Source organism: Molossus molossus, unplaced genomic scaffold (assembly GCF_014108415.1).
Source record: "Molossus molossus isolate mMolMol1 unplaced genomic scaffold, mMolMol1.p scaffold_m16_p_3, whole genome shotgun sequence".
NCBI lineage: Eukaryota > Metazoa > Chordata > Mammalia > Chiroptera > Molossidae > Molossus > Molossus molossus.
This window is the reverse complement of record NW_023425366.1, coordinates 8,223,903-8,512,260: the sequence shown is the minus strand read 5'-3', so window position 1 is coordinate 8,512,260 and position 288,358 is coordinate 8,223,903. Positions and strand designations below refer to the sequence as shown.

The 288,358-nt window shown below is 46.3% G+C and overlaps 1 protein-coding gene across 1 annotated transcript; it reads left to right on the top strand.

Moving 5' to 3' along the window:
- Positions 1-53,205: 53,205 nt before the first annotated feature.
- On the top strand, positions 53,206-283,064 carry GHR (growth hormone receptor). The gene is made up of 10 exons (XM_036280505.1): positions 53,206-53,242; positions 161,123-161,203; positions 226,429-226,494; positions 259,524-259,653; positions 266,149-266,309; positions 270,857-271,035; positions 275,752-275,917; positions 278,122-278,209; positions 281,195-281,264; positions 281,590-283,064. The coding sequence occupies exons 2-10, from the start codon at positions 161,134-161,136 to the stop codon at positions 282,556-282,558; spliced, it is 1,899 nt and encodes a 632-aa protein (XP_036136398.1). The 5' UTR covers positions 53,206-53,242; positions 161,123-161,133; the 3' UTR covers positions 282,559-283,064.
- Positions 283,065-288,358: the final 5,294 nt, after the last annotated feature.

Genomic DNA, 288,358 nt, shown 5'->3' with positions numbered 1-288,358 from the left:
CTCAAAGAGTCAGAGACAAAAGGAGCCATGGTCAGGCATGACAGTAGACTAGGGAAAGCCTGGTGTGCCACCCAGGGACTTCTCCTTCTATCCCTACACTTACTTGGAACACCGTGAGCATCCCTCCTCTTCCCTCCATCTTGCCCCTAGCAACACTCCCTAGACTCTGTGCTCTGAAGTGAAAGTAAAGCAAGCATCAGTCATTAAAAAATCCCATTAGTCTGGCCGGTGTGGCCCAGTGGTTGAGGGTCTACCCATGCACCAAGAGGTCGCCGGTTCAATTCCTGGTCAGGGCACATGCCCAGGTTGTGGGCCAAATCCCCAGTGGGCGGCATGCAGGAGGCAGCCAGTCGATGGTCTCTCTCATCGATGTTTCTATCTCTCTCCCTCCCTCTCTCTCTAAAATCAATAAAGAAAAATTGTTTAACCCCATTAAATCCATGCACACGTGTACATAGGTGTGCATATTCTTGTGTGTCCGGACTTTAGGGTGTGCTCATGGCATCAGTCACCTAATTCCCACTTACCATCCTTAGCAGAGCCTGGCTGGCCCTCAGGAGAACTGTAGTCAGATCGTTTTGCACCTCTGTTCTCATTTCCCTCTCTGGCCCTTTTCTCTTTCGATGGCACCCCATCTGATTTCCCATTTTACATGAGTATTTCTCCCCCGATTTGTCTTCCACATCCCCTGCTAAAGCACAGAGATCCTATGGCCTTAATTACACCGAGAGTGCCTGTCCTGCTAACACAGTCGCTCCTTCCCATCTATGGATGGCATGACTTTTTAAGGGCTTGGGACATTGTTCATTGTGCCAAAATGACACTAAGTCTTACGCTGACCCCAGTGGGCAGGAAATGCTCCTGGCTGACCAATACCTTAAGGGTGGGGGAAGGGCTTTCAGAGCAACTGCTTTGGAAAAAGACCTCCCAGCAAGAAAGTTAACGGAGACGTCTGCCCTCTCCATCCCTCCCTGGAGCCTCACAGCCGTGGTGGAGCCTGGAAGGCAATTTGATCTACCACTGCAGCTTGTCCAGCTCAGATGTGTGGACCAAAGCCCGAAGAAAGCCCTTGTTACACTAATGCCCAACTGCGTTCTGCCTGTTTCCCGTCTCTAGCTCCAGAGACAGGATACATGAAAACAGTATCAGGAGATCCCCTTACCTTGTTCGTTCACAAAAGCACATTTGGGGAGAAAGATGGATCGTGTCATTTTCAGCACGGGCTTCTGGCCTCCCGCTCTCCTTTTCCACTCCACCCTCGTTACAATACCATAATCTCTAGTCCTCATTAGAATTTTATCATTTTGCCCATCAATGTCTTTTTGCTGTTGCAGAATCCAATCTAGGATCCATGTTGCAGGCAGTTATCATGTCTCCTCGGTCTCCTCCAACCTCCAAATACCTTTGGGTACTTTCTCTCTTACCCCAGCAGGATGGTCATTGACTCGTTAGGTGAAGCTGTGTTTCCTTCATTGTCTCTGCCTGGCTGGAGTCTACTTCCTTAGGCTTCTCCACGCCTCCAGGCCGTCTAATTAGAGAGTTCCGAAGTCCAGGAAGTCTAGGCACTTAGACCAAAACTTCAAGCTACAGGCACAAGATTTTTTTAAAAAATTAATTAATTAATTAATTTTTTTTGTTACAGATGTTTCTCCTTTTTTGCACCATTGACACCCTCCTCCCCATCCCCCTCCCCCACCCCGTCCCTGGCTCTGTTGTCCATGTCCATTGGTTACGCATACATGCATATAAGTTCTGTGGAGGCACAAGATTTTTTTAAAGTCTCACACTTTGCCTTTAAATTTTTTCAGGGATTTTTATATTTTACCCAATTAATTATGCATACTTATTTTAATTCAGAAAGAATGGTTCCCTAAATTTTATCACCAGATTAACATGCCAGGAAGGTGCACCACGTTTATTCCGTGGCTTGAAGTATTCATCGTCACGTCCCTGCATACCTAAGTCTGGGAGGATCAAATCGCGCTATTTGACTATTTCCAAGGGAGGACGCTAGACTCCACAAGCCATCCTGACTAAATGGCAGTTTTGCCCTTATAGGCAAAGGCCTTCCCAGTTACAAACAACTGATTTACAAACAAATCTTGGTTGACAATCCATTTCTAAGTTGGGAACTATTTGTACTAATACAACATCCTTGCCACGGGGTTTTATAAGTCATCCTGACAGATGGTTCTTTTAATTTCTATAAAAACCTACCACTCCTTCAAGGTACATGTCTTTTCTCTAGATAGCAAATTGCCTTGAAGCAGAACTTCCGAGCATGGATGTCTAGTTGGGAAAATAGTCGGACAACAACAAAGAGAAGAGAAGGGGGAAAGCAAGACTGAACAAAATTCGCTTATAAAGAAGGGTCTTTGATTCTGTGCTTTGTCCTTCAGCTTGAGAGTTCGATTTTCCTGCTCAATTTTCTGCTGTTCAAATGATGTCGTCATTTTGTTGCTTGGATATAGATGGTCGACGCCAGCTCAGAAAGCAAAGTGGTGAAAAGCTCCCAGGAAGATAACGTGTGCTTGGAGTCTTTTGTCACCGGCCCTTTGTGTTCTCACAGATCAAAGGCGAGTGCGGGTCAAAAGCAGAGTTCTGCCAGCCAGCGCTACCAAGTGCGTGCCCTGGAGATGCTCTTCTTCCTAGGAGAGTTTTGACGGAAGGCGAGGGGGCGAGGGGGCGAGGAGGGTATGTAGACATAACCCTAGAGGGTACTGCCGCTGCACTGAACTTCCCAGCCCCACTGTAGAGTTAGGCCATTGTTGTTGTTGGTTCCAGCCATGGAATACTTCCACGGGCAGTAACCATCTGTTCTTCCCCTCAGGTGATGTTTTTCCAATTCTGTGGCATCTCCTCCTTCAAGTATCATGCATGGCGGAGAGAGGTGTCATGTATGTAGTAGCCCTTCCCAGGCTCCTTCCAAGTGGAGGTCATCGCAGATAGAAAACCCACCTCCGGGCTGTAAGAATTTAAAAGGTGAAGTGTGTGGATCATAATACTTGAAAATCTGGCTTCTTTCAAGAGGAAATACTTTTCTCTCCTTACTTAGGGTTTGGGGTCACTGGAGGCCATTAGGGTACCTTGAGACAGAGCCCACCTAGGCGTATGACTCATGCTGAAATGGAAGTAAATTAAACTTTACGCCACTCACTGAAATTCCTAGCCTCTTAGAGTTTATCTTTTAGATTGGGGTCTGCTAGCTCCAACCCTACACTCAGGCCTGGTGTTTTCTGTGGGTGTTATTCAGTCTACCAGTTAAGAATATAGTTTAGACTTCTGAAGGGTTGGGGAAAACAGAAAGCAGAAGAATATTTTGTGACACATGGCCATTATTTGAAATTCAAATCTCAGCATACGTGAAAGATGTCCTGAGAACTGGCCACGCCCACTCGGCTATGCTTTCCTGTTGGTTGCATGAAAACATGTGGGAACCAGCCACGCCCACTCGTCTATGCATTGCCATTGGCTGCATGAAAACATGCAGGAACCGGCCACGCCCACTCGTCTATGCTTTCCTGTTGGCTCTCCTGTGCTCCAGCTGCTGAGCTGAGCAGCTGTAACAGAAAGCATGGTTGGCCCGAAGAGCTTACAAGATTTACTATTTGGCCCCTTATGGTCAACCCCTGTTCCATATCCAATGAAATTCACTTTTGCCCAGTGATGTGCAGCAAGGAGGTGGGGCACACTGGGGGCAAGGGACAGATGTCACAAGGGCATGGGGGAATACACCAGGAGCAGCCTGAGAGAGCTCTGGGAGGCACACCTGTCTGTGTCACAGGTTATCTGCTGCTAAAGCTTCTTTTTGTTGCTTTGTTCTGAAGCATTTTGTGCATATTTTCCATAGAAGGAACTAAGATCTAATAGAAGTCGGACAAATTAGAACCCAGCAAACAGCTGTGGCTCCACCGTAGATGGGTCCTGTCTCTGTCCCGGCTCCTGCTCCCTGCCTCGCTGACCTGGGTGCTTCCACTCAGAATGAGCGTTGGAGGAGGAGGAGGGACAGAGAGAAAGTGAGAAAATTTTATTTTATTTTTTAATTAATTAATTTGTTTATTTATTGTTAATCTTCACCCAAGGGTACTTTTTCATTGATTTTTTTTTTTTTTTTTTTTTAAGATAGAGTTGGAGGGAAGAAGATAGAGAGAGAAAGAAACATCAATGTAAGAGAGAGACATCTATTGGCCACCTCCTGCATGGGGATCTAACCTGCGACCCAGGTATGTGCCAAACTGCCAGGGCCGAAATTGAGAGAATTTTAGATTGAAGCAGAGTACTAGGGTAATGGAGTGGAGGACAAAGAAGAAACTGAGGCAGGAATGGTAGAGGAAAAGGAGATTTGGGAGTAGTGAGAAGAGCCCAGTTAAAACAAGTTTTGAGCCATAGGTGGTACCATCCTCTAATCCTACTACGGATTAAGCTTGTCTAGTGGATTGGTTGATCGATTGATTGGAATAATGGTCAAGAAAATAAGGATGTAGCCCTGGCCAGTTTGGCTCGCGGTTGGAGCTTTGGCAGGCCGAGGACTCAATTCTTGCGCAAGGGCATGTAATGTAACTGGAGAGCGGGTTTGAGCCTCATCTCTGGTCAGAGTCATGTAGGAGGCAACCAGGTGATCAATCTCACCCCCCATCCCACCCCTCTGTCTCTCCCTTCCACTTTGTCTAAAAATCAATGGAAAAGTATCCTCGCATGAGGGTTAACAACAACAACAACAAATGAATTTTGCTAACTGCAATATGTTAAAAAGTGGTTTTTAAACTGTTTTGCGATTAGATTCTTAATTCAAATAAAAGCTCATACATGAGCCTCAGATATAGACAACATCGAGATGGACAAACTGGCTGTAAGTGGCCTGACCTCCAACCACACACCCCTCTCCCTTCTCCAGGTGCTTCCAAGACTCTCTCTCTCTCTGTCCTTCCCTCCATCCTTCTCTCTTTTTTCAAAAGAAAAGTAACCACTTCTCATCCAAAGGGGGTCATTCAGACTTGACAGGGGTCACTTTGAACCACATCGCCAGAAAGTGAAGACATCCATGTTTGCAGTCGTGTGCACACTGGACTTGTGTAACTGCCATGAACGGTTCATAGTTGGGTGATCACACGCATGAATCCACAGCACACACACTTCTGAGCTGTGTTCTCAGTCTCCTGTGAAACTCAAAAACGCACACTAAAGGGCTAGTTTCTGGTGTATGTGAGGCAGACGGGGGTTTGTTTCATGTGGTGTTGGGCAACACTTCAGGGCTCAGACACCCAGAAGAGGAGGACCATTTATTCCTAATTTTAAAATAACAACGTTAGCAGCACAGGGCCTACCGCTCTCAGAGTGAATAGGATTCTTTGTAATCTCAACCCCGACATACTGGGCTTTCTAACGGCATTTTTGCCGTTTGTGTGAAACAAGTCATATGAACAATTAAGGATCAATTTATTGGCAAAGTTGCCAAGACAACAACTGGTCTTCCAGTCAAGGGTTTTCCATCCTTGTTCACCCTGCGCCACCCGGGTCAGCTTGTTAAAGGCCAGTGGACATGGAGTCCCGGCACCCTCCTCGCGGCTGACTTGTTCAGACCTCGCAAACCGACCACATTAGAAAACCCACTTGCAGTCTTTCCTAATGGAGCCCAGAATTCCGTGACCTCAAGGGATGCCAGGACTACTGCAAAATACCCCCCAAGGTGCCGATGAATGTGGATTTGGACCTCGCTCCTTAGTTTGAATGAGAAATGCATCACCAAGGTTTATGCTCAGAGAGGACTCTACCTCCCTGAAACATTGCCATGGAAATGCACGGTGAGGGACAGGCAAACCAGACCTGCCACACACCCAGCCTCACTCCTTCCCAGGGGCTGAAGGAAGCTCCCTATTTCCCATCGGCTCTGCCCCAAGATCAACAGGAAGAGAAGTGTTAGACACAAAGTACAAATGATCTTCTATTCACATAAATAAGTCTTCCCTAAAGAGCCTGTTAACAGGTAGTGTCAGTTCTCCAAAAAAGAACCACAGTGCTTCCGGGGAGGCAGATAGAGAAGTCAACAGATGTTCCAGTTAACACGGGAGATCACAGCCTCCTATAGAAAACGGGACCTGTATAGTTCATCTCGAGCATGAGCTAAAATCACGTAGCCCACGTGACGCTCCACGGAATAAATCAATCAGAATGATCACTAATGACGTGTAGGCTCACGGCCTCTGAATAACGGTTCTTTGTGAAGGGCGGAATTTAGGGGCAAATGTTATCATCCTTGCATATGTCATCACAATCTAAGAAGTGATATGGGAAGTGATATCAGCACGAGATGACTGGGTTTCTTGTCAAAAACTGTATCATTATCAAAGGTGTACTTTGGAACAGTCATAAATCTGATCTTCATCCTTTGGAGTTGGAACAATTGCCGGTGATCATGCTTGAAATAGATGCTCAAGGTTCCGTTTTCCTGGACCGACCTGCAAAGGGATTCTTCCTACACTGCTCACTCTGAACAACGGAGAGTGCTTCTGCACGGAAGCTTTAAGGAGGTCAGAGAAGCTTAGCAGGACTAAATGCATGATGATTCTGGAAATAAGGTGTAGGGGCAGGGAGATGCTGAGAACCTCGTGAGTCTCGTGCAGTGACGTCCAGTTTGGGGCCGGAGGGAGGAGAGTTGAATGTTTCAGAGGAAGAAGAAGGGGAGGAGGGAAGAAAGCCATGATGTACAAAGTTAAGTGGTGGTGGGTCATTACTGGATCGTAAGTTTGAAATGGTTCCAAAGAATCGTACGAGAAAAGGCTGATGGGAACAGGTGGGAAAGGGTCGATGTTATGAGTGAACGTGTACCTGGAGGGCAGCTTCCTCCAGGGGGACCTACACGATGCACTGGACTGAAGAGCAGGCCTGTGTGCTTCTTGAACGAAGTGAGCTTGAGCTTGAAGAGGTCTTGACCATCTTCAGTGACAGCCGGGTAACAAGATTCATAGTCCACAGGACAATGGTATTTTTGCGATCTGTAGGACAGCACCCCGCAGCGCTGTAGCGAGACAAGATGCAGGGAAGGACGGACCAAAGTGCAGATGTAACAGTTTCACTGTAATCACGACACCAGTAGCTGCATGTTACTCTTTGGTTTAGTCAACTGATAGGCAAGTATTTCCCCAGTGTACCCGACAGACCCAGTACTGAGCTGGTGCTGGGAGGCCAACGTGTTGAAGTTTAGCTCAGAACACAGAGCCGCTTAATGAACCAAATGTATATAATAATATTTCAGAATGTGTGTTACTAGTGGTTTGAAACTAGGAATAAGTATAGTGAAGTGTTAGCTGATGCTATAGACAGAGAATTTAAATTGGCTGGCTTCGCCAGAGAAGGCTTTAAAAGGAAAATTTAGGACAGGTGTCTCAGGAGTGGGGGTCAGGGTTCAGCACCCTCCACAGTGTCAGGACAGGTGTCTCAGGAGTTGGTGTCAGGGTTAAACACCCTCCAGTGTCAGGACAGGTGTCTCAGGAGTGGGGGTCAGGGTTCAGCACCCTCCAGTGTTGGGACAGGTGTCTCAGGAGTCAGTGTCAGGGTTCAGCACCCTCCAGTGTCGGGACAGGTGTCTCAGGAGTAGGGGTCAGGGTTAAACACCCTCCAGTGTCAGGACAGGTATCTCAGGAGTGGGGGTCAGGGTTCAGCACCCTCCACAGTGTCAGGACAGGTGTCTCAGGAGTGGGAGTTAGGGTTCAGCACCCCTCCACAGTGTCAGTGCGGGAGGGTACACTTGGAAACATAGAGGAGTATTTTTTAATTTTCAATTGCAATAAAATGCACATTACATAAAAATCACCCACTTAACCATTTTTAATGAAGAGTTGTGGGGGAGGAAAAAATACTTCTTTTTCTATCTTTCTAAGTTTTTCTGTCTGGTCTCATAATCAATTTGACATGAGACAGATTAACAGGGGAAAAAATAAGTGCACTGCATATGTACATATGGGGGTTCTCTGAGAAAGTGGGACCTGGGCACAAACAGGGCAGACGAGGCTTCTGTGCCATTCTGCCTTTCTGGACTAAGGAGAGGGCGGCAGGGTCTGGGACGTCGAAGGGACAGTGGATAGATGAGAAAGAGCCAATGTGTGGTAAGCACGTCCTAGAGGGCCACGCAGAAACAAGGTGGCACAGAGGTAGCCTCACGGAGCTTGCTGCGTTTCTCCCTGCCTGCCACACTGAGCTCATATTGCAGTGTTATGGTGAGAGGTCCCTTCCTTTCTTTAAACAGGTTTTTCTCTCTGAATTCCTTTAGGTAGGTAAGGGGGAGGGTCAACGTTTCTTTCTGAGTCTTATGTTGCTTAAAAATTACCAACTTAACTAAAAGTATCCCCCAAAGGCAAACTCCAGGGTGGCAAACTGCGCTCCCCCCGCGGATCAGTGGCCTCAGTCGGGTGCAGTTAGACTCGTGCACACGCACCCCCGTCCATCTTCAGAACACTTTTCGTCTTGCAAACAGAAACTGTGCCCATTGGACACTAACTGTCCATCTCGCCCTCCGGGCCCCTGGCAACCAGCGCTCTACGTTCTGTCTCTGAGAAGGGACTACTCCCAGTACCCCATGTAAGTAGAATCACACAGTATTTGCTTTTTTGTGACGGGTCTATTCGCGTAGCATAATGTCCTCAAGGTTCAGCCATGTGGTGGCATGTGAAAGATTTCCCTTCCTTTTTAAGATTTCATTCTATTTCATTGTATGTGTATAGAACATTTCATTTCTCCATTCATCTGTTGGTGGACACTGGGTTGCCTCCGCCTTTGACTGATGTGAACAATACTGCTATGAACATGGGTGTGCACATCTCTTCGGGATGGGGGTGGTTTTGATTTTCACAGTGAACTTGAGGGTATGGGAAAGCACGGGCAGGGGTAGGAGCAGTGAGAAGCCACGTATTACCTTGGGATCAGGGAAGCAAAATGTCTAGCAATGTGGAAGACGTTATCTCAGAGTGAAGAATTTTTCTACTTAAAATGCCAGTGGTCTCCCATCATGAAGCCCTGAGAAAAGCCCTGAGAAATATCAAGAATAGGCCATGGGCCCTGGCTGGTTATCTCAGTGGTTAGAGCGTCAGCTCACGGACCAAAGAGTCACGGGTTCGATCCCGGTCAAGGGCACATACCTCAGTTGCGGTTCGTCCCCGGCCCTTGTCGGGGTCATGCAGGAGGCAACCAATTCATGTGTCTCTCTCATGTCAATGTTTCTCTCTCTCTCTCTCTCTCTCTCTCTCTCTCTCTCTCTCTCTCCTGTCTGAAGATAAACTGGGTGAGGATTCAAAAAACAGACTAGGCCATGGTTGTTAACTCAGGCACCAGCTGATGAAGCCCTGAACTTTGAAGGAGGCCAGGAAAAGAGACATTGGGTACAGAGAGAGACACTACCAGTGTAACTAACTGTGAATGACAAATGGAATTGGGGAGGAGGGCTATCTGTGAGACTCAGGACAGGCTATTGATCGTTGCTAGGCCCCCATTTCTTCTTATTCATTTGCAAAGTAAGGGAAGGAAATTTCCAAAATTTCTATCCACTCTTACACCGCATGGTCTTTTGGCAGAAAGTTTTTGAGCCTAAAAAATGACTGTCATAAGCATAAACGAGGGTGTTTAGGTGCTTGGTGTAGCTCCAGAAAGGCTCCGTCTTTGAAGAGCTTGTGAAGTTATTAAGTCTGACTTCATAATTCCTCACTGTGCTCATGTCAATATTTCTCCACCAAATGCCTACCTGGGAGTGTTCTCAGGGGTTCGCAGCTGCCTAAACTTCCTGATTTGCTTTGGAAGGATTTGCTTTTCCAGAGCCATACTCCACACCCACAAATATTTGTCTATCAGTTAGCTATTGCTGTATAACAAACCACCCTCAAACCCAGTGGCTTACATTTTAAGCCTTAACAGATTAATCTGTGATTACTTCTCATGAGCCGAGGGTGGGCTGGGGAGTACGGTTGATCTGGAACAACGTCAGTGGATCTTACCCAGGTTCCCTCATAATCCTGGGATCAGCTAGCTGGTCAATGGGGCTGGCTGGGCTGGATTACCCGGAGCTTGTTCTCATGGGTTTGGCGGGGTTTCCAGAGCAGAGGCCCACAAAGTTCCCTAAGGCCTAAGCTTGGAACAGGTATGCTGTCATTTCTGTTACGTTTTATTAGCGAATAACAAGGTCAGACTCCACCACGTCTGAATGGTAAGAGCTACAAAGTCACGTTGAAAAGATGTGATTAGAGAGGAAAATAGGACGTTTGAGCCATTTTTGCCATCAATCTACTATCGCACTTGATCTCCTCTAGTCCCCCTCTTAGGGCTGAAGGACAATGATAGCCCACTGATCAAGAAGATGACTCTTTCAAGGACACGGAAACTAAGTCATTCTGGTGCCCTTGGTTAGGACAACACGAGGGTTAAGGCAAGCCCTCAAGAAATGTGTTTAAATGGTCATTTCAACTAATTTTCAAGGTCATTTCCTACCTTTTCTTCTCTAAGAGTTGAGCAGGCAATTCAAGGGTACGTGTCAGAATGCGATTGTGCTGATTGAGACCATCCACACCACCGGAAAACTCTGAAGGTGTAGTTGTATTACATAGATATTTAAAAATTTTTATTTAGCTTTTAATTCTTTTATATCATCCTGGGGATTCAATATGTTTCTTCACTATTGAGCAACAAAATGTCTCTAGTTAATATCTGGACAAACACAGCTAAACTAACATTACTGGGGAATTCCCAAAGTGGAGAGATGAAACTATTCTATATTCACGTATCATGTGGTTTGAGGTTTCTTTATTTTCTAAATGGTTTAAGCTGAAAAGCTGGTTCACTGTTCCTCCTTGCCCTGAATATTTTAGGGTATCTCACACAGGGGTGAAATATCGTTGCAGTTTTCTCTCTATGCATCTCCACTCATGTGCTCTCCACTTATGCAGCCATCCCTAAAATCATATCTGTCCATTGATTGCTTTTTCATTTTATTTATTTTTTCAATTAACATTTAATATTAATGTCCAATATCATGTTAGTTTTAGGTGTGCAGCATAATGGTTAGACATTTATATACCTTAGGAGATGATCCCCCCAATAAGTCTATCCACCTGACACCATGCATGGCTATTACAGTGTTATTGACTAGATTCCCTATGCTGGGTTTTTTTTTTTTCTCACCCGAGGACATTTTTCCATTTTTTGGTTCAGATAGAGTGGGAGGGAGAGAGAGAGAGAGAGAAACATCAATATGAAAGGGACACATGGAGTGGCTGCCACCCGCACGACCCAACCAGGGTCGGGGACACTGCAACCGAGGTACGTGCCCTTAGCGGGAACCGAACCCGGGTCTCTCTGGAGCGCAGGATGACGCTCTAACCGCTGAGCCAAACCAGCCAGGGCCCTTATGCTGTTCTTTACGCTTCTATGACTGTTTTGTAACTGCTAATTTGTACTTCTTAATCTCCTCACCTCTTCACTCAGTTCCTAAACGCCTCCCATCTGGCAACCATCAGTTTGTTATCTGTATCTGTGGGTTTATTTCTGTTTTGTTTGTTTACTTTGTTTCTTAGATTCCTCATATAAGATAAATCATATGGTGTTTGTCTTTCTGTCTGACTTATTTCACTTAGCATGATACCCTCGAGGTCCATGCATGTTGTCACAAATGGTACAATTGCATTCTTTTTTATGGCTGAGTAATATACCATTTGGCCTTTACTGTCATTGATTAGATTGATTAGGGCTTGTTACTTTAATTTTTTTTTATATTTTAATACTTAATCTATTGATTTTGTATTACAGATGTCTCTTCTTTTTTCTCCTTTGACACCCTCCTCTCCATTCCCGCCACTTCCCTCCCCACTTTTAATGTACTGTTGTCTGTTCCCATTGGTTTTGCATATATGCATATAAGATTTTATTTTATCTCTTCCTGCCCCACCCCTAACCCCATCCCCCTTCCCTCTGAGGTTTGTCAGTCTGTTCCCTACTTCCATGTTTCTGGATCTATTTTGTTCATCAGCTTATTTTGTTCATTATATTCCACAAATAAGTGAGATCATGTGGTACTTGTCTTTCTCTGACTGGCGTATTTCACTTAACATAATACTCCCAGGTCCCTCCATGTCATCTCAAAGGGTAAGAGATCTTTCTTTCTTACAGCTGCATAGTATTCCATTATGTATGGAATATGTACCGCAGCTTTTTTATCCATTTATCTACTGATAAGCACTTGGGTTGTTTCCAGATCTTAGCTATTGTATTTGCTACTTTAATTTAAGAAAATAAAAACTAAGTCACAATGTGTCTTCTCTTTGATGTACCAGGAATTAGTCTCAAGGGAGGAAAAAACATTGAGCTATATCAAACAACTTAATACCTTGAGTGGTATATACACAATCACTACAAAAACCCAATAATTTGGGTAGATACTTTTATTTACCATTGACTTCATAATACATACTTCTTAAAATAATAGTAAAGATATTGGAACAAATAGGTTTTTGGTCATAGTCAAAACTGATGACCACTCAAACTATTTATGAACATCTTCTGCATCCTCTAGAAAACAAGGATTATAACAAGGATTATAAATATTCCCAAGGAATATTTGTGAGGGTTGCGTTTAGTACAACTTGATTTATTATCAAATTTGCCCAATTCAAGTAAAATACTGAGTATAATGTATGGTACATATAACCAGTCATCATTTTAGCTGTAGCTCTATTAGTTCACTTTGTGGATCAGTCATTGTTCTTGCAAAAAATGGGCCCCCTGATCCTTACTCTGGACAAATGATGACTTTATGATATTCCAACTGAGCATAGCTTGGTACTATCACTAATAATAATATCAATAATAGAGCTTGAGTGTGAAAAGTAAAAGGTTACTTTATCCAAAAAACTTACTTCCAAAGGGGAAGATGAACCATAACTATGTTATTCTCTAAAAGATGAAAACTGACTACAGTTAAAACTCAATATCCAACAGATGTCCATCCCAAAAGTAATTTAAAAGAGAGTTTTTGTGTGGAAAAACAAAATTAGATATCTCTGTCACACAAGGCACACAAATAAATGCCAAATGGAAAAAATAATATCTCTATGGCATTGGAGTAAAAAATATATATTTCAAGAAGGAAAAGACTACTATATTAAATTCCTTTAAATTCAAGAATAAATAAGAACATTTTGCTTGAAACAAAAGTTCCATAAATAAATTTTAAAAACAAACCACTGGCTAAGAAAAGATCATGGCAGCATGAATAATTGGCCAATGATTAGTATTTGGATATGTAAATATGTGTACAAATGAGTATGAAAATTTCAAGTGGTGTAACAGGAAAATGAGCAAAGGATGGATGTGAAGTTTACAGACACAGAAACCTGAATGGCCACCACACATCAGGAAAAGTTCTTTGCTTCCCTGGTAGTGATGGAAACACAGGTTAAAACAGTGGCAAACCATAACACATCCATCAGTTTGGCAAGTACATTTAAGTCTGGCAAAATCAGCAGTTGGCAAAGAATTAAGAAAATGGGACTAGCCAGGCACTGTTGGAGGGAATAAAAGTTGGCACAGCCTTGAGAATGCTTTGCCATATTCAGTAAATGCGGAGGTGTAACCTATAACCTAGTTATTCTAATGCCTGCTATATACCCTAGAGAAAATCTGCCACATGCGTAATAAGATGTAATGTACATAATGAGACATGAACAGGAATGGTCATAGCAGCCCTGTGTGAAAGTGAGAAATGTATGTCCAGTGTATGAGAGCCATCCAATGAAATATTGCACAGCATTTAAAATTCACAAACTAGAATGATATGAATCATATGATCAACCTTAAAAAGTAATTTGAATAAGAAAGCACATTGCAAAATACTACATAAAGTGTGATATAATTTCTGTAACATGTAATAACAAAGTTATGTTACATAAATGAGGCGTGAATACATACACACTGTAAACGTGTAAAACCTTGGGCAGAAAGCACACGCATCAATTTCGGGCAGGCAAGTGGCTACATTTGGGAAAGAAGAAGGAGAAGGGTCTCTGTGAGCATATTAAAAAGCTTCAATTGTTTCCATAACATTTTATTTCTTTAACAAAAATCATAATACAGGAAACTGTCAACATTTTATTGAATCTGTTAGGGATAATCTGTTAGGAATTATATTTTTTAAAATGACCTTTTTGGGGTATTTTGGCATTCTTGAAATATTGCACAATACAAGGAGAGGGACCTTCACCAATCATTCGGGAGCACGTGGAAAGTCATTATAAACCCAGCACGTCGTGATGCCATCTCACCTCTGGGGTTGTCGCTCATGGGCGCCTTCCAGCCCACAGAAGACAACTGAAACCGCGAAGTGTCTACATTGCCAAGCCAAGCTTCATTGTCCATTTATTTATGTCCAGCAATGCATGAAAATATAATAAAACACTCAAACTGGCCCTCCAGCCAAGCACCGCTGCAGTACAAAGACGGTAGTTTTCTGGAAACCGAACCAGCTGGCGGCTAGGCAGGCAGATGGAGGGCGGTGCTCGCTGGCCGGGGGCTGGGTGGCAGCCCACGTGGACCACGGAACGTGGTTTAAGGGCAGCGGAGTAAAAGTTGAAGTCCAATGGAACACACAAATATGTGCTAGAAATAGCCTGCCTGGCTATTTTGATTAAAGAGTAAAGACTTCAAGTGCGTGGCTGTTGAAAAAGAAGAATTACGCGCGCACACACTTCAGCTGGTGAAAGGTGTGGAGCCTCTGGCACAGCATTGGGTCTAAATTCAGAGAGAGAGAGCGGACTCTTCCACTGGACACTAGCAAGCTGTACCCTAGTGTGATTCTGAACTTGGCACAGATACAGGACATAGGGTCACAGCCCAGCGTATTTGAAGAGGTGACATAACCAGGTTTTCTGATCAGAACTACTGGCTTTTGGGCAAAGGCCAGCTGCCATCTCCACGCGCTTCTCACCCAGTGCTGCCGTCTTATCTCGGATCCTCAGTCTGGTTAGTAAAACAACATGTCACCAGACTGAATCCAGGGACACCTACTTCAGGAAGTAAAACACAATAACAAAACAAACGTATCTCTGCTCGGAGAGCCAGGCACAGTCAAGTGTTACTGCTGCAGAAAAGGGCCACAGCCGAGTTGGTGAACAGCATCAGCCCATCGCCCAGTCAAATATGTTTTTTTTTTTTATCCTCACCCGAGGACATTTTTCCATTTTTTTTCTACAGATAGAGTGGGAGGGAGAGAGAGGGAGAGAGAGAGAGAGAAACATCGATGTGAAAGGGACACATCGAGTGGCTGCCACCCGCACGACCAACCAGGGCCGGGGACAAACTGCAACCGAGGTACATGCCCTTAGCGGGAACCGAACCCGGGTCTCTCCGGACCGCAGGCCAACGCTCTAACCGCTGAGCCAAACTGGCCAGGGCAGGAGTCAAATATGTTAAATACGCTGACTCATCTCAAGTTCTCAGGTTTGGTGACAGAAGACATGTGGTTGGCATGACAGAGAAATGAAGGAATGGAAGTGCCAGGCAGATCCTAATACTCTCTCCACCAGAATACCTCACAACCTCTCTGTTGCTGTCACCATTACATTCTCAAGACACAGCTGTTGTAAATTCTTTGGCTTCCGTTCTGGCCACTGTTCAAAGCTAACAATGCTACCTTATGTGTTCCTCTTGCACAATGACCCCAGCACAGAAGAATCACGTTTAGGGTAGAAGACTCCTGCTCTCTCCAAGGCTCCCTTGCTCTCCTTCTGACTTTCACAGTAATGTCCAAGTGACCATCAACCCTCTACGTGGTTTGTAGATGTCATGTGTGGCTGTCTTTTCCATTGCTCTGCATCTAGGTTATTACATCTTTTCCCTTGAGTCGTGATTCCTACTCGTATCTCTGAGAGACCAGGTTTTCCTGCCTCATAGCTACCATCTCATGTATCACTAGAGGTCATTGATAACAGGCACTATTTTCTTATGTATCTTTTGATGACAAACATCCACTGCCCAGCACATAGTAAGTTCTAAGTGCCAAATATGTGTTTCTTCACTGGTTGAATGACATTTCCCTCCATTACTGCAGCCGTTTGGAAACCACTTTCTTCTCCAACCAGCTCCATGACGGCCCTCACGCTGTTGCCTTGGGTGTTAGGAAGAAGAAATAACTTCCAGACCCTGGCTATTAATTTAAGAATGTTCATATTTGATACAGAATTAGTGTCATGCCTGATTCAGTCTTTCCATTCTTGAACAATGCCTCAGACCACTTCTGGATGCACCAAAGGCAGCAGCAATTCTAGAGTCGCTCCGAACCTTGGTCATGGCCATCAAGGCAGAGGTCGCACGAAGTACCTGGCCACACGCTGGACACCATGAGGGTGAACAGAGTAAGAAGTCCACGGGCAGCCTTGAGCTGCCTCTCCTCAAAGGGGAAAACCAGACATTCAAACACATCTCAAGTGTGAAGTAGGCTTTGAACTCCCCAACAGTTTGATTTATCAGGCAACTGATTTATGTTCTGTAACATAACAGACCCAACTGTGCAATCATACAAGCTCAGTGTGTCTACAGTTGTCCCTACCTCATCCATTCTAGGTTCCCGATCTCTATCCCACCATCTGCCCTAAAGCATTTTAACTATCACCCATGCTTCTCCCAACTCTCTGTGAAAAAATGTTTTCTTCTCAATTCAGCCAAACTAAGGTGAAAAAACAAACAAAAAATTCTGTTGCGGGGGAGGGGACCAAGAGAACAAAACAAAACAGATTCTAGAAAAAGATGAGTTTAAAAGCATATGCTTCTGAGCCAAATTTAAGTCAGTTCACAAAATGTAACAGGTTTGCTTGGCTGACACCACTTACTTTCCTCACCTCCAGAGGGGACCGTCCCTGCACGAAGCACCTTCACGTGTCAGAAGTCATGGCCTTGGCCAGCTCTGCCTCCAGGAAGCCTCCTGCTCAGTTACCTGCCCCTCCTTTTTCCCTTGGATGATTTGCCATGGCTACATGTTCTGGCTCCAAAACAAAACGAAACAAAAACCACAGGTTTTTGTAACTCCATTCACCACCAAACTTCTTGAAAAACAAAGCTAAACTCACTGCCTTCCCTCCACTTGACCACCGGCCACTGACTCTTTATCCCACTGCACTTAGGCGTTCGCCTCCAGCCCGCTTCTGAAACTGTTCCCAGAAGGTCGGCAGCCACCTCCGATTGCCAAACCCAATCCCCAGTGCTCTGTGCTTGTTCTTTGACCCTATTGACCAAGTCTTTGCTCTTGAACCTCTTTTCCCTCAGCTTCTATAATCCTTCCAGTTCAACTACCAGAGACTATTTCTGTTTGTTTGTTCGTTTCCAAATGGACTTGAAAGGGCTGATAAATAATATGAGTTTCTATCATATGTCTCTTCCTACCTCTCTGAACATTCTCTCTCTGTCTGTCTGACTGTCTTTGTCTTTTTGGTAGTGACTACATTTACTTATTTCTTAAATGTGATTATTCACTTTCATTTGTATCACTTTTGCTTTTCTCCCCCTAAATTACTTCCACTTTCGTAGCTCCAGTTGTCACTTAATGAGCAGAAGACTTGTTCATTAACCTCACAAACTCTGTATTCTTGGCTCCTTGCCTGCTGTCTACTGCTACGCTCACTGATGGGTTTTACTGCTAGGCCTGGAGGGTAAGTGAAAGGGAGCGTTACCTATTAGCATAATGCTCTCCAGGTCCATGTATGCTATTGCAAAGGGCAAGATTTCCTACTTTTACAGCCGAGTAGTATTGCATTGTGTAAATGTACCATAGCCAGGCAGAAAAAGACAAGTTACCATATGATTTCACTCATATGTAGACTCTAATGAGCAAATGAACTAATAAGCAAAATAGAGACAGACTCATAGAGAGCTTTTGGGGTGGGGGGGATGGTGGAGGTATTGAACAAAAAAGAGAAAGAACTCATGGACATAGACAACAGTGTGGTGATTGTAAGGGGAGGAGGGGATTGGGGGTTTAAATGGTGATGGACGAACACTTGACTTGGGGTGGTGAAAGTGTACAGATGTGCTGTAGAATTGTGCACATGAAACCTGTATAATTTCATTAGTCTATGTCACCCCAATAAATTAAATAAAAAGGTTAAAGAGATACTCTTTAAGGCATAATTTGAATGATACTGCTTTGATCTCCTCAGTCAGAGCAGAACCACCCTATGAACCACCCTACTCCAGCATCACCGTTGCCTTTTAAGACCTCTCCTAATATATCATGCAAATTCACTCCTTTATGATCCCTAATGTGACTATTACTAGATTATAAATGCTGAGGACAGAAATCAATTCTGAACACTTCTGATGTTACTTAGCACAATACCTTGCATTAATTCAGTCATACGTTCACTTATTTTCATCCAGAAATACTTAGTGACCACATACTTATGGTTGGTACAGTGTTGAACATTGGAAGTACAATGGTGACCAAGACAGAGACCATCCCTGCCTTCAAGGGGCTAGTTGGAGAAAATAGCCACATGAAAGGAAACAAATAGGATCATTGCAGAGAGTAGCAAGAACTAGGAAGAAAAGAATGAAATGAGGAGAGATTGATGGGGTAGAGTCAATTGTATGTAAGTTCAAAGGGCTTTCTGATATCTAAACTGAGAACTAAGTGATAAGAATAAGGCACAGAAAGGCCTAAAGGAGAAACATTCCAGGTAAAGAGATGAAAAAGATTAGAAGTGAGAGATAAGGAGGGGGAGCTCATGTAGTCCTTGAAAAGGATTTCAGATGGATTTTTAATGCAATAGATGTGATATGGTCTAAATTCCAGTTCTGGCTGCTATGTGAAGAGCAAGATGAAGAATAGACACAGAAAACTGGTAAGAGGTGGTTCAGGAGTCTTGGCAAAAAATAATGATGATTTGTACTAGGTTGAGACTTAGAATATAGTGGGAAAATGGTTACATTGGTGACAGATTTCACAAATAGCACAACAGGATTTGCACTGGATAAGACGGGTTGTGAAAGGGAACTATTACATAATTACTCAATAAAGGTTTGTTGATTGGCTAATAGTTTCATGTTTCCAAGGTAAATAATCTTCTAAGATCCTACAAATGTGGTTTAACAATACCACCAACACAATAAAAAAGTGTTAGGCAGACATGTATGTGTAATATCTGTCAAGGCAAGAAACGCTGTTTTGGTTTCAGTCCAAGTCCAGATGCTACAGCAACCCCCACCCCTGTACCCTTCCCATATTTTTATATTTCTTGGGAAAAAATTAAACATTTTATAATAGATTTAAAGAAAATGTAGAATGAAATCTGTGGATATGTATATGCAGGGGTGTCTGAACTTGTCTTTTTGAGAGGTCTTTTTATGTTTCTAACCATACAAAGCCCTTGGCCCTTTAAATAAATTGATGGTTTAGCCTGTCAATCAAAAAAATCATTCAACAATGATTAGAAGTAACCCTGCTTTGAGAAGCTCATAAATGCACCTTTTAGTAGCTCTCTAACATCATGGGAGTTTTCTCTACAAATGAGTAATTTTTATGTAAGTTATCTCAAAAAGCTCCTATTGGCCTCCCAACACATCTCTCTCTTCAGTATCTTCAGGTAGAGTGGGAGGGAGAGAGAGAGGAAGATAGAGAGAGAAACATCGGTGAGAGAGACACATCGATTGGTGGCCACCCACCCGACCCCAACCGGGGGCAGGGACAATCTGCTACATACCCTTAGTGGAACTGAACCCGAGACTCTCTGGTCAATGGGCTGATGCTCTAACTGCTGAGCCAAACTGGCTAGGGCCCAACACATCTTTTATCACAAGAAAATAATAATGATAAAAATGCTTAGAGGAAAAGATTTTAGTGACTTGAATAATATAATAAAACCTCAGAAAGAGAAAGAAAAAAAAATCTCATTTACCATGGCAACATCAAAAAAATAAGATACATGGGAATAAACTTAAGCAAGGAGGTAAAAGACCTATACTCAGAGAACTATAGGACATTGAAAAAGAAAATACAGGAATATACAAAAAATTGGAAGCATATACTGTGTTTATGGATTGGAAAAACCAACATCATTAAAATGTCCATACCACCCAAAGCAATCTACAGATTCAGCACAACCCCTGTGAAAATACCAATGGCATATTTCACAGAATTAGAAAAAATTTTCCAAAAATTTATATGGAATCAGAAAACACCCTGAATAGCCACAGCAACCTTGAGAAAGAGAAACGAAGTTGGATCACAATACCAGATATCAGACTATATTACAAAGCCATTACAATCAAAACAGCCTGGAATTGGCAGAAGAACAGGCATATAGACCAATGGAACAGAACAGAGAACCCTGAAATCGACCCATGCCAATATGGCTAAGTATGACAAAGGAGGTAAGAGCACACAATGGAGTAAAGATAGTCTGTTCAATAAATGATGTTGGGAAAATTAAACAGGTACTTGCAAAAAAAATGAAAATAGACCACAAACTTACACCATACACAAGATAAAACTCAAAATGAATAAAAGACTTAAATGTGACTTGTGAAACTATAAAAGTCCAAGAAGAAAACATGGGCAGTAAAATCTCAGACATCTCACGGAGCAGTGTTTTCACCAATACATCGTCTACAGCAGTGGTTCTCAACCTTTGTAACGCCGCGACCCTTTAATACAGTTCCTCATGTTGTGGTAACCCCCACCCATACAATTATTTTTGTTGCTACTTCATAACTGTAATTTTGCTACTGCTATGAATCGCCATCGGAAATATGTGTTTTCCGATGGTCTTAGGCAACCCCTGTGAAAAGGTCATTCGATCCCCAAAGGGGTTGCGACCCACAGGTTGAGAACCGCTGGTCTAGAGCAAGGGCAACGAAGGAAAAAAATTAACAAATGGGACTACATCAAACTAAAAAGCTTCTGCACAGCAAAAGAAACCAGCATCATAATGAAAAGGGAACCCACTGTATGGGAGAACATTTTTGCCAATGATACATCAAATAAAGAGTTAATTTCCAACATATATAAAGTACTCATACGACTCAACAAAAGGAAGACAAACAATCAATTAAAAAATGGGCCCTGGCCGGTTTGGCTCAGCGGTTAGAGCATCGGCCTGCAGTCTGGAGAGACCCGGGTTCGGTTCCCGCTAAGGGCATGTACCTCGGTTGCAGTTTGTCCCCGGCCCTGGTTGGTCGTGCGGGTGGCAGCCACTCGATGTGCCTCTTTCACGTCGATGTTTCTCTCTCTCTCTCTCTCTTCCTCTCTGTCCCTCCCACTCTATCTGTGCAAAAAATGGAAAAATGTCCTCGGGTGAGGATAAAAAAAAAAAAAAAAAAAAAGGGGGCAAAGGACCTGATTAAGCACTTCTCCAAAGAGGACATAGAGATGGCTAATAGACAAATGGAAAAATCCTCAGTGTCACTAATCATCAGAGAGATGCAAATTAAAACTACAATGAGGTATCACTTCACACCTGTCAGAATGGCTATCATCAACAAATCAATAAATAACAAGTGCTGGTGGGAATGTGGAAAAAGGGGAACCCTAATACACTGCTAGTGGGAATACAGACTGGTACAGCCACTGTGGAAAACAGTATGGAGTTTCCTCAAAAAATTAAAAATGGATCTGTTTTTTGACCCAGCAATCCCACTTCCGGGAATTTAGTCTAAAAATCCCGAAACACCAATTAGAAAGAAAATATGCACCCCTATGTTCATAGCAGAGCTATTTACAATAGCTAAGATCTGGAAACAGCCCAAGTGCCCATCAGTAGATTAGTGGATAAAAAAGCTGTGATACATTTACACGATGGAATACTATGCAGCTGTTAAAAAGAATGGTCTTTTACCCTTTGGGACAGCATGGATGAACCTGGAAACTATTATGATAAGCAAAATAAGCCAGTTATAGAAATATCACATGATCTCATTTATAAGTGGAATCTAAAGAACAAAACAAAGTGATGAACAAAATAGGTTCCAAGGTATGGATTCACGGAACAAAATAACAGGGTTGGGGTATAGGGGGTGGGGGAACAGGAAGAGATTAACCAAAGAATATATATGCATATATGCATAACCCATGGACACAGCCAACAGTGTGGGCAAGGTCTGGGGTGCAGTGGGGGTTGGGTGGAGGGGCAAAGAAGGAGAAAATGGGAGACATCTGTAATACTGTCAACAGTGAAGTAACATTTAAAAATAAACAATTAAAAAATAAAAATTTGCTTGCAACGTAAAATAAAATTAAAATAATAAAAATTAGTGTAGAAGAACAAAACAAAGAGTAACTACTAAGGAAGGGAGAGGAGAAACAGAGAAAGCTGCAGGAGGGGAGGTAGAGGAGGTCCCTCGGGTGCTCCGAGCCGGCGCGTGCCGCATGCGGGTTCCCTCCGACCTCCTCCGGGGTCCTGGCCGAGAACACTGAGGAACACAGGCTTCCAGAAGTGTTTTTATTCAGCCTGATAGGAGAAAATCCAAATGGCGGCACTATAGCATAGAGATCCAGTCATTTCAACTCTTTCAACCTTGACTCTACAAGTCGGTCTACTAAAACCGACTCGGGCACCTTGCTGCAGACAAAGCCCCAAAGGCTACCTGCCCTCCTACAGCAGATCAGTTCTGCTGTGGTCCTTCCTCCACCCTCAGCTCCTGGGTCCCACTGAGAGAGAATAGAGGGTGTGCCTTCCAAGACCTTCCTCTCTCTCCCTCTCTCTCTATTTACTCATTAGGGCTTTTTTTTTTCTTGGCCCACATTTGCTTCATTTAGGTATAGTGTATGTGAACTAAAACTCATTCTTATAACCATAATGCCAGGACCATGATGAGTTTTAACATGCATACTTTCCAAATTATATTCTAAGATGGATATGGTTGTCCCTACATTTATTTGTCTATCTCAGTCCTTCTGGGAAAACACACGTAAAATATCTGGGGATTATTTCCAAGTCTTCTAAAATTGGGACCCGGCCAGGATGAAATGGGGAGCAACTCCCCTCCGAGAAGGCGACAGGCTGGGCCAGGAGCGCTGGTGCCCCGCTCAGAGCAGAGCAGGCGAGGGAGAAGTCTAGTTCCCCCGTTAATCCAGAAGTAGGTTTAAACAAGAAGAAGCTGTGGAACATCAAGTCGGACATCAGATAGAAAGTCACTGAGACTGTTTGCCACACAGAGACCTTGAAGCATAACTATGAGCGGTCCGTTCACTGATCGGGCACCACGCCAGGACTTACTCTGGGCTCAGCCCTGCCCTTGAAGGGGAGGAAAGAAATGTAAGAGAAGTCCTTGTTCTCCAGCGACCTTGGAGACTCACCATCTACTTTCTTCGTGATCTGCCACCCGATAGTGATGAGGAATAGCCTTGATTAGAAGGCTCGGCCTCTCTGAAAGCCCAGCGGAGCTCATAAGTCTGCTCAGAGGGTATTTTTAAGCTGGAACGTGCAAGAACAGCACGGTGAGTCAGCACTGTGGGGAAGGGTGGAGGTAGCCCGGGCGAGGGAAGAGAAGAAATGTAGACGGAGAGTTTAACTGCTGGTCGTGTTTCTGAAAGTATGTGAACCAAACAGCGTATGAACCAAAAGGACCCTCATGCTGTCCTTTAAAGTGGAACCAAATCTGCCACTGAACATGAGACAAGCAAGAACTCTCTGAGACTGGACGCGAGAGAGGGTACTGGAAGGAAGGGCACTCTGAGTGTCTTCACTGCATTTCAGTATGTGAATCAGAGACCGGGAGAAGAGGTGGAAGAGTGAGGACTCTTATTGATGCAAGAAGGTGAATGGAGAAGGGAAGGAAATGGGCCCAGGAGCTCAGGGAAAGGCATCCTTGGTGGTTTGGACAGCTGCAGACTGGGCATGGCTCAGCCGAAGCGGATGAAACTCGGTGATTATAAAGAGCAGAGCTTTAGCGAAGCAGGGGTGGAAGCCAGCCAAAGCCACGCTCCAGAGCTGCGCCCATGGCAGACCTTCAGAAATGGGCAACTTCCCTGTTCGAGGTAGCCTACAGGTTAAAGCGGAGAAACATGCTGAAATATTTCCCTAAATAATCACCTACAACTTCAGTAATCCCTACATGCCCATAGTGAGTCACATGTTTCAAAACACTTTCATGTCCCTCACCCTCCTTCTGGTTCCTTCAACAACCACGGTACAGTTTTACTATCCGCACGTTCACAGGTAAGGGAGCTGGAGTTCAAGGAGACCAAGTAGCTCACCCTGTCTCGTATGGGTAGTTAGGGGAAGAACAGAGTAACAAATCTCTTCATCTCTTGAATACTCTTTGTACCATATCATGCTCCATCTTCCTAGCAAAGGGGGCCATCTACGAGCCCGTGTTTCAATCTGAGAAAATGTCTAAAAATGTCCTGTGAGCCCTGCATAGCCAGGCTCCTTCTCCCTCGCCCCATGCCCCTCCCTGCTGTCTTAGTGATAGTCACACAGGCCCCTGTGCGTCCCATGCATTGGACTTGGTGCAGGGCTTAGCACGTGACATTCCTACTGCAGGAAAGCAAATCCTCTCCCTTTTCTCCTGTTCACGCTCCTCCTCTTAGCTTACCTGTGACTTCCCTCCAGGAAGACTGCCTTAAATTCCAAGCTGCTTAAAGTTCTCTAATATGTTATATTGCTCCATAAACTCCACTTTGCAGCATAACAGTTTTATTTTACATCGACTTAAATGGTTGACAGATCAATGTCTTTCTCTTCCATTAGTCTGAAGGCTCCAAGAAGGCGAGACAATGTCTGCTTTTCTCGCTACATAATTCTGTGGCTAACCCAGGGCCTGGCCCACCATAACCGTTCACTGAAAAGTGGTCCGTTTATGGGAACGGCTACTGAGACTGCTTCTCATGTGGAAGTCACTAGCTTTCTAAAAGACTGTCTCTATGTTGAGCCTTATGTTTGAATCATGTCTCCCAGCATGGGAGTCACCTGGTAGGCTTGTAAATCCCAGTCCCAGAGGGTTGGATTTGTTTTGTATGAAGTGGAGCTTAACAACCTTCACTTTTACATTAACTATCTCAGGTGTTTCTACTCCAGGTCTTCCATGTGTTGCACTTTGAGCAATATTGCCAAAATAATGATGTTCCCAAAGAAAATGAGTAGAAAACTTCTTACTCTGCCTTTAGCTTGTATCCATATTAAAGACAATTGACAGGAAGGATAAAGCGTGGGTATATATAGAGATAGGAGAGAGAGAGAAAGAGAGAGAGAGAGAGAGAGAGAGAGAGAGAGGGAGGAATAGTCAAGATTCAGGATAGCACTAAAGAAAAACAGTCGGTAAAATCCTGAATTATACCATAGTGTACCTTCATTGTGTCCTCAGTTTGACTTGGTTTTCCTGGGAATCCATGTGCATTCCGGCCCATATAGGTCTTCAGTGTGTTTTCTTGCTCTTACTCAAATGCAAGGATCAGAGGCCACGTGGTGAAAACTGACAAAATGTGAGTGTTTCTCAAAGCAGTTCCAATTTGAAGGGCTATATAATGTCTTCATATGTCAAGTCATCTTAAAAATAACAGCAACTACATCGACAATAATCTGACTTTTGCTGCTGAAATAATAGAAGAAATAGGACCACTGCCTGTGGGGAAAAGTGGGGATAGTAGTCAAACTCAGTTAGCTCCTGGGTATTCTCGTGCGACTTGCTGGGACGCGTTACTTCTCCCACCAGCAGCTTGATCTTGAGCTTGTCCTCTGACCTTTACATCCCAGCCCAGCTGGTCAAGACCCTGGCTCCTGCGTCTTCCCACAGCCTCTCTGCCAGTCCTGACTCAGGGGTTGGCATCTGTGCCAATCTTCCACTCATGCATGCTGATGAGAAAGAGATGAGAGACGAAGAAAACAGCCATCACCCACCTCTTTCCCACCTCCAAGATACCTTTCCTTGCAACTCATTTTTCAACTGATTTAGTCATCCTAGGATTACACCAAAAAAGACTCAAGAGATTTTTACCAACGATTAAATTAAACAGGTAAATAAATTTTCTTGTGCATTTTCTAAGTCTGACCCCCCAAAAAATATCAGATTTCCCTTGTATAAGCCCATAGAATTTTCATTTCTAAGGGGTGATTTTTCATCACCATTAAAATTCTTAGCAGAGAGTCCTGGCCAGTTTTGCTCAGTGGTTAGAGCATCAGTCCTTGAACCAAAGGGTCAGGGGTTCAATTCTGTTCAAGAGCACATGCCTTGGTTGCAGTTCAGGCCCTGGCAGGGTCATGCAGGAGGCAACCAATCGATGTGTCTCTCTCACATCAATGTTTCTCTCTCTCTCTCTCTCTCTCTCTCTCTCTCTCTCTCTGTCTCTCACTCTATCTGAAAATAAATGGAAAAATATCTTCGGGTAAGGATTAAAAAAAATCCTTAGCAGAGATACCATATATGTTACTGTGAGCCAGGCATCTCCTAGAGTCTATGAAGGAAGTCTGCTGTTAGGACCTTTCAGAACACTCGTGACACAAATGGCCCAAAGTGAAAAGGTCCGTATTTGCTTGAGCTGCTATGATTCTTCCACACAAATGTCTGCATCCAAGATTTGTTTCTGCAGATGACTTGAACTGACTTCCCAATCACTGTACTCTATCAACTCTCCTATAATATCTCTACCCCCTTCCCACAACTAAAATCCACTGCCACAGTTACAACCCTTAGAAAAGGAGAGTGGCCGAGCAAAGTGTCCCTCAGCTATGCCCAGGTAGGGGAGGAGCTGGTTAGATCTGGCTAGGCTGGACACGTTCAGTTCCAAGGTCATATCCACGGATGGGATGCAGAGTTCGAACACTTCTGGGATTCCAGTTGTTGAAACCACATGTGTTGGCAATGATCAGATCATTGAATCCTCTTTCTCCATAGAGATGCAATGTAGCTTCACAAAGGTTTGGCATTGTGCTCTCGAGACAGATACCCCATAATTTGGCTAAGAAACTAATAATTGAAAAAAGTTTGGAACGATAGTGATATAGATTACACATAAGAGGTGGTGTCCTAAGAAAAATCACATTTAAAGGAGTGACTATGGAGACTGTTTTCAAAGCTATGGGAAGGATTAAGGGAAATCAGAGATGGCTTCCCCGAGGGGTATGAAGGAGGAAGCAAGATGGTAAGGGAGGGTTGCAGTGACCAGAACTCATGAAAAACTTAAATCTTGAGAGACTGATTACCCTCCAAGTGGTAGAGACAGCCCCTATCAGCCAATCAGAGAAAAATCCAGGGCAGTAAGTACCCAGACCATTCTCTCTCCTTGGTGTCCAGTGACTTACCCATTTCCCCCACTGGGTGAACCAAGTGGACGCCAGAGGATAAAGCAACTTGGTTGATGCAGTTTATACAGAACAGGGGTTCTGGAGGTGCAAACAGAAATGATCCAGCACCAAGAAGATCAAGAACAATCCCACTCTATCCAAATGTAGCTTCCCTCTTGTGAAATGCCTAACTTTACCATCTCTCCATGACACAGCTGAATGACCAGCTTACTGCACACACAAAGACTGCGATGACTTGGGCATCTATTGCAAGAGTGTATTGGCTTTTTTAAAAAAAGTCAGGAGTAAGTTTATTTTAAAAGAAGGAATTTATTTTGTATTCAACCTTATACATAAAAATTTTGATTTTATAAGAATATTTTCTCAAATAAATAAAAGAGAATTTAGTGCTTTATTTAAACTAAATGAATAGGTGATAGATAAAATTTTATACACTAAAAGCAGACATGAAGTTTGGTAACTTCAGACCTTTCATAGTTTTTACAAAATCTGAAATTGATATTCAATTTTTTTCAACAGTGAAATTGATTGTCATGAGTGAAAAACAAAAAATATGGAAACAAAAGTTCTTCTGCCACCAGTATTCCTCACTCACTGTTTCCTGAAATCACCAAGGATAATACCACAGTATGTAGCTTTACGTATCATTCCCTATCATCATTCAAATGCATACATACTAACATATTTTTGAATACATATTATCCCTTGGTTTATTTTTTAATAAAATATGTCTATTTCATTTGAGAGGGAGAGGGAGAAACACTGATGTAAGAGTGCAACATTTACTGGCTGCTTCCTGCACACCCGGACCAAGGATCAAGCCTGAAACCCGGGCATGTGCCCTGACGGGGAATTGAACCAGCAACCTTTCAGTGCATAGGACAATGCCCAGCCAAGAGCCACCACCAGCCAGGACTCTTGGTTTGCTTTTTGTTCCCACTTAAAAATGCAGCTATCTTGTGAGGTCAATAGTTGTAGATATGAGTCCTTTTTAATGGTTGCATTATATTCTATAGTATTAATGTATCCTAATTTACTCCGTGATGTGTCATTGATGAAGATGCAAATGATCCCCAGTTCTGGCCATATATACAGAACTCTAATGGAGTTAGGGCTTTGTTGAAGAACCAGCTATGCTAGCAATAGAGAGCCATGTTCTACTGAATAGAAATACCACCCATTTTATGTAATGAGATCCCATTTGCCAGAGGACCTGTCTCTAGACTCCGTTCCAGTCCACTGATGTATTTGCTTTAGAGACGCTGCATAGTGTGCTAATCAAGGGCAGGTTAGAAGCCAGGTTCCATTAGGTGCAGGCTGTGTGATGCTGGGCAAGACTCTCTGGTTTTTTCTCTCAGTTTTTTCACCTGTGAAATGAAAATAGTAATAGTCCCTCTCATAGTGTTATCTAAGGATTAAATGAATTGTTTGCAAAGCACTTGGAATGGTGTCTATAACATAACAATAGTGATATGTTTTTCAAATTTTTTTTTTCTTTATTGATTTTAGAGAGGGAGAGAGAGAGAAACATCGATGAGAAAGATAGCCATCTCCTGCACGCCTCCCACTGGGGATCGGGCCCACAACCTGGACGTGTACTCTGACTGGGAATTAAACTGGCGACCTCTTGGTGCAGGGGTCGATGCTCAACCACTGAGCCACACTGGCCGGGCAAGAGTGATATGTTTTTGATGAATAAATAAAAATAAATTCCAAAGGCATACCACCTGAAATAGTAAGTTATAATATAAGAGTATAGCAAGTTTTTACTCTCTGATGACATTAGATCTTTTACCAATGCTCTTTATTCTAAATTGTCTTGGCTATTATTAGGGGATTATACTTCCATGTGTACTTCAAAAAACTCTGTCCCAATCCATTGGAATTCTGATGGAATTCCATTAAATTATTTTATTAATTGGGAAGGATGGAAAATTTATGACCATAAACCTCCCACCCAGGAACATAGGTTTTCTCTCTTTATTCAAGTCTTATTGTATGTTTTTAAAGTATATTTTGTAGCTTTTCTTTTAAATGTTCTGTACCTTTCTTGCTAAGTTTTATTCTGTGAATGTTATAAGTTGGGGAAATTTTATAAATAGGACTATTTTTTTTTCATTTCCATGTGTTTTTAAATTTTATTTGTTTTGGAATAGACGATATAAAAACACATGGCTCAAATTCAAAATGCAGCCCGACCGGCGTGGCTCAGTGGTTGAGCATCGACCCTGCACCAAGAAGTCACCAGTTCGATTCCCGGTCAGGGCACATGCCCAGGTTGTGGGCCTGATCCCCAGTGGGGGGCATGCAGGAGGCAGCCAGTCAATCTTCTCTCTCATTGATGTTTCTCTCTCTCTCTCCCTCTCTTTCTAAAAAAATCAATAAAGAAAAAATACATATAATATTTTTTAAAAAAATTCAAGATGCAACTGAGCATCCAGTGGGAGGCCCTCCAACGCCTCTCCACAGGTCCCTTTCTCCTGTGGTTCTTCAAAGCTCCGGACACAACCTTAATGCCGAAGCCATTTTGTTTTCACATTATGGAAATAAATTATGTAAATGATGCAAAACACTATATACGTGATGTAAATAATATTACGTAGGTTTTCCAATGTATCGCCACTTAATTATACCTGATTTCAGCAGAGCCGTCATCTCTGGTGGTTCAACCTTTTCTTCTAACTCACTGAAAACATTTGTTATGTAATGCAGGATGTTTTCCTAAACCTACCTGATCTTGATGAGTAAACAACATTTACTCTTGATGAGTAAACAAGAGCTTTAGAAAGTTCCCTGTAAAATGTTTCTCAGTGGTGATTGGTAAGAACACAAGGTGAACAAGAAGTCAGCAATGTGTACATCCACCCGACACCGGCCTCAGTGGAATCTCACTCCCCACGGCTCCCCCATTCCAGGCAGGTTGGAGGTCCTGTGCATTGCAGCCTCAAACCTCCCTCTCCCCCAAGCAACACCGTCCTCTGCCTCCACCAGTTCAGTCAATGGCTTCACTGTCCACCAGTTACCCAGCCGGGAAATCCCAGCAATGCAAGTCCAGTTCACAGTGAGCCCAGAACCAAGAGGGACCCACTAAAGTTTATGCTTCCTTCTTTGTTGAGGGGGGTGGGCAAGGTGTAGAAATCTGGCTTTTCCTTTGTAAGAAATATCACAGCATGCCCCTGGACCCCTACGGTCTTCACGGAATGGCAGGCACTTGAACCCTCATAAAGTTTACCTTCCACCCTCTGCAATGTGTATATCTTTCCAAAGCTTCCTGCATGTGAGTCACCTTGTCTTGCACAATTTGAATGATGTCATTGGTGTAATGGGTTTGCGTGAGGTTCTGTGGAATGCCCAGATCGCTTCAAACCATATTATGTAAGGAGCAGAGGAATTAACAGAGCCTCGAGGCAACACTGTGAGCAAGTATTGCCGTCTGCTCCACACGAACGCAAAGTTTCTGATCCTCTCTCCTGATGCAGATGGAAAAGAATGCAGTCTCTCGGGGACCAGCATGCCATGCGCCCGAGGCCTTACAGTCCGTTCTTCCCATGACAGCAGGCTCGTCCCCACCACGGCACCCCAGCTGCACAGGAGCAGGTACTTGGTTAGGCTGCTAACCAGGATCCATCCAGTTCCTGCCGAGGCCAGGCCGGCAAACTGCACAGAAATGTGACCGGGACCACCACCCGAGTCCTTAGGCTGTCACTCATTTCTGCCATTTCACCCAGCACCATTGTTTTGTAATTATTCTTGTAAGTGGGGGGAAACGTTTCCGAGTTTTCCCCTCGGCCCTCTCCATTACCGTGGTTCTTAACTGCTTGTGGGAGGGGGTGTGTGGAACTCCGGCGCCAAGTGCAATGAACGCAACCGCACGTTCGGGCCGAGGGAATGGCACTGTGGCCCCGCGGAAGGTGGACTTTCATCGGAATTCCTGAATTACTTTCATTTACCTATTTCCGAGGTTGCAGATGGTAAGCCACGCCCTAACAGGCTGCCCTGCAAAGGCCTCGGAGGTCATGCTCTGTTTTCCTTCTTGGCAGCTCCTTGCTGGTCCCGCCCTCTGGGCCACCTTTACAGCCTGACCAGGCACTATGGTCGACAGCTGTCTGGCTCCTATCAGTTAAGCATTGCCAATGGGTTTTGCTTACTTTCAGGCCCCGCATCTCCATGGTATTAAGGAACCCAGCTCTGTGACCACCTCCTTCACTGTCAGCATCGGCTGGCAAGGGAGAGCTACCCCGCCATCCTGAGTGGTGCTGGCTGGCATGCTTCCTGCCGGCTGACTCATGGCCTTGGTGAGTGGTATGTCCTCTGGGATCTCATAGAACACGACCCTCTGTTGGCTCCTCTGGCCTCGGATCATACACTCATTCTGATAGCCCGCTTCTCCGCAGTCTCTTCGTTCCTTCCTCTGCTTCCCACGGCAGTGCAGGCATTCCACGGCCTTCGGCCTGGCCGTTGCCTCCTCCGTACCCGCGCAGTGAGTTCATCCCAGCCCCGAGGCCTTCTAGGCCGACACATCCTGTCTTTAAAACTGGTCATAAATCACTACATTTCTTGCTTATCTACTCTTACATTATGGCCCCTTGATCACACACCCTAAAAATTCAATCTCAGTGGGACTCCAACCACTCTGGCTGATACAACCTAGCTCATTCTTGTAGGACCTTTTGTATATGAATATGTTCTCCCTTCTCAGGGCCAGCACTGCCCTGCAAGGCCTCGCTAGTTACTGGCCTGACAGCCACGAGAGAGGTGGGCATAGCTCGGAGGGTGGGCACCTGGTGCCTGGTAAGACAGGGACCTCTGCGGTATTCCGCGGGGCAGGACAGTGGCGGCTCTCGCCAGGGAGTGTGGTGCCCCTGGAAGGGTTCTTCAGAGCCAGCCTCTTCAGGGACATCCATGCAGATGTCCCCACCCCGTCTCTCAGGATCCCGGGTGTTTCAGCTGTGTCCCAGGGGTCTGCTAGTGTCTTTGTCCCGCCTGAGCATCAAGCCGCTCTGAAGCTCTGTAACTTTGACGACCTCCTGTTAACTGCTCCACTGTGTCAGAAGTCCCACTGCAAGGGAGACGGTCCTCTTTCTCATCGAGGTCTTCTGATCTTCACGCTTAATCCGCAACTTCCTTGTCAATGGATCTAAGTTTCTCATTATCACTTTGCAAGACATCAGGACAATTTAGTAGCAACCATCCAACTCTGCTGTCTTTGTAAGCACCCTCACCACCACCACCATCTTTGAAGTTTCTGAGTCATTGCACCTGAAAAAGCACATCCCTCCACTGAGGTTTTCCTAGGTCACCTTCCATGACATTTTGTAGCCCTAGGACCACTACCGAGTGCCAGGTCATCTTATCACCTGTTGCTGCTGAACCACTCCTGGCACCGTCTGTTAGTTGAGGGATCCCAGCAAACAGATGCCAAGATGGGATTAGCCACACAACCAGTTTATTGGGGAAATGGCCTGTGAGAGAGAATGCACAGGGAGCCTAAGAGGCTGGGAGAGCCGTCGGACTGGGATGTAGTTCTGATCCTGCAAAGGAGAAAAGGAAGGAAGGAAAAGCCACATTGTACTGTAGTTCCAAGAAAGTTTCAGCAAGACTTTCAGGGAGTTCTTGAGCCAAAGTCACCTACAGATAAATCTTAGATTTTGCAGCACCGGGCCTGCCTTGTATCTTTGCTGTGCTCTGTCATTGGCTGAGAACAGCCCGTGGGAAGCTGATCTTAGTGTGAAGGTGGTGGTGGACTCAGGGGGCAGTGCGGGGGCCTTTTATGGCCCCCACAGGTATATTGTTCTAAAATGGTCAGTGTTATAAACAGTTCTGCCATTTATATCCTTACACATGCCTTCTTTTATACATATATAAGAAGTTCTCTAGGATTTATGTAAATAGTTGCAGGATTACTGGGCAACAAATTACATGCCTTTTCTATTTTACTAAACCCTTGAATCCTTAATCTTAAATGTCTGTCAAATTTAAGCTCCTGGCAGCATATAATAAAAATGTCCTTTTGTCAGCACTTGATCTTATTCCTTAAAAAATATGTAGCTGCCCGGCCGATGTAGCTCATTGGTTGAGCATCCACCCATGCAACAAGAGGTCGCCGGTTCGATTCCCAGTCAGGACACATGCCCAGGTTGTGGGCCCGATCCCCAGTGGGGGGCATGCAGGAGGCGGCCAGTCGATGTTCTCTCTCATCAATGTTTCTATCTCTCTCTTCTTCTCCTTCCTCTTTCTCTAATATCAATAAAGGAAAAAGAAAAAAATACGTAGCTGATCTGATAGGCAGAGTAGACTCTCATTTTTGCTTTTACGTTGTGTTTGTTTCTCTGATTACTAATGAAGCTGCACATCTTTGTGTTTATTGCTTCTTTGAATGTTTTTCTTCTGTGAACTGCTTGTTCTTGTCTTTTCTCCATTTTTCTTTAGGTAGTTTTTTTTTTGTTTTTCTTTTTCAAAAAAAATTTTTTATATACTCTAGATATTAACCCTTTATCTTGTTTACATTAAAAATATTTTTCCTCCAAATCTAATGATTGTCTTTTCACTTTTTAGAGCTATTAATTATACTGAAGGATTAATGTGTGATATAGTCAGACTTTATTTTATTTATTTATTTATTTTTTATCCTCAGCCGAGGACATTTTTCCATTCTTTGTTCAGGTAGAGTGGGAGGGAGAGAGAGGAACAGAGAGAGAGAGAGAAACATCGATGTGAAAGGAACACATCAAGTGGCTGCCACCCGCACAACCGACCAGGGCCGGGGACAAACTGCAACCGAGGTACGCGCCCTTAGCGGGAACCGAACCCGGGTCTCTCAGGACCGCAGGCTGACGCTCTAACCGCTGAGCCAAACCAGCCAGGGCTAGACTTTACTTTTTGATTTGTTCTTTTGGACTCTATTTAGAATCCCTTCTCAATCCAGAACAAAGAGAGATTAGCAGCCATATTTTCTTCTAATGGCAGATTAATAATGTGTTTTTCATATTAGTTCTTTTGTCTAGGTGAAACTCATTTTTGTGTATGTGGATATATAAAAATATAATTTTATTCTTTGATGTGTTCAGGGTCTTGGTTATCTTACTGTGCATATACAAATAAGAGTCTAAATGCATGTGTGTTAATGTACTCATTATTCAGCACTTTACTTTTTACACAAGGGTTCCAGATGAGTATAGACTGATTTTCCTCATTACTTTAAACCACACACACACACACACTCATTTTTTTCCTTTTAATCAGATACATATTTTATGACCTATGTCTATATCACCACCTTTCTAGAATCAATATTCCTTTGACCTTAATATAACTATAATCCCTTACCATATTTTCATGGTTAGTCAATGCTCTAGCCTGTGATAAAAGTAGCCTCCAGAAGACCCACTAGTTATTTAAATGCACGAGAAACTTTTCTTATAGAAAAAGGAGTGAATATCAATATGTTACAGAGAAAAAGAAGACGAGGGAATAAAATAAAACACATGCACTGTCTTATGAACTGACAGTGTTAAGTCTTTTAATAACCACAGCATTCCTGTGAAGTAAATTCTACAATTTCCATTTTGAAGATAAGACACAGCCTCTAACACACTGCCTTGGATAGGTTTCTATTGAAGGACAACATACCTGAACATGACCAGAAGTAAGTGTACGGTTCAATGACTTCATACGTGCCCATTTGACCACCACCCCTATCTAGGTTTAGAATGTAACCAGCACCCAGGATTCTCTTTCTTGCCCTCTAATGGTCAAAAAGCGATCTGGCCTAGAAATGGAAGTCATGGGAGTGGATGAAATCATTAATGGAGTGGCCACCATGATAGGAGAAAAAAAAAAATTGAGTGAGGAATTCTGGGAACCAATTGATAACAAAGGCGTTTCATGCACACACCACTTGTAAACATCGTGTTACATACAGAATAGATTTTATTGGGTACAAATCTCACAAAGCAAGAAGTACCGGAGCACACAGGAGCCCTAAGCTCTCATTTCCACGAACAAGACTCCAGGAGAAGGACACCACCCCTATCACACTCTGTATATATAGGAAGAGGCAAGAACATCTGGACTACTATGTAACAAAGGGAGCTTCCTTCTCGGGACAGTGACTCTCTTAGAATTTATATTCTGGAGCTCAGTAGCTGGTTGGTATCCACCAGAGCTTCCACAGAGCGAATTCAGCCTCACTCAGCTACCAGAAGAGACGAAGAAATGAGCCTCTGGGACCGTGAGGAGGTCTTTCCTTGCCTAGTGAAGAAGCAATATCAAGGCGATGAGTGTAATCAATGATTTCAAATGCTGCTGATATGTCAACTAGGATGAGGATTAAACATTGACCACTGGGTTTAGTGACGAGGAGTTCCTTGATTACCTAGGCAAAGCCAGCATTAATGAAGTGGTGGAAGAAATTCCCAACTGGAATGAAGTGAGGAGCCGCTGGAGAAGAGGAAATGGAAAGAGTGAGTATAAGAAACTTTCAGAAATGTTTGCTGCCAGAAGCAGAGGGGAAAAAATGGGCGAGAGCCGGGCAGGAAAATGGATCCAGAACAGTTTTCTTAATATAAAGTTATGACAATATGTCTGCCTTTTTACAGAGATGATGCAGAAAGGGGCAAAAATTGATAGTTGGCGAGAAGGGAGACAGAAGCGTGTATGCAGAAGGCAGGGTGGCGTTAGCGGGAGTGGGCGGGAACATTGATTCATCAGAGCAGATGTATGTGAATAGATGTGGAAGGTGGTAGATTTTCCTGGCGGTGGTGGAGTCTGTGGAGGTGATGGTGTCGGTGGTGACAGCAGAGGGCTGGTCTGTGGAAGTTCTCTTCTATTGACTTCAGTCTCCTTATTGAACTGAAAAGCAAGGTCTCCAGCCAAAAGTGAGGATGGAGGGGTGTTGGAGGTTTGAGGGGAGTTGAAAGGCATGAAGTAATCATCTGAAATTATAGACCCTTGTATGTAATTGCTAAGTCATTCTAAAGTGGCTCAGACTGGGAGGATAGTAGAATTAGTCAGAAAATTAAACAGCTACAAACTTAAACATCATTCACCCAGAAAAATATGAACATGCCTGAACTCATTGCTCTCACAAAACCTAAATCCTGACAGTTATCTCCTATGGTTTAACATCAAGACATTGAGTTACAACATGTTTACTGTGTTTGCCTTTCATTAGGACTCTTCACTTTGGGATTGAGAACTATACACCGATTTCCTTGTAGACTCTTGACATTTTGCTATTAGTTACTGTTTAATAAGATCCCTATCCACTGTACGGAAACTCCAGGGAAGGGGTGGCTATGTGTGTTTCTGGCAGGAGAGGAGGGAGATTCCTATTTGGCTTGTTTCTTTTATTTCCTTTGGTTAACTCTGCATTTCAAGTAGGAGAAACATCTATGCGTCTCTGCTCCACACTGGTGACGGTGTATAAAAGGAGACCATCCGCCCCAGCAGAGATGGCTCAGTTCTGCTTCACAGGCACATTTGCCAAATTAAAATCTGGGTTGTCTCCTGTCTTTAGGAAAAGAAAAGGAAATTATATTTTCAGGTTTGTCTTAATGCATCCATAAAAAGAAGGAGCGTTTTTTCTCTGTTCCCAAAGAACAACATGAAAGTACCTCTTTCGGCTGCCACTGGGGTTGGGGGATGGGGGTGGAGGAAAGACAGCTGTACAGAAGTATTTCACTTACATTCAATATAATTTCTATACGATGCTGAATTTGATTTTAAAAGAAATAGTAAAAATGCAATGGCAGGTCCATTGGGCAAAAGTTTTGGATCGAACTTGAAGTGGATGATAAAATGGGAAAACAGATGGGGCGACAAGATGTAAGAACCGTAATTTTTTCAACTAAATCCTGGGCTCTGCCTTTTTTTAGGATTCTGTGTGCTTTGTCTAGTTATACTGACTTCACTTTTCAGTGCTTCTCTGTGTGTCTGATAGTAACAAATGGAGGATGAGCAGGATATTCAATGGCAATCTATTACAGCGATGCCAGAAGATCTGTATGAGGCTTCCTGTTGTGTACAACAACTGTGGGAATAGAAGGACGGAACCGAAGAGAACTCTGAGGAGGAAATGATATGTTCATGCCACCGTGCCACCTGGCCTCTACATAATACGCTGCGCAAGTGGCATCAGTTAGTTAAGACAAACATGAAATGGACTAAATTTTATATGGGAATTGTATATCTTCAAGTGAAAGATGAATTTGAAACACCAGTCCTTCAAAGAAGATGAACAATTTATATCATTCTGCACACAGGAGACTTTCCATTTGGATCACTCCCTGGTTTTTGAACCATTTGAAGTGGCCATTTCTAGATCTGTATGGCCTTTATCTGAGGTATTATAACTTGCCAGAAACTCTAGGCTGAGCATAGGTGAGGAAATGTACATCTCAGAGACCTGTTACCCAAATACTATTACTTAGATTAGAGTTTATAATAAGGAACAATAACTTAAATTGTGTATGATGTATGCCTTTTTTAAACCTTTGGGCAAGTTCATTTGCATTTTTCATGTAAAGTTTTTTTTTTAATTTTTAATTTAATTATATTTTTTAGATTATTTGTATTAATTTGTTTTTGTTACAGATGTTTCTCCTTTTCCCCACATTGACACCCTCCTTCCCATCCCCCCACCGCCCGCCCCATCCCCAGCTTTGTTGTCTCTGTCCATTGATTATGCATACATGCATATAAGGTCTGTGGTTTATCTCTTCCCCCAATAACCCCTCTTCTAAGGTTTGTCAGTCTCTACCCTACCTCTATGTCTCTGGGTCAATTTTGTTCATCAGTTTGTTTAGTTCATTATATTCCACAAATAAGTGAGATCATGTGATGCTTGTCTTTCTCTGATTGGCTTGTTTTGCTTAACATAATACTCTCTAGGTCCCTCCATGTCATCTCAAATGATGAGATCTTTCTTTCTTACAGATGCATAGTACTCCACTGTGTATATGTACCACTGCTTTTTTATCCACCCATCTACTGATGGACACTTGGGTTGTTTCCAGATCTTAGCTATTGTAAATAGTGCTGCTATGAACATGGGGGTACATATAATCTTTCTGATTGGTGTTTCAGGCTTCTTAGGGTATATTCCTAGAAGTGGGATCACTGGGTCAAATGGCAATTTAATTTTTAACCTTTTGAGGAAACTCCATATTGTTTTCTATAGTGGCTGCACCAGTCTGCATTCCCCCCAGCAGTGTACTAGAGTCCCCTTTTCTCCACACCCTCACCAGCACTTGTTGTTTGATGATTTGTTGATGGCAGCCATTCTGACAGGTGTGAGGTGATACCTCATTGTTGTTTTAAGTTGCATCTCTCTGATGATTAGTGACTTTGAGCATTTTTTCATATGTCTCTTGGCCATTTGTATGTGCTGTTTGGAGAGGTGCCAATTAGGGCCTCTGCCCATTTTTTAATTGGGTTCATTGTCTTCCTTTTGTTGAGTTGTATGAGCATTCTATATATTTTGGAAATTAACCCCTTATCTCATGCAAAGTTTGTGGCTGTTCATTCATTTTAAAGTCCAGTGTCTTGATTTGAGATCTGTTCGTGGCTTTCCACGTGAACACACTCCCCGGAAGGAGCACAGGGCATCCCTTCATCAGCGCTGGAAACGACGTTTTTCTCTTTTTGCCACATTTGCTCTATTTTAAGGTAGAAGGAGGAATAGAAACTTAAGGAGACTCGGACACCCAATCAGCATGTACAGGGGTTTTCACCCTACATTGCACAGAATTTTTTTCAGATTATGTTTTGGTAGGAGTGTATCCAGATCCGTGACAGAATAAAGGAACGTTAGAGAAGGAAGGGACCCTGGGGAGGGTCTAGGACTCAAGGCCAACCCAACCTATTTGCTTTATAAATTCTCCTGGAGAACTTAAGAGAGTTGCCCAATGTTACATACTGTGCAGCATGGCCCTTGTCTTCTGTTACGTGGGACATTTGGGAAGGATGTACCATATCTACATAAAAGTACAAACTAGGGGTCAGACCAATTCACATTAAAAATCCCTGTGAAACCTTGGGCAAGTTACTTACCCTCTCTAAAACACTGAAACTTTTGTGTCTTGGTTTAGAGATACCCAGGTTGTAATGTGAATTATGTGAGATAATCAATGAAATAGGCCATCGCACATAGGAAATAATAAAGTAATACAAAAATATACAAACCCACTAGGCTAACATTTCTGGTGGTGTTGTAATACACAATGAACAAAATCTGCTCTGAGTAGCTTAAAATTAAGTTCTAATGAAGTTTCACTGAGATATTCTTTAGGCTGTTTAAATTATATTTGTGAATCTCATTAGTTGTACAGGGTGTAACAAAACCCAGCCATTCTGAAAAAGACTGTGGAAGTGAAAAAGTGGATGGTCCCAGGCACCCATCTGCAGGGTAAATGAACAAACGATAGATCCACACACACGCGACCAAATGTGTAAGGAAACTGATCCTCTTGATTTATTCTTTTTTATTAATTGGACCAGAATCTGATCATATTAAAATCAGCTTTTGACATCCTCAGTGACTAGGTTATCATTTTGAACAGAAACAAATGTAATAAAAATCCTATAACATAATGTTCTTCTTTAGGATTTGATGGCTCCAGTCGTTTGAGTTCTGTACGTAAGAACTCCGAACCCAAACATCAAACATGTTTTTGCAAAGTATAGCCAATAAGATGCCAGTCAATAGTTATGGCCAACTGGCATTGAAGTAACTGCTTTTGGCTGATATGCATATTGTGCTTGGGTCAGAGAGAAAGCCAAGTCCCTGAAGATTCACTCATAGCATTTCAAACAGTAACAACTCCATAGTTCAGATAAGGGGCCCCTTTCACAAGGCCTTCATGTAAAATAAATAATCTAAAACGCATCCAGACAGCAGTGACTTTTGCTGAAGCAAGACTTTAAGCAGGGCTTAAAGGTCTTCAAGAAAGCATTTGTAGGTTAAAAAAAACTTTGATCTCATCTGCCAGTTGGGGTGCACTTAATTCAAACGCTGTATCATTCACGTTGTCTGAGAAGCAGATGCCAGGATGGAATGAAATGTCTGAGGGATTTAGTGGAGGAAACACCTGTGAAAGATGTAGGGGAGAGGGAGCAGACCAGGCAGGGAGAATGGCATGCCATGATTCAGGCCTAGCACCTGTGTAAGGAGAGAGGCAGGAAGGGTGACCATCAGTCAGTGGGGAGCCCTTGACAGGTTGCCCTTTAAAAGTCTGGTGTCAGGCAGAAAAGGACTCCTAAGAAAGATAAGGGGTTTAGTTAAGAATGATTGAAACAAGAATTACATGCCATTTACTATATATAGTATGATATACAAAGAAAGACAATAGCTGCACATTGGAATTGGTAAGAATTCGGCCTAGCATAGCTTAAACAATTGCTTCTGTTGTGGCAAGTTCAGATTTCCTTCTTATACAGTATGTGGTGCAGATGTCTTTCATCCTCTCCCTCTGGTAGCATGCAGTTCTAGACGAATTGGCTTTTCCATCAAACAACTGACCATATTAGTAATAATGCTACAAAATATATCAGCACAAAATTCTTATTTCATGAAGGTACATTATTTTAATAACTTGATGACTCTTCTTTATTTCACAAAACTTGAAGAGGAGTCTTCTTCCTTCTTTGACAATCATTGTTATGTGGGAACAATGACTTCTTATACAGATCCTGCAGGGTTCCACTGTTTCTGAGTTTCTACTGTGGTTCTACACAAAGAAAGTGGATTTAACGTTCCTGGCTTTGAGAGGAAAAGTAACTTGAGGGATTGACTGAGAAGAAACAAACTAGAGTCTGTTACATGTTGCTTCTGTGCAATGCCACTGAAGCTCCTACTGCAAAGGCCCAGAGGTGTTTCTATCAACTTCATAAGTGTAAACTCTGCCAATCATTGTCCCAAGACCTTCTGATCAGCTCAGCCTCCTGTCTAGCATATCTAGAATTTATATTGTTAAAAGAATCACCTCCAGCTTTCAACTAAAACCTTTAGTTAGGTAAATACAAACTTTAGGTAGAAATTTCAGGATAACAAAGTGCTTCATAGGTAGAGCATTCAAGCAGGAAAGATATTATGTATTCTTTGAAATCCACCAGGGAGCAATAATTAGAGTTTTTTTTTCTCAGTAAATTCTGTGCCTGGATGAATTAACAAAGTACAAGTTAGCTTCTGAGACAAACTTTTTTCACTTAAAATTATAACTGGAACCCAAGTTTGAATGCCTGCCACCACAAAAACCAAACTTGTACTCTGGCTGGTGTGGTTCAGTTGGTTGAGTGTCATCCCATGCACTGAGGGGTCACTGGTTCAATTCCTAGTCAGGGCATGTGCCCAGGTTATGGGTTCGATCCTCAGTAGGGGGCCATGCAGGAGGCGGCTGATTGATGTTTCTCTCTTTCATTAATGTTTTTCTCACTCTCCCTTCCTCTCTAACTAAAATCAATAAAAAATATTAAAAAACTAAAACAAAAACAAAACTCATGAGATAGATGCTGGTGGTAAAAAAAAGAAAGATTTATTCAAGTGCCAGACACCTAAAGAGATGGGTGACTGTCGTCACAAAGCCCATCTCAACATCTCAGTGTAGGTAGAGGTTTTTATAAGAAGGGAGAAGGAAAGCAGACAAAAGAAATCAAGAGGAGGGGGTTGGAGAGTTCTTTATGTGCAGACTAGCACAGTCCATTCTGATAAAGATCTCACAACTGGTCAAATGATGGTCTGTTGTGCATCATTCTGGTCTTCATCATCCTGGTTCTAAGTCGTCCTGGTTTTGAAGGTCAGCAAATATCATGGAACTGGGATGACTGAAGATTGGAGACTGTGTCTTTTGAAGTTAGTGCCTAGGATTCTATACAAGCATGCTATTTATCTACAAGCTACATATTAGTCAGGGTCAGTATTTACAAAAACAATGTCAAAAGAATGGTGGGGTGAGTTACAAATCCCACTGTTACAAAATGTGCCAAGAATTCTGACAACTTGTCCATGGGAGAGAAGGCATGACTTCACTCTGACTTACTAGATAATGCTGTGCCAAGCACAGAAACGGTGCCAGCACTCAGAAAAAATAAAAGAAATTGATCTATAGCGAGAGTTGGAATAATGACCAGCTTTATTCCACTTTGAACTCTCTTTCCTCAAAGTATACAAATCAGTTGGGTTTATATGAACAAAAGAGAGACCTTGTGGGGATTTTAACCTGTGACTGCTTTTTGATTGAATGGTATTAGGACATCTCAAGAAAAGTTGGGTTAATAATGATGTGAGAATGTAAAGTAAACAATTTTTATTGAAAGAAAAGCTCTCTAATCTATTGCTTTTTGTTGTTCATGGAAGATAGCTTTCAGACTCAGTCTGCTGAAGGGTTTATCCCAGCACGTAGACTATACAGCTTGGCTACACCACCTGTTTCTTAAACTGAAGCAGATGTATTACTCTCATCTTTATAGAAATCATTGCTTTTTAAAAATTACATAAGTTATCCCTTTTCATTGAAAAAAAAAAAACTAATAAAACAAAAGTATTTAAATATTGAGTTTTTCTTCATTTATATAATTTAGCAGAATATTGTTAAACAATATAATTTATTGTTTTGATTTACATTTTTAGCAGTAAATTAATTTGAGCATCTTTTCATATATTTATAATAATTTATTTTTATTTTTCTGTGAATTGTGTCCTAATTAACTTTGAAATGTCTATTTTCCTATTGTGTTATTTGCCTTTTTTCATATAAGTCAGTTTTTAAGATCTCTTTATATAGTAATTTTTCTTCTGTTTTATCTGTTGCAAATAATTTTTTGTTCTATATTTTTTATGTTGCTTAACTTTTTTTTTTTTTTTTTTACCGTGGAACTATAGTATGTTTTAAAATTAAAACAAAATTCTAGAGTATGTATAAAGATATCTTTGATATATCTATATCTATGTATAATTACTTTATCTAATGCAAAATACACACTATCCATAATAAAGCCAGATCAAAAATATATAAGCCAAATTCCTTCCCACTGAGTGAAACTATGTTAACTCAGTATTATCTCATGGTGATAGGCAGCTCAATTTTGTATAGGTAGATTAATAAAAATGAGAACATAAATGAACTTAATATTTTACAATCTCGTCAAAAGATGGGCTTCTTGGGGAAAATATAAATGAAACACTTGCTTTGTTTAAAAATGTATCGCTTCTAAATCATACCTGTGAATGGGTAAATAGGTTCTAAGAAATTAATTTGTTGCTCATCTCAAATAAATATTTGTATTTTGACAAAATTATTCTACCAACCAAGTCTTGACAATAAAAGGGATTTTAAAGATTAGAATTTTATGCTCAGAAAGATAACTTTGGGGAGAGCAGCATGAGGGGATTGTGGGAAATGTTATCAGAAAATCGTTGGTGACCTTGATTCACACCATGAAAATCGGGCTACTGATTCTAACAGCCCTACCATAGCCACTTTCAATTACTTAAAGTTACCAGTGCTATTTTTTTCTGCAATCTTATTTTCAGGGAGTGATCTTAAGAGCAAAGAACAGGCTCCAAGCTGTGTTATGATAGTCTTCAGTTTGGAATCAGCATTCGTAAGGAATGCAAATGTGGTTAAGTTGTTTATTAACTCTTTTGTGAGTCATAAACATAAGGGAACCAGTAGATATATTTCTAGTAAACTTAATGACTTCCCAGACAAGACAGTAGTCAGGTCAGACTTCTGCTTCAAGTGTTCCCAGGAAAACTGGAACTTGTGAATAAATCTCAGATATCTTGCTCATTTTGATTCTTGTATGTGCCCTGACCAGGGATCGAACCTGCAACCTTGGCACTTCAGTAGGATGCTCTAACCAGCTGAGCTACCTGACCAGAGCTTCTTGCTCATTCTGATTTGTGTTTATCTGGGTACATTTTGCTCAGGCCCTGAAACACATTGCTCCACAGACATTGTAAGATTTTCCTGAACTATGAATTCAATTAAAGATTTAAATATCAACATCCTCCAATCTAACGTATTACTTAATTAAAAGAACTTTTGAACCAAAACTCACTGAGGTCACTATGAAGTAAATGCTCCATGTGTCTTAAAATTAAATGTCACCCACGGCTTTGAGTGAAAAAGGAGTTGAAGGCGAGCGTGAGATTGCCTCTCATTCCTGGTGCATTTCCCACCGGGGTATCTCCGCACACATTTCCCGAGGCAGAGAGGGCCCCCCTGTCTCATCTCGCACATCACCAACACGTCACCCAGTCCACTGTGTTGAGTCCCCGAATAATAGCCTCCAGGAACAATTTCTCATACATACTGGTTTTAGAAGATGCGCTTTTAAACAACGTTTGGCTTTTACCTTTTGGGCAGTGTACCTCTTGAGAATTATGTTTTTTTATTGTTATAATGCATCGTGGTGGAAACTCAGAGACAATATGGTGGCTACTTCTGCCAAATGAATAGCATGTTATGATAAGCATTTCAAAGGCTGTTATCTTAGTTTTATACACTAAGATAACGGTGTTTCCTCCACGCCCCCCCACCTTCTCATTTGTCTTTTTTATTCATCCTTTGGTGTGTATATTTCTCCCAAAGCCACCTCAATTCCTCTTTGGCAGAAGGGGGCTAGAAAACCATTAAGTAGATCAGTAAAGAAGGCAAATAAATAGTAAAATAGATAATAAGGCATATAGACAGATTGAAAACTGAGTTGGGTTTTTAGAAGGTGACTGGTAAATCAAATTGATGTAAAGCAAACTATATATTTAACCTATTAGAGTATTCAAGCACTTCCTAAAGCACAGAATTTTAGTACCATCTGAACATTCAACTTCTGATATAGACAAGGATCTGTTAGATATATCCAGGGTTTATGTTCCCAGTTTAAAAGAAAACTAGAGTGTAAAAGAAAATTATAAAGTCCTTGTACTTTCCCATTTCTTACCCCTCCCACTTTCCAAATTTTTCACTTCCTAGGGAAAATCACAGTTAATAATTTAATGTATTTTTTCCAAATAATTTTAAAAAAATATTTATATATTATATATAAAATGGGCAAGTGTGAAACAGGCACTTCCAGAAGAGGAGATCCAAATGACCAACAAAATGAAAAGATGCTCAGCTTCCTTAGACATCAGGGAAATGCCGGTTTAAATCACAATGTAGTACTACTCCGCAGGCACCAGAGGGGCTAAAACAAAAACGATGAAAATTCCCAAGAGCTGGTGAGGCTGTGAGCAGTCAGAACTCTCCTACACTGCTGGCAGGAATGCAAATTCATACAACCATGTTTGAACACTATTTTTGTACACAGTAAAAATGTGTTCAGATGCCCACAAAAGACACGTACCAGAATGTCCATAGGAGAACTATTTGTAACAATCAAAAACTTCAATCTACCCAAATGTACACAAATAGTAGCATTTTTGCTATCAGGTTGTTAGTCTTCTGGATATATATTTCAAATATATTTCACCATGTATTACTTTTCTCTTAGCTTTATTTTCAATATTGAGCATCAGATTGTCTTTAAAAATCAACTTCAACTTTTTAAGCAAACGTCTGCGAAGCACTTAATGCATGCTGAATTCTGCACCAGGCTCCTCAGTTGACAATCTAATGGACCTTCTTTCTACGGTGTCCCTTGACCAGTGCCCTTCTCCCCGCCCTGCACTAAGGAAGTACACGTTGGTCTAAATGAGATCACATGATAGAACTGCCCCAGGCCTATGAAGAGAAGCCCTGCACTCCTCTCTTCCATCCCTGCCCCCACGCACCAGGCAAGGGACCTCTGGCCACCGCTGTCTCCCTCTCAGAACGCCCTCTGGATGCCTCAGACGTCGGACGTCCAGATTCAATGTCCTGGAGTTCTGAGGTTGGGGCGGGGAGGCTGCATAGAGTTTGGGCATGTCGGCTGGGGTTCCACACACATGTATAGGAGCCTGTCTGTGTAGAGGGGAGCCAGGAGTAGGAAGAGAAGCGGGGAGGAATGGAGACTGAGGATCCAGCTGAAGACCAGATCTCTCCTGAGAAATCCAAATTCAAACCTGCCCTCCCAGGTCATTGTGAGGTATCTTATCAACATAAAAAGATAGAATATATTAGATTGAATAATTTATTAGCTTGACTGTATCTTAAATATTTAGCCCTATGGTATGGGGGCCCCATTTGTCCTCTGGCTCTTGGGCGTGAACCTACATGTATTAAAAAGGCTGCAGACTTTGCTGACTTCTCCCCCTCCCCCATTCAGGTGCTGCGGTCTGGTGGTTTAAGCCACAGGATAGACATGCTGGTGGGTGTGGCTATTTGGAGAGGCGCTGGAGGTCGAAGAATGGCCTTGGCCCAGAAGCGCTCCGGGCGCCCATCCAACCCCTATAGCTACATAGCTAGACTCGGCGCAGTGGCTTTGCTTCTCCAAGCCAGCTCCCCCACTGCTTAAGACTGGATACTAGCACCTTCTTCACAGGACTCCTGTGAAGAAAAACTGACATAATTTCTGTGCCTGCGTTAGAGACACTGTATAGTGTTAAGAAAACATACAATAAAGTATGCAACAGAATTAATTTTGACAGACATTCTGATTTCTTATTCATCTGCAATAGCTGAGACCTATTTTGCTTTGTTCTCAAATTCATTTATGTAAGATATCAAGATTCCCTGTGGGAAGGTGTCTCAACTGCTCCTGGTTTAGCACGTGCTGCAGACGGGCCAGTGACCCTTCCAGCCCTTTCTCTCCTCCAAACAGCCCTTGCTCTACCCAAGGTGTTTCCAGCCAGGAATGCTCTAGAGTTCATCCCCCTCCCTGACCTTCCCTGGCCTCACGGGGCGGGGGCACCGGATGGTGGGCAAGGCTGTCCCTTCCCTGTGCAAAGGGTGCAGCGGTCTTCCCTTGGGCTTTCAGGGTGCCTTCGGTAAGTCTGATTGGCACACTAGACTGAGAGTCTATTTAGCGATTGGAAGCAGTCTGTGCCTAATTTCTATAAAGGGAAGTCACTACGACACTTTTTCATACTTGCTCAGGTTCCTTTCTCACTCATATCCTTTTTGCTTTTATATTTCTACCTCTTTAAAAAATAAAAAGGATAAAAGCAAAGAACACAATCATATATGAGGACAAGAAATAAGAACGGATTGACTATGAAAGGTAAGAAGAGGGGACAGAAATGCCGGGATCGCGGTAGGTTTGCGAACTCACTTCCTCAGACGGTAAGCTGAGTGGTGGACAGAAGTGGTCAGCACGGGGGTCCCCCCACCTCTCACGCTCCTCCTCTGTCCTGTGGTGGCTATGATGGGGTCGAACTGGGTCCCGGGAACAGGCACACAGGGAGGATTTCAGGAACCAGAGTGTACACGACGGTGGAGGCCCAGGTTGGTGTAGGGTCTGGAAACCACATCATGAACGAAGTAGTGGAAAGACCTGCGTATATTTCGCTTGGAGAAGAGCTAACTTGCGGTGAGACATGAAAATGTGTCTCATGAAAAAAAAAAATCGAATTTCTCATTTTCCTATGTGCTCCAGAGATTAAAAAAAAAAAAAAAAAAAAAAAAGGTATAAATAATAGAACAGTGAGCCTGGCTAAAGTACTTTTAACAAAAAGTGCAGACACACAATGGAACACGCATCCCAGTGAGGGAGTCCGTGGTTGCTCATCAATATCAGCATCCAGACAGAAGCAAGAGGGCTGTCTATCAGACGACTTTTAAAAACAAGCTTTGGCATTTGGTGGGAGGATGGAGAAAACAATCTCAAAAGTGTTTTAAACATTTTTTAAAATCTTTCCATTAAATGATTTAAAGGGGAACCCTCATTCTTCTATCTTACTTTGTCCCTTTCCACCAGGTGGCATTTCCCGGGCCCAGAGCTGTTCTGTGGGTGGCTTTGAACCCACCAGAGTCAAGGCAATCAAATTCCTTTGAGCTTTTAGCCCTGGCCGGTTTGGCTCAGCGGTTAGAGTGTCAGTCTGCGGACCACAGTAACCTGGGTTCAGTTCCCGCTAAGGGCACGTACCTCGGTTGCAGTTTGGTCCCAGTTGGGGTTGTGTGGATGTTTCTCTCTCTCTCTCTCCCTCGCTCCCGCTCTGTCTGAAGATGAATGCAAAAAATGTCCTCGTGTGAGGATTTAAAAAAAAAAATCCTTTGAGTTTTTATGAGCTCTAAATTGAAATACCTATTTTTTAAAATTCATAAGATAAATGGTGATTTGAAGCTTTAATTCTGGCTCTGGAACCTCCTCATATAAGTCTTGGCTAAGAACTTGCAGATCAAGAAGTAGGTTTTTCCCCATTTCCTTTCGGTCGAGGGAAGAAAAGGTAAACACTTCCTAATGTGGTTTCTCCCCTTGGTGATTCCCTTGCCTTCCCGTCCATCTCTGCAGCTGGGCGCTGGGGCCCGAGACGACCATCACCTGCCCGATTCCGGAGCGCGCTGCAGGGCCCCTGAGGAAGAGCTCCGACCTGCTTACCATTCCCCGCATTCCCTGCCCTTCAGTGATCTGCTTATCGTGTTTACTGTCCTTGTGTCTCCCAACCAGAATTCAAGTCCCCTGAGGACAGGGTTTTGTGGGTGTGCTGTGTCTTTTCTGGTGTATCTTAAGTTCCTAAAACCAACCGGTCACGGTGTAGGCTCTCCAACATTTGTTGAATAAAACAATCTGGTGGATGGGAATTCAGTGTTAGTTTGAAAAAATCTTTTAAAGCAAGTGTGTTTTATTTTTAGAATTTACCAATAAATATTATTAGTCTGGGTTCTTCAGAAAAACAGGACCAATGGGAGATATATACCCAGATAGGTGGATAGACAGATAAATTTGTTTTAAGGAATTGGCTATGCAGTTGTGAAGGTTGGCAAGTCCATAATCTGCAGGTAGACGGGCAGGCTGGTGACCCGGGGAATCACTGACTGCACTTCACGTCCAAGGCCGTCTGCTGGTAGAATTCCCTCTTTCTCAGAAGAACTCAGTCTTTTTCCTACTCAAACCTTCAACTAATTGGGTGAGGCCCACCCACATCATGGAGGATAAACTGCCTTACTCAGAGTCCACTGATTTAAATGTTAGTCTCCTCTTTAAAATACTTTCATAGAAATATCTAGAAGAATATTCTAACAAATACCTGAATATCGTGGCCTAGCCAAATTGACACATAATATTAACCATCACAAATATCAGTCTAACAATTTGTTCTACAGCTGGAATGACGTCAGAGAGCAACCCCCTCATTCTATAAACCCAGAAGTTGAGCTATTGTGAGGTAGATAAAATCACAGATGACTCACACAGTATCCAGAGGCTCCTGACTGCCAATCCCACGTTCTTCAACTACAAATGCTACACAATGAAGCAGCTACAGCATGCTGTTTCGGGTGTTTTGTTCTGAGAAAAAGCTTTGTCACTACAACCAAAGCTCATCCCAGATAACTGTAGACTTAAGGAGTTTATACTGTGGAGTTGTATAGTTTGGGGAGACATAGCTCCTGGATGTCCACACTTGAATATGCATAATCTGAATCATGTTATAATTGTTATCGTCTTTAAAATGCAGTTTATATTTTCAGCCATGCAGAGACCAGCAACAGGGGAGAAAGGGGGGCTGTCACTGGGTAAAATAGGCCTATCAAGATAGCACTCACGGACCAGGTCAATTTGAGCAAAGACGCAGAGGGAGTAAGGAGGTACCTGGGGCAGAGGTTCATGGCGGAGGAAGAGCCAGTCCGAAGGCTCTAAGTGCCCGGTGCGCCTGGCCTGCTAAGGAACCAAGAAGAAGACCCTGTGTCTGGGGCAGAATGGGTGACTGAGTGATGGGTAGCAACAGGAGACAAGGGAGAGGACAGAGGTACACAGTTCATGGAGGGCCTCATGGGTCGTTTTGAATTTCACTCTGATTTAAAAGGCGCGCCACTGAAGACTTTTGAGCAGAGGAGTGTCACCTGACTCGGTGTAGAGAAGAATCCTGCTGGTAGCTGAGTGTAACCAGCCTCTGGGTGGCAGGGGTGGTGGGGGGCTGCTGCAGGGAGACCAGTGGAGTGAAAGACGCCAGCAGTAATCCAGTGAGAGATGATGGTGACTCAGACCAGGTGCTGGGCACGGAGGGCTCAGAAGTGAACGGATTCTCAGTGTGGAATATGAGAGGATATTGAGTGCGCCCATCTGCAGCTCTGTATAGAGATCAGGTTTGAGAGACACAAATTCGGGAGATAATGAATTTTCATTCAATTTAGTTTAAACATTTATTGGGCACCCTACCGTTTGCTGGGCACTAACTTGGACATTTCAGGTACAAATATTAAGGGTCTCAGAACGAATGGGGAAAACAGACACATCAGTAAAAACAGAAGTATTTAATAAAAGTAGGTACAAAGGCCTACGAGGATGCAGATATAGGGTGACTCATTAATGAAGTCCACCTGTGGGAACAGCCAGACAGGGCTTTGGAGAGTAACTGAACAATTGAACTGAAACTTGAAGGTCAAGGAGGCTCCCCTATTTGGTCCAAGTAGGATATTCCAGGCAGAGGGAAGGCATGAGTATGCAGTTTCAGGTTCCAGAAGGTAAAGGGGCTCTGGTATGCCCTCACTCGGAACAAATCAGTCAGCTCCATACCTGATACATTTCCCTCATAATCTGGAAAATACAAAGTGACATCTACTACCATAGACCTACACATAGTCATAGATGACATCCAGAGACCTTTATTCAGGGGACTTCAAAATAAAGACAGCCCTTCATGTAAGTTGCAGGTTTCTTCAGTTGCAAGTTTATATCAATTAGTGCTTTTCCTCCGTCTTCTGTGCATGTGACCTTCCTGTCAAACGTGGAGCTGTAGCCAGAGTGCGCTCCTTTCCTGCCTCACTAACGCGGGCTGCAGCCGAACTCAGAGAAGAGAAGGAAGCAACCCTTCTTTTTAAAGCATGGCCTGGAAATCACCTTGGGGCGTAAACAGTAGAACTTAGAAAGTATTTCATGCATCCATCTGGCGCCTCCTAGATGAGATACAGGTTCCTTGAGCTCCAAAGGGGGCGGGTGGAGGAGGGCACGGGCTAGAAGAGGGAATAGAGAGAGCTTGGTGGTGCCAGAGTCTGAAGAGCCAACTTGGAAGGTCATCTCAGACAGGAGCTGAGTCAGCATCCGAGGCCCGCCTGGTCTCCACTCTTGCCCATATCGCCCTTTTGCCAGCTTGGCATGTACTGACCACCATCAGGAGTTCTGCCTGCCTGTGCTCTAACCTTTCTTCAGGTGGGCAACTCCTCTTTTAAAAAACTCCCCACTTCTCTCCTGCTGCTCTAGCAAAGCATAGATCCCCAGCCACCCAGGGGTTGGGGGAGGGTCTTAGAGAAAGAAGGTCTTATTATACTCAGGTGAGACAGAACAGGACCAGCTCAAAATCAGCATCACCTGCCTTCTGCCCCTGGATGGGACAGTGATGGTCAACACTCCTTCCAGAGTCTTTCCTCCTTTTATTCTGTGTATTTGCCTGGAGAAGTTGGGTTTTGAGCCACAGCTCAGCCTTGGAAAGGACTCTTTGTAACAGAATTTTCCACTAATCGGGTTCCATTTAAAACAGGGGTGTCTTGTATGACACCAGCTGCCCCCAAATTTTGGGTCATGTGTTCCTTTCCAAGTCTTGCCCCCCCTGTACTAGTCTTTATGCTGGGGGATCTTTTATTCTAGTGATAAGAAGCTTGATTTAAGTTTAACTTGTTTAAACATTTCTCTCTGGGTATAAACTTGGCTTTGTGTCTGGGAGCCCTGTAAAAAATAATCATTTGGTAAGCCGAAGCTGTTAGATAAATGACGTTACAACTGGCAGTCAGTAATAAAGTAAATAGTAGAACGATAGCACGACTGGCTGCTCCTTCAGATCTCAGACAACCTGGAACTGGACTTTTGTACTTTCTGCTTAGAAAAGCATGTGGTGACTGGGAGTTTGACGCTTTCCAAAATGACATGCTTAACTTGCTGAAGCCCTTTCTCGGCTCACTTTATTTTCCCTGCGGTGGAAGGAGGTTGGCAGGCCCGTCTTTGACAGAGGAACTATGTCCAGGGCAGGGCAGTCAAAACGTGTTCTCTGGGTCACAGGCAAGGTCAATCCTCAGGCTGGGGCCTGTGTCCGTACCCCCTGCAGCCCCGTTCTAGGCTTCTGGACATAGCTCTCTTTTAACATGTCTTGTGCCCTTGGTAAATCACTTCTCCCTGTCTGGATTTTCTAACCTCTAAAATAAGGTCCTTCCCACCTTTGCTGTCTTTCCGCGCTGCCCCAGTGCGCAGGAGTTTGGAGGCTGGTGCAGGTGGACAGAGGCACTGTGGTTGGCCAGCAGGCTTGCCGAGCTGTCTTGCTGGTTTTCTCTCCAGTCCCTGCGAGGAGCTAACCCTTCTGTAAGGCTCCGTTTGTGAGCACTGAAGCTCTTTTAGGTCCTGCCTTCTTTTTGGGAAGAGGGGTGGGCGGAGAGGAAGGAAGTGTCCTGCAACTACCAATATTTTCCTCTAGGAGGAGCCGCGCAGCCCCGATGAGAGTGACACGCACCAACTCCAACTCCTCGCCGGGAAACGCTTCATCCCAGCTCCTCGGAATGCGTGGCCGAGACGGCGCTCGGCGCCTCCGCAGCGGGTCTCGAACCGGCCGCCCCGAACGCCCGCTTCTCCTCGCTGCGGCAGCCCGGGCCCCGGGGGCGGCGGGCCAGGCCCGGCGCGAACCCCGCTGAAGCGCGGCCGCGTTTCCCACCCCTCCCGCCCCATCCTCCTTCCCGTTCCACCCCGCCCCCGCCCTCTCCCCGAGCTGACAGCCCGGAGCTGCCAAGCTGGGCGCAGCCATGGGAAGAGGAGGCGGTCCAGGGAGCGGCGGCGGCGGCTGCAGCGGCGGCGGCGGCGGCGGCTGCTGAGCCCGGGCAGCGGCGGGGACCCCGGGCTGCGGCCACTCGGCCCGGAGGCCCCCGCGCCCTCGGCCCCGGCGCAGATGCGAACCGGCGCTCTCAGTCCGGAGGCGAGGCTCCAAGGTACTGGAAGGGGTTCCGGTGTCGGGTTCTTATTTTCCCCCTGTGGTGCCAGGGCGCCTGGGAGTGGACCCTGGAACGCCAGTTGTTTATGAAAATGGGGATCTGTCTTATGTATGTACACGGGTGATTTTCTCCCCGGGTGACTTGGGGGTTGGCTGTGCTCCCCTCCTCCTCGCGAAGTTGTTTTCTGCTGGTGGGTTGTTGTAACCCGATCCACGCTGTAGACGTGTGTGTGTGTGTGTGTGTGTGTGTGTGTCTGGTGGGGGACGGCCGGGAGTTGGGGGCGACAGGAGAGCCATCCTACGTTGGCACTTGCTCCGACTGGTGTTTGCGGTGCCTGGAGGGGCTTCCTCCGAAGATAGTTTTGTTGTAAAAGTTTGCGAGTGTTTCTGTTTGACATCCTCAGCCGGGCTGGGACTGCCGAGTGGGGACAGGTCCCCGGCAGCGCGGCCGGAGCAGCGGGGAGGGTGTCCGACTGCGCGAGTTTACACGCGCGCTCCTCCCCAGAGCGCAGTCCTGGCGGCTCTGGTGGCGGCTGCAGACTTGCACTGACACCCGCCTGGCTGGGGTCGGCAGAGCCGGAGCCGCCAGCGCCCATGAGCTGGCGAGAGTGGACGTCCTGGCGAGCCGGGCTCCCCCAGCCCGGACACACTCGTGGTTATGAAATCAACGAGGCTTAAAGTTTTGACAGAACTGCCCCGGGGCATAAGGGCTCTGAGGAGTGGGGTAGCCGCCTGTCTGGGGAGAGGGCGCTGGCAGCGCACAGAGGGTGCCGGGCAGTGGCACCCACTTGTGGGTGAGTGGGGAAGTCTATTTGGGGGCGAGCGCTTTATATAGAACCCAGGGGAGGACGCTTACTGGGGCCAGGCTGCGGGAGTTGGTGGCCTGGCTCCGGGTTTGTGTGCTGAATGGGTGTACGTGTGCGCGTGTGTGCGCCTAGGGAGGCGTGTCCGCTCCTGAGCCAGTAGGGTGTGCAGGGGGGAGGAGGAGGCCGGAGAGGTGCGCCTGCCTGTTTGTAAGGCCAGGAAACCCTGGAAGGGACGGGGAAAGGTAACGGGAGGCCTGCGGGTGGGGAAGTTTCAGGAGTTCCTGCACAGGATTTAAGTGCCTCCGACTTGAAACTTCTAAACCCATTGCCTTTCAGGAGCAGAGGGCTGGAGGTGGTTTCTGAAACTCCCCAGAGACCTGCATAGGCTGACGGGGTTTCTAGGATATGTGTGTATGTATGGGCACAGAATCCTGGAGACCAGAACCCAAGTTGGCGCTGCGGTTCTGAAAGTCCCAGGGTGCTGCTGACCTTGGTCAAGGCTAGATGGTCTCTGCGTTGTTTACTGTCAGAATACCAGTGTGCTGGGACGGCCCACTCACCTTCCCTTGTGGCAGTTTCGTGCCCTGAACAACTGGTGTCCTAGGCTAGTTTCCACCTGGGTCACCCTGGAAGGCCTTTTCCCTGGGGTGCCAAGGGATAGACCTTGAAGATAGCTAGTGTTGAAACATTTCCAGAACTTAAAATGCTGGATAGAAACAAAATAAATGATTTAGCAGACAGGGTTGTTGGTTCCATCTTTTCTGTGATTGGGGTTTCTGTTTCCTTTGGAGAAAGCAAAGCTCAGTTACCCCAGCTTGGATTTCAAGGGGTCTCCAGGCTTTATGGCTTCCCTTCAGATGGATTTGGGGAGCGTCATTTGTAGCGGAAGCAGGTCCCATGCCTCATCTTCTTCTTCCACCCTTGTACACTCTCTGCTTCACATTGGTCTAAGGAAAGTTGGTGAGTCAACATTCAGCTTTCCCTTTGGAGTAAATATATCATAGTGAAATTACAGTTTGGGTCTCCTGAATGCCATGGAAAGCCAGCACTTAATGGGCAAAGGTGTGAAGTGAAAGTCTATAAATGCAATGACGAAGTGCCGGCATGAGTGCATTTTTTTTCCAAACTGAACATAACTTTGCCATGCAAATATTTGTTCTAGGCAGAGTTTGGGACTGTGTTTTTGATTATTAGTTTTTAAACAGCAGACTCCACATCATAAACCACTTAAAAATGGATACTTGACACTTTTTCCGTGCTCTCTCTGGCGCCTGTGTTAACAGATGTTTACGGTGCTTGGTAACCTATGGGACTGTCATGTTGAGTATCTCGTTAGCTGAGGACATGATGTTTATAGCATAATGTAATAAATGGAGCCCCAGTTGCAGTCTGCTTCTGCCAAGTGCATGAAGCACCCCAGCATGGAAACAAATTTTGAAATCTGTCCAGCTTGGCAAGTCTGTTTGGCTATGCTGGTAGGATTGTTAATGTAAAGACAAATCTGAGTGGTGGAGTGAGAATACCACACAGCAATTTGTTGAGCTTAGAAAATAGGCGTGGGTTATATTTTTGAAATCTGCTGTTCCAAAGCTAAAGCTTTCCTGTCGTTCCACTGCTAAATTGCACAATTATGGATATGCGGTTTGCTTTTAGAGAACAATTTTTTAAAAACATGTCAATAATAAAAATAACTATTTCTTAGTGTGTTCATGTGTCATTCCAAACCATCACTTTTCCTTCTTTCAAAAAGCAAAAAACAAAACAAAACAAAAAAAACCCCAAAACCCTATAATCTCTTTGGTAATGATTTCAATAATTTGGTGTTCAAATCACCTAATCACTTTGTGAATCTAGAATTGATAAGAACTGAAGTTTGGGAAGACAGGGGTCAGCCCTCCACTGGTGGTGTAAACAAGGCAAAATGGGATGTCTTTTTGGCGAGTGATTTTGTTTTTCAACCTGGAACAGTATAATGTAAATAGTGCACCTAATAAGATGGTTGACTGGGATGATGACCAACTTTAGGGTTAACTCTGTCTGGTACACGAACTTCAAGCTAGTATCTCCCCCCATAAATGGGCCAGCCTGCCTTTTCTTGGACATAATCAGATGGGAACCTCTCTTCCTCACTGGCCAGTCCATTCTAAGAGAGATTCACTTTTAGAAAGTTCTGACTGAATCAACATTTTCTTCCAGCCGTTGGCCTACTGTTCAGTTGCTGGAGCCACATACGGTGAATCTAATCTCTCTTCCCTTTAGGTCCTGTATTTGAAAGCAAACATTATGCTTCTTCTCCCTGAATTCTTTTTGGCCTATTCTTGTAGCCTTTTCTCGCCCACATGGGGTCCCACCCTTCTCTACCCTGACTGCTATGTCTAGATTCCACATTCCCGCCGTCCTCGCATGTACTGTCTGAAACACAGATGTGAGATCCTTGATTCCGGACTCGCTACATCCATTAAGCCTGCTTAATATTTATGAGCTTTTCAAGCCACCTTGCTACACTGTTTGCTAATTTCAAACCTATAAACAAGATAATAACCCATTCTTTGCAGATTATTAATCAACCATGGTCAAAACATGATGATACTAGTTTCCAAACATTATTTTGTGCCTGAAGTTTTTATAAATCTATGGGGAGTGTGCTACCAAGGCCCACTGAATTCTAGACGCAATACAAATAGCTACTGAATTTCTCTCCCTCAAGGTCTACCCACCCCCGAAATACCAGGTGTAGACTGGGCTGAAGACAGGCAACTGGAAGCTGCGTATTGCAGACAGGAAGAGCCTACCTTAGAAGGACCTCATTGTGTCTGCTTCCACGAGCGAGTCAGTACCAGCAATCAGGCATTGACTGAAGGCTTGTTTTGTCCAAGTCTCAGAGAGTGTGCCATCTGGCACTACGGGGTAAAAGCATATCAAGCAGAAATGCTTCCTGGGGCAACTGGAATTTACGATGGACACACAGGATGAGACTGAGCCAACAACAAACAGCCTGCGAACACCCCAGAGAAGTCCAAAGCAGGCATATCACAGCCTCAGTACTAAGGGGGTTCTGGCCTCCTGTTGTGTGTCTGGACACATGTCTGACAAAGGCTCGGACGCTCCTCACTTTCCAAGTCCCATCCTTCTTGGAGGAAGGGAGCAAAGCTAGTCTATACTCAAGGAGAGGGTGTGGTTCAAAGGTAAGCACTTTGGGGCCCATTGGACCTCAGTCTGAATCTGTCCTTTACCACCACACATGCAAATTAGCATCACTGAAACTCACTTTTCCTCTGTGAAAATGCTAATTCCTCTTCCCAGGGCAGAGCACAGACAACCTCTGGAGCATTTATGGGCTGTACTGTAGCATTCGAACCTATTGCTGTGATTGGTTCCTCTTTCGTGTCTCTGTCTGGGGCTCCCCAGCTAAAGTACACGTCCCCCTGCTGCCGGCTGAGCATCTGCCGCAGCAGACAGTCTTCTCTCTTCCTGCTAGAAATGTTACTGGCTGGTGATGAAAATGCTGTTTTTTTGTTTTTGTTTCCAAGTCTGGAGATGTAAGAAATGACCGCTTTTCTTGGCAAAGAGAAAAACCAACCTGTGATACACATCGACACAGGGGCCTCACAGGAGCCCTGCTCTGCACAGACCTTCCGTCCGGACAGGAGCCAGTGACATTCTTGGGCTCTCGGATGACACCCCAAGTTCGGGTGGCAGAATATAAAATAATAGCAAACCAAGTGTCAGGAAACCTGGGTGTCCTCTAAGTTCTGCCTCTAATTTGTCATTTTTGCAAACTACTTAACCTTCCTGGGCTTCGTATTTCTTTGGTGTTATAAACAAATGAGCAACAACAGAAGCGGAGTAACCAAGATGACTTCTTAGGATTCTTTTCAGGGCTATGATTTGAATCCATTTAATTATTGAATTTGTTCTCTCGGCTCCGTTGGCACCTGAACTTCTCTGACAGTAGCTATCTCATGCATCTTTAGCTTCATGGTCTACTTTTTACATATTGTCTTCCTTGCTAGGCTGTGGGCTCCTCCAGAACAGCAAACACATTTTATTCACGTTTTATTCTACTCCACTGAATGCTGTAAACACAGCAGCGTGGGAGAGTGTCAGGTGAATTCATGGAGGGTGGTAAATAAGTTGACATCACTTATTTAACAATACACAACCATTTTGAATATAAGCATCGATTTTTAATGCATCAAGTAAACCAGATGCAAACGCAGCGAAGCCTGTGCCTCCAGCTGCCATTCGGAAGCAGGCCCAGCACAGCGTGTTCTGGTGCAGAAAGCCCCCTGGAGCCGTGTTCTTCTGGTGTCGTGTGCGAGCTCAGGAAAACTCCACGATGAATACCAGACTCCCGAAAGTAGGATGACGGAGAGGCTCATTGTTTAGACTCGACTTCTTCCTCCAGTGCTTCTCTCTACTTCTCACTCAGGCGAGGGCAGTCTTCGGTCCGACGCCAGTTTCACTTAGTAATGGTTCGTCACGAGGAGGGGATGGTGTCAGACGTTGCTGGGCGGTGTGGTTTTCGTTAGCATGTACACTTACCTTCCAATGTCCATTCTGAAATCGGTGGGCACTTTCTTCTACAGAGCCCGGAAAGCTTCCAGGTGTGTTTACTGCTTGGATTAGGACTAGCTTGTTTCGTTATGGACTAGACTTCCATCAGGTTTCTTTAGAATGACATCATTATAATCCCAGTGAATTACACTTCTTCGATTGTGAATTGGTGTGCACAGAAGCAGGCCGATCTCCAGCCGGCGGAACTTCTCCAGAAGTGTATCCTAGGGAAGAAACCCACTCCACCGTGTCAGGCCCCACCTGGTCGGGTCCTCGCTGAGCATCAGAACACCGAAAGCGTTTGTAAGATTGACCAGGTGCTGTATTTATCTATGGTGGACAGCCTGCTGTGCTAGACGTCTGCCATAGTCACGTCTTGACTGTTTCTCAGTTGTTTATGACATGAAACATCTAAAGCAGTATATAACTTAAAAACTCAAAAGAGGCATACCTCTCTCTTCCTTTAGTATATACTAGATATAAGATAAAGTCATAAGTCCAAAGAAAAACTTGTTTAAGTGTATTTTATCATCATAGGCATCATATCCATCTTTTTATAATCTTTGAGTTGCCATATCATAAAAAGTAGGGACTAGCCTGGCTGGTGTGGCTCAGTGGTGGAGCGTCGACCCATGCACCAGGAGGTCACCAGTTGATTCCCGGTCAGGGCACATGCCCAGGTTGTGGGCCTGATCCCCAGTGGGGGGCACGCAGGAGGCGGCCAGTCGATGTTCTCTCTCATCGATGTTTCTATCTCTCTCTCCTCCTATTCTCTCTCTCTAAAATCAATAAAGAAAAAAAATTTTTTTAAGTGTAGAGAATAACCATTACAAAATAGTCCTACAGTGAATAGCTCAACGTGAGTTTGATGAGGGCTGGCGAGAAGCTTCAGTCAGACTTCTAGTTTAGATTTGCACTGTGATGGCAGAGGGTCCTGATCCCCCCATAAACTGCTCCTCTGGAAACCTTCAGGCTATGCTCTTGTCATCCCAGAAGACCTCAGTTTGGCAAAGCAAGGAGAAGAATAGCTGGGCGAAGCCTGTGTGAACGGTGAATTGTGCAGAGTCCTGAAGACAGGGCCTCGGCAGCGACTTCTTCCCCTGGGGACAGGAGAGGACACCAGAATCCCGGGCGAGGTGATGACAAATGAAGAAAAGACACCATTTTGAGACCTAGCAAGTCAGAAAGATTAAAGAAAGCAGAGGGAGAGTGAAGAGGAATGCGTTCTCTCACGCTGGCAGTCAGGCGGCATCTGTTTCCCTTGGAGACACCGGCAGAGCAGCACTTGTCATAGAATAGATGCTCCATGAATAATTTATTGATGGCCTTAGTGTGTAATAAAACACAGAGAGAAACAAGTGTTGTAAAAGAAGTATGTGGAGAGTTGAGGGCAAAGGATGTGGATCCCAGGTGATAACTGGGCTCTAAGCTCTGAAATTCAAATTTGGTATTATTCTCCGTAGATTAATGATAACACCCAAACTCGATGACCAGCTTTTCATGGGGGATCCTGTTCAGGGCCTTGGAAACATCTAGAAGTTTTTAATATTTGAAGCAAGATGGAGACGTGTTTTGAATTTTTTGTAGGACACAGTAGGACTCGGTATACCCCTCATCACAGAGTATGACATTTTAATTCCCATGCTTTTTGTCTGATAAAGTTTAGTGTTCTTATTTATTCCTTATAGTATATATGGAATATGTGAGAATTAATTATGTCATCTGAGAAGTACTTTGAAAACCACATGGGAAAAGATGAGAGTAAATAAGATTTTTTATTAGCTTATAGGATGTAAGTTTGGACAAGCTAGTGGTATTTTGGGGATCACTGTCAAAAGTCAAAGACATAACATATATTTATTGAGCTATTACTGTGTTCTCAGGAATGTGCTAGACACTCTGAGGAATAGAAAAGTAGTATAAGACATGACCTGTGAATTTGGGGCCTTTCAAACTAGGAACGGTGTGATTGAAACTGTTGATGATTATATAATTCAATGGAAAAGTTTGTTACAGACTGTAAATGCTACGTTTATTTAGAGAGAAGGGAGATCTGTTTGGGCTGAAATACTGGGAGAGAGGATTTATGGGCAAAGTGGCTCCTAAGCCAGGACTTAAAATATGGTAAATGTTTTCATAGGTAGACGTTTTGTGTGAGAAGGTTGGGAACTGGACACCAGAAGGTATAACTGGAGCTCACAGGGGTAACTTGTAACAGGGGAGCAGGCAGAATGTATCAGGCTGTGGATTTATGTCCCACCGGAAGCCTTTCTTGTTGCTTATTATGGATGCTGCCTATAGGTTCACTCCTTGGGTAGGGCTCTTGGATTGGCCAGCCTGAGCCTAGTCCTTACTTGGGGGTGGTGACTATTGCAGGGTGTCTCTGTATACTTCTCTTGCAGAGCGAGAAGCATAGGAATGAAAATGTATGAATGTTATATAAATTCAATTTTAAAATTTCTTTCTGTAACAGTATTCCAAGAGGTCTACTAAAGATGCCAACAGTATGGCTTCCTTTCAAGAATATGACCTTCAATAGATGCTACAATGGTCGGGTTGCCTGAAATTCCCTCCTCCACCCCGCCCCCCTGCTGCATGCTAATACTGACCGTCTTGGCCCAGGAGAGCCTTAGGGCCTCCTAGAATGTGAGATCATCCACCAGTGATTCTCACCCAAGTACTGTCTCTTTGCTAGGGTATTTGGAAATACGGTTGTTACTTGCCAGACCCTGCTGGAAAGAGTTATAGGCCTCTAGTGCTTGGAATCAGGATGCTCAGTTTCTGTAATGCCAGGGAGAGTCCTACGCAACGGACAACCGCACCTCCTCAGGGCCCAGGGAACCCCGTTGCAGCCTCATTTTTTTATGGGTGAGGAAATGGGAGTCCCCGAGAAATGACAAGACTTCCCTAGGGTCCGACTCCACCACGACAGAGATTTATAGCCTAGTTCTTCCAGCCTTCTTCCCAGGGCTCCTTCTGACACACCACATTCCCACCTGCAAACTGACGCGCCACGGACCAGCGTGCTGTGTGCCTCTGCCGCTCATCGTGCTAACTGTCCGAGTGGGTGGGTTGTGAATTGAGACGAAGGACACTTGACCAGCAGCTCTCTTCACGGGGAACACAGAGGTCGGCCTGTGGATGAGGGCTGGCCGGTGCCTTCTGAGGCCCCAACCTCTGTGAAAGCCCAGAGGTAGGCGGACATTCTGGACGGGGCACGGAGCAGGCTTTGGAATCACACACATCTGGCTCGTCTGATGAGATTGGAATCCAGCTTTGTATCCCCACCTTTATGAACTCAGCAAATTAATTCAGCTCTCGGCTTTACCTGCAAAGTGGGGGTGGTGAGTCTTACTTCACGAGGCTGTTGTAGTTTAAGTGAGTCAGGCCTGGCAGCCTGGTACGTGTCAGACACCCCGAAGGAGAGGACTCCGCAGCACCCTTTGGAGGGGTTCTGAGAGAGGAAACTTAAAATCTTCACTCATAAAAGGTCCACTTGATACCAACTGCTACTTTCCCTGTCCTCCCTCCCCAGTAAACCAAAGTTACGGCCTTAGTGAGTCCCCTGCCGTTTCTTCTGTGGTGTGGCCAGGACCCGAGTGGCAGAGTCTGCTGTCTGTGTGGCCTGGCTCGAGGAACGCATGATAGAGAAGGGGGGTTTCATATTGAATCTTCCCCCAGACGTAGGGCGCTTGTGCTCTAAGGAACCGACTCCTCGAGGCGTGTAGGTGACAGATCAGGGTGAAATCACAGGACACCTTGGGCTAGGGCTTCGGTGTCGTGCTGGGAGCTGACTGGTCAGACGAAAGGTAAGGATAATGAATTGTTTCTTCAGGTCTTGGGACAGTTCTGACCTCTGTTCCGACATTCCCCTGGGAGAGTAACCCAGAGGTCATCCCACCTAAAATAGCTCAGGTCAAGATGTTATCTGTAGCCTGACAGAGGACTGGGCCTTGTGACCAATAGTCAGGTTCGGGCTGTTCTGCTGCCTGGGAGTTGCTGATTATTCAGGGGGAAAGGCTAAGTCTTGAGGGACATATATAAGGGAGAGAAAGAATTTCTAGAGCTGGATTTCAAGCAAAATTTAATCAGTCATAGGGATCCCCAGTTTCATCTGAGCTGTTGGGATTTGCCTCCTTCAGAAGAGCAGTGCTGTCCAGAGACTGGTTCGTGACCCTCCCGCCAGGGTGCCTAGACTGTTGTCGTACAACAAAAATGAAAGGTATATCCAGATGACGATTGGTGACTTATGACATTTGGATTTAAAAATCAATGCTAGCTTTGGGGTCAGTATGGCAGGTAGGTAAGTGCAGTATCGCCTCCTCCCACAACCACATCAAAATTACAACAAAACTGCAACACAACCATCATTCAGAACCTGAAATCCGGCTGAATGGAAGTCCTACAATGATGAGATTACAGCAGCAGCCACATGGAGGCTGGTAGGAGGGCGGAGGTGGACGGGCTGGGCCCACACCCACGTGAGGAGGATAAAAATCAGGAGGACATCTCAGCTGGGAAAGTCCTACCCGAGGACTGAGGGGTCCCCGTCCCACACCAGGCGCCCAGCTCAGTGCCAGGAAGAAAAGCCCCCATAACTTCTGGCTGTAAAACCAGCGGGAACTGAGGCTGAGGGAGACTGGGGCAGTGGAAGCCCCGGCAGTTCCTCCTAAAGGGCCCGCGCACGGACTTACTCAGACCCCCTCCCTCTGAGCTTCAAGGGGAGGCAGCTTGAGGGGCACCAGAGAACAGGGAAGAACTGAGCTGTTTGGCCTCCTGGACAAACATGCTGTCAGAGGCCTTTGTTCCTTTGGTGAGCCCTTCCCTGGGGCGGCAGACAGCTGCCATATCTGGGACTCCAGCAACCTGGCTCACATTGTTGGCCCCGCCCTGGTGATTCTCTGAGGCCCCGCCCCACCCAACTTTTGGGTCCATCCAAGCTGTTCCCAAAGGCTTTACCATAGGATTGGCCTGTCTTGGATTCTGCTTCAGAGATTCCTAAAATCTCTCAAACAAGCAGCATCTTGTACCTGAGCCCACCAGTGCACCTGGCACCATCGGGTCAGTGGACACCCTGTGTCACCACAGAGCAGTGCACAGTAGTGGAGCTGTCAAGGTGCCGGTTGCGGAAACGGCAGAGGGCCGGGAGCCCAGCACCATCCCCGCCCAATCAGAGTTGAGATATACCCCCAGCAACAGAGGCTGGGGAGCAGACATCCGTCCCCAGGCAACAGAAGCACAGACCAACAGCAGAGAACCATCCCCAAAATCTACAGCAAAGGCTGAGCGGGAGCTGAGCCCCACTGGGCAGCAGCACCCCCCAGCCCCCAGCGGCAGGACCCGGGGCTCCACAGGGCCCTGTGCAACAGAGCTGCCCACAAGAGTGCAGGGAAGCCGGGGATCCAGAGGGGCCTGTGCGACCCAGAGGCTCACAAGAGTGGTGTGGAGCCTGGGCTCTAGAGGGACCAGTCTCAGCGAGCCCCATACCTCTTGTTAAGTGGCCCCAGGCCTGGCACAAGAAGCATCTAGCCTTGGTTCACAACTTGGCTTTTCCTGGACACCTCTAAGCCCAGCAAGAAGCAGCCATCTGCAGATCACTTTGTAGCTTATGCCAGGTGGCCCTGGATAGAGCACAGGCAGTGGCTGACCTTGCCCCAGAGCCAGCACACCTGGTGGACAGCTTCAGACCACATCAAAACCACTACCCAACCACCTTCACAAGTGACACATTCAATGAGTGGACTCGGTGGGGACTAGAGCCCTGCTGCAGTAAGTCTTGCTCTGTGTGGTGGGCCCCTACACAGCTGATCCTCCAAGGTAGTCAGAGGCCAGTGGTCAGTGGGCACAGCCAGTCCTTGCAGCTGACCAGCCTGAGTAAACCCCTCCCGTTGATGTGCCAACAGCAATCAAGACTCAATTACAAGAGAAGGGGTGCAACGCGAGGGCCCCGCTGGGGTGATCAGGGAGACTGTGCCACTGGATCCTACAGGACACCTACAACAGTAGGCCACGCTACGAAGCCTAGGAGATGTAGAAACTCTACCTAATACATAGAAACAATCACAGGGAAGCAGCCAAAATGAGGAGACAAAGAAACATGTTCCAAATGAAAGAAAAGAGCAAAACTCCAGGAAAAGAACTAAACAAAATGGAGATAAGCAATCTAACAGATGCAGAGTTTAGTACACAGGTTGTAAAGTTGCTCAGGGAACTTGGTGAGACATCCAAGGCACTTAGTGAGAACTTCAAGGAACTTAAGGAGACCTCCAAGGAACTTAGTGAGAACATCAGCAACATAAAAAAGGGCCAGTCAGGAATTAAGGATGCACTAACTGAAATAAAGAACAATTTACAGGGAATCAATAGTAGAGTAGGTAAAGCCAAGAAGCAAACCATTAATTTGGAATACAACAAAGCAGAAAACACCCAACTAGAACAGGAAAAGAAAAAAGAATTCCAAAAAATGATAGTGTAAGGAGCATCTGGGACATTCACATCATAGGAGTACCTGAAGGAGAAGAGAGAGAGCAAGATATTAAAAAACTATTTGAAATGATAATGACAGAAAACTTCCCTAACTTGGTGAAGGAAACAGACATACAAGTCCAGGAAGCACAGAGAGTCCCAAACAAGTTAAACCAAAGAGGTCTACACCAAGACACATCATCATCAAAATGCCAAAGGTTAAATACAAAGAGAGAATCTTAAAGGCAGTGAGAGAAAAGCAGTCCATTACTTACAAAGGAGCTCCCGTAAGACTGTCAGCTGATTTCTCAAAGGAAACGCTGCAGGCCAGAAAGGAGTGGCAAGAGATATTCAAGGTGATGAAAAGCAATGACCTACAACCAAGATTATTCTATCCTGCAAAGCTATCATTTAGAATTGATGGACATATTAAGAGTTTCCCAGACAAGAAAAAGCTAAAGGAATTCATCACCACCAAACCAGTATTATATGAAATGTTGAAGGGTCTTCTTGAAGGTGAAGAAGAACAAAAATATGAACAATAAAATGGCAGTTAATACATATCTATCAACAATTGAATCCACAAACAAAATGAGAAAGCAGAACAGAAACAGACTCATAGATACAGAGAATTTTTGTTGCTTGCCAGATGGGTGGGGGCTGGGGAGATGGGTAAAAAAGATGAAGGAATTAAGAAGTACAAATTGGTTGTTAGACTGATGAACCTCAAAGGGAAAGGGGGAGAGAGGGTGGGATGAGATAAACCAAAGAACCTCTATGCATATGTGCATAACCAATGGACACCGACAATAGTATAGGGAAGACAGGAGGGGGTGGGAATGAGAAGGAGGGTGTCAATGGGGAAAAAAGGGAGAAGCATCTATGATACATTCAACAATAAAGATGAGTTAAAAAAAAGGAATTATCTTTAACTTTGTTATGTGGTAGTAGAATTATAGGTGTATTTTTTTAAGGCCTTATCTGTTAGAGGCACATGCTGAAATGCATAAGTGTTATAATATATTTGGGACTTGCTTTCAGGCGTTAAGGGCAGAACAGTTTAGCTAGAATAAACTTACTGAATTGATAATATCTATTAAGTTGGGTCATGGGTACATGGGGATTCATTATACTACTCTCTAATTGTATGCGTGTCTGACATTTTTATGTAAAGTTTTAAAATTAAAATAAAATAAAGTAATAAAAATCAGTGCTAAAAGCCATTCTTGGTTATATATGTTTGTAAGAGATTTCTGTCTGCTGGCGATAGGAGACCCTCCTTAGATAAGGTGATACTTTGGGCAAGTGAAGGGACAGTCGAATGCTGGCCAGGTGGGGTGATGGGGGTTGTGGTGAAAGTCCTGTCTTGGTAAAGAGCAGCCTGTGACGATGTCCCATAAGACCTGAGCATCTACAGGAGTGCACACAAAGGCCTACTGGTGTTTTGGTCCCTATCGGAGTAACCTTCCCCCAACTCAGTCATGCTATCATATGAGCCTGTTGTATTTTCTTCACAGCACTCATCACTGGCTGATATTATCTTGTTCATTAATTTGTTTTCTTGGTTTTTTCCCCCATGTCCCCTGACAAAAATGTATGCTTTGTAAAACTTGGGACTTGTTCTATTTTGTTCACTTTATATCCTATAGAAAATCCTTAGTAGGTTCTGGTTGAATGAATGGATGCATGCATTTTAGTAGTTACTGGGCATTTTCGTTAGCATTCTTCTGAACATTCATTTCCCTTCCACACATCCAAAAATGCATGGCCTTCAAGCGTGTCGATTCCCAGTGTGTTTATAATTTGGTGAGAGGTCTTCATGGTGTGGGGTCAGGAGCTCTGTCCAGGAACCGGAAACTAACCCAGATAGCTCCGCCAGCTCCCTGTCGATGACCGCTTCACTTCATCAGCTAATGTAGTTCGGAGATGTCTTGGCTTGGATTTCTCTCGGAAGCGCACCGTGACATAAGGATGCAGGTAAAAACTGACCTGGGCAAGAGAAAGGAGGGAGGGGAGCCGATGGTGGGTGCACTGTGAAGCTGGTGACAGCCCTTGGCAACTGGAGCTTATGTTCTTTCTGGGGGAGTTCGGGAGCCCAGGCACAATACACGTCTTGGAGTCCTCTTGCCCGAGGTTGAATGACTTTGCATATTTACCCACCAACTTTCATCAGTCAGTAATTCCGGGCACTAATGCTGAGCGGGGAGAGCGGTCTCAGGATGGAGGGGGAGCCGGCAGGCAGGATGCTTGCTGGAGGTTAGAAATCAGGCAGTGTGAGGCCGCAGGGTGAGGGGATGGTTGGGGAGGGGACAGGCAGCTTGTACTGGATATTAATATGATTTTTTAAAGACAGACTTTTTATTTGGGACTAACTTCATATTGACAGAAAAGTTGCAAAGATGTCGAGTTCCTGCATATCCCCTGTCCAGCTTTCCCCTGATGTTAACATCCATGATCATGGTATACTTGTCAAAACCAGAAGCCAACATTAGTATAATACTATTAACTAACTTCCAGATTTTACTCTGATTTTCTCAGTGTTTCCACCCATGTCCTTTTTCTGTTGCAGGATTCAAATCCAGAATATCTCATTGCATTTAACTTGACAGTGTCTGACCAGTGTGCATACACTTTTATTCTGACCCTCTCGTGTGTTCAACTAGCTGGCATGTAACTAGATAGTAAGTTCTATCCTACGGTGATCTTGATATCCAGCATCACGTTGGATGCAGGGTATGTTCTCAAAACAAAAGAAATATATCAAAGCAACAATAAGAACAAAACTTCGTTCAGTTGGCACATGTGTAGCTGAGCCTCTGTTAGGTAGCTAAGAAACATTCATAACTGAAGAACTTTGAGCTTGAACATGTGTCCTAAACATCACTTATGAAGCAGGACTCCCCAAATCAGGCACCTCCCAGTTCCTTCAATGTGCCTGGCATTGTATGTGCATGGCACATTTAATCCTGCTGTGAGTCACCTGGCCTTGACCTTAGACAGATGGAACGAGACTCAGGGACAGTAAGCCACTTGCCCAGGGGTTCACAGGTGGTAAATGACACAACAGAGATTACGACTTGTTCTCTGACTTCAGAGCCTATACTCTTAATACTACAGTCAGTTCCTCCTGCTCCTCTCCACTTGCCCAACCCCTGTCCTTGGTGCCTTTGGGCTAGGCATGCAACCTCTAACAAGCCTGTATTATCAAACTGCAGAAGACCTGGATGCCTGGTATATTTCACAGTGAGCTGGGTGAAATGTTAGCCTTGCATCTGTGGATTGTTTTCAAAGCCTGCCTCACTTGCGCTGTCTTGATGTCCACATACATTGACCACACAGCTCTTGAGAAAGTCACCCGTGTGCTGATGATCAAGTTTTGATAACAGGCTTGGAAGCAAGCCATCTTTAAAGAGCAGGACACTGATGTTGTATAATCACATATTTTATTATTTTATAATGTGTTTAAGTTTGAATTGTTCATCGCCATTCCTCAGCCTTTTCATAGTTCTAGTGTTTGGGGTGTGTGTGTGTGTTTTAATGCTACATGAGGGATATGGACTATTTAATGAAATATTCGACTAATCTTTATACTTACAATAGCCCAAAGGAAAATTACCCTTGGTTGCTTGGCATCACGGAATGAAATTCAGAAAGAGAAATTCTTCTAAATGTTTTGAGCTTTGACTCTGGGATAATAAACACCATGGATACCCAGGCTGCCCAGTGCTGAAATTCCTCTAACCTCTAATTCTAAACTGAGAGAAGACTGGGCTTTAAGGTTTTCTGTTTATTTCTGCTTTGATTACAAGTTGTAGTAAGCCTAGAGTTAGTATCTAATAACACAACTATGTGAAACACAAATTATTGGCTCAGAGTGAAATCTACGAAGATACAAAGGGACAAGCATGCAAAATGGTCCTTTTTTTTTTTTTTTTCTTAGAAGGAATAATCAGGGATTGACTGAAAGATGTTCCCTTCAGAACCTCACATTTGGTGCATTGCATATTTTTAAAAGGAGAAAAACGATGACCTTTCAGAATACGCATGTGACACTGTTTTCTTTACTTAAGTGGCTATATTAAGTTGGCATGGTTTAAACCATAACCTTTGACGCCTTGTATAAGGGATTACTGGCACAGTCTATTAATGCAGTCTTGTAAACTGGGCTCCAACAATACCCCTGGGGCCCAGGGGTATCCAGAGGGGAGGGCCCGGCAGGCCACACTGCCTCCTCCACCCCGGCAAAGGGCTTTGCTGTCTTACACACAGCATTTCTGAAGGAGGTGAAGTTGAAAGAACAGCCACTCTTTAAAAAGTGGTTGGGAGTGGGGTTGGGGGAATGGGTGAAAAAGGTAAAGGGATTAAGAAGCACAAATTCATTGCTAGACTGACAAACCTCAAAGGGAAAGGGGCTGGGGGGGTGGGAAGAAATAAACCAAAGAACTTATATGCATAACCAGTGGACACAGACAATAGTGGGGGAAAAGGTGGGGGGGGGGGGGGGCGGGGGGAGGAGGGGGTCAATGGGGGAAAAATGTGGAACATCTGTAATACATTTTACATCCAACAATAAAGATTAAAAAATAATAATAATAAAAGAAAAAAAAAGAGAAAAAAATAATAAAATAAAATAAAAAGTAAGCAAATGAAGAGACTGGAACCCTAGATGTTTCCTTATGTCATGCAGGCTGCTTACTGACCTCTCTTTAGGAAGCCCTCCGATTTCTAGAGGAGAAGCGCTTTGCCTCTCTATGTCCAAGTTCAGATCGACTTTCCTAACTGCTGGATAGCGAACTCCTAAAGGCACAGGACTGTGCATTATCTCCTTAGCGGGCACTCAATACACAGGTTGCTTCACTAATGACTGCTGTGTGGACAGTGTCAAGGAAGTGCTTATTATGACTGGGGGCTATACCACATTCTTTTTCATGCTATATTATTTAACCCTCACAAAACTCCTGTGATTTACCTAATTGTACATTTGGTGAAACTCTGACGTGGGGAGGTTGGATCGCCGGTACAAGGCCCCTCAGTAGGAGAGTAGCACAGGTGAGATGAAAACACAGATCTTTCTCATTCCAGATGTGTCTAACTCCCACGTCCTGACCTGTGTGGTGCTTTCACAGATATGTCCACACATTCCCTGGTCTTCCTTCCTCCGGGGGTGGAGTCCAGTTCTCTCTGCGACTCGTGTCTCATGAACAGAGTGAAGCGAAGGGAAGATGTGCAGCTTCGGAGTCTACGTCATTCAGAGGCGCTCTGGCCTCTGTCTCGGGGCTCTGTCCTTTTGATCACTCACTCTGGGGAAAACCAACCATCCTGTTTGAGCCGCCTGGAGAGGCCCACATGGAGAGGAAGTGAGGGGTCCCCCCTCCATGTGGTAGGAAGCACTCAGGCCCCCAGTCCAATAGCCTCGTGAAACTGAAGAGTCTTGACAGCAACCACCATGCAGTGACCTTGAGGTAGAGCCTTTATGTCCAACCTCGGAATGAATCCAGCCCCTCCCACCTAAAGCTTGTCTGCGGCCTCGTGGAAAACCCAGAGCCAGAAACACCCACCTAACCCCTTCTGGGCCCCTGCACTTCGACTGCAAAATAATAGTCTGTCTTTTTAAACTGTTAAGTTTGGGGTTAATTTGTTATGCAGCAGAAGATGACCAGTGCAGCCTAACACTGCCCTGATCATTAAAAAAAAAAAAGAAAAGTACATTGTCTTCATTTCATTAAATCTCAAATTCCGAAATATTCATACAGCAAGGAGAAAATAGCCAGGAAAGAAAGCATGCTGCCAAAAGTAGGTAGTAAAATATTAATGTCCAATTAACATAATAGTTATAATGACTTCTCTGGGACTTGGGATTTTGTAATTCAAAGGACAACTGTTCTACAATTCCATGATTTACAAAGGAAGGATATTAATAATCACCACGCTGCTGAAGATAACATTTTGAACTTTTAAAAAATCCTCATGGGAAAACACAGGAAGTATTCTGTTCAGGAAGTTTTCACTCACAATCCTGAATGATCGGGATTATGCTTGCATTTTATATGATTTAAAGAAGCATATAAAGCAAAGTTGAATTTTAACCTCTTCCCTAGTGGTTTTACTCCACTTTTTGAGGGGGGTTCCTGAGAGCTCACAGGTCGAGCCGTTTCTTGGTTTGCTCTGCCTGACAAATGGCATGAACTCCCCTTTATGGCCCCTTGCAGTTTAATGAGTGACTTGGACTTCGATTTATATCTTGAAGTTAAGCCCAAGAATTTGTAGTATATAGTACTATAATCTTTTTTTTTTTTTTTTGTACAGATAGAATGGGAGGGAGAGAGAGAGGAAGGGGGAGAGAGAGTGAGAAACATCGACGTGAAGGGACACATCGAGTGGCTGCCACCCGCACGACCAACCAGGGCCGGGGACACACTGCAACCGAGGTACGTGCCCTTAGCGGGAACCGAACCCGGGTCTCTCAGGACCACAGGCCAACGCTCTAACCGCTGAGCCAAACCAGCCAGGGCTAGTACTATAATCTTAAAGATGGACTTGGAAAGGTGGAAAGAGATATCTTTAAAGTACAAAGAGATGATGTAAAGGACATATATAGGTACTGAATTTGGGACATTTTAAGTCTTTCTAGAAGATCCTAGATGACTTGCCTTTGTAAAAAAAAAAAATATGCGAAAGTGATTTTCTTATGTGTTTACAACGGATTTAAATGAGTTAAGGAATTCATTCATGAAACGGATCTGGCCGGTTCTTGTGTAGTATTCGGAACGAATGTAAGTAGAGGTGCTGTTTTCCTTGCTCAAGTTGGAGAACCCAGAGCAGACCCCTGGTCCTCCTGTTCAGTGTTTTCCTCCCCATGCAGCCTGAGTTCTCAAAACTACTTTTCATGTTGAACTAGACTTGATCTTGATTCATGAAGATGAATATTGATGGCCTGACTATAAAGATCCATCATCACCATCATTATTCATTCTCTCACTCATTCACAAACTCGCTGCTAATTCAGTCTGCATGTTGCCCAGCAGAGCAGTGGTCTAGGTGCTGAAATACAGTGATACCTCGGTTCTCGAACGCCTCGGTTTTCGACCAAATCGGTATTCGACCAGGAGATTCGAGAAACTTGTCTCGGAATCCGAACAAATATTTGGAACTCGAACTTCCGAGATGAGCCGAGTTGAGCCGAATGGCGTTCATTCGGCCCAGCGCGCCTTGCTTGCGTCATCAGTGTGAGTGCAGAGAGAGTCACGCTTTGTGGAGAGAGTCACGCTTTCCTATTGGTTTCATTGCTTCGGTTCTCGAACAATTCGGTTCTCGACCATCCTCCTGGAACGAATTATGTTCGAGAACCGAGGTATCACTGTACTATGATCAGCAGTGTAGTACTAGCCTCTGCCTCACGGGAGTTCATGGCCCAGGTTGGAGAAAGATGTTAACCAAGTATAAAAAAAAGAACTGTTTTAAGTCATATGAAAGAAAGGTATAAGGGGACCTGATCCAGGTCGGAGCTTGGTGGTTAGGGAAGGCTTTTAAAAAAGAATTAAAATCTACAGACGTAGAAGTGGGACAAAGAAGGAAGAGCAATCTGGGCAGAGGGAACGGGAACCAGAAAGTGCCCAGTGCTATTGAGCTGAAAACAGTCAGTGGCCAGGATTCAGAGAACAGGCGCTCTATGTTACACCACCTTACAGGCTGTGCTACGGTCTTTGTCATAAAAACATCAGAAAACCTTGGGAGTTTTAAAGCAAGGGAGTGACGGAGTCAAGTCTGCATTTTAAGCAGGTCACCTGGCTCTGTTATGAAAACCGGATGGGGGGTGGGGGGGTGGAGAGAGGTGTTCAAAGAAATGGATTACGAGTCTGCTGTGGGCCAGAGATGTTGGTAGCTTGGACCAAGGCGGTGGTAATAAAGATATAGAGAAATTAATAGATTTACTATTATGTATGGGTAATAGGTTTACCACTTATTTATGAAGCAACATTTATTGGACTTAGTGCTGACTTGGAAGTGACTATGAGAACGGTGCCATGTATACCTCCCAGGTATGGGGCTTAAAGAGAATGTGGAATACTAGAGGGTGACCAGGCACAGGCTGGGAGAAAGTACTTTAGTTGGGGACATTTTGAACTGGAGGCCTTTTTAAGACATCCACATGGAAACACAGTGCTATCTTGGGTGCTGGATCAAAGGTAGTATCTACAGATAAAAACGAAGTCAATGGCTTCTAGAGATAAAAACGAAGCCCGTGGCTTACACACAGAATTGAAGCAACACGGATAGGTGAGATCACAGACAGAGTGAAGATGAAGTGGGAAAAGAAAGCACAGGCCTGAGCCACGAGGAACCCCAGCAGGTAAAAGCTAAGGAGAGGAGACATCGACAGTGAGAGTGAAACACGGGACAGAGGAGATGCTAGTGTATCATCTCAGAGGCCGGGGAAGGAGAATCATTTAAGACGCTGATGAAGGGTAAGGTTAAAAAGGGATTGTAAATGTTCTTTGGATGAGTAAAATGGGTGTCTCGAAGGTCTTTAAAGAGAGCTGTGTGGTGTTGTAATGGAGGTAGAGGCCAGAATGAGGTGTCGCGGGGCGTGGGTGAGAAGGGGAAAAAGGGGGATGGTGGATACACATAACAGAAGACATCTGGTTGTCAAGGGAACAGGATAGAGCTCTAATTAGAGGAGGAAATAGAGTTAACGGAGAGCTTTCTAAAGATGAGAGACTCAAACATATTTAAACATTGATGGGATGCCCGGCCGGTGTGGCTCAGTGGATTGAGCATCATCCCATGGCCTGAGAAGTCCTGGTTCGATTCTCGGTCAGGGCACATGCCCAGGTTGGAGCTCGATCCTCAGTAGGGGGTGCACAGGAGACAGCCAATCAACGTATCTCTCTCACACAGATGTTTCTTTCTCTCTTCCTCTCTAAAAAATTTTTTAAAAAAACACTTTTTTAATAAGATGAAGTTGATGGGAAAGAGCAATGGGGAGAATGGGCGGGTGAACTGAAGTTGGGCAAGGATGGGTAGTTAATGGAGGATGGATATTAATTGTGCAGGATTCCTGAGAATATAGAAGCAGACAGATCTTTAGCTGAGCTGGAGGAGTTGGAGGGGGTGTGGGGGAAGCTCTTCCATCCAAGGTCAGGTGCAGCTGCCTCAGCTGTGGTCGCCGTAGTCAGAGGGGTCCTGTTGGATGGCTCCTGTCTGCTCTGGAATTAAGTGAGTAGGAAAGAGAAAGGGGTGGCATACTGGAGAGGAAGGGAGGTGATTTCAGAAATGTGGGAGGACAGAAAGCTTGGATATGAAAGGGAGTAAATTAGTAAAGTTTAGTAGGATGACGAGCCATTGCCTGAAGGCCCGGTTGAGGTGGCTGATCATGAATTCCGTAAATTCATACCGGTGGCACTGTGGAAAGTGTCAGCAGGTGTTCGGTCCTCTCTGCAGGTGTTCAGCAGTGTAGCAGGCACAGAGGACATGAGACCACCTAGGCCCAAGGCTTTGTGAGAAGCATGACGAAACGATGGCAGCAGCGGAGGGAGCCATTGAGAGACGCCCAGGGATCTCAGCTGGGCGAGAAACAAAGACGGGGAGCGAGGGAGCAGTGGCGCCGGCTGCAGTCAGAGTCGCTGATTAGACGGGGTGGAAGGCAGCGGGCAGTGATCAGAACAAGAGGCTACATCCCAGGCTGATTGAATCTGAGTCTTGGGCAAGGCCCGTAGATGATTAGAAACTCCCCGGGTGACTCCAGTGTGTGTTAACCAAAGGGAATATGTCGATGGGATTGTCGAGAAGTCCGTGATGGCAGACGGTCCTGGCAGTGTGGAATCAGGTTGAGGACACAGGCAGGGGAAGCAGTCAGAGAACCGGGCCTTCAAAACACACAAAACGGAAGCACCAGTCTCCTTCTTCACAAACACAAGTCACAGGCATGGCCGCTTGCTCATTCCCTGGTGTCAGACGTCCAAGGCAAAGAACTAGATTCTTCTGGGGAAGATGGTTCAGTTCAGGACAAGCTACCTGGGGGCAGATGCTTTGGGATTTGACTGATGAAAACTGAACTAGAAGCGTGGAGACTGTTTTCTCACTGCAGTCTCTGTGGAGGGACAATGCTTTGGCCCGCTTGGCGTGGTGTCAGTCAGCGACAGAAGTCTGAGGTGGGGTGTAGGTCCCTACAAGGGGCCCAGTTAGCTCTTACTTAGCCCAAATTCTTGGACTTGGTAGCTGTGTCACGGTCTATCATCTTGGAATGGTTTTGAAATTCTATTCATTGAGCCTGGCTGGTGTGGCTCAGTGGTTGAGCGTCGACCCTGCACCAAGAGGTCGCTGGTTTGATTCCCGGTCAGGGCACATGCCCAGGTTGTGGGACCGATCCCCGGTGGGGGGCATGCAGGAGATGGCCAATCAATGTTCTCTCTCATCGATGGTTCTATCTCTCTCTCCCTCTCCCTCCCCCTCTCTGTGAAATAAATTTTTTAAAAAAATGAATTCTATTAATTGAAATCACATATGAAGGTACATTAATGTTTTACCTGTAATTCAGTGACTAGCATTGTCACTGCCAGGTTTTTCAGTTAAAACTTACCTCTGTTTTTCCACATTAAATAAAAGGCTATTTCTATGGTTATCAGTGGAGAACTGATGAAATGTGTAGGACTCACAACTGTTGCTAAAGAGCACCCAGAAAAATCTAGACACTCCAACCCCAGCCCATCGCCCTTGTCTGTCATCCCATAAATTTAATGTCAAGGACATGTTCTAGAGAAGATGATCATAAGAACATTCCGGTAGACATGGAGCACATTGTGGAAACATGGGCATATTTTATCAGTGCATGAGTCAGTATTCTCCAAAGAAACAGAACCAACAGGATGTGTGTGTGTGTGTGTGTAGTTTAAAACATTTGCTCACACAATTATGGAATGTCACAAGTCCAAAATGTGTAGGATAGGCCAGCAGGCTGGAGACACGTGGAAGAGCTGATGCTACACTTCTAACCTGAAGGCTGTCAGCTGCAAAATTTCCTCTTGCTAAGGACAGACCATCAGCTGATTGGATGGAACCCATCCACATTATGGAGAGCAATCTGCTTTATTCAAATTCTACCAATTTAAAAGTTAATCCCATCCCAAAACACCCTCACAGAAAGAGAGTAATGTTGGACCACCTATGGGGGCACTGGCACAGTCAAGTTCATGACCCATCACACGAAGGGCGGTTACAGCATTATTTTTTCTGGATTCAACAACAGCAATAATACTCAAGCCAGTTCGTCACTTGTGATGTTTACTATATGGTGGGTGCTATGCAGAATATAGACATTATTCTGCAAGTTGGTCTTCTTTGGGGAGGAAGGTGAGCACTTTTCTGTCTATATTTCTGGCACTGTTTCGTAACACTGAGAATAGTCCTGTGCACAGAGAAAGCATGCAGACTGCTCAGTGCCAGGGATAAGAGACTTCATAATGTGTTTGAAGCCAGAGTCTTGCAAAGCGACACTCCAGAAGCAGTGAATGGATTTCCATTTGCCAGTAGCTGCAGATATTGACCAGAAGGTTCACTACTGTTTTTGGCTCAAGACACCTGGGTCGGAGCAGAAACCACACAGCAGCCCTTGTTTATCCTCCCTTGATTCTATCTCACCGTTACTAAATAATCTGCAGTAACTGTCCTGACCACTCTCTTCTTCAAAAATCATCGTATTAGTCTGGATTGATTTTCAGGTTCCTTAGCCTGGCATTCACAGCCCTGTGGTATTACGCCAACCCACCTACCCATCTTTATTCTCTACTGAGCTGTGAACTCAGCTACTCCTTCGCCCTCAATATTTCTCATTTGTCTTTGCCCAATAATTTCTGTTCATGTCGCTCCCTCCACAGTGGCCTTTCTCTCTCTTTGCTGCACCCTCTCTTTCTGCTCATCCTTTGAGGCTGAGCTTAAACGCCACAACGTCAACCTCCAGTCTGGCCCTGCCCCTGCCCTGCCTTCCTTTTCAGCTAGGAGCTCTCTTCCTTTTTCCCAGCACTTTCTCGGCACGTGCATTAGACTCACACTCTGTCGCATCGAAGTTTCTCTGGTCATTGTCTCATTCTCTGTCACCCACCTTCGGGATCTGTCAGCTTTCTCTCCCGTAGCCTCACGACAGTCCCTTGCAGATCTGGAGCTCTCTCGTTGAGAACAGTACAGGACTTAAGGTGCAAAGCGCATTATGATTTATTAATTCCATCAAAGGAAAAGCACAGTGGACATGTTTTGTATATCCCCCCAGCACAGCAATGAGGCTTGGTCTGATGATAGGTTTTAAAAGGAACGTTATTGCTGACGCACTTTAGGAGTGCCTCTTGTCAGGTCCAGCAACTAGGAAAACCAATCAATCGTGAGTCAGATGCACTGATGGAACCGTGCCGCTGTGAAGCGCTCAGGTTTAATGGTGATGTCATGAGCCGATACCCCACTTGGAGAGCACCCGCAGCCAGCTTTATACCCTGAAACAACAGGCTCAGTGTGTTCTCCTGCTAGAGCAAGGACTTGACGGTCCAGTAACCATGGTGGTTTGAAAATTTGGTTTTAATTTGACGTGGCTCCACTTTTCTGTTTCCTCCAATCTCTGGTGGTGAGTTTTCTGAAAACAGTCTTGATTTCGCCTGATGTTTTTGCACATCAAGGGTTTATGTTCAATGTTGTATGAATAGGATTGAGTCACATCATAATTACAAAAATTACTTACAGAATTAACAGATTTATAGCATTTATACTTCTAAATGCAGAGGCTAGGGAACTGTCTACACATTGTGTAAAATTAAATTAAAATTAAAAATGGATTCAGCCCTGGCCGGTTTGGCTCAGCGGTTAGAGTGTCGGCCTGCGGTCCAGAGAGACCCGGATTCGGATCCTGCTAAGGGCGCGTACCTCGGTTGCAGTTTGTCCCCGGGCCTGGTTGGTCGTGTGGGTGGCAGCCACTCAATGTGTCCCTTTCACGTCGATGTTTCTCTCTCTCTCTCCCTCTGTTCCTCTCCCTCCCTCCCACTCTATCTGAACAAAAAATAGAAAAATGTCCTCGGATGAGGATAAAAAATAATGGATTCAAACATGAGTGATGAGGCCATTGCCTAATTTTAGGGTGAAACGTGAAGACCTGTGAACTAGACACATTCGTTCAAACGGCACCACGACGGTGGGAAAGAGAAGCCGCGCAGCATTTCCAAGGAACCACAGACATTCCGACCGGCATTGTTTGTTCCTGCTGTCTCTTGGGAGAACTTTCTTTTTTAAGACACTCAGCTTAAGCATGTTTTCAGGCACTACCATTTGTGACCGTCAAAACTGTCTTCTGATGGGTCCTCTGCTTTGATTTCTCCTGATTTTCATCACAGCAAAAGCCTAAGGCGCCTGTCAGAGGGACTGCCTGTGCATCTTCTGACGGGAAGACGTCCTGCACCAGCACGTACTCCTGGGTCACACACCATCCTGCGCAGAGAGCGTCGGCTCGAGCTCAGGTGCTTTAGAGAGGGGACCCAATTTCTGTTGGTTGGTTGGTTTTAATGTATGTTAAGGTCCTTATGGAGCTATAGTTGACAAATAACATTGAGTACGCTTAAAATATACGCCATGGTGATCTGGTAAGTGTATATATTGTGAAGTGATCACCACATTAAGGTTAGTTAACACCTCCATCACAGTGCATAGTTGTGTGTGTGCGTGTGTGTGTGTGTGTGTGGAGAACTTTTAAGGTCTACTGTACCAGAACATCTCAAGCATACTTTACAGTATTATTTACAGTCACCATGCTGGCCAGTAGGTCCGTGGGAGTTTTTCATCTTCGACTGAAAGTGTGCACCTGTCGACAGATCCCTCCCCATTTCACCCCTCACAGCCCCGATGACCGCCAACCTCCCTCTTCCTGGGAATTCGATGTTTTTAGCTTTCACATGGGAGACGGTGCAGCATTTTTCTTTGACAAGAGGAAACCATAACGGGACAGTCGAAGTCAAAGCATCAACATGCAACCCCGAGCAGGACAGGCTGGCGGTGGACAGAAGCCGCAGTCGTCATGGGAGGAAGAGCTGCCCAGGGAGCCCACCTGGGCTCTGACCGCGAAGCAGGTGCAGCAGCAGGTAGCTGGATGCAGCCAGCCCGTGGTCCAGGCTGCGCCTGCTCGGTCGGGCCCGGGGAGGCCAGGAAGCGGGGCTGGGAGCCCTCCAGGCCTTGCCTGCACTGCGCTCACGGCCAACCGACGGGGGCAGGCAGATGGAGCAGCGCAGCCTCATTGGAAGGCTTCCCGGGACGTGTTATTTTGAGGCGATTCTTAAAAGTTCTCCAAGCAGCCGTCGGACGTAGAAAAAGGGAAAGGGTGTTCTTAAAAGGGGACAGCCCGGAAGCATGGAAATATAGAAGAGGGTCGGTTAGGGGAACGATACAAGATTAGAAGTGGCGGCAGCAGAGGAATTTGCGGGCCGGTGAAGGAAATGGGGTGAAAAAGCAGACAGGGTCCAGACAGGTGTCAGGGGCCTTGGACCTTTTCTGGGGCCCAGTAGGTAGCCACACCAGAATTTCTTATGTAGGTGACATGATCAGATTTGTTATTTTTTTAATTTTTAATTTCTATTAAATTTATTGGGGTGACATTGCTTAATAAAATTATATAGGTTTCCGGCGTACAATGCTTCAGTACATCATCTATATTGTATTGTGTTCACCACCCAAAGTCAAGTCTCCTTCCATCACCATTCATCCCCCTTTACCTTCTCCTACTTCTCATTCTCCTTCCCTCTGGCGATCACCATTCTGTTGTCTGTGTCTGGGAGGTTTTCTTTCTTTGCTTACTACCTTTACCTTATTTGTTATTTTGGAACAACACTTCCCTACGGAGGAGAGAGACACTTGGATTGTGTTGACAGGTAGGGCAGAGGTGAATTTTTAAATAATAAACCAAATGAGCAATAACTTGATTCCTTTTGCACAGTGAGTAGGGTTTTGCCAACATCTTCGTAGGATGAAAGAGAGCCTGGGATTTATCTCCAGATCTTCTGAGCTGTAACTATAACACAGCGCTGGGTTCCATCGTGGAGGACCGTCATCCCCTGCAGTGGGTTCGAGGAATGCTTCAACTGCCAGCAGACGAGGGACACAGCACCTCTGTCACGAGAGGTGGAGGAACCAGATGGCATCTTTAAGCTACGGCTGTTGGTACTGGCAAGGGTTCAGCTCCGGGGAAAATCAATACGCTGAGTTGGTGGTGGTGACGAGAGTGTCATAGAGTTGCCTGTCCCTTTTTGTGCTGTTGGGGAGAAAGCATGCTTTAAACGTAATGAGATGGATCCTTGTGACCAGTTTGCTGTATCCTCACTTATTGTCACAGTGAACTAAGTAATCCCCCCCCCCCCAAATGGCTGAGACCCCATAGTGCATTCCTCCGGATTGGTTCTAGTCACAGACATTTCTGTTTGGGATTGATTTCTGAGCTGTCATGAAACTGTATTCCTGATTCGCATGAGAATAGAATTTTGAAAACCCTAATGTCATTCATTGAGCAAGTTCTTACAGAGCAGTACCTCGCCTCACCGGTGAGGGAGGGACTGACAAGTCCCCGCCTTCATGGAGTTCATGGTCCAATGTCAGTGTTGCATGACGGCCACTGGGTTTAGGAAAAAGGGACTCTAGCATTGAAAACTAACACTTCTGCTGGGGAAGCATTTGAAATATTTTCTTTTTTTGTTTGTTTTTTGTTTTGGTTTTTTTTTTATCCTCACCCGAGGACATTTTTCCATTTTTTGCACAGATAGAGTGGGAGGGAGAGAGAGGAAGAGAGAGAGAGAGAGAAACATCGCCGTGAAAGAGACACATCAAGTGGCTGCCACCCGCACGACCAACCAGGGCCGGGGACAAACTGCAACCGAGGTACATGCCCTTAGCGGGAACCGAACCCGGGTCTCTCCGGACCGCAGGCCGATGCTCTAACCGCTGAGCCAAACCGGCCAGGGCGCATTTGAAATATTTTCAAACTACATATATGGAAGCCCAAACTCTGATTCATTGGCAAGAAAGTAGCATTTACATGGGAGTTTTGTTAACAGCCTGTTGGGATGAGCTATGTTCCTTCTCTCCTGCCAGCTGCAGGCTGCTTTGTTCTTCAGACTGTCTGTCATTTCATCATCTGCAGAACTAATAGGTTGGGCCAGATTAGTGCTTTTCAACTCTGGCTGCATATTAAAATCACCTGAAAGCTCACCTATGCCCAACTAAATCAGAATTGCCTTTGGGGGCGGAGGCATGCACGCTTAAACGTTTCCAAGTAGTTTTTTTTCTTTTTGAAGCCAGGGCTGAAATTTACTAGACTAGGTTGGAGACCCCAACTAGAAACACATAGGTAAGTTTTCTCAGCATATGGGTACAGAGCTTAATTATTTTTTTAATTAGTTGCCAACATTTGGGGGGGTGGGGACAGGAATAAAAAGATTTTCAGTTTCTCTTGAAAAAAAAAATGGAAAGATTGGGCAACAATTGGGCTTTTTATTCTGAGTGGCAAAAATTCAACAAAGTAAACCACAGTTTCTGCCGGGCCCACTTCATTCACTGGTGTTGCCTTCCTGGCTCTTGAGGGCCTTTTCATTTGTCAAACTGAACTAGATGGTCTTAAAAGTCTCAAATTATTTGAATTGCTTGTTTCCAAAGCCAGAAAACCGATGGCAAACAAATGACACCTTTATCTATAAACTAGATGTTATACCAAATCAAAAGGAACTTGATCTTGGAAGATGGAAAATCCCAGGTCACGTGGAGGGGAGATTAGGGTTGATTCACTGCAGACCCCCCCCCCCATGCTACTTGTAGAGAACACCTAAGGGGGGGCAGAAGGGAGGGGCAGCAGAGGATTGATTCATTATCCAGGGATGTTTAATGAAGCTCCCCTCCCCTTTTGCATCCTCTCCTGTTTGGGAGCTGGATCATTAGTTGGGATGTGTCTGGCTTTCCCTGGGGAGCAAGGAGGCCATTATCGGGGATTTGCTCACTTCATCCTGTGCTTTGCTGCGGAAGGCTCCTCGGGTTCTTGTTCTGCTTCTCCTTCCTGTGGCTTCTTGCAGTGTCTGCCTGGGAGCACATACCTGTGAGGGCGGGTGGACTGTTTTGTGTGGTTAATTGGCAGCTGCCTGGCATGAGATTTCAGTGGGGTATATCTGAATGAATAGGATTTTCCTTTTTGCAGGTTGAAAAATATGTCCTTGATTTGTGTAGGACCTCTTGCCTGGAGTGAATAACCCTTTGTGCCTTGCTCTATTTAAAAAATCCAGCCCTGGCCAGTTTGGCTCAGCGGTTGGAGCATCAGCCTGCGAACCAGAGAGTCCCGGGTTCGGTTCCCTCTAGGGACACATACCAAAAAAAATCCACACTATCACCTTCATGGTATGTGCCTTGCAGGATATGATGACAATAAGAAAAGTCAGTGAGCACTTGACCTGCCCAGCACCTTCCAGGTGCTTCACATAAATGTCTCTGTATTCCTCACCGCCACCCTCTGAACGCAGGTGGTTTATACACCTGCGTCATGGCTGAGGCTCACCGAGGCTCCGAGCAGTTATTTGACTTCCCGTATGTCAGAGTTAGTAAGACCCATCATCTGTATGACCAGACCTCTGTTCGCCGTTTTTTGGTAAATCCGGGTGTGTATTGGTTTTGCCAAAGACACACCGTTGAATATTAAACAGTGTTTTTCCCTCGTTCCTCCAGTGACTGCGCTGGGTATGTTGTTATTTTCTGTTGACGTTGTTTACACATGTGGATTACTGGATTCTGTGTAACTTCAAACGTTTTGAATTTACCTAAGCCTATTTTCTAGATATTCCACCTTTAACTTTTAAAAAACGTCACTGGTAACCCAAGCAAATTGCCTACTAACTACATGACCCTGGGCCTCTCTGCCCGTTTCCGTGCTGGGAAATGGGAGGTTATAATATACATCTAACCTCAGCCCGCATGAGCCTTTCCAGGATCGAGTGTGATAATCACGGAGAACGCATTGCACCCGCCCTGGAAGATGCCCCGGTATCTGGGTACCGCTGCAGTCACTGGGGTGTCGAATGTGAGATGAACATACTTTTGCTTAAAGACAGCTATCTGCCCAGCCAGTGTGGCTCAGTGGATTGAGGGTGTCCCCAGACTGAGAGGTCCCCTATTGATTCCTGTCAGGGTACCTGCCTGGGTTACAGGCTCCATCCCCCGTGGGGGGCGTGCAGGAGGTAGCCCATGTTTCTGTCTTTCTCTCCCTTCCTCTCTCTCTAAAAGATCAATAAAAACATTTTTTAAAATGCCAAGATTTAAAAAAAAAAAAGGACAGCTATCCATGGAGAGTTTCCCGTTTTGTAGACTTCATCCCATTAAAGGTTTGTAGACCGGTTGGGCATGAGAATTTGGGGCCTTTGACGCCTGGGCTGCACGTTGCTGTGACCCCTCGGCTCGGGCAGCTGCTGCGGGGCTCCCGGTGCAGACCGAGCGACTCCCCAAGGCAGCGTGTCTGTTTCCGGGGCTGGAACTGCGGACCGGCGCTCGGCCTCCGCAGTAGGTTCACACAGGAGGAGACTGTCTTTGCCCAGCTCATGCCGACTGGTCAGGAGAAGATTTGTTGGGAGCCAGAGGGGGATGGGGACACTTCTCTCGTCTGCTAAGCAGTTTAAATTATGCATTGAGCCTTTCAGATCATTGTTTTATGTGTTTGTGTGCTTGTCATAACGACTTGTCTCGATGTTATGGTAAAAATAGCCGCCTTTAAAAATGCAGAAGACAGAAAATGGGCCGACACTCTTCTTAGGTTGCTGTCCCCGTGTGAGTGTGTCCACCTGTGTGTATGAGCATGCACACCTGTGTGTGTGTGAATTTTCATGTATCTGCAGGTGGTTCGCGTGCATCCTTCTGAAGACTCACGCCGTGCATACTGACTGCAGCGAGTTCAGTGACCACGGCAGTGACCAAAGGGCCAGGAAATAGAATCGGCCTCAGTACATACAGTACATGCTTTCGCTGCCCAAGTAGCTTTTGTTTTTTATATTGTGGGATAAAAATAAACGTTTGTTTTAAAACAACTTTCTCATAAAGTTCTCTGGTCGGCACACAGAAATCCAGTGTTTATGAACTCTTAATCTTATGAAGTTAGCCAGGGAAGTGCTCTGAGCTCTGTGATCTCTCCTACTCTATTTAAAGATTTGTGAAATCAAGATTTGTGAAAAGAAACCGAGGAGTTTTTATTTTATAAATGAGTATGCGTTGAGGGGCTTTATGTTAGTTTCAGGACAATTTTAAGTCTTTTAAAGGCTACTTATTAATACAAGTTTTAACTGTTGTTCGAACTCAGTTAATGCTCAGTTCTGCTTTAACGAGAGGGTTTTCACTTCAACCCCTTTCGTACGGTCTAACTTACTAAAAAATGATGCCAAACTAGAGAGGCCGTATAAAGCATATCACCCAATATCTGTTTTCTGGCACTGATAAATTAGTCTTCTGACTACGTCCAGCATAATAATGAATTACCTGCTTGTTTATACTTCAGTTCCAGAGGCTAAATGCCACTCTTCGTTACCCTGTGTTTCGGTCAAAGGTTTTCATTAAACTTTGCTCCCTGGTGTGACATCGGGACAGGGGACTCTGCAGTACACTCGTGACAACGTTCACTCAGTTTCCTTTATTAAGAGCCCATAAGCAAGGTACAGAAGACATTGAAAGACTAGTGTATGACATAGGCCCAGTGAGGTGAATGGGCTATTTCTTTGTGGGCTAGCCGGGCTGGAGACTTGATAAATAAGTTCTGTTATCTTAATACCCTAGTCAGGTTCTAGTTTAAAACATGTAGAAGTTGAGACACTCCAGCTCCCACTCCGAGAGGGACAGCGTGAGGAGTCACGGATCATGGGCTTTAGGCTTCTGTTCAACTCCTGTTCTACCATTTTCTAGCCACGGGTTATGTATGGACTGAATGTGTGCCCCTCAAATTCATATGTTGACACCTAACCCCAGACTGTATTTGGGGCAAGGGCCTGTGAGGAGGTGATGGAGGTTAAACAGGGTTATAAATGTGGGGCCCTAATCCGACAGGGCTAGTGAATTTGTAGGAAGCGGAAGATACACCAAAGTTCTCTTTCTGACACGTGAAGTCACCTTGAGAAGGCGGCCGTCTGCAAGGCACGAAGAGAGCCCTCACCAGCCACGGATTGGCTGGCACCTTGATCTTGACTCCCAGCCTCCAGAACTTTGAGAAATACCTTTCTCTTGTTGAAAGTTTTAACTTTCAAATACCAGTCTGGTATTCCCTGATGGCAGCCAGAGCAGACTAGTATACCACAGAGGTAGGTTACTTAAATTGCCTAGATAGGTAAGTAAATTACTTAAAATGTCAAATCCTGACTTCACCATTCACTCTAGCGATATAAGCACCTTCCTTTCTCAGCAACCTGCAAAATGGTTTTGTTGTGAGTTCTAAATGAAAGTGCACATGTACTTGCTTTTCGCGGTGCTAAGGCAGAGGAGGCACTTCGAGTTAGTTTTGTCCCCAGGAAGTTTGGAATGGATCTTCCCTGTGAAAACAGTTTGCTTTGGGCGTGCTGCTTCCTCCCTGCAGAGGCCTCCCCTGCTGTTGGAATAGGCCGATGCCCACTGCAATCAATAATTTTGTATGTTAAACTCAGATTTTTATCTGCAGAGTGTTGAATCTGCAAACACTGTTGATAAGCCTAAAAAGCAATAAAAAGTTTTTCCTATAGTTACTAGTCGATAGATTCATAGGGAATCTGGAAGAAACCAAATATTTAATAATGAAACTATATTAATGATACTCATTTGAGTGTCGATCAGTAAGGAAATAGTTATCTTCCATTATTAATCAATGAAAACCAACTGGCATACTTAGGCTCTGGTGAGTTTTCTTCAAATGGCCTTCTAGTACCTCCTCAGCATCATTTGAGAGGCACAAAGAGGTCCTATGCTCCTGAATATGTCCTAAGGTCTATAGCAGCCCTACCTCTGCCACTGACCATGTGTGTCCTCACCAAGGATGGGGTAGGGGACAATCTATGCTTGGCTGGTAGGCTGGCAAGCCAGCTGAGTTTTGCCCCCTCCCCTCCCCTGTCTGTCAACCACACTGGGCCAGAGTGACCTTTTCCTAAACTCAGACCTCATTATTTCATTCATTACCTGCACAAAATTCTTCAGTAGTTCCCAGTGCTCCTAGAATAAGTCTTTACCAGAGGCCACGTTTATCATCTTGCAGGTGGTAAGACTGTTTGCTCCCACCGTGTCCCCATTCCATGGCCATCAGTTCAATTGTCATTTCCTTAGGGAGACTTGACCTCGCCACCCTTGACTGGCTACGTCTTTATCTATACATTTTTTTTATTATTCATGTTGTCTTCTTCCTGGTAGTTCCTCGGAACCACGAGGGTGGGCCTGTGTGTGTTTTTGGTTTCCAGTCGAGCTCCAGCACCTAGCTCAGAGGAAGAGAAAGAGATGCAGATTTATCAGGGGGAGTACAGCGTGAGCATCTACCCTTAGGGGAGCAGGTGGGGTTAGCAGGAGACACTGGGGGGACCTCGTTGAGAAGAATGGCAGTGCACAGGGGAGGGGGGTCGCCTTCTTCAAGATCACCTCCAAGTCGGACACTGAAGAGGAGATGGAAGCCCTCTGCCTGTCGGAGGCATGGTGCCAGGGACTAAGAGCTGAGGCAACTGTCCAGGGCCTTAGAAATGAATGTCGAATCTGTGTCCACCTTCGCAGCCCAGCCACAGACACGGACTTGAGCAGCGAGACTGGGAATTACTCTGCATAGAACGTGCTTAAATGTCTGCGTTTTTCTTGTCGGTCTGCGTCTATCGGGAGAAAAACTTAGACTCTCTAGGATTCAGAGTGTTTCATTTTTCAGTACGATCATGCTAATGATGACACAACTTCTTATTAAAATGACTTATTTGAAATTAAGTTTAATAGTACCTGTTGGGCTATTTTTGGTTTTACTTTTGCTTCCAAAAAAGATGTAAGGGGGGCAATTTTAGATGTTAATAATTAATTCAGATATAGACAGAAACTTTGTCAAAATATGTCGGTTAATTATTTCCCCCCACAGGATGTCTATTTTCAAAGAGGTAATGAGATTACCCAAATGTTTGCTTTATGGAAGGTTACAGCCATTCTCATTATTGAAAGCAGGTTTCTCCCCTCGTCTCTGCCTTGTCAAGGTTATGAGACTGAGTACGTGGTTTCAGATATATGACAACAAAATGTGTGTGTGTGTGAACACACATGTCTACATAGGGAGATGCTCAAAGTCAGAAATGATAGAGGTAGAAATGTCAGCACTGCCTCGCATAGTGGTATATTGAGAAAGCATAGCTGTGCCTTAAAATGCTTTACTGAGGTGAAAACTAAAATGTGTAAAAAAAAAAAATAGGTAATACTTAAAATAAGATCTGAATGGGAACTGGCACATCCTCTAACTTAAACTGTTGAAAACAAAGAAACTGCCAGAAAATAATTAATGATAACTTAGTTCAATATTACACCGATAAATATTTAAATATTTTAAGACTATGTTATGAAAAAACAGGGGAGATTTATAATTTTAAGGCTTGTACTGTAATTCCTGAGAGATTGTAATATTTATTTAACCTTTTCTTTATTTAATTTAAATAAAATTACTGTCATTTCTGTGAGCGTTTATGTAATGATGTTTCATTTACTTTTCCATTAAAAATTTCTAAGATAAATAAGGAGTCCTGGTGAATGAGGTATAATTTAATAAACATGTATTTCTTGGTAATCAAGTCCTGCTACAAATATATATTTAGAGAGAAGCACAGTAGACGACCTCACTGATTTGCCAATGATATGACTTCAGAGAAAATGTTCTTATGCCTTATTGGCCATATCTTTTAATACTTGCCTTGGAAATATAATTACATTCCAAGATTATGAGGATTGTGGAATTTTATAATTGGATATTTGAGTCCTAAATTGATTAACAGCACTATAAACATAGAAATAGATTTTAGGTTAAATCTAGGAGTGACTTTAAAAAAAAAAATCTTAGAGTAGACAACAATAGAAAATTCTGATTTTTTTTCCTGGAAATTTTCCAAATGGGATAGTCATCTTTCTAGAAATGCAAAAAAAAGGAGAGATGGGTGGCTGGACCACAAACCTCTTAGGCACCTTTCATCCTATAGCTATAACACATATATTTTTATCATCGTAGAAATTATTAAACAGAAAATACTTTAAAAATAATTTTGTGCAATGCTGTTGATTTTGAACCAAGGAAAAATTTTCCCATAGCCTCATGATTTAACCCAGTCCGAGCTCGTGCTAGAATCCAGGTCTCCTGACTTCTAACACAGTTGCTTTTGTCATCTTCTCCCTGGTCCTCCGAGTTCCTTGGGAATCTGCGCGTGTGTTTATTGAGCATTTACTACGTACCAGCTCTGTCAGGCTGTCAAGGACAGATGGTGAATGGGAGCTCACATTCCGACTCAAGAAGCATCTTTTTCTCTTCTCGTTGCAACTGAAACAGCCCTGTCGCTTTATCCGCAGCACCGAGTAGTTGTAAGTTTGTTTATTTCTACTTCTGCATTTTTAGGGAATTAGAGTGGGCCCTGCCCTCAGAAACACCTGTGTGGACAGCTCAGCGGCACTGTGGGAATGAGGCCTTGACAGGTGGGAGATGATGTAGGCAGGAGGCAGCTGCGAAGGGCGGACCTCGTCCCAAGAAAGGGGGAGCCAGGTGTGAAGCAGAGGGAGGGCGGAGAGGCTGTGACTGTGTTCTGCAGGTGTGGCTGACGGAGCCAGAGAGGTGTCAGCCATGGGACTCACTTCTGTCAGGTGGATAATGGGGTCAAGGTCGGCTGAACTGAGCAAATCCTAGAGTCCTTGGCAGAGGTTATAATTCTCAGTTATGGGTGTTTTGTGTGCACACACACCCTGCACGTCCTACTGCCCATCATTATGAATGCCTTCTGTCTTCTCCACTGCAAACAATGGAAGAGAATAATAGTAGTACTAGGCCAGAGTGACCAAAGTCAGTGAAAAGGTGCACTTGGTGGAAAATAATAAAGAAGTAAAGTAGGAAAAGATTCTCTTCCAAGGAATAGCTGTGTCCTGTTGCCAGTCGGGCAGCTCTGGGACCTTCCTGAAAACAGAGAATGATCATTCTGTAGAAAGTACGGGTTGGAGGTGGGTGTGTCAGGGAGCCTGGTTCCTTGTGGTGAAAGTTAGATCTAATGAAAGCAATAATGAGCTGGGGAAGACCGAGCTGAATCAAGAACAAATACAGACCAGCCAGGCCCATCGGGTTGGCAAAATCAGAGCAGTACTTTGGACAGTTGGTTTTTCTTATACTAAATGTGATGATATTAAAAAACAGATTTTAAAAATATGTCTATAAATGTCAGGCAAGGTAATTTTCATTTTTTTTTACATTATGTCTTTTTATTTTATAATTTTATTTTGCAATCATAGTTTACATTATTATATTAGTTTCAGGTGTACAGCATCGTGATTAGCTATTTATGTAACTTATAAAGTGATCTCCCTATACACACACCCCACACATAGTGGTTACAATATATATTTTTTTTACATTTGAAATTTTATTTTATTTTTTAAATTTTTATTTATTTATTTATTTTTGTTACAGATGTTTCTCCTTTGCCCCCCATTGTCACCCTCCTCCCCTCCCTAACCGCCCTGTCCCCAGCTTTGTTGTCCATGTCCATTGTTCATGCATACATGCATATAAGGTCTGCGGTTTATCTCCCCTCCACCCACCCCTTCTTCTGGAGATTGTCAGTCTGTACCCTACTTCCACGTCTCTGGGTCTACCCCGTTCCTCAGACTGTTATGTTCATTATATTCCACAAATAAGTGAGATCATATGATACTTGTCTGTCTCTGTTTGGCTTGTTTCACTTAGGATAATACTTTCCAGGTCCCTCCACGTCGTCTCAAAGGATAAGAGATCTTTCTTTATTACAGCTGCATAGTATTCTATTGTATATATGTACCACAGCTTTTTTATCCATTCGTCTACTGATGGACACTTGGGCTGTTTCCAGATCTTAGCTATTGTAAATAGTGCTGCAATGAACATGGGGGTACATATATTCTTTCTGATTGGTGTTTCAGGTTTCTTAGGGTATATTTCTAGAAGTGGGATCACTGGGTCAAATGGCAATTCAATTTTTAATTTTTTGAGGTAACACCATATTGTTTACCATAGTGGCTGCACCAGTCTGCATTCCCACCAGCAGTGTGCTAGAGTCCCCTTTTCTCCACACCCTCATCAACACTTGTAGTTTGATGATTTGTTGATGCGGCCATTCTGACAGGTGTGAGGCGATACCTTGTTTTAATTTGCATCTCTCTGATGATTAGTGATGTTGAGCATTTCTTCATATGTCTCTTAGCCATTTGTATGTCCTGTTTGGAGAGGTGTCTATTTAGTTCCTCTGCCCATTTTTAAATTGGGTTCTTTGTCTTCCTTTTGTGGAGTTGTATGAGCACTCTACATATTTTGTAAATTAACCCCTTATCTGATGCATCATTGGCGATTATGCTCTCCCAAACAGTGGGTTTGCCTTTCCATTTTGGTGGTTGTTTCTTTTGCTGTGCAGAAGCTTTTTAGTTTGATGTAGTCCCATGTGTTCATTTTCTTTTTTGTTTCTGTTGCCTTAGGTGATGTATCAGTGAAAATGGTTACAATATTATTGACTAAATTCCCCATGACTATTTGGGCAAGGTAAATTTCACTGTGAATTTTTTTTTAGTTAATCCTCACCTGAGAATATTTTTCCATTGATTTTTTTTAGATAGAGTGGAAGGGAGGGAGAGGGAGAAAGAAGGAAACAAACATTGATGTGAGAAAGACACATCGACTGGCTTCCTCCCACATGACCCCAACCTGGGTCAGGGATTGAACCCGAAACCTAGAAACCTACATGTTCTTGACCAGGGATTGAACCCGAGACTCCTTGGTCTGAGGGCCGACGCTCTAACTGCTGAGCCAAATCAGCCAGGGCTCAATATAGGTTACTACCCACTTAAGTCCTTAAAATAGAATCAAATTCAATTATGACTTTATGATCAATTAAATGATAATTCCAAAGCTTCTTTATTCTAGAAAGAAACTTCTCCTACTCGGGGAAAGAGGCTGTTGGAGACAAGATGGACAGGGTCTGCTTTCTTACTGCTGACCAACTGCGTCCTCTCACTTTTCGCTGGGAGAGTGGCCCAGGGGACTCAGGCCTGCCGGGAAGGGAGAAAGGAAGGGAAGTTGGCCGCTATATTTGTATGATCTGTGAACAGTTGCTAAAGGAGAATATGGTGTGAGGGTGGCGTCCTGTCCCTTTGGGCCACTGTTACAGTACCACAGACTGCGGGGCTTATCAACAGCAGGCATCTCCCAAAGTTCTGTCGGCTGGGAAGTCCAGTGCCAAGGTGCTGGCAGGCTCTCTTCCCGGCTCATAGCTGTCTTTTTGCTTTGTCCTCGGGGCAGAAGCTGTAGGAAACTTTGTGGGGTCTCTTTATGAGGGTGTTCATTGATCCTCTTCATGGGGGCTCCAACTCATGACCTAATTACCTCCCAAAGGCCTCATGTCTTAATACCATCATATTGGGCATTCAGTTTCAGCACAGGAGTTTTGGGGTACACAGATGTTGCCTGTAGCAGGGGAATCACACACACTGGGATTTTCATGGTGAGCTTTTGAGATGGGAGAGATGGTATAATTATCTCCACTTTACAGGTAAGGAAATTGAGGCTTCGGCCCCGTTCATTTCTAGTTCATTTTCTTTTGAGACCAGTCCAATACTAGAGGAGGTGCCAGGAGGGTGGGGTGGTGGGGGAGAGACTCAGAGACTCCCAGGGTGGGGGCGGGCCTACTTTCTCCTTGCCTTTGCCCGAGCCCACCTCCTGGTCATCAGGGCACGTCCAAGTGCCTGGTGTGGGAGCCTCATGGGACCTTCCTCCTGGCCAGTATTCAGAGGTCTTCCCAGAACCCGAATTCCCCTGACAGTAGGAACAGCTGGAGGGGCAGACAGACCCAGGGTGCTGAGAGCAGAGCAGCCTCCTCAGACCCGGAGACCAGGACGTTCCCAGGCTCAGTTCCCTTGACGGCTGCTTGCCCCCCATGGCTGGGAAAGGAAGCCCAGGGACCGAGCACACGCGGACGCTGTGTTTGAGTTCTCAAGGTTGGACTTTACCTGTGTTGTTGCTTCATTTCCTAGCTGTTTACTGGTTTTTAGTGTCAGAGATTCTTTCTGGAAAGTCCCCAGGGACACTTACTCAATGGGAGTAAATATTAATTTTGTCTTTCAGAAAGCATGTCCAAGAGTTAGCCTGTCTCAACAACCTAACACCCCACTTCCTACGTGGGGGTGGGGAAGAATATGTATGTCTGTACAGGTGCATACGTTGCATTCTTTGTTTCAACTCATGTCTTGCAGTTAGTAACTGCTTCTTCTTCTCTGCATCTAATATAGCAGAAGAATATTTCAGTTCCCAATGTTAACACCCAAATTCCTCTTTATGTTCCCAATCGATTTCCTCTGGAACCTTGGGGATCACTCCGCCCACTGATAACATTTGGTCCTTTTGCTCTTCCGGGGCTTCCTTCCAGGGAAATGGAACTTTTCCAGTTATTCAGAAGCCCATGGCTGTCTTTCTGGTGGTTAGAGCTAATCCTGAAGACATAATCCTGAAACACTCCTGAAGACATACCCTTTCCAGAGAGAAGTCCAGCACTGGGAGACTAGTTTGCGGCAGACTGAAGCCCCCACCTTCTGTGGGGCTCCCCGGGAGACAGAAATGCCCACTGGGGCCGGCGGGTGTCTTACTCAGCTGAAGGAACACTGGGTTTAGTTGGAATCGACATCTGGAGTGAAAAATACCACTCAGTAGAACTGTTTCTGTGACCACTGTGCCTCCCACTTGCTTTTCCTTCTTTCCCAACCACCCCACATTCTTTTTTTTTTTTAATCATAGTTTACATTCAATATTATTGTGTGTTAGTTTCAGATGTACCACGTAGTAGTTAGAAAACCATGTACTTTACAGAGTGGTTCCCTTGCTGATTCAAGTACCCACCTGCAGTACATATATATTTACACACACACACACACACACACGGTGCCCCCCCAAAATGTATATGGGCTGTCTGTAGATTCTATTTTTTGAAAATTAATATATTTTAATAAACATTGTCTTTATAATTATTAAGAGTATGCATATACATTTTTGGGACACCCTATAGCTTTTACAATATTATTGACGATATTCCCTATGCTATACTTCACATCCCATGACTACTCTGTGACTGCTGATTTATGCTTCTTAATCTCTTCACATTTTTCATCCAGCCCCCCAATACTCCTCCCCTCTGACACTGTCAACCACCCCACATTCTTGAGTAGTTTGTTTTAGCTTCTGTGGTTTGGCTTTAATTATTTTTTAAAAATTCGTTGCACTGAACTCACTGGGAACATGTGTGTGGGAGGAAGCCAGGAGCAAGGTAATAGGTCTTGGGAACTTTCTCATGGTGAGGGTAGAGGCCACCGTTTCTAGTATTCATTGTGAACCGCCCGCAAATACCTCTGTTCCTACTGTTGTCGGGGCCAGCACTCAGCTCTGGAGCAGTGCACACCTGATGCTCTTCCTAAGAAATGCATTTTTCTTCTCCCTCACGTTCCTGGTGTCTGGGGTAGCACTTTAAAAAAAATAAAATAAAAGTTTATTGATTTCTAGAGAGAGAGGAAGGAGAAGGAGCAAGAGAAACATCAATTGTTTCTGCGCACCCCCTACTGAGGATTGAGCCAGCAACCCGGGCATGTGCCCTGACTGAAGGTCCAGCCGGCAGCCTCCTGGGTGCGTGGGATGCTGCCCAAGCAACTCAGCCACACGTGCTGGGCTGGGTAGCACTTTCTGATTTGCTGTTGTTCAGGCAATAGTCAGCTGACTGCCAGGATCCTTAACGTTTCAGGTAAATACTTCCAACAGTTGTGACTGGAAGAAATCCAAATCCATTCAAGGTATGTACATCTGCTCGACATGCAGGTGCTGTATTTGGAGTGATTTTTCCATCCGCTGGTAACTTTACAACAATGTGACTCAGGAGAAGCAACTGTCTGAGGAAGGAATGGGAGATCGAGCAGTTTGTGATGTGCTAGGAGATTCACTTATCACGTAAGGCACGTGCTCAGTGACCAACCGGAATGTCAGAGTCAGAAATAAAAGTGGGGCACGTGGTGAGAGAGTGAGTGGGAACCCATACTCTTCCCAGGGTTTGATCGCAGGAAAATGGGGCTCTCCCCCTCATCTTTAGGGTCTCTTTAGAACAAGAATACTCTCAGCGTGGTATAATTTGATGCATTAGTTAAGAAGCATACGTCAGATTAAATAACTTTAAAAATCACGAATTCTTAAAGATAATGCTAGTTGACATTATATTCATGGTGAGAAGCTGCGGACAAGACAAAAACGTTTGAACCCAAATTCTCATTTTCCACTGATACGTCACATGATTATAAAGCCTTTCCCCAAAGTTCGCTTTTGTGGGAGAAATACGGGCAACAGAGTTGCACTAGAAATTGGGGGCTACTGGGGTTCAGGCAGTGAGGGGTCACCTGCTGGGCGGGAGGCTGTGGACGGACTCCTCTGGGGTCCGTGTTCTGCCTCGGCCCCATCCCGACACGCACACCTGTGGCCCCTGTTGGCGCGCACACTTACTCTCCTCTGAACTGTGAGTGCACACAGCTTGCCAAGGAGAAGTCTGCCCGAGGAGCCCAGGGTTGGTTATAAAGGCTCCTTTCAGCCCCGTCTGTGAGCTTATGATTCTGTGAGATCTGAAAGGTGTATTTTATTTGGACACGTCAAAACAAAACAAAACAAAACACCCTGTTTCTTCAGAGCATCCAAATGAAATATTTTACTGACGGCGATACTCCTCTTTGAGGGAGAGGCTAATCACTCATGATACCAGCTACTTCCCGCATGACACCTACTTCACGTTAGGGCTGGGAATAAAATCTAAATGTGAGGCCCAGTTAAGGAGGCCCAGCGAGGTAGCACGAGCCTGGAAATGTATATTAATGTAGTAAATGTAATAAAAATAAGGAGGTTAAAGACAGGTTGCCAGAGAAAAAGTAGCTATTTGATCAGTGCACCGAGGTCTGAACTCTCATTTTGTTGTCAGAAAAAGGATTAAAAACAAACAGTTGTGCCCAGCTTGTGTGGCGTAGTGGTTGAGCGTTGACCCATGCACCGAGAGGTCGCCAGTTCGATTCCCAGTCAGGGCACATGCCCAGGCTGTGGGTCCGATCCCCAGTGGGGGGCATGCAGAAGGCGGCCAATTGATGTTCTTGCTCATCGATGTTTATTTCTCTCTCCCCCTTTCTCTAAAAACCAATAAAGAAAAAAAATTTTAATTATTAAAAAAAAAGAAAGCAACAGTGGTAACATTCTGGGTTCTCTATTCCAGGGGTGGGATCCGCCCAGATTTTCATCTTGTGATTAGAACCAGCCCTGGGGTCTCTGTGCTCAGCACGCAGGTGCCCTGTAACGCCTGCTGGCCGGCACCCCGACTGCCCGGGTGCTGAGCGCCTGTGCTACTTCGCTCTGGGAGGCTTTCCCTGTTGGTGCTGTCCTACTGTGGACATCTTTTAAAAGCCCAGAAAAGTCATCTTTATAGACAGGCCTGTGACTCGTCCCATGGGAACTTAGAACTCGGGGAAGTGCTATTCTTTGGACTCAACTCTCAAGGCTCATGCGCAAGGCACACAGTTTGTTAAGTAAAACTATGGCTCCTTCCTTACCTTGGGTAGGAACACAGGTGTCCACTGTCAGGGTACCCTTTACGTCTTGTAGTTGGGAAGGTTTCAGAAGTTGTTAGAAAAAAAAAAAAAGATCAGAAATAATTATTTTCCAGAAGAGGGAGGTATGAATAGTCATTGATCGGCCTGAGGCTTAGTGCTGGGATCCTGAAATCGGAACGAAAGGAAGAAGGTGTTTCTTAGCCTTTTCTTCTGGAAGGCGCCCCTGTCTGAGTGTAACTGCTCCCCCGAGGAGAGCCCAGAGCTGCTTCTAAATCCAAGACGACCGTTTTCTGCTCGCTCAGGTCCCCTGAGACAGAACCGAAGACAGGAAAAAGGTGCTTAGCAGGGGTTCTTTGCAGAGACTCAATATTAGAATTTTACTGTAGAATAAAAGCTTGGCCCACTTATAAAAAGGTTAATCAAAAGTTCATTGCAGTGTGTGCTTCTTTCCTAAGATGGGGCCGATTTCCATTCCGGACTCTGGGCAGCGGTATTTTTCAAAGAGGCAGGTCACCCCTCTGCCAAGTGGCCCCAGAAATACCTGTGATCCCTGTGGCAGGAGCCGGGAAATAGAAGGACTGGGCACTCCTTCGATGATTGACAGCCCTGCTTCTATTACTTTAAAGCCAGCCAGGAGGAATTCCGACAGAGGCTTTTTACCCAAGTTTTACAAGCTGTTGAAGATGAAAAGAGTGTCCTAGCTCCGGTGTCATTCGATAAAATCACACCAGCAGATTTGCTCATTATTTTCAGGTTGCTGGCAATGGTCGGAACTGTCAGTCCTGCAGCTGCAAAACGCCCTGTCCCTCCCTGGGCATGGCCTGGCCTCGGCAGACCCCGCTGGGCTGTCTCGTTCCCGTGCCTCCCTGCCCTTTCGTACTCTCGACCCTCACGGTCTTCCATCTGTGAACGCCTCTCCACGCCCTCGCTCCATGGCCGCATCCGTGTGAAGGTTGCTTGTCTTTACTTGGAGTTCATTGCTAATGCCTCACTGTTCACTACGCCTTTTGCACCCATCAGTTCCCCACGATTGCCTTCCTCACGGTGTGCTCTGCGCTGATCTGCTCGCCCCTCTCTTGTTTGAATAAGTGGATTCCTGACCCAACTTTACACGTGAGACAATGAGCTCTAAGGAAGGTGAATCACTCGCCCAGGGCCACACTGAGAATAGTTATGAGTCTGCTAACTTTGTGCCGGTCTCTTTTCTCCTTCGGCCTAATGAAGAAAAACCTTTTCTTCTCTTTTATGCTTAATTTGATTTATTCTACACATACATATGCACACACATAGATATACATGAGCATATATGTGTGTGTGTGTGTGTGTGTATATATATGTATATATATTTAGCAATCTCTAAATTACAATCAAGCTGTCTTTCCAGGGTCATAGTTATAGGAAAATCAGGATGCAGTTTTATGGAGACTCATTATTACTGTGCATGGAAGTTATCCTCAGAAGACAGCTCACAAGAGTTTTAATTGCTGATGCGCGTCACACAGGCCTGGCGCAGCTGGGCTGGTCTTTTCCTGAACTCCTCACCTCCATCCTGCATTCCTCCCTGCAGCTGTTCTGTCTCCACCCCAGACGCCCCGACCCCACCCTTTCTTGGCAGATGATCTGGTTTACTGCTTCAGCTGAGATAATGTAGGTCAGTGGTTCTCAAACATCACTCCTAGGGCTTGTTATAACAGTTCCCTGGGCCCTGTCCCCAGGGATTTTGAGTTAGGAGATCAGGGTGGGATTTGTGACTTTGCTTTTCCAACACGCTCCCAGGCGATGCCAGCGCGGCTGGTCCGAGGACCACCGTGGAGAACCACAGGTTCAGGCCACCCTCGGTGACAGGGTGTCTTCTCCAGGACAGACCTCTCTGGATTTTTATCCTTGCTCTCTTTTTGTGAGTCAGAATCCAGAGAAGGGCGAGTCTCTTCTCGGGTGTGAGTGGCCCTGCCATGGAAGGGTGTCCCGACCAGGGTGGGTCCCGCCTGGCACTCTGAGCTGTCAGACTGGCTCCGGCTACCCGTGACCCTGAACCAGAATCAGTGGGGTGGAAAATAATGAATTTATTTTTATTAATCTTTCTTAAGTGTATGCATAGCTCACATTTATTTCAGTGACCTTGAGAATATCATGCTAAGTGAAATGAAGTCAAACAGAGAAAGTTAAGAACCATGTGATTTCACTCATATATGGGATATAAAACTGAAAGCAATAAATGAATAAACAAGAAAAACAAGCAATCAAAAACTCAGAGACACAGACAACAGTATGGGAAGGGAGGGTGGGAGGTAGTAAAGGGTAAGGGGTCAAATATATGCTGATGGAAGATTATTTGACTTTGGGTGGTGAGTACACATAGTAATATACAGATTGTATATTATGGAATGTACGCTTGAAACCTATATGATCTTATTAACCAATGTTACCCCAATAAATTTAATAATAAATAAATAAGTAAATTAATTAAAAATTCATTGAGGAGGAGGAGGAGGAAGAGAAGGGAAGAAGAAGAGGAAGAGGAAGAGGAAGAAGAAGAAGGAGGAGGAGGAGGAGGAGGAGGAGGGAAGAGGGAGAGGGAGAAGAAGGGAGAAGGGAAAAGAATAAGAATGTGGGGTCTTAATTAGAAGCTTGATGATGTTTCTGTGACCAGAAATAGGCCGTAGGAACGTCCATCATTTGACTTGAAGTTCCAGTTCCCAGGACTATCTTGGACATAAACGAGGGCTCACTCTGAAATGCTTCACATGAACTGCTTTGCATTCTAATGACTATTTTTCTTGCTTAAGAACTTTGCTTCATCTGTTCTTCCAGAGATCGCTTACACTTTATTTGCATTTGCATCACTTCATTAATCTTGATTACGTCTAATGAATCATAATCTTACCCAATTACACTTATGTGACTTATGCTTACCTGTGTTCTTACTATGAATGCTTTTCCTAGTTCAATATTGATGTTCTTGAGAATACGTAAGAATCAGGTAAAACATGGAGGGAAGGCATATCATAGAAATGGAAACTTTTCTGCTTTATAATTTGTTTTTAAATGGTTTATATTCCTGTAACACATGCAACTTTACTGGTTCAGATATAACTCTATATTATTTTAAATTATGTGGCAGAAACCTAATAAAACATTGTTTCCTGTCTGAGGTGTATATTCCCTGAGATCAAAGACTATCTCTTATTCCTTTTGAGCCCTTAATAACAATTTAATACCGAGCTCTGGACTTCTCAGTGCCAGTTGAATGGATGAATGAACACTAGACACGAGTGAAAGAATGCATGCGTCCAACTTCATCCTTCAAAGGTCTCACTTGTGTTCATTTAAATGACGTTCTTTAAAAAGAAAATGTTTGCGATGTGATACTGTTCAAAATTTTCCCTTTCTTCTCTCTCTCTGCATGGTTTATAAAATACTCAGCTACCATTATTTAATGATTTCTTAATGGAGAGGTGCATACTTCTAAAACATTTTATAAATTTGCAGAAAGCAGTGTTCTACATAATGATATCTTGAATAGGGTCAATAATTCAGGGTCCATTTTTTTTCCTGCTTCTTTTAACATGCTGTTACTGTTGTGACATTGATTTTCTTCAGAAAATTTCATACAATTAGAATATCATTATCCATGGTGAATCTCAGCAGTCGAAATCCAGTGACTGGCCCTGGCCGGTTTGGCCCAGCAGTTAGAGCACCAGCCTGCAGACCAGAGAGTCTTGGGCTGGATTCTGGTCAAGGGCACGTAGTACCTGTGTTGTGGTTCAGCCCCCGGCCCTGGTCCGGGTCATGTGGGAGGCAACCAATCGATATGTCTCTTGCACATCGGCATCTCTCTCTCTCTCTCCCCCACTGCCCACTCCCTGCCACACCTCTATTTGAAGATAAATGGGAAAATATCCTTGGGTAAGGATTATTTTTAAAAAGCATCCAATGACTGAACCCTTCTGACACTGCTCCCTAAAGGGCACAAAGGGTTCCGGATTCTAAGGACAGTTGCCTCCCGAGTAGAGCAGTTTTATGAAATAGAATATTGTCACAAGTATTTTGTAGTGTTTCGGGTTAGTGCATGGGAAACAGTTTTTTCTTTGTCTGCTAACTCGTTGGCAGCTGACTACGTTATTTTTAATGTAAGTCTTGGCAAAAAGATTCAGCCTGAGGAAAGCTCTGTCCTCTGTGTTTATTTGGGGCATCTAAATGAACTTTACTGGGTCTCAGTTTCCAGATTGGCTGAAGATTATGCCCAGCTGTCACTCTGAGGTTCCCTGGGACTGAGATGGCTAGAGATGGTGAAATACACCAAACAAGACCGTATGGACCAGATTGCAAAATTGCTATGGATCAGCACCAGTGACCTGACGTGCTGTCAGTTCTGAACGTGGTTTCTCCAGACAGGGGCCGTGTCTGTTCCTCCCTCTTTCTTCTTCCATGACACCCACCAAGAGTCCATGTCAACTAAGAGGCAAGTGCCATTTGCCCGCAGTGTGGGAAGACCCCGCTGAGAGAGCATTCATTCTATCCATCGGCCTGTAGGCAGAAGCGTATTGAAAACACTGATAAAGATGACTGCTTATGTGTGTTAAAAACCCTCCAAATGAAGCTTACGCCGGTGGTGACTTTTGTCAGTGGCTCTGAACATTGGCAACCGTGAAACTTCTCCATCACCCTTTCACTTCAAACTCTCCCTGGCTCGTCCAGGCCGCAGTGGAAGGGAGCGCAGCTCCTCACCTGCCCGTCCAGCTCTCAATGTGCTTCCATTCCTGCCTCCAGGCCCTCCCAGCGGGCATGTCCCGCCTCTGCTGCGGGCTCTGCTCCTGCCTTCCCTCCTCAGGCTTCCTCAGCCTGCTCAGGGTCCCCAGACAAGTGCTCTCTAAACCTCCTGTGCTCCTCAATATAGTGCTACACTCTGGAAGTAATAACGACACCACCTTCATCAAAACACTGTGCTACACGCACATGCTTCCTCATTGAACGCACACAGCAGTCCTACAGAGCTCTGTGTCCCCCTTTCACAGACAGGTAAACCAAGGTCCAGGAAACAACGTTCAAAGGCACCCAGTTCGTCAGAGGCTCAACTACGCACACAGTTTCTCTAGTCTTCTCTGCTCTCTCACTCTGTCGTGACACTTTGTTCACTTTTCACCTCTCTATTCTAACGTAATTATTCTCACTTGGCAGAATTTCGCTGCATTGGTGTTCTGAGTTCTTTTGAGCTTGTATTATTTTTGAAGACCCACCAAATATTTCACTTTTTATGTAACAGATTCATTTGGGTGCGTGTTTTATGTTCCCTCCTGATGTACGTTTCTGGAGGAGAGGGACGATGTGGTCCATGTGGGGACCCCCGGGGAGCCAAGCGCGTGTACACGGTGACCACAGCAGGCATGGTCCTCGCCACAGCTGACGTTGGGGTCGTCCTCGCCATGCACAGAACATTTGCTGGGGTTATCTCAATTATCCCTCACAATAACTCTGGAGACGATATTTTTTTGTTGCTGTTTGTTTTTGTTTTTTATCCTCACCTGAGGATAAATGCTAAATTTACCTACTTCCTCATGTAATCCACATAATAATCTTATAGAGATCTGTATTCCCCTTTTACAGACACGTAACCAGAGGTCCAGGGAACAAGTACCATGTTCAAAGGCACCCAGTTAGTTAATGGCTTAACTACTCACATAGTTACTCTAGTCCTCTTTGCTCTCTCACTATGTCGTGACACCTTGTAAAGATTTTTGCATTTATCTTCAGATAGAGTGGGAGGGAGAGAGGGAGGAAAAGAGAGAGAGAAACATCGATGTGAGAGAGATACATCAACTGGTTGCCACCCACACGACCCCAACTGGGGCCGGGGACAAATGGCAACCAAGGTCCGTGCCCTTTGTGGGAACCAAACCCAGGTCTCTCTGGTCTACGGGCCAGTGCTCTAACAGCTGAGCCAAACCAGCCAGGGCTGTAGACTATATGTTAACCCCGAGGTTAAGAACTTGCCCAAGTTCATCCAGTTATTATCACATGGTAGAGCTGAAGCCTATCCAACGTGCTTAACTGCCCCACGTGTCTCTCAGTGCCGCCCCGAGTTGTGCCCACTTCTTATGCCTTTCATTCTTCACCACCTGCTCGCTCCGCCTCCTTGTCCTGTCCTCTCCATCCTCACTGCTGGCCCGACCCATCTTCACCAGCCCCCTCTGCCTCCTTGTCCTGTCCTCTCCATCCTACTGCTGGCCCGACCCATCCTCACCAGCCCACTCTGCTCCTTGTCCTGTCCTCTCCATCCTACTGCTGGCCCGACCCATCCTCACCAGCCCACTCTGCTCCTTGTCCTGTCCTCTCCATCCTACTGCTGGCCTGACCCATCCTCACCAGCCCACTCTGCTCCTTGTCCTGTCCTCTCCATCCTACTGCTGACCCGACCCATCCTCACCAGCCCACTCTGCTCCTTGTCCTGTCCTCTCCATCCTACTGCTGGCCCGACCCATCCTCACCAGCCACTCTGCTCCTTGTCCTGTCCTCTCCATCCTACTGCTGACCCGACCCATCCTCACCAGCCCACTCTGCTCCTTGTCCTGTCCTCTCCATCCTACTGCTGGCCCGACCCATCCTCACCAGCCCACTCTGCTCCTTGTCCTGTCCTCTCCATCCTACTGCTGACCCGACCCATCCTCACCAGCCCACTCTGCTCCTTGTCCTGTCCTCTCCATCCTACTGCTGGCCCGACCCATCCTCACCAGCCCACTCTGCTCCTTGTCCTGTCCTCTCCAGCCTACTGCGGCCCGACCCATCCTCACCAGCCCACTCTGCTCCTTGTCCTGTCCTCTCCATCCTACTGCTGGCCCGACCTCATCCTCACCAGCCCACTCTGCCTCCTTGTCCTGTCCTCTCCATCCTACTGCTGGCCCGACCCATCCTCACCAGCCCACTCTGCTCCTTGTCCTGTCCTCTCCATCCTACTGCTGGCCCGACCCATCCTCACCAGCCCACTCTGCTCCTTGTCCTGTCCTCTCCATCCTACTGCTGACCTGACTCATCCTCACCAGCCCACTCTGCTCCTTGTCCTGTCCTCTCCATCCTACTGCTGACCTGACCCATCCTCACCAGCCCACTCTGCCTCCTTGTCCTGTCCTCTCCATCCTACTGCTGGCCCGACCCATCCTCACCAGCCCACTCTGCTCCTTGTCCTGTCCTCTCCATCCTACTGCTGGCCCGACCCATCCTCACCAGCCCACTCTGCTCCTTGTCCTGTCCTCTCCATCCTACTGCTGGCCCGACCCATCCTCACCAGCCCACTCTGCCTCCTTGTCCTGTCCTCTCCATCCTACTGCTGACCCGACCCATCCTCACCAGCTCACTCTGCCTCCTTGTCCTGTCCTCTCCATCCTACTGCTGACCCGACCCATCCTCACCAGCTCACTCTGCCTCCTTGTCCTGTCCTCTCCATCCTACTGCTGGCCCAACCATCCTCACCAGCCCACTCTGCCTCCTTGTCCTGTCCTCTCCATCCTACTGCTGACCCGACCCATCCTCACCAGCCCACTCTGCTCCTTGTCCTGTCCTCTCCATCCTACTGCTGGCCCGACCCATCCTCACCAGCTCACTCTGCCTCCTTGTCCTGTCCTCTCCATCCTACTGCTGACCCGACCCATCCTCACCAGCTCACTCTGCCTCCTTGTCCTGTCCTCTCCATCCTACTGCTGACCCGACCCATCCTCACCAGCCCACTCTGCTCCTTGTCCTGTCCTCTCCATCCTACTGCTGACCCGACCCATCCTCACCAGCTCACTCTGCCTCCTTGTCCTGTCCTCTCCATCCTACTGCTGACCCGACCCATCCTCACCAGCTCACTCTGCCTCCTTGTCCTGTCCTCTCCATCCTACTGCTGGCCCGACCCATCCTCACCAGCCCACTCTGCCTCCTTGTCCTGTCCTCTCCATCCTACTGCTGACCCGACCCATCCTCACCAGCTCACTCTGCCTCTTGTCATGTCCTCTCCATCCTACTGCTGACACGATCCATCCTCACCAGCTCACTCGGCCTCATTGTCCTGTCCTCTCCATCCTACTGCTGACCCGACCCATCCTCACCAGCCCACTCTGCCTCCTTGTCCTGTCCTCTCCATCCTACTGCTGGCCCGACCCATCCCACCAGCCCACTCTGCCTCCTGTCCTGTCCTATCCATCCTACTGCTGGCCCGACCCATCCTCACCAGCCCACTCTGCCTCCTTGTCCTGTCCTCTCCATCCTACTGCTGGCCCGACCCATCCTCACCAGCCCACTCTGCCTCCTTGTCTTGTCCTCTCCATCCTACTGCTGGCCCGACCAATCTCACCAGCTCACTCTGCCTCCTTGTCTGTGTCCTCTCCATCCTACTGCTGGCCCGACCCATCCTCACCAGCCCACTCTGCTCCTTGTCCTGTCCTCTCCATCCTACTGCTGGCCCGACCCATCCTCACCAGCCCACTCTGCCTCCTTGTCTTGTCCTCTCCATCCTACTGCTGGCCCGACCCATCCTCACCAGCCCACTCTGCCTCCTTGTCCTGTCCTCTCCATCCTACTGCTGGCCCGACCCATCCTCACCAGCCCACTCTGCCTCCTTGTCCTGTCCTCTCCATCCTACTGCTGGCCCGACCCATCCTCACCAGCCCACTCTGCCTCCTTGTCTTGTCCTCTCCATCCTACTGCTGGCCCGACCCATCCTCACCAGCTCACTCTGCCTCCTTGTCCTGTCCTCTCCATCCTACTGCTGGCCCGACCCATCTTCACCAGCCCACTCTGCTCCTTGTCCTGTCCTCTCCATCCTACTGCTGGCCCGACCCATCCTCACCAGCCCACTCTGCTCCTTGTCCTGTCCTCTCCATCCTACTGCTGGCCCGACCCATCTTCACCAGCCCACTCTGCTCCTTGTCCTGTCCTCTCCATCCTACTGCTGGCCCGACCCATCCTCACCCGCCCACTCTGCTCCTTGTCCTGTCCTCTCCATCCTACTGCTGGCCCGACCCATCCTCACCAGCCCACTCTGCTCCTTGTCCTGTCCTCTCCATCCTACTGCTGGCCCGACCCATCCTCACCAGCCCACTCTGCTCCTTGTCCTGTCCTCTCCATCCTACTGCTGACCCGACCCATCCTCACCAGCCCACTCTGCCTCCTTGTCCTGTCCTCTCCATCCTACTGCTGGCCCGACCCATCCTCACCAGCCCCTCTGCTCCTTGTCCTGTCCTCTCCATCCTACTGCTGGCCCGACACCCATCTTCACCGACTCACTCTGCCCTTGTCCTGTCCTCTCCATCCTACTGCTGGCCCGACCCATCCTCACCAACCCACTCTGCTCCTTGTCCTGTCCTCTCCATCCTACTGCTGGCCCGACCCATCCTCACCAGCCCACTCTGCCCCTTGTCCTGGTCCTCTCCATCCTACTGCTGGCCCGACTCATCCTCACCAGCCCACTCTGCCTCCTTGTCCTGTCCTCTCCATCCTACTGCTGACCCGACCCATCCTCACCAGCCCACTCTGCTCCTTGTCCTGTCCTCTCCATCCTACTGCTGGCCCGACCCATCCTCACCAGCCCACTCTGCTCCTTGTCCTGTCCTCTCCATCCTACTGCTGGCCCGACCCATCCTCACCAGCCCACTCTGCTCCTTGTCCTGTCCTCTCCATCCTACTGCTGGCCCGACCCATCCTCACCAGCCCACTCTGCCTCCTTGTCCTGTCCTCTCCATCCTACTGCTGGCCCGACCCATCCTCACCAGCCCACTCTGCCTCCTTGTCTTGTCCTCTCCATCCTACTGCTGGCCCGACCCATCCTCACCAGCTCACTCTGCCTCCTTGTCCTGTCCTCTCCATCCTACTGCTGGCCCGACCCATCCTCACCAGCCCACTCTGCCTCCTTGTCCTGTCCTCTCCATCCTACTGCTGGCCCGACCCATCCTCACCAGCCCACTCTGCTCCTTGTCCTGTCCTCTCCATCCTACTGCTGGCCCGACCCATCCTCACCAGCCCACTCTGCTCCTTGTCCTGTCCTCTCCATCCTACTGCTGGCCCGACCCATCCTCACCAGCCCACTCTGCTCCTTGTCCTGTCCTCTCCATCCTACTGCTGGCCCGACCCATCCTCACCAGCCCACTCTGCTCCTTGTCCTGTCCTCTCCATCCTACTGCTGGCCCGACCCATCCTCACCAGCCCACTCTGCTCCTTGTCCTGTCCTCTCCATCCTCACTGCTGGCCCGACCCATTGCCACCACCTGCCCAGCCTTCCCGGCCTTCCCTGGGCTTCCTCAACCTGGTTCGCTTTCGGTGCTTTCCCACCTTCCCACTGACCCCTCCCAGCTCATTTTCCTGATCCTATTTCTACTTATCTTTTAACTTTTTACCTTTAAAGAACAAAACAAAACAAAACAAAACAAAAAACAGCATTCAGTCCTGTCAGTGGACCCTTGAGCTCCCTTGGCAATGTTTGATCCTAGCCATATATTTAGCTTTGTCTAAAGAGAAGTAGAATGTGGGATGGAAATAAACAGAGAAGAATCATTTTACTTTTTCTGTGAGAAACATAAAAAGTGACTATAACGTCTTGATGTCCATAATTTGTGAGTAGCTAAATAGAGCACAATTTAGACACACACACACACATGTGCACACGCACACACGCACACACACACGTGCACACGCACACACACACGTGCACACGCACACACACGTTTTATGCACTGATTGCCATTTTACGAAGCAGCATATTTTTGGCAATGCAACAACAACACAAGACTTGGCATTGTCCTCTTAAGAAGTACAGAGGCTCATCATTTTCTCTCCTCTCATTTCCATTGTGTAGAGCTTTGCTTTGGAGATCCTTGTGCATTGATATGAATTATCACTGGAGATTCATTTGGATGTCTGGGCTTGGGCATTTTGCCTTTCTCTCCAAATTCAGAAGTTATGGCCAGTCATCATTATAAATAAGACTTTTAAAATAGGACAAAGCTATAAAATAAACATTTGAGAGCAGCTGAACAAATGGCCCTTCTATTTAACTTGGAACTCTAAACCTCATTTAAATACCCTCTGAGTTTTCTCTCTCTAAAGAAGAGAAGACAAAAACAAACAAACAAACAAAACCCTAACAATTACAGTAGATTCTAAGGGAAAATAGAGCAAGAACATTTTGATAAGAGATAATTCCCACATGGAAAACACCAAAATTGGGTAAGTCCTTGCAGCTGACCAGTATAATTTGGAAGAAGAAGAATGAAATGAACTTCTTAAGCTTGTGGAAGGGTGTGGATATGTTTTTATTCCTGAGACATTCACAGCGGCCCAGCATTTACCCATTGAAACACGGGAATGGCTCGCAGGGTCCCTGTGGCCTCTACCTGTTCCTTCCAGAAGGACTAGGCTATGCGCTGCCTAGGACCATGTTTACTCTCAGTAATGGTGTCACCACATTGACGATGTTGTCAATACTGTGTGCCACTGCACAGAAGGAATGCACTCATTTCTCCAAAATGCATAGACTATGATGTGACCCAGGCCTAGAAATCGGAGCTATCTTGACAGAGCTACCATTGTGCAGTTGAATCCACCTGATTATATTTGCTTTGTGACAGCTGGGATGGCCTTCATTGGCATATGCCACTTTGCTGGGCCAGAGCTGCGGATGCAAAATGAAAGGTCAGCGGGCATGCACTGCACAGATGGCTGTCCTCACGAATGATGTCCCAGCTTTAACCTGGCCCCCGTGTCCTGCTTGGCCTTTCCGACTGAAGTTCCCACGACACATTTGTTCCTTCAAAAAAAACAAATCTTACACATTTTCCCATTTCAAAAAATAATCGAGGCTACCTCCCACCCGCAGGGAAAGCAGTGTGGTCCCCATCTGCTGCATGGTATGCTCAATGGCACAGACAGAAAAAACCGCAGCCACAAACTTATGTCCTGAGAGGTGGCTCTGGACTGTCAAACGCGGATGTGTCAGAGCCTCTGTGACGTGGGGGCTGGTCTGATGTTAGGAAGCAGTTATTCTGTATTTTAAATGGTCAGCAAATCCAGCTCTTGAAGAGAAAGTGAAGGTGTTCATTTTGAAGTAAGCCTGGCACCTGAAGAGAAATACATAACTCTGGGGGAAGAAATGGAAGTTCCACTTGGGACCCTGCACATGACGGTGGCAGCTGTGCTCACAGTATTTCTGACGCCCGCGGAGGGCCGACCCCGCCCCCCAGCGCGCTGGGGGCAGAAGCTGGGGAGCCAGCCCGGGCGCCGGTGCTCTGTCGCTGGAAATCCGCAGCAGGCTGTGCGGCCGGTGTCCTGCCAACACGGGGTTCTCGTGCCTGTGGACCAACCACTCTGCGGATGATCTGCAGAAATTGCAACCCCAGACTTGCTTTCCTCTGCCTCTGGGCCCTCTTCCTCTGGAGCGGTCTACTCAGGAAAGCAGTCTCATTGGAGCAGAACCTTGCTGCGTGTACTCACCCAGGGCTCCCCAAGTACACGCAGGGGGTGCCCCGTCAGGTGCAAGACAGGCCCGGCTTTAAAGCATGTGTCTTCACGGCAGAAACAGGGGCAAAGGGCATAGTGACACAAAGCTGGGTTTCTGCCACCAGTGGGCCTGCACTGAAACCCTAGTTCCACTGCACCGTGGCCTGGGGCCCATCACCTACATTTCCGGGGGCCTTTCCCTTTCTGTAAAATATGGGTCCTAATGCAATGTTCCAGAGTCCTCTGGGGAATTAGGGATGTTCCTACAGCCCCTAGATCACTACATGGTAGCCGTATTTCCAGAATGGATACACCTTTTTGTATGCTTCTACAAGACGGACTATGAGCGCCAGGGGCAGTGCGGGGGGGAGAATTCCCCGGCAGAGGCGGAGGCTGGATAAAGAGGTCCCTGGAGGCAGGGCCGTGGGCGGAGCCGTGGGCGGGGCTTCACCCAGCAGGTGCAGGGAGAAGGCATCGCTGGCAGCAGGTGCAGGTCACACCAAGGCATGAACACAGGAACGCATGTGGCATTTTCAAGGCAAAAGATTAGGATGTTTTCGATAAGATTGGATTCCTTGAACAGCCGGCCGACCAGCAGTTTATGGAGAGTGACTACGGGTCGGAGGACCTCCCCAGCCTCCCCTCCTGCCCCCCTCACGTTCAGGCAGTTCCTCCTTTTCCTCGCACTGTTTCTGCCAGAGACTTTGAAAAGACAAAGCTGCAAAAAGAATCCCTTCTCTGTCTGCACTCGTCTAGCCACTGCGAAGCTCCGCAGACTGCTCGCTGGTGACCCTCGCATGATGAGGCCAAAGGCCCACTGACTTTGTAAGACGAGCAAGTCCATATAGTGGACAATGATGGGGAAAATGAGAGGCTAATACTGAGAACTGGGAGGATTAGATAGAGAACAGTAAAGTGTAATGAACAAATAAAAGGACAGTGACATAGGGGGAGGGACTGTGTCTTTCAGGTTAAATTCATGTGGAAATTATACTGATGATCCGAGCAATGTAACTGATGGTGTGAATTGGCGGGTCTGTTTCTGTTGTTGGTTGGAGACGAGGAAAATACCTTCAGGAAGGTGCTGAAGGGAGTTTTCCACTGTAGACAGAGGAGTGGAGTGTAGATAGGAACCCAAGGAGGTGACGCTGTGGACAGGGCTGTGGTCGCACTTGACCTAAGGTTATGTTTATATGCAGAGGAAACAGGGATTTCAAGCAAGTGTTGGTTTTAAGCTGTGGTAAATTATGAACTAACACTTGCAAATGTTAGTTTTAATCAGATTTTCTTTTTGCTACTGATTTGGAAAAAAATGTCCTTGGAGAATTATATTTGCAATGGGTTAAATATTATTTTAGGAAGCATCTTGGTATCACAGCTTAAAGGTACTCCCAAGAGAAGGCTTTATAAACGGGGTAACCTAAAAAGACATTCGAAGTGTATTCAAATTCAAAATAGCGGAACCAGAAATTCTGTAGCCTGGATAAAGGCTTTGAGAGTTAAATGGGAAGATGGCACACACTGAGCAAAAACCGACTTAAAAACACAGATAGGTCTGTGAGTATTTAAAGGGTGGAGGCATCCAAGTATGTAAGAAATAGTTTAGATCACCACAGATAAAGTAATGGAATGTGTAACAGGAAATCCGAATCCACGTTGTCAGGGAAAGGTCATATTATTGTGTAGCAATTCCATTATTTGGTACATTGAAGATGAAATGGAAGTGGTGTTTTCAAAGGATTGGCACCCCGCTCCTCTCCAGGAGTGGCGGGGACCTTTTCATCGACTCTGTGGGCAGAAAGCAGGTTCTGCTGCCAACTGCATCAGTGGAGGTGGGGACGTGGAGGACGCACTGCGTTAAATGAAAGCGATCGCTTAGAAGCAGCCAGACTTTCTTTGGAATGGAGAAGGAATTTGGTATATCATATTACCGGCAAAAATGTTCTTTTAATAGATTTAACAATTTTTGGTCATCAAGTATGTTTTATAAAACTACTGCCTAAATATTTCAACATTGGCAAGCTCTGATTTTTAAAAAAAGAATGAAAACCAATTTCAATAGAGGGTTGTATGCCTAAAAATTATTTTTGGTAATTACATGGATACATAAGATACATAGTTTCAGACCTGTGTACTTGACTTTCTTGGAGGACCGTGGTACCCAATAATTAGTGATTTTGTGTAGGACCCCAACACATAATTAGAAGGATCATACATTACCGATTTCTTATTCATGGGATCCATATACAGTGATAACAGAAAAGAAAGTAAATTTTTAGCGTCTGGTAATGCTTGTAAATTTAGGGCAAAGAAATGCTTCAAAGGTACTACTTTTGTACACATATTCCCAGTTACCAGCTTTGCGCACATTTTACACATGCATTAGTCTTGAACTATTTCTTCCAGCTTTTATTTGCTGGAACAAACCAGGATCACATTAGGAAAATACAGCCAAGGTTGATTAGTTTTTCTTGTCTTGCCTACAGTACAGCAAGCCCTGCCTCATGGTTTCTTGGCTGAGGTAGATCTTCACTGTCTAGAGGTCAAGTAACATGGTTTTACATCATCAGCATAGGAAGAGACTGGCACTGAGCTCTTGGAGAAGAAAGTCAATCTTCAGGTCAGTGGGAATGTTTGTCACTGAGCAGAGAATACGTGCTCCAGCAGATGGATGCCCAGTTAATATTGAGAGCATGTGAGTCCCATAAGACAGCATCTACTTAATCTACTCACCATGGCCAACCTCCCCGTAAACTTGGGAGCGGGACTATTTTAGGAACTCAAAGGGAGCACCAGGAACTAAAGGGAAGATCATCACCACAACCACACCTTAAGGCTCTCTGGCTGATGAAACCCTTCTCTTCCTGTTGGAACTGTTGGCAACTGTATCCTGGCTGATTGGACGAGGTGGGATGGGCATTTTCAGGGGGAAGGAGGAGGGTGTACAGAAGTTCTGCTTCTTCATTATCCCTCTTGCTGGGTACGAGTAGCACAACAACTAATGGAGTCCTATTCAATATCGTAATATTCAGTAACCGACTCTCATTGTTAAAGACTTGTTAGGGGAAAAACTAACTCATGATTTCTTCTGTGTACAACTCCTCAAGTACCATCAAGCAGGAGACAGGCCACCTATGTGCTTCATCTTGGCCACTAACCTACCTATCTTAACCCTTCCCTCAGTGTGCTGTCTTCTGGAAATCTGCTATGAGGCAGTCAGAACCCCCCCTCCCCCCCCCCCACCACCATGTGCCTTCTAGCACAGCTTAGTATCTCCCATCTCACTCAGGCAATATGCCAGCCTCTACTTTGTATTGTGTCACAGGTGTGGAACTAAGTGACTGTCTTCCAATTTTCTTTATTTTCAGGGGGATGGATTACATTGTAATGTAATAGCTTGAGGTACTTGTTGCTTTTATAGACAAGCAAGAATGAGAAGGCAGATGTGTCATGCCACACTCAGGTCACTTCATTATCTAATACATAGTTATAGAATGTTCTGGGTACCTTATGTGTACTGGGAGATGTGCACACAGAAAAAGAATACAACAGTAAACTCTTTTGAGAGTGATACGGCGTGGCTGAAGAGTAATGTAAATTTTCTTCCCCCGCCCCCGGAGAGATTTATGAATTATTTATTAGCTACTTTTTTCACCAAGATTAGAATCATCTCACCTGTTGCTTGCCAGCAGATTATTGATATTATTGCTCTATTTATTTTATATATTCCTTATGTATGTTATTTATCCTGCATTAATTAAACACAGCCCCCCCCCCCCAAGTCACTCTCTCTTAATTTTCTTCTTCTAGACAGCCTTCCATCACTGCCCTATTACTGTGAGATTAGAAAAACATGGACCAGTCTCAAAATTAGCCCAACCCAGACCTATGAGATGGTAGGTTCGTTTGGGTTGGAGTCGAATGCTGTCACACTGATAAGTGAAGCTTGTGGATGCATGTTCAGATTTCAAGAACACTTCCAGTAGAAAAAGCATGAACGCCTTGGCTGAGGATGGTAGGCTGAAGGTGAGGCTCCGGAATCCCATGGCATTGAGCTCTATGCATCTTCATCACACTACAGATTATGTTGAGTGTTTCATCTCTTGAAGCGGATTAGTTTTGGAACCATCATCACAAGCTTTCCTGAAGATCAGCTCAATCCTATCTGGGCTTGCCTTCACTGTCTACACAGACCTACCCTTGACAGCAGCTCTACTGGCCAAGTCACCAGGAATTCTACTACTTATGTCAAGTAGGGCTTCTCCTTTGTGGCTGTCCCTCCTTCTATTTAAAAAGAAAAGAAAAAGCTCCCTGTGTCTGGCTAGCTGTGATTTAGCCCTCAGTGAAGAATTGCTATAGATTGAGATGGTGCCAGGCTGCTCCTATGATTCATCTCTTCTCTTGTCAAGACCAGTTGAGGCAATGCCGTTGGAAACCTCCCTGCTTTGTGAAGAGGTACTTTGTATCAGAAGGGGAAGCACAAGCACACAACTAACTAGGCTTTCTAAGCAGAGAGAATCAGTTCTTCTTGATTAGTGACTAATTCCTGCAATTTAAGGCCAAGAGTATTGTGAACCGAGTCAGTATATCAAGCTTCCAATGACTTGTTCTTTCTTTGAAGGTCATTGAGCAAACTGGACCAATTATTTTCTTAAAATCTTGTCAAAGACCTAATGAATGAGTATACTGGCTACATCTCTATGAAGATACAGACCTGGAGCTGTGCCATGATCTTGGGATGCCAAATGGAAAAATCACACACTGCACTGTGGGAGTCTAGTTTCTGGATGTTGAGGCAGTATTATTTGGTCTGTGAACTTTGTAAGTCTCAGGTATGCCTTGCCCAGCATCTGATTCCAGTTGGTGAAGCACAGATTGCCTAGAGGACAGTTGGCACCCATGGATGAAAACTCATTTATTCTCATCTGTTGTTTTCATCCATAATTTATCCCTAGTTGAAACGTTGATCCCAGTGTAGAGCATATTACTTTTCACATTCCATTTTTGTCAATATCTTCACTAATTTCACCTTGTTTCTTTGTCTTACCAAAGACTCCGGGCTCTGTGGCTCTGTGATAACATTTCAAAGACGCTTTCACTAGACTGGAACTCAGTTATCTGCAGGGTCTAGTGTTCTGACTGGATTTCAAGAGCATACACCTTTAGTTTTATCTTTTGGATTATGGATCTTTAGAGGAATTTTAGTTCAAAGTCCTCAGTTTACAGATAAAACAGTAGAGGTTCACAGTGGTTAAGTGACCCTCTAAAGTTGCCCCTCAGCAGATTGGTTGTGGGGCTGGAACTGAAAACTAGGTTGCTTGGGACAGTGCTTTGAAGGTGACTCCTTGAGGCCTCTCCCTCTCTCGTATGAGTAGTTGCTCCCATTCCCTTCCTCTGAGTACTTCCTGTTCATGCTCCAGTCCTGAGACCCAGGGGTGTGATTTTCTTCCTCCTCATACTTCTACCTGGAGCTTGTCAGAGCACAATGTGGTATCGCCAGGGCGGAACAAGGTTTTCTTCACTGTTCTGGGGGTGCTTTAGTGCTATTCAAAAAATTTGTTCCTAGGCTGGGGAAGGCAGGAGGCGGTCAATGGGGGAGAAAAGGGGGGACATCTGTAATACTTTCAACAATAAAATAAATAAATATAAATAAAACATTTGCTCCTGAGGGAATGGAGTTGCAGGTTATCTCAGCATCTCCAAGCGTATCTTTCAGGAATTAGAACACTGTCCTCCCATGCTTGCATTCCATCTAAGCTTTTCCCTTCCTCGTTAAAATATTTGCTGAAAGAGGGGACACGCGCAGAGGAAACACTGATAAATCTGGAACCTCCTGTTTGCCTGAGGTCTTGTTCTTCAACCCTAGTGCGTCTCTCCTTCAAACTTTTATAAACTTATTATGTAAAAATTTCAACGTATACAAAAGTAAGTCGAACAGGATTCTGAATCCTCAAGGGCCTATCACCCAGCTCAGAGCCAATTGTATATCGTTTCTGCCCCGGTTTCTTCCTCCCATCTTATTTGGAAGCAAATCCTGGACATCATTTTATTTTATTCAACAGTGTTTCAGTATAAACCTCTAAAAGACAAGCACTGTAGAGGTATATTCATAATACCATTATCGTATGAAAAAAATAATTCTTTAAATCATTCAATATTCAGATGGTGTTCAAATTACAGCTGTCTCATAAATGTCGTCATCTGTGTTTGATAGTTCGCTTATTTGAACCTGGCTCTAAATAATGCCCACACATTGAAAGTGGTTATTAATCTTTACGTCTTTAATCTGTAGATTCAAAATCCATTGCTGTCTCTCTGTCATCAATTCATTGAAACAACAGAGTTGCTCGTCCTGGTGAGTTCACTGCAGTCTGGATTTTGCTGGTTGCTAACCCATGGTCTCCTTTCACATACTCCCCTGTCCTCTTTATTTCTGATAAATCGGCACTTGTATCGGAAAGCTGTCTTAAATCACTGTCTTGAGAGAATGAAGTGAAGTGAAACGGCATGAGGTGCACCATCAGGGCTGTGGGGGAGGAAGACTGGGGACTCAGGACAACGTGGAAGCTCAGAGCACACTCTGGAGCCAGGAGGTCTGGGTTCTAGCTTCAGTTCCGTCACTTCTTAGCTGTGTAGCCCTGGGAAAATTACTTGACCTCTCTGTGCTTCAGTCACCTCATCTGTTCCATGAGAACATAATAGGACCACCGTATCTGTTGAGGATCAGAAGGATCAACATAGGTGTATATCATGTGCTTAGAACATTGGCATGATGCGAGCCCTTCAAAAGTGTTGGCTGTTACTTATGAAAGAAAAGTTAGAGAGAGGTCAGGGTGAGAAGAATCATAGAAATGAAGTCCATTTGTGGGAGACAGTAGCATCGCCACAGAATAGCCAAAAGCCCAGTGATGATTGTCCTCGGACTCTGATTTTCTCTATTGCATTCTCTATTTTCCTCATCTCTCTCCAGGTGCCATACCACATCTGCTATTTTCATCATGTGAACACTTTGCATATGAGTAAGGAAGAAAGTGAAGCAGGGAGGCCGATGCCCAGTGGTGTTGGGGCCAGAGGGAGGGGCCTCAGGTGTCTGGAGGACATCTGTTTGGACTGTATGTTCTGCTCCTGACCCAAGCCTCTGCCTCTTGTTCTACTTCTGTGCTTAAAGGAGCAAAGGCTGAAATGCGTATTAGTATTTCCCACTCATTTCTAATAGTTACCTTGACCTTCTAATAGTTACCTGGACCCCATGTCATAGTCCACAGATGAATTTTATTCATTTCCTTGCTTACCACGATTTGCATTCATCTTTGAACATCTGAGTCTTTGGCTTTGCATGATAAGCACTGTTTCTACTGTGGGAATGCCTGCCTCGCCCGAGTCATGTTTTTCTGCTGGTTTTCACTTTGAGCCTCTGGTTTGTTTCATGGCGATAATTACTGGCCAGAGAGTCTTGTGTATTACCGAATGTTTCTTGTTTGCTTTTGCATAGTCCCAACGTCCTCTGAAGCAAAGATTGCCCAACTAGGCCACCTGTTTTGTAAACATGATTGAATTGCATTGCAGCCCATTCCTTTAGGTGTCGCGGGCATGACCAGTGGCTGCATTCGCTCTTCCACGGCAGAGTTGGGACAGGGTCGCCGTGGACTGCAGAGTCCGTGGTACTTACTCTCTGGCCCTTTACCGTGAAAACTGGCTGATGTCTGCTCCAAAGGGAAGGAAGTTATCAGATTCACACGGTGCCAGAGACTGCGGGCTAGAGAAGAGACACTGGAGTTGATGGGTTTCTTAAGAAGTGGAAAACATTTGAGAAGAGGCACCTGTTCGCAGGTGACTTGCATGCGCATGGGTATGAAAGTCACAGGGGTGCTGGTGGACAGGGAGGGAAGGCCTTGGTCCAGGTCTGCAGGCCCTGGAGTCATACGGAGGGTTGCTCTCCCTCTTGCTCTTCCATGTGTCATCACTTCCCTGGAGGACGACTGTCGTGAACTGGAAGGGGGTTGGAGATACTTCCTGATGTTTGCTTTATTTGAGCTGTCCCCTCTGCTCTGGCAAGGCCGGCTGCTCCTTACCTTGGCCTCTGCTGCTCACCTGCAGGGAACCTCATTTGCCTTGTCCGGCGAATTTCAACACCGGTGTGCCACGAGACCTTTTCAAACATGCAGTACCTGCCTATTTATTCAGGGGCACTGACCTGGTTTCCTTTAGATTGTCAAATAAAACAATGACGACAGCCAACACAATGGTAGCCCTGCAGTGTGAGTGAATCAAAATGATGCTTAGTGTGTTTTTGTCAGATTGGCGAAGCATAGGCTGTGTTTTGGTGCGCGACAGGAGCGTAGTAATTAGCTTAGCCGTGCCATGAGGTGAACAGGGTCGAGATCGCGGACCGAGGGCCTTGTCTACTCGTTGGTGTCTGGCTGTGTTAGGCGGCCTGCTGGGTTGTCACCAGCAGCAGAGGTTCCGGCTTCATGTCTCCCGAAGTCAGGAGATCTGATTAGAGGGGAGAAACGAATGATGTATCTGTTGATTTGGAAACCATTTTTTATTAGTCATTCTGAGGCAATTTAGTAGATAGCATCTCATTTTAATCCTCATAAAAACCCTGCAAGGGAGATAAGGACATACTTCAGGGAACTGGGACTCAGAAGAATTAAGTAAGTTGCCAAGTTCTTGTCATAATATTGTAGTCACTACAACAGCAGGTGGCATGAGCTTCTTCCAGCTCGCTCTTCGTAACCCTCACCGTTGCCCTCTTTCTCATGCTCACAAAACAGCTGCAGGGGATCCGGGCATCGTGTTCCAGGCGAAGAAGAGGAAGGGTAGAGTGCAAAAGGTCACACGGGAGCCAGGCAAGTCTGTTCTCTGGCTCCAATGTCCTACTTGCTGACCGATGTCCTTGTCATTTATAGGCATCACAGGGCCATCCCTTTCTGCACGGAACCTGGGGAATGTGGACTTTGTATTTGCTGGTTCGCTTTGAGGTAGGCACACTGCCACCCCCATAAAAGTGTGTTCTGTAGGAACACAGTGGGGGAGGACTGTCACTACTAGACAACTCACAGTCTCTTCCAAGAGGTCCTGCTGATGTGTGGAGAGATGGAAAACCTCTGGTCTAAATTCTATGGCTCTTGCTTTTCCTCATTTCAAATGCATGTGATAGAATAAAGATCTCCACTCTCGCGGTCCGGGACAGAGCTCCACGGCTGGAATGCTCACCTTCCGGCCCCCAGTAAAAGGACGCCGGTGCCCGGGTGGAGCAGGCAGCACTGGCTGTCCTCGGGCCGGCGGGGGAGGGGCGAGGAGCCCATGCCTCCGGCTGTGCGTGGCCAGCAGGTCTCCTGCACACCAGCCAGAGTCCCTTCGGTGGGGAAGGCCATGGGAAGTACTAGGCGCACCAGCCTGGGAGGGGCCAGCGGAGCACCTAGGAGCCCAGCAGGGAGGGAAGTGCCTGGCCCCTACAGGTGACAGCCGCTTCCTGTCCAGCTGCCGTTCCCGTGGCTCCCTGCTCACCAGCCCCAGGCCTGGGAGAGGCCGCTGAGCTATAAGAAAGTTCTCTCCGGTCTGGTTCTCAGACCCTGGCTCCTTGCCCCACACCTGGCTACCCACGCAAAGCTGCTGGTTGTTCTTGTTTGTTTGTTTGTTTGTGTGTCTGGGGCTGCCGGGCATAGAGCCGCGGGAGAACTGTGTGTCCTAGAACAACACCAGAGTCAGCCTGCACGGGAGAACGGACCCATCCCCGTTCTTGGTGCTCGGAAAAGGGGCGACAGCTTGCTGGAAGCACGTGACTGGACCCTTCTGTGGGAGGAGAAAAGAGGAGGTTTTAAAACAAAATGCCCAGAAGTGTAGTGGAGTTCAGAGGTCACAAATTCAGAAAGCCGCCCTGGCCGGTTTGGCTCAGCCGTTAGAGCGTCGGCCTGCGGTCCGGAGAGACCCGGGTTCGGTTCCCGCTAAGGGCACGTACCTTGGTTGCAGTTTGTCCCCGGCCCTGGTTGGTCGTGCGGGTGGCAGACACTCGATGTGTCACTTTCACGTCGATGTTTCTCTCTCTCTCTCCCTCTCACTCTATCTGAACAAAATATCGAAAAATGTCCTCGGGTGAGGATAAAATAAAACAAAACAAAACAAATTCAGAAAGCCTGTAGTGTCTCAGCAGGTAACGCACACGTGTGCCAGGAGCCAGCCACGCACGGCCCAGCAGGTGGCCTCTAGAGGAAGTGTTGCCACAGAGGAAGCTGGATGTAAGTCCTTGCTTCCTCCCTCCCTCCCTCCCTCCCTCCCTCCTTCCTTCCCTCCTTCCCACTTCTCTCTAGACCTGGGTTACTCAGTCTTGGCCCTGTTGACATTTTGGGTCAGACCATTCTTTATTGTGTGGCCAGCTCTTCCCATTGTAGGATGTTTAGCAGCATCCCTGGTCTCTACCCACTTGATGCCCATAACACACCTCCCCAACTTGTGACACCAAAAGTTAACCCTGACATTGCCGACTGCCGCCCAGGGGAGACAAACCTTCCTTCTTGAGACCCACAGCTCTAGACCAAGGAAAGCAGCTGGCTTTGTGACATAATAGTGTGTGTGTGGGGGGGGGGGGGGGGGGGGGAGGTGCGGATGTAGTGATAAAAACAAGGCCCTAAAGATGGAAAAGTTTGAAAATAAGAGCATCTGCAAGCTATACTGACAGAGTGTTAGAGAAGGACCTGGAATCAGCGTGCTTGGCAAGTGGTTTACTTTGCTAAGCTCAGAGCAGCTTTTCCAAGCAGGTGCTAATTGCTGTGAAACTAACCGGTCTGGAAGGGTAGGACTCATCTGATGATCCAGATCACCCTTGAAGCAGTCGTCCACACTTCATCCATCGTCACTAGCACCTCAAAACCCTACAGGTGGGAGTGAGAGATTCATAAAACAGAGGGACCCCGGAGATCTTCAGGTCCGCTTCTCATGGTTTACAGGGTTCAAGACACTGAGGTCCACGGACTATAGTTTGTAGCACAATTTTTTACACTAAGCCTCCGTGATTCAGACACAAGCCTAGAATTTTCAACAGCAGAAGGCACAGAATTTGATTGAATAAAATGTTAAAATTATACTCTTAGGGCAACTTTTGAGATTTTTAGAGATTTAAATATATATATAGCATTCTTTTCTCCCTGTGGCCAGGTCCTGATCTAAAGGAGAGAGTCAGGCAGGGAACTGATCAGATTCAGATGGTGTTCAAGTGGAAGATGAGAACGTCAGGGAAGGAAGGGTACACGGCGTTCTGGTATGTACACGATTTGATTACAAGGTGTGCTCGCGCTGCCCGGGGTGTTGCCTCGGGCTCTAACTGCAGTCTGTGGTCACCAGAGTCTCTGGTGCAGAACGCTCCAGAATCCGGTTGGGGTCTAATTTATCTCCCCCCATGTTCCAGTGTGTCCCTGTTCCCAAGCTTCTGAGCACTAAAAGCAGAGCTTCCTCCTGGGATGTGGTGAACAGCTTACTGAGAGGCTTCAGGAAGTGCCTTTGACCTTGTTTTGGATCCAAGGATGATGGGAGATACCGGAAACTGTTATAAATGTTCCAACAGGAGATGTATTAGGACTCCGAACAACAGGCCTATCTGTGCTTCAGAGGATAAGACAATAGAAAAGGGGGAGCTTTGGGAAAGCTTTAAGGATACACTGAATGTATACACTGAATGTATACACAGCTTTGATTGGGTAGACCATAACATTGGATTACGTGTTTGTACATCTCTGACTTGGTTTTTAAATATGAGACCTACAGCCCTGTTAAGCATCATGGTCTTGCTTTGAGCTGAGTTGTGATGGATGTGTGGCTGTCTTTTGGAGTTATCCTGCAGAGTTGCGTCTAACTCAGAAAGCAGTAGTTTGTATACATTGCCCAGGCTGGGTGATGTTATTCACGTGCTTTGGGAAGTAATACAACCAGACTGTGGCTGACTGTGGGCGCTAGTTCAATTCTTCAGATTCAGTGCCCAATTTTTAATGGGAAGAGAGCATGCTGGGTCAGACAGGAGGGAAGAAGGGGGTCAGCTTCAAGAAAGACACAGATCAAGATCTCCTGGTACCTGCCTCCACGTCCCTCGGCGGCCCCTCCTGCCTCTGTCTTCAGTGTGGGGAGCCCTGTGTTCTTCGAGGGTGCGGTGTCGGCTCCAGGCCAGGGCAAGGGTGCAAGGACTTCAATCACAGCACCTTCCCCAGAGACTGTTGGGAAATTCTTACCTTATGTTCCGGGTCTCTCTGTTCTCTCAAGCGGGGCTTCCCTGTCTCTAAATGTGAACAGCGACGCGTCTGCTGGCGCTGCTGGGCTTCTGAGGGCCTGTGGTGGCCAGGGCCACACGCCCGGCCGGGAGAGGGCTCTCCGCCCTCAAGGCCCGTCACTGCACCTGCACGCCCTGCCTTGGGGGTGCCTGAGCATGTTGGGAGCTGTTCACTGGTAATGGCAGCCGCCCTGGCATAGGACCAGCAGCAGAGGATGCGGCCACTCTCCCTAGAGCTGAGGAGTTCTCTCCAAGCCCAGTTCTTGAACGGGTGAACCAAGGACGATTAAAGAAGCAGGGACTCCCTTCCTGCAGAGGGATGGTGTCCAGGTGCAAGTCATCACCTGAGCAATTGCGTCCAGACCTCGCTTGTTTCGAGGGCTTTGGCGTTTATATTTTGCTTTTATAAGTCATTTTCTTTAAATGCTGCCAACTACACTCAGCAAACGTTTTTGGAGCATCTACCCAGGACCCAGTCCTATGCTGTTCAAAAGAAACAGGTAACATTGTCCTTTTTGCTTGTGGAATGAATGGTTCTGTTAAAAAGATAAGGCTTTCAGCCCAAATCCAAAAAGGAGCAATGGACAAGCCACGTAGGAGGTATCAGCTCAGTGGGAAGAGCCTGGGCTTTGGAGTCAGTTAGACCTGGGTTTGAATTTGAGCTCTACCTCTGACTGAGAGTGTGCCTTTGTGAGATTCACTTATCCTGTGTGGTGTGGGCCTCAGCTTCATCTTCTGCAGAATGGGATAATAGTACCTAGTATACTGTCACCTTGGATTATACACAAAGCGCTTACTGCAGTGCCTGGGACAGGGTAAGCAATGATATTATTGTTGTTGTTAATGAGACAAATAGATCTGCGGTCTAGTTCTGCTCCTGCAGTTATTTAGAGGGATTTTACAAGTCACATTATCTCACCATCCGTGCAGATTATCTGTAAAGCAAAGAGAACAGTCTCTCTACAATGTATTTTACCTCCCAAATGCCGTGGTGGTTTGACCTGAGATATATTTGACCGAAAACCTTAGTGGATGCTCCTTCTAACTCTGGCACGAATGCTAACCATGAACCCATGGTGATGAGGACTTGCTGCGGAGAGACAGGCTCCCCAGTCTCTGAATTTACGTCATGGGACACTCTCGGTGAGAGGGAGAAGCTTGTCCCCAGTCTCTGAATTTACGTCATGGGACACTCTCGGTGAGAGGGAGAAGCTTGTCCTTTTTCCTAGATTATGTTTGATCCAATTTGATATGTCTGAAGTCAGGGTACAAGATGTAATTAGTAAGTATATGTTATGTGATCATGTTTTTCTGTTTTTCTCTCCCAAAAGCCATTTCAAAGCGAGATAGGGCATCTTACAACTGACAGTATCTGTGAAGCAAGGGAAATGAATATTTTCCCCTATATTTTGGATGATAAGAACTGGCCTTAGAGATGTTAATTCACAGGCAAAGATGAATGAAGTCACTAAGGCAAAGCCAGAATTCGAACTGATACTGGTCTTGTTTGGTTCACCCTAACATACTTCTTAGGAGCAAAGGTTTGAAAACTTGCTAACAAAAGTTTGTTTACTTCATTTTTCCAAAGAAAAATCCTTTTGATCCATTTTGCCAAATTGAACTGCAGATTGCTTATTTATCTCAAGGAATACATTCTGAGTCCACCTGGCAGGACTCTGTAGACTATGGATCTTGCGCAATGTATGCTGACGTCTGTCTAATGTTGCATCACTGGTGACATTGGTCAGTCTGCAAAGTTATTTTCCTTAAGATAAGAACCTACCTGAGTCATAGATTTTCTTTAGAAATTTCACTCTGACCTGAGTTTACCCGGGTAATTACAGCAGTTTTTCCCTAGACTTTTCAGGATCCTGGGTCCCTATAAGGGAATAGGAATGTAGTCTTTACAGTTGATTATTAAGCAAATTCATGGAAAATTAACAGCAGAATTCTTTGACCTTACTCTTTATAGCCCGACTAATCTTGGGTAAATATAAGATTGTGTTACTAATCTTTTGACATTTGGCACAATTTAGCCATCCAATGGGCCAGTTGTTACTGTTGAGAATTTTTTTTAAAGTATACTAGAATTCTTCTCATTTCCTCTTTTTCATTCTCTGAAGAAAGAATCCAGGGCCTTTTATTTAGGCTAGAGACCCTCTCAAACCATTGAATAACTATCTGATTAATTGTCTAGGATATCCAATCAGCTCTGTCATCAAAATAATTGCAATTTCAGGGTCACAGTTAATAGAAAAAGATTTCAGTGTTCTTTTGAAAGATTGTTGAATGACAGCTGAGCCCTAGTCTTTGTAAATGTCCTTTGATTTAGGAAGTGAAAATTTTATTGAAAAAAAAAAAAAGCTATTTTTAGACCTGGTTCCCTGTTAAATCATTCTGATGTTCTTGAAGTAAAGGGTTCTGTTTCTACTTTTAACAAGAGATGGGTGTTAGCATATTCACCTGGAATGAATGAACGAATGAACAAACACACATGTTGCATATGTTTGGAATTTGCCTTTTTGTTTTTGCAGCTTCAGCACCGAAATGCAGTTATAAAATTGCACAAGGTGGAATTTGAAATGGTGTCAGTCAGGGTCCTGGCAAGAAACAGTTTAACTTAGAAGGTTTGAGAGACCTTAAGAAAGGGGAGATGTACAGAAGTGGCGGGGGGCGGGTTCAAGTCACCAGCGAGGCATGTTGAGGCACTGGGACCCTAGCTGCCGAGGGAGGACCCCTAGACCTGGAGCAGCTGTGGAAGGAAGTGGCCTCTAGTTCTGGGGAGCAGGAGCCGGGAGGCGGGGCCACATAACAGAAGCAGAGTCCTGTGGGGACCTAGGCTCTGCCTGAACACAGGGACTGGGGGGAAGTCATCTCTGACCTCTCTTCCACTTTCTAATCTCCATTGTTCAAACCCCGTGGGAAGTCAGCCAAGATGGGAGCCTGGAGATGCAGCCCATGGCAGCAGTGAGGTGTGGGAGGAGAGACCCAGAATGGATCTGCCCAGGGAGAAAGGCCAAACAGAGACAAACCAACCCAGATGCGAGATGCTATTTCAGAGCCCCAAAGAATGGCATCTTCACGCTGCCAAGACAAGCTGCCAAGGAATTCCGAGCCCTGACCTCATTTGATCTTGGGTTAGCATCCACTTTCTGGAACTTCCTTTCAGATCCACTTGTGATGCTTGCCAGCAGCCAGAATTGCAGGTCGTTCAGCCCGCCCCTCACTCAGGTGCATGGGACTGTGGGCATGGGACTGAGACGGCTGGTCCTACAGTGACTGGGGGGGGAAGGTCCGGAGACAAGATAGAGAGGAAAGTCTCTGAGAATCTCTGCAGGAACTTTAATTACCAGGGATGGAATAAGAGGAGTAAGGAGGTCTGAAGGGGGCGTGTGCACGAAGTAACTTGGAGATGATTTCACAGCCACGTGGTAATGTTCTCTCCCATACCTGCCAGCCCCAAGGTCTTTGGAACCCTCGCTTGAGAGCAGGGTTGGTGACCTCTTTCTTATACATGGTGAGCCTCAAAAGATGATCACTCTCAGTATTAATGGGGATATCACACAATTGGAAGTTAGTGCTTGATGTTACTGTGGTTTCGCCCACCAGAAAGGGGAAAAGGACATTTATAAAGAAGGGGGCAAAGATGTCGCTGTGTGATGAAACGTGTATCTGGATTCTCGCTTGTTGTGTGACAATTGCTTAAAGCCTGAGCTGCCAAGGCATGAACATCTTGATCCCACGCCACAGTCCACGGCTCCTGTAAGAGTACCGCCCACTGGGTGGTTTATAAACCGCAGAAATGCACTGCTCTGGGTCTGGAAGTCCGAGGTCATGGTGGGTGAGAGCTTTTCTGGTCGCAGGCTTCCCCTTGAGTCCTCACCGGTGGAAGGGTCTGGGGGGCTCTGTGGAGTCACTTTGATAAGGGCGCTAATCTCTTTCAAGAGGGTGCCAGCCTCATGACCTACTCACCTCCCAAAGGGCCCACCTCCCAATGCCATCGTCTTTGGGTGTCATTATTTCAACATATGAATTTGGGGGGAACACACCATTCAAGCCATAGCAGTTCGTTAACACCCTCTTCTGTACCTCCCGTGCTTTCGCATACTTTAACTGGCAAAGTTGCAGCCCAGCTTCGGCCAGCCTCCGTCTGCGCTGGCAGAAGGCGCTCCGCACGCCGCTGGCTTCACCGCCAGTTGGCAGCCACCGCCTCGCTGAGCCCTCCCTCGTGGCCGGCAGTGCCCACAGCTCCCGCATCCGTTCCCTTTCCTACTCTCCTACATAACCATTGCACACCCTGCCCTCTCCTCAAGCCTCCAACACTTACCTCCCATATCCAACCTCTGTGTCCTCCTCCAATTTTACTGCAAAACCAACCCAGGGGCTGTAAAGAGACTCTACCAGCTCCCACGACCGCGTCTGCGCATCTCCCAGAATCGGGCTGCGCGCTGTGCCTTCCTCCTGTCGCCAGGGAGCTTCTAAGACACTTCTGTCCTGACGCTCGCTTTCCCTCTTGCCTGTCCCCGGGACGTCACCCCAGCAATTGTTCTCCTTCTCTCTCGTGTCATCTCTTTTCTTTCTCCGCTGGCTCATCCCAGTGTGATAACAACTAAACACACATTTGTTGATCTTATGTCTTTCTTTAGCCACTGCCCCCGCTTTAATTCTATTCCCCCCTTCCCGTAAAACACCTTGGGAGAGTTGTCTGTACTCCACTGATTATTGTGCGATGGCAGCTGGACACTGGGCTTGGTCACTGGGACAGTCCTGGCTGCTAAATTCAGTAGCAGATCCTCCGTCTTCACCGTCCTTGACCTGTCGGAGCACCGTCCCTCTTTATTTGGTCTCCAGGGAACCACTCTTCCCTGATTTTTCCTCACACCTCACAGGTCTCCCTTGTACGTCCTCTTGGCCACTTTTGCTCATCACCCCAACTTCTGCTCGAATGACCCAGGAACCAGGCCTCGGGCCTTTTCTTCTGCACCCCCTTTGCCACCAAAAGCACCCCCTGCTCCCATGCCAGGGTCCAAGCTCGTGTGCTAGGGATTAAAAAGTGAGCCACAGGCTTTGTAGATATTAGCCTGTGCTCTGGCTGTTAGTGGGGTTGCTAGAAAATCAATATTTGGTGGGAATTCGAATGCATTCACTGTTGTGGCTTTAAAAAATATTTTATACACTGAAAACTTCCAAATTAGTCTCCCTGAGCTCTGGACAAGTCTGTTCAGCTGCCTAACTGAAATCTCCACTTGAGGCCACAGCCCTCATAATTGACCTTCCCCAAACTGAACCGATCACCCTTCATCACCCCCAGCTCAGCTGGTGACACCTCCATCCTTCAGCTGCTCAGACGAAAAAGTACTGGAGTCATCTTAAGGTCTTTCTTTCTCTCATGTCCCAAAGCCTATCCACGAGCAAATCCTAACCCTTTCACACCGTTTCCTCTGCTTCCTTCCTGGTCCAAGCCTCCAGCCCCTCTCACCTGGGTTGATGTGAAGGCCTGCATCCGCCTGTCTCCTCTGCACCTGCCCAGCCCTCTCCACACACCCCTGCGCCAGTTCATTTTCTCCACATCGTACCTCCCACCCTCTGCTCGGAGCCCTCCGGTTCTCGCCCTTGCTCAGCGGCCTCTGAGGTCCTTCCTGGTCTGGCTCCCTGGAACCCCCGACTTCCCTCGGCAGGTGTTTCTGCTATGAGCCTACATAGGTGCCCTGTAAAACTGGGCTCTACAAAATGTACTCTCAAAAGTAGGGCTTATAAGAAAATTAGGAGTAGAGCAGACCTCACCTGTCTCCGACAGCTTTAAAACTGCAGCAGTTTTACACAGCAGAGCAATCATGGGCACCCTGGGAGAGCTTGAGGAGGGTGCATGTTGCTGGGGAGACCGCACAGGTGCAGCTGCTTGATCTTAATTCTCCCGGATTTAGCTGAAGTCACTCCAGCCTGTGCAGCAGCCGACGCTGGAATGATGCCCCCGCTACTCCGGCTCCTGCGGCCTGAGACAAATCTTCCTTCCATGTTATACTAACATTATCCAGCCCTTTACCATTAGCCTCTGAGCTAATTGCTCTTATTAGAGACACGTGTGGCGAGAGCCCACAGCCTGTCCTCACTCACTGTCGCCTTGGCTCTTTCCCAGCTGAGTCAGCCAAGCATCCACCTGGAACCTTCTGCACATGCTCTGTCCTCACCTGGAGTGTTTCCCTCCAGGGGCCTCCTGGGGGTCTTCTTCTCTTTCAGATCTTCATTCAAATTGTCCATGACACCCTCCCACCGCCCAGACAGTCCCTCCTGCAGGACATTGTGTATTTTCCTCCGTACTGCTTATCTGTGGTGTTATCTGTTTTCTTTCTCCGTATCGTCACCTGGGATGTGTTATCCACTTGTTACTTAGCCCGTGTCCATGAGAACAGGAGCTCTGGGAAGGCGAGGATCATGGTTTTGTTTCATGTGCTTCCTTCGCATTTCTCTGCTATATCTTCATCCCTGGAGCATGGTCCCACACGTGCAAGCGCTTTGTAAGAATGTGAGGAGGGAGGGAAGGAAGGAAGGGAGGGAAGGAAGGAAGGGAGGGAAGGAAGGGGGGAAGGAAGGAAGGAAGGAAGGAAGGAAGGAAGGAAGGAAGGCAGGCAGGCAAGGAAGGAGCTCAAACTTCCTAAGAATTCATCTGAGTGTACTTCTTACCTACAGAATAGTCCATCTGCCTTTCTTTCTTTTCCGATTTTGTTTCTGTGTTTGTGACAGAGAAGTGGCCTCTTCAAACCCGGGTTCCTATTTTTTTTGGTCTGCGTCGGACCTGCATGCTGGGTCGCCACACTGTCCCTGGGCTTGTTCAAATCGTCAAGCTTTGATATTTTAGCAGCTTATTCCAAGGGTGCCCTGGGGAAAGGTTCCGCTGCGGGCCGTGTGTGTCGTCTTCCTCCAGCAAGGACCCAGGCCCCGGTGCTGCAGTAAGGGCTCCAGTCCACAGGTTTCAGAGTCAGCGTGTGCTCAGCTGCTGGCGGCGGCCGGACAGCCCACTCTTTAGGGAATGAGAACACATTGCCAGTGCCAGCCTCGGGGTGTGGTCGAATCAGTAGGTCGTTCTGGCAGCTCAGAGGTGGCCGTGGTGCCGCTCTGTGCTGAGGTTCTCAAGGGGACGCTCCCCCTGGTGGGCATGGCTTCGTGACGGTGGTGACAAGAGCCGCGGGGGTGGGGGTACAAGTGCAGAGAGTCGTGGGCGGTGGATCCAGGAATCGACGTGTTAAAAGGCACAGAAACAGACGGGTTCCCGGTGGGTTTGTTCCTCAGACCCCAGTATTTGATCCACCTGCCTGACCCAAAGACACGCACCAGCAAGAGTTTGCAGTCGGGAAAGAAAACTAGTTCAATACCGACCCCAAGGTGGGGAGCCCGAGGGCATGTAGGGTACAGATTAGGGCAAAATGACAAGACGCCATGGGCGAGAGGTTCAGGGTCATGCTGGGAGCTGATTAGTCCGATGAGGCGAGGGTAATGAATCATTTCTTAAGGTCTTGAGGACATTTCTAAGGTCTTCCCTGGCTTTCCCTCTGTCTGGTCCGTAGGGAAGTAGCCAGGGGGGTCATTCCATCTTAGGGCCCAGGAACTGAGACAGAACTTAGGTCACGATGTCATCTCTAGCCTACAGAGTCCACACGTTGTCGGTCTGGGCTGTTGTCTTCGGCTGCCTTGGGAGAGGGGTCGTCACTGATTATGGGTCTGGAGAAGAGGGAGGCTAGGTCTCTGAGGCTAAAGAGAGAGATTTTTAGACCTAGGATTTAAAGCTAAATTTAATCAAAGTTGTAAAGATTTGGAGAAGAGTATGTGAGTCATTTGGCATGGAGGCTGGGGTGGGGTGGGGGAAGGGTATAGGGTGGGCTGAGGAGAGAGGTGGGCTCATGTGTCATAAAGAGTTTGGATTTGATCCAACCAGGAAGGCATCACAGTTCCAAGTGATAGGACTGGACTGGTCCTTCCTACTCATCTTTCCCAGCCAATCCCAGGCTGGCAGCTCTACGCTTATGTGCCCAGACTTACGTGAGTGCCTGGCATATAGAGAAAGACCTACTGGTTTCGTGTATATATTTATGCATATATTCATATACAGTTATACATTTGTGTGTGTATATACATATATGAATGATCCATCAATATTTATGTCTGCATTTTCTCTGCAGCAAACTTACTCTGTGTCTAAATCCATGATTAGCAGGTTACCCATTGAAAACTGGCTTTATAGATTATTAATGAATAAAAGGAATGGCACAAGCCGATACTCCATACCATATTTTGGCTTGACCTAAAAGATCCAACTCTTCCTCTTTCTCAGGGCTTCGGTTCCATCTACCAGTTCTGATCCACCCCTCAATTAAGGGTGGTATCACCCCCTGAAATTTTTGAACACCCTGAAATTCTTACTTTGGTGTCCTGAACTCATGGCTCTGAGAATTTTTTTTTTTAATTCTCACCCAATGATATTTTTATCATAGATTTTTAGAAAGAGTGGAAGGGGGGGAGGGGGGGAGAGAGAGAGAGAAACATCCATGTGAGAGAGACACATCGATTAATTGCCTCCCACAGGGGCTGGGGATCGAACCTGCAACTCAGGTACGTGCCCTTGACCAGGAATCAAACCCCACAACCCTTCAATGCACAGGCCGATGCTCTAACCACTGAATGTACCAGCCAGAGCAAGGGAGTTTTTCTTGATAATCAGAGAATGAAGGTTGAATTAGAGATCCTCAGCTGAGGCTTGTGATGAAAACACCAGCCTGCAGGGAGCCTCGTCTCGGCGCCGCCATGGCTGGGGGGTGGGGGGTGTGTCATTCACAGGTTCCTCCACGTGTCTGCATCTGGCCAGAATTCAGCAATCACGTGATCTCCAGAACCCGATGCTCATCTCCCCACACGTGCACCGCTTTGGTGAACTTTCAACTGTGTAGGGACAGCTACTTGGGAGAAAAATGCCCACTTCGCCTCTTAAATCACACTCCCCAGGACTGGAATAAGAAGTACGCAGCTTCTCGCGTGGTGTTGAGATCTCTTCAGATCCCACAGAGGTCGGCTATCTTTGGCCACTTCACAGCTCATTAGCAGTCCAGGGGAGAGGAAACAGATGCGATGACGCTTAAAAATGTCACATTGGTTATTTCTTAGCAGCTCTGATAAAAGGCTTAGCAGGATGAGGTTAAAACTCCATTAAAGAGGTTTGGGAATTATCTGTGACTTTAGCTTAAGTGTGTTACCTTCCTCCCTTTTTCTAGTGATGAAGCCTGAGTTGGCTGAAACCATTAATGAGGCCAATTTAAAAATGTTTTACTATCCTGTAGGTCCTTGAAAAAAAATTATTACTTACAGGAAAATCAAAATAAAATAAAACCCTACTTTGCTCAGAATGTTATTTTTCCCGGTCAAAATTGGCAAGCTCTTGAACTGGTCTTGCAGACAAGTGGCTAATTATAGTAAAAGATTTGCTCGAGTCAGTAGATGCATCTGACCTATGTTTTGGATTCTGCATGCAGGAATTTGGCTGCTTACAAGTGGCTCTGGGTGTAGGTCACCAGATCAAACTTGTTCTGCAAACCTGCCAGGAGCAAGGTCATGTCTTCCGCATAGGCAGACCCCGAGATCCCACACCGAAAAGATACATTCACACTAGGCTTCTTGGTGGGTGTCCAGTCTCGCTTCTCTGATAGCTATGTCTCTCTTCCCTCCTGTTAGAATTTATGATCCTCAGCAAGCAGGTTTTCTCTGGGTTTATGCAAACTGCTGCTGTATGTGATGATGGACAGGCAGAAGGGAACTGTTCAGAGACGTAGACATGTTGTGAGACCAACATAAGTGGAGGAGCCAGCAGAAGGAGGTGCTGGGTTTGAGAAATACAGGTGGAAGCTTGGGGCGCAGCCTAAGCGAGGCACGGGGCTGGGGCGGTCACTGGAGTGGGGTCTCTACTGCCTGTCTATGGAACTCAGCCATGGTGAGGACATCGGTGGAGGTTATGGTCATACAGCAGGAGAGGGGCAGATGGAAGAAAAGATTGTGGCAGATGGAAAGAAAAGACGGTGGAGGTCCCTGTAAGTCAGATGGTCCCGTTTCCATTTGCTAAAGGAGCTGTGTAAGGATTCCTTTGTTTAGTCTCCATCACCTAAAGGAAAGTTGGACCTTTAAGGACCAATGAGAAACTCCGTATCACTGGGAGTTTTTGACATCGCAGGGGAGGAGGAATGATGGAGGCAGGTGATGGGGACAGCTGAATCTTAAACACTCTCGTGGAAGGTGGCCAGGAGAGGGCAGCCACCTGTTATCAAGAGCACAGACTAAAATTGAGAGGAGTACTTAGGCCACAAGGGCATCAAGCATGATTCAGGCTTAACCGAAGTACGACATCTTACACAGGTGGGCACTTAGTATATGTCTGCTAAACGCATGTGAGCTGCTGCCCCTCCCCCAGATCTCATGAGCGTCCCGTGGAAGCCTTGAACCTGGTCCCTTCCGAACCCCGGAGGTGACTAAAGGCAATGATGGCCAGTCCAGAGAGCAGTTCTGCCTTTGCTGGTGCAGTTTTCTTTTCCATGTAGTTTACTTGGCCGAGGCAAGTGTCTCTCATACAGACAGCGGCGGTTTACAACTGGTGTTATCTTGTTTTTCTTTCTCCGTCTTCTGGTGAGCTCTCTTTCTGTTGTTCGGTACTGTCGGTTCCCTGGGGAAACTGCTTTATGAGCTGCCGCCTTTCCCTCTTCCATGGGATCCACCTCGTTACGTCTGTGTCATCCGAACAACGTGGGCCCGTGTCGCCCGGTTGTTGCTCAAAGGAAGGAAGTGACGGTGGACACAGGTTGAGGACTAACTTACTGATTGCATGTATCTGGGGGTCAGGCCTCATTCAGGTCCCGGGTGCATGCTGCTGGAGTCAGTCTAACCTGCTGGGATTCGGGCTCCAGTTAACGCTGGATGGATGTGAACACGGAGCCAAGTTCGCACTTCTCTGCTGTGGCTGTTTACTTAGCTGGAGCGAGTTGGTGGGTGGTCCAGTCTTCCCAACCAGTGAGAACAGAGTTGAGCTGTAAAAACCCGGGTGAAGGAGGGCGGTAGCAATCCTTCCATTTCTTCAGTTTTATATCACAGCCAATAAATTAGTTCACGAGGTGTGTTGATCTTCCAGGAGCTGATACTTTTGCCTTCTCTCCGTTGAGTTGTTTAGTTTAAATCCACGGACTCTGCCCACTGACAACTCTTCCTGACCCATGAAATGAATGACAATAACATGTGTTAATAGAAACGATGACATTACTTGGCTTATTTTGGGAGTAGGGTCAGAGAATAACTGACATCGTAGGGCCGATTTTTGCTGTTATTTACTTTTTAGTTATTCATTTGGGTCATTATAAACCCTCCTTGGTATTTGTTCCTTACTTTTGTCGATGTGTTCCCACCTGAGGGACGAAAGTGCAGTCAAGACGTAAAACCCTAATACATCGCCCCATTCATTACCACCTTCATTGCAAGCATTTTAGTACAGTGAGAGTTTATCCGATTTCTCTCAGGCGCAGCAACGATTACGATTACTTTCTTATAGTATATCACAGCTATTCTTCTACTTAATGCCTAAAGAACAGTTCATCTTTATCATAAACACTTAAGCCAAAAATCACTTAAAGAGGTGGTTTGATGCGGTGGGTGAGGACTCTGGGGTCAGATGGGCTATTTGGAACCCTGGTTCTGCTGCTTCCCAGCTGTGTAACCTTGGGCTTCAAGGTCCCCTTCTGCAACAGAAGATGAGTGCAGAGCTTCTTCATAGGGTTGTGAAATGAGGTACCACATTTAAAGTGAGGGGAGAGGAGACAGGACAGTCAGAGGGTGGAGAGTGGGGGGGAGGTGAGAGAGAGGAAGGAAGGAAGGAAGGAAGGAAGGAAGGAAGGAAGGAAGGAAAGAAGGAGGAAGGGAAGAAGGAGGGAGGGAGGGAAGTGGGAGGGAGGGAGGGAGGGGGGAAGAGGGAGGGAGGGAGGGAGGGGAGAAGAGGGAGGGAGGGAGGGAGGGAGGGAGAATCTCAAATATAAAATGGCTACTCTTTAGTTTTTCCTAAGAAGACAACACAGGTGTGCTTAGTGGTTTTGAAACTCCCTAGCACTCATCAGCAAAAGACTGGATCTTGTTGAAGCAGAGGTATGGCGCGGTGACTGCTGCCCCAGCCAGTTGCGTGGTGTCCCCTGGATCAGGCGACCCCTTTTGGCACAGAGGATTTTATGGACTTGTGCTTGGGGCAGACTTGGAGATCTGATTGTTTGCACTCGATCGCCACAATGTGTAATTATTTGCCGGCACTGGCTAACGGCATTGGTTTGGCTTTCTTGGCAGAGGGGGGATTGAGTTTAAAAGTTGAAGGCATCTCTTTCAGGCGGGCTGCCCTTGCTTTTGTTAGAGCACTTAGCTTGGCATGTAGCACCCAAGCCTGGTGGTTAACTCATTAGGCATTCATTATTTAGCAAGTCATCTTCTCCGAGCAAAACAGAACCCTTGGTTATGCCCTGGTTCTTCCCTCTAAGAGTGACAGTAACCGTGGGTTTCATAGCAATGGTCTAATTCAAGGACTGAGAAAATACGTTTTGGAGAGACGGCAATAGCTTTAGATTTTCCTTAGACGGAGGTTTCCTTTCTAAAACCTGAACTGAGCTTTATCAAAACAATAACTAAACCTATTTCATTTGTTCCCATTAAAGAAAATCGTGATGGAAAGGGACGTAAAGCGAAACGTTCTATGCTCATATTGTGTTTTGACAGCTGCAATAAGTTTTAAATAAAAACGTCCCAAATTTGATTATATTGAAATTGCCTTATGTTTCTCACCGGTATTGTTCATTCAGATAGAAAGTGAAGATGAACCGCCACCCGTGAGAGTGGATGTGTTTCTCCTTATTGAAATGGCACACCTTCTGGGCGGTGTCTGTTCTCCCGAAGCTCCGTGCTTTCTCTTGAAGCTTGCCCTCCTGCCATTGCAAAATCTAGGGACTAAATGAGATCTTGTTCCTCCTGATATTCATTTGGCCATTTTCGAATAGGCTAGTCCACTCACACGGCTTAGCTCCCTCAGCTCTGTTCTGCTCATATCAGATGGTTCTCCACCAGCTAGGCGTTTAGACGTGGAAAAGAATGGTTATAGCCCAGCTGGTGTGACTCAGTGGACTGAGCATTGTCCCATGGACTGAGAGGTCCCAGTTTGATTCCCAGTCTAGACACATGTCTGGGGTTGCAGCTTGATGTCCAGTAGGGGGCGTGCAGGAGGCAGCTGATGAATGCGATGCTTCTGCTTCTCTCTCCAAAAAATCAATAAAACATGTTTAAAAAAAAAAAAGAATGGCTATAATCCTGCCCCTTCCCTCCCCTCCCTTCTCTTTCTTTCCCTAAAATTGGCCTATATTAATAATTTTATTAATAGTATTATTACGTATTAATAACAGTAATAATAATTAAAAGTATGTGTGTGCACACATCTACAGAGAGATTGATGAGTGGACAATTTGACTTGCTATTACATTAATGCTGAAATTTCTTATTAAACAAGTGTTGTGAGTACGTGTGTGGTAAATGACATTGTCTTCCTGGGGTGTGGGGAGACATGCAGAGAACACAGCCTCCTTTTCTGCTGTCGGTATGGAGGTCACGTGGAAAGAAATGAAGGGACATTTTCTGTAGCCAGGGCTCGGTGAGACATAACACGGGGGAAAGGGCTCAAAGAGAGGGGAGAACGGACGGACTCCGTCGCTTTCCTCCGCTCCTCCTGGGCCTCGGGCGCCTCCGGCATGGGCAGAGGTGCCCAGCTCGCGCTCCGGCCTAGCCAGCCCTAGCATCGCCGTGTCTCTTCCCGGGCGAGCGAACCTGGCAGGACTGCTCTGACTTTTCCTGCCCCGGGACACTTCCCAGATGAGTAATTCCTGGTCGAGGGGTCGGGGAATGTGGGCCTTTACCGGGAACCCAGTTGCCCACTGGAGAAAAGTGAGAAAGAAGGATTCCGAAACTCTGAAACTATAAACACAAATAGAAAATGAAAACTTAGGAACCCACTTGGAGTCCGAAAAAGTGTTCAGACTGCGCTGGGCATCGACTTGTTCTTGGCACTCCAGGGCCAGAGGCTCCTGTGGGCCGGTCTGGAGTGGCTAAGTCTGTGTCACCCTGGCAGACGGGTTGGTCTCCCGGCCGTGCTGCCCGGTCCAGCTGCTGGATGAGCTGAACGCGAGGCCTCACTGAAACCAGATGCTGCCGCTCTGAAAAGCTTTCAGTAATAAATAATATCGTATATACTTTGTTCCTGGCAGCGAGTTCTGAACTGCTATAACCCCCTGTTTTCACTTGCTTCGAAATTTCTGGAAATTTCTCCTTTGGGCTTGAATTTTTCCATGCTTGTCCTCGGCTCAAAGCTTTTTGGAAAGTTTAACCAGAGTTTTACTTAGCTGTTTTTCCTGAGTGATGGGAGAAAGAAGACCACGCATTGTTTTTTAGTTCATTAAATACATTTTAATTTTTTCTGGTCCACCTCAGGAAAACAGCTGAGCTTTCCATTGAAGGTGCTCAGCACAAAAATCCTGGTGTGCGACAGGAGGTCTGCGGAAGGCAGCGTCGGGTCGCTGTGCGCCTCCTTCTGTCTTCACGTGCGACCACACGCAACCAGGGCACGTACAGAGCTCTAGTCTACTCTTAAAGATGGCCAAAGAGCATGATTCCACAGATCCTCTCTGGAAACCATTCCAGTCACCAGGAGGCAACTCCACCCACCCTCAGTTGTCCTATGTCTCGGTCACTTGCTCTCTGTCTTCAGTCCTGGCTCCGAAAGAGACTCGCTGGCATTGCCCCTTGTCTGCCTTTGGGATTGAGTTGACCAGGTCTTCCAAGGGCCCTTCAGAAAAGCCGTCTGTGAGCCCCAAGCTGAGTCATGTATTTCCTCGTAGCCCATGTAACGTGCGCACATACGTGGGTGAGGACTTCAGTCTGTCCCCCAGGACGGCAGCAGCTCCGCGGGAGCAGGGCACGTGTCTGCTTTCCTCCCCGTTGTCTCTGCGGCACTTGGCTGGATGCTGAGCACGTCGCAGGAACGCGTTGCTGAAGACCTCCAGTGGCCCCGAGGACAGCGTTCTTGGTGGGACTTAATCGGAGAAGTGTCCACGCAGGCGTGCAGGCAGGGACTCACCAGCGTCGCTGGGCATCTGCTGCACGCCTGCATGGCCGGGAGTCTCCTGTAGCAGATCGCATGGACGTTCTTGAGGGTTCATTACTCGCACACCAAACAAAGCAATGCTAATATTTGGGTACCATTGCTGTACCTAAACTTGGAATATCGGGCTAATAAAGCCAAAGCCAGTCAAGGGGGATTTATCATTTATTGGGCATTTATTATGTGCCCGGTACTGTGTTAGGTACTGAAAAGAAACAATTAGTAAAAGTCTCTGCCAGGTGGTCACTTACAGGTTGACAGTGTCAAGAAAACAAATCCTGAAATAACTATTATTCAAGGCAGAATATAGTAGATCGTGGGAGTTAACAGCGAGAGATCTCACTGTCCCCGAGATACCTGTGGTCTGGCGCAGATCTCCCGGAGAATCGGGAAAACCTGACGGCAGCCCCGTGGCCGAGCCCCCGTGAGGACGGGCGGTTCAGGGCAGTTCCTCCCACGGTCGTGTCTGCACTCCCTGCCCCGCTAGCCACATGCACGCTCCGGAGGCCTTCAGCTGCAAGAAACTGGTCACATCTGTCTGCACTGGAAAACCAACCAGAAAGAAGGTCAAGCTCTTGACATCCAGGTCGTGAAGGCCATTATTGTGTACCCCAGGGCCTCTGATGCTTGTGCGAGCATGGCTGTGTCGTTGTCCCTGGGCTTCTTTGTTTCATCCCAAGTTTGAAGAACATACTCTCGTGACCTAAGGGTGTGTAAGTGTAGGTGGTTGAATTGAAGACAGATGCCTCCCTGAGCTCCAGCCACACTGGCTTTCCTTCGTTCTCTAACCTGTCCACCTGTCTACAATGCTTCACCCTTAGATTTGGGCACAGACCTGCTGTTCAGGTCTCAGTTCAACTGACAGGTCTCTGGGAAACGAGGTACGTGAGTAACCCCTCAGCCCGCCCATGTCCATCTCCATCACGTCACCCTTTATAGCACTTATCTCATCTGATGGGTTTTTTTTTTCACTCCCCTGTTTACTTTTTATTGTCAATTTTCTCCCACTCGAATGTCAGTAGCATGAACTAAGAGAGAGCTTGATCAGTCTCTTTTTTCATGGAAATAAGTGCCCAGGAAAGTGCATGGCACTCAGGCTTACTGGGCGACGGACTGAGCGTGTGAATGGCCGGAGGCTGAGGGAAACATTGAGGAGTCTGGGGTGTGTGTGTGTGTGTGTGTGTGTGTGTGTGTGTGTGTGTTTGCCTGAAGAACACATCTTGCAAGAACATTGGCTGTTGTGGAGGTGCCTCGGATGCTGGGAGCACTGGTGCGCATGCTTCCCACATGGAAGGGTGGTTTCTGGGACAGAGGCTCCCCCAGGAAGCTACAGTTGCTGTAGCTTCTTCCAGGATTTGATCCGCGGTTCTTGTTCTAAGCCTTTCGGGAATGAGATGCAGTGGCCCCCAGAGGTCAGCTAGAGACTTGCTGTAGGTTTACAATGCTATTTAGGCTGTAGATCTCTGAACCTTGTCCAACACATGCGAAAACTTTACAATTTCTCCTGCTAATGATTTTCATTTGCCAAAGAGCTTGTCTAGTGAGAAAGGGGATTGCTGAAAACGCTTGGCACGACTTGCTCATGTCACTTAGGCTGCTGTTGTCTTCATTATTTATTTATGGTATTTATTTATTTAAATTTTTTTTTTGTTTGGCTGTACTGGGAAAACCTGTTAATAAAAGAAGAGGAAAAAAATTGACTTCTCTTTTTAGAAGAGAAAATGTTACTTGGGTTGAGAGTTCTAGTTATATAAAATGTATTTCTCTAGTTCTTAGCCAAGTGTAAAAAAATGGAGCAAACAGAAAATTGGGGGAAATAGTTTGAGGTGAAAAGGTTTAGGCATAATCATGGGTTCTCTCAGCTATTTAAAAATTATTTTGAAAGACTTATTTGCATTGTCCAAATTAAAAATTTTGGCAAAAGCGAAAGGTGAAAGTCATGTGTGTTTTTCTCAGCTTGACTTTTTGGGTGTTATGAGTTTATAAGCAAGATTTTTTTTTTTGAAGGGGGAACATAGATAGGACCTTTGGCCAAAATAAACACTCCATTGTTTCATAGTTGTGTATTGCATGCAGGAAAAACATCCCTGTCATTATTCTGTCAAGAGGACACAGATCACCAGATTTGTAAGAAAAGGCCAGTGGTTGACTGAGCCTGTTTGTATGGAAAAGGGTGTCGCATGTTGATTGCCAAATTTCTGTCAACACAAGAAAAAACATTCAGATATAAAAAAAAATTTTTTTCTCATCTATTATGTAAGGAGTTTGTGCGTGTTAGTACTTACCAGAAGAAATGGCACAGATACTGTTCATTTTTCAGCAGTCTGTTGAAATATCTTGATCAAAGACACTTTCTATTTGAGGCTTAAAAGTGAGTGTAAATTCAGACAAACTCAGTTTTAGTAGATTGGTCTCTCCATCATCTGACAACTTTGTTCACGCCAGCAACAACATCAGCTATGGCGATCAACCTAACACTGCTAAATATAAAAACATTTGTTTCTCATCTTAAAACGACAGATCCAAAAGCCCCCACCCCTACGCCCAGCTCATCCTGAAAACGAGGTTAGTGTTTAATCATCACTGTTCTTTGCTGCCAAGGTGGGTTGGCATTATGGTTGCTGGTTGGGCAATTTTTCTCACTCCCAAGGTTATCCCTCCCCGTAGAAGAAGGCGGATCAGACCCCAGTGATCATGACCTCGTGGTGAGGTGGTTGGCCCTGCTTCCTTCAGCCAAGGCCCACTTACCGGAGGAGGAGAAGAACATTTTATTAGGACCTATAATTTTGCAGGCATTATGCAAAATAATAGAGGAGGCAAAGATGAGGTCTTGCCTCTGAAGTCTTCCATCTAGTTCCCTTTGGGCACCAGAGAATGAGCAGGCCGGGCTGAAAACCTCTGATGATTTTTAAATTTACTTTGTTCCGTAAACTACGTGATCACGTTCCTCAGGCACCCTTTCCGATACGGCATCGTGTCAGTTGAACGCTAAGTATATTTATCGAGCCTCTGTTGTCCTGAGGGAACTTAGAGTTTGGAAAAGAGAAGGCAGCGTCCCCCTTGGGTCACAGGCAGGCTGTGATAAGCTGAGGAGGAGGGTGATGAAGAAAATACCTCCCACCCCCGATCCAGTGGCCAAGGAGAAACTTCCACAGGAGGACCCCTTGGGGTGGACCTGGGGAGTTTGTAGGTCTTACAAGGTGAGAGGAGCCGAATTGTGGAGAGAAGGAACAAGAGAGGTACCCTGGGTGGGAATGAACATGTCGGGAAAAAGTTGGGGCCTGGCCACGTGGCAAGTTGCACGAAGTTGAGTGTGGAAGGGAGACCAGGGTGAGTTTGGATGGGGCTCATTGCCTGCTAGCGAGTCAGGGTCCTAAGCCTCGGGAAGTCATTAAAGAATAATATACAAGCAAAGTCCATCACAGGTTGGAGACAGGAGAGTTGGAAAACAGAGAGACCCATGAGAACTGTCTGGGAATAGTCACTAAAATGAACAAGGAGACAGATCCATCCTCAAATATGATTACAACAAAACGCCTTCGTAGATGAGTGTCTTTCAAAGGTGTGGTGACAGTTCAGAACACAAATGAGGTGACCATTTAATGTTTCGTTGTAATGGGATTCCGTCTGGATGGTTCAGCTGTGGAACTAGGAGCAAAGTCTGCTGATGCCACAGATCGGTCAGCTGACAGGTACTAGGAGACATATATTCAGATATATACATCAACACAAACCCCCGTCACTTGTTCGAACTGTGCCCATCTCACTATTATCCGTGGCAAAGCTCGCGAGGCTGTGTGCCCGGGCGCAGTGAGGCAGCTTGGTGCTTTCCCTTGGCTCCCTAAGGACACAGACATCTGAGCCCAAAGGCGAATCCATCCGGCCACTTCCATTTGACAGCCTGCGTGAAGGTGGCCGGGCCATGCTGCATGTCACCCAAGTTCATTCTCAGGGACACAGCCTACCCCTTGGGCTCAGGGCAGGCGTCAGTAGGTTTCACATCTACTTGCCTAAGGTGGGCTTATGAAGTGTATTCACTCTCCTTATCCCTCCCATGCCTAACATACAAGGTCTCTGACCTCTAGATCTGTGATTTTTAACGATCTCATTATCAGCTGAAAATGGCGCCAGAATGCATTCTCAGGACCAGAAGCACACAGAGGGACGTGGCAGTCCGTCTCCCGGACTTGACTGCACTGGCCCGTCTTCTTCACCTGAAACAAGCCAGGTGTAGAATTAGCACGAGAGGGAGAGAACGTGTCTGCTTTGAACACTAGCTCCAGCCTACAAGGCAAATCAAACCTCTGATGGAAGAAGACGAACTGGCATGTGGCCGTTTAGTTTTGGAAATGTGAACTGACAACGTTTAAACTTTTCAAATATTAAAAAAAAAAAATTTTTTTAACCATGCCTGATGAGGAAGACAGGCAGTCAAATATTCGTGAACGAATGGGAGCCTTTACCTCTGAAATCGTCGTAGAATAAATGTCCAGAACAATTCACGCTGCCAGTTGAGTTAAAAGGGCAAGATGAGCCCTGGAAGTAACTCATTGAGTGGTAACTCTGATGTTTTTATCTAATCTATTGCTTACTCTGCCTTTTTGTCTAAAGTGGGGAGGACCACCTTAGAACGGAAAGAATACAAAGCCTTTACTTTTTGGGGGCAAACCATTGGAAGGACTGTCCAATGTTCTAGATGCTGCTGTTACTCGGTTGTGTCTATGGATGTTACTTCCAGCACCAAATCTTGGATCGACTTGCGATGTACGCCAGTTTTTCATGAGCTGAGATAGATTGTTGCCACAAAGTCACCTGTTGTCTTGGTGTTGGCTTCTTTCAGTGAGAATTGCTCAACAGAGTGTTTCTTGATGAGCAGTTCAAGCTGCTCGATCAATCCACCGGAAAGTGTTTGTGAAGGGTGTTACTGTGCGGCATGTTACTAAGGGAAATGCATCTGCACACATACATTGAAATATAAATGGAAACCTATTGGAATAATTATTTCTTTTTTTTTAAATCTTAAATATAACTTCATTTTATTCAAAAGTTTTATCTTTTTCTTTTTGCAATTTTTATTACAGAGGTTTCTCCCTTTTTCCCCCTAGAATAATTATTTCTTTTCTTCCATTTTTATCAATTTATTTTTGTTACAGATGTTTCTCTCCCCCCAAGACCCCCTCCTCCCCCAGCATTGTTGTCTATGTCCATTGGTTATGCATACATGCATATAAGTTCTTTGGTTCTTCTCATCCATTCCCCCCCACACACACCCCTACTCTGAGGTCTGTCAGTCTGAACCATACTCCTTTCTATGTCTCTCGGTCTATTTTGTTCATCAGCCCACCTTGTTCATTGTATTCCACAAATAAGTGAGATCATGTGCTATTTGTCTTCTCTGGTTGGCTTATTTCGCTTAGCATAATGATTATTTCTTAAAAGTTAAAATCACTTTATTTCAACCATGGATTCTGTTTCTAAGGAATCTCAGCAGGGGCTTCTGAGTCCATTTTAATTGTCACTGCATAACAGCAGCAGAAAAAACAAATCAGGGACTTTCTCGGGCCGTTCTCTGCCATCACTCAATGTGGCATCGTGGTGTGTTAGCACTTAGGGACCGAGATGACCACAGACACAAGTCCACCCCGGACCATTATGTCCTTCACAGGGTTTCTGCCTTGTGCTGTCCTTTTATGGTTACATAATCATTACTTTTATGTTTCTCAACCAACTTAATCACATTGTAGTATGTGAAATATTTTGGTTCTTGTTCAATGGATATTTGCTATGCAGGGTTAACAATGGGCCACTTGAGTAATTTATGAACCAGCTCCTTTGTCATCATTTGTCGCAATTCAGGGTGACCATCCAGTACTCCCTGTCCAGCTTACCCAGGCCTTGTTGATGTTTGCGACTTCCCAGGAGACTGTCCCTAAGTCAGACAGCGTTTCCCTGGAACACTTAAGTTAGCAAAAGCAGTAACTTCAGAACACCACGTGCTGCTTGCAGGCCGTTGACAGGTTCGTGTTGTTTTGGTGTGCGTTAACCAGACCCCAACGGCCCCGCACCTCTGGGAAGCCTGGGGACAGGATCTGCCCTGTGTCATGTCACACGTGGTTGGCTGTTCTTCTTGGAATCTATGAAGAAAATGTTCCTCGTGGCAGACGCTGGGATTGAGAAAGCTCCCTCCCGTGTTATACAACGCTAAGTCTGCTGAGGGCAGCTGCTGAGCCTTGGGGGGGGGGGGGGGGGCAGGAAGGGGACAGTCACAGATTCAGTGCAGGAGCTCAGCTGAGTAACCAGTCCAGCCCCCGCCCCACACTGTGGCAGGAGTGGATACCCTGCACATGGAAAGTCATGACTCTCCTTTATCTTTCTCCCTGTATAAATTTTTATGACATTATTTTTGACTCTGGGCGGTGATATTAACTCAGAGCTCTCTGATTTATTTTGTTTTATATTGTGTGTGTGTGTGTGTGTGTGTGTGTGTGTGCGCACGCGCTCGTTTTTATGGACTAAGGATGACATCACAAATGCCCATGACCTTCCACCCAGATGAATACATCACATGTAAACACGTTTCCCTTGTGTGCTCCGTAGCTCTTGTTTGTAAAGAAACACATTATACAAAAGACTTGGGAGAACCCCGTTTCACCTCCCCCAGCCCCCCCCTGCTCTCCCCCAGCGGAAACAACTGTCATGTGCTGGCTTTTGTACAGGCTTGTGCTTGTACGTTTATATTTTACTGTGGATACAAAACATGCTTGTTAAATGCATGAAACATAAATTGTGCATTTTTTAATGTACTCAGAATTCTCTCTGAAGTGTGGAATGTGGTGTTCTGGCAATGACTACTTTTGCTACCAAGCATTTTGCTTTCAGGATTTTCATTGTTACATTACCCTAGTTTATTTTATAAATTGTTGTATATTCCTCCCTCTGATGAAAATATCACAATTGACTTATCCGTTCTCATACTGATTAGCATTGGAATCGATTTGATTGTTTTACTAAAATCAGTGATACTGAAATAAACGTCCTTATACCTTTCCCTTAGGACCACCTATGACAGGTTTTCTGGATTACATGTTAGTGGACTTGTCATGTCATAGGATATGGGCACCTTTGTTTGATAGATGTTGCCAAATCGCACCCCAAAGTGCTCATAACAGTTCACACGCCTACCAGCAACGTGTGAGAAGCTTCCCCGGGTCCCTGCCAACACATCACCACATCGCATTTTTGTGGGTTGATGGGTTATGAATCACTATCTCATTTTACTTTTTATTGCTGTGATTATTTATAAAATTCAACATTATTTTTATAGGGTCATTTATTTCCTTCTGTCTGAATGACCTATTTTCTCTATTCATTCTTTTACTGTTGGTTCTCTTTATTGATTTATAGAAACATGTGTGTGTGTGTATGTATATGATTTTAATGTATGTGTCTCTTAATGTACATGTTTTTATTTCATGTATATAAAACTATTCTTAATCTGTTATATATGGTGGGATGTCTGCCTCCCATCTGTTGATTGCATTTTAATTTTCTATGACATCTTCTAACTCAGCTAAGTTTTCAATTGTGATATAGTTGAATTTCTTTGTATTATTCTGCTTTTTTTGTGCCTTGCTTGAGAAATCACTTTCTCCTCCATGGTTATATTGTATATAAACTCCTCCTCTAAATTGCTTTAATTCTGAAAGTTCTGTCTTAACTATGTAGACTTTGCATTTATGTGGAGTTAGTTTATGTATATGGCGTAAAACGTGGATTTTTTTTTTTCCATATGAAAAACCAGTCCCAACATCATTTACTGAAGAGCTCCACTCTTTCTCCATTGTTTGTGATGCCTTCTCTGTTCGCTGCAAAGTTGGGGCAAAATATAATCTTTCATTGGATTCCATTACTAGTTGAAAGTGGGAGACGACCAGCAAACATTAGATCATGTTAGGGGTTGTGGTATTCGCCCTATGAATGTGGAAAGTTGTGTCTGTTTTATTAAGAGGGGTGTCATGATCATAAATGTGCTTCAAAACATCGTTTTTCTATGAAAACAGCGGGTTGAAGAGTGCTCCCGGGTGCTGCGCTGTCCTGGAGGCTGCGTGAGCGGCGCTGCCTAGGACTTGGGGTAACTGTGGAGACGCTAAAGGGAATGGGATGAGCCCAAGAGATTTGCAGAGGTAACGCCGACAGGAAAGCGGGGACGAAGGTGGAGAAGGGACCCAGACAGCTCCCAGGCTTCTGGCTGGTGTTGCAAACACTGGAGGAAGACCAGGCTTGGGGAGGAGGCGTTTATGGACCTGCCTCGGACTCTGAAATGTGCTTGAGAGGCATCTACCAGGCTGTTTCCACGCATCCACCATGACTTCAGATCAGTGAACCCCCCATTCAGTCAGGTGAGAGCCCCGTGTCTAGCTAGAGTTAACTGATCTATTCAAGAGCATGTTCCCCTCTGAGGGTTTCTTATTCTAAAGGGCTTTGTTGTGTTGTACGTCACAGAACGATTTATCACATGCAGACCAGGCAGAGGGAGTCTTGAACCAGCTCCTGGCTAATTCTGTCCCATCCATCACGAGCAGTCTTCTTGTGTTGAGGGTATGGACCCGACTGTTGGTCACACAGGAGTGTTGGTCACATAGACGGGCGTGTGCAGCCCCGAGCCGCACCAGTGACGGACGGCATCCCGATGGCTCTAACCCACAGGAGCCGTAGGAAATACGGCACAGCGCCACAGCTAGAAAGCAGGGCCTTTGTTTCTCTGCACGTAAGTCACTGAGTGCTTTGTGTTTTGCACCTTTTAGTTGACTTGTGATATTTTTTCTTAGAAAGACCCACTTGGTCCGAGTGCCATGCCCTCCTGCCCAGTTGACCAAACATCCTGCAGTTGATGTCAGGCGGTACTGACGATTTACTAGTCAAGCCTTCAGCACCACTGACGGGTGCCGGGTTCGACACTGACAATGAAGTATGTTAGGGTTTCCAGTGGGCATGAGGTTCGGAGTTCATGCACGTGTCCTTCACTCAACAAAGGATGTGCTTCAGCTGGCCACGTGGGCACTCCAGCGAGACGCCAGTGGACACAGCAGACGGTGGACGTCTCTGCCCTGGGGCTCTCCGTTCTCACCCTCCTGAAAGCCAGCGGGTTCGAGACGATGCGGCTCCCAGTGTCTTCAACCCCTCCAAAGGGCTGTCTCTGTCCAATTGCTCGGCCTCCCAGCTGGTCTGGCGGCTCTGTGACGGGTGTGGAGGCTCCCGCCCAGCCCGGCTTTCGCTGCAGCTGGCAGAGGCCGAAGCAGTGCCCGGCAAAGGTGGGGGTGCGTTCTGTGGGGCAGGGGGCTGTGTGCCTTTGTCTACTCTTCTGGTACCAGGTGTGTGTGTGTGTGTGTGTGTGTGAGAGAGAGAGAGAGACAGAGAGAGAGAGAGAGATTGGGGGAAGGAGGAGGGAGGGAGACTCTAACTGATTTGGGGAGAATTTCACACAAGTTTGTTTATTTCTTTATTTTTATCCTCACCCGAGGACATTTTTCCATTTTTTGTTCAGGTAGAGTGGAAGGGAAAGAGAGAGAGAGAGAGAGAAACATCGACGTGAAAGGGACACATCGAGTGGCTGCCACCCGCACGACCAACCAGGGTCGGGGACAAACTGCAACCGAGGTACGTGCCCTTAGCGGGAACCGAACCCGGGTCTCTCCAGACCGCAGGCCGAGAGACACTAACCGCTGAGCCAAACCGACCAGGGCTGACACACAAGTGTATATATGAAAGCAGCAGCAGCAAGACGGGGACCTAGAGATTAAGGCATGGGGGGCGGGGGCGACCAAGAAACCTGCGCCACGTTCCACCTCCACCCACCCTCTCGGCCGATTCTAACCGAATTAGTGCGATCTGGGCTGCCTGCACCCACGGCTGAATGAAGAAAGGAAATTCTAAAAGTTCTTTTCATCAAGCCCAGAGGAAACCATACAAAAATCTAGTCTCTAGTTCAGGAATATCTGCTGGACTACTGGTTAGTACGCCCTTCTTGTTAACTCGGATCAAAAGGCTGATAGTCAGGTCTCCTTTTTTCTAACTGGCTTTTGCGTTTTTAGATGGAAAATCTCCAACCCGGCTTAGGGTTAGGGTCCTCCCCCCTCCCATCTCGTTCTTCGCTCTCTGGTTCGATTCCTGTGTGTTCTCCTCTTCCTCTGATTCTCTGCTCTTCTCCTTTCTACTCTCAGCAGGACTTCTTCTTTTTTTTTGTCCTGCAGTTTATAAAATAGTCTTATTAGGCAAAGCCCCAGACTGCCTTCCGTGTCTGGTCACCACTAAGCTATAATTTGGGCTTGCAAAGATTCTTCTCTGAACAAAAGGCTGGTGTTCTGAGCAGGTCAGGAGCCGGTTCGTTTTGAGAAAGTCAACGGAGATTATAATTGGCGCTCAGGAAACACTGTGGGGCTTTACTTCGGCCCGTGTCTTACATGTCAGCAGTCAGCGTCTACTTCAGAAGGGTGTCAGAAGGGGCTCTGCGTTGCTCCTGTGTTTTGCATTTCTACCGGAGTCCTGGGGATGGCAGCACGGGGAGGACAAGGAAAACGCCCTGTCGTGTGTGCTTCTAGCTGCCTCGCTGATTGTCCCTGTGCTCTGGGTCCTGGCCACGGACCTCATTAAAGCTGTCCTCACACCCCATGTCGTGAGAAACCACTTAATTGTATCTCATTCAAAAGCATCCACACAAAAGTCCAACAGAAGGACATGCTCTTACCTCCTCAACACGCCTATTTTAATGTAGCCTCGGGATCTCTGTTCATTCCTCCAACAATTATGTAAAACCGAGTGTTCTGGGCACTGTGTGGGGCAGTGGGGAACGCAGAGACAACCCCAGGAGAGAGATGAGCAGCCCACAGATGTCGTACAGTGCGGGGACAGAGGTTTGCCAAGGCTGTCGTGGGAGCAGAGAGCAGGTGGGGGGAGAGGGGTGTTGCTAGAAACATATAAGTTGAAGTTACCTGGGGCTGGGGTTTGGGGGAGGCGTCGCAGAGATGGAGGAAGTGGGAAGCGGACTGGAGGCAGAGGGGCCAGACATGTGACAAGCCTGGAACCTCCGTGGGAAGTCCTGCATGGATAGAGACACGGGGCGGGGCAGGGAGTTGGTGGACCGTGGAACGGAGGGGCAGGAAGAGGCCAGGTCCAGCCACCAGGGTTAGGTGTCCCTGTCTCAGTTTATCCTTTGTACCCGATAGCCTGAAGCAAAGCTGCTGACCACAGTCTAAGGAAATCACTGTGGGGCCAGTGTGGAGAAGAGAGCTTTGCAAAGTTATAACCAGGATTGTTTTCGAAAATTGAGGCTCAGCTTGGTCCAGACTCTTGAGGGCTGGTTGTGTGTAGACGCCGTTTCTGGGTTACTCCAGGGCTCTGCCTCCTCCTGCGAAGGTGGTGGGTGGGCGAGTGGCCAGCCCGTGGGGCAGCCACAGAGCCAGGTCACCTGATGCCCGTGATCCTTATGATTTGTTTGTACTCAACCCCCGATGAGCAAAGATGCACATGACGGCTCAGGGTGGGCATGGCTTTTTGCTCCTCGAAGGCTCCTTGACAGCAGAATGAGAGATGGAGACAACATGGAGAAAGCCCATTGGACCAGGGATGGGAGACCTGAGAGCTGCCCCCAGCTCGGCTGTCCCCAGTACTGGGGTCTTACACACGCCTCGCTTACGTCATCCGTAAACTGAACCTGTGAACGAATGTGGTCCTAGGGCCCTGCCCAGCACCCAGATTTTCATTGTGATTCCAACCTCCTCAGTGGTCCCCTAGTCCCCATCATCTCACAAAGAGAAGAGAAGAGGCAGTCGGGCTAGGATTGGGAAGGGGGGGCTACATTCCAGAAAATTCTGAGGTGGAATCACCCCTTGGGGTGGTAAGTTACATGTAAGAGGGGATGGAGTAAGCTAGGTAACTGGGGACCCTGATCTCACTAAGCGAAATGGGAAAGGCAGGTGAGGCTGCTTGTTCACTAGGTGGATTGGGGCAGGTAGGAGGTCTGAGTTCATTTTGGACAGGAGCTGTCTACGGAGCTGTGGGCATCCAGGTGTGTCATTTCCCTGTGTCTAAGCACCTGCCCTCTGGCTCTTTAGCACTGACTTGATGCTCTGTGGAAACTGACACCCTGGAGGTTCCCTGTAGCTTTTTCTTTCTCATTTGGAAGCCAAGTTTTACCTGGTAACATGATCACAAGTGGTTGAAAGTGAAAAACTCATCTGAATCACTTTTCCGTTTGATGGGAAGATGGATGTTTGATTACTCCTCTTCTACGAGATGTGAAATAACGGGTTTCACTCACACAGACTGCAATGGAAAAGCACCGGGTGGCTGGTCCTTGGACTTGATGAGTGGATAGTCCTCCTGAGTCAACTTTGCTTCAGGGTTTGGCTCTCTCTGATCGTGCCAGCCCTCACCCACCCGCCAACTGATTTAGGAGAAACATGGCTAGGTGCGGGCATACCACTTTCCCGAGTTACGCCCTGGTGATCCCATTGGGTGATAGCCGTACGGCTCCCGGACTTGATTTTGATTTGGAAGCACGGAAAACAAGCTCAGCTGAGCCAAGATGTTAGATTTACAAGGACCTGTTAGAGTTACAAGGGCAAAGATAGCCTGTCCTTTCTCCTTTCACACCACCTGTTTTTCCCACTAGTACATGCTCCTTGACCGCCAGAGAGTTTGACCTTGGTTTCGATTTACCTTTCCATGGACACATCGTCTGTGTTTTGATTTCCTGGTTAGGCCTGAAGTTAAGATGGGAAGCAAGGCCAGCAAATGGATCCAGACAGGCTCTCTCGGGTTCCCCCACTTTCCTGGGCTCACCTCGTGCCCAGATTGACGTGCTCAGAAGCAAATGCATCCGATGACCCAGAGGTGATCTGACTCAAGGGGCCTGATTTATACTCGCCAAATGCAAGAGCCTGGCCCATACACGGGATGCCAGTACATTTCTCTGTTCTCCACTTCCACCGTCAAGCCATTTTCTTTCAGCTGGTTACTGGATTTGTTTTCCAGAAAGATAGCAAACCCAGAGGCAAGATAAGAATTAGAAGGTCCTTGGGCAGTTGTAGATTTGTAATGGAGGAGCCCGAATGACGGCGGGAGAGAGGGTCTCCAAGCTTGGAGAGGGTATTTTACCCGTTGCTGTACTGGGACGTTCATGCAGAAAAACATTAGATGGTACATATTTATGGCTCTGTCTCCTCCAACGGCCTCTGGCTAAGAAGAACGTCCCAGTACAGAGGCCGTTGGAGGAGACAGAGCCATAAATATGTACCATCTAATGTTTTTCTGCATTCTTCATCCAGTAATGGATTGCACTCGATGGTCCCCGAATGCCTTTCTGCACCCACATTTCTAAGCCCTGCTAATCTTATCCTTATACATCTGTTTCAATAGTGACTTCAAAAGTGATCTTTTCCTTTTTTTCCCTAATTTTAGTTTGTATAGGTTTCAGGTGTACAGCTTAGTGGTTAGACAATCATACACTTTACATAATTATCTTCTTGCTTGGTGTTTAGGAAGTCGGCCTTGAACGCTGTAATGAACTTTTAGAAACTGTGTTAGTTTTCTATCACTTCCATACTAATTAGGATACATTGGGTGGCTGATAACCACAGCCCTGCATTATGTCACAGGGGTGTAGGGAGAAGTCTGGGCACGGCGCGATTTGAGTGCATTCATTCTCTGCTTCGTGTTCACGAGGCTGAAGTCGGAGTGTGGCTGGGGCCACCTCGAGACTGGGCTCTGGGGAGAATTTGCCGTTGGGCTCATCCTGGTTGCTGACGCAATGCCGTTCCTGTGCTGTAGGACAGCCTCCCCTGTTTCCTGCTGGCGGTCAGCAGGAGCCAGTTCTGCTCCCGGAGGCTGCAGCATCAGCTCGGGTGTTATCCGTGGTCCCCTAGAGCGAGGCCACGTCCCGTCCCTCTCAGATCTGGAAGCTCACGGACTTCCTGTCTGCTTTTACAGGCTCATGCAATTGCATTGACCCACTCAGATGATCCAGGATCATCTTCCTTTTAACATCAGTTGGTTAGTAACCTTAATTATATCTGCAAAGTCCCTTCAGAGCAGCAGCTGCGTTCGTGTGACCAGAGACGGAACCTGGAGGGACCACTTTAGCATTCCGCTGGCCCCAGCTCAGCAGCAGCATCCGAAGTCATCCTTTGAGGGATCATATCTGGGGGTGGCTGATTCCATCCTCTTATGTGGATTCTTTCTATTTTGCCATTACAAAGGACAAGATTTTCTTACCCTACATTCATACTTAGTACTTTAACCACTCGGCATGGAAAGTTCTCTATTGCAGAAAGTGCTCGGTTGGTTGGATGGGGGGATTGATATTTCTTTTCTCTCCCTCCACTCTGCTGAGGAAAGTTCCTTGGGACCGGTGAGCTCAGTGTTCACAGCCTTAAAGATCATCGCACGTGTGGTTCGCCGAAGGTCGGTAATTCTCCCTTCTAGCTGCGCTTTAGAATCCCGTCACCAGAAATTCCAAGTCCCAACGCTCAGGCCCCCCCCCCCCCCCACCGGAGAGCCTGACTTATCAGTGGGACAGCAGGGCCTGTTTTGAAGTTCCCCAGGTGGCTGTGATTTGAAGCCAAGGCTGAGAACCGGTGATAGGCTCCAGGCGCTCTGTGCGGAGATAAGGAGGCTGAGGGTGAGAAATGATTTGCTCCGAGCCCCGTAAGTGGTGGCAAGTCTGGGGCTCTGTGCCACGCACAGGTCTGCAGTTCAATCAGTGCTCAGGAGTTACGTGCAGAGCGAATGCGGGGAAGGGCTGAACGGCCCGCTTCCTGCCTCAGTAGCAAGACTGTCTTCCTGAGGCTCTGAGGAACTTTCAGATCTTGCGAAAGAACTCTTTAAGGGCCTTCCCTGCAGTGTGGCGGTAAGGAGCCCACGCAATGACGAGCACAGACACTTTCTGCAATAGCCAGGGAGCTGGCCACGTGGATGTCACTGCCTCTTGGTGTCCCAGAGCTGCACAGCCCGATGCAGTAGCCACTTACCCGTGACTCCTGAGCACTGGAGACGTGGCCAGTGCCAACGGGGGTGCGGTGTGAGTGTGAAACACACCGGGCTCAAAGGCTCCGCATAAAAAGATAGTGAAATATCTCGTTACTGCTTCTCATAGTTGTTGCATGATGAAATGCTAATATTTTGGAGACAGTGGGAAATAAGATATATCATTAAAATGCATTTTATCTGTTTCCTTACTTTTTAATGTGGTTACTAGGAAATTAAAATCACATCTGTGGCTGGGACTGGCGGCTCATTTTCTCCTGCTGTGACACAGCCCTGCTCCGAAGGAGAGCATTTTCTTCAACGCTGTTGAGAGTGCACGGTGCACGACCACGCTGTTGTGCCTCCCGGGATCTTAACCCTCCTGGAGATGAGAGGTGACAGTGATCTGCCCTGTGTTTGCCATCCATCTGGCAGCCAGTCAGTCTGGCCAAAGAGATTTCTTTCTATTTATACGTATAGGCTTGCAGGGGATGGGGGATGTCCCTGTGTCATGGAAAGAGCACACATCATAGCTCTTAAGAAATGTACCCGAAAGCAGACCGGTGCTCTTGGAGGCTCCAAGGCTGGAGATGAATATCATATCCCTTGAGCCTTGCTGCTCCTCGAGAACGTCGGCATTTATGAATAATCTCCGGCCCCGACAGCCCGAAGCACTGGAGATGCTGCGGTGGCTGCCCCTGTCCGTGGTTCAAATCCAAACCTCACCCTTTCTCCTTGTCTGACGTTCCCGACTCCCTGGGGCCCTGCACAGGTGCTTGCCTGGCCTGGTTTAGCATTTAGGATGAAACCTGGGAGCAGGAAGGCAGGCCTGGGAGACACCAAGGGCGGTTCTAAGGCTCACCCAGGAATGCTCTGTCGGGGGCTCCCCGAAGCTCGCAGCGTTTCTCCGCACTTGCAGGGTCTGGGCAAAGGCTGCACGAAATAGGCACTGGCGCGCTCATCCAGTGCCCAGGCCCAAGGCTAGTCGTTAGGGATACCACAGTGAATGCGACACAGCTACTAACCTCAGTGTGTTCCCAGCTCAGGGAAGGTGGGGACAGGAGCCGGGCAGCCTCGAGACACGAGTCCTCAACGAATGGCAGTTTCCATTGCATCGCACAGTGTGGGATGGAGCTTATCGCAAAAGCGCGTGGCCCTGGTCAGTTTGGCTCAGCGGTTAGAGTGTCTGCTGGCAGACCTGAGGGTTGCAGGTTCGAATCCCAGGCCCAGTCAGGGTCGTGCTGGAGGCAACCAATTGATGTGTTTCCCTCACATGGATGTTTCTCTCTGTCTCCTCCTCCTCTCCCTCTCTTCCACTTTCTTTGAAAATCAATAGAAAAAATATCCTCGGGCGAGGATTAACAACAACAAAATTCAAAAAAACAAATCATGGAGTGGTGTGCAGATGAGGGAACTGAAGCCCCCAGTGGTTGAATCACTGCCCGGGTCACAGGTCAGGCAGTGCTGGGCTGCCCCAGGGGCACAGGGCTGCGGACCCTCCACAGTGCCTTTCCCAAGAGACCACATTGCCTCTCACTTCATTTCCCAACTTGCTGCCCTTAAAAGAACGACTTCACCACTGGGCCTAGAGAGAGGAAAGAAGAGCTGTTTGCTCTGTGAGTCCCGTGGGTACGCCAGTACAGGAGGGGTTATCGCACTCATCATTGTCAGCTAGAATCTCATCAAGATCATGTTTTCATGTGAAGACCATGCTATAAAATGTCTTCAACAGCTTCTCTATTACCTATTAAATTAGGTTAAACAAAGCCCATTCCCTTCTGAGAGTTTGAAAGAAACTCCCAACATCTTTAACTTTGTTTAAAGCATATTCTTCCTATTATAGACGTATCGCAGTCATTTAAAAAAATTAGATTTGAAAAAAGAGACTTGTGGAAAGAGAGAAAGCAGAAATTCAATACGAGGTTTGCTTTTTCAAATTTTGTTTTGAAAAAAAAAAATGACTTGGTAGGGGCAATGGTGTAAAAGTAAGATACGAATAGGAACATTTTGTGCAAATAAGCACCTAGATAGTTGATATGTGCTCGACTTTCTCTTGCACGTGAGTCACAGCTGCACTGAGAATCATTAGCTGCTCCAGGGGAGCCGGGCTGGTGAGGTGGACAGCCATCCATAGGAATAGTTGTGGTGGGGAATTGCCACCGTTGCCAAGTGCCACAGGGTCCTACCGAGCTCAGACAGGATGCCCCATGCACCGAATGCCCATGTATATACCAACCCAGGAGCAGCACCAAGCATTCAGTGCAGAAATGCCCCTCATTCTTTCACTCTTCCAGAAAGGAAGAGGTAGAGACCCAGGGTCCTGTTCTCACGAGGGAACAACATGGCTAGAGAAGGCCTCAAGCCACGCCGCTCGTCGTGGAAACTCATCTACCCAATTTTCAGCTCTAGAAATCTATGATTCACAAAACAAATGATCTGGGCCCACTGACCACAGTGTCAGCTTTTCTCACCGTCGCGGAGACAGAGATTAGGGGTGAGGCCTGCCTCTAGATGATTTCCCACACAACGGGGCCTCCCTGTCGAAGGTGTGGACTTGCCTGGACACCTGAGTGAAACGGGTGGCGTTCCTGCCTCATCCGAGGAGACACACACATTACACCGTGATGAGCCGTCCTTCTCCCTGGGCCCTCCGGGGGTGGAGTGCTTGGTTAGGAAGGGAGTCTGCCCAAGAACACACTTGCAGATTGCTCTGCCACCTCCCTAAGCTTTCGTTTCATGATATATAAATGAGGGCACACTCACGATCTACTCCACGGAAACGTTACAAAATATGTTCCGTTCATGCCTAGTATCAGCAAGAATCAAAATAGCTAGCATTTATTGGATACAAATGGAGGGTATGCCAAGTGCTTTGAATAAATCATCTCATTTCATTCCTTTCTGATTTTCCTATGAAAAGGGTAGTACAGTTATCATCCCCATATTGGAGATGGGTAAACTGAGGTTTGATAAAGGCAAGATTTGAACCCAGCTCTCTCTGACTCCAGAACACATGCTCTTAACCCCTAAGCTTACCCTGTCTATAAGTGAAGTTCAAGGATAGCGTCTGAGGTAGAGGCTGGTATTAATGTCTAAAGACCTGGGAAAGTACCTGTGAATGATTATTAACTACATGTGATTAGCTGACAGTGGAACAGATGGCATCATATGAAATCAAGTGTCCAGGGTTCATTCAGAAGCACTGTCTCTTACATCTTGCATCATTGTCAGCAGATTGCTTAATCTTTGGACCTATTACTTGCATGGAACCTCCATAGATAGCATGGCTCACTTCCCCAGCTGGTGGTGTGCCAAGTCCAGTGTGTACTGCCTTGTGAATCCACATTCAGTGACTTCAGAGAATCCAGTGATCTGGTGAATCCAGATTCATGATGTGGCTTAAAATCAGCCTTGGTAAAGGTGTTTACACCACAGAAATTGGCAGGTGCTACATATCTGGCCCTTTATTCCAAACAATTATTAAATATTTATCAGTACACCATTGTCTATGACTCAGAGGTGCAGTGTGAATTATCACACTTCTGAAGGTAAGCAAAGGCATAGTGGGGATGCTAAAAAACTGTCCTGCAAATATAATCATACCTAACCCCTCAGTGGCTTTTCTGTCCCCATCACTCTGCATTTAGAAGAGCCACTTAAAACGTAACCATAATGATTTTATGTAATTATTTCTGTTTACAGAAGCAAATCTCCTCACTGTAACAGTATAATATTTATGAATGCAGGTACAAACATACAAACCATAAAATGTATATATAAATGTTGTAAAATAGAAATATAAAATATAATGCAAGCCACATATGAGACTTAAAATTTTCTACTGATCACATTTATAAAATCAAAAAGAAACAAAATATTAATTTTAATAGTTTTTTATTGAAATACTTTGCATCCTTTTTTGTACCAGGTCTTCAAAATCCACGTATCTTTTACATTTACAACACATCTCAATTTAAATGCTAAGTTTTCAGCAGAAATACTTCATCTGTTTTTAGATTTCATAAACTCTGCAGCTGAAACAGTAGATTCATATATCCAGCCTGTTTCAAATATACTTAATTCAGTACTCAATTGACATATTTAATTAATTAAAATTAAATAAATTTTAGCTTCTTTAATTCTCAGTCACATTAGCCACATTTCAAGTGCTCAGTAGCCACAGGAGACTGGTGGTAATGGAATTGGTCAGCACTGGTACAACCATATATGCTCTGTTTGGTTTATAAATGAGGACACCTGTTATATACTGCTCCCAAAGCCCCCCCCCCCAATCTCTCACACATTAAAAAAAAATTTTTTTTTCCTTTATTGATTTTAGAGAGAAAGGAAAGGAGAGGGAGAGAGAGATAGAAACATCAATGAGAAAGAACATCGATTGGCCACCTCCTGCCTGCCCGCCTTGGGATCTGAGCCCACAACTTGGGCATGTGTCCTGACTGGGAATCAAACCGGCAACCTATTGGTGCCTGGGTCGATGCTCAACCACTGAGCCACACCGGCCGGACAATCCAATCTCTCACACATTTAGAATGCCTTCTCATCCTGTATTCCCCACTGGATGCTGACAAGAGAAAAATTTCATCAAAAGAGTTATATCGATAATGTCTCTGAACCTTTTCTCCCTCACCATTGAAAAGGAAATAAGTTGACTTCAGGCATTTGGGGACTGACCAGTTTTCAAATGACCACTACCATCAAAAGTGGGCAAAGAACCTTAAATGTAGATGGTTCAAACCGAGTGCCTAATTAGAAGGTGTCACTTCAGATATCTTTTTGGATTAGCCTTGTCCTTTTTCACTGCTGGGTCTAAGAGAAGCATCACCAGGGAGTCAATGAGATTCAATTTTGCAGTATTTCATTCGCAGTCAATACCAGCATCAGAAAGTACACATTTATTTGGTTATCGCCCTGGAGTCTTGGTTTTGCAACATAACAGTTCTGCTTCTGGGGTGATTTTTTTTTTTAATCAGCTCTTGCTTTTTCGGTGTCAGAATAGCTAGATCAATAAAACAAAAATTGGGGGAAACATTATTTCTGATCGATTCAACTGCCATTTTGGTATTTTGCTTTAACAGGGCTACCAACAACTAAATCTATCACTTTATTCCTCCCATATATGAATACACTAACATCATACTTCTAGGAGTGCTTTTGACTTTTCTTTTAAAGACCTGATACAAACCAGAGGGTGTAGGTAGTTGTGGGCGGTGGTTCGTTTTGTCTGTGCCAAATTAAAAACCAGATATGAGCACATTCTTTCCTATATGGCTTAATATCTTTTTTTTTAATATGACTTTTAATAAAGGTGATTTGGGGTTCTTCAGGAAATAGTTGTCTTCACATTAAATTAATCTGATCCTTATCGTCTCTGTGTAGATAGCTCTGAAATCCAATAATGACATCTCTTTCCGTCTTGGGTCTCCTACCTTGGACTGCCCACCAGACATTTCTAACATTTCCACAAGCCTCATAATTGCCTTGAACACCAAGTAACCAAGACATGTGACCTCCTCCCTCTAAACAGCTCAGATCCCAAACCCCTGGTTTCTGTCGATAGCTCCATCTTGCAGTCACACGTATGCCGTGTACTCAGTCATTTGTGATAGGCATGTCTCTCTCTCTCTCATCTCCTGGGTCCATCTAGCCATCACCACATCTTGTCAGTATTTCTCAGCCATACTAAGTTAAGAAGGTGTAAGGGGCAGATTTCTGCTGAGAAAACTTTACTTTTGCACATAATTTACCTATACCAAAACTTCTAGTGAGTTTCTGATTAATGAGTTGCAATCTAATTTTACTCCCTTTTATTCATAATTCCGAACCTTGTTCTCTAGCTCACCAGCCCCTTCAGACTACTGCCCTGAACTAATCAAAACCCACACCCCCACCATCTGCACTGTCCGAGCCTCCACCCATGACGAAAGTTTGCCCACACCCTCTTCCTTTTTCCAACCTATCACAATCTTCTTTGTCATTTAGTCCTAATTTTAAGCCCATCCATCCAGTGGCTCCCGTTTCCTGACCCTGACCTTCCGTTTGCAGGAGTGCTGCTTCCGCCAGGTCCCTGGGCGCATCTTGCCCAACTCCGGAAGTCAGGGACCATGACTTCATTGCCTCCGCGCCTTGCACAGCGCTGACAGGCGTGTGTCGTTGCAACAAATACTTGCTAATTTTAAGTTGAGGAGAATCGAACCAATTGTTTTCTTTGCCTGGAGTTGGTTAGAACATGTTGGAGAAATATTATATTCAATCTCCATCTCTTCTCATGTGTTTATGGACTGTTTTATAGCCAAGAAATAAAAGTCGGTATATCGTAGGCCTAACTCATGTGGAGGCCTCCCCCACGGGGCAGTCTGCAGAATCAACCCTCACGCCAGCTGGATCACACTGCTTTTCAACCGGCTCTCCCCGAGGGCAGGGGAGCAGGCCTCGGCTGGGACAGGGGGAATGGTGTGTTTCATTATGCAAGAGTGGAGGCTCGCCTTCCCTCAGCAAATGCAAATCTTGCCATGAGGTTACAGCCAAAGAATGCGCAAATGCCATTAGAAATCTAGAGAGGGATTTTCCCTGGAAAAAATAGTGCAAACTTCAAAACCCAGTAGGCTAAGGTACAACTTGGTGTAGTCCTCTGGCCGGTGCCTGCCTACTGGGACTGGTGCAGTGGGGAAGGGGCGTGCAGAGACTTTCTCCTGCTCACAGCGGACACATCACTGATGGATTACGTTCAAGTTCCGCACTCTGTCCTCTCCATGGGACGTTCTAGCTCACCTAGAACCTAATAAAGAAGGGTTTTCTCATCTAGAAGCCGCCACACGGAGCTCTGCTCAGCAGAAGGGGGCAGCGTACAATGAACTCAAACAGAAAGCCCATTGGCCTGCTTGTGTGATGGCTCTAGAGGGAGTTCTTGGGGGGGGGGGGGGTGCAGCAGCTGCTTCTGGAGTCACCGCCCCCTGAGCCAGCAACAGTGCCAGGACACAGCATTATTCTCCTAGGAAGCAACCCGCCCTTACTGAATCCAGCCACGTTTTCTGTCCTCTTCTCTGCTCCCACCTGTGGTTGGAGAGTGGCGCTGGGTCCCCGTGCTTGCTCGCTGCGGCAGTGACCTGTTCTCATGCCCAGTGTGGGAGAACGGCAGTCTTAAATACCTCCTTTTTTTTTTTTTTTGCTGTAGGAGTGCGCAAACTGATTTCTGGTTAATTTTGCTTTGGAGAATTCTTATCTATTTGTTTGTGAGGTGCAATGTCTTCTACGGACAGATGTTTGGCTCATAGGGGATGGTGATAATCAGCTTGTTACCGGTTCACAGTTTGTGTGCCGGACACTTCAAAGGTCGGTATTTGGAACGTTCGAGTCAGAAGTAAGGAAAGGTTGACTGATGGAGAAGGTGCCACCTCAAGAAGATGGGGGGATGCCTTATTGCTTCCGATAACCCATCTGAAGAGAGGCCAGAATTCAGGCATCTTTTATGTCAAGGGAAGAGGGGGGCACACCAAGAGGTGTGTGTCACCCAGGCACCAACAGGGACCAAGGGAGAGCATGAAATCTGTGATCTGTTCGTTCCCCTGGTCCTTCACCCCTGCTGATCTAATCTGGCCTTGAGGCTCCTGCAAATCTTTGCCAAAAGCTCCAACTCAATGATCAGAATTCCTCTGATAATCAGCGTATCTGGAGCAGGAGCTGTTCGTGGAAGGCCGAGGGAGAAGTGCAGGCTAAGATTAAGAGAGAGTCGGGAATAGCCAGCATCTCACTCTGGGAGGAATGAAGTTCATATGCAGGCCACAGCTTTCGAAAGTTTGGGTGCAGGAAGGAGTAACTACTATTCACCTGAAGCAAAATTCAGGAGCGGCTGCCCTCCACCAAGTCCCGCTGAGTCGCTTAGAGAGGAGACTTCCAAACCTGCGCAAGCACCTTTCTGAGAAACGCAAACCTCTTTGTTTCCCTAGTCAGTTAGGGGGTGAAAAATGCAACCTGCAAATTGGGAATCTCTGTTGCAACCTGGTATCAAGAGCGCCTGTGCCTCGGAAGGTTTCTTTACCTGCCACTAAGTGTGTGAGGGATGAAGGGTGAAACTCGCTCTTACAGAGTCCAGATCCTCAACGCTTTCCTGCTTTAAAAAATAGCCTGGCTGGTGTGGCTCTGTGGATTGAGCATCGTTGCATGGGCCTAGAGGTCCTGGTTCAATTCCCAGTCAGGGCACATGCCTGAGTTGCAGGCTCGATCCCCAGTAGGGGGCGTGCAGGAGGCAGCTGATCCATGTTTCTCTCTCACATCAATGTTTCTAGCTTGCTCTCTCTTAAAAAATCAATAAAAATTTGTTAAAATAAATAGAATTTAAAGGGAAATATTCAGCTACCAACCGGATGGCATTTCCAGCCTGTAACATATTTGCATTTAGCCTTTATATTTCTGCTGAGGTTTCAAATTATCCACTGAGGAGTGGAGGACCTAGCGAGAGATACTCAGTGGTCCCCACTGGCACAGTAGGTGGGTATGATGCCAGGCCGTTGGGCAGAGTCTTCCCGGTTAGGAATTTAAAATGTGGGTGCTGTACATCTCAGCTGGCGAGGTGTGTTCATCTGCAGTCACTCTCAGTCCTATCAAGTCCTCCCTGAGGCAGTGTGCGAGGGGTCCTCCTGCATACCCAGCCGCGTGTCTGCATACCCAGCCGTGAGTCTGCATACCCATCCGCGTGTCTGCATACCCAGCCACGAGTCTGCATACCCAGCCGCGAGTCTGCATACCCATCCGCGTGTATGCATACCCAGCCGAGAGTCTGCATACCCAGCCGCGAGTCTGCATACCCAGCCGCGAGTCTGCATACCCAGCCGCGTGTCTGCATACCCATCTGTATTCAAACACCGGGAGGGATTCTGTTTAGCTAGAGAAGTGTTTTCTGAGACCCTTTTAACAACACAAAAGCATATGGGACAAAAACAATGATGGGTTGTCCACTGTCTGGAAAGGAAGGTGTAGACCCTGAGACATTTTATCCCTATTCAGTCATGCAGCCATTCCCGGGGACCACCCCATTCCATTAGCCCTGGAAACAAAAAACAAACACTCTTGTTCATCATTTCAGCCTGGTGAGGGGTAGTGAGAAGGGCGATTTCATCACTGTCGAGAGTGGACAATGACACAGTGAGGCCAGCAGAGGCCCTGGTGGAGCTCCCTGTGTGGGGATCAGTAACGCCTCAGTGACTTGTCGTTTTATGGAGATATTGGCATTAGTTGTCAGATGTAGCAATAAGCTCTCACAGGGCGGTCTGCTGAGTTCATTTTAAATCAGCCCAAACTCGCCCGTCAGAGATCTTGGAAGTGGACACCTTGTTTATTTATTGCAAAGAAGCTTATTTCCTCTGGGCAAAGGTGGCTGCTGGCCGGGGCATGCTGACCTGCTCCCCCATTCACCAAACTGAGGGTTCAAGGTGTGACCACACTTGGGCTTCCAAATGGCTAGAGGCAGGAACTGACCCTTCTGTGAGCCTCAGGTGTTCACATTCCTCCTAAAGCTTCTTTTTTTAATCCTCCCCACTCCACCCCCCACAGGACCCCAACCAGGGCTAGGGTCCAAACCACAACCATGGTACATGCCCCTGATCGGAATCAAACCCGAGACTCTTTGGTCTGCGGGCCAAGGCTCGAACTACTGTGCCAAACCGGCCAGGACCCTCCTAAAGCTTCTTAAACCCAGGAGGATGCTGGGGGAGGCCCTGCGGCAGCCCACAGCTTCTGTTTCTCTTTGCTTCTCGCCTTCTCCTTTCTGCCGCCCTCCAGCTAAACCTCCTGAGCCCGTTTATTAGCTCAGTCTTTGAGTGTTAATTGAGCTCCTTTGTTCACTGGGACACACACTCAGAGAAGTTTTACTATTACAATGGGTTGTTTTACTTCTTCTTTTACGGCCCTTTGCTTGGTGACAGGTTATTCTATTTGCGGTTCCAATCAAAGCGAACCACACAGGCCCAGTTTTCTGGAGCAGTGCGTGGGGGTCATCTGTGTGTGTGGTTCTGTAGCCAGGATGTGCAAATCTCTAGTGTCAGTGTTATTTCCTGAGGCCACAGGAAGTGAAATTTATTACAACCTGCTTGTCTCCCGTGAAAAGTACACGACACGGGGAGACTCTGGGCGTTGGAAGATGACGACCGTTTGTTCGAGAACAGACGTGCTGTGGGCTCAGCACAGGTTAAACAGTCTTTAAATGGTGTTTGATGATAATGGTCTGCTTTTAGTTGGCTTCACCGTTTGCTCTTTGTGTGATTGCAGGTCCTACAGGTATGGATCTCTGGAAGCTGCTGTTGACCTTGGCGGTGGCTGGCTCCGGCAACGCTTTTTCTGGGAGTGAAGGTGAGTTCTGTCTTCCCGTTCCCACCCACAGCACTTTGAAATAACACTGGACTTTATTCGTCAAATCTAAGTTCTTTGGATGATTTAATCAAAATGTATTAAGTTGTAAGTAACAGCAAATAGGAAGCTTATCTTTAAAGTCATAAATTCAGAGGACTTTTCTGCGGATGTTTTACAGGGAAGACTTCTGGTGTTTTCGCGTCAAAAATAAATGTGATTGTGAGGGCATTTATGGGATTGTGAGCCAGATCTCTGGCTCCTCAGGCTCCAGGAAAGATCCTGAAATTACACTGAAGGGTTATTAACCTACTGATCACTTAGCTCCTCTGTGACTAAGGGGACCAGAGCCTGTTTGCCGAGCTCAGAATTCAGGCCTCCTCCTCATATTCTCTGAGAGTGGAAATTGCGGGTTTCAAGTCAATGTCACCTCTTACTCTCTGGGTGATTGCATCTGGCTAGGTTGGAAGGAAGGGACACCTGAAATGGTGCTCAGCTTCCAGAGCTGACGTCTCTGCAGTTCTTCCCTGTGTTACCCTCTTCCTGGTGGAAGAGGTGATCGAGTCAACGTATGTCTCAGAGCAGAAGTCATGGAATAGAAAGGGTCATGAAAGGAAGTGAGCAGGATGTTCCTGCCCAGAAAGAAAACCGTGCTCATAAAGGGATGGGGACTCCACTTTTTTTTTTTTTTTTGTCCTCATCAGAGGACAGTTTTGCATATTTTGTTCAGATAGAGTGGAAGGGAGAGAGAGAGAGAGAGAAACATCGATGTGAAAGGGACACATCGTGCCACCCGCGCAACCCAACCAGGGCCGGGGACAAACTGCAACCGAGGTACGTGCCTCCAGCGGGAACCGAACCCGGGTCTCTCTGGACCGCAGGCCGACGCTCCAACCGCTGAGCCAAACCGGCCAGGGCTGGGGGACTTCTGAAAAGATGGTCTTGAGTATTTGATTTTCTTCCTGGCTTGGGCTTCCGCAGAGGAAAGAAGCAATCTGCTTCTCCTGGGCTGTGACCACACTCAGCTGTCGCTTTAAGAGTAGCTGAGCCCCTCGACCCACTGGGCAGCGCATGTCGGAAGACAGAGTTTCAGAACAGAGGTAGGGCCTTCAGATGTCCTCCCTGACCTTTGAGCCCAAAATAAATCCACAGTAGTGAGCTGCCGAGGGCGACTAGGGTAACTAAGGGAACAAGAAAGGTAAAATATGTTATTTTATCTTTTAAAGCAATTTTAAAATATTTATAGAAAAGAAGTCATCATTGTTTGAAATATTTTTGAGTCTCTCTGGTGTTATAATGTCAACATTGTGCAAGTCAAACATGGAAGGAATCACAGGCTCCGTTTCAGCAGCTTTTCCCATGGCTGGTTTTAGACCCTGGTCCCGAGCCAAAGAATTGCAGCCGAGGTCCTCTGCTATTCTGAAATCACAGTGGTTTAATCTCCACCTTCTTCACTAAGGTGACTTTCACGCCACTGGGCAAGGCTGGAGGAATTTGTAAAACCTGTGAAATGAGAAGCATGGCAAAGGAAAGCTTTAAAGATGTAGCTTTAAAAATGTATCCCCAGCCAAAAGACGAAAGACGAGAGCTCAAGTTACGTTTTAGACCTGGAGAGTCTGCGAAGAGCATCTATTTCAGCTGCTTTGGCCTTTTAGCTTTTGACATAAACCTTTCGCTTCCTACGGAAAGTGGAGAAAACACCACCATTCTCTGGCTTCCCCATGCCCTTTGGCTTTCTGGTCGTTTTTTTGTTTGCTTTGTTTCTTTGGGAGGAACATTAGAGCATTAAAAAATGCAGTGGTTTATAGTAAACACCAACCAGGCAGCTTGCCAGGACTTGCACATAGTAATTAATGTAGCAAAGGAACACGTTTCTTCTTCCTCCTTTTTTTTCCTCTTAGCGGCTAACCAAAGGCCTGTGAAGGAGGTGGCTACCCCCGAGTTCCACCGTCCAACGGCCAGGGATAGTTGAGGATGGCGCCTGATGTTTCTGGAAGAAGGTGTCGATGAGCATGTTTGAACATGAGCGCGCAGTTCTGGCCATTTATCTGGTGGATTTGGCCAAAGCGATCCCATGATAGGTTGCGGATTAAATGTCAGATAGCATTCATGAGCCATGTGTTTCTTTTCCTGCTAGGTCCAGATTGTAGCCAAACCATTTTATTTTTGTTTTCCCTCCCATTGTACGAGGTAGATTAAAAATACAGGTGAGGATCCAAAAAAAAAAAAAAAAATCCACACACACACACTACTGTATGTCACCAGCCATTCATTGCAATTCTGTTTGGTCAATAAAAGATGGGGCTCTGCTGAGTAAGGGATCTGGGAAGCGTCACCTGAAGAAAAGTTGCCCAGGAGTTGGTAGAAGCTGACAGGTCTGTGTGCCTGGGGAAGGTTGGCACTTGAAGTGTTGAGCAGGGATTTTCTTGCCTGGGCAGATGAGCAACTAGAAATATACTGGCCCCCAGAGGCTATTATATTAAGTCTAATTGCCCTATGGGAAATTTACAAGAACTAAACACCGAACAGTGCTACCATTGTGTTAGCTGAAGTGTTGCAATAGATGCTTTCTCATCTCATCCTTCACCCTGGGCTCAGGGAGATATCTTACTCCAAAATCAGGGAGACCAGCAATGCCTCATGAGGTCGAATTGTCAACTGGCCGCATCAAAACTGCTGCTTCTGGGAAGGAAGACGAATTTAACAAGGAACGTGTTTGCAGATGTGCTGCACATAAATATCCTTCCGAGGCACGCCTGTTCTAAAGGAGTTCTCATCCACTCTGTTTCCATCGGTCCACAACTGAGCATCCTCTCTGCCCTCAGCACCCGGAGGTGGGAGCAGGCCTGTCCTGAAAAAGTTCAGTCTAGTTGGGACTTGAGGAACTTCTAGAAATTGAGAGACTGGATCGCTTTGAGGTCTAGATTGTGTGATGAATGGTAATGGTCAAGCTGCTCTGAAAAAGAATAACTCAAGGTGGACTGGACTGTTTAATTCAACCAATTCAGTGTACAGATATTTTTTTCAGAGCTTTCTATTTTCAAAGATTGAATTTAGGGCTGTGAGGAATACAGGGATTCTCCCCTCAAAGAACTTACCGTGACTGAAGAGATGAGGTTATACACAAAGAATTATGGTAAGAGGCAGTGTCTATGAGAAAGGGTCTCCGGACTGCGGAAGTGGTAGCCCCAGAGCACTCTAAGAGTGGGGAGAGGAGGGTCGCAGCCGGCTGCGGTGACGCAGAGAGAGCCCTAGATGCTGGAATACTGGGTTAGGACTAGAGTCTGAGAGAGCAGGGGCAGTAGCTGGTGTGATGAGGGAACACCATGAACAGATGTGCACAGGGGTGGATGCGAGGTGTCGTGGAGAACAGTTCGTGAGGGACGGGGTTTCTGCTGTGGGCAGGGTGCTATACAAGACAGTGCATGTCCCATTTCACACATTCAGGACCCAGCAGATGTTTCTGGAACTCCTACTGTGTGGAAGGATTCACTTGGCCAGAGTATGTGGTACATGAACACTGTTTTGTAACTATTCCCTTGGGAAGTAAACTTAGGTCAATAGATCTGAGTTCAGTTCTAGAAGGTCTCCAGGTGGTAAGCGCTTCATGGAGAAGGCAACTCTTGCTGGGCCTTGAAGCATGGCTACTCTTTGGAGAGGAAGACACGAGAGAAAATACGCACCATATCCTGAAAGTCGTGGTTTTTCTCAAAATTGTGTGCTGGCCAAAAGTGCTAAGCTCTTACCGGTGTGTCTTAGTGGATTGAGCATCATTCCTTGGACTGAAAGATCCGGGTTTGATTCCCAGTCAGGGCACATGTCTGGGTTGTGGGCTTGATCCTCAGAAGGGGGTGTGCAGGAGGCAACCGGTCCATCTCTCTCATAGATGCTTCTCTCTCTCTCTCTCTCTCTGTCCCTCTCATTCTCTCTCTGTCTCTCTCTTCTCTCTCTCTCTCTCCCTCTCCCCCCTTCTTCTCTCTAAAAAGAACAAAACAATAAAAACATATTTGTTTAAAAAGTGCAAAGCTCATAATAGAACATCATTTGTGTGCATGTATGTGTAATATTTATATACAGCATTTAACATGTACATATAATGTGTTATGTCTATGTGTGTATCAATACACACACTATATATAAATATCATCTCAAATATGAAATAAAAATGTGTTCGGTGTGGCTTGCAGGCACAGCACATGATTAGCATCTTACCACGGTAAAGTTAAAAGGTTCTGTTCCTCTCAAGATAAGAAACTTGAACGAGGAGTGAGAGGCCATGTCCTGAGGGAAGCGGGATCCCCAGAATGCTGTTCTCTGCACATCCCGGAACATGTCCACAAAGCTCTGCAAACGGACACAGCACTCCGTGAAGAGAAAGCCACCTCTGGCCTTACTGCGGACAGACAGAAAATGGCTCTCTAAAAGGACATCTCTTTTTTCTGAAGAAACTCACTTACAGTGAGGCTCCATGGAGCCCCGAGGGGTTGCCAAGACACCCAGGATCTAGGTCAAGCACTGGGGTCACGGTGTAGGGGTAAGCAGTAAAGAGCGTGCCCGTTCAGTGTGTCCAAGGAGGGACAAACAGTGCAAGGCGTTCCATTCACTGGGTGCAGCGGGACATGCCGTGGAGCTTCAGAGCGATGCCATCTCTGCCGTCACCAAAGGCCAGGGGGAACCTTACAGTGTCTTCTAGTGCCAGGGCCTGAGTCCAAACCCCTCAGCCGCCCTGCGTCACCCTGTCCCCCTAGGATCACGGACGGCTTTGACGTTGGGCGTGAGCAGGTCACAGCAGCCAGTTACGGAGCTTCTGGTCTTGTCTGTCTCGATGGTGCCCGTGGAAGGCACGAGCGTAGACCTCTGGAGATGATGACACAGGACACTCGGCAAGATTTCACCGAGCACGGTTATGGATTCAAGGGGGAGTTTTAAATTTATTTTTTCCTTTAAGAAGCCCATGGCCTGTAGAAAAGCAGACAGACAAATAAGCACCATTTAATTCTGGTCCCCTTAGGTTACAGAGGAGGTTTTTTTTTGTTGTTGTTTTTTAAATCCTCACCCGAGGACATTTTTCCATTTTTTGCACAGATAGAGTGGGAGGGAGGGGGAGAGAGAGAGAGAGAGAGAGAGAGAGAGAAACATTCATGTGAAAGGGACACATCGAGTGGCTGCCACCCGCACGACCAACCAGGGCCGGGGACAAACTGCAACCGAGGTACGTGCCCTTAGCGGGAACTGAACCCGGGTCTCTCCGGACCGCAGGCGACGCTCTAACCGCTGAGCCAAACCGGCCAGGGCTACAGAGGAGTTTTAAGCAGGGCACTAACACTGTTCAATTTTCATCTTGGAAGTCATACTAGTCAGAGAATAAGCGTGAACTTGAGGGGGCTGAGTGCAGAGGAAGGTGCTTGTAATGGGCCAGGCGGGAGATGATGTAAGTGTGACCGTGGTGGTGAAAAGTGCATGGACCGCAGACAGACATCGAGGACATGGGTCACTGGCACTTGGAGTCCAGTTACATGTGGGGTTTTGACTGCGTTCAGAGATTTCTTACTCCAGCCGTTGCGAAGTTTCCACATTTCTAGTTGATAGTATCGACATCAGCAATGACTCACTACACTCCAGCGATGTCCTGGAACACGCTCAACCTGCTAGCAGGTGGCACTTGCACGAGACAGCTCTGCAGGGGAGGGGACGGAGAAGACCTGAGCCCCTTACCTGCACCAGGTCCCAGAACACCTGTCTGTGCCCAGCCCGGCTCCCACAGCCGGCGCTCGCCTCTGCAGTGTGACGGCAGGCCGTAGGCTGCGGGGGGCTCACAGCCCAGACACAGGCCCGAGCCTCCTCCCCGTGAAGTCTGTACCCCCAGATGTTTTCATCATCGCTGGAGTATGTGCTTACCTCATCGAGTGCAGTATAACATACATACAGGATGAGTTGAGAGCAGCAAAGCTGTGCACTGGGCAGAGTCGGGGGGTCGGCAAGGCCCACACAGTGGCTAAGTGACTCACCCCACAAAGCAGCTGGCAGTGTGAACCAGTGGTAACAAAAGGACCGGGACCACTCGAGAACAGTCCGAACCTTGGCTGTCCGAACCGAAGCACGTGTGCCACCGATCGGCCGCATTTCCCGTCTTCGCCTTAGATCGCCCCGGTACGGGACAAGCCAATCTTGAGACGCAAAGTGTCGCCACACCTCTGGTTCAGTCGCCTACCCTGGGGCTTCGGTCGTGGGGAAACAGGAACGAGGCTGACACTGGACGTGTCGCTGGCCGCAGCTCTCGCTCACGGACACGCCCGGATTCTTGCATCCGGTTTATGACTGGCACACGTTCATCTGCACAGAAGTCCACGCCAGCTTGTCGCCGGCCGGCCAGCCGGCTCCTGCCTGAGACCACCCTCCACAGCCAGGGGCCAGCGCCCCTTCCTCGCCCCGCTTTCCCCGGGCGAACCTCTCGGGAAGACCCTGGGGTTGGTGACGTTCTCCTCGCTGTGAATTTCAGTCAGTGGTTATTTTCCCAGAGCTGGTTTTGTTTAAACTCAACCTTGATCTCTGTGGTAAAGAATGTTCGGCGTTTCAGAGCCATCGGCGAAGGCATCTTTGAAGGCCAGCCCCTGCTCCTTGTAGCCTAGCCGTGCACGTGGCACCTGACTTGTCCTCCGGCACAGGCACGGCAGCCACCACCCCAAGGACACCTCACCTTCAGAAGTGGCCCGGCATCCCCTTGCCCACCTGGCTGTTCTAGTAAGTAGTTCCCACGGCTGTGTAAGGAATGCTCTCTCGTCCGGCCGGTGTGGCTCAGTGGTTGAGCTTCGACCCAGGCACCAGGAGGTCGCTGGTTCGATTCCAGGTCAGGACACACGCCCAGGTTGTGAGCCCAGTTCCAGTGGGGGGCATGCAGGAGGCGGCCAGTCGATGTTCTCTCTCATCGATGTTTCTCTCTCTCCCACTCACTTCCTCTCTCTCTAAAATCAATAAAGGAAAAAAAAATAAGGAATGCTCTCAACAGTGTCTTGTCAAACCCACAGCAAAGCTTCCTCCTCGTCGGTCCCGGGAAGCCTGGAGGGGTGGTCACGGGAACATAAACACGCTCTGAAGTCCGATGCGGCTTCCCCTAGACACAGAGTAGGGGCGCCCTGTCCGCCGCCTCACTGCGCAGACCGGAGGCCCAGGGCTCCGAGCGCTTCTGCAGCCTCGGCGGCGGGTCCAAGTTTTCTGTTTCCCAAATCTGTTCAAAGCGAATCCATGCTATTTCACCAGAGTCATCCACCAGGAATCTGTTTCGGTTTCCATAACAACTTACTGGCCTGAAGCCTTGACCTTAGCTCATTACGGTGTCTGCGTTACGTCTCCAGGGCAGGCTGGTGGGTGTCAGCGTGGTGGGCCACGTCCCAGCTGCAGAGGGACATGTTTCCGGCTTTGCTAAAGATGCTCTTACCAAGAGACTGGACACAGGATAGGTGGGGGGAGGGCGAGAGGAGGAAGGGAGGTGACATGTCTGGTGTGTCCCTCTTCTAAATGAAATTGTCATGACATCTGTGTTTTAGTTGTGTGACAGAGGATGGATGGAGCTTGAAGTACATGCAATTTAAATTTTCCCAAGTGATTGACAAAATGACCACTGCATATCCTATGCTATAAAGTGTTACAAATTTATTTAATTTATTTTTTTCTTTATTGACTTTTAGAGAGAGAGGAAGGGGGGGAGAGAGAGGAGAAACATTGATGAGAGAGAACACCAACTGGCCATCTCCTGCATGTCCCCCACTGGGGATCGGACCCACAACCTGGGCATGTGCCCTGACCCCGAAATGGACTGGTGCGACCTCTTGGTGCCTGGGTCGATGCTCAACCACTCAGCCACACCAGCCAGGCAACTGCTGTGGATTTAAAACTCACTAGACGTTCAAACCCATGAGGATTCTTTCTGCATCCCTGTATCCCTGTCCTCGGGCATCCTGACACACAGAGTAGATCCTGTTGATTCGTTGAGGGAATGAATGAATCAGCATCTAAATCCTGACCTGAGACTTTCCCAATCACACCCCACAACTGTCACTCGTGCTGTCTCTAGTCCTAACCAGGACTGGGTGAACTAGGAGCCCCTTCCGTTGGGGGGGGTCTGGAAACAGCTGCGCACTGTACAGTCCAGAAGCAGCGGCCTCCAGGAACCCCTACACATCCCTGTGCCCTGCACAAGCCCTGACCTGTGGGCTCGCCCTGTCGTTTTCTCACTACACACTCCAGATGCCAACAGGACCAGAACTCTGCCCTCGTCACCCATGCCTGGGACCTGATGCCCGTCCTAAGTCTCATCAGCCTTTTCCAGGTGACTAAACTGTACCCCGTGCACCAGCCCCTTGGCCACCATCCTGCACTGAACAAACAAGTCACCCAGCACCAGCCCCCTGACATCATCTTTCTCTGCGCCCCACCTACCTGATTAAATCCCCTCAAATATTGACAGACATAGTGAGGTATCATGAGGCCTGCACATTTCAAATCCACGTTTTCTCTGCCCCTTTGGACATTGGACTTGAGATTATGAAAGACCCTGATTAAGAATCATATGAATAGCTGGACCCGTTTTCCCAACCTCATTCCCATTTCCAATGAGAGTCCATCTTGAAGTGTGAAACTCTCAAAATTAAAAGCTAAAGTTATATTGATATCATCCTTGATTTCTGAATATCTGAATATGAAAACGTGATTATTCTGTGCGTCCTCTAATCTTTAAGAGGACATTGCGAATTTGTACAAGGAGAAATAAGGAGTAGAGTCTTTGGCCCCCAGATGGCCATGTGTACGTATTAATAAATCCACATTAGTGGAGATTGAATTGGTGATATTTACCATGCTCCATTTGGGGGAGCCTTGGCTTCCCCCAAAGTGAGAGGTCATTTTTTCGGGAAGGACCATTTTGCGGCTGACACGGAGGACACCTCCTCCTGCGTCCAGCCATTGGCCAGCTGCTTCTCTGGCTGGAGCAGAGGCACCGTGCTTTCCTGCAGCAGAGCTAACGAAGGGATGTCCTGATGGCCGTGTGGCAGCGGGGAGTGGGGAGACGTTGGTCAAAGCCCTGCCCCGCGTCAAGGCACCATCTGGCCAGATCAGCTTTCAGAGAACAGAATGCAGCAAAGCACGGATGTGCCGTGCTCAGCCGCCCCTGGCCGGGTCGCACGCTGGTGTGTCGCTGTGGCCAGCTCCCCGCGTGAGCGTGCCAGCACCGCACTCTCTGGGTGTCTGCCCTGAACCTCATCAGCACGGTCGACCAGCGCTGCTCCCTCTGCAGCTACGTCCAAGCCCGACGTCCTAGAAAGCTCCTGTGAGGAACGGAGGGGGCCAGGTGAGCTTCCCGCGTCTCCTGCGAGTCTGCCTGTCGGGCTCACGCTTACAGAGCAGGTGTGAGTGCGAAAGAGAGTTCGCTGCCCCTAGTGTGACCCCACTGCCTTATTTTCTTGGACGGTGCGAGAAGCCTGTATTCTTAGGTCTGAAAAGCTTGCTTTAAGGAGAAAATAGAAGAATATTAAAGACACAAATAGAAGGATATTAAGCACTTTCATTAACATGAGTTGTACCTAAAATGAAACTATTCCCTGTTGGATTGGGAGAGGTGATTTCTTCATGGTGGTTGCGGTAGATCCACCAACCCCTTACAGCAGAAGGCGGAAGGGAACGATGGAGTGGGGAGACTGGCCACGCGAACCCACACTTGGCACGCAGTAACCGCTGCGGGGGCTGCCGCTCCGTCTCTGCAGTGAGCGGCCGAGAGCTCGGCGGGGTGTGCGTGTGAAGGGCTGTGCATCGTGTCCCCTGCTGCGGTGATCCCACTAGGCTGTCACCCCCTGGGAGCAGCCAGCAGCTTAGACATCGGAGGGGATCGGGAGCCATGGAGGAGCCATGGAGAGGAGGAGAGGGTGGTCAGGATCCCCTTGGCCGGTGCGCAGAGATGTGGGGAGAGCAGGCCAGCAAGCCAGCCTCTGGAGTGGCCACATCTGACTGTTTCCTTCTGCTCTGCCCTGGCCAGGAAAAGCAGTCATCTGGGATTCCGGAGCATCAGGCTTGGACTTTGTAAGAACTGGGTTTGAATCCCAGTTCTGCCTTTTTTTTTTTTAGCTTGAGTTCCCCAGAAGCCAGATGCTGGGACAAGGATCCAAATGAAAATAAGTTATTTGAAAATGTTCCAGTTAGAAACTAACAGGGGAGTAGGGAAGTGACACAAGTCGAGAAACCAAGCAAGGACGCGATGCCCAGTCACGTTCCGTGGTGGCTGCGTGGCGGGCCGCGTGGCAGGCTGCGTCTCTGTGTCTGTGCCTTCGGAAGCAGTGTTTTGGGTTGTCCCGGTCAGGGCTCACCTCGGGAGGAGGGAAGTTCCTGGACCCTGTCCATTCTCCAAGTACAGATCAAGTTGGCTCCAGCGGCCTGTGGGCAGCCGGCGGAGACACAGTGCTGGGTGCTGGGGTGACGGGGAGCCAGTGCACAGAAACGGTTCAGGGGACACGTCAGCAAAGCACTGGCAGCGTCGGCGACACCGGCCTTGGTAGTTTCTTACACTCTCTGGCCTCAGTGTTCTTGTCTGCTCAATGGGAGGAAAAGAACTGTGTAAAGCCATTAGAAGGCAACACCAGTAATTCACCTGTTGAGATCACACAGGAAAGGCACACACGTTTTCTACAACTGGTAACTTCTCTTGGCTTCAAGTTGAGTTACTACCCACCTTGAGGCCTAAACAAACATGCGAACTAAACGGACACGCAGAACAGGATTTATAACAATATATGCCTCACAGAAGCCGTTCAGTTGCATAAGGAAGTAAAAGAAGCTACAGTAATTTGAATTATGAGTCCGGAAAACGGCCTAGAAGATGATTCGACTGTTTAAGGTGTTTTCAGCGACAGAACTAAACCACGAGACTGCTATAGTAATAATTGTAAGAGTGAATGTTCAGGGGACAGGGTTGCTCAACCTCGCCGATCTAGTTCTTGAGCTTCTCATACTGATCAGTTTAAATCTGATGAGTTCAGCAGGTGGGTCTGTAGTGAGGTGACGGACGCTGGGGTGATACTGGGTGAGTCAGTTCACTGATCATTCACTGAGCATTTTTCCTGTGACAGACATCACGCCAGGAGCCTGGGGCCCCCAGCTAAGCCACCAGGCACACTGGGGATGTGGGAGACAGAACTAAAACCAGTGGATGACCATAATACTAGGAGCGTTTTGGCGGCTCCAGTTGTAACTGCTTTATACTTAATCCCTCAGTTAATCCCCACAGCAATGCTAAGAGGAAAGTTCCATTATTACCCTGTTCTAGGTGAGGACACCGGGAACAATTGTGTAACTAGTTTACATAACTGGTGGAGCAACAGAGCAAGTGCAGCCCCGGCAGCCTGACCCAGACAGAGAGCACACCCCACGGGCTCCGTGGCCTGGGATTCCCGCGGCGGCGAACTAATTACAGCGCCACCTCTGCAGGCTGGACGTTAGCGGCCGGATGGACGCTGCATGTGTTTCACGTGATCGTGGTTATGTCAAAAAGACAGGTGGTGATTCCAGGGAGCCCTCTGTCAATTCCCTAAGAGTCAGATTCGTTAAGGTTAATGGAGCATTTATACTCTCAGTGTTGGACATCATTATTTCATACTATGTATATGTGTGTGTGTGTTACATTTGTGTGTATATATATTATATATGGGTATGTCTATCTGTGATATAGAAAATGATCAGTATGTGTTATTTATGGGTATGTACATATGTGATACATAAAACTTACGAGGTTACGAGGTGTGGGTCATTTCCTCAAAGCAAATGGGCATCTCTTCCTGAAGCTAAATCAATAGCCAAGATTTGAGGGGACGGGGCCATGTCTTCGCCTTTGAAAAGACAGCTTCATGAACAGTACCTCCCAGGGCACAGAGCAACACCCTGAGGTGCCACCCGCATTGTCCTCGGGAGGGCCAAGGACTGCCTATGGGGTCCGCTCTTGGTTTGCCTTTCTGGGTCCCTTCCGGCTTATGCACGAGGGCAGAGGTGTCCGAGGGCAGCTGCCTGCTCCCCACTGGCCTGCTGCAGCCCTGACCCCCGCGCCCTGTTACCCAGAGCAGGTCCCATCCTCACAGGCTTAACGTTCTGTGTTTTGCCTGCAGGACTTGTGTTGGACATGACATTGTTCTTATACCATTTCTTTTTCTGATAGGATTTGCCCATGTGAGTCAGTGGGAGTGAAACCAAGCTTATGAAAACAAAAGTCTTCCATTCATGGGAATTTCTTTTTTGTGTTGCTTCTCTAGGAGAAAAGCAAATTGTCAGAAAAGAAAATTGTATCAAGGGAAATAAGCCAGTCAGAGAAAGACAATCACAGGACGTCACTTATATGTGGAATCTAATGAACAAAATAAACTGACCAATAAATAGGTCCAGAGACTTGGATGCATGGAAGAGACTTGAGATCTCCGTGGGGAGGGGGAAACAGGAAGAGATTAATGAAAGAATTTATATGTGTATATGCATAGCCCATGGGGGGTGTGTGGAGGGGGGCAAAGGAGAGGAAAATGGGAGACAGCTGTAATTCTGTCCACAATAAAAAATTCATTATTTAAAAAACTAAAAACAAAACAAAAAAAAAACCCAGTTGGGATGTCTTCTTTGCCGTTAGCAGTACCATCCGGTGGGGTAGAGGGAAGACACATGAACCAGTGTGCAACTCTGGGTTATGAATTCAGCTCTATCAGTAATGTGCTCTGTGGGTATGGGCAAAAGCTCTTAATTTCCCTAAACTCAGTTGCTCATCTATTAATAAAACTTTACAGAAAAAAAATCTAATCTGTCTCTTTTAACTCCAAAAATATTTTTTAGCATTTCTTGCATATAGACATGATACCCTGCAAGAGATTCTTTCTTTTTTTAAAAGTATGTTTTTATTGATTTTTTAGAAAGGGGGGAAAGGAAAGAGAAAGAGAGAAACATTGATGAGAGAGAAACATTGATCGGCTGCCTCCTGCACGCCCCCTACTGGGGATCAAGCCCACAACCCAGGCATGTGCCCTGACTGGGAATTGAACTGAGACCTCTCAGTCCATGGGACGATGCTCAGTCCACTGAGCCACACCAGCTGGGCACTGCAAGAGATTCTTTCATACTAAGCCCTGGTGATAGACCTTCTCCTCCTGTGCTTTTTTTTTTTTTTTTTTTTTTTTTAATCATTTACTAGAGTGAAGACAGGGAAGGCAGGCTAACCAAACCTGCTAACCAAATCTGCTGATGCAAAACCCAGGGTAGCTAATGTGCTCAGTGACAGATGTGAGATTCAGGATGTCTTGACAGCCTACTGTAGTCAAACCACCAAAGGCCAAAACAACCCAGACACAATTGCATAGGGATAAATGTCAAGTCCTGTGTCTAGGTTTTTAAAAAAGCAACTCCACACATGGAGGAAGTGGAAGTCCTGGCTTACAGCAAGTCCTCTAAGAGACTTGACTGTTATCTGGTTGGTTGCATGTACAAGGTAACTGAACTGTTACAATGTAGCTGCCAAAGTAAACTAGCTCAGGCTGCCTTGTTGAAAGAGGGGATCTGGGACAAGAAAGCACCAGTCGGCTGAGCTCTGCACTGGCTAACGCATCTAGAATAACCTAGTGAGTCACAGCAACCGTGCAGTACACAGATCATGTGTCATAGAATTGTACACTTGAAACCTACATAATCTTATTAACGGATGTCACCCCAATACATTAAATTTGAAAAAGTAACAACAGAGTTAAAACGGGAAACAAAGATTTAAGAAGGATGTTGACCAACCAAAACAAAACACGCTTACTGGTGAAGACTCTTGAAGTCGCATGAAAGGACCTGGAGATGCTGAATCACGGGATGGGGAGGGGCAGTGCCTGGTGTTGAGGGGGGTCTGTCACCAGTTATTGAGGTAGCGTGGGCACAGTTCTGTTATACCCGTTTCAACTCTGGGACTCGGAGCAAGTCGTTTAACTTCCCAGCTCTTCCACTTCTTGTCTTAAAACAGATAGCGACGCCTTCTCAGAAAGCCAGGCATGAGAGTTCAGTGAGATAGCACAGTTACTGGTAAGAGAGCTTCAGTACCGGTAATCTCTGTGTTTGCCTTCTCTTCACGGCGGGGGGACAAGGACAGTCAAGTCGCTGTTCGAGAAAGTACGCTATGCCCATTACCATGATCCCCGCGTAGAATGAGCTGTGGCAGATGGTGGGGGAAGGTGTGGGTGCCAACGCCCCGCTCTGGCGCCCGCTCTTGCCCAAACACAGCTTCACAGAATAATGGTTTGATGTTACACAGTGGGCTTCCAGGTACGATTTCATGGGAATGAATAATTCAGCACACTTTAAGGCAGAAAGGCGTGGCTGAGATGATCCCCCAGCCCCTCCCGCTTCCCTGCTTGGTGCACTCACGTGGTCGGAATGGGTGGTCACGGGAACACGTCGCTTCCCACTGGAGATGAGTGATCAAAGATCCAAGTATGTACCCCACTACACCTGCTAAGTCACGGAATCATCTCTGTACGTTATGAAAGGATCTTCAGGGGTGACCAGCAGATTTCTGGCTCCTTTGTTACCTTCTCCACATCCCCACAGCCCCTGGCTTCCCTCTTGCTCCTGCCCACGCAAGTAAGGTTTTCTCAAAGGCAAAGATGGAGTTTACTTGCCAGTATTTTGACTCTGGGTTCCTGTGCAACAGTGATGTTTAACTTCAGCTAGTCGTCCTAGCAGCGTTAACCAGCAGCAAGAGCGGATCTCGTAAACGTTCTGAGATACCTCTAACGAGGACTTCCTTCTTCCAGTGCACGGGAGTACCCAGGTGCTAGCCCACCCACATGCCTTTGATAAAGGAACAGGGTTGGCACCCCAAACGTTCATCCGGGGTCAGCAGTTAGTAATCAAACCAAGAACGTGCCATTCCCAGGGGTTTTGAGAAGATGACTGAATGCAAGAAGTGGTTTTATGTGGTGCACTGAGTCATTTCTTATAGGATATACTTAATCAGAACAACATGGTTGGACAGGAACTCACAGGAAAAATGGGGTTACAATAGTTTTGAGATTTCGGGCCTAGGTGAGGGCCTCTCAGCCTTGGCACTGTTGACATTTTAGGCCAGATCAGTGTGTGTGTGTGTGTGTGTGTGTGTGTGTGTGGTGGGAGGGGTCTTGTGCATTGTGACCTGTTAGCAGCAGCCATGACCTCTGCCCGTAGGTGGCACCAGCAGCACCCAGCACCCTCAGCTGTAACAACCAAAGGGTCTCTAGACGTTGCTAATTGTCCCCTGGGGGACAGATGGCCTCCAGTGGGGAACCACTGATCTAGATTCAGTGGTGGCCTGTTGACATGACAGGGCCCAGGGTCATTGTAGGGATCAAATGAGATAAAGCCTGTTTTACTACGTTTAAAGTAAAATGAATATTTATACAGATGATGACAGTACACCCATTACCTTTTCACTGGTTCGTTTGTTCATCCATCTAACACCTTTCTGCGCCAAGGGCTAGAGACCCATAAATAAATAAACCTTGAGAGGCGTCAAGGTCCGCCGGGTAAGCAAAGAGGTAAGGAAAAAAACAGAGACCAAGTGAGACATCCCATAGTGAGCATATTGTATAACATGCACAGAACATGCTGGGAGCCCACGAAAGGATGGGCTGCCTCTGACCCACACCATAGAAAACCAGCGGGACTATGAGCCGAAAGTCTGTAACAGTTACTAGTTGGCTAATTGGAACTAATTCCTTCTGACGCAATGCCATGTTTTCAAGCTGTTTTGCCAGAGTATTTAAGGTGCCTGCTGACAGACAGTATTCAGCACAGATTAAGGTGTTATCATTTTTTAGGGCTACTCTTTTTTTTTTTTTTTTTTTTTTTATCCTCACCCGAGGATATTTTTCCATTTTTTGTACAGATAGAGTGGGAGGGAGAGAGAGGAAGGGAGAGAGAGAGAGAAACATCGACGTGAAGGGACACATCAAGTGGCTGCCACCCGCACGACCATCCAGGGCCGGGGACAAACTGCAACCAAAGTACGTGCCCTTAGCGGGAACCGAACCCGGGTCTCTCCGGACCGCAGGCCGACGCTCTAACCGCTGAGCCAAACCGGCCAGGGCAAGGGCTACTCTTAAAGCGGTATGAAATCTGAATGAGCAACTTAAGAACTGAAGTCGTCACAGACATTTGTCATTTTCCCCTGTCCTTTTTCATACCTGCTCTGATGATAGCAAGCGAACAAAAACAGTAAAATAAAGATAAAACTCCAACCCAGACTTCCTTGAGTAGCCACAGATATCAGAGACACAGGATAATACCAGGTCTAAACAAGTCCGGAATATATTCTTTGCGTGCACCTTGATTCTTCATTTCAGGTCTCTTGATTCCAAAAGAAACGTTCTTAGCACTGTGAACACCTGTTATAGACTCTAAATCTGACATTGTATATGTGGATAGAAATAATTCTGCCTGAGTAATTACCTGCTAGTACCAAGGAGATTGTGTTGACCATCATGAAAAGACCGGAATGTTCAAGCTTTCATCCAGGGTGTCTACATTAAACTTCATCATTAACGAGGAAACTCCATCTAAAAGCCTGGAGTACATTTACATGACAGGGCTCCTTGCTTTGGAAGAGCACCCTTGCAGGCTGTCACTCACGCTTACTTATGAGGAATGCAACAACTTAAACATCCGCTATCGAGTCCCCCTGAGTGCACAGTCACATCTGAGTGCCCCCAACAAATGCTTCTTGTCACCTCTCTTCTAGAATTAAAGGCTGCTGGGGTGAACTGGGAGACACACGTGACCATTTACTAAGACGCAGGGGAGAGTGTGAGCGTCAAAGCCAGCTCTTGAAATTAATATAGTTGGTGTGAGATTAACGTTCCTCCCTCTAAGACCTGCCTTTTACCACTAGAGAAATTAATTTCCATTTTTAAGGTTACATTAATATGGAACAATCCATGTACTGACTGTCACATGCCTTTGGAATAATCATGCCATGCTGTTATTTCAAGTATCACAAGTGAAACAAACAAAGAGCTGACAGGTGGATCTTGGGGTACATTCAGAATCCTTGTGATAATGTCTCCAATATTTTTTAATCTCAATTTGATTATATTTATGAGAAATAAACATACCATATATAGGCATAAGCATGTACCAATAGCCCTTATTTGGCAGCTCATTATAAAAACGTAGTCTGTATTATGATTAATAAATCAGAAATTTATTGGGTATATTGATGTCTTATCTCTGGGTTGAGCTAATTGCCTTCAACCTCCCTCACTTAGAAAAACCTATACTTTCCATAAAGTTACCAGGAGTCAATTCATGCAACGAAATTTTTTGAGCACCTACTACGTGCCAAGCACTATTCTACGTGCTTGGAATGTGTCCGTAAACAAGAAAGATAAAAAAAAAAAAAAAAACTCCTGCTGTCGTGAAGCTTTCCTTAATAGAGTGTGTGTGTGTGTGTGTGTGTGTGTGTGTTGAAGGCAGCATGTGTGAGGGTGAGGCAGATATTAGACTGTACAATAATAACTAAATTATCTGGAATGTTAGAAGGTAGAGAGAGCTATGGAAAACTATTCCATTTGGTCCTCGTTGGAGTGGACCCAAAAGTTGACCTTGACTATCTTATATGAATCTCCTAGGTTTGAAATGTTAGCAATCAATTTAAAATAATTTGACTCTAAACGTGTGCTCATGGTCCGCGCGGAGGCCGCAGCACCAGCCCTCGCTGCTGACTGCTGAGGAAGGCCAGGCCCGGAGGGAGATGACTTTCCCAAGACTCCAGCAGTGACCAGCAGGAGTGGGGCCCAGCTGTGGCCCAGCTGTGGCCAGCCTTCGAGTTGCTGGAATCTACTTGAAAATCTGCTGTGAAACGTTGCAGAGTTGGACGTGTCCTAAGGTGCTGCCAGGTGGCCTCCTGAAGGCAGCGTGGTCCACAGCAGGGAGCAGATTTTGAGATGTGTGAATTAGGTGGAGACAAGACCCTTATGACGCCACTCTACCCTCCCATGTGGCAAGCAGCCACAGAAGCGTGACCCCCCGTTTATGTGCCCTCGTTCCTCTGTCTCACTCACATTTCCTATGCTCCCTGGAGCACCAGAAGACACGGCTGGGGTGGGTCTGTGGTCTTGTCACTGTGGCTCTCTCTTCTGTCTCCTCCACTCCTGTTTGGCATGGAACTTGGACTTAACCATCAATCTCAGCGTTCCACTAAGTCCCTGGATGAAAAGATTGTAAATTCAAGAGAAGGACAGAATTGACAGGGCACTGCGTGTGGGGGTGGAATGGAACAAACGAAGTCAATGCCGTGGATTCTAGGCTCACCACCCTGCGGTGGCCTCGCTGGACCTTGGTTTTCCCAACTGTAAATGGGGCTTCCAATCTTCCTACTTACGAGCTGTGGTGAGGATTAAAGGCTGAGAGAGAGTGTGTCTGTAATAACACTATAAATTACAGCTCACACTCTAGTTGCTTCTGCCCATTCTTTCTCCAGAGATAGGTTGGTAGAGGGATAGACAAGTTTACCATCATTGTGAAGGTTGCTTTTGGCGTATTTTATGTCAGTGACATGAGTCTTCTGAGGGTTATGAGGGACCTCAGACATTCAACGGGCCCAAACTTTTGTTTCTCAGAATAAGCTGGGAGCTTTTGTTTTGTTTTGTTTTGTTTTTAAAATATAGATTCATAAGCTCTAATGCTAGAGATTCCAACACATAAGACAGGGTGAGGCCCTGGGGTTTGCTTGCATGCGTGTTATGTGTTTGCGATTGTGTAGTTTAGGAAAACTCCAAATATGAATCTGCAGATGAGCTGGTTTGGGAAAACTTGCTCCAATGTCCTACTAAAGCTGAACTCCCCCCCCTCCCCCCGGCTTCACTTAGAAATGGAAAACCTGTAATTACTCAGGCACTCATCCTTCCTACTCAGTTAACTTGCCCCCGGAGCCCCCATTACTTGGCTCCCCACCTTGGCAGCTCTATTGCCCAGCACCCACATGAATCTATTTTGACATCCTCTCCTTTCCACCTACTGCCCTCTAGTGGAGGTGCGGACAAGCGGCAAACTGTTGAAATGGGTTGGCCAGTCTGAGCTGGTGAGCTCACAGAGGTCAGTGCAGGTCCCCACAGAGGTGTCCACAGACCACGGCTATGAGAGAAACCATTAACCTCAAGCTGTTGGGACACTGTTTGCACACAGCTTACATTTAGAGCAGGGCTTTATAAAGACCTCAGCATCTATTTATGGTTTATTTCCAGGTTTCAGAAATTTACCTGGGAAGGATTATCCTTGGGATATTTTTGCTTCTTCGTCCTTCATTTCTTTCTCTTTCATTTATCCAAACTCCACCTCTTGTAACAAGAAGGTGGCACTTCCCTACCTCTCCCAACCTTGGGTTTTCCAAAGCTTGTAAAAAATGAGGGTATATTTATTTAATAGCTACAGTTTAGAAGCTTTTAGTCACCAGGAGAAAGGGACTGATGTGACCTCGGTGTTGGCAGTGTAATGGACACAGGTGATGTGTTCACCTGGCATCCCTACAAGCCCCTGGGAGGTACCTGTAGTAAACCTCTTTCGCAGGCCGTGGGGAGGTTGAGAGTTGGAGGAGATAGTAGTACGTCACGCAGAGAGGTACTGAGTTGGAACCAGAACTCAGGCTGGCTGATGGAAAGTCCTCAGGGGGCCCCATCCTGTGCTCTGCCACTCCACACAGTGACTGTTTAGTCTTCTACTTAGTAATAAAGAGATAATAGCATTTATGGTAAATGATGGTAAGTCTCATGATACTATTTGCATAGTAAAATCATTCAACTTTTCTTTTCATTGATGTGCGATCATCACTGCATCTCTGCACAGTCCCCAGTTCCTCTGTGATCCAAAATTGTTTAGCAGAGGAACTCGGCAAGTAGGTCAGTTTGAGTAGGAGGTGAGGACAGAACAAGCCACAGATGGATGCAAAGTTGAGAAGAGCTATGACAAGGTTGGTGCCATACATTCCTGCAAGCTTGGGCGAAACTCTTAGTTATCTACATCAACCAGAAAAGCAGAACTCATAGACCAAGCACCGTAACAAGGGTAAACCTACGCAGGTACAACAGTCACACAGGATCCTGTAGGGGATGGACACACGCACACACGCACACACACACACGCACACACGCACACACGCACACACACACACAGAGTTTACCCTTCTTATGTTGGTAGTTTTTTACTCTTCTTTTATCCTTGATTGCTAATATCTTGGTAAGTGATTTTTTTCTTAAGGAACATAAGCAATGTAAGACTTCATTTGACTGACTAGCCTTTTCTTGCTACTATCTATTATTACTATTGGAATACTAGCATACAGTCCTTTCCATTTCTTACTGGGATGTGTGCGCATGCATGCACACACGCACACACACGCATACACACGCCTGAACTGCCTTTTTTCCTGCAAGGATAGAAAGTCCAGCTCTGTAGATAGGAGGATTTGCTTTGAGTCCCAGCTGCCTCCGGTCTCTGTGTGGACAGGGGAGTACGGAGAGAACAGTGGTTACTCTGGGTCTCAGCTCTCTGCCCGCCTGACATTTTTAGACCTTGTTAAACTCAGCCGGGTAAGTGACCTTGAGTGAGACTCAGTTTCCCCTATAAAATCAGGATTGTGTTACAGATGTGCCTGACTTGACAGGCTTGTCCCAAGGGTTCCGCGGGGCTCTTCCGGCTCTGGGAACTGTCCCTTCATTGGTGCGACCCTTGAAGCCTCTGAGCAGTTTGGTGAAAATGGTATCGGTTAAGCTTAAACAGCCATCAGTGGCATCTGAATGACACCTTGCGTGAATGCCGCTTTCGTCCTTCCATCGGTTTTCTCTCGTGTGGCTTTTCTAGTTCATAAATAGCCTGTGAACACACGCCCAGCGGACACAGTTGGAGATCCTGGAGTAAGCCTTCTGTGAACAATGGCACCTGATTTGTCGTTTGATTTGATTTTGTTGTGGGTTCGAGTTTTCTGGTGTAGGCACATCTGGCTGGAGAGCTGAAGGCTGAGCTCCGAGCTCCAGGCGGTGAGTGAGGATCCCAGTGCCACCCCAGGAATGTTCCAGCAACTCCCTGTGCCTCCCCCCGCAGCCAAGCCAGTCCAGCTTCCAGCAGGAAGAGTCACTGTTGCTGCCCACTTACCACTTGGTAACTGTGCTCGTAGCTGACTTGTTTAAAATCAAAATCTGAAAAGTAACTTTATCCCCCAAAGCTTTCCCCCACCGAAGCTTCAGGTTCCAAGGAATGATCATCTCGTTCTTTTCTGATGACTAGGTAAATGTACAGACATAATCCCCGTAAGAAGTTTGAACATGAAAGAGGTTCGCGCAGCTGAGAGCGAGCTGCCTGCGCCCGCACGCGCACCGCCCAGGGCTGCAGGCGCTGCCCACAGGGGGCCGACGCGTGGGCACCCCCACAGCGAGGGACCTTGGGGGGGCGTCCCCTCTCTCTGCCTCAGTTTCCTCAGACGTAAAAGGGGACAACAGCAGTGCCTAGCACACAGGTCCTTCTGAGGATTAAATACGTTAATACGTGCAAAGAGCTTTCCAGTCCACCTGGCACAGAAGCGCTCACTACATCGATGTGAGCCGTTGCTCAGGAAACTCAGAAAGAGCCCGAGTCGTCGGGTTTGGTGGGATGCAGATGTTTTCCTTCCTTCCTTCTCTGTTTTCCGACTCACTTTGCTTACCAGCTCTCCACGCTGCCTCCCCTTTCTGCTGCTCCCAACTTAAGAACTTTCAGCAAAAACAAAACCAAACAAGCGTTTAGAAGAGAAGCAGAGGTGTGCCCTTGGACAGGTGCCAAGCTGTCCGTGTCCTTTTCAGCTGAAGTGACTGTATCCAGCCGCCGTGGGCTTTCTGACAGGAGAAGGCTTTTCCCTTAAGAAATGGGTTTACCTTTATGATAGACGGACGGCTCTCCGTCCAGGCGGACGGGAATGGGCGCAGTGATAAAATAGGGCAGCCCGGCTCCGGGATCTAATGGATGAACACGGAGGGGATGTTATTACGCTTTCCGGAGGGAGGTTGACTCTGAGAAGCGTCCTTGTCTCCCTTCACCAGCCTTTGGTTTTCGCTGCTGCACTTTGTACAGGCGACGCTGGCGAACGTGTGTGGAAGTCACGGTCCAGCACAGTCACCCTCGGGCCCTTGGTGTGTCTCTCCAGACTCCACAAGGCCCCACTGACCTCGGAGGGCCTTTCTTGCCAGGCCATGAGTGCATCTGAGCCGGAGGGCTGGGATCGCAGCCAAATCTGAATGAAGGTGCAAAATGTAGACTAAAAAAAGCCCGGACACGTGGCACTGGGTAGAGCAGATACCCTGGTTTATAAATAACGCGGATGGGGAAGGGGGTGAGGGGCACGGTAAGAAGTTGTTGTCCAGTCCTTGGGGTCAGTCTCCCCATTTCTAATACTGAACGCCAAAGAGATAGACCCTTAAAAAAATGGGCTCCCGGAATAAAATTAATTCCACCTGGGCTCATTTATTTTCTTATCAAGAGATTTTCAAGTTTGGCAGTAAGCGCGGGGTTTCTTTTATTTGGGATGCATTAAAAACCGTGTATAATTTTCAAACGAACGAATGAAAACAAAACAAAAGCAGGAAAGAAACACCATAAAAAGAGGATGCTTTTCTGGGGTGGTCTAAGACCGTGGTGCTACAGACACAGGAATACTTCGGCATTGCACTGAGACAGTGCCCTTCTCTCGATAACCCACCGGTACGGGATGGATGGACCTGACACAGAAGGAATAAGGAAATCAGTGACTTGGGAAAGTTTTCTTTTCTTTCCTCCCTTTCTGTTTTTGGCTTTGTTTTTCCCTTGTCTCAAAACCAAAAGGGATTTGCATTCTGGTGCAGAGCTCCCAAGACCAGAGGGTCAGGGAAGGCCGCTCCAGGCTGGAAGCTGTGATCTTATCGCTGGGCCCCCCTCCCCCTTCCTCCCTGGGAGCCTGGAGGCCTTCCTGTTTATGGGCAGTGTTCCGCTCCTTGTCCTTCCTTAGGGATAGGGATGTTGAAGGATATCTTTTGCTGTTGTTCTTTAAAGAAACAGAGACGTGGTTTGTTCTCCTCACAAAGCCATTCCCTGGCACAGGGAACCACAGCTAACGAACTGAAGAACGAGACCAGGGGGTTAGACACGTGGGACCACGCGCCTTCTCGGCGGCTAGACCCCACTTCCTGTCCACTTCATTTCTTCCCACCCACCTCCATCTCCACCACACCTTGTGGTCACGTGTGGGCCCTCGCTGTGACGTCTGATCTCCCAGGAGTGACCCACTGGCTCAGGGCCAGTCTTCTGAGAGGGAACCAACTAGTCCTCTCTCCTTGCCAGACCCCTGTGTCTCCCCCAGAGCAGGCTGAGTCAGGGAGACAGACGCTCAGTGTCCACGTGTGTCTTGCTTAAAGCTGTGATCACTGGCATCTGCTTTGCATCTCACTTTCAAAATGAAAATGATGCCTTGACTGGGGTGGTACTGCTGACACGTCTGGGGGTGTCAGGGAAGCGTCTGTGAGGATACAGGCTCTGCCAGCGGAGGCCAGGCAGCATGCGTGGTGACAAGGGGCCCTGTCTGTTTGTGGGAGAAGGTCGAATTTGAACTCAGCACTTTACACTTTCTCCAGAGTAATTGGAGAATTTGAGCTCATTTGAGTCCATCAGTTGAATCTAATGGGATCTTTTAGATCGACAATCCTGCTATTCCTCGAAAATCATTCCCCAGGCTGTTCAGGATTCTTTAATTAACTTCTTGGGTTATTTGTTTAACCATCAATGACTTCACTCATGTTTCTAATTATTCAGGCCACAGTAAGATATTTTACAACATATCAGGAGAGCCTACCTCACCGAAACTGAGAAACCTTAGAAGAACCAAACTCCCCCGCCAACAGTCAGATCACTCTTCCCTCCCCCCGCCAACAGTCAGATCACTCTTCCCTCCCCCCGCCAACAGTCAGATCACTCTTCCCTCCCCCCGCCAACAGTCAGATCACTCTTTCCTCCCCCGCCAACAGTCAGATCACTCTTCCCTCCCCCCGCCAACAGTCAGATCACTCTTTCCTCCCCCCGCCAACAGTCAGATCACTCTTTCCTCCCCCTGCCAACAGCCAGAAAACTCTTCCCTCCCCCCGCCAACAGTCAGATCACTCTTCCCTCCCTCCCACCAACAGTCAGATCACTCTCCTGCAGGAGGTGGAGTCTATTTCCTGTAGTGACTCCTTCTTCATGAACCCATGCTGGCTCCAGGTGACTCACAAATAACAGTCCATTCCAGAATGTTCCTGGGGGTGGAGGTTAAAGGTGTGCACCTTTTTAACCTGTTTAGACATGGCCGTGTCTCCTATGTCTTCCTCTGAAAATCCTTGGGCATAGCAGGAGCTCACTGTCCATCATGCTGTCAGGATCTGGGGTCAATTCGTCTGACTGTGAACATTTGAACTCCTCACGAGCTTTGTGTCTCATGTTTCAGCCTCGAGTTTTGACAACTACATTTATTCTGTACTCTTCAGACTCCGTGTCATTACCCTTGACTGGGAAAAAGGAAATTCCGTAAGAGTCCCCTGTTGCTTTCCCTTCCCTGATGAGTTGAATCATCTCTTCTTGTTTTCATAGTAGTTTAGTTTTTATGAGATGAGAAAAATGCTGAGTTTATAGTTTTGCCTTTTAGGTGTAAGATTCTGAACCACTGATCATTGCATCTTTGGTTTTTTTAAGAACAACCTATAGTTTGTGTGTGTGCACGTGCGCTTGTGGATGTGTTTTCAGTATTAACTTAGCCTCTGTCTCTCGGTGCCTCCTGAGTATTGAAAGGTCATTTTTGCTACATGTGAGGGTACTGACTGGCTGCCCATGCATGAGGTTTAATTTAAGGTGGAGATGATTACTTTGGATTAAGTTGTTATACTTGGAATAAATAACAAGTCTCAAAATTACAATGTAAACACAGCAAATCATGAGATCTGTTACTATTACTTGGCAAGACCCGGTGAAACCCAAGACCACTAAGTTCCGGGGGTAGAGGGACAGCAGCGAGACACCTGGGGTGGGGGCTGGCTGGAGGCGAGAACACTTACGAACGGCCCTGCGCCCTGAGGAGTTAGCAGGACACCATGAGAGGCCAGGCAGGAGAAAGGCTACATGAACCAATTATTCCTTCGTTCCATCATTAATGTGCTCGGGAGCCTGCTGCATGCCTGGCATCACTCGCAGAATGCGCTGAGACTAAATGAGAAGCAATTGCTCTCCACCCTCAGCCACAGCTGGGCCGTCCATCTGTGCTTTTCTGTATGAACGCACAGCCTAGCACTTACCACAGAATAGCTACAGACACCTTATACTTTGGCGCATGATGTTGGAAACCATAAGAAGATCTCAGAAGAGTCTCTGAAGCCATTGAAAGAGGCTGAGCTTACAATCAGAAAGGAAGAGGTGTTTCTGTGGGGAAGGTGGAAAGGCTGGTGTTTGCTACCCAGCTGCTGAAAGCGATGCATTTTCGTTTTGTTCCTTCCCTGCTTAGTGACCTGGGTCACTGTTCCTGGCAGGCTGCTGTGTGGGCAGCGTGACAGAAACGTGATCGGGGACATGGCAACACAGATCCGTCTAACGTTCCCGAGCTCCTGTCCCCCCAAAAGGAGCCACAGACCGCCAGCTTTGGCCACATGTTCAGATTGCAAACCAACTACAGAACGTTAAAAAGTTTCTTGTTACACCAATTATTTCTGGGTGTTTACTCCTTGCACTGTGCTGTGGGAAATGGGACTGTACACCAGCGTTAAAAATACATCCTTGTGATGAGAAGCAGTGTTACTCCTCCCAGTCAGTGCGCGCTCACTGACAGTGTGATGGGTGACTTCTGATGGACGCACAGGATCAGGACACGCGTGCGTGCCTGGAGCGGCTGAAGCCACTGCTGGGGGAGGGCGGAGGGGGTGGCGCCCTTCCCCCCTGTGGGATTCCTCCGCACAGATGTACGCGTGTCCCGGGGACTGGATGATGTAAGCCGAGTAACTTGTTTTTCAGTTCAGCGCAGTAAAATCTGAGCAGAGAAAGCTCCCTGCTGGCCCTCCAGCTCACAGTCCCCAAAGGCCACCCTGCAGGACCATTGCACATCGGGCCAATCAAGCGGGAAGGCTTGAGGTCACACCCCCGGGCCGCTGCAGCGCCCAGCCCGCTGTAAGGACACAGGGAACCCTGCACAGTTAAGTGGTTTTGGCAGGCGAGGAAACAGCTGTGACCCTGTCGGGGACGGTCCATGGGAGCTGCGCCGGCTGCCGGCAGCCCTGGGACCCCGGGAAGGGGGCGGAGCTTTCCCTGCAGGTCCGAGAGGTGGAACTGGGCTCCTTCCGTGCACTTCTGGCCGCTGCAGGCGTGTGGCTTCTCTGTGGATCTTGTCCTGGCAATTCCCAGACGAGCTTTCTCCTTCGGAACCAGTGCTGGGATCTTTGCAGTGTAAACTGCTTCGCTTGCACTGCAGGTCAGCCGTTCTTCCAGCTGTCCCTGGATGGGGAGACGAGGAACGAGGACTGCTGTGTCGTTATCTCTGTCTCCCCACCCCGTTGGCGAAATCCTGTTCAGGGCTGTCGCACTACACCTCCCATGTGCTGCCTAGGGAGCCTTGTGAGTGGGCAAGGTTGTTTGGCGTCTCTCTCTGAGATCCTCCCAAGCCCACTCAGTGCCCTCCCGCTGCCTCAGGCCAGGGCCTCCCTCTGCTGTTCCTGACCAGGCCTGCCCTCCCAGGACGCCTCCAGACCTTGGCCTTCCTGTCCACCTCGAACCCTGTTTGCCTGTGCCCCACACCAGTGGCCCCTGGAAAGAATCAGATGAAGTTATTTATGCTGAGGTACAGGCTGCTGAGTACTGTTCCCGGATAACCCTGGGAAAGGGGTACCTCTCTCAGGGAGTGTTCGTTTTAAATAGGCAACGATGATTCATCCAGGTAAATGCATATCTAATGGCATCATTTGTCTGCATCAGTTGGTATGGAAACTGGGGGGCCAGGGACTCTTCTACAGCCCCTCACGTCATACTCTGGGTGAATTCCTAATCCATCCCCACAGATGCTCTTTTTAAAGATGTAGCGTTCAGTCATTTTGCCTTAGGAAATACTTATCTTGTATTCACACCTTTGCCAAAATGCATTGAAATCAGTAAAAAGAAAAAGAGGGTTTTTTTTACCTGCCATTTTATTTCAGGATGTAAAACCAGGACTCCACCTGAACTAAAGACACCTCTGACACCCTTCCCTATAGATTTCTAAAACTTCAGGAAACTTCTGTTAACGGAAATTATGAAGTAATGCCAGGCGGATGAATTGATACAGAGAGACACCTAAGGCTGGCTAATTAGAAAAGGCTCGTGGTTGCTCTCTGTAAGTTGACAATCAAAAGGACATGAGTTCAAATGGATTTAATAGATATCTACAGAGAATTACACCCCAGAACTAGAGAATTCACATTCTTCTCAAGTGCACATGGGACATTCTCAAAGATAGACCACATGTTAGGGCACAAACTAAATTTCTACAAGTTCAAGAAGATTGAAATCATATCAAGCATCTTCTCAGATCACAATGGCATGAAATTAGAAATCAATTGCAAAAAGAACATGCAAAGACATTTGAACACATGGAGACTAAATAGCATGTTATTAAACAGTGAATGGGTTACCGAAGAGATCAAGGAAGAAATTATAAACTTCCTGGAAACCAATGAACATGAACACACAACAACACAAAATCTGTGGGATGCAGTGAAAGCAGTTCTGAGAGGGAAGTTCATAGCACTACAGGCCTACCTCAAGAATCAAGAAAAATTTCTAATAGACGATCTAATCTTACAACTTAAAGAACTAGAAAGCCAACAAAAAGAAAAACTCAGAGCAAGTAGAAGGAAGGAAATAGTAAAGATCAGAGCAGAAATAAATGACATAGAGATCAAAAAAACAATTCAAAGGATTGATGAAACAAAGAGCTGGTTTTTCAAAACGATAAACAAGGTTGATGGACCATTAGCTAGACTCACCAAGAAACAGAGAAAACCCAAATACACAAAAACAGAAATGAAAGAGGAGAAGTAACAACTGACACCACAGAAATACAAAAGATAGTTGACAACTACTATGAACAATTATATGGCAACAAATTCGACAATCTAAGCGAAATGGACAAATTTCTAGAAACACATAGTCTCCCAAAACTGGACTGGGAAGAGATAGAAAACTTGAACAGACCAATAACAACTAAGGAAATTGAAGAGGTAATCAAGACTCTCCCAGCAAACAAAAGCCCAGGCCCAGATGGCTTCACGGGGGAGTTTTACCGAACATTCAAAAAAGAACTAACACCCATTCTCTTCAAACTATTTCAAAAAATCCAAGAAGAAGAAAGACTTCCAAACTCATTTTATGAGGCCAGAATAATTCTAATTCCAAAACCAGAAAAAACACTACGAAGAAAGAAAACTACAGGCCAATATTCCTGATGAACATAGATGCCAAAATCCTGAACAAAATACTAGCAAATCGGATCCAGAAATAAATCAAAAAAATTATTCACCATGACCAAGTGGGATTCATCCCAGGGATGCAAGGCTGGTACAATATTTGCAAATCAATAAATGTGCTACACCACATAAACAAAATGAAAGATAAAAATCATATGATCATATCAATAGACGCTAAAAAAGCATTTGACAAAATCCAGCATTCATTTCTGATAAAAACGCTCAGCAATGTGGGAACAGAGGGATCATATTTCGACATAATAAAGGCCATATATGAAAGACCTACAGCCAACATCATACTCAATGCGTAGAAACTAAAAGTATTTCCCTTAAGAACAGGAACAAGACAGGGATGTCCACTTTCGCCACTCTTATTTAACATAGTACTGGAAGTCTTAGCCACGGCAATCAGACATAAAGAAAAAATAAAAGGGATCCAAAATGGAAAGGAGGAAGTGAAATTGTCATTATTTGCAGATGACATGATATTATACATAGAAAACCCTAAAGAGTCCATAAAAAATCTACTAGACTTAATAAATGAATTTGGCAAAGTAGCAGGATACAAAGGTAATGTCAAGAAATCGATGGCATTCCTATACACCAATGATGAACTCACAGAAAGAGAAACTGAAAAAACAATTCCATTTACCATCACGGCAAGAAAATTAAGATACCTAGGAATAAACTTAACCAAAGAAGTAAAGGACCTATTTGCAGAAAACTACAGGTCATTGAAAAAAGAAATAGAGGAAGATATAAAAAAGTGGAAGCACATACCTTGTTCATGGATTAGAAGAATTAACATCGTTAAAATGTCCATATTACCCAAAGCAATCTATAGATTCGATGCAATCCCCATCAAAATATCAACGACATATTTTACAGAACTAGAACAAATACTTCAAAAGTTCATATGGAACCAAAAAAGACCCTGAATAGCCACAGCAATCTTGAAAAAGAAGGACAAAATAGGTGGGAGCACAATACCAGGTATCAGGTTATACTACAAAGCTACTGTAATGAAAACAGGTTGGTACTGGCACAACAAAAGGCATATAGACCAGTGGAACAGAACAGAGAACCCAGAAATGGACCCAAGACATTATGCTCAATTAATATTTGACAAAGGAGGCAAGAGCATACAATGGACTAAAGACAGCCTCTTTAAATAAATGATGTTAGGAAAATTGGACAGCTACATGCAAAAAAATAAAACTAGACCACCAACTTACACCATACACAAAAATAAACTCAAAATGGATGAAAGACTTAAATGTGACCCGTCAATCCATAAAAATCCTAGAAAAAAATGTAGGCAACAAAATTTTGGACATCATACGCAACAGAATTTTCACTGAAACATCACCTAAGGCAACAGAAACAAAGGAAAAAATGAACACATGGGACTACATCAAACTCAAAAGCTTCTGCACAGCAAAAGAAACAACCATCAAAATGGAAAGGGCCACTGTATGGGAGAGCATAATTGCCAATGATACATCAGATAAGGGGTTAATTTCCAAAATAGAGTTCTCATAAAACTCAAAGAAAGGAAGACAAAAAACCCAATTAAAAAATGGGCAGAGGAACTAAATAGACACCTCTCCAAACAGGACATACAAATGGCCAAGAGACATATGAAGAAATGCTCAACATCACTAATCATCAGAGAGATGCAAATTAAAACAACAATGAAGTATAACCTCACACCTGTCAGATTGGCCGCCATCAACAAATCATCAAACAAAGTGTTGGTGAGGGTGTGGAGAAAAGGGGACTCTAGTACACTGCTGGTGGGAATGCAGAATGGTGCAGCCACTATGGAAAACACTATGGTGTTATCTCAAAAAATTAAAAATTGAACTGCCATTTGACCCAGTAATCCCACTTCTAGGAATATACCCTAAAAAGCCTGAAACACCAATCAGAAAGAATATATGTACCCCCATGTTCATAGCAGCACTATTTACAATAGCTAAGATCTGGAAACAGCCCAAGTGTTCATCAGTAGACGAATGGATAATAAAGCAGTTGTACATATACACAATGGAGCATTATGCAGCTGTAAGAAAGAAAGATCTCTTATCCTTTGAGACGACATGGAGGGACCTGGAAAGTATTATCCTAAGTGAAACAAGCCAAGCAGAAAAAGACAAATACCACATGATCTCACTTATATGTGGAATATAATGAACTTAACAGTCTGAGGAATAGGGTAGATCCAGAGACGTGGAAGTGGGGTGCAGACTGACAATCCCCAGAAGAGGGGTGGTGGGGGAGAGATAAACCACAGAACTTATATGCATGTATGCATGAATAATGGACATAGACAACAAAGCTGGGGACAGGCCAGGGAGGGAAGAGGAGGGGGTAATCAGTGAGGGGAAAAGGGGGAACATCTGTAACAAAAAGAAATTAATTAATGATAAAAAAAGAATCAAGAAAAAAAATGAAATGAAATAATAGCTTTGACTTGACCCACCATCATGACACATTCTCTAACATCTAGAAACTTACAACCTAAAGTACAAAATCAATACTAATAATTGATGTTAAATTCTGGTTTAACAACGCTTCCTGCAGTAACCCTAACAGTACAGATCATTGGAATCCGGAATAGAGTCACTAGCCACTTGGTGCTGTCTATTCTCTTAGCACCTGCCCTTCAGCTGACTTGCATTTTATGAGAAGCAGCCCTATGAAATGTTTCAGCATAATCATGCAATGATGTGGAACCCACTTCCCTTTGATAATGATCCACGGGAGAAATTGTATAATGTTCTGTGGGAGAAATGCCCGATGCTGTCATCAAAACGACTTCTCCTCCCAACCTGGTATGATTTTGTCTTAGGGCCACTGTAAATCTTGTGCCTGTTCTTCCTGGTCTGCTTTGGCCACACGGAAGACAAGAGTTGAAAATCCAACTTTTATTTATTTACTATGCAGAGCCCAATGGCATTATTTCTACATGAAATTTTCCCTGAAATCGTCTTAGTCCTTCGCTCTCGTTTTCCCTTTGCTCTGGTTTATTTTTACATCTGTCCTGTTGTGTATGTTGCTTAACCTGTTGCATTGTCTCTTGGATTTCCAGTGGGAATGAATGAATGAACGCGAAGGGAAGAAATGTGAGCCAGTGTGGAGGGCGGCTGGAGTGCCTGCGCTGTGCGGACCACGTGGGGGTGGCCTCTGAGGTTTCATTAATGACAGGGAGCTAAGTGGAGCTTAGGAGGAAAGGAAGCGTGTTGCTGGAGCCGGGGTGTTTTCTGAGAGACGGGCTGTGACTGCAGCTGTGGAGGGAGGGAGTGATGCCCTCAGGGCGGAGGAGAGTGTCGACTCTTGTGCTGGAGCTGACCGCCTGCTTCTGTTTCTGTTGGATTAAAGAGCAGCCGAGGACAGGGGCTGGAAGAGTGGAGTGATGGTTTCCTACACGGAAGGATTCTCACTTCAGTTTCTATAATAAATGAGACGGTAGAGAATTAAAGGCTGGGAGACCAATTAGGAGAAAATTCTGATGCTATCTATAGATGGAAGTGGAAAGCCATATCTAAAGTGGGGAAGAAGCAGCCTTGGCCGGTTTTGCTTAGCGGTTAGAGCACCAGCCCGCAGACTGAAGGGTTGAGGGTTCGATTCCTGGTCAAGGGCACCTACCTGGGTGACAGGTTTGATCCTCCACCCTAGTTGGGGTCATGCAGGAGGCAACCAATCCATGTATCTCTCTCGCATTGATGTCTCTCTCTCTCTCCCTCCCTCCCTTCCACTCTATCTAAAAACCAATGGAAAAATACCCTCGGGTGAAGATGAACAACAACAACAGAAGTGGGAAACAGGCAGGTGAGAGTGTGGAGACTCGGTGAACTGCAGCCGGCTTTGGTCCGAGTTGAATTTAATTCACTGTGCACTGACTTTTCACCAGGTCTGCTTTATTCATTACCGTATACAGAGCCCACCACAGGATGTAGCACATAGTAGGTGCTTCATAAATGTTGTGTTGAAGGAACGAAATGGGTCCCTACCACCAAGGGAAATGCAGGTGGACAGCTGGGTGAGTAAATAGGTCAGGGAAACACGTAGGTTCCTGAGAGGCCTGCAGACAAGGATGCGCCTGTTCTCGGCAGCAAGGCTGGACCACAGTCCGGGGAGCCCGGGGCACGGCAGAAGCAGGGGTACAGCCCCTGCCTTGTAACTTCCCGGGCAGCACACAAGTGGTCTTACAGGGTCAGGGCCCTTGGACTGTGGCATTTTTTTTTTTTTTTTTTATCCTCACCCGAGGACATTTTTCTATTTTTTGTACAGACAGAGTGGGAGGGAGAGAGAAGAAGAGAGCGAGGGAAACATCGATGTGAAAGGGACACATCGAGCGGCTGCCACCCGCACGACCAACCAGGGCCGGGGACAAACTGCAACCGAGGTACATGCCCTTAGCGGGAACCGAACCCAGGTCTCTCCGGACCGCAGGCGGACGCTCTAACCACTGAGCCAAACCAGCCAGGGCGGACTGTGGCTTTTTTAAGTCACCTGACGATGGAGGCATCAGCTCCTCCCCAGGGCATCGAGGAAGAGTGAAGAAAGGAAGATGTCCTTGAAGTGTGTCTTTAGTGATGACTAGAGAGGACCAATCACTGACGTGGGAGGGGAGACATGAGGACGGGGATTCCTGGCAGAGGAAGCAAGGTGGACCAAGGTGGGACTGTGCAGGAGCAGAGGGTGTTTCTCTGTTGTCCAGGTGACTCCTTGGGTACCTTGTGGTCAGCTCCTATGATCTGAATGTGTGTGTGCCCTCAAATTTGTATATTGAAATCCCAGTCCCCTGGGGCAATGGTATTAGGAGGTGAGCCTCTGGGAGGTGACTGGGTCACAGGGTGGAGGTTCGTGACTCGGATCAGTGCTCTTACAAGAGGCCCCACCGAGCTCCCCAGCCCACAGGGCCAGTAGAGATGGGAGTGGAAGACCTTCGGGGCCAGGTCGTCAAGGGCCTTTTAATGCCCTCCTAAGGAGTTTTTAGGGTTTTTGTTTTTGTTTTCCTTTTGATAGCACAAAGACCTTAGAAGAAGCAGGGGACTGAAAGGATCGTGTTTGTGTGTTTGAAAGAATTTCTAAAACACCCCTGGACAGCACTCCATTACCTGGGGATTATGGGTACAATGTCCCAGGTCAGCGCACAGGCGGCTGGTGACTGAGGCTTTCTCTCCCTCCCACTTCCACACTGGGCCTCTCAGGGCTTGGCCCTGCCTTGTTCTTGAAGGGAATGTTTGCTCACTGCCAAAACAGTAGTCTTCACAAAGTGACTCTACTCCTTTCCAAGAAGTAAAGGAGAAAAGCAATATACCTTCAGGGAAAAGAATGAATCTTTCACCGTCTACGTAACTGCCCACTGGCGTTCGGTTCTAAAGACGATTCAATGCAGAAATGGCCTGAGCTCTCCATGATTGCCTCTCGAACTTAGCAGACGCCGTCTGCCTCTAGTTCTAGAATTTTCTTTGTCCTGTCATCTTTAAGAAGTATATTTCGCCCTGGCCAGTTTGGCTCAGCGGTTAGAGCATCTGCCTGCGGTCTGGAGAGACCCGGGTTCGGTTCCTTCTAAGGGCACGTACTTCCGTTGCAGTTTGTCCCCGGCCCTGGTTGGTCGTGCGGGTGGCAACCACTCGATGTGTTCCTTCACGTCGATGTTTCTCACTCTCTCTCCCTTCCTTTCTCTCCCTCCCATTCCATCTGTACAAAAAATGGAAAAATATCCTCAGGTGAGGATAAAAGAAAAAAAAAAAAAAAAAGAAGTATATTTCTGTAAATCTGGGTTGAGAATTGGGAAAAATACACCTAGCCAAAGCCTCTTAAAACCTTGTTAAAAATAAGGACCAATGGCTTGAGAACATCTTGAAAGTAAAGACAAGAAAACAGGTATGTCAGCGAGCGTGCAGAGATGAACGTAAAACATGGAAAGTATCTGTAGGCAGGAGCCTTCCGAGAGAGCTGTGCTTCATTTACAATTAAACTATCAGGCACAATTTTACAGCGCTGGGTTATTATTCAGTTCTTCAGTTTGGGAAAAAAGCATAAGGTTGAGTTATTAAGCGCTCTCTCTGTCCGCTGCCGGGGTGGTGGACAACGCTGTTCTGTATTCTGGGCCATCTTGGTCAATGTCATGTACCTCGTTGGAAGAAGTGCCTGTCCAAGATGGGTTTTTTAGGTTAAACTCCTTGACCCTCGCCTGGTCTTCGGACTCAGTGCATGAATTGTGGGTGTTGCCGCATTCCCACAGATGTCGGATCAGGCAGAACTCCTTGACCCTCGCCTGGTCTTCGGACTCAGTGCATGAATTGTGGGTGTTGCCGCATTCCCACAGATGTCGGATCAGGCAGAAATTAGGCAAACCAGCTGGCTACCAAGCATGGCAGTGGGATTTGCCTCCGGGGCTATGCGGACCGGAGAGGTCTGAAATCACAGAGCTAGACTGATGTCCAGGCCCAGACCCAGCTCCTGGGAATGTTTGGTTTCCCCAGGCAGCATTCTGATCAAGTCCACTTGGTTGGTATCATTTCCAGTTCAAAGGACTGAACAACAAAAATCGTATTTGTGGCTTTTCTTTGACTAATTGCACAAGCCTGGGCCTGCAGTCTCAAGACGGTTGGTTGGCATTAAGTAGCCACTGCCCCTCTTAGATGGGACAGACAGTGCCCCCTGCCCCCGTCCAGGCTGCTTCAGCCATTCTGGACGCCCAGTTGGCTAATAGGCTGGTGTACATAAGACTGACTGACAACTACCACAAGCACCTACAGCAGACGGAGGAAGCAGGCCTGAGCGTCAGGACAGAGGTATGGAAGACAACTGTCAGGCTGCACATTACCCTTAGTTACTGACGATGACAAGGACCCAAAAGTCCCAGGGAAGGGGCTGGGAGGCAGTTTGGGGGAGTGGAACCCTCAAGGGCTTGGGTAGAGAGTTTTTACCATGTAGCATGGAAGTATTACACACCTATGTCACAGGTAAGGTTCTCCAGGAAGCTGACTCTGGGATGGAGAGTAGCATAAGGTCAGTCCTTAATCACTCGATACCTGTGGGAGGGAGGAAGGAAACAGCCGAGGGGAGTCCCGCTGCACAGTCCGAGTGACAGCCTCAGCTGTGACCCTCTGAGCAGCTCAGTTGGGATGACCCTTCATCATTGTTTCTCGTGGGATCAAGATGGCCAGGCCACTCTACCCCAACGTGGGTCATTCGCTGCATGTAGGAAGGGTCTTGCCCTTGAGTGACCCCTCGAAGGGGCTGGGAACTGAAGGCTGTTGGCTTAGAACGCCTCCCGCTCTGGGGCAACAAGACCTTCATTGAAGGGGGTCTGCGGGGCTGTCACAGGGGCCGAGACCAGCTGCTGCCCCGCAGGTGAATACAACTCTGCCTCCAGGCCTGGGCTGTGAGCCTGTCCTACAGGCTACCCAAGGCCGTGCCTAAAGTGCTCGGGCTGAATCAGAATCAACCAGGTTCTGGGCCCAAAGAGAGCAGTACGAGGCGGTGATGGGCTGGATCCCATTTCCTGGCACGTCCGTCAGTCACTCCAGACACTGCGAGGTCACCAGACTGTTCACATCCTGCGAGGTCACCAGACTGTTCCCACGCCGTGTCCAGGAATCTAAATCAACTCAGCATATCTCAGCGGAACCTCAGAATAGGGTGCTTTTTGAGCAGGACCAGAAATCTTCCTTTTGATGCGTTTCCTTTCTTCTCCCCCAAACTTATAACTCGACTGTGTTTGCCACACAATGACTAGGCAGACGTCTTCAACTGTGGTTTGTATAATTGTTAGTACAACTCTTTACTTTTACTTATGTATTTCCTTTTCATCTATTCGTGAGGATTGTTGTCCTGGGCATTTGAGAAAATTCTCACTTCATTACAAAAAGGATTTTAGGGACCTTGACCCAGTAATGGGTATTTTTTCTAAGTGGTTCTAAAACAATTGTCCCAAATAAGAAATCACAGTCCTGAACACATCATAGGGGTGTTGTTTCCCTGAATCTCATGAAAGCATTAATGCAAATAGAATTTTCCTACTCCTCCCTGTGTTCTCTCATCCCGACAGAATTAATGCCATCAATCGCTAACATCTGACCTGATTTATTATAATTTTGTCTTATATTAAAGCTACATAAAGAAATTGCCCTTAGATGTCAAATACTAAGACAGCTGCTACTATTTTAGTTGTGTGGGTTCTTATCTTTCCCATCTCTCATTCAGCTTTTTATTCATCTCATGAACATTTAATGAAAACTTGTGTGTTAGGGGTTGTTTTTTAACAGGATTTATAGCTGAAAAATCTTCTGTTTGGGGTTTGAAAACCTGAAGACTATAAAAAAGAAAGAGGGGGAAGGTAACAGTCTAAAAATAGTCTGGCATTTATTACCTGTTGCCCCATTTCTGAAACACACCAACTGGGTGGTCCACACTGTGCTTGGGGCTGCGAAAGATTCCGACACGAAGGCTTTGCTGTCCTTACTCTGGGAGCATGCCCAGTCTAATCAGGAGAAAGGACTGACACATAGAAAACAAAAGCAAAATAGAAAGGCACCGTAATCAGTTGATAAATGTTGTGGTCGGATGCGAAGGATGGTAGAATTCAGACAACTGAAAGGGGACAGGGTAGACAGGAGTGGTCAGAGAGACTGCAGGGAAGAGAAGGAGTCGACTCTCCCAGAAGGATTGGGATTGAGAGAGAAAGGGAAGCATCTTATTTCAGTAGAGGAGCAATAATAGAGGCTCAGCGCTCACACAGAGCTGGGACTCGCAAAGGTTTGATGTTGATAAGAACTAACTACTCACTTTCTCCCAAGAACTCCCAGTGTTGAAAGCATTTGACACCTCCATCTACTTTCAAGATTCTCTGGCAAAGTGAAAGAGGCTATGTTTTTATTATTTTACCACTAAGGTTATTTGACTTTCTTAGTTATAGTTGGGGCTGATCCTAACTACGACTGATAACCCAGAAGGGTCAGAAGTCGGCAGTTCAGGATTAGAAGATGGAAAATCTCTGCATGGCTTGGCGGGTGAAGCTGAGCAGGCTGTTCACTGTCTGGGAGCCCCGGTTTTCTGGTCTAGGACTGGAAATGAGAGCCCATCTGTCTTACCGGGTTATTGTGGCCATTAAATTATATGAGAAACGTGAAGATTCTTTGTAAACTATTAAACAGTACAGATTTTTGTTGGGATTCTTGTTATCCTCTCCACTGAGCCACAGCTTCAGGTTTTAGAGTCCTCACTGAAAAGTTAATTGTATTCAGCAATGTTTTTAATACTCTAAGTGACAATCACCAGACTGCCATGAAATTTATTTAGTAAGACTCAACTGGTATTTTTGTAATGCCTTATTGATGTTTTTAGAGAGAGAGGAAAGGATAGAGAGATAGGAACATCAATGTGAGAGAGAAACAAACATCAATGCACCTTGCCGGGGATCGAGCCCACAACCCCGGCACATGCCCTGACCTGGAATTGAACTGGGACCTCCCAGTCCATGGGATGATGCTCAATATGCTGAGCCACACCAGCCAGGCTGAACTAATATTTTTTAAAATTAAATAGCATAGAACAGAAGAAGAAGACATATATTGTACTCTTTAGTATGGAAGATTGGGTCATTCCGTCATTGAATTTCGTGACACACAGAGACACAAGCAATGTCCATATGGGTGAGATATAAAATAGATTTGTTTTTGTGGGTTGTTGTCAACGAAGATCGAAGGCCACTCGTTAATAGCATAGCACTATATGTACAAACATTCAGTCCTCATCTTCTGACCAAGTTAAACGAACCAAAAAGATCAGTTTCAGAGATAAGCCATAATACTATGTAAAGAATGCAGATTATGAAGAAGTGGGGCGCGGACCACATAGTCTGCGTGTTTTCCTTATGTCTGTTGCCGACACTCCAACTCTATCTTCACTTCTACTCACCAGCGTAGAAAGTAGAGTGTTTGCTTTCATTAAAATCATGGCTAGAACCTCACCGTACCCTACTTTTTCTGGCTACTGTTAAGTTGCTTATTTTGGAAAACGTCCAGTCAGTGTTGCGGGATCAAAACATAAAACTCAATGTGTGTAGAATCCATTTGCTAGGTCTAGATCAAGGGAGGAGAGAGATGGCACAGGTAAAGAGTTTAACCAGAGAGCAGGTAACGATGCCTCTCTTTACAACAGGGTCCATAGAGGTAAAGAAACCCACCAAGGACGGTGAAGAGCCAGAACCAGCAATGCCCTTTACTGCCCCTGTTCCAGAAAGGGCAAGAGGCAGAAATGGGGTTCTAGATCCCAGGCAGGGTTCTAGATCCCAGGCGGGGCTCCGAGCACTGGGAGAGAGGCCATGGCATGGTGCACCCCAGCCTCTGTCAGAAACAGGGACAGGCAGGGAGAGGGCCTTTAAATTGTTTGGTGTCAGTAGCAAAGCATCCCGTTCACAATGGCTGGAGCCATGTGGGCATTTACTGCTCACTCACTGAAGACGTAAGTGGTCTCAGGTTTGGTGAGGCAGCTGAAGGATGGCATCAAGGTCTCAGGCTCTTCCTGGAATTCTGCTGCACCCCCAGTGTGTCGGCCTTTTGGCTTCTTTTTTTTTTTTTAACTTTTTTTTTTTTTTTTTTTTTTTAGATAGAGTGGGAGGGAGAGAGAGGAAGAGAGAGAGAGAGAGAGAGAAACATCGACGTGAAGGGACACATCGAGTGGCTGTCACCGGCACAACCAACCAGGGCCGGGGACAAACTGCAACCGAGGTACATGCCCTTAGTGGGAACCGAACCCGGGTCTCTCCGGACCGCAGGTCGATGCTCTAACCGCTGAGCCAAACCGGCCAGGGCGCCTTTTGGCTTCTTGACTGTCATTGCATGGTGGCCGGATGGCAGCCAGAACTCCAGCCATCGCATGCACCTGTGCACTTTGTTAAGGCATCTACAGGTTCTCCAGAGGTCCTCAGCCAACGTCCCCCGGAAGGGTGAGCATCTAACAAGGTGAACGGGTACCTTGACTGGTTTAGATGAGTCCTGAGCTAGCCATGGCTGGGGCACTCTGGTTCCTGGCTGGTGGGTAGCCACCGAGTGGTGTCCACCCACAGGAACTTCTTTAGAAAAGCCTGAGGCAGAGAACAAAGTGTCCCGGCTGACTTTATAGACATGAGAGGTTGTGCATCACAGGTTCAAAGAAGGAAATGAATTGGGAAGGCAGGAGGGCACACAGCTGGCCCGGTTTCTGTCCACTGTGTTATGAACAGTCGGTGGAGAGGATAACAAGAATACTAACAAAAATCTGTAGTGTTTAATAGTTTACAAAGAATCTTCACGTTTCTCAATATAATTTCTCAAGATTAGCCTTTCTCAGATCCCATTTGACATCTCAGCCTCCTTTTGTATAAGTCAAAACCAACCGTGAACACTTGTGTTCTCTGTCACCTGGCACAGAGCTCAGGAAGGGGACATAATACAGTCTAGTGACTCAGAGAACCTTTGGAAGATGAAGTGGCCTTAATGGCTGTCACTGAAATGCGAACACAGCTTTAGCTAGCAAGCCAGGGGGCCTGAGGGGAAGCCTGGAATGGCAGGCGGAGGAATTTGTGTGATAGGAGTTACTCTTCTGTTGTCATTCACGTACCAAAGAGAAAGAACATTTTCTAAAGGAAGACCAGACAAAAATCACGAGAGTGTAGAGGAAACACGAGGACAGCATGTTCAAAGGGAAAATGAGAAGTACCAGATCAAGTCATAGATGCTGAGACCAGCCACCGGGTCCTTGGCAAGCACACCATTGGCAGTGACTCGCACCCGGGGCTGAGCCCTTCGCAGGCCTTGAGACTCCCTTGTTATTGCAAAGCTTGCCAGCCTCCTTGGTCAGCGGGTGCACTTCAGTCCTAGGAGAAAGGACAGACTGAGTGCTCCAAGCTCAGGACCCGAGTGCCACATCTCTTCGGCAGCTCGCTAGAGGCTGGCCGGTGGAAAGCATGGATTTTTCTCAAGCTGCTGTACTTCTGGGGGTACTGGCTTGGCTGCTGTGGTGGCCTGGCTGTTTGGGGATGCAGACCTGTGAAGAGGTTTACTAGAGGAGATGTCTGTGAGGAGAGATGGGGAGCGAACCAGAGGAGAGCTATCAGCAATAATGCAGGTGTGGCCCCGTGAAGAAGACGCCAAAGGGAGGAAGGAAAAAAGGGAGGGAGAGAAGGGACATGTTGCCTTAATATACCTATACCAGGTGCAATCAGACACAACCTCACCTTTCCAAGGAGTGGCCTCCTTCTCAGACCAGCCCATAGCAATGTAAGTTTAGAGTTTTAACAGTTATTATAGTTTTTATCTTTTTCCCTATCTTCTCAGAAATGAAGACTACAAACCAAGAGAAGGAATATAATGTATTTCTGATGCACTGATATCTCAGCTCTTCATTTTAAAGTTTATTTTGAAGGACTATGTTTATTTAATATGGACCTTTCCCCAGGAATATATTAATGATGTCATTTTCTTTCCCTACAAGAAACTCCAACTCTATAGGCAGATTTTTCATTAAGGCAAGATCTGCCCTTTGCACATTGTGGTGGCTTAAAACCCCAGTGTGGGGATGCTCCTCACCCTAATGTCAGTGTCGTTCATTTTGTGACCCCAAACGTTGCTTGAGTGGAGAACTCGAAGAGAGCACCTCAATGCAGAACCGGACAGGCCACACACGTTATTCTAGGACAAAGTGACGTTACCTACCCAACTTCCGTACTGGTTTTTGTTACCTAAATAGTTGCATTTGGGATGAGAAGTAAATCAATGTTAACAGCTTATCTGCTGGCGCCCAGGCCGGTTTGGCTCAGCGCAGAGGTTCTCAGCCTTCCTAATGCTGCGACCCTCTAATACAGGTCATGTGGGGGTGACCCCCAGCCATAAAATTATTTTTGTTGCTACTTCATAACTGTAATTTTGCTACTGTTATGTCTTAGGTGACCCCTGTGAAAGGGTTGTTCCACCCCCCAAGGGGTCATGAGAACCGCTGGTAGAGTGTCGGCCTGCGGGCCAGAGAGTCCTGGGTTCGGTTTCCCGCTAAGCACACGTACCTCGGTTGCAGTTTGTCCCGGGCCCCGGTTGTGGTCATGTGGGTGGCAGCCACTGGATGTGTCTCGCTCACATCAATGTTTCTCTCTCTCTCTTCCTCCCCCTCTCCCTCATGCTCTATTTGAAGATAAAAATGCAAAGATGTCCTTAGGTGAGGATAAAATAAAAAAAAAAATAGCTTAGCCCTGGCCGGTTTGGCTCAGCGGTTGGAGCATCCGCCTGCGGTCTGGAGAGACCCGGGTTCGGTTCCCGCTAAGGGCACGTACCTCGGTTGCAGTTTGTCCCCGGCCCTGGTTGGTCGTGCGGGTGGCAGCCACTTGATATGTCCCTTTCACATCGATGTTTCCCTCTCTCTCTCTTCCTCTCTCTCCCTCCCACTCTATCTGTACAAAAAATGGAAAAATGACCTCTGGTGAGGATAAAAAAAAATTTTTTTTAAATAGCTTATCTGCTGGAGAAACAGTAGCCTGGCTAAAAATCATCCAAGTTTGGTATTTAAGTATTTTATTTCCAAAAAGAAAGTCGGAATGCATGCATACAGAATTAGCTCTTCTGCCTCAACCATGAATGACTATCTCCGAGTCCCATTACAAGAAAGTTTTGGAGCAAAGACATCAGTGTGGCCTTCCCGTGGTGTCATGCTGTATAGAAACTCAAAGAAATGAGCATTTCACTTTGGGGAGATGAGCTGTGTCATTGGTTTGACCTGAAGTGACAGGCATACTATTTCTCATATATGTTCTGCCAGTGAGCCTGTTGGCAAAGCCATTGACTTTTGTTGTAACGTTATCAACTTTCACAATAAGTGATTTTGCCACAGATGGAAGATTACTATTGGAAAATGCACAGCTGTTCTTTGATTCCTGTACAAGACACAGCCCCACAGATAACAACCCCATCTTTCCTGGCATGTTGATTTTTAGAAATGTAAAGTAAAAGAAAAGAACACAGTGTCCTTTGGCTCGAGGCCGAGTGTAGAGTGTAATGGCTTTAACTGGGTCAGCGCAGGTGGGGATTCCATCCGGCAGCATTGATGATGGGGACTGGTGACGGGCAATGGGCAGACCAGATCGAGGACCGTACTTGCTCACTGCTGGATTCGTTCTGGTTTCTGAACCAGGACTTCTCTGAGGTCGTAAAATGATTGCTCCAACACTCTTTGGGTGTTATCGTACTAGGTGGTGGGGGGGGCGGGGTTGTTTACTTTTTAAGATTTGTAATGGTATTGTGAAACTTTTGGCCATGTAAAGTAATTTCAGCTCAAGCCATTTGATTGGTTGAAGATTTAGGAAGCTGTTTGTCCTTCCTGGATTCCATTAGAACTATACTTGCTGTTAAGATTGAGATCGGTACCTTCCTGGGCGGGGGAGGGGGTCCATCCAACTCCAGGGTCCTGAGCCTCACGGTGGCAAGGCCCCTGGTCAGAAATTCTCAGTCTATTTCTGGTGCAGGACAGCCCCTAAATCTCTCGTAGTATCTCTGAGATTGGGGTCTAGAGCTTCTGCAAATCAAACCTCATTTACTAAAAACGCAGGGAATCATTTCCAAATTGTTCTTCCTAATGAGAAACGTATTTCCTTTTCTAGTTATTTCGGATAGAGCTGTTTCAAAGTCAAATAATTGCATAATATTATCTATGACTGGCCCCACTCATTTCTCTTTCACCCGCTCCTACCTAGCCGTCCTCCAGGGGCCACTTGACGTCCTAATTCATCCACCTCGGTTTCCCAGGCTGTTCCAACTTCCAGTGAACAAATCACTGACCTAGTCCGTGTAACTCATCAGGCCACATTTGGGAAGGCCGGCTAGTCATGCTTGGTCAGTGCTGACTCATCACTCCTGCTGTTTCTCTGTGTGTGGGGGTTCCCATCTGCTGCTCCAATTAAGCTGTAATCTACGTGAGCTTGGGGATTTATCCTATACTTTTACTTCTCACCACCCCTGCCTCTTATATTGCTTAAACTGTGTTTGATAACCAATTAGACTCATAATAGCCACTTGATAAATGTTTTTAAGAAATGAACAAACCAAGTCTTTCTTGGTAACACTCTGCACCAGGCACCCGTGTGGAAAGCTATGTGATTTGTAGAGCATCATTTCGAAACAGGAAATACCAGTTATAAATTATTTCAGGTGTCTGATTTTAACATCATCTTCAAGACATAAAATTGCCTTGAAAACAGCTCCTTGAAACTGGAGAAAAATGGAAATGAATGAATGAATGAGTGATGGATGTACCGGAACGCTGTGGATGTGGAAATGACTTTTTAAAAAAGGTTAACGGAACCTGGTTTTATTCTCCAGTTAATTTTCACTGGGGACGGAGGTGGGGGAAAACTGGGTATTTATAACGGGCAAATAGTCCTGAGTCTTGGCTTATTAAAGTTAGGGACATTCGGGATATCTGGTTGGAAAATAAATTGGCATGGCAGAGTGTAAATGGTGCGGCCAAGTGCAAATTTTATAGGCCAAATAGAATTTTCGCAAGTCTAATGACTCTTGAAAACTACTTGTACCCTGGCTTAAAGGACGTTTTTCTTGCTGTCTGTTGTAAGCAGTCAGTAAGCGGCGTTTGGGACCTGGACCGAATGCTGTGCTTTCATTTCTCAAATTACAGCTTAGTGAGCCCAGCTCAGAAGTCCCTCCATACACAGCTTAGAAATTAGCAGCACAAACGTGGAACCAGTGTGACTGTGCCTCGTCCCATTGGACAGCTCTGGATGACCTCATCGCAGATGTTGTGACCCAGTTTTCATCAAGTGTTGCGGAACAGAAGAAGCCCCTTTCCATTACTTATTTGGAGGGTATTTTTTTGGATTCCATCAGAAGTGCAAGGATTATGCCTAGTATTTGAGACGTGGGAAAGAAAAGAGGGAGGAAAAGCCACCGGAGACGTGCTTCTCAAACTTAAAAGTGCATGTTGAGCCCTTTTAAAGGGAACTTGTTAAAAGGCAGGTGCTTATTCTGGAGGTCTGGGCTGAGGCCTGAGAGTCTGCATTTCCAGCGCTCCCAGGTGATGCTGCAGCTGTTGGCCCCCGGTCCACACTACTTAGAAGAGCAAACTCTAGGACATAGAGGATTTTTTTAAGGAATACAAATTGCCAGCCTATTCTAGGTTACAATTCTAAGGAAATAAGGGCTAAGAAAATGCTGTCTTTCAACACTTCCGAGTCATTTAGCAAGAATGGGAGGTGAACTCTAGCCTAGCTACGCCACATGTCACAAGTGGCTGCTGCATGGCTTAGTGGTCCCCCCCTGCTCCCATTCACAGGCATCCCAGCAGCAGGTGCGCTGGCCCCAGGGGATTGGCAGGTCCAGCCTGCACTTCTCCTCCTGAGTTTGTTCACAGATATTGGGGAGGGAGGTGAGCATCCTTGGAGTTAAGGAAAGTTGGGACTTAAGGAGAAGACAAGAAAGACAGTGGAGCCCTGGCTGGTTTGGCTCAATGGTTAGAGCATCAGCCTGCGGTCCAGAGAGACCTGGGTTCGGTTCCCACTAAGGGCACGTACCTCGGTTGCGGTTTGGCCCTGGCCCTGGTTGGGTCGGTTGCGGGTGGCAGCCACTCGATGTGTCCTTTTCACGTTGATGTTTCTTTCTCTCTCTCTCTCTCTCTCTCTCTCTCTCTCTCTCTCTCTCTTCCTCCCACTCTATCTGAACAGAAAATGGAAAAATGATCTCGAGTGAGGATAAAAAAAAAAGAAAGACAGTGGATATTTGGGGAGCGAAGGTTGGGAGGCACAGGGGTAAATGTTATCTCTGTGTAAGATCTTCAAAGATCCTCCCCTCAACCTAGGAGTAGGAAATAGCTCTGTTTTGTACAGAAATAGCTGGAATTGAATATCCCACCAACTCGGTAACAGTTGGGGAAGCTCAGCCTCAGATGCAAATCAATTTTAGAGAAGTGCAATGATGCGGCGTTTTCTGCGCCCCAATGGATGACTTGGCAGAAAATTCATACCTGCTTCACATGAAATCTACACCCGGGGAGTTTACAAGGATATGCTCTTAAGGTTTTTTGTTTCTGATTTGAAACTGCACAGCAGAAAAGGTTGAAGAGACAATAAGGCTATTTTTGTGCACAGGCGGATGGCGGCCGGTAACTGAGAAATGAGTAGAGGAGGCATCGATAACCCACTGTGTGGACTTGAACCTGTCATCGGGGGTAACATGCGTTCATTACATAACGCAGTCACTTGGACATTTACTGAGCTCAGCAGTTTTCAGCCTTTTTTTTAATCTCATGGCACACATGAACTAATTACTAAAATTCTGTGGCAAACCAAAAAAAATAGATTTTTTGCCTCTCTGACAAAAAAATAGGTATAATTTTGATTGATTTACAAAGAAAAAATTATAATAGTAATTACCTGCCCTTTTTTCTCCAGAGTGACTTTTATAAGGATTTTTGGTACCCAAATTTTACCAATCAGACACAACCTTATTATGCGTCATGACCAATAAAATGCAACGGTTTTATATGACCCATATATTTATGGTTCAAGACAGGGCATTCACACCAGACGCCTATTATTGTATTGGCTGTTGTCATTTTTTTAATTTGACAATCTAAGGAAAAAGAGATTGGTGCCCCTGACTAAATAGTCAGGTATTGTGTGTTTTAAAAATTATTCTGGCCTGCAGACTGAAGGATCGTGGGTTCAATTCCAGTCAAGGGCACATATCTGGGTCGCAGGTTCGATCCCCAGACCCAGTTGGTGTCATGGGGAGGCAACCAATTGATGTGTCTCTCTCACGTCAGTGTTTCTCTCCCTCCCTCCCTTCTACTCTCTAACAACAACAAAAAAAGATATTTGCTGGTGAGGATCACAAAAAAATAAAAATTAAAAGTTTGGGGTTTTTTTTAATTCTTGCAGCTTATCAGTTAAAAATCACTGACTTGCCCTGGCCAGTTTGGCTCAGCGGTTAGAGCGTCGGCCTGCGGTCTGGAGAGACCCGGGTTCGGTTCCCGCTAAGGGCACGTGCCTCGGCTGTAGTTTGTCCCCGGCCCTGGTTGGTCGTGTGGGTGGCAGCCACTCGATGTGTCCCTTTCACGTCGATGTTTCTCTCTCTCTCCCTTCCTCTCTCTCCCTCCCACTCTATCTGAACAAAGAATGGAAAAATATCCTCGGGTGAGGATAAAAAAAATAAATAAATAAAAAATAAAAATAAATAAAAATCACTGACTTAGGTTAATACATGGCATGTGCCCCAGAAACTGTTACTGGGTTCTGTAGGTGGAGATTTAACTGGCTAAGATTTTGGTTATTTACCAAATTCATTTTGTAGTGTTTTTCATCATCATCATCTCGTGTCTTTGCTCACTAAAGATATTGGATTACTTTTAAGAAGTCACCAGACAGACACTGTCTTGGGCGCGTGTGAGCAGAGCCATGCTCTGCTGAGCAGGGCAGCCCCAGGGTGTCTGGCTGCGTGGGTGGGGCTCTGAGCCTGTTCCTGGGGCTTTGAGTCACACCCATGGTTCAGCAGGTGTAGTGCCTTCTCAGCTATTATTTACAGGTAATGAGGAAGTAGAAACAGTTCTTTATTCTGCTGTCATAAGTGCCTCGTAACTTTTCAGGTGTTAGAAACGATAGCTCGAAATATCATTTCAATCAAATGTTTTATTTTGTTTTTTCATTTCTAACCTTTTGGCCCGAGGCTTTTTGATCAGTGTTTTTTGCAAAGAGGAAGCAAGTAAGTGCTGCCTAGTGGCCAGACCTGGGCCGTCTGCTTGTTCTCCAATCCCAGTAGCCCTACTTTCAAATGTGCAGACTGGGTCTTTAATATCAGAACCAGATTATTCTAATAAGCGAAAGTGTCTGAAATTTTCTCGAACCTTTCCATGGCATGAAAACAATGCCAGCTACAGGGGAAGGAGAGGCTGACATAGCCCATTTGGCAGCAAGGTGGGGAACATTTAATAGACATTTTTAACATTTTATTTTTATTTCTCAAGTTAGAACTTTTCAAAGTAAACATCTGTGTCAACTTTTGGACCCTTCTGGGTTTGAAGTTCCAGCTGATGCAACCTTCTGATCACTTCTGTGTTTTATCACTTACTGGCCATGAGGGCGAGGGGGTTCTCAGGAGGTCGCCGTCCACTGAAGGGAGGGGCATGGTCCTTCGGAGACTTGGCGGGACATGTGGAAAAGGAAACTTTCCCAGAGAAGTCAAGTCAGGTGGTGAAAGCCTCATTTTGTCAAGGTCTTCTGAACAAATAGCCACAATAGAGAATAATGGATATGATCTCAGTAGACTTGGAGGTCACTCCCGGGCCTTTGCAGGAGCCCCTTGGATTTGCTAATCCCTCAGGCATGTAGCTGAAGAGCCTGCTTCCTGCAACAGCCCTTTTGTCCCAGCCCGCTCTAGCTCAAGAGCCTCAGTGGCTCCCACTGCCAAATGCTTCACATCTGTGTTTGGAGGCCATCTGGCTCCACATGAAATGTCCAACTTTTCCTCCATCTCCTCCCAGACACAACCCCCATCAGGGCCAGGCCATTTCTAGCAATGCTCCTCGAAGCCAGTCTTACCTTGCTGTCATTTTCCTGGGCATGCTCTTTCCCTCGCCTGCCCATTTACCTACACCCTCCATTCTACAACCTAACCATCCATTGCAGTCCCATCACTTCCTGTGCCCATCCCCCACTTCCTGAGCTCCCGGTGCATCGGTGAGTTCTAACCCTCTTAACGCTTAGGAGCTTCTGGTGGCAACTGGTTTGCTTCCTGACGGAACTATGACCTCTGAGCCCCGGAACCATATCTTCAACTACTTTTCGTGAACAGAACCGAGCAGAGAGCGAGGGCATCCAGGCAGTGCTCACTTATAAATGTGTGGACTGAAATGATTATGTATAGTCAGTTTCGCATCACAGTGTTTCTCATTGGCAAGAAATGGGTTTAGAGAAGGTACTTTTAGATCACATGGATGTATCATCCACTTCCCTTTATACATGCCACCAGTTATGAATAATAAATAGATTTTGTGGTTAAGCTCAAGAAACAGAGGCGATTACATGCTACAACTACACTCTACAAGTAAAAATTTGTAAAATAAGCATATACTTATTGGGTTTTAATTAAAGAAAGCTATGTGACTATAAATTTTAATATCTCTAAAATATACCTATTTGTGCCAACCTACTGTAAGGAAGCACTCAGACGGAGAACAGTGTAAATTGTTTCCCGGAAGCTATGGACAGATTCTAATGATTGGAAATAGGTATTACAAGCAGTCCACATTCCAGTGTGACTTCAGGAACTTTTTGGGAAGTCTCTGAGTCCTCTAACGCTGTTAGGGACTTGTTTACAGCATACACTCAGCTCACATTTTCCTGTTTTGAGAGATCAACCTAATGATAGTAACTGTATACAAATAGTCTGCATTCCATGTTCCTCCTCAGCAATCTTTTCAAGAAAAATTACTCATGGAGAACTTCAGTGCCCTCTTCCAGGGGAGGCATAAAATGTCAAAAATGGTCAGATTGGAGCCAATGACCGGGAAGGTTTTATGAGGGACAGGTGTTCTCCAGGGAGTCGGAGGGTTCGCTTAGGGAGGGAAGGATGGGAACGTTCAGCAGAAGGGAGAAAGAGAAAAGGTGAGGAGACAGGAGAGAGGACACAGGCTGAGGATCGTAAGTCCCCTGTCTTGACTAAAGCGTGAGTTTACACTAACATGTTGTGGGAAAGGAGCTGGAGGAATGAAGCAATGCTTTCAGAAGGAATGATTTGAATGTTGGGCTGAAGAATTTGGACTTGATCCAGCCATTTGGGTCCATAATCAGGGGCGTGGCAAAATGAAAATGGTATTTAGGAAGATTAAGCCAGCAGGAGAAGGGTCTGGAATCCCGGCTCAGGCAGAGGAAGGCATGCATGAAGACAGGAGGCCTTGTCAGGGGAGCGTTGGGGGCGGGGAGGAAGAAGGGGGGAGCCTAAGGAACGCCTACCTTGAAGCAACAGCCAATTATGGTCTGACAATTAGTAGGAAAAGGAAGATTCATAGACAAGTCCAAAATTTTAAGTCTTCAAGTTTAAGAAAATAGTGATGGTGCTGGGGATAGGGAAGTATATTCATTAGCTGCTCTTTGGATTGCTAGCTATTTGCATGTAAAGATTCTGCCTGCTTTAACAGCCTTTGTGCCCAGCCAAGCAAATTAGCAGCCATTTATTGCTAATTTGAAGGACTTGTCATAGGTGTTCCAAGGTTTTCTTAAAGATTGTATTATGTATTAGTTTGGGGTGTACAGCTTACTGGTTAGATAATAATACACTTCATATAGTATTTCCTTTGATATTTCCAGTACCCAACTGGTACCATACATAGTTATCACAATATTATTGACTATATTTCCTATGCTTTACTTATTTCACCGTGACTGCTCGATAACTACCAATTTGTGCTTCTTAGTCCCTTCACCTCTTTCACCCAGTGCCCCAACCCCTCCCCTCTGGCAAACACCAGTTCTCTCTGTATCTGTGAGTCTGTTTTAATTGTGTCTGTTCATTTATTTTGTTCTTTAGATTCTACATATAAGTGAAATCTATTTGTCTTTCTCTGGATAAAAAAGCTATGGTACATATATACAATGGAATATTACTTGGCCATAAAAAAGAAGAAAATCTGCCCTGGCCGATTTGGATCAGCAGTTGTAGCATTGGCCTACAGACCAATGAGTCTCGGGTTTGGTTCTGGTCAAGGGCACGTACCTTGGTTGCGCTTCATCCCCTGCCCTGGTTGGGGTTGTGTGGGAGGCAGTCACTCAATGTGTCCCTTTCACGTTGATGTTTCTCTCTCTCTCTCTCTCTCCCTCCCACTCTATCTGAACAAATGTGGAAAAATGTCCTCAGGTGAGGATAAAAAAAAAAAAAGAATGAAATCTTGCCATTTGCAACAGCAAATGGACCTAGAAGGTATTATGTTCAGTGAAATAAGTCAGGGTTGCCCTGGCCGGTTTGGCTCAGCGGTTAAAGCGTCGGCCTGCGGTCCGGAGAGACCCGGGTTCGGTTCCCGCTAAGGGCATGTACCTCGGTTGCAGTTTGTCCCCGGCCCTGGTTGGTCGTGCGGGTGGCAGCCACTCGATGTGTCCCTTTCACATCGATGTTTCTCTCTCTCTCTCTCTCCCTCCTGCTTTATCTGAACAAAGAATGAAAAAGTGTCCTCGGGTGAGGATAAAAAAAAAAAAAAGAAATAAGTCAGGGTTTCTTGAACTTCAAAGGAGGAAGGAAATCACCCTCCATCCCATTGTACCTGGTAGAGCTGGGGTTGGATCACCTTCCCTTGAGGCACATCAGCCTCTTGGGGAGGACTGGCTACCTGGACAGAGTCAAGATTCTATTGAGAAAGAGGAAGGGGAGGGCAGACCGGTAGGCCTTTAGCCATGTTTATTACATAGGGATCTTGGTGGCCATTATAAGGAGTTTGGACTTTACTCTGATTACATGGACAGCACTGGAGAATTTTAGATGTGAAGTAACGTGATCACCCTGTTTAATGTTTCAGTAGTTAATTGAAGGGAGGCACAAGTGGAAGTGGAAAGATTAGTTAGGAAGGTATTGAGAGTCCAGGCAAGACGTGTGGGAGCTTGGGTTATAATAATAGCAAAGGTGATGGAGAGAAGGGAGCAGAGATGGAGCAGATGTGCTTGTCAGCAGGTTACAGGGCAGGAGAGGAGTTGGGGAAAGTGAAGAACTAGAAGTTCTTGGCTTAAACCAGGTGGATGGTGAGATCATTTACAGAGACAGTGAAGAGTTGAGCAGGAACAGGTGTGGTCAGAGATTATTCAGGAGTTCTGTGTTAGGATCAGGACCCCTGTTTGACACTTAGTGACGATGCCAGGGAGGCTGAGTAGAGTCTGCAGCACAGTGGAGAGGCTCAGGCTGAAGGTAGCAGTGTGGGGCCAACAGCCTTTAGATAATGTTTAAAGCCATGGACTTGATGAGCTTCCCCCTTGCAGGGGAAAAAGCGGGGCAGGGGGAGCTAGAGAAGTGAAGAATCTGTGACACTACAATATTTAGGGGTCAAGCAGAGAAAGAGAAACCAACATAGGAGTTCAAGAAAGAAAAGCCAGTGAAGTAAAAGGGAAACCAAACCAACTGGGTGTCATGGAAGCAAGGCAGAGCATGTCTCTCAACGGCAGTGGCCTACTGGGCCAAGTGCATTGCAGAAGGTGAGTGATATAGAGAAGGATTTGATCAGAGCAGAGTTTGTGGAGGGGAGGGTCAGGAGCACAGAGTGCGTGGAGGGGAGGGTCAGGAGCACAGAGTGCGTGCAGGGGAGGGTCAGGAGCACAGAGTGCGTGCAGGGGAGGGTCAGGGGCACAGAGTGCGTGCAGGGGAGGGTCAGGGGCACAGAGTGCGTAGAGGGGAGGGTCAGGGGCACAGAGTGCATGGAGGGGAGGGGCAGGGGCACAGAGTGCGTGGAGGGGAGGGTCAGGGGCACAGAGTGCGTGGAGGGGAGGGTCAGGGGCACAGAGTGCGTGGAGGGGAGGGTCAGGGGCACAGAGTGCATTCAGGGGAGGGTCAGGGGCACAGAGTGCGTAGAGGGGAGGGTCAGGGGCACAGAGTGCATTCAGGGGAGGGTCAGGGGCACAGAGTGCGTAGAGGAGAGGGTCAGGAGCACAGAGTGCGTGCAGGGGAGGGTCAGGGGCACAGAGTGCGTGGAGGGGAAGGTCAGGAGCACAGAGTGCGTGCAGGGGAGGGTCAGGGGCACAGAGTGCGTAGAGGGGAGGGTCAGGGGCACAGAGTGCGTGGAGGGGAAGGTCAGGAGCACAGAGTGCGTGCAGGGGAGGGTCAGGGGCACAGAGTGCGTGGAGGGGAGGGGCAGGGGCACAGAGTGTGTGCAGGGGAGGGTCAGGGGCACAGAGTGCGTAGAGGGGAGGGTCAGGGGCACAGAGTGCGTGGAGGGGAAGGTCAGGAGCACAGAGTGCGTGCAGGGGAGGGTCAGGGGCACAGAGTGCGTGGAGGGGAGGGGCAGGGGCACAGAGTGTGTGCAGGGGAGGGTCAGGGGCACAGAGTGCGTAGAGGGGAGGGTCAGGGGCACAGAGTGCGTGGAGGGGAGGGGCAGGGGCACAGAGTGCGTGGAGGGGAGGGGCAGGGGCACAGAGTGCGTGGAGGGGAGGGTCAGGGGCACAGAGTGCATTCAGGGGAGGGTCAGGGGCACAGAGTGCATTCAGGGGAGGGTCAGGGGCACAGAGTGCGTAGAGGAGAGGGTCAGGGGCACAGAGTGCGTGGAGGGGAAGGTCAGGAGCACAGAGTGCGTGCAGAGGAGGGTCAGGAGCACAGAGTGTGTGGAGGAGAGGGTCAGGAGCACAGAGTGCGTGGAGGGGAGGGTCAGGAGCACAGAGTGCGTGCAGGGGAGGGTCAGGAGCACAGAGTGTGTGGAGGAGAGGGTCAGGAGCACAGAGTGCGTGGAGGGGAGGGTCAGGAGCACAGAGTGCGTGCAGGGGAGGGTCAGGAGCACAGAGTGTGTGGAGGGGAGGGGAGGGGCACAGAATGCGTGCAGGGGAGGGTCAGGAGCACAGAGTGCGTGGAGGGGAGGGTCAGGAGCACAGAGTGTGTGGAGGGGAGGGTCGGGGCACAGAATGCGTGCAGGGGAGGGTCAGGGGCACAGAGTGCGTGGAGGGGAGGGTCAGGGGCACAGAGTGCGTGGAGGGGAGGGTCAGGAGCACAGAGTGTGTGGAGGGGAGGGTCAAGGGCACAGAGTGCGTGGAGGGGAGGGTCAGGAGCACAGAGTGTGTGGAGGGGAGGGTCAGAAGCACAGCTGAAGTGGGTTCAGAAGAAAAGATTCTGGAAGCACAATTCCTAAGAAACCAAAAGTAGACAATACTTTCCAGATGAGGTTTTTTACTGATTTATTTATTTAATGTTATTCCTGAGAAAGAGAAACGTCCGATTATCCAGAACCTATTGCGGTTTTCATTTGAAAGATGTTGGTGGCCCAACAATTTCTGGCTTCTCGCGATCCCTGTCCCTACACACTCCTCCTGCAGAAAGACACCAGGCTCTCCAGTCTCCGCTGAAGAGGTTAGGGCTCATGGCGCACAAGACTCCATTGGGATCTAAATGTTCCCACGTATTATTTTGCTTGCTTTTCGGTTGCACTTAGCTGATGCCAGGAAGATTGTTCAATGTAAATATAAACGTAAATTAATTTACATAAATTAACTATCACTCACACTTACTGCAAACCCTAAACGTGAACTATCAAGTCCCATATCTTCTTTGCCCCATTGCCCCAAAGGTGTCCTTCTCGGCCCTTTAAACGTACATCTCCCAGAAAGCAGAGCAGGGCAGACGTTGTATGGGAGCCTGTCCCTCTCCCTCCCCCTCACCTCCTGGCCTCAGCACAATCAAAACTCTGTTCAGAACTTGGCTGGCTGCTGCTTTTCCCACATTCGATCAGGGAACACTTAAAGCTGTACAGTGTCCCTGTCCCGCCAGAAGGCCTATGGGCAGGGTGCCTCTTCGGGCCGACACAAAGACTCACTGTCCGGGGCATCTGTGCCAGCGCAGTGGCCACATATGGGTTATCAATAAGGCTTTTGACTTTTTTCTTTATGTCACATCGTCATCCCACTAAACGTCATTCAAGCCAGGAAGCGAAATGTATATTCTAGACTAAGACGTTGCCTGCCCTATAGCTATGGGGAAACACAGCGACTTTTCAGTTTAAATGTACTCCTTCCAGAAAGATGTCATACATTTTTTTTTCACACCTGGTATAGTTTTCTACTTTAAATGGATGTTGTGCAATTTGATGGACTGTTTTGACTAATTTAATTGTCCGTTTTGGAACCTCTATTGGTAGATAGAGAGTTAAGGTTCAGCACCCACAAAGGTTGCTTCTCACCGGAGCCAAAAACTACAGCAGGCACAAGAAAAGGACAAAGTTTAACAAAATAGGTGTCGGTCCCTCGCTGCCAGGGTGCATACCCATGGCGGCTCGTCCCCTTACGCGTCTCAGTTCACTTTGGGGCAGAGTTTCTGTTCCCCACCACAAAGTAACGTTTGGAGCTGGCCAGCCCCCCGTCAGCTACCAAGCGGTTTCAACAATGTCTTTCCCAAACTGCCCTGCAGAAAGGGAATCTGAAAATTCAGGGACAAGTGTCTGAGCGAAGCTGTGTCCGAGTCGCCTGTTTCCTTTCATCGCACACAGACGCGGCAGACACAGCTGTAAAAGGCACACGACCGTCCACTAAGACTTTGTTAACTGGTAAACCTGCAGACTGATAGGGACCGATCGGAAGAAGAGGCTGCTAGTCTAGAAGGCCAGGCTGGCCCTCATACCACAGACATTTACCGAGGCCCGACTACGGACGGGGTTGGGAAGGATATAACACGCGTCCTGCCTTCACTGGACTTGTAATCTAACTGCGGGGCCCGAAGGCAGACACTGACTAGTGCAAGCGACAGCACAGGACCCAGTAACTGTCAGGACTCAGTAACTCCTTACTGAGAGGCCGTGATCCTCACAAACACTGCGTGTCAGCACTGTGTACATTACTTTATTTTCTGAACTGTTATCCCCACTCAGTAGGTGGGACTTGACCTCTGACCTTCTCCCCATTCTGGAGAAAGCAAAGAGAGTGGCATCGGTGTGCAGGGGCCTGGAATCGGGAATGTGCCCGACGGCTGGCAGACGCTGGTCTGGGGTGAGGGACCCACTGAGGGGAGGGGAGAGCAGCGAACCCTGGGGCCTGTGTTAGTCTGCTCACCCCTGTACCCCAACATTTGGCACAGCGCCTTGCACACCATGGCTGCTCAGCAAATGTCTTGACAAATGGCCCTCTGGTTTATGGCTGTGGCCTAGACCAAGTAGAGTGGAATCAAGGTGATCAGTGAATGAAAACCATACACCAGACAGCCTCAGGACCCAATGTCAACGTCTCCCAGTCCCCAACTGGTTATTACAGTGAAGGGTTCAAGTGGGGAGTCACCCCACAACCAGACAGGTCTGACAGCGATCGTAGTTACAACCCACTGGGGTGCCTCTCATGGAAGCACTGGGGTGCCACTCCACGTGTCCTACCCTGGCCTGCATGACTGTGGCAGGTCTGGCCTGGCCCCTCTGCAGCCTCAGCTCCTCCTGCCCTCCCTCCTCCACTCCTGCCGCACTGACCGCCTCCTTACTGCTCAGCTCCACCCAAGAACCTGTACTTTTCCGTGCTGCGTTCGGGTCTATGTCCCCCCACACACACACCTTACGACCCCACTCTGCTACCTGGTTACCTATTCGCTTATCTGCTGACTTTACCTACACACACGCCGGGACATGGGCCCAGAAAGGCAGGATTCCGTCTGCCCTCTTCACTTCTGTGTCCCCGGCATTGAGGACAGGGTCCGGCCGGTCGGGACCGCTCACACACGGCAGCTCTGACTGATGGCCGCTTTCCCCGGCTCTCAGATACCTGCTTACACAGAACAGGATTTTGTTCAAGAAACGTTACATGGAAATTGATGAGAAGAGCTTGAAAACGAGGGGCAGAGTGGCCGGAGCCCAGACCAACCTGCTTATAAAAGACGCCTTTGCCCAGAGAGGAGAAAACACACCTTAAAACCTCTGGCCAAGTGTGTGCTTTCTTGGGACACTTTCTACACGCTATGCTTCTGAAACACTGCACGGTCTCAGCAAGAAGAGTCGTGAATTGGCCAAAACAGCCAATTCGCAGGACTTCAAGTCTCTACTCCCAGTCTCGGCCCAGTAAACCGGCGACAAGCATTGTGGACCTCGAAACCAACGGGGTGGCTCTGCTGTACCAGGACCAGGCACAGGCCTCCGTCCGGTGACAGGAGTGAGCTGGGGACACTCCGCAGCCTTATTTTCATTATTTCTTTCCTTCACTGAGCACTTCTAAGGGACTCACTACCATGAAAATGCGTCAAAATAGGCTGAGCCCTCATGGTCCCAGGAGAACACGTGTTGTGGGATCTGACACTGTGCTCTAGAAATTTCTCTTGTGCAGGTGGAGACTTCCAAGGCCACAGAATGATAAGTTCAAAATAATCATAAACGTAAAATCATGATGTCTCGGCTTTTCCTGAAAGAATTCCTGGTGAGATAGTAATTTTATGACTATGCCTTTAGCACCCACTCTGTATAAGGGAGCGGGCTAACACTATGGTGGATCCAAAGGAGAACGAGACGTGGTCCGTGTCTTCAAACTTTGTTTATCGTTCACTGGGCGAGCAATCATGCGCCAGGGTCCAGGTGTTCAGAAGCCAAAGAATAGAGAGATGGGAGAAAATAAAGACCGCTTCGTGGAGGGGAAGACACCCACACTGGTCTTGAAGCCTGGGTGAAACGTCCCCACGCCTCGGTGGTGGAGAGCCTTGGTTTGCAGCCTTTGCCGATTGTTGTGGTGTAAATATTCCCACTGGGGCTGATCTCAAGTTAATGATGTGATGTCACTGAGCACAGAGTTGGAAGGAGGTGCCAGGTCCCGCAAACTGTCTGTGAGTCACCCGCTGAGCTCTGGACCATGAAATCAGCCTGACTTTGTTGCTTTAATGAATGAATTCACCAGTATTAGAAACACCTAAGACAACATTATTCTGTCCTCCCCGCACCTCATCCCGACCTTTCAAGACTGTGTCTGTTCTTCCGGTCTCTGTCCCCCGCTCCTGACTGGCCTGCCCCGTGTCCATATCAGCTCGGCCAGCCTGTGACTCCGGCTGCTCCTCGGAGCATGGCCGCGATGATGTTGGGCCCCTGCTGTCACGAGGCGTGAAGCATGGCACCCGCCCCCTTCCTGGTGTTGACACGTCTGCTCTTGTCCATAATGAAAAGCAGTTAGAGGGCTGCGAGCTAGGCAGGGTGTTCGCTGTTTCTGGAGCAACTGGAAGGGACCGCTGGAGGGACTGCTGGGGAGCTTGGGGGAAGGAGGATGCGAGCCCGCTGAGCCCCAGCATTTGTACTTCCTGTTCCTTTCACTGCCCTTGCAAAAACGCCCCACCAGTGTGTTCTCCTTAAGTCTCCGCACCTTTGACTGGTCTTATCACCCTAAGGACTACATTTGCAAAGCCCGGCCCTGCGATGTCTTCGGTTGCCATCAGATGTCCTCAGTGCATGCCTCAGCTTGTGTCCTGAGGATGCTGTTTAAAAACTCGCCAAAGAACACGTGACGTTGTTGGCCAACTTCCACGTTTGTCCCACTCAGCCCGAGGTGGCCTGTGAGCACAGGTGATCTCGCCGCACATCGGCTCCGCGTACCTTGAGGCCCAGCCGCTCCCCGGGTGCGGTCGCCACACACGTGGCCGCTGCAGGTTCTCATCAGCACGTGCTCCTTTTCGTGCCGCTGGTTTCTCTGTCAGAACTTCTGTGTGTTGTTTCGAGCAGCTCCTGTTCGTGTTCAGGGGTGTCTGAAACCGCCAGCCTCAGGTCATGGTTCCTCTTTTGTTTGTTTGTTGAAGTGATCTCATGTCATGTGCTGTCTGGTTGATGCTGTTTAAAACTCCCCAAGATGTTCTGTTCAGATCACAAAGGCTTCTTTGGGCTGCCAAGAGCCCTCATACGTACGAGCTACGGCACTTTCGCTCGGGAGAAACTGTGGTTGGCAATTCAATCCAGTGAACCACAAAAGAAAGGAAATTCTGGCTTAGAATTGTCACTGTACTCGGGCCCAGGACGAGGTGTGCCAAGGGGCGGCCGTGACCAAGAAGACGACTGCAGTATAAAATCACTCAATGACAGAGCAGAAGGAGGAGGCCTGGCTGCCAGGGTGTCACCAGTCTCTCCGGGTTCCTCCTGAATGGACCACTGAAGAATTCTGCCCAAAGCCCTAGCAACCTGGCTCCATCAATATAACTTTCTGGAACGTCTGCTGAGCACCACTGTGGACACAGACTGGGGAAGCCCAAGAAGCAGAACCTGAAGCCCACGGGACTCTGACCTGAGCGAGAACGTAGACTCCAGTGGAGACTTCCCCAGCCATGTCTGTCATGCGGATCACCTGGCTAAGGGATGGGCGGCAAGGCCAGCGTAAGCTTCCCCAAGACCGTGCCCCTGAACCGACTGACCACGGCCGTGGGCACCGAGTCTGTGGGTCTGGTTCAGGGCCTCGGAATCTGTATTGAACACGTGCCGCAGTCAGGCTGATGGTCAGTGTGGGAAACAGGGTGGGTGGAGCCGGAATGAGGCTCCAGCTCTAGGGTGCCTGTGCCGTGTCATTGCCGGGCAGCCCTGAGGTGGGGCCCTGTGTCGGACCTGCTCGAGGACGGGGATCCGAGAGTGGACTTAATTACGGTCTGACCTTTCTTACATCTGTCCCACCTTGCACTCGACTTCCTGACCAGGACACGGATCTGGACCTCAGTTTCTCTGTCTGTAAGATGGGGACAGTAGCAGTATCTACAGGGAAGGTTTAAATCAGGGAGTATCCACAGGACACTAAATGTTCAAAATAGTAAGTGCTTAGTAAATGTCAGGCCGATCAGTGTTGTTGTCGTCACTGTTAGGACATCGAGCCACTAAGCTGACTTCGGCCCCATGCTGCAGATCGGGGTACTGCCCCTTCCACCGCGCTCAGACCCCAGCTCCTCAGCCCCGGCGGCTGACCTTTGTGCATTGCTTCCCTTTCCTTCCTCTTCACTGCCTGTTTGTCCCAGTTCCACACCCACCAAGGAGTCACCTTCCCCAGGAAGCTCGTCCATCGCTGGACCACTCCTACCTTTAAACATCCTGCCCGGAAACCAGGCTCCCTGAGGCCAGCATTTTACAACACGGGCATTTAAAAGCCCCTGTATGAAGAGAGGGGCGTCGGGATTCTCTGCCTGTTGTCACCCTTGATTTGTTTTTCCCTCACCCCCGGCATCTCTAGACACTGAGGACAGCTTTGACGCTAACTGAAGTTGACAAGGGAGCCTGCCGCCTCCCTTGCTGAGATGGCACAGTTTTGTTTATTTCGCTTCACTTTGGTAACGGTGCCTTCCCGTTGCTGGCTGGGTCTCTGCTCCTTCCCCATCATCTGCTCCTTTCATGTCTTCATTCAGCACACATTGCGCAGGGTGTTAGCTGAGTGAGAATTTTTGCTTCATGAAAATGTTACCAAATACTGACACCATGAAGGGGGAAGCACCAGATGTCTGTCTGCGGGGAAAGCGAAGTGCTGGCGTGGGAGGGGCCGAGCCGCCAGCTCCTCCAGGTTTCCAGCGCTGAGGTTTGGCTCCGTGCGCCCCCTCGGGGCCTCATCGCTGACCCCACATTCCATCGCGCGCACCATTCCGGAGAGACGTCGTCAGCCCCACTGCTGATCTGAGCCTGCAGCCTGGGGTCTGTCCGTTTTCTGTTTCAAGCTGAAAACTCAGACACACTTGCCGGATAAGTTTGACCGAAATGACACATACAAGTGTGTGCCCTCCTGTGATCAACTGCTGTCCTCTGCCTGAGGCGTGGAAACTCTCTCCGGAGCACAGAGCTGTCGGTGATACAGGCCACTCGTGGCTGGAGGGGATGGACAGCTGCCAAACCTCGACCAGAAGTATTTTATGTTTTCGTGCCCAACTGAGGGCAAGGGGTAATAAAACAGTGGTCTCTGATTTTAGCAAGGAATTGGGGGTGGGGACGGGTTCTCCATAACGGTAATACTAAAGATATCAAGACAGTGAGTAGACTTCAGGGGATCGTCGTAAAATGCAGTTTTCCCTTCTCGCCACGTTAAAATCCATGCGTAGTTTATAATCTTTGGGTCCTAATTCGTTATTGCATTCGGGAGTAAATGAGATTCTGCAGATGAAGCTAATGGTAAAATTTGGAGAGAGGATAAAAAGAAATTCTTTCAGAACTAATAGTCATCTAGAATTAAAAATATTAATTCACCAAAGCCCACAAAGCTTAACTTTACTTGGAAGAAGACTCTCACCACTGTGCCCAGACCGAAGACACTTCCAAGGGTTAGAGCGCCGTGGTGTTGAACGAAAGGTCTAAGCTTCACCTGTCTGGTTCTATGCTATGAATTCCAGACCCGTTGAGCTCGGTGGGGAGGGGTGAAAAAGCACACTGAAATGTGGATCAGGGCGGTGGGCAGGATTCTGCCAACTCTGATACTCAGGAAGGTGGGAGTGGGTTCGCTCACCGCCCGTGCATCTTCATTGTCTTCCTCTTCCTTTTCTCATATTACAGAAAGGTTTCTTAGCATTGTTACTGTCGGCATCTATTGAAGACCAAAAGCATGTCATTTCACTGTTGTGAGGTAAAGCTCGGTATTTGTCATGGGCCTGGACCACTGCTGCCTCTTTAAAAATAACCCACAGATCACATGATCAGGGGTGGGGAATCCCAGAGAAACCTCCGTCTTCACCAGGTAACGCATAGTTTGTAGCTGAGATGCTTGCAAAGCAACCCAATTCAACAATTCAGTGACAACTACCCTGATCATTTTTCATTTTTTGCTGTTTTGAGTGCAACCAAATACTAGGGTCAATAAAATTATAACTGCTTATATAATAGATGACTCATTGCCCATCTCACATCATAAAGTTCTGTGTCCCGCATCCAACTTTTTACTTCCCCTCCTTCTTTCCTTACTCCCAGAATTGCTCACATGTTTATTGCCAAGCATAAAGTTTTCTGAAGGAAATTAAAAAAAATAATAATAAGATTTGATATGCTTCCTTTTTATAAGCAAGACTCAAGTTTGGACTCAAATGATATAGGAAGACATTTTTTTATTGTTCCTGACTGTGTCTAGAGGTGACTAAGATCATAATGTTTCCTCTTGCTCTGATATTTATGAGTTTTTTTAGAAGGCAGGTGCAATTTTAATTTTATTTTGTTTGCTTTATTTTTATTTATTATTATTATGCTATAGATTTGCTTTTTTTTCTTTTTAATCTCTTTTTTTATTATAAATGTCTTTTCTTTTTTCCCCTATTATTACTCTTCTCCCTGCCCCCCACCTTCACCATACTGTTGTCTGTGTCTACTGGTTGTACATATATGCATATAAGTTCTTTGGTTTATCTCTTCCTATCCCCCTACCCCCTTCCCTCTGAGATTTGTCAGTCTGTTCCCTACTTCCATGTCTCTGGATCAGTTTAATTTTTTTAATAGGTTTTTTCTTTCCACCCTGTCTTCTAACTCACTGATTCAGTCTTCAGCTTCTTCTAATCTACTACTGAATCCTTCCAAGGTATTTTTTATATTACCTATGTCATTCTTCATTTCCACTTCATTTTTATTCATCGCCTCTACCTCTTCTTTTATGCTGGTGCAGTTCTCATTAAGATGCTTGTAATTCTCACTAAGTTAGGTAGCACCTTTAAAACCATTGCTTTGCATTTTTTATCTGACAAACTGCTTGCCGCCATTTTATGTAGTTCCTTTTCTGGAGATTCTTCCTTTTCTGGAGATTCTTCCTTTTCTTTCACTTGGGGGTTGTTCTTTGTCTCACTATTTTAACAGTCTGGCAGTTCAGGGCCAGGTAAGGTATATTGGGTCATGTAGGCTGGTCAGTGTGTATCAGATAAGGCTGCTATGCCTCCCATTCTTGGTGTGGTGGCCTCATTGTGGGACACAGTAGAGTAGTCTCCTTGATCTTCTGAGCTGGGTGCTCTAGGAATGGCCCTTGTGTGGGTTGTGTGTGCTCTCCTGTTGAATGTGGGTGAGGTGTGTGTGCTCTCCTGTTGAATGTGGGTAGGGTGTGTGTGCTCTCCTGTTGAATGTGGGTGGGTGTGTGTGCTCTCCTGTTGAATGTGGGTGGGGTGTGTGTGCTCTCCTGTTGAATGTGGGTGGGGTGTGTGTGCTCTCCTGTTGAATGTGGGTGTGTGTGTGTGCTCTCCTGTTGAATGTGGGTGGGGTGTGTGTGCTCTCCTGTTGAATGTGGGTGGGGTGTGTGTGCTCTCCTGTTGAATGTGGGTGGGGTGTGTGTGCTCTCCTGTTGAATGTGGGTAGGGTGTGTGTGCTCTCCTGTTGAATGTGGGTGTGTGTGTGCTCTCCTGTTGAATGTGGGTGGGGTGTGTGTGCTCTCCTGTTGAATGTGGGTGGGGTGTGTGTACTCTCCTGTTGAATGTGGGTGGGGTGTGTGTGCGCTCCTGTTGAATGTGGGTGGGGTGTGTGTGCTCTCCTGTTGAATGTGGGTGGGTGTGTGTGCTTCTCCTGTTGAATCTGGGTCTTGATTGCTGTTGTCCATTTGTGGGTGGGCTCAGCCCTCAGGGCTGTTAATTGTGAGTCACAACCCCTACCCTGTCGACCCTGTCTTGCCAACTGTTATATTGGTATTGACAGTTCAAAACAAAATAATTCCAGACCAAACTAAAAAAATCCCCTCCAAAAAAATCAGCATCAATAACAATAACAGCAATCACCTCAACAAAAAGATTAAAAGGCACACAAACAAAAAGCACACTCAGACACACACAGGAAGAATACTAGCAGGTGTGAGATCAAACAAATTAGAAGAGGTTGAAAAGAGAAAAATAAATAAATAAGTAAGTAAATAAGTAAGTCAGTCAAGGCAACACCAGACCAAACCAAAAAGAACCTGAAAAAAAAAAAATCAACAGCAGCAATGATGAAAGCACCAGCCTCAACTAAAAGATTAAAAGTCAAACAAACTGAAGACACACATACACACCCATCTGTACTCACACACTAAGAAGAAAACTAGAAGGCATGAGACCAAAAGAATGGGAAGAGGGAGAAAAATATATGTATATGAAAGTAAAGAAGTCAAGGCAAAAACCAGACCAAACTAAAAAGCACCTGAAAAAAATGTCAGCATCCACAATGATAAAAGCACCAACTCAGCAAAAAGATTAAAAGACGAACAAACAGAAAACACACACACACACACACAGAGAGAGAGAGAGAGAGAGAGAGAGAGAGAGAGAGAATACTATAAGTCATGAGACCAAAGAGTTAGGAGAGAGAGAAAAGAAGAAAAACAAATATGAAAGCAAAGAAGGCAGATACCAGAAATAAAGTAAGAATTAAGAAAATAAAAATAAATAATAAAAGGTAGAAAATAATGACTGAAATAATAGTAATTTGAGAAAGTAATAATGCTAAATTGAATAAGATATAGAATAGGAAAGTATACAATGGGGAAGGAAAAGAAGAAGAAGAAATTTGAATTAAAAATAAAAATTAAAAACACACACACACTGCAAAACAACAAAAAAAACCCTTGGCTCTGCTATTTATGGAGCTCACTGGATTTTGCTCCGATGTTGTTGGATCTGCCCCTTGGGTGTGGGTCCCTGTCCTCTTGGGCAGTTCTCTGGTGCAGGCCAATGTGGATCACTGTCCTGGCCCTGGGACTCCTGGCTGACGCCCTGCGGCGCGGGATCCCAGGTAGCCCAGTGGGCGGGGCTTCCCTAGCCAGAGGCTGGGTTGCCTTCAGGGCTAGCCACTTGTATGCATTAGTTCTGGGCGGCTTTCTGCTGGGCTCTGCAGGGTATCAGGTCCGGTCAGGGTGGTTACACAGATTTGCGTTGGTGGTGGCTTCTAGGAGGGGCAGGCAGTTTCTTCCTCTCCTTCCAAGGCCTCAGCTCTGCCTGGGTTGCTGTCACCCCCTGGTCCCTCCCCCAAACAGGGGAGAATATAAAATAAAAGGAGAAAAAAGAAGAAAACAAGGCCCTGCTTGGCTCTTTAATCTTTCAGCACAGCCGGCTCTTGCTGGACAGGGCTTCTGCCCAGTCTCCTATCCAGCCAGAGGTCCGAATCCCGAGTGCCACGAGGCCCTGCTGCTGGGGTGTCGATTTCCAGGCCGGCGCTTTTCCACGGGTGGGGGAAGGGCCGTCTTCTCTTTGCTCAAGGTGGGGAGGAACTCCCCTCTTTCCTGGCACTCTGGTTCGCCCCGCAAAGTTCTTTCAGGGAATACCTGGCCCCTCACACTTCCTGACCCCTCCCCAGGTGTGCCATTCTGCTTTGTGGGTTCTCCGGCTCCCACAGTCGGGAGCTTTCCAGGCTGGTGGTGTAACCACACACTGGCGTTTAGTCTGGGACAGTGCTGCAGCCTCTGGTGGGCCGAGCCACCTCTGACGCCCACTGTCTGACGCTGCGTGGGCTCCCCATCCCTTCGGGTGGGCCAAGCCACCTCTGACGCCCACTGTCTGACGCTGCGTGGGCTCCCCATCCCTTCTCTGCTGCTCTTGTTTGAGAATCTCTGTGTGGGCCCAAGTCCCCGCTCCCAGGCATTTGGGGATCTCTGTGTGGGCCCGAGTCCCCGCTCCCAGGCATTTGGGGATCTCTGTGTGGGCCCCAGTCCCCGCTCCCAGGCATTTGGGGATCTCTGTGTGGGCCCGAGTCCCCGCTCCCAGGCATTTGGGGATCTCTGTGTGGCCGAGTCCCTGCGTCACTGCCCCTTCCCTCCGTCTTCCCAGTTCGCTCACCCACTTGGCGTCTCCTGCCCCCTCTCCACGCTCCTTGCTGGCAGTGTTTCCAATCAGCTATTTCAGGTGGTTTTTCAAGGTGTAAGTTCTGCAGTTTAGCCTCAAGTCCGGTCCTGTGCTAGGAGCGAGCAGACAGAACTTCCTTAGGCGTCAGCCATCTGGTCTCCCAATTTTCATTTTAAAAGACAGAAGGAAAAGAGGTGGGCGACTATTGTGAGGCTGGCCCATGTCACCTTTCGTCACTGGAAAGTGAGATGGTAACAGGACCACATCAGACCTCTTTACAGGGATGACTAACGGTTTTCTTCTCTTTCTGTTCCAGCCATACCAGCTGACCTCGACAGAGCATCGCAGAGTCTACCAAGAGTTCATCCACGCCCAGGGACAAGTAAGAATTGTAGTCCTCTTTCTGCCCTCAGCAATATTGTCTATGCTTTTCTGTGATTCAGGCTACTGTCTTGTCCCTGTTTTATTTGGGATATAGTTACGGGATGGATGAGTGATTGAAACTGCACAGGTAAACTAAAGGTTCTTTCTCAGAGTGTCTTTTTCAACTTTTCTGCAAGGCTGCTTCTTTATTTCTCTAATTGGCTTGTCCTTAGAAGGTAAGTAAGGCCAAGGTAATCAGAAGGGGAAGAGAATGAAATAATTTATGTAGACTGACCATTAGGAATCTGTCTCTTTTGTACAAATCCTATATTGTATTGTCATTGTTATTTTGAAATATTTCTTTACCTGGCCATCATGTTGACAGGTAAACTCGTACCTTCAACCAAATTGTTCTTATGCTCCAAAATCCTGCCTTGATGCCTTTGCCCATTCTCTCTTGTCCCTTGACAGTCTCCCCTTCCTCCCCAAGATTGAACTCAAGCATCATCCTCTAGGCCCAAAGACCTGTTCTGCCTCCTGCTTCCACGGAACTTGGTCCATTGCTGCATGACAGCATTTACCTCGTGACATTCTAGTGCCCATGTTAATACCTTGCACAGAACTCAAGAGTTGGGTGGGATTGCTGAATGAATTAATTCTGTTGAGCTTTAAGGCCAAGGCCATGTTTTATGCTTCTTCTAAATCCCTCGCATGAACTAAAAATGTTCTGATCACATAGTAGGTCCCTGTAATTAAACCCTAGGGGTGGATTTTTGCATGACTTGAAGTAAATGCTGGAGTCCACTTTTTACAACAAAGGAAGAGAAGATGAAGCACCCAAATGAATTGAAGCCATTGCTGTTCCATGGGTAATTCTGGGTGTCATGAAACCATAATTGGGATTTTATGACTCAACTGCAGAGTACATTTCTAATAGAAGATATAAACATCATTTCCTTGGATGTGACCCCAACGGGTGGTTGGTGCTGTCACCCAGTTGTCAGTCATGCCAGACCACAAACTCTGTACAACCCCCATGCTAGAGCATCGGACAAGTTGCTCTGCTCCCTGGTGAACGTGAGGGGTTGAAAATGGGTGGCTGTTGGTTATGTTTGGGTTATCCCGGTTAGATTACTCTGCATTCTTCACGCAGCAAGCAGAAAGAGTTATCGTTATTTTCTGTAAGGAAATGAGGAGGCATCGTGAAGCATGATTTACTGCATCCCCCACTGGACCCCTCCTCACGCGCAAACGTAATACACCGCCCTTCAGGTTGCCCCAAAGCGGTAGTGTGCCCCCCAGATCCATTGTCTTCGTCCTGGGGTCTGAGGAGCCTAAGCTATGAGCCTCGTTGAAGTACAGCCTGTGGTATGGTGGAAGTGGCGAAGAAATTTCTGCCAGTCATTTGGCACGTGTTAATTTTCTGTCTTTGTGATGAGCAAGAATACTGGCTCGTGATCCTTCATGTGTGGTGTATCACAGACACTGATCTCCCCGCACAAGGAAGAATCGTGTCCTTCTTATCAAAGTTTTTTGCCCTCTGTCCCAGAACTGATGGCTAAAGGAACCCTGTCGCTAGGTGTGTCCGTATCAGTGGGCACCTCCCACAGGGCATGCACCTGGACACAGGGCTGCCTTTACTATTCGAGCACCTCACTGAGATGCAACAGCCCCCGTGTTCCCATCACCTCGCTGTGTCTCTGTGTCTCTGTCACTGTTCACAGAGCACGTTCTTAAGAAATATTTTCTGGAAAGAATGTGCTATTTTTAAAAGTCCCATGAGGACTTGCCAGCCCACACACATGGGTGGCTCTGCATACGTCACCTGTCAAGGCATTGGTGTGAGCAAAACACAGAGTTAGGATAAGAAGGAACTTGGGGGAGTCTACAGTTTAAAGAGACACACAGGCATCTTTGTCATGCTTTCAGAGGGTCATGGGACAAACCACAAAGGAAGCTGCTTTGTGTGGTGGGGAGAGTGATAAGGATGGCTAGAATCTTCTAGAGAAAAGCAAAACATTTTTCGTGTTTCTGAAGATGGCGGATGGTTGCACGTTCTTTGTGTTTTCCAATAATTTTATTTCTCAGTCATAGTTGATTATTGGGAGAGGCATTTGATGATCATTTGGGCCAAATACATGACTTATTAAACATATATAAAGGGAGAGCATTTTAGATCACGGCACGTCTTTCTGGGGGGGCTTCTCCCTCTCACTATGTAAAGCGGCTCCTTTTCAGTGTGTTCATTACATATCACTTTGGAAGTGCGCATGTGCTCAGTATCCAAGTAAAATGAATCTTTAACTGGAGAAAAACTAAAGTTTCATTGACTGGCATTTGAAGCATGCACTAGTCCAAGATTTCATGCAAACAGACACTGTGAACATAAACATCAATGGCCGAGGTCAGAGTTAGGTTGTGAAAAGATTCCCACAGATGCCACGTTAGACAGGCCCAGCAAAGGAACTGCTTGCTTTGTACCAGGGCGCAGGCAGCCCCCTCACAATCGGGAGAACAGTTAGGAAAACTGCTGAGAAACAAGAATGTAATAGAGCAGCCGTCAGCGTGCTTGTTCGGGTCCTTATGTTCCTTATTGTTCTTTCCCAGCTCAACTCCTGTCCTCGCCTCCTTGTTTTTCTTCCCTACCTCCCATTTTTCTTTCTTTTTTTTTTTTTTTTTGGTTTTTGTTTTTTGAATCCTCACCCGAGGATATTTTTCAATCTATCTTCAGATAGAGTGGGAGGGAGGGTGGGAGAGAGAGAAACATCGATATGAGAGGGACACTGATTGGCTCCCTCCTGCACAACTTGCACCAGGGCCGGGGATGAACCACTACTAAGGTACGTGTCCTTGACCGGAATCGAACCCGCAACCCACGGGTCCACAGGCTGATGCTGTAACCACTGAGCCAAACTGGACTGGGCTCGCATTTTTCCCTGTTCCAAGCTTTTCTACAGTCTGCTTCCCCGTCCTTCTTCCTGCCGGCCCCTGATCCCGTGATACTTCTACCTGATCACCTTCAGTAGCTTGCCAGTGTTTCCTAAACCATGAAGAAAGGCGTCTCCCCGGCCTTCAAGAAAGTCCACAGCACAGATCCCAAATGCCTTCCTAGCCTGTGTGCTGTGTACACTACGTCTGTATCCATGCGTTCCTGCTGCATCATCTCTGTTCAAAACCACTCCTTCGCCGGGAATTCCCTCTGCTTACCTTCCAGTTGGGAAAAATTCTTCCTGGATTTTACCTTGGAGGCATATTTCAAATATCACTTTGTCCATAAGGCTTTTCCTGGTTCCCCCCAGAGAACGTATACTTCCACCCTGGTGTCTCCATCACCCTTTCTTCCTCCCTCCCAAGGGCAGAGCTGTCTACACAGCTCTAGGAGAGCTGAGCCTCTGGAGCAGGAGGCTTGGGTTCATCCCAGATGTACCGCGTCCTCCTGCATCATCTTACCTGAGTTGCATGACCTCTCCTTACCTTGGTGCTGCTCTGTTTTGCCTTTTTTTTATCTCTAAAATAGAGATGCTAACAGTACCTAACTCATAAAGGTATTGTGAGAATTACAAGTGTTGATATATTTAAAGTAATTAGAATAGCATCTGGTGTTTATTTGTATTCTCTCATGGCTTTTATTTTATGCCAACAAGGATTAGCATTGAACATGAAATTTCCTATCTTTGACTCTGCTTTGGATTTAATATCACTGTCATTTGTTTCAGCCTAATGGAGACCTTTGTGTCCTTTCTGTTCCTTCTTAATAACCTGTGCCGAGTGTAAGGACAGGGGCTGTATCTTATACATCCTGTATTCTACAGCTCCTGGTAAGTACCTGGCACACGCCCAGTGCTTAATGAATAGTCATTGGATTTTGCACACATAAAATATGCACACACACAAAAGTAGAAGCCAGGTTTTCCCTAATCTTCACCACTCTGGCTACCTCAGAGCACCTCCCTGCCCTTCAGCCACCCTTTGTGAACGGAGAGGGTAAAGATAAACGGGCGGGGAAACTTTGCTTGTCTGCTACTATAAATAACATCTTTCCCAAAAGCGTCCCACAGAACCTTAACTTCGGGTCATGGCCCTGGCCTCATGGTCTGGTCTTGGGATATGTCACAGGACATCTCTACGTCATCACTGTGGTATCCTGTGGGTACTTCAGCAGCCCCACTCCACCCATGACCCATCACTGCCCCCGTGAGAGCCAGAGGACCCGCTCAGCTTTAAACATCCTTTTCCATCAGATGTTTTCAGCCTTGGGGATCTCATTAGCTGACAGTACAGCTCAGATAAGCACGACATAGGAGGAGCGTGTCTGCAGGGATGGCATCGTGGAGGGAATGTCAGCTCTTGTTTGTTGCAAAGGACTTGAACTTTGACCTGCATTAGAGAGCCACGCTGCCGCCGGCTCCTGACATTGAAGCTGACATTGAATTCTTGACAGTCCGCTGTGTGTAAACAGTCCGGCCAGTGGTGCAGTCAGTAAGCACAGATGATCATGCTCCCTTTTAAGGAAACAGTGTTTATGTTGGCTCTGTCGCACACCCAAGCTGGTGGCAGCCCTTCCTGACTCACAAACAGCACTGATCTGCAGATAACGCCCAGCATCCCACAAATACTTTCACTCCCTTTCCGTGCTCCTCTGAAGTAGGGGGAGCAAGTGGAATCGAGAACTTTCTGCAAGGAGGAACGGAGGTGCAGAGGAAACAGCTTTCCTGAGTCTCTAACGGACCAACAAGAGAGTAGAGAAGATACCGTCAGCGCAAAGCTTACGAAGTGAGGTGGCAATAGTGTGTACTGTTGATAAATCAAGCAACAGTGTTCAGTTATCTTGAAATATGGACTTGGCAGTGACGCATGTCCAGCCTGCACCACCCGGAGGGTACCTGCCAAGTTCCCAGGGCTGTGCGCACGGCCCTGCTGCAGACTGCGGGGAGGCGGGTGCTTCCTAAGGTAAAAACTGGGTCCTCCCTTCGCTCCACCCGCCAGCAGTTTGCTGAGCCGCAATCAGGGGCAGGCGAGTGGCCACGTGGTTTACAGAGACCTGATCTTCTGTGCTACTTGGCCCGCTTAGGGAAGCCTCTGGGATGGGGGGTGAGCTCGCAGCTCAGGTCGCCTCCTCCATACCTGCAGGCGCTGTCCGGTCGGAAACATACCTCGAGTTCTTCCATTTGCTCCGGAACCCAAACGGCGAGGAAATAGAAATCCGTGGGCACCGGCCTCTACAAGCCTGGATCCTAGGCGTGACTTTTGTTGTTAAGTCTGAGAAAGATGATCAATTTTCTCCCTAAAAATTCCAGCGTGCCCGTGTGTTCTCTCCATACCAGTTCCTGGCGTGGTTTCTCTTTCAAGGCGTGAGACGCAGTTTGCAAGGCTGAGATCCAAGACAAACATTCTTTTACCCCGGGTGACCCCGTGGGTGGTGAACACGGCTCAGTGACTCTCATCCCGAAGTTGGCGGTGACCTTTGCGTTCCTCTCGCCCGCAGCCTTGTGATGTGCTGCTGAGTTCTGCAGCTTCAAAACCAGCGTGCTCACCACAGCTCTCCAGAGGGCCCTGCTTCTGCCCGCAGACGCCCTCGAAGGGGAGGACGCTGGATGTGGCGCTCCAGAGAGGCCTTTGTCCACACCAGCTCCCCGAGGTGGTGAATAGCTTTTCAGAAAATGTGCGCGTGTGCTGAGAAGATAAAACCTAAATTTGTTATGTAGGTGTGCCCTGGATGTAATACATATCAATCCACATACTGAGAAAGCAGGCTACGCATCACACTTATAAAAAGATTTATGCAAATCAAACATAGGTACCATTAAGTCGTAGTTCAAATAATAGTGTGCCTCATGACGCATAAATGAGATCATGTATATTTTAACCAGAAATAATTCAAGAAGTGATTAAGTATTAAATCAAAAAGTTAGCACTTAGCCCAGCTGGTGTGGCTCAGTGGACTGAGCACCGTCCCATGGACTGAGAGGTCCCAGTTTGATTCCCAGTCAGGGAACATGCCTGGGTTGTGGGCTCCATCCCCAGAAAGGGGTGTGTGGAAGGCAGCTAATTGATGTCTCTCTCTCTCTCTCTCCCTTCCTTTCTCTCTAAAAAAAATCAAGAAAAAATATTTTTTAAAAGAATTTAGCACTTAGAAAAGAGGTTATACAACTTCCAAAGGGCTTTTAAAAATATAGAATTGATAGAATTGGTCTCCATGGATGGAGTGCAAATACATTCAATTAGTCCTCCAGGACTGCGCTAACAAATTACCCTAAACCCAGTGGGTTAAAACAACGGAGATGTGTTCTCCCACAGCTCGGGAGACCAGAAGTCTGAAATCGCAGTGTCAGCAGGGTTGATCACCTCTGGAGGCTCTGAGAGAGAATGTGTCCCCTGCCTCTCTCCTAGCTCCTGGAAACCGCTGCTATCCTCGGTGTTCCTTGGTTTGTCCATATAACCGTCCAGCCTCCATCTCCATCTTCAGTGGTCTTGCCTCTGTGATTCTATACCTATTTCCCTATCCTGCCCCTTACGAAGACACTCGTCACTCACTGTAGAGCCCTGGTCCAAGATAATCCCATCGTGAGCTCCTCACCTTAATTACATCTACAAAGACCTTTTTTCCAACTAAGGTTGTATTCAGAGGTATCAGTTTACCACTTACACATATCTTTGGGGGATGCTATTTGACCCACCACATCTGTATTTCTTAATATCCCCATCACAAGTGATTCTCTGTGCACTCCTGCAAAGAACTCTCCCCTTGACATAGCCCACCTACGTTGCTCTAGTGCTTGGGCAATGTTAAACACAGAGTTAAACAGCTTCTTTACTGTGGAAGCACCCAGAGTCTCTAGAATGTCTGGGTGTGTCATGAAGGTCCAAGAGAAAGGAAAGAACCACAGCACTTCCTGAAAATAGTGGCCCAGGGGACTTCTTCTCAAGGGATCACCTGTTCCTGCCTCCTGGCTACTGGGGTTCAGAGGGGCTGCAGCTGTGCTCAGGGGTGTGGGCATGCGAGGCTGCCGCAGTGTTCACACGTGTAGACTGTGGACGTCACACGCCACAGGGGTTCCAGGGTGTGCAGACGTACATGGGTTTTAGATGCCATCCAGTCTCTAGTCTTGACTTCGGCCATGGTTCTGGAGGGAGCCTGGTAAAATCTTAGGGCGATAGAGCAGGTGTAAAAAGGGAATCTATGTGCTTTTTCTTTTAAAACAACCCAGAATAACTGAAAATAGAGAAGTGACTTCACCATTTCTACTCTTATAATCCTAGTTCCTTAAAAAGGGTATCAAAACATGATTCATCGGTGAGTTTACAAAGATGCTTTTTAATAAAATGGTCACTTTTGGAGGTTACTAAGGCATCTACTCGTTAGTCTAAAAATTGATACATTAAAGGATAAAATCAAGCAATTACCTTGATTTTTATATGAATTGCATTTCAGGATAACTGAAAAGTTGGTGAAGGAAAGTTGCTTTCTTGTTGTTGTTGTTTTTCCTTTATATAAACCTAGTCTAGCTAATAAACGCAGATGAAATGGTAGGAGTAGAGAAATCACCACTCTAGAGCCTCTAATAAGATAATGGATTTAGGTGAGATCATCAGTGGATGATAAAATACTTAGGTGTGCCTCAAGCTGACCACACTTTGAACCCAGATCAATCTTGTCATCACATGATGTTACATGTCCCAATGGCGGACTTCACAGCACCGCTCCCCCGTAATGGATGATTTCCATGAGAATTGAACCAAATCACATTAAGCCTCTAGGTCTTACCGCCAGTTTATAGGGAATAATAGGAATTGAAGAACATTTTAAATGACTTTTTTTTTTTTTTTTTTGATGTTTCCTAGCGGGAACCGAACCCAGGACTCTCTGGTCCGCAGGCCGATGCTCCAACCGCTGAGCCAAACCAGCCAGGGCTTAAATGACTTTTTAAGAATGCAATAAGCTAAAGGAAATTATCTTCAACAACAACAACAAAAAACAAAAACAAACAAACAAAAGTAATAAAAAGAAAAGGAAATGTCCTGGATTTGAACAGACTTAAGAGATATCATAGGGGCCTAGTTTGCATTCTGATTCAAACAAATAAATTGCCAAAAGACATTTTGCAGATATTTTTGGAAATCTGAGCACAGACTGGGCATCAGATGATATTGATATTAATGTTAGGTATAATACTGGCACTTTTTAATGAGAAAAGTCTTTAGCTTTCAGAGATAAGTAAGTAGGGAGTTGTGGTTGATAGCAGATGATGGAAATGGTAGACAGGAGAGGGGCACAGGATTGGTCAAATGTTGATCATTGTTGAAGCTGGGTGAGGAACATAGAATGGTTCATTAAACCATGCTCTTTTGTGTATGTATTTTCAAATTTCATAATAAAAATAGAATAATTCCTCATGAACAGATGGTCAACCCCATCCCCAAGTAAAGACAATTCACGTTCCCAGTGGAACCCATGAAATTAGTCTTACTAGCGACCAGAGTCCCGGCTCTGAAAAATGGAACAAACCCATCTGAGAACACATCGGTGGTAGAAATGCTGGGGAAAACAGCAAGCGTTTGTGTTCTGGCTAACTGGACCTTGAGTGAGTTGGGCTGCAGTTGGTTTTGAAGAGTTCATGTTGAAAGACATCTTGTTTTTAGTGGCAGGGAAAAGTACATGATGTGGCTCTAGTTCACATTTGAGCTAAGGAGTTCATTGCCACTGTTATCTAGCACAATAGTATTTGCTTGCACATAAGCTCCGTTATCGGCCTAATGTTGGTGCAAGCAGCTTCCTAGAACCAAAGTCACATGATAGTAAATACTACTGTGTCCTAGTAAATTTCAAGGCAATGTGACCATAGAGAATTTACATTCTTCCCTCTTGAGTTAGCCTTACACCACTCATAAAACATGAAACAAGACAAGATAACCAGTGGGCTTTTGATTGAATCACTGATCAGAGAGAGAGAGAGAGAGAGAGAGAGAGAGAGAGAGAGAGAGAGCGCGCGCTAGCTCACAGAGAACCAGTTAGTTGCAATTTTATAAATGAGACTTTTTCTTATTTGTACTTTCTAGCTCTTTGCTCTTGAAACCACAACTTGAAGGCTTGCCATTTACAAGCCTACAGAGAACATGTGGCCACCCTGCCCTTGTCCATGTCACATGGCCTGCTTTCTCCCCACCCACCTATGTCCCACTGTTTCAGGTCAGGGGCTTAGAGGCTGAGAGAGGTGCAGGTAGCCTAGTTATTCAAGCTCACAAGGTAAGAAGAAATCCAATGATAACCAAAAATAACAGAACTTTATTCCAAAGACAATTCAATTCCCTTGGTGTTGCTGATGGATTTGTAGGCGCCCTGAGCTCAGCATTTGGATGTCCCAGAACCAAGGAAAAGAATCACTTGTACCATATGCATCCATTCATTGGCCTGAAAGCTGTAATCATTGGTTCATAACTTGGTCTGCTCTTAAGATAAAAAGAAAGAAAACCATACGCTTGAGAAAAATTCCTAAAATAAAACCAAGAAACGTGCACCTAGATATGTCTTCCCACCAAGTCATCCTTTATGGTTCCCCACAATGTTATCTTCTGTTCCTCCTGTCACTAACGTTTCGTGGAACCAGGGAAATCAAAGCATGTCAAGGTTTTATGAAACCTTTTACACCAGAGGCTTTGGGCAAGCCAGCAAGAGATGCACTGGGAAGGAAGTACGCGTCTGTCTCTGTCAACGCCAGGTCCCTCAGCTGATACCAATGAACCCGGCTAGTGTAACCCAGCATGTTCCACTCCTCCCCATTCCTCTCTTTGCCAGACTGGGTTCTTGACCGTATATTAACAGAAATAGTGCCTTTCAGTCTTCAGCTGACTGGGTGAGGTTTTGGCATGCATGCTAACATGAATGAGTGTACAATGCTCGTAGTAAAAGTAAAAGCTTTCTTTTTATTTGCCCAGGTAAATGAGCAAACACAGGTCCAGAACACATTAGAGCTCAGCGTCATGAGAGCAGCGCTTTCTGCTTTGTCCCTTGCAGAGTGTCCTTGGCACCTAGAACTGACCTGTGGTGGACATGAATGAAATCTGTCCTAGCAGGGGTGGGACACTTTTTCTGCCAAAGGCCATTTGGGTATTTATAACACCATTCCCAGGGCCTGCAAAATTATCAACTTAAAAATTAGCCTGCTCTGTTTGGTCAGACTAATTTGGTGAGGTGTGTGATGTTGGCTGGTACTGATTTCAAGGGCCTTAGACAGCCCACAGGCCAGACGTTCCCCACCCGTCTTAAAGGGATGAATAGTCCTACAGGACAGGAGTCCTCTGTGCTTGGATGAATCATCATCCTGTAGGCTCAGTGCCGAGATGTATGTCCTACAAACTGACTAGAGGCACTCGGGGATGCCCTGCAGCTAGGCATATCCAGGGAGGGCATGGCTGAGCCACCACAGGGGCTATCGGCATGCCAGTCTCCATTACCTCGGGCAGCCCAGACTTTCAGATCACTGTGGTAAGCAGGCTGGGAATAATGTCTCCCATACTTTCTCATATTAGGGTTTGGGGGTTTTATTTTCTTTGGTTTATTGGACTCCATTACTGTGCATTTCTGTTCTTAGCAGAGGAGGTAAATGAATCACTTAAAATGAAACAATTCCATCCTCTTTAGTACACCATAAACATGGCCTTAGCTTTGACTGTAATGATAGTGTGTGGGTGACGCTGCTGAGAAAATGGTGTAATTATAACATTATGGTTGAGTACCGTCTAAGTAGAAAACACTGAGCTGTATTGTGCAAAGTTCAAGATGGGATTAAGGTCCCTTTTCAATATAAAGAAGACTAATTAGCCAACTGCAACCAAGAGCTTTGTAGTATGATATTAATAGTATAATAAAATTCAGAGCCAGAGTGAAAATGAAGGGAAACTGATGCTTCTCTTAGCTGTCACACGTTCCTAGGAGTCTTGTATAAATGCGTAACACGAAACAGAGAAGCTCACCAACACGAAGGATGTGTGTATACAATCACAAGGAGCTAGCTTAGAAAATCAGCGTTCTAGCTTGTTTTCCCCTCTCCCCTCCTGGCAAAAGGACCTGGCATAGGTATATCACATGCCTAAATGAATATGGCTTTCTTTCCTGTTTTTCTTTTTTAATAGGTTTTTATTGATTTTCTTTTTTTTTTTTCCAGAGAGAGAGGGAGAGATAGAAACATCGATGTGAGAGAGAAACATCGAACAGCTGCCTCCAGCACACCCCCTATGGGAATAGAGCCGGAAACCCCAGGCAGGTGCCCTGACCTAGAATAGAACTGGGACCTCTCAGTCCATGGGACGATGCTCAACCCGCTGAGCCACCACAGGCTCTTTTCTGTTTTTCACAGACTTGTCCATTGGTGCAGGATTTTAGGCTACCGTGGGTTTTAAAAGACAGTGCTCTCTGCCTTGAGCGGGGTATGGATGGCATGCCCATTTGTCAAATCATTGACTGTAAACTTAAATTTGTGCTTTCCACTGTGTGTGAAGTTTTTCTCAATTAAAACATTTTTTAAAAAATATTAAAGACCAGAAATTTCTAGCAACAAGAAATATAAACAAACAGAAAGAGCACGACCAGGAAACCTGGCCTAGCTCCACCACACGGAAGCCATGGACCTCTTGACGCCTGCTTGCTTGCTTCTCAAAAGTGGGGATACCTGTGTTTCCACTCTCCCCTCTGCAGGGACGGGGTGTGGCCAGGGGGGCACGTTCCTTGCAAGGGCTCCAGGGCTCTGGGAATCACGCGGAGTTCTGGGGTGCACTCTGCAAGGAGAGGAGGTCAGGGCTTTCTCGGCGCAGTGAAGCAGGTGGCAGGGCCTTGCCACCGTGTGACCAGGCTCTCGCGATACTTCTGGTGAAGAGGGGCGTGGCCGCCGGCCGAGTCTGTGCGCGCGCAGACGTGCTTGGAGGCTGGACGGGAAGGGAGTTTGTCCTTCTCACCTGTCTGCAGCTCTGACTGCTCTTACAGCCTCAGTCCTCTGTCTGCCCCAGCCTCAGAGCGGGGAGTCCGCACCCCTCTTTGTCAATAAACATCAGAAAGCTGGGATTTCCCTGAGCCTCGTGTCGCCCACTCCCCTGGCCGGTGGCTGTTGTAAATGTGTGTTAGCAGCAGCAGTAGTGGTGGCGGCAGTGATTTTCCTGTTATTGCGACGAAGGGAGAGGAGGGCGGGGGGCGGAATAAATGTGAACAGTCCCTGCCTCTGACCAGCAGCTTTGCCTGCGGCTGTGGGCTGTCCCACCTGCGTGCTGTGTGCCCTCTTACAGACGAGGCAGCCTGCAGTACCTCCCACCCTTGACATCTTGTCTCTCTCTCTTATAATCCTCACCCGAGGATACCTTTTTCCATTTTCTATCTTCAGATAGAGTGGGAGGGGGAGAGAGAGGCTGCGTCGTGTGAGAAGCACATCGATTGGCTGCCTCCCGGAGGACCCAGACCAGGGCCAGGGCCCCCTCTGCAGCCGAGGTACGTGCCCTCGGCCAGAATCCAACCGGGACTTTGGTCGGGGGGCCAGCGCTCCAGCTGCTGAACCACACCTGCCAGGGCGAGATCTTGTCTCTTGAACCTGACCCATATTCCTTGTTCCTGGGAGCAGTAATGTAACCTTTGCTGTCAGAGGCTCTGAGAGCGCAACTGTGTTTCCTAGAAGTTCCCTTGAGGGGGCGGGGTGTTCGGAACCTGCTTCCTCGCTGCCACTTGCTGGCTGCGGGACTTCAGACAGGTCACTGGACAGGTCCCTCACTTCGAGCCTTAAGCAGCTGCTGAGCCGTGTGCAAGGATGAATGCTACCTACTTTATACACCTGCATAAAAACTTCCACCCAGCAGGACCTGAGTGTCCTTCCTTTTTCTCTCCAGCTCTGAGAATACGTGGTGTAGGAAGTCGTTAACATTTCATTAACACAAGAAAAAACTATATAGATATACCAAAACCCAATCTTTGGTCTTTCAGAATATTGTTAAAGGGGTATTAATTTGGAATTGTATAAATGGAATAGGAGTATCTGTAAAATACTAATAATCATTGATTTAAAGTAAATAAACAAAATAATATATCTGGAGAAAAAAACTGAAGATAAATATTCAGCAAAAGAGGAAATTATTAAAGGACCCTGCGCCCTGGCCGGTTTGGTTCAGCAGTTAAAGCGTCAGCCCACAGACCGGAGAGGCCTGGGTTCGGTTCCCACTAAGGGCACGTACCTCCATTGCAGTTTGTCCCCGGCACCTTTTGGTGTCGTGTGGGTGGCAACCACTCCATGTGTCTCTCTCACATCGATGTGGATGTTTCTCTCTCTCTCTCTTCCTCCCTCTCTCCCTCCCGCTGTATCTGAAAATAAATGTAAAAACTTCCTCAGGTGAAGATTAAAAAATAATAATTATAATAAATAAAGGACCCTGGGTATTTGCAATGTAATACAGAAGCTGTAACACCTTATTTAAGAGGCAAAGCTTAAAAAGCTGCTGCTCTCTGAAGGGTTCTTGAAAACAGACATCTGGAAAATCATAGTCTACTCTCTGGGCCTCATTTCCCACTCTGGAGAAGCACCCTCCTCATGTACAAAAAGAACAGCCAGAGTAACTTAGGGAGATGAAATGATTTCTCAGAACCGGTTAAAACATTAGATCCAAAAAGCATGATCCCAGACATGAAGTGGGGTGATTTCTGCAGACATTTTGAAAATGACATAGCCCACAAGGCAAGGGTTCGGTTTGCCTGTTGTCAAGCAATGTGATGGGTCGAGAAAACTGGGACTGTTCTGGAAATCCTGTTGACTCTAGTGGTAAGCCAGCCATCTGGAGGAGAAACCAGAGGCCCTTGCTTCAAGAAACCTAGATTTCCGTTGAAAGAGACAACTAGAAAGGTAGGCTTCAACCTTCAACCTGCTAGTGAATGAGGAGTGTTTACTTAGCACCTATTACAGGCACGAAATGATCTTAGGAGGCCCAGGGGGTAGATGGTTTCGGGGCCAGGAGTAGAAAGCAGGTGCTCACAATTTATTGAGGGCTCTGTCCCCACATTCCTTACACTGTGGTGGTATTCAGAGTCATAGAAGAGGCCGCATAAATGCCTGGGGGTAGTCGGACAGAGCAAGGGCACTCTAAAATGTTCCCCTTACATTCCCTACCCCAGTTGTCCGCGGTTGCCTGGGGCCTTTGCAAACTAAGACAGGAAAATGCCAGTACCAGCCCGTTCTAGATCATGAAGTTATTTACCTCAAACATTTTCACTGTGTTATTAAACTAGATTGGTTGGGACTAAAAAGTAATAAGATCGGGATTCTTATGAGGCTCGTGAATTAATTAAACTCTGCAGATAATCCCCAAGGGAGAGATTAAAACAAATTTTTGAGCAGTAACTTTATTGGGATTTATTTAAAACTCCTCAAGGACCTTAGTTTTAAGGATGATAATTACATAGCTACATGAGTGCTCACATAATGATTAAAATTGTTTTATTTGTGATCGCATCAAGTACTAATAATTGAAATAAAATCTGTGAGATTAGTGACTGCAATAATAATATACGGCACATGGAAGTCTTGCTCTGTGAAACGTGTTGCTGTCATTGTGGTTGTCCTTTGACCCTGAACCAGATTCCCCAAATAAGTGGGCCACAGAGCCTCCATCCTGAGCACCTTCCCCAGCACTGGAAATTCCTGAATGCAAGTAGCCACAAGGCTATCAACTCCTGGGTGATTTGAAATGGTTATGGAGCTTCCTTAGAATAAACTACATTTACCATCTACCTGCTCCGTGGGGACTTTGCTGGAAGAAAGTGGAGTTGTCAAATAGGGGAATGAGATCATGGGAATGGGGTCTGCATGGTTTCTCCCAGCCTAGTAAAAATGGCCCTGCTTGGGTATTAAACATCCCTAGGATAACTTGGGGAGACTTTCACACATGTTGACAAGGCTGGCGCCTCAGTGATTGAATGTTAAAGAAGCCACCCTGCTCACCATTCCCCTAGCAGGGGTGGGGAACCTTTATTCTGCCAAGGGCCATTTGGATATTTATAACATCATTCGAGAGCCATGCAAAATTATCAGCTTGAAAATTAGCCTGCTATATTTGGTCAGGCTAACTTGGTGGGGCGTGTGATGTTAGCTGGTATTGATTTCAAGGGCCTTATACAGCCCGAGGGCCAGACATTCCCCACCCCTGCCCTGAGGTGTGCCTGGTTCACATCTGAGAGGAAAAGTTTATTTCGGTATAGTTTGGTCCCAAGTAACCTCCAGTCTCTACTCAACCGTATTTCGAATCTTTTCATCGTCTCCCCAGCAACTTGCAAATCCCAAAGGTGCTAGGGAACCTCCAGATTCTCGAGGCTGGACCAGGTTTTGAGTGGATAGCCTGTGCGGTGTCGAGAATGAAACAGAAACTTGGGTGCAGGGTAGCCTTGTATCAGTAGGCCAGCGGCTCAAGTTAGTAGACACACGTGGACCGGGAGATGGGCTTCACTCTCGACTGGACCGTAGTGCTTCCCAGAGCAACGAGAAATGAGACATCTGCTCTCTCTCTCTGCTCCTCCATTTCCACGCATTCCCGACGCAACTCTCTGGTTAATTTGTTTACTCAAAAATGTTGCCCAGACTGATAATATCAGTTGAGAAGATGTATTAGCTGATTTCATTTGGTTAGACTTCTGCCGTGTTTTCAACTTCACCATTACGTCCCAGTACACGTATCTTTGAGGTATGGTTTTAAATCTGATAGTATATTCGCCTCCCTCTTGAATTAAACTCCTGGCTTAAAAAAATTCACCAAAAACATATAAAAGAAAAGGCATTGTTTTAAATTCTATAAATGAGCTATATATTAAACTATTTGGCTGCATCGTTCAATTGCGTTTATTTTTGTTGATACTTTTTTATTTTATTATTTTTTATCCTCACCCAAGGGCATTTTTTGCATTTATCTTCAGATAGAATGGGAGGGAGAGAGGAAGGTAAGAGAGAGAGAGAAATATCAATGTGAGAGACACATCAAGTGACTGCCACTCACACAACTCCAACCAGGGCCAGGGACAAACTGCAACCGAGGGACGTGCCCTTAGCGGGAACCAAACCTGGGACTCTCCGGTCCACTGGCCAACACTCTAACCGCTGAGCCAAACTGGCCAGGGCTTGTTGATACTTTTTTTTTTGTTGCTACCTCATTGTATAGCTGTGCTGATACACAGCTTTCAAATTACCAATCATAACCCAAAATTTGTGGGGTCGGAGGAAAATTCAAAAGTAGAGCCCGGTAAACTCCCAGCTGCAAGAATTAAGTAAAATACTGCACACATTCCACATCTCATTATACCAAAGAGGTGAAATGAAAGTGCCAGGTTTTGTGTCCCAGGTAGTTGGGACAACTTCCAAACCTCAAATCCTGAACTTCAGTGGTATGACCTTGAGACAGAAAACAGGGTCTTTCAAAGTAGACCTTTAGCATGGACTTTAAAAGTGATGCCACAGACAGTGAATTTTCAGAATTGCCGTCTGCGTGTGCTGGCTGTGGGTGTCAGAGGGGTCCCCAGTCTGTCTGCATGTGCTGGCTGTGGGTGTCAGAGGGGTCCCCAGTCTGTCTGCATGTGCTGGCTCTGGGTAGGGTGTCAGAGGGGTCCCCAGTCTGTCTGCATGTGCTGGCTCTGGGTAGGGTGTCAGAGGGGTCCCCAGTCTGTCTAGTGCCTGCTTTTAAAGACCGAGTTTTTATTTCTTCTCTTTTTCTTACCATTATTTCAGTGACCTAAATGTGTTTGAGTACTTTTCACATCACAGGGAAGGCAAAATGGATTACATCAGTCCATCATAAGACATCTTCATTCATGAAACACGAATGAAGTTATTATTTGATGCAGAATTGTAAGGCAGTTTCTTAATTATTGAAAGAAGCAAGAAAAAAAAAGATTGTTTCCATTTCCTGTGTTGAAGACATTCCTCATCAGATTTACCACCTGAAAATACTTTATCATCCTCATAATGTTTACATCATGTTCACCGTATCCTAATCTAAGCCCTTTTCATATCTTAAATCATTAATAGTGCTCATACCAATTCTCTGGGTCGGTCCTGTTTTCGCATGTAACGGGAGGAGACTGAGGCACAGGAGAGGAAGTGACTGCTCGAAGCACACACAGTAGAGGTGCAGAGCCTTGGTCCAGCCCAGGCCTCCTGGCTCCCGCACCCTTCTGTTCCCACGGGGCCAGCTCCCGTTGCACACCTTGACGCAGGACGTGCTCTCGAGCGCCGGAGCAGCGTCAGGAAGAGGCGAGAGATGGGCTTCGAAACAGGACTTCCTACGCATCTCCAGGCCAAAGTCTCCCATCATTACCAAGGGACACTACCGCACCCATGTCATACTGCTTGTTAAAAGGACTGAACAAGCCCTGGCCAGTTTGGCTCAATGGTTAGAGCGTCAGCCTGCAGACCAGAGAGGCCGGGTTCAGTTCCCACTAAGGGCACATACCTTGGGTGTAGTTTGTCCCCGGCCCTGGTTGGGGTTGTGTGGGTGGCAGCCACCTGTGTCTCTCTCATGTCGATGTTTCTCTCTCTCTCTTCCTCGCTCCCTCCCACTCTATCTGAAAATAAATGCAAAAAAAAAAAAAAAAAAAGGACTGAACGAGATAAAACATCAAAAGTTTTGAGAACCATGCCTGCCAGATGAAAGTATCCAATGAATGTTAGATCTTGTTATCATGATAAATATATTAACTGTAGTGTGTGAATCATGGTAGCCGCATTCCCTGAGTGGGAGTTGATAAACGTTTATTAAACAAGCACTTTCTAGAGTTCAAGAACTTTTTAGAGTTTATCTCATAATAATTAAAATTACTCTTACCATTCTCATTTCATGGACTTGGAGGAAACTCAGGATACCAGAAAAGATGTTATTTTCCTAAAATCTAATGAGCAAGGATTCAAACTCAGGGCACACCGGCTGTAAAGCCTCAACTCCATCTGCCACGCCGTCTTGGTCTAAACCCCAGGTTCGTTCAGCCAGTGCCTGTTCATTAATCAAAAGGCATCACTGTGAAACGGCGGGGGGTGGGGGGCGTGAGCTTGTGAAATTGCACGGTGGGCATGGTAACAAATGCGGAGCAGCTCATTGGCTCAGTGGACAACCACCGTGCTGCCCTGTGCTGAGACCTGTTCGAGTGCATTAACAACATTGCATGAATAATTAACGCGTGATGAGAGACCCCCCAGGAAATCTCAGTTGCTCTAGGAAGTGGCAGTCATGGCTCCTAATTAAAAGGTGTTTCTTCTCCAATTAGTGCTGAGCCATTGCTCCAGGGGGATATTAATTCGCATCCATAGAAGATGTGAAACGCAACAGCTGACCTGACCACTTGTCACTGCTGAGGAGCCTGTAAATTTTCTCTTACCACGGGAACTCTGTGTTCTGGCAAACCAAATAGTATTTCCTGTTTGCTGACCTACAACTTCAAGAGCTCTAAATCATCCATATAGAAAGATTCCTTCGCTCCCCGCAGTTGTAAATATTGTAGTTCTATTAATGCTCAAAGGAACGCCTGCATGTTTCCTTTCGGCCAGATACGCTACCTTTCCCTCTTTTTTCCTATTTCCTCTGTACTTTTATTTTTTTCTCTCATCTGCTCAGCAATGGTACCCTGCACTTCAGAACCAGAGGGGCAGTTGAAAATGCCCTGCTTGTGAATTTCAGAGATCTGGTTCAAATCTTTCTTCTGCCTCTTACCAGCTGAATGAACTTCAGTAAGACATTTAGCCTCCTGGAGTCTTTATTCCCAATATATAAAATAGGGATAATGCATCTTCTGCAGTTGCCTGGAGCATTAAATGTGTTTCTGGAACATAGTTGCATGTTGTGTTAGTGGAATCTGACTCACTGCCCTGCCCACTGCATGAGCAAAGTCATGTCCCAAAAGACCCAAGACAGGTTGTCCTTTTCAAGATAAAGATTTACAATCTCTCCTTAAATGTATTCAGTTTGAGTGTTAATTCCCTTTATGAACCAGAAGTTGTCTGAAATCTTACTGAAGTTCATAACATGAACGTAATACTGTCTTTCCAGTGTGAGCCCTGAGTGACCACTGGCCATCAGGAGAACCTCAGATCTTGTTTTTTCTCCTTTTCCGGTTACCATACAGCACATTGTTCTTGAGAGCTGAGACCCAAAAGTATGCAAATCAACTAGGGGAATCAAAAATAGCGATTCCTAAGCCCCGCCCGGAGAATTAGAGGTGGTAGATCTGGGATGGTACCCAGGAACCTGGATGTCTGTCCGGCTCCCAGGTGGTCCTGGTCTAGGCAGAGCAGACCTGAGGACCACATGATGGACACACTGGCCTGTGGACAGGGCAGGCACCTTCTGTAGCAGAGTCCATGTGGACAGACCATTGATGTTGGCCTCGCAGCCAAGCTTTGCAAAGAAAAGGCAGGCGACATGGAAGAAAACCGTCAGGGCCGTGGAAGGAAACTCCCCTTGGCCTGCTCCAAAATGCCAGACTATTTTCTTCATACCTACGTCAAACTTTCATTTTTAAGCTATTCCTTCTTCTCCTGTACAGTTCAAAATAGCGAACACATTTTTAGTAATTCTCCTGCTTGTGAGTGTTCCCTTGAAAAGATTTAATCATAAGAATAAGACCTGAGCTTATCCTGGAGTGTCTTTCTGCGCTGGTAGCCGAGTCCTTCCTTTGCACATAATTGCATTTTATCCGATGGGCCGACCCTCCCCTTTATTATCCCTTTTACCTCTGTCTGTGCTTCCGACAGAGCAATCCTTTAAGGATGAGGGCGCTTGGAGGGTGAGCTAGGCAGGGATGAGGAGCCCAGTCTGTGCCCCGGGTCAGTGCCCCGGGTCAGTGTACCTAATGTGTAGCTGACAAGTTCATCCCGAGGGGAGGTGAAAGCAGAGCAGAATGAAACAAACAGTTTGAATCATAAGAATTTGGGCATTGATGCCAGGGGGTGGCATTGGCTGTCCCTAACCCTCTTGCCTTCACACTTTCATCTTGTAAAGAGATTTGCTCAGTCATAGGTCATGGATTTTCTATCCACTAGTAAAACCATTTTTGAACACACAATATACATGTTTACATATTTGTAAATTATATATACGTATAGTGCTCTAATATATTTTGTTCATTATGAAACACACATTGAAAATGCAAATTTTAAAGTCTTGATAAAGTTGAGCCAAGCAATATTATAAAATATTTTCATTGTAATGTTTGATAGAACAAAATGCTTTCTGTGATGTGCTTGAAGAAGCTGTCCTCTTTGGGAGAAGAAGTCTCTATTTAAGGTCCAAAGTTTATAAAAAGTCCGTCGTTGATGAAACACAGTTTGAAGGTTGGGTCTATGTTACATTTCTTTCAGTATTTGGTTTTTATTGCGATCTGTCTTTTATCAGAAGACGGCACAATATACACCAAGTTAGAGGTTTAAATGATGAACAGTAGTTGTAGTAGGTGCCGATCTGTGTTTCAAATCGTACTTAGAATAACTTCCCACCTTGGAAGTCAACCTCCTATCAGCTTTGCCAAAAGCTTATTGTAGGAGTAAGGGAGGAAGTGTCAGCTCAGCCATCCCTTGTTGCTGACTTGGGCTTCCATTATTAGAATCACCTTCAATATGAGATTTCTTTGCATGACTTTTTTTTTTTTTTTTTTTTTAAGAGAGTGAAAAGGAGGAGGGAGGGAGGGAGAGAGAGAAACATCAATGTGAGAGAAACACATTGATTGGTTGCCTTCTACACCCACCCTGACTGGGGCCAGGGATTGAAGCTGCAACCCAGGTACATGCCCTTGACCAGGAATCGAACCTGCAACCCTTTGGTGTGTGGGTCAGCCACTGAGCCACACCAGCCTACGTGACTTTTTAAAAGCCATTTGTTTGCTACATCATGATTTATTAGACCACCGTAACATCAGTATAATATGCTTGCCCATTAAACCAACCATGAAGAACCTGAAAATATGCTCTAACATGTTAAATAAAGGTACGTACTACAAACTACCCCTCAGGACTCACTCCCCCGACACCCACTCTTCCGCAGACTTCCACTCCTCCCAAATGTGACATGTGACTGACGCACAGGCTAAGTGAAGGTTCCATACGATTGATTCTACACGTCCAGTATTAGTGAACCTTAATGATTTTCCTATTTTACATAAAGAACACACATAAATAAAAGTTTTCATGGTTTGGTTTTGTTTCTTCACTCCCCAGGGGCTCATCTTACATGGTCCATTTTGAAGACAGTAACCTAGATCAATGGTTAGGTCCTAGCGGTGATGATGAAGTCTCTAATCTTTCTTAGTCTCAAACACCTCTGTTGCCAGTATTCACAGCCTGCTCCCGTTAATACTGTTTTCTGTCCTGTGAATCCTGATGTCATATCCTGCAGCATCTCCTCCCAGACTAGTCTTTTCACTACTGCAGGTCCGCTCTCCTCTGATGAACACTGCCTCTGTGGCCAGGAGAAGATTCTGGAAATCCGTGAAATGCTGCCCTACCTGCCATGAGTCGGCGGTTGCACAATTCAGCGTTGCAGCCGTTCGCCACAGTTGTTAGCACCCTGCTAAAGGAGGAAACTTGATTTAAAAAAAAAAAAAAAAAACGTGCAAGAGGAACTTCTTCAAGAATCTTTGAGAGCATGCAAGAGCTTAACACTCGTGGAAACTTTCACTTGATTCAGGCAGACTTCGAGCCAGTCTGTGTGTGCTTTCATTTTGTTTTCAATTTCCTGGTCAACTGACCGCACACCTAGATACCTATTTGCTGCCATCTAGTGTAATAAATAAGTCAATTACGCAGAGAATTCTGATCTCCTTACTTAGCTGAGTGTTGGCACTCAATTCTTCCTGTTGATTTGTTATGCTTTGGAAATGCCTAATCAGAGACCTGTTTGTTTGTTTTTCACCACTGTGACCCTGGCCTTAATATTGTCATAGAGTCTAGGGCTCAGGACCAAGCTTGGTTCACTCTCTAAGCATGACACTTGGAAATCTGGTAGGGCCTCAGAGGTCGGTAGATCTGAAGTAAATACATAATAATCAAGAGGTCATCCAAGTTCAGTGATGATTTCACTCCGTGGAGGTAATAGAACACATAGCCTAACTTCTTATCAGCTCTGTGACCTTGGGACATTCACTTCTCTTTTTTGGACATCATTTTCTTCATCTGTAAAGTGAAATGGTGGACCTGAGCCACTAGAAAGGTCTCATCCAGGTCTAAGAGTGTATAACTGCACAAAACTCTTTTCTCTTTGAAATTGCCCAAATCATGTTCCCAGATCCCCTTTTATGTCTGAAATAAATGTTGCTTCTCTAACTCGACGTGTTTGTCTACCTTTTGCTTGTGGTTAGAAGTGAGCAGAAATTCTGACTTGGAGGAGGGAGAGGCAAATGCGGACCATGATTTTATTCTCTTTTTTCCTGAGAGTTGTCCAGCGGAATGCTGTCCACCAATGGGTACATCGATGCCCACCGATATGCAGCTAACCTCTTCTCTTAACTCACCATGCACATTTAGAAGTATATTACCTGTTAGCAACGACCAGCTTCCTAACCTGCACGTTCATTTTTTTGTCTCCATTTCATATGAACTTCTCAATGAAGTGTTCTAGGTCTGTTGTAACTCGTAGCAGTCTTTCTTTCCTCTGTACTGTTCTTTACAGCTACTCCAGTATATCCTCAAATGTTTCGTTTTCAGATCATTTCATATGTGTAAATCTTACTTCCCCACCCAGACTGAAAATTTCGCAGAGGCAGAGCCTGCTGTTGTTTAGGGAATGTGTGTGGTCCTGACCATGAGGATGCCGTTCCTGTTTGTTGTACATAAAGGAGGGTAAAAGGTGAAGTACAAGGCCTCCTCAGATCAGGTGTAGGACTGTTCATCTCTAAGCCCTGGTGTCTGCAAGCTATGTAACAGCTCATAGAAGCCAATAAATCTCTGAGCCTAATACCAAAAAAAAAAAAAACAACAAAACATTGTTACCATAAAGAGAAAACCCAAATAAAACTGAGAGACAGTGCAGCATGTGGAGAAAGGAGTTTTGGAGCAAAAATATCTGGATTTCAATCTCAGCTTTGCTACTTATTCGTTTGTGCTTGGGCTAAAAATTATCAAGCTTTTCTGGAGTGGAGTTTCCTTACCTGCAAAATGAAGATTACGGTTCTATCTTAGACCATTCCTTACCGGAGCGTTGTGAAGATGAAAGAGAAAGCACATGGCAAGACTTAGCACTGAGTAGGAGCTCAATCAGTGGTAGTTTAAAAAAAAAAAAAAAAAAAAAGTTTATGCATTATTTTAAGTAAAATATTTTCACTTATACAGTAAACACTCAATTTAAATGAAATTATGCAATAGAAACATAATCAGAGCATCTGTAATTGAAGTAATAAAGTGAGTGATCCATGCCCATAGGGCCGAGGTTCTCGCCGAGGTGATTTTGTCCCCAGGGTTTATTTGCCATCTCTAGAGACATCTGGCCGTCACACTGGGGACAGAGGAGTGCCGCTGGCATCTGGTGGGTTGAGGCCAGGGATGATGCTCCCCGTCCTACAAGGACAGGCCCCTCAACAGAGATCTCTCGTCCAACAGCAGTAGTGCTGAGCTTAGAAACCCTGCCTTCGAACCTGGGGAGCTCATTCCTTCCGACCTAAATTTGCTTTGCATTTAAGACTGACTGGGCAGCCCTGGCCGGTTTGCTCAGTGGTTAGAGCGTCGGCCCGCGAACCAGAGAGTCCCGGGTTCAGTTCCCACTAAGGGCACGTACCTTGGTTGCAGTTTGTCCCCAGCCTCGGTTGGGGTCGTGTGGGTGGCAGCCAGTCGATGTGTCTCTCTCACATCGATGTTTCTCTCTCTCTCTCTTCACCCCTCTCTCCCTCCTGCTCTATCTGAAGGTAAATGCAAAAATGTCCTCAGGTGAGGATTTAAAGAAAAAAGACTGACTGGGTACGTGGATAAGAAAGTAGCTTCCAATTTGGTGGATTTGCCTAGCCCTGAATATCTTTTACATGACCTATCCCAGTGCTATAGATTCATTGTGAGGCATACGCTTGACCTAGGACATTGCAGTATATGAGGCCCTGTTACATTTCAAACATTTCCTCGAGTGCAATAGATGAAGTCAGTATCTACTAATCCGTAACAGTTGGTGAGATTTTTGAGCCTAATATATCCAAAATATTATTTCAACATGTACTCAATCTAATAAAAACATTATTAATGAGATGTTTTTTACATTATTTTTTCCTAATATTCTAAATCCAGTGTGTATTTTACATTCTCAGCACATTTCAATTGGGACACTAAATTTTTAGTCAAGTGAAATGTAAACCTACTGAAGCAATAAGGTTATGTTTAAAAGAAACTATTTGCTCTGTTTTTGTTTTTAAATTGGAATTTAAACTAATTGAAATGGAATAAAATTAAAAATTCTGTTCCTTGGTCACACTAGCCCCATTTCAAGTGCTGAGTAGACACAGGAGGCTGGTGGCTATTGGATGGACAGCACAGATCTGAATTCTTGCTCCTCAGATCGGAGTCACCAGACACAGCATCAACACTATCTGGGAACTTATCAAAAGGACAACATCTCAGGCCCTACCTACTGAATCTGCATTCTAACAAGGTCCCCAGGTGATGCTCTACAGCACATTACAGTTCGAGAAGCATCTCTGTGAAACACCCAGGGCTCTCTGACAAGGAGCTCAAGAAGGAGCGAATGAATGAAGAACTCGGAGGGCCTAGGACATTTGCCGCAGGAGAGCGATGCCAGGGATGGTAGGACGTGTCCTGTGGATTGTTCGTTTACCACGAAGCAACCATGGCTGTTCTGTTGTGTGGACCGACACAGGGCTTGGGGTTGGCTCCGCTCCCGGGATCTGCAGCGAAGACTCTGACGCCCACTTCTGTGACCCCTGCAGTTAGGGCAGCTGCGCCCTCGCCACCACGAGCTGCTTGAAACTTTGAGTACAGAGCCACTGAAACGCAGCTGTGAGCATGTGTTTCTGCTCCACACAAGTGGGACTGAGGGCTGCCCTCCTGGGAGACTCAGGAAGATCACCCACAGGAGGGGTTGTGCTGTCCACCACACCGCCTCCTGAGAGCCGACAGGACACACAAGACATCCTCATGGCATGGGGTTGGTCCAGTCCCCCCAGCCCCGAGAGCCAGCGCCTGCTGCTTCACCTTGCTAATCCTTATTTGGTGTGTTTTTCACAGGACTTGGCATCTGAGGGGCCTTCCAGGGTACTGTTTGCTCAAGAATCCATTGTGCCGATCTTGCATAGAAGCTCATTGTTCTCATTCAGAGACGCTTGACCTTGGCTGCGCACCAGAGTTCCCTGGGGCATTTAAAACAGTACCAAGGCCCAGCAGCACCCCAATATTTTTTTACTCAATATATTAAGAATCATGTTACTTTTTAAAAGATATAATTAACATAAAACACTGTGTACGGTATGGTCCGATCTAAATTAGGTCTCTGGAAGGTAGTTGGTTCGAGCTCTCTGGGTGGTTCTCGCATGCGGCTGGGGCTGAGGACAACTGGTCCAGTGAGAAAGGCCCTTAGCTGGCAGCCAGGGGCCTTATGTCAGTGTGTCTCAGTCACCAGTGTGGGTATGGGTAACCGGGATCCTGTTAGAATGCACATTCTGAGTCAGTAGGCTATGAGGGTGAGCAAACCGAACTCTGGGGACAGACGTGTCCCAGGTGGCGTTTCGTCAGTGATCATCAGTATTTTTCCATGATACCAAACCAGCTTGAGTTGAAACTTCCCTCGGTCCCTCTACCCTCAGCTCTTAGTAACCCTCACTTCTGGTTTCCTAAAGCACTGATCTTTTTTGAAAATATGTTTTTATTGGTTTCAGAGAGAGAAAGGGAGAGAGAGAAACACCAATCAGCTGCCTCCTGCACGCCCCACCCTACGGAGCACTGAGCCAACAACCCGGGCATGTTGGGAGTTGAACCGGCAACCTCTTGGTCCATGGGTCAGGGCCCAACCACTGAGCCACCCCAGTTGGGCTAAAGCACTTATCTTTATGTAAACTCACTGTTTGCTGTTTTCACATGCATGTGTGTCCTCTCCTGTGCTCGGTTATAGCTCCTCAAAGGCAGAATCCCCATGTTATGTATTTTCATAATTCCCACCACACTCAGAAGAGTGTCTCACACATAATAGGTGCTGCATAAATGCTTCTTGATTAACTGAAACATGAAATGTCAGATGTGGAAGTCTCTAAAAAAAATCCAAAGGACTGAAAAATGGAAGGTGTTTTTCTTTGTTGAGCAGAGAAAAGTTTAGACAGACAAGGAGGAGAGGCGACTGGGGATTTAGATTTTTATGCTAGCTTTTCTCACCCTGGGTGAAATAGTTGGAGGGAGAGAACCAGGACTCCAATTCCAGTTCCACACTCTTCCCATTCAGCATGCTTCTTCTGCAAGGTCATGGCAACAGCTCCCATTGTGACTCCAAGTGCCCCACGCAGCAGGGAAGGCATCAAGCAGCATCTAAATGTTCCAGAGGACTTTGTAGGGCCTGGGTCATTGCTAAGTCTGTTCCCCACCCGTGAACTTCATAGGTTTGCAGCATTCTTTTCTTTTTTTAATTTTTTTTATTGATTTTAGAGAGAGAGGAAGGGAAAGGGAGAGAGAGATAGAAACATCGATAAGAGAGAACATCCACTGGCCACCTCCCGCATTTCCCCCACCTGAGCATGTGCCCTGACCAGGAATCGAACCGGCGACCTCCTGGTGCATGGGTCAACGCTCAACCAGTGAGCCACACCAGCTGGGCACAGCATTCTCTTCTAATTGTTTCTCAGGAGCCACAGGAAAGGCCTTTGCTTGGGATTCTTTCCATGTTAATGCCAGTATGTAATGACAGAGCAACATCCTCCAGTTATGTTGAACTTGGACATTGATAGCTAGGACCATCTAGAGCACAGCCATAGAGAGTCACCTCTGAACAGTGAAGGACTTGCTGTCATGATACCACCTCATCCACTTCAGATATTTCAACCAGCACTTATCTCTGTAAATATGGAAAATGAGATGGATCTCAGATTTGGCCATGTCTATCACTTGCACTTGCTAAGGAACAACTGTTAAATCATTAATTGACAAACACAGCTGACTGTGAGGGTGGAAATAACAGCAAACACTTACATAATGCTTACTCTGTACTAGGTACTGTTCTAAGAGCTTTACATCTATTATTAGCTCATTTTATCTTCACAATAACTCTAGGAGGTACTACAATTATCTCCATTTACCAGATGAGGAAACTGACGCGGTCAAGTACGTTGCCCAAGACCACACAGATTGCAAGCGATGAGGGTGGGGTTGGAACGCAGGAGTCTGGCTTCAGAATCTGTGCTTTCATCATTACCCAGTATAATCTAGTTATTTCCTGGTAACTTTCAGCAATTGTCAAGGCAACTCTCAAGATGGAGGAGTGTTATTATTTTTAATAAGTTGTGTCATTCCAGATAAGGAACTACTTACGAATTAAACAAAGCATGACTATCTCCAGCAAAACAGCACAGCTACCAGCCTCCTCCAGCAGCCCGAGGTGCAGTCACATCATAACTCAATATGATAATCTCTGATCCCCATGCAAAACCATTAAAAACATCATATGACATCTGGTGATCTTTTTAATGATTAAAAAAAAAACTTTATACAACACCTAAGGCAAGAGAAACAAAGGAAAAAATGAACACATGGGACTACATCAAACTCAAAAGCTTCTGCACAGCAAAAGAAACAACTATCAAAACAGAAAGGGATCCTACTATATGGGAGACCATAATTGCTACCGATGCATCAGATAAGGGGTTAATTTCCAAAATATATAGAGTGCTCATAAAACTCAACAAAAGGAAGACAAAGAACCCAATTAAAAAATGGGCAGAGTATCTAAATAGACACCTCTCCAAAAAGAACATACAAATGGTCCAGAGACATATGAAGAAATGCTCAACATCACTAATCATCAGAGAGATGCAAATTAAAACACCTATGAGGTATCACCTCACACCTGTCAGAATGGCCGCCATCAACAAATCATCAAACACAAGTGTTGGCGAGGGTGTGGAGAAAAGGGGACTCTAGTACACTGCTGGTGGGAATGCAGGCTGATGTAGACACAGTGGAAAACACTATGGTGTTACCTCAAAAAGTTAAAAATTGAACTGCCATTTGACCCAGTGACCCACTTCTAGGAATATACCCTAAGAAAACTGAAACACCAATCAGAAAGAATATATGTACCCCTATGTCCATAGCAGCACTATTTACAATAGCTAAGATCTGGAAACAGCTCAAGTGTCCATCAGTAGATGAGTAAATAAAAAAGCTGTGGCACATGTACACAATTGAATACTATGCAGCTGTAAGAAAGAAAGATCTCTTATCCTTTGAGATGGCATGGAAGGACCTGGAGAGTATTATGCTAAGCAAAACAAGCCAAGCAGAGAAAGACAAATATCACATGATCTCACTTATTTGTGGAATACAATGAACTAAACAAACTGATGAACAAAACTGACCCAGAGACATAGAAGTGGGGTACAGACTGACAAGCCTCAGAATGGGGGGCTGGGGTGAGAGATAAACCACAGAACTTATATGCATGTATGCATGAACAATGAACATAGACAACAAAGCTGGGGACGGGGTGGGAGGGATGGGGAGGAGGGTGTCAGTGGGGGGAAAAGGAGAAACATCTGTAACAAAAACAAACTAATAAAAAATAAAAAAGTAAAATAAATAAAATAAAATTTATCTAAAATCTTAAAAAAAAAACAAACTTTAAATATATTTTGGGAAGAAAGAATTTCGAGAGTAAGTCTCCGTTCCCTGGAAAAGCAGTTCTCTTGGTCACCTTATAACCTGTGCTGGGTCAATGAAATGTCCTTGTCTTGCTTCGAGGGTGTTGCATATTAATTTTCAACTTTCAGAGAGGCAGGGTAGCTTGTCACAGTGTTTCTTAACCTAAAAGTGGTGACTGTTAGTAAGTAAATTTTCCGGGTTGTGAGCAGCATTATTTATAAACTGAAATAGGGTAGATCAGAGTTTATTGCAGGCATTAAGAGTTAGTATGGTTTGCCCAGCCAGTGTGGCTCAGTGGTTGAGCATCGACCCATGCACCAAGAGGTTGCCAGTTTGATTCCCATTCAGGGCACATACCTGGGCAGACTCGATCCCCAGCAGGGGGCAGGCAAGAGGCAGCCAATCAATGTTGTTTCTCTCTCATCGATGTTCCTATCTCTCTCCCCCTTCCTTTCTCTCTCTCTCAGTCAAAAAAATATTTAAAATCTTTATAAAAAGAGTGAGTATATTTTGAGAGATTTTATTTTTAGCTATATCAAGTAAATACGTGGATGCTGGGTGGTGATTTCTTCCCCAGGGTCACTTTTGAACTTCTAAAGCTACGCTTGTAGTGGCTTAAACGAGACTGGTTGGAATGGGCGGTCTTCCTCGAGGGAACCCGGACCACAGGCCAAGATTTCACTTCTGTTCCTCAATATTCTCATCTCTGAAATGGCGAGAGGACCAGGACCTCCCTCATCCCATAGCTGTGAGAATTAAGGGAGTTAAGACATCTAATGTGCAAGGCGGTGCCTGGCACGTGGTAGCCCCCCAGAAGTCTTAGCTGCGGTTACTACATGGTCATTTCCCTCCCATCTCCTTTTCACCCGGAGGGGGACTTGGGAAGTCCGCTGTGTTGAATGCAGTGACTTCTTTGCACCGCAGATGAACTACATGCTCACATCTCTCGGCAAGCCTTCCAGGATCATGACCTCTATTCTATGCCATTGTTTTACCCAAATATAGGGGCTGCACGCAAAGGTGTTCGTCAGTCCCTGATACCTGCAGGCTTCTCAGCTGCCCCGCGATCTTCCCCTGGCCTGGGATGGCAAAGTCTGGGCGTGGGCGGCTGCTGGGCTTACCACCTCTTGTTTATCACTTGGGGAAGGAACATCGCAGTGTCCCCACACTTGGCTGGACTTGGTGCTTGCGCAATCCTCAGAACATATGAAAACTATTTCAATTGACAGCAAGTATTTCCTCACTGGCTCACGTTCAGCAGTAACCACTTTGTCCACATCAGGGTGACTGCGCCTGCTGTGGCCACTGTCCCAGAACTGGCCCTTGGTTGACTGCATATGTGGATTTCGGAGCGGAACCCCAAAAGTTGTCTGGCCCCATGTGCCTCCTGCTTTCCCCTCGTGACAATATTTCCTCTTTCACTTTTCATGCACCTCTAACCACACCCTCTAGTCTGGTCTTATCATGTCTTTCCTTTTTAGGATTAAAATCATGTGTCAGGTTTATTTATCTGTTCTATAAAATTGTTTTTCTTAGGCTGTCTTTACAGTTGTAGTTCGTAGTCACATGAAGGACTGTTGCTTTGTCTTCTTTCTTCCCTTATTGTTTCCCACTGCTGCTCAGCTCAGGAGAAATGCTCGACAGCTGTGTTTGGTTCCACTCTGGGCAGAGGGCACGGTTCTCCCTCCAAGCCCCTCCCCGCTGGAGCCTGTGTCGGGGAGTGATCACAGGTGTGCCGGGCTGTTGACAGCAGATGGTGCCGGCGACACCGTGCAGTAGCTGCTGAGTGCCTTGCTCCACCCGAGCTCTGGAGAAGGTCAGCCTCCCCCCACCCCTCCCAACTGCTCCTCTTCTTCCTTCTGTCTCAGCCAGTGGCTCTGGGAAGATCAAAGCCAAACAGTGTCAGAGCCAGGACTAGAGCAAACATCTCTAAACTTGTAATGCAGTGTAGTTCCTCTTCCTTTAAAAAAATATGTTTTTCAATTACAGTCACATTCAAGATCACTTTGTATTGGTTTCAGGCACACACACAGCACCGTGGTGGGACAATCATATACTTTACCCTGCGCCCCAATTTCCAGCACAGAATTATTGACTGTACTCGCTACACCGCACTCTGCACCCCCGACGACTCTGCACCAACCAACCTGCCCTCTCGGTCCCTTACCCTTTCACCCAGCGCCCAGCCCTCCTCCCCTCTGTGTTCTCTCCTCTTCTGCGTGAAAGAACCGGCAGAAGGTGAAATACTCTCCTCAAACCTGCAGGCATGACCGTAGTTGTGGTTTAAGTATGTTTTACTAAGCACTGATTTTCTGGGAGCACCAACAATTCTTGTTGTTAGTGCTTGGGCTAGCAGAAAGAAGAGCTTCTCCAGGCCCTCCCGTGTGCTAGGCGCTGCCTCGGGAAGCCCACGCGTCCCCAGTGTCTTCCTTCGGGGCAGCTGGGGCAGCGGCCGCCGGGCTCTGGGAGGCCCCTTCTGTGCGCGTCTGGCACGCAGGCCGACCCCAGCCGTGCGCCAGGCCTCGTGTACACCTCTCGGTTCACACGGGGAAAGCGCTGTGTCTCCAACAGGAGGACCGTGGAATTTTATTTGAAAGAACATTCTGCCACCCCCGATGCCTGCTTTCAGGGCAGAGGACCTCCTGCCACTCGGGGTTTCCGAAGATGTGTTTGCTGGCGGCTCTTGAGGGCGGGCGGTGTGTTCAAACAAGGACATTTCCCGGCCTGCATTTCGTCGCTGCATCAGTCTGGGTTTCGGTGGGAGGAAGAAGGGGCCCATCCCCCAGCCTCGGCATCTCTTTGCCGGTGCTTAGGTGTTGGCATGGATCCCACCCCCCCGGCCCCCTCTGGACTGGAAACTCCATGAGGACCAGGACAGTGTCGGTTTGGTTTCCCGCTCTGTTCCGGGAGCTGGGCCTGGTACCAAGGAGGTGTTTTAATGAGTGTTTGTTGAGTGGGTGGCTGAAGGATGGATTTGTTCAGGAGGCTTATAAATGACATTTTTTGAGTTTGTCAACAGAGGGGAAAATGCCAAGCTTCGGTTCAGAGCACCAGATATGTACCCAGAACTTGGAATTGGGGATTTGTATGTGTTTGTTTGTATGCTACTTATTTTTAAATTAAGTTTTGACACATTTCTAAAGATACTTTAAGACTGAGAGCCTCTCTATTGCCCAAGAAGGAGAGTTTTAGGTCAGAGAACAACTATATTAAGGTTACAGTTGAGTTGAAGACTAATATAGGAGAAAAAAAAAAAACTTGACCATCTTCAAAATGGCCATGGAAATCAGAAGAATCAGGAAAACGTACAAAGTCAGTTTCCCCAGACTTGTCCTTGTGTGTCTGCAGCTGCAGATCTTGGGGCTGCAGGGAGTTTGACCTGATATCCTACATATGGGAGGCGTTCTCCACTTGCCAAAGCGTGTGGGTGCACGCATAAGTGCTTTAGAGTTGACATCTAGTTCATGAGTTTGCTGGCCAAATCTTTCGAGAGAATGCCAACGTAAGTGATTTTTCATTCAAACATCTGTGAGAGAGAGAAAAGGCCCTGCCATGGCTGCTGTGGGCCCCACTCCACTTCCCTGGCCCACTGGCTGTCAGCGCCGCCGCCCATGGCGGGCAGTTGCCACCAATGCACACGGCTGAGCACACTGCCGGTGCCCCTCTGGCTTTCTCAGAAGTCAGGTGAGGACTCAGCCCAAGTGCGGGTGCAGGCCAGAAGTTCATGGGCATTAATACTTCCAGTGCACCCGTCAGCCAGCGGGTGATGGCGGTTGGTACCTCTCATTCTTGTCTGGGACACCAGTGAGGCCACTTCCCCAGGATCTCAGAGGGGTGTCTGTGGGCTCGGGCCCCAGCGGCCATTGTAATAACCAGCTGAACAGCATACATTTTATCAGCTGGTCTCCCTCCCCTTCCCCAGTCCCATTCTCTCATTTCTAGTTCCTGAGCTCACCTTCCAAATAAGTGACCTGTTCCCAAATCCTGTCTCTAGTTCTGGTTGCTTAAATAGGTCCTAAAAAACAAGGCCTGAAATCAAGACAAATGGTCTGTCCCTGGAACCAAGGGTGGACAGAGGAGTAACCGACAAGCAACAAGCTCAGAAAGTGCGATTTAAGAAAACAGCATTTCTGGAAGTGATTCTTCTCTCCCACTTTCCATGTGAGTGCATTCGAGACCATCGTTCCCCTCCTGACCTCATGCCTTGTCTTCACCTTTTATTCTGCAGACTCTTCTGAGAGGCCTAAGTTCACCAAGTGCCGTTCACCTGAACTAGAGACTTTCTCATGCCACTGGACAGAGGGGGTGCATCGCGGTTTCAGGAGCCCGGGAGTCTTACAGCTGTTCTACATTCGAAGGTGCAGCCTTCATGCCCGTCTGACTTTTATCTCCGTAGCTTTTCTGACTAACGTCCTGTGCGGCGGTAGGAATTGAAAAGGTTTCTTTGGATGATCTAAATGTTTTTATTCATTCCTTTATTCAAAAAATAGTAAGGAAGCTCTTACTATGTGTTGGGTGCTATCTTAGGCACCGGAGATACAGCAGTGATTATTGCACAGAGATAAAGTCTCTGGTCTCGTGGACATTCCTCTTCAATAAGGGAGATAGACAATAAAACTGTGCAAAGGAAAATGTCAGCTGCTGATATGGCTTCTTAAGGAAAGAAAAGCCAGAACGAGGACAGAGTCAGCACTGTGTGTGAATACGAGAGTGAGGGTGAATGTGGGAAAGTGTGAGTGCATGAATGTGCATGAGTGTGTGACGGTGTGAGTGTGACAGTGTGGGTGAGTGTGTGCGCATGTGTGGACAGGGAGTTTGGGTGAGATTGTAAACGAGGAGGTGATAGGAGGCCTCTCCGAGGCGTACATCATAGCAGAGACGTAGCGCACTGCAAGAGGCCACGTGGCTGTCTGGGGGAAATGGCAAGCGCAAAGGCCCTGAGGCTGACCTGGCAGGTGTGTAGAAAGCAGGAGGCCAGCATGGATGTTGCCAGGTGGCACATGGGGAGAGTGACATGAGAAGGGGTGAGCGAGTTGGCCAGGAGGCCGTGGGAGGGCTTTGAATTTTGCTTTGTCTGTGGTGGGAAGTCATAGAGGTTGTTTGAAAAGGTGTCTCTTTTAAAAGACTCAGTTTGGTTCCTACACAGAAAAGAGACTATGTTCCTGTTAAATGGATTAATTCAATAGGGATCAGAGTACTTTTCTATCTATTTTGCCAGCAGTCCTTTAAAATGACAGGGAAACACAGATCTCCCACCCAAGGCGTTTATTTCTTACCCTCGCCTGACATTATTTCCAGTATGTTTACTCTGATGTTGCAGCTTTGTGCTTTCTTTTTTAATTTGGGGGGCTCAAGCACTCTGTCATCTCCTCTTTTCCACCCAAACCGCAAGGAAGGCCTAAGCAAGATGCAAGTGAGTGGGAACCCTTTCTGCTAGCGGGTGGTGGTCACGGTCCATGGATGACGCTGTCCCACGGAGGAGGGGGTGGGGGAGGGGAGATGTAGCAAGCAGTAAGGCGGAGCTCAGGGCAACACAGCTGAGTTCTGGCCTGGCTGGGCCCTCGCTCACCCACTAAGGGGGGGAAATGAGTCCGTCTTTCCACAGCTCAGCCTCCTCATTTGCAAATCGAAGCTAATGGGCCTCCCCTCCTGGCTTCTAAGGAGGATTTTATTAGCTAACACGTGAAAAACACGGCACAGTGCTTGGCACATAGTAAGTACATGATAAATGGTACCTGCCTGTTTTTATTATTGTAGTGTGATAAATTACATCATTAAAATAATGATGGTGCAAAATTCCAATTCTGGGTTACAGAAGTGATTTTGATTCTTTACTGTTTGTGATTCTTGGCACCCTGTAAGATTTTTAATGCCCAGCGGGGAGTGCTTCATTTGCAAATAAGATTTGCTTTGAGTAAGCAACCGGGCCTGGCCTACCTACCTTCCAGGGTGAGAGTGGTCTCTTGGACGTCCCCCAAAGGGCACACAAGGATGAGATGGTTGGGTATCAGATGCACTTCTTTCTCATCGATATTGACACCAAAGAGGTGAGGGCCAGTAGACAAAGCTGGTCTGTGTTTTGGACAGAAAGCGAAAACTTTTGGTAACACTTTTCAATACTTGTTGGTTATAAAATGAAGAGAGAGGGATTTAATAGGTTCAGTTTTCATACTTATGCTTCAGCCCCTCAGACAGCCTGCTCAGTGAAACTAAGTCAGCTATGTAGTGATTCGCAGGTTAAGGACATGAACGGAGAAATAGCGGGCTTGGGCCGCTTTATGTAAATAGGTTTCCCCACCCTGGTGTTCACCACATCTGAACCTGAGCAGAAAGGTGAATCCCCAGGTGTGAAGTCTTCACTATACATGTCCATCCGGTACCGTATGCGGCGGGGCCCCACACCCGGGGCTCCAGGCTCCTCCCGCAGCCTGTCCCTGTCAGCAGCCCCAGCCCAAGCCCAGGCGCTGTCCCGCAGAGATGCTCCTGAGCGTGTGAGCAGGTGGAGGGGAAATCTCGGACATATTCTGAAGGATGTCATAGTTTGGGCCCTAGTGGAGTTTGGGGTCCCAGGGGGAAAACTGTCACCTCCTCAAACCCTCAAAGCACAACCTTGTGATTAGTGCCAATCCATACTGGCTAAAATTGGCATTTTGTGGGGGGTTTTTTCCTTTAAAAATATAATTATTTTGAATAGCTCAGCCTAAGTAGCACAAGCCCCATCCGGCATCTCTGGGAAGGGCAGGATCGGGGGGTTGGGAGTCCGAGGACCAGGCTGCCCATGAGTGTGCAGGTGTGTTAGACTCAGCCTGCCCACGTGCACAAAGAGGAGACCGCCCATGCACTTCCTGACTCTTGTCACTGTCTCTCAGAAGTCAGTGCCCAGGCAGCTCCTGGAATCACAGGCTCACGACTCCGCATCCCAGACACACAAATAAAACGGCGACCTGATTTCATCCAGAACCAGAGCAGTGGAGGGGCCTGGCCTTGGCAATGCACAAGGGAACCTAAACGTCCTGCTGTCTGTCAACAGGACAGACCCCAGGCAGCCGCGTGCTGGGCTGGCACCGCTCCTGGCCAGGTGAGCTGGAGGAGGGCAGCCATTCAGACCAGCCTCTGTCCCCCGCTGATGGAGACTGGGCCACATTCAGCCTCCTCCCCTGGAAGGGACTCGTGAAGGCAAATCCAGGCACCGCAGGAGGTGGCCCAGGGAGCCGGCCAGAGGTGCTCCCTCTCTCTGCTCCTTGCCTCCAAATGCCTCATTTTCAAAGGAAGTGGGCACGTGAAGACCCAGTCCCCCCCAGCTGTATCCCCCATCTCTGCCATCCCCAGCCCCCCCCCCCCGGCCCCCTCCACAAATTATCCTGGCCTTTAAAAAGAAAGTTACTTGGCCCTGGCCAGTTTGGCTCAGCGGTTAGAGCGTCGGCCTGCGGTCCTGAGAGGCCCGGGTTCGGTTCCCGCTAAGGGCATGTACCTCGGTTGCAGTTTGTCCCCGGCCCTGGTTGGTCATGCGGGTGGCAGCCACTTGATGTGTCCCTTCACATCGATGTTTCTCTCTCTCTCTGTTCCTCTCTCTTTCTCCCACTCTATCTGAACAAAAAAAAAAAAAAAAAGAAAGTTCCTTGTCCATGCCAGGTTATGGGGGAACTCAGCAGGGACAAAGGGTGTTGTTCCTTTCTTTTCTTTTCCTAAGGAAAAGGTTACATTTCAAGCCTAAAACACATAATCTGTATGTAATGAAAACAGTTGTCCTTAAAACATCAATGATGATTTATTTTCATTTTTTTTTCCAATTGGTTGCCGGTAGATGGAAAGCATTTCTTCTGTTTTGATTGATCATCTCCAGCTCTCCTGCTATCTCACAAGGTAGATGGGGAGTAACCCGAGCACTTGCCTTGGGGAGTGAGAGCGAGAAGCTGCACAGACCGCATCTCAGGGAAGGCAGGAGACAGAGTATCTGCTGTAAGGCCACTTGGCCTTTTTTGTCTAAATTGAATAGTTTAAAAATAAATGTCCGCTATTTATTTGAAGTAACAGTCAGCTTTGGTTCATGAGGGCGGGGTTGGAAGCTGTGATCTGAAGGCGCTCCTCCTGACCCCTCCGGCCAGAGGCTCAGTCATTGGTGCTTTGGAGCTAAGGGACCCAGGATCATCTAAACAGGTGTTTCCTGTGGTCTCCGTGGGGGTCAGGGTGCTGATGTGCCAAACTGAGACCCACAGAGCTAGCTGCTCTAGACCAAGCCCGGACCTGGTCAGCACTGGCCCACATCTTTAGGACATTTTCATGCTAATTGTAATGCTGTTGGGTATGCTAAATACATGCGCTTTCCCGGCTACTCTTGTACGAAAGCCTCGTTCTTCTTAAACCATTCTCTTTAACGTACTCTTGTTTAGTTGGGAACTCAGGATAAAATAAACCATACTATAATTCAATGACCCACCTATTCCTAATTTAAAACATCTTTTTTCTACTATGAATGCACACACACACACACACACATACACACACACACACAATTTATCCTGCTCCTCCCCTCTGCCCACATTTTCCTGTCAGGGATGAGCCATCCTCTCCTCCAAGGGTATGCAACTTTTAAGACTCTCAGCCAGGCTTTAGGCAACAGTTCCCTGTCTTGGGCCCTGGTGTTTCTGCCATTTGAATCCCAAGTTCTTCCAACAGCTGATGAGCAGCTGTCCCAAGGACCTCCTGGTAGTGCATAAGTTTCTTCCTGGTGCCAACAGACCAGCCTGAGAAACAGCTGCATTTATCTTCAGATAGAGCGGGAGGGAGAGAGAGAGAGAGATAGAAACATCCATGCGAGAGAGACACATCGAGTGGTTGCCACCTACATGACCCCAACTGGGGCCGAGGACAAATTGCAACCGAGGTGCGTGCCCTTAGGGGGAACCGAACCTGGGTCTCTCTGGTCTGCAGGCCAATGCTCTAACCACTGAGCCAAACCGGCCAGGGCCAGCAATTCTAATTTAAGAAAGCATTTCCCGTTGCTTCCTGCTCCCCTCACCACATTCAGTCCCATGCTTCTTTACCCAAATGCTTTTGACCCCTCTGTTCCCTCCTTTCCTTTCCCTAGCACCATCTGTTACACTTGACCCATCCTTCTGATTGCTAGGAACGCCACCTCTACCTTGAAGCCTTCCATGAACAACCAAAGAACTCATTGCCTCCTCAGCTCTTAGGGACCCTCATGGGCACTTGCAGGAGCACGTACCCCTCTCCTTTATAATGCAGCTTTTTAGACATATTCCCAGGCAAGAGTAATTCCTTGGACACCCATTCATCCTGTAATGCTCAGCACAGTGTTTTATATGTAATCAGTGCTTACTAAATACCAATGGAATGAATACAGGAGACCAAAAAAGTACTAAGATTGGAGATTGTCATTTCTGGGGATTGAGATTGTCATTTCTGACGATCTAGAGTGAAGGTAGGGACCAGATCTTATGAATTATCACATCTGCACGGTGCTAATGCTGGACGCGATGCTTATACAGTGCTCGCGTGGGGGGGTCGCGGAGAGGCTTGCTGGGTTCGGTCAGTCGGTCAGTCAGCCAGACAGGAGAGCTGTGTCACATTCTGTCACGGGTGTGCTCTGCTCCTGCTGGGGCCGCTTGGTTCAGATCTTTACGTTGCATTTTTGTTCAGGTCCCCATGGCAGCAGACCAGGGAATTTCCTTTCCCAAAACTCTGGCTTCCATCCGCAGGGAAATTCCGGGCACCCCTGTTCCACTCAGCACATCTCCTGCTGAGCTCTGAAGTCGCCAGTGTGAACGGCGCTCTCTGGGGAGCGGGCTGGAGAGGAACTCGGTGGTGGGGCGTGGACACGCAGCTCCTCTGATTCCCTCTGTTCTCCCTGCGTCCACCCACCCTCCGCGACTTGTGTTGTTGTTCCTTCGTTTTTATCTGATCCGAGGTCAAGGAAAAGAGGAACTTGTTCTTTGTGGGGGAACCAAGAAAAGGAACTCATAAGCAAACACACTGATCCAATTCAGCTCGTGGTTGTTTCCCCGGTTTTTTTTCTGTATACTATAATCAAATGCCCATTTCGAGTTACAGAAGGGAAAAGAAATGCTTTCTGGGTTTGGAGAGACTTTTGAATTGCTGGGTTTATGCTTTCTGTCTGTTTCAGGGGGACAGGGGATAGGCAAGGATATCATGTTTTATGCATATCCCTGGGGTGTCCAGCATGTTTGAAATGTTCTCCTGGCTCCTTGTATAATTAAGGAAAAAATTGGAAGTACAGGAAGGAGTTCAAGGCATCAGGAAAACTGCCCCAAGTCTCGGACATCTGTGGGGAGGTGGACACGAAGCACCGTGGTCCAGAGAAGGGCGGTAACTGGTTTCCACCTCAAGGCCACCGGCACCTCAGTGCTACTTGGCCTGGAGAACCACTGATATGCCCTGGTTCCCTCCATCGTGAGTTGGAGAAACACCCAGGTCTGAAGATTCACAGTTCTCTGGGAATCTTTATAGTTTGGAAGTGGGCTGTCTGTCATGTTTTAGTAAAGGACATTTTCAACCCCCCTAAGCCCCAGAACCCTCATTTGTAGAATGAGGATAATAAACGACCCAGCAGTGAATCACCTGGCGAAGGAGATGCCACGTCACAGGCAGGCGATGAACAGGTGTTCTTACTATAGGCGAAAGTACCAAAGGCCCCCATCGGTCTGCAGATGCTCATGATGCCTGTAGATGTGACACTTGGAAATGACATCACGAAAGTACTTGCTCATAAATATTTGTGTTCAGTTCATTGAGTCTGAGTGTCAGGCACCTCGCTTTGACTTAAGCTATGGCATGATTTGGGGACAATTCATGTTTTTTACCCTCCCTTGCAGGAACACTCAAGAATGGAAAGAATGCCCTGATTATGTCTCTGCGGGAGAAAACAGCTGTTACTTTAATGCATCTTATACCTCCATCTGGATACCCTACTGTATCAACCTCACTAGCAATGGTAGTACTATGGATCATAAGTGCTTCTCTGTTGAGGAAATAGGTAAATCACAGGTTTGTGTTTCATTTGACATGGCTTTAGATTAAGTACGCGGGAAAGTCTACACCGTTCAAGCGTATTTGCGCAGGAAGGCTTTGTCTTTGTGCTCGAGGGGTGGGCGGAAGTCTGTGTGCCAGGGCTCGAGATCAGCTGCTGCACAGGAGGGAGAGGGCAGAGGGGACTTAAGTTGGCTCTAACGTAGGAGAATCTGGCAGCAAATGTTGTGACGAAAAGGGCGGGAGCCTTGTGGAGTCTCCCGGGAGGTCCTGAGGCTGGACTGTGCTCTCGTGTGTCACTGCAGGGGGATCAATGCGCCTAAGACTCCTTCTCTCCCAGTTATTCGATGCGGTGATTCTATGCATATCTACTGAAGTATGTTGGCCTTGATCTCCATCCTGTTCTACTAAATGCCTAGATTTCCTTTACTGCAAAGCACAGTCACTCTGGGACTTTACATTTACAAAACAGCCCAAATCAGTTTAAAGATGTGTTTATAAGATCTCAAGACAAACATTGGAGATAATCAGCTCAATGAACTAAGTGAAAGATCCAAATGGGTTACCCCTTGCTCATCATGTGGACACGGAAACAAATCAAAAGAAAACCAACAGCTACAATTGGATGTTCATGTTTAAACTATATAATAGTATAAACGGCTACATGGAAAAACATCAAGGAAAGACTGAGTGGCTGACATCAGGTCTCACATCGATCCCCAAAAGCTCATCTGCTGGGCCCAGGAATTCCCTAGAGCTTCCAGATGGGCTGCCCTTGCGTGTGGTTCCCCAGCCGAGCAGGCTTGGAGAGACAGAGAGGCTAGAAGCTGCGGGCAGAAACATGTCGCTCTGATAGCCCAACTTTGAGAAGACTGAGAAAACTTAACACGCACAAGAGAGAACGCAGCTGCATCATTTAGAGAGACTGCTGACTCTGTGTCCTCACAGCCATAGGTGTGGCTATCGCGTGGCTAAATGGGTAATAGTGAGAATGCTGGGTCGACCCATGTCCTGCCCCCGTCTCTGCCAGTCACCAGCCCCACCCCTTTACCTGGCTGACTGTCACTGAGTGCCTGCCGGGAGCCAAGCACGGCCGGGGCCCTGCGCCTGGGAGTAAGACACAGTCTTGTTGGGGAGTCAGGCATGTTAACAAATAACTGTGATGAATAATAAATAATTACACCTGGCACAGTGGGTGCTGGACTCCAGGTGTGTGGGGCGCATAGCAAGCCAAGGTGGGAGCCAGAGGTGCGGACGATGCACAGAGAAGTCAACAGCTCGGTGACTTCCTCGAGCATCAGTGGGGATTGCCAAGTGCACGAGATGGACCGTGTCTTCCAGCAACTACCGCGTTCCCAAAGTGACACACGACACAGAAAGAGCAAAGCCTCGAGAGCAGCTAGGCAGGCCCGACTGGTCGGCCACAGAAGTCTTCAGTGGTCTTGTGTACCCCACAAAGGAATTTGGACTTTATCTTACTGCCAAGGGGTGCATTTGAGATGTGTAAGCAGGGGCGTGACCTGAGGAGAGCAACAGCTAACACTTCCAAAGCATTTATCATGGGTCAGGTCTAGTAACCATGTGAGCTAGGTTCTTATCATCCCCATTTTACAGATGGTGAAACTGAGGCTCAGCACGGTTCAATGACTAGCCCTAGGTCAGATGACTAGTAGGTAGAACTGCGATTTGAACGTAGGCTGACAGCTCCAAGTCTGTGCTCTGAATCTCAAAGTGATACGGTACCCCTGGCATGTTACTCATGTCTCGGGAAATCCATCTTGTTGCAGTGTGGAAGGTAGATTGGGGTGGCACAGACTGGATGTTCAGAGGTAGAAGACTGTGACAATCAAGGCAAAAGATGATGCGGGCACAGTGACATCAATAGCAGGGAGGGAGAGAGCTGGGTGTGAGAGACGAAGAGCCGAGATGGCCCTAAGGGATCTTAATGCGTCAGCCCCAGCATCCCCGTGTATGCTGTACCTAGTCTTCTGCTGCCACACAGGACTGTGCTTTAGAGTAAAGTAATATACTAGTTAGACATGTGGCATTCATTCCGTTTATTCAGCACATACTCACTGAGTCTCTCCTTTGGGCCAGGCAGTGTTCCGGGTGCTGGGGACAGGAAATGTCTGCTCTCGTGGGATTTAATCCCAGTGCGGGGGGAAGAGACAGCACTATGGAAAATAACACCGGGAGGAGACCGGAAGTCCTAGGAAGGTTGTACTTTTAAATAGAGTTATCAGAGTTCGCTACACAGAGAACATGACACTTGAGTAAAGAAGGGAATGAGAGGACCGTCATGTGTGTCATCTGAGGGAAGGACATTTCAGCAGGAGGGCACAGTGAGGGCAAGGACCCTGAGGCGGGGCATGGGGGGAGCAGAGTGAGCCAGGAGGACAGTGGTGAGAGACCAGGTCCCCGAGACGAGAGAGTCAAGCTGTGGTGCCCTTTCAGCCCTGTGGTTTTGGCTTTCTCTCGGCGTGAGGTGAGGAGCCTTTGGGGGGTTTTAAATGATGAGTGATAGGACCTAACTAAAGTGTGAAGGTGATCACTGTGACAGCCATACTGAGGACGGGATAGAGAACAGACTGGAGGGGGACAAAGACCGCCAGAGACCACTCAGGAGGCCCACACAGCAATGTGGGCAGTGTGATGATGGCTAGGACCAGGTGATAGAGATGCAGGTGCTGAGAAGGGGTTGGGTACTGGGACTGCCTTGAAAGTACAGCAGGTAGAATGCGGGGTGGCGAGGACAAGCTGAGTCAAGGAAGAGTTCCCTGTTTATCATTGGAGCGACCAGAGGGATGGGGTGACGGTGAGACAGGAGCAAGGCTTGGGTCTGTTTGGGGATGTGTGCTGTCCCGGATGCCTTCCCTCTGGGACATCTCAGAGGAGTTGTTGGGGATGGCACGCAGAAGTATGTGCGGAGGTCAGGGAGAGGTCACTGTGCCTTCTCAAGCAGGGCCGTGTTTGTTGTCTTTTTAGAGTAGGGACAGTTTAAAGATGCAACGTGAGTAATATGTTTGAGAACATTTTCCATCAGACATTTTTTATAGTTTGATCACTCAGAGGGCTAAGCTTTGGTTATCAGAGTTCGTCTGTCCCCAACAAATCCAGAAAAGAAGAGTATTACTGTCAATCTGTGGCAATGTCACTTTGCACATCACTCCAATTTAATTTCCCACATGTAGTCATGATGAGTCAGCGTTGGACTTGCTCTATTTTCTTTAAAGCGGTGTTCACTCCATGGTGGCCAATAGCATTCTTCTTCGGAGCGAGTTTCTGGACTGAGGTTGGGTACAGAGCTACCCTCTTTGGCCGCCAGAGTTTACCAGCCAGTAAGAGCTCCTCACAGTGTATATTTGTAGGCTTATCTCTGATCAGCCCTGGGGACCCAGACTTTGCCACACACCAGGTGATCTCTGTATAATAGAAAAGAAAGTAAATTTTACTCTGTATCTGCAAGTGATTTTTGAAAACCTCAGTACTGAGATCCACGTGGCAATAATTTACTGGGGACTATCTAGAATATGAATTTAGATAGAGTTCCTAGCTTTGGAATCCATATTTCTCTTCATCAACTTCTTGGAAATTTAATAGGCAGCAGATCTAGAGAATGCACAGATCAGTAGAAACCAAGCAAAACACTGTTGCAGACAGTTCTAATAGGCAACAGATCTAGAGAATGTACAGATCAGTAGAAACCAAGTAAAACACTGTTGCAGACAGTTCTAATAGGCAACAGATCTAGAGAATGTACAGATCAGTAGAAACCAAGCAAAACACTGTTGCAGATAATTCTAATAGGCAACAGATCTAGAGAATATACAGATCAGTAGAAACAAAGTAAAACACTGTTGCAGACAGTTCTAATAGGCAACAGATCTAGAGAATGAACAGATCAGTAGAAGCCAAGCAACTCTGTTGCAGACTGTCCACTGCTGTTAAGTGAAAGAAAACACAGACTGGTTACATTTGAGAGAGCAGCGCAATGCCTCCCTCCTTAGGTCTGAAGAAATGATCACCTGTGGCTCAGAAGACAACAAGCCAAGAAGCATTTGCTGGGTGTTGGGAAAGACTGTGCTAATGTGCTAATGTAACACAGAAATGAGGGAGACGAGGTCCTTGCCCCAGGCCATGGACAGTTTGGAAGAAAAAACATTCCTCTAACCCTAGTTCCCAACCAGCCACATGCTGCAACACAGTAGGTCTTCCTGACTCTCTGTTCCTTAGTTAAAATGAATTCCTTTGCCAAATCCCAAAGCATTAATTCCATCAGAGCTCAAAGAAATGTAAAAAATGTAAGATCTTTACGAAAAGGTATAGATCAGATTTTAGATTTGAAAGGAATTTTTTAGGGGCTTTTTAAAGAGTTAAACACAGATCATTCTTAAGTCAAAAATGGTACTCTCTTATGAAGTGAGACTATACTAATAGGAATATTGGAAGAATTAAGGGTGTGAGTAATAAAATGTATCAAGTAATGTGGTCGCTTCAGAAGAAAGCATTTCACTGATATCCAGCTGTGTACTAATTCTCCATTGAAATGCCCAGTACAACCAGATCCACCCACTGGCCTCAACTGGACGTTACTGAACATCAGCTTAACGGGGATTCATGCGGACATCCAGGTGAGGTGGGAGCCGCCGTCCAATGCAGATGTTCAGAAAGGATGGATAGTCCTGGAGTATGAGCTGCAGTACAAAGAGATGAATGAGACGCAATGGAAAATGGTAAGATGGCATTACAAGTCACACTTGAAATTGTTTGACTTTGCTTCTGTTTATTTCAACACCCCCTCTCCTGTAGAGACTTCCTTTTGACCTAATACCACATGGCCATGCTGTATGCTGCATCATTTCTTATTTGAGGAAAACCGATATAAGCAGAAAAATATCATCCTGAGGTTCTGTCCAACAGCCGATGCTTCCATGGAGCTTAAATGGAAGCCTCTGGAAGGAAAGGGAAACTATTTCCCCAGTCATCCTTGGTGTCCGGTTTAACTTTAGAACAAAATTGTATACTTTAGCCACTGAGCTGTCTTTGGGGATGCGGCTAAACATGGGAAGGGTTATGATCAAGGTCAACAGTGAGCTATGGCTAAATATTCTCCCATGATTTTAGTTGCTATAACTCACAAGACCTTCGTTAAAATAAGTTCTTAAGTGACTCCAAGAGGGAAACAGAGGGAAGGAATTTGCCCTTTGGAGGTTTCAGAAGGATATTTTGTTAAGTACCTCAGGGGACAATCAAGCTAAGAGGTTTTTAAGTCTGCAAGGAGCATGGTACTGGTTGACCTCTGAACCCCTCACTTCCTGGCCAAGTGTGTGGGAACTGGGCACTTAGGTCAGTTCCGATGGCACACAACAAGGAGGAAAACAGGATTATCGTTGCTCCCAATATAACGAATTCAAAGGCAGTCTAACCACAGCCCCGGCCCTAGCCAAGTGCAGTGGTTTCTGGCCGGGTATCAGTCATGCCTGGCGGCTGGCACAGCCTCACAACCAACTCTTCAGACACCGGGCCTGTCCGTGCAGTGACCTGAGGAAGAAGCAGCTGCTTTTGTCACCAGCTGGCAGCTGGCTTCGGAGCAGCTTCGAACAGTCTGAGGTGGGGCTTTGAGGTTCCGTTTTCGGCAGCACTTTAATTTGGATATCTATTCTGTAGCTTGGTGTCAAAGAAGCCTGGTTGGACGCTGAGTCAAAGAACGCTTTCTAAACTCAAGCTAGTCACATTTACTCCACCACCAGGGGTTGAAATAGCCACTGTGCGCAGGGCTCGGTGCTCGGTACCCCCAGGCAGACGTTCCCAGAATGTGAACCGTGGACCCCGAAGGGTCCCTGAGACCCTGTCAGGGACTCCACAGGTCAGGACTATTTTCATAATAGTTCTCAAGTGGCTTTCCTTTTTTCACTGTGTTGAGATTTGCCTGATAAGGCAGGGAAACCCAGGCCGCCTTGGCACAGACCGAGGCAGTACACTGACCTGTACGACAACCAGCGCACCCTTCACGCCCAGCACTTGGGAAGGGGAGCGGGGGAGTCGGTTTCGCATCAGAGAGCCCGTAATGAGGCTGCGAAAATTATTCATTTTGTTACAGCCCGACCTTTGAGTACATAGCTTTTCAGTATTCTGTGTGACCCGTGCTAAGTGCACACGGAGCGCTGCTGCTGCTGCGCGGTCCCGAAGGCGGTGCTGAGAAAAGGCACGTGCACAGCGGGGCTGCTGCGCACCAGCTGCTCTGCGCAGGGACACGTTTGGAACACCAGTGGTTCTTGAGAGAATGGCTGGTTAATAGTTACTCGTGTTTGGGTTGGCAAATATTGGGCAAACATTTCTCGCCAAAGAATGAAGTAAGCTTGTCCCTTTAAGAAAACCTAGTGACAGTATTGATAGCCAATGAAAACATTTGAGCTTTCAAGGGAAAATTCAAATTTTGGAAATTTTGTTGTGCAGGCATGAACTTGATAGCTTCCCTGTCTTTGAAGACATTACTGATGAGATCAATGGTGATACTATTAGCAAAAGTGATTTTTTTTTTTTATGGCATAATAAAATGTGTGTACTTTTAGAAAATCTGCATAACTCAGTGAACCAGTATTTCCCAAATGATCAATACATGATGTAACCAAAATCACGCACGGGGAAATGATCCATTCAAAGTTCTAGATGGAATAGTGGATTTTAATGTACAAGCATACAAAGGTTCATTGATACAGTTTCAGATTATACATTGCAATTAACCCTTAAGAAGATACCACTTGTAGAGTTTTGGTGGTAGTGTTAAAGAATATTCACAATTATCTGAAAAGGCTATTAAAATATCCTTCCTTTTCTCACTATGTATCTGTGTGAGATCAGATTTTGTTCATATACTTCAACCAAAACAACACATCCTAACAGATTTAGTTCATCACAAGCAGATGTAAAAATACAGCCAAACATTAAAGAGATTTGCAAAAATGTAAACAATGTCACTTTCACTATAATTTGATTGTTTGGGGAAGTACAATCATTTTTATAAAAATACATTGTTGCCATAAAGTCAGTTTATTATTTCAATTTTAAAATTAGCATTTAAAAATTTTTTAGTTTCAATTTCTAATACGGTAAATAGTGATAGGTATAACCCAAGTCAATCAAGTACTATTCACAATAATTTTTAAGAATGTCAAAGAATCCTGAGACTAAAAAGTTTGGCAAGCTAGAAAAAGCCAAGATGTAAATCAGAGCGTTAGAATTCATTCATTTTCTGATCATAGTTTCAAGCCTGAAAGACTCTGGCATGTTGTTATGCCTCAGCCATGACACAGAAAGGTAACCTACACCCTAAGCTATGAACTGGGTTCATGGGAGCGTGGACTCCGTCACTGGCTGTTCAGAGCTGCCCCACAATGTGGCCGTGTTGTACTCCTCATTGTACCCTGCTAAAAAAGCACGTTAGATAGTTCAAAGGGATCAGTTAATGCTTGCTTACCTTTTATGAGTAAAGTTATATATTCATGGTATTTGTAGGTCTGGTCATTTGCAATCGTCTTGGACAGAGTTGTCATGAATAGCAAGGGCCTATTCATGAGAACTGACCTCTCTCTGGAAGACACTCACAATCCAATTGGTTATGAGCACTCATGTCATAAGCATAAAAAGAAGAGAGATTTGTAAGTAGAAGGGTGGGGGGGGGGGGAGAGCTAAGGCTTGTTGCTTAGATCCAGAATTAATATTACCATTTGGCAACATTGAATTTGGTATTGTTGTATCTTTTTTTAATTAAACACATTTTGAACATAAAAGTAATGCTAATGACCACGTAGTTGGTTACACTATTTACAAGAATGTATGGGTTTTCTCAGGACGTAATGGGTGGCATAAAATTATCTACAGCATGTGGTCCATCTCTTGCTCACCCATGTGCACTGGGGATAATGAAGGCATTTTGGCCCCATGGAAGCTGAAGTCTACTACAGAAATCTGAGCGGTGAAATGCGAGAAGTAATATACGGTGTGTATCGTCTGGCAGGATGGAGCAGGGGCAGTGCCAGGAAAGACTTCTTAGAATTTCAGGAATACTTGCAGCAAGGACTGGCCAAGAATAAGCGTTCCCTTGGAGGCAGGTGTCGGAGCTCAGTGTGGCGGGAGAAGCTGTGTGCCCACGAGTGTGGTGTGGCGGGTGTGGCGTGTAGAGAGAAGACGGAGAGGGGGCCGTGGGTCAAAACACCAAGAGCCCCTTTCTGGTTTTGTTATTAGTAAAACCTGTAAAGAAATAACATTGATGATAATAACAGAGAAGCTAAGGCTGTAAGAATGAAAACATAGGTTTTTTAAATATTTTAAGAAAAAATATTTAATATGTAGAAGTCCACCTTTAAAAAGCATTTGAGGCATGCAAATACTCCATACATTAAGAAGCTTCTTTAAATGGTGCAAAATGACCATCGCATGTGTACATGAGGAAACCATGAGATACTTTGTGAGTAGAAATGAACTGTGGTGAAAGGAGAATTTGTTTTAGAAAATGAAGGTCCAGCTCCTGACTTAGCAAAACAAATCAGGAGAATATTTATGTGAAAGATCTACTCTGTTGAAAAAGTGAGTGTTCCTAGTTTTTTATAGACAGGAGCAAGGTGTTCTACCAGAGAACAGAGGAAAAGCACATACTGAATACTTAGTTTGAATATTGGACCTAGAGGAAAACACCCTCATGAATTGGGTCTACTTCTTTGATAGCAGCGTGTTTTAAAGGTCTAATAGCCTCACCTGCCCTTCCCTGGAAGGTAAAAGAATATCCTGACCTGAAGGGTTGTGGGACCCTGATGTTAATTGCCAAGGACTCCTGTGACTTTTCTTTGCAGATTTTGAATAACAAACTATTTTGAGGTGGCTTTGAGCCTTCTAGAACAAGCAGATTATGTATGTAGTTGCTTCTAATAGAATTATTTGGATGTTCAGTTAAGACACTCTGATTTTCCTAGGAACCCTTCCAATTCCTTGATCATATGAATGACTCCCCATAATTTCCAAAGAATGATTTGTTTTGGTGGAAAACACATTGGTTTTTCTGTCCTTGTCTTTCTACAAAAGTGTGATCTCCCAAACGGTAGACAACATATCTGTAGTCTTCTTTGTAGTTGTCATTTTCCACAATAATTTTATTATACTTTGATCTTAGAATATTTGACAGCCTAATACAAACCTATAGCTGCATTTCTATAAAGGTCTATCAATTCTCTGGGTTTATTCCAAAACAAATTTGAGGCCTGTTGTCCATTAACAAATGATTCTTTGTAAAGTTATTTGCCTTGATCTTTCTCCAAATAACAACTCCCCAGTGCATTTTCAACTATTACCTACTTTACAGAATTCATTTTGAATACAGATGCGGAAGCATCTCGCAGAGTATATTGCATCGAGTGTGGACTCTCCAACCAATGTGTTATATTTTGTCTTAAAAGATGGACCCTGTCTTGTCAACATCAGTACCAGTGTACTCGCTGAGACTAGATAAGGAGTATGAAGTACGCGTGAGATCCAGACAACGAAACTCGGAGAAATACGGCGAGTTCAGTGAGGTGCTCTATGTAACGCTTCCTCAGATGAGCCCATTGGCATGTGAAGAAGGTAAAAATAAAAGGGTAAAGTGGCAGCCATCGTGGCTTTCATCGATGTACAGTAATGCACTGCTAGGGTGTTGTCCAGATCAAGATACATTAGCATCTAATGTCGGGGTCAGAGGCCCCGAGCTCTCTCTATAGCAGGTATTAGCAGGTAAAAAGCAGGAGGACAATTTAGCGTTTGAATTACGTCATTCAGGAAACATCTTGGGGTAGGTGCAAGTCATAGAGGGGAAATGTTAATGGGGTGATCTCTAGATATCAGAATTTCAGGTGATTCATTCTTTCTATGCTTCTATAATTCTAACATTTGCTACAGTGAGTTGTTTGCATTTATAATAAGAAAAAAATGTTTTTCAAATACATAATGAAGATATTCTGCATCTATAAGGATGGATGTACTATGTGCCATCCAAGAAGAAGCCGGATATTGAGTCGGCATAGGTGTCAAAGGCAGGGGCTGATTGGTTTCAGGTGTGGTTTCTACCTGGCGAAGGCTTGATTAGTAGTGCGCTAGCTATGCTCACGAATGACGTGGAACCTTTGAAGATACTATACAAGGGAAATGCAAGGATAATTAAAGCTTAAAGAAATGAAACCTGTGGATTCATAATAAAAGAATTAAAGTATGTGAATGCAGAAATAAAGAATCTCCTTAACGATGAACATTCTGTGTATAAAATATTATCACTCCCAGGTGAGAACTGACGATAGCTCGTCTCCATCAAAGATGGGTTTACAGGCCAAGCAAGGAGCTGAGATGTATTAGTGAAACAATCACAGAGAAATGACATGTATATCCCTGCATTTTCTTTTCTTTTTTTTTTTTTTATCCTCACCCGAGGACATTTTTCCATTTTTTGTTCAGGTAGAGTGGGGGGGGGGGGGAGGAACAGAGAGAGAGAGAGAGAAACATCGATGTGAAAGGGACACATCGAGTGGCTGCCACCCGCACAACCGACCAGGGCCGGGGACAAACTGCAACCGAGGTACGTGCCCTTAGCGGGAACCGAACCCGGGTCTCTCAGGACCGCAGGCCGACGCTCTAACCGCTGAGCCAAACCGGCCAGGGCTCCCTGCATTTTCAGTACAGGTAGAATTCATGGTAATACTGAGTCAAAATGTCAATAACTCCATTTTTTTCTAAGCTCTACTTGATGTAGCAGGCTTGTTGTTTCAAACAATTTGATATAATGACACTCTGGTTTAAAAAGTATACTTGCCACACGCCCTGTAAGCTTATTGTGATGGTATTTCCTTCAATTAACGTAGATTTTTTTTTTACACTCTTTTTCCACGTTAAAAAGAAAGAAAGAAAACGAAGCGCCAGCTCTATGTGGCATTCCTGAATATGGCATTGATACAACATTATAAATGCCACGGGATACAAATGAGGTTCTCTCCCCCACTGGTTCTTATAATGCCCATAACATCTCCCCGAACAAGAGAATTAAAATAAGGAAAGAATATCACAGTGTAAAGACCTACTTTTAACAAAGCGACGTTGAGGCCAATTCCACCCATCCTGTTTAATTAAAACACAGCGAACCTCTTGCCAATGTGGTAAGAATGCTGGGAACCAGCGGCTATGCACTTGTTTTTAAGGAATGAAATAGAAGTTATACAAACTGATTCCCCCAAGTCGGCTACAGAGTTTTCTAAACTCTGAAGGAGGGAGTTCCCATGGTGGTCTTCTGTCCAGGAATTTCTGAAGCTGTAAAATAATAGACTCTGCAAGTCTAAAAAAATTTTTGTCGTGATTCAGAAATAAAAACTCTGCCCCCGTCTTTCTGATACATCCTCAGCCTGAAGGATGACAAGCATCAGCACACCTTCTAAAACAGGAACCAAGCAGAGATTGTTCAGGTGAAGTCGTGTGGACCAGCAGCACAGTTCTCCAGAGCCGAAGCCTTTTGACTCCCCTGAACCCAAAGATGCTTAAAGCGGTTTTGTCCTTATAAACGTGGTTTGTGGTTATGCTGCGTGCTGTTTATTTTGCTTTCTTTTCATGTAAAAGGATTGAAGAAGTGTTCTTGGAACAGAGAAGACTTCTAAATCACTGCGTTCTGTTTCAGTGGTTATCATGTGAAATCACCGAGTTTACTAGATGAATACAAACTAGGAAATATTTTTATGTGGGGGAAAAAAGTGAAATGTTAATTTCAACTATTCATAACCTTGTGAGTGAGCTATTGTTCTCCTGTATTTCAGATTTCCGGTTTCCGTGGTTCTTAATTGTTATCTTTGGAATGTTTGGACTAACAGTGATATTTTTATGCATGTTTTCTAAACAGCAAAGGTAGGTGTGAAGTACTCTACCTCGATGTTTTCGCCCGTTGTTTGGATTTCCGTGTGTGTTTCCATTTGTTACTTGATGTTTTCCGTTGTAAATCGTGAGTGAACATCTTAATTAACCCAGGAGAGCGTCACCTCTAGTTACACATTTACACTTGGACGTGTGTGTCCAGGACAGTGTCTAGGACATCAGGAGGCTGGGAACGCACACCTGTGCTCGGGCCTCCTTGACAAGCTGCTTGCTCAGAGCTCCCTGCTTACCTCCTCAAAGTCCCTAACAAGTTGACACATTCATGCGGGACCGCAGGTAGCACCGTGCCTCTGGCTGAGTCTGACACTGTCCTGATGTACAAGCAAGTTCAAGTGGCAAACGAAAGCCACCTAGGTAAATCGATCTAAGGAGCCCTTTCCAGACTTCCTAGCATGGCAGTTTCAAGTTTTGTTTTAGTTATTCGGACGCTTATGATTTGCTGTTTCCAGTGCATTTGTCAACACAGCTAAAATGGTTCCTAAGTTTGAAGAGAGCCCTTTCTGCATTCTCTTGGAGTTAAAAGACTTGGGTTCCGGGTATTATTCTGCCGCTGTGCTTGATCTTGGGTCCCTTAACCTCCCTGGGCCTCCGTGTTTTCATGGGTATTATGTTCGATTACGTGACCATTAAATTTCCCTGGAGTTGTAAGATCTGTAAATCTATTTTTCTTCCTGAAAGAAACTCAGTGCAGACCATAAGATATTTTAATCCAACATATAGGAAAAAATATTGGTCCTGATTGCCAGTTTTCTTACATTTAGAATATTTTTCAAGTCCCATGAGTTCATCTGGCCCCTTCACTAGAACTAAGGTCACCAACACTGCCAGTGTGCCCTGGACTTGCCTGGGTCAGCACTGAAAGTCCTGTGTCCCTGGAAGTCCCCGAGTTCCAGGCCAACCAAGAGGTTTGGTCACTCTACCTAGAACAGAAGACAAGTTCTCCAGCTCAAGCCAAGGGGCATCTACAAATCAAAGCAGGGTCTATGTGAATACACAGTAAAAGCCTTCTCATTTGTCTTTTGAAGTTGCACAGCTTCGCCAACACTGAAACAGAACTGCAGTAGAAGGGAGCTTTCTCAGGACGCTGGCGTCCAGGGACTGGAGCACGCTGTCTCCACGTGACTGCAGAGAGGGGTCTCAGAGAGCGGCAGCTCCAGTTTTCTAATGTCAGCCAATGGGAAAGCAAAATTCACTCTGCAGAACTTCATTCTGCACCTACCTTTCTAGCAGAGGTCGACAAGCTTGTTATAAAGGGCCAAATGCTGAGTTTCTAGGCTATCTGGGTCATGCAGTCTATGTCATATCCACTCAATTCTGCCACCATGGCATGAAAGCAGCCACAGACAGCGTGTACACTAATGAACATGACTGTGTTTCAATAAAACTTTATTTACGAAAACAGAGGGCAGACCATATTTCAGTGCAAGGAGTAGCTCCCAGTACTGGCTGTATCAGAGTCATTCAAAGCATGGTCATCATTATTAATAATTTATGTTGTTTCTTTATCTTGTATTCATCAGTAACAGGTTGCTTTAATACTTGTCCCCTTGAGTAATTCCAATGGAGGCTACTCAAAGCAGCTAATGAAATTAAATTTGGCTTATTCCTTTGGTTAGGTAAAAAAAAAAAAAAAGCAAGGGAAACCTTCAGGAAAATGGGCTTCCTATTGAATAAACTAGACTGTCCACTCACACTGAGTGGAATTTTAGCTGATACCCAAAGTCAAGTTGCCATCTCTGCCCAATAGAGACATCTCTGACACAAGGTTTTGTTTTTTAACAATAAAACGAGTTAGTTGGGATTTTTAATCTCTAAGCTTTATTCTACAGCTACAATATTGATTTTAAAACAAACTCTAGTTAGCCCTGGCCAGTTTTGCTCAGTGGTTAGAGCATAGACCTATGGACCAAAGGTTGTGGGTTTGATTCTGGTCAAAGGCATGTACCTCGGTTGCAGTTCATCCCCAGCACCGGTCGGGGTTGTGCAAGAGGCAACCAGTCAATGTGTCCCTCTCACATCGATGGTTCTCTCTCCCTCCCTCCCACTCTATCTGAAGATAGATAAATAGAAAAATATTCTCAAATGAGGATTACAAAAAAAACTCTAGTTATACTAGTAACAAAATAGATAAATGATTTATTCAATTTGACTGAAGAAAGGTTTGTTGAGCATCTCCCATGTGCCAGGAATTGTTCTAAGTGCTGGTGAGAAAATGAGGCATAAAATAGGCTGCATAGACATTGAAATGAATTGATAAAAAATAATGTAAATAATGTAAGTGCATCATAGAATTGTGTATATAAATCGATACTGATTAGTTATAAATAGTTCAAAGTTAGTTTATTGCAATTGAAATGAACCCTACAGTGACAACATGGTTAATGAGATCATCTTATATAATTTTATAGTTAATGTGAGCTGTGTGGTACAAACTCACCCAGTCCACCCTAATTTGGCTACATGTGGATTGGCTCTTTTTCCTTCTCTTCCTCCTTCCCACCCTCCCTCCCTCTCTCTCTCCCTTCCTCTCTCCCTTCTTCCCTGCCTGCCTGCCTTTTCTCTGCAAATTACTGGTGAGATGTACATTAAAATTACCTTTCTTACAACTGAAATGAAAATTGGCTTTAAATGGAATCAAATTTCTCACTCCCAAATACTAATGCTGGCTGTCAATAAAAGACATTACAGGGGAAAATAGATTATAGGAAAGCCACATTTTATTTAAATTGACTTCAAATAAGGGTTTTTTGTTGTCGTTCTTTTGTTCATTTTTTCTTCTATAGTTTTTCCTTATCATTTACTGCTTAACATTTTCCTTCTCTTTCTTTCTGGTACTTATAAAGTACCAGAATACTTGAAATAGGTAATAGTACTGCCAATATTTTATTTCTAGCTTTTGAAATAAGAAAATGCACAACTTTTAAGCTGTATCAAACCAAAGTTTTAATTGTCTTTAAGGATTAAGATGCTGATTCTGCCCCCAGTTCCAGTTCCAAAGATTAAAGGAATTGATCCAGGTCTCTTCAAGGTAATTAATAAATCATCTAAGTCATAGATCACATTAATTATATGATACCTGAGGAACACTGCCTTGTGTTGAGAGCTTTTGCAAGCTGTATGTAACACATTCTAGTTTTTGTACCTCTTCTGGAGAAAAACAAATTTAAATATGACATCTCTTAAAATTATTTTTTATATATTTAAAACTTCTTCACTAATATGCATTTTTATTATATGGTTCTGTTACTACTGTCTTTATTATAACCATAATTAGTCTCTTAATGTTATTTGTTAAATCACTGAACCATCACAAGTTTCCTTTCATAGATCTTCATGTTCTTTCTGTTTCCTAGGAAGGAAAATTAGAAGAGGTGAACACAATCTTAGCCATTCATGACAACTATAAACCTGAGTTCTATAATGATGACTCATGGGTTGAATTCATTGAGCTAGATATTGACGACCCTGATGAAAAGACTGAAGGATCAGACACAGACAGACTTCTAAGCGATGACCATCAGAAATTACTTAACATCCTTGGGGCAAAGGATGACGACTCTGGACGTACCAGCTGTTATGACCCTGACATTCTGGAGGCTGACTTCCAGGCCAGTGACATGGGTGATGGTACCTCAGAGGTTGCTAAGCCACAAAGGTTAAAAGGGGAAGCAGATCTCTTGTGCCTTGACATGAAGAATCAAAACAACCCACCTTTTAGTGATGCTCCCCCTGCTACTCAGGAGCCCAGCGTTATCCTAGCAGAGGAAAACAAACCAAGACCACTTCTTATCGATGAAACTGAGCCAGCTCAAGCTGCCCATGCTCAGTTAAACAATCCGAGTTCACTGGCAAACATTGACTTCTACGCCCAGGTAAGCGACATCACACCAGCAGGGAGTGTGGTCCTTTCCCCGGGCCAAAAGAGTAAAGCAGGGATACCCCAGTGTGACACGCATCCAGAAGTGGTCTCATTCTGCCAAGCAAACTTCATCATGGACAATGCCTACTTCTGCGAGGCCGACGCCAAAAAGTGCATCGCTGTGGCCCCCCACGTGGAGGTCGAGTCCCGTGGAGAGCCCAGCTTTAACCAGGAAGACATTTACATCACCACAGAAAGCCTTACCACTACTGCTGGGGGGTCTGGGACCGCAGAACCGGCCCCGAGCTCGGAGATGCCCGTCCCAGACTACACCTCCATTCACATAGTCCAGTCTCCGCAGGGCCTCGTACTCAATGCCACTGCCTTGCCCCTGCCCGACAAGGAGTTCCTCTCAGCGTGCGGCTACGTGAGCACAGACCAGCTGAACAACATCATGCCGTAGCCCTTCTTTGATTCCCCGCGAGCTAAGTATTTAATGGCAAGGAGCGGGCTGGGTGTGAATGCTTAAACCAAAACCATGTTCAAACCTTTCCGGTCAGGTAGAGGGTGGGGAGAGTGTGGATTCTAAATGCCTTTTCCTGAAATGTTGAAACATAATATTATAAAGAAAAACAAGAAGAACACTTAATCAGATAGCTGTTTCTGTTGTGAACTGTAAATACCTTCAAGAATCGTCTCAAAGACTATTCAGCGGCAGTGATTGTCTTGTTATTGTGGGTGTTCCTTTTGTGATGCTGAGCTTTCAACGGCTGTGTTTTTTAATGTAGAGTAAATCATGCTTTTTGAAAAAGCAAAAAAATCAGGTGGCTTTTGCAGTTCGGGCAAATCGAAAGAGAATTATAGCACAGGCTAATTTTTTTACATGATCGCGAGCGAAAATTATAGGTAAGAGAGCAAAAAAATAGTTTGGATATGTAAATTTTATTTTGACATAGACTTGATAAAGATATTTTTAATAATTTACACTTCAAGCATGGCTGTTTTATACTACACTGCCCACTGTGTCCCCAAGTTCACGAGGACAGAATGTAGCAACCGCGCTCTGAAGCTGACCTAATGCTTTGGTCGGTGCACCTAACGAAAACAAACAAGTTCGTTTTTTACAAAACCTTTTTATACCTCCCCAAACCCCTTCGACACTTCTACAATGATTGTAGATACCCAAATCATTGGAACATGCTCGTCTTACCCGAATTTTTAAGCCAAGATTTGTTCATTTCGAAAACTTGAAAAATGTTTGCACAGATCCACTTATGATGAACCAAAAAACAAACAAACAGAAACCCATCCTTACCCAAATTTTGGTTCGTGTCAGAGTTCTACACACGGAGAGAGGTAGGAATTATCGCTGGTCACACTGAGGGGGACGGAGAAAGCCCTGGAACCTGGGCAGCAGGCCCTCCTCCGGCGACTGGGTTTTCTTCCCCAGTTACCTGCGGAGGGGGTGGAGTCAGGAAGCACTTTGTAGGCCGAAGCAGGTGGAAATGAAACTAACCAGACAAGGGAACGAGAAGTGCGAGGAGCAGGTTTAGTTTCCCAGCCGGCAGCCAGATACAGACTCACTATTTACAGTCATGAAAACAGAAGCAACACGATTTTAAATGCCCACAGGTAATGTTTACTCGAGCCCGTAGCAGAAATTACCTTCCTCACCAAAGCTTGTATAGGACTTATTTAAAGTAGTAAAAGAAGTCTCATCATTTTTTGTTTCCCTCTAAGTGGATTGGCAGGTAGTCAGAAGGAAAACAAGGGGCCTGAGTCATTGGTGAATTATTGTTCAATTCCTTAATAATCGAACATCCTTCTTAGGAGCATTGGGCTAGCTCCTCAAAAAGTGTATAAGAAAGAGAAGAATCTTATCTCACTGAAGAATACTTCTTATTTTACGTATTTTTTTTAAAGGGTGAATAAAACTTTCAAGTTAGCTTTAACTTAAGTAGTATTTGCCATTTAGCTCAGACCTTTTTAGGAAATAACCCTAATGGCTGGTAATTTTAAATTCCCTCTTTCTTGCAAGGACAGTGAAAAGCTAGAATTGGGTGTTTAAAGTTCAACATGTTACTTTGTAGTAGACGTTTAATAGATTTTCTGCTACCTTGCTGCTATGGTTTTCAATAAGAGCTGCATAATTTAGTTTCATATAAAATTTCATCGACTTAGAACCTAATTCAACTTAAAACTGTGTGTTTGGTAAAACTATCTTACTATTTCACAATAGGCTGACAACATTTCTATCGCCAAAAATAGCTTAAATACCTCAATCAGTCTCAGAATGTCATTTTGGTACTTTGCTGGCCACACAAGCCATTATTCACTCGTATGACTAGTTGTGTCCTGCAGTTTATATTTAACTTTCTTTATGTCTGTGGATTTTTTTCCTTCAAAGTTTAATAAATTTATTTTCTTGGATTCACGATGGTATGCTTCTCTTGCCGACACCTGCCTGGAGAGCGTCCTCACTCAGACTGCAGACTGAGTCCTCGCGTGACGAGGACCTGAGCGTGGTTGCTTTAAGCACATAGGCAGCGGGCATGGAGGTTTTCGGTCTGTGCAGGAATCTATGGACGCAGAGGAGGCAGCTCTCGTTTTGTGCAGAAACATGCTGCTGGCCAGCCTGGCCTCGCCGCAGAGGCTCTCAGAGCTGCTTTGGACATGTCACAGTTGGCACACGAGTGGGAGGGGGCGTAAGAGGGGTGTGGTGCTTGAGTCTTTAAGCGGCTGTTCTGGCTTGAGCCTGCCCCCTGCAGGAGGAAACCAGCTCTGCAGCTCCCAGTCACAGCTCAGCTACTGGTCACCGTGGGAAACACATAGGAAGTCGGGCCTGGGGGGAGGCGGGAGGCAGGTGGTGTAGGAGCCTGAGAGAGCAGTGCAGCCGGGAGGCAGAGACTCCTCCCCGGAGGCGCCAGGTGGCTTCACTACTAGTCCCGGCCTCCTGTGCAGGTGCAGGTCCTGGGAGCAGGGAGTCTGTGATGGCACCGAGAAGGCCACTGAGCAATTAGTCATTGCTGTGGCAAGTTGAGTGCCAACTGCCATGGCTTTTCGTAATACCGGAGGGTTTACGTTCAATACAGAAAAAAGTTCTCCACCTGCTGCCTGCTGCTTTCTGAGCAGCCGTTGCCTGAAAGGACCATGGGGGGGGGCCCTCAGTTTCCTGCTTTCGGAGCTGGAAAATACGGTCCTTCTGTCACTGAGATGCTGGAACACACGCTGCTTCGCTGTTCACAGCACGAATACAGGGTGACCATTTTAAGCGTCAGAGATTTGCTTCTGAGGTATGCTCGACCAGCCTGCTGCTATTTAAGTGTATCACATAACGTATTTGGGTGCTTTAGGGAATCAGGAGGGAGGGGAAGGCCTGCTTACATCCATGGACTGACAAGATGAACGTCACCTCGAAGATGGTTACATGTGTTCCTGCATTTGAACTAGTGGGGGGTTCTAAGACGTGCCAGCACTAAAATCTATTTGTATGTTGCAATATTTGCTTGTGTGCCTAGTTTTACACCAAAATGCTAAGTGTCTTTCCATGTAACTAGATGTTACTTAAATCCAAACTCAATATCCCATAGTGTGTCCCATCGCCTTTGCAGGCTGAACATGTCAGAGCTCAGTGTGAAGGGCACAGCTGCTGAAAACACATGTGACCCTTAGTTCTCAGTCAAGCTCTGCTTCCTTGGACCTGTCATAAGAGTATTATGTCAACTATGTTACATAGGCAAAATTGTTTGCATTTAAAATGATCTCTGACTGGTAAATTACATCTGCATGGGGAGAAATTCTACCTGGAGATAAGCCATATTTGCGACTTGAGGACCTGACTCTTGTAATTGAGCATGTCCCCTATGGGACACTGGAAGCAATCTTATGGGCTTTGGCTCCCCTGGGACATAGATAGAGCTTCTAAGCCTGGGGGTCTCCTTTACATGCCCACCACAGACTCCTTCCTTTGCGCTGAAGCTGTCAGACAGGGAGGAGGGGAGAGAAAATACTGGACAGCTGAATAAACAACCTGCATGGACTGTTGCCATGACTACAGCTGTAAAGTAGAAAGCCAGGTGCTGCCCTGTGCTATGTCCTTCCTGTCCTACAGTCTCCTGAGTAGACTGGAGCCATCTGTGGTCTGTGGTCGTCTGGGGGATGCTTACTTGAAGCTAAGAAATCCCCTTGTGGCTATAGCAAGAGATCATTGCCACTCCTTGGACAAAGTATGTGCCCGTCCATCTCTGTCCTTGCTCATGCCAACAACCCCCCACACACACGCACACACACTCATACACACTCACACACACACCTGAGAAGCTCCCCCTCACCAATCCTGCCTGTTAAAATTCACCTCACCCTTCACGGCCCAGCTCAGATATCTCCTTCATGAAGCCCCCCGCCCCCCGATTCCCTCCAACCTTAAGGGATCATTCCATCCTCTGAACCACCAACTCTGGCTGTTAGCTCACCTAACAATGCCTAGGGTGAGTCTGCTAACACGTATTCTGGGCCATTCCTGTTCCCTGAAATGTTCTTAAATGAGGGATTCTGTGGTGAAATGAGTTTGGAAAATACTTCATACTACACATCCTTCTGGGAGAGCCAAAGTGCATGCTGACCTATTAAAGCTTCTACAGTTTAAAAAACAAGTGTCTAAATTTAATATGATTTCCCCATTTATTTGACAATGAAAAATATGGTAAAGGAGCACCCGTTATTATTGCTCTTAACACCTGCTCTAATTAGACTACAGGCCTGGCACAAGATAAAGTTACAAGAAAGTTCAGGTGGACATGAATCTGAACAAAGTGTCTATATGACACCGTTAAACTTACTTTCTCAATACAACTTCCTCAAAAATAAAAGGCAAAGGGAATCCAAAGGAAAATAAACAAATACGCTACACCAAACTAAAAAGTTTCTGCACAGCGAAGAAAAGCATCAACAAAACAAAAAGACAACCTACTGATGGGAGAAGATATTGGTCCATGATACATCCGATAAAGGGTTAATATCCAAACTGTATAAGGAACTGATACAACTTAGCACAAAAAACAACAACAACAACAAAAAAAAACACATTAAAAAATAGGCAGAGAACCTGAATAGACATTTCTCCAAAGACGACATGTAAATGGCCAACAGACATATGAAATGATGCTCAACGTCACTAATCATCAGGGAAATATAAATTAAAACCCCAATGAGATATCACCTCACTTTTGTCAGAATAGCTATCATCATGCTATTGAGGATGTGTAGAAAAGGGAACCCTCATGCACTGTTGGTGGGAATGCAGGGTTCAGCCACTATGGAAAACAATATGGAGGTTCCTCAAAAAATTAAAAATGGAACTGCCTTATGACCTAGCAATTCCACTTCTGGTTATTTATTCAAGAAATCTAATACACAAATTCAAAAGATGTGTGTATATACCCCTATGTTCATCACAGCATTATTTACACTAGACAAGCTATGAAAAACCCAACAGTCCATCGATAGATGAATGGATAAAGAGGATGTGGTACATATATGCAATGGAATATTACTCAGCCATAAAAACAAGAATGAAATCTTGGCATCTGTGACAACATGAATGGACCTAGAGGGTATTATGGTAAGTGAAATAAGTCAAACAGAGAAAGATGAGTACCATATGACTTCACTTATATGTGGAATCTAAAAATCGGAACAGAAACCAACTCATAGATACAGAAAACAAATTGATGGTTGTCAGGTGGGAGGAGGGTTGGAGTACTGGGTAAAAAAGGTGAAGGGATTAAGATATACAAATTGGCAATTGTGGCTCTGGCCAGGTGGTTCAGTTGGTTGGAGCATTGTCCCATACCCCAAAAGGCTGAGTGGGGTGTGTACCAGAGGCAATCGATTGATGTTTCTCTCTCACATCAATGTCTCTCTCTCTCTCTCTGTTCTTCTCTCTCTAAAAATTAATAAAACATATCCTTGGATGGGGATAAAAAAATCAAAGTTGTGAAAATAGTCATGGGGATGTAAAGAGTAGCATAGAGAATATAGTTAATAATATTGTAATGACAGGTGGATACTAGGCTTATTGTAATGATCACTTCATAAGTTAAATATCTAATCACTACATTGTACACCTGAAACTAATATATTGTATGTCAGCTATAATTCTTTTAATTATAAAAAATAAAATAAAAGGCAAAGCAGCTGCATGATTAAAATAACTACAGATCCTTCTCGTCTCAACTCAGGCACACTTCTTTCGTATGTGGAAT

Bases quoted from the DNA above. Each gene is read 5' to 3' on its own strand.
- GHR (XM_036280505.1), top strand. From the start codon at position 161,134: ATGGATCTCTGGAAGCTGCTGTTGACCTTGGCGGTGGCTGGCTCCGGC. The intron at 259,654-266,148 runs GTGCAGCCTTCA...CCTCCCTTGCAG, and splicing joins CAGCTGTTCTACATTCGAAG to GAACACTCAAGAATGGAAAG. The intron at 266,310-270,856 runs GTAAATCACAGG...TGAAATGCCCAG, and splicing joins CTTCTCTGTTGAGGAAATAG to TACAACCAGATCCACCCACT.